The 288,358-nt window shown below is 35.7% G+C and overlaps 1 protein-coding gene and 1 non-coding gene across 2 annotated transcripts; one reads left to right on the plus strand and one right to left on the minus strand.

The window, feature by feature from the left end:
* Window positions 1-26,378: 26,378 nt before the first annotated feature.
* Window positions 26,379-218,875, plus strand: Iqcm (IQ motif containing M). The gene is made up of 7 exons (XM_046459163.1): window positions 26,379-26,426; window positions 28,852-28,910; window positions 48,293-48,491; window positions 54,593-54,737; window positions 61,225-61,359; window positions 144,018-144,179; window positions 218,763-218,875. Exons 1-7 carry the CDS (start codon window positions 26,379-26,381, stop codon window positions 218,873-218,875), a joined length of 861 nt encoding a protein of 286 aa, XP_046315119.1.
* LOC124102776 (U6 spliceosomal RNA) lies at window positions 206,915-207,021 on the minus strand. The gene has a single exon (XR_006854975.1). It is a non-coding gene; the product is annotated as a U6 spliceosomal RNA (small nuclear RNA).
* Window positions 218,876-288,358: the final 69,483 nt, after the last annotated feature.

Below are 288,358 nucleotides of genomic sequence, written 5' to 3' on the forward strand. Positions count from 1 at the left end.
AGAGTTTGTTTGACGAACATAGCTGCACCATTGTTTGGGGCATAAATATTTATGATTGTTATGTCTTGTTGGTGTATGGTTCCCTTAAGCAGTATGTAGTGTCCCTCTTTATCTCTTTTGATTAACTTTGGCTTGAAATCTATTTTATTTGATATGAGTATGGACACGCCTGCTTGTTTCCGAAGTCCATATGAGTGATATGATTTTTCCCAACCTTTCACCTTCAGCCTATGTATGTCTTTTCCTATCAAATGCGTCTCCTGTAGGCAGCATATTGTTGGGTCTTGTTTTGTGATCCATTCTACTAGCCTGTGTCTCTTAATTGGTGAGTTTAAGCCATTAACATTTAGGGTTATTATTGAGATATGGGTTGTTCTTCCAGCCATATTTGTTTATTTCTGTTACTAAACATTGTTTGTTTTCCTCTTTGATTGTTTCCCTCCCCCCTTTCCTGTCCTACCTCCCACTGTTGGTTTTCATTGTTATTTTCCATTTCCTCTTCCTGTAATACTTTGGCTAGGATGTTTTGAAGAGATGGTTTTCTAGCTGCGAATTCTTTAAACTTTTGTTTATCGTGGAAGGTTTTAATTTCATTCTCCATCCTGAAGCTTAATTTCGCTGGATACACAATTCTTGGTTGGAACCCATTATCTTTCAGTGTTTGAAATATGTTATTCCAGGATCTTCTAGCTTTCAGAGTCTGTGTTGAAAGATCAGCTGTTATCCTGATTGGCTTGCCCCTAAATGTAATCTGCTTCCTTTCTCTTGTAGCTTTTAAAATTCTCTCCTTATTCTGTATGTTGGGCATCTTCATTATAATGTGTCTAGGTGTGGATCTCTTATGATTTTGCACATTCGGCGTCCTGTAGGCTTCTAGGATTTGGGATTCTGTCTCATTCTTCAAGTCTGGGAAGTTTTCTTGTATTATTTCATTGAATAGACTGCTCATTCCTTTGGTTTGGAGCTCTGTACCTTCCTGTATCCCAATGACTCTTAAGTTTGGTCTCTTAATGTTATCCCATATTTCTTGGATGTTCTGCTCATGGTTTCTTAACAGTCTTGCTGAGCTGTCTATGTTCTTTTCCAGTTGAAATACTTTGTCTTCATTGTCTGATGTTCTATCTTCTAAGTGTTCTACTCTGTTGGTAGTATTCTCCATTGAGTTTTTAAGTTGGTTTATTGCTTCCTGCATTTCTAGGATTTCTGATTGCTTGTTTTTTATAACCTCTATCTCCCTGTATAGTTGATCCTTTGCTTCCTGGATTTGTTTGCGTAATTCGTTGTCGAAGTGATCTTTCATTGTCTGATTTTGCTGTTTAATGTCTTCCTTGATACTCCAGATCATCTGAAGCATGTATATCCTGAATTCTTTATCTGACATTCCATCTGCTGCAGCTGTTACCTCTTCTAAAGTTGCGTTGACCTGCATTGCTTGTGGTCCTTTCTTTCCTTGTCTTTTCATACTGCTTGCGTATCTTTCCTGCAGGTGCGGGCGGCGGCTCTGCTCTCTCCTTATTCCAATTGGGGTGTCGTGGCTACCACGCCGGCAGGTCACTGGGCCTGTTCTGGGAGCTGGTGGCGGCTCTGTTCTGCCCCTACTCCAATTGGGGTGACGTGTCTGTCGTACCAGCAGGCCACTGGGCCTGTCCTGCTGGTCGGTCGCAGATCTGCCCACCTTTCGGGCACGAGTGGAGGCTCTGCTTTGCCCCTACTCCAATTGGGGTGTCGTGACTACCCCGCCTGCAGGATGCTGGGTCTGTTCCTGGCAAGGGAGGCGACTCTGCTCTGTCACTACTCCAATTAGGGTGGTGTTTGTACCCCGCCGGCAGGCTCCTGTGCCTGATCCGCCGGTCTGTTGTAGGTCTGCCTACCTTGAAGGCGCGGGCGGCGGATCTGCCCTGCCCCTCCTACCACGCCTGCGGACCCCTGGGCCTGATCTGCAGGTTGATCACTGGTCTGCTCACCCTGCGGGCACGGGTGGCGGTTCCGCTCCACCCCCACTCCAATTGGGGTCACGTGACCACCACACCGGCAGGGCCTGATCCGGGCGTGGGATAAGGATCTGCTCTGCCCCTACTCGAGTTGGGGTGACGTGTGTACCACACTGGCAGGCCACTGGGCCTGACCCGCCAGGCTGTCACAGGTCTGTTTACCTTGCAAGCGCGAATGGCGGCTCTGCCCTGCCCCTCCTACCACGCCCATGTACTACTGGGTCGTGGGTCTGCCCACCTGGCGGGTGTGGGTGGCGGCTCCGCTCCGCCCCCTCTCCAATTGGGGTCACGCGGTCACCACGCTGGCGAGCCGCTGGGCCTGCTCCGGGGGCTGGCGGCGGCCCGGCTCCTTCCCTCTGGCTCGAGGACAAATTGAGGAGACTCGGGTGACTGAGCCTCACCCCCCTTACCAGGAGACCAACTGCTTATGTCACCGCTGGTATTGATGAAGATCTCTCCTCCACCGCTTTCTGCTGACATCAGATCTCTGCCATGTTGGTATCCTATGCGAATGGCAGCATTTCGTTCCCCTTGCCAGGCAACCCAATCAATGGGTGAGTCCTGACCTGCCCTCAGCAGGACCCGGACCGAGACACAGTTTCCGCGGGCTCCTAGCCCCGGTCCAGGGAAGTTCCGGGAGCCGGAACTCGGCCGCTCCGTGCTCGGTGTAAGCTCCTATAAGTGTAGGCTCCAAGAAGCAGCCCCCGCGGGCTCAGTTCCGGGAGCCGGAATTCGGCCGCTTAGTGTTTGGTCACATATAATTTCTTATATGGCAAGCACTAGTGATCAAAGTGATCATCACATGACTTGCCCCAAATGTAATAGTTCATCAACTAGTTTTTTTTTCTTTATTATTTTTATTGATAATGGTTATTGAATTTTTTTAATGTGTTTATTTATTTTGTTTAGGTAAATATGACAGCAGAATGTATTTGATTCATTGGACACAATTGTAGCACAACTTTTCATTTCTCTAGTTGTGCAGTAACTAGTTTTGTTTTGGTATATAGACTATCACAAAAGTATCATGGAAGCCAATGGAGAAAGAAGACATTCTGCTAACCGCATGATAATTGAAGGATTTTTTAAAAATTCCTAAAGTAATTCACGACCACTTACTAATGATTTTTGGAATGTGGATTCTAATCTAGGACATGGGAACCTGTGACCTGAATGTGGGGGCTTCATTTAAGTTCATCTGTTCACTATGGCAAGTTCTAAGATGTCACTATGCAAATATTAAGAGAAATTCATGTGAATCAGACATCTTTATCAACAATTTCTTCTTTTCAACATTTTTTAGTTGTTGATGGGCCTTTATTTTTATTTATTTATATGCAGTATGGAGAATGAAACCAGTGCCTCACACATGCTCTACCACTGCACCACAACCCAGGCCACATCAACAATTTCTTAAAAAGACCTTAAAATAGCATTTTTATAACATGTCCTCTTATATTATCTGCATATATGTTTGGGTTTCTTACATCTCCCACATGTTCTATTCTGTGTATGAATTTGTCTTATCCCTTATCTTTTTCTGTTCATAAAACTGTTTTTTTTAATTGACTTGCCATTTGTTGCCATAATAAATTGCTACCCATTGGGCTGATTAAACAAAAACAACAAAATTTTCTGACAGATCTGGATGCCGGAAGTCCAAGATCAGGTGCTGGCAGGGTTGGCTCTCCTGAGATCTTTCTTGTTGGCTTGTAGACAGCTGCCTTCTCACTGTGTCCTGTGTGGCCTTTCCTGTCACTATGTCCTGTGTGGCCCTTCCTCTGTGAGCCTGCATCCCTGGTGTCTCTCGCTCATAAGGACATTGGTCATACTGGGTTAGAGCCCCATCCTTATGACTTTATTTAACCCGAATTAGTTCCTTAAAGGCCTTTTTTCCAAATATGGTCACGTTGAGAATTAGAACTTTACTGTATGAATTTTTGGAGGATACACTTTGATCCCTAACACATTAGACAAATTAGATATATTTAAAAATTCCCCTATTCTGTAGTTCTTAATATGTCATGTTAAAATATAAAAGTTGAATTTTATATTTTTCTTGTGCAACCACTACTTTAAAATTATGTCATTAATTAGCTTATTTTTCTAAATTATTTCTACATCAAATTTATTAAAACTAAATTTTACAACCTCATTTAGATAAGGAAATTATATGAACATTGTATTTCCTGAAATGTTAATAGTCATTGTGATTCACTATTTTGGAACATATTTATTAATCCTCTGTTTTTAGAACATACTTGTTAATCACAATGTCTGTTGTCATTGGCTAATGGAATATATATTTGTAATGTGTGCATATTCTTATCAAAAGTAATATCCATAGAAAACTGTTTACATTCTAGGGAAGTTGAAACAAGGAATGAACCTCAGCTTCTAACTTCCCTGACCTGATTTAGAAAGTGCTCCAGTTGCGTGGAGAAGTTCATGAATCATTTTGTGAGGAATATTTCCGCCAAGGGTATACTTGATAGTGGAAAATCCCAAATGCAAGACTTAAGAGTGTTTATTCATTGCTGAATGAAAAGGGAAACTAGGAGATAAGAGACTGCTGACCCTGGCTTTGACCCAGTACGTAGGATTTTGGGATAGTGCACCTGTCTACAGTGTTGGAGGTATACAAGAGTGGAGCTCCGAGGAGCAATAATGGGCCTTTAGTATTGAGTCTAGTTAGAGGTAATTCAGGCTGTATCTTACCTTTTGTACCAAGTATATGTGCATGGGTGTGGCGAATTAATAAGAGGCATGAGATTCAGTCTTTCAATTTTGTTTGTACTGCTCCCTGCATTTGCATTTTCACTATTAGTCTAAATAAATGGCTTCTTTCAGTGAGTATCCCCCTTTACTTATCCTTTAAAATCTGGCACTCCCAGAAGGGGTCAAACATCAGGTTCTAAATTGTGTGTGTATGTTTCACTTTTTAGATAATGAAAGTTATAAACATATTTAAAACTTAAATTGAAATAAGTAAAATATACAGAGCATTAAAATTTACTGTTTTAACTCTTCTTAAGTATGCAGTTCAGTGGTATTAACCTCACCCACATCACTATGTAACTGTCACTACCATCCATCTCCTGAAGTTTTCATCTTTCAAACTAAAACTCCATACCTGTTAAACACTCATTCTCTATTAATCTCTCCCCTGATCTCCTGGCAGCCACCATTCTACTTTCTGTTTTTATGAAATTGACTACTCTTGGTATCTCAAGTAAGCAGAATCATATTTGTTCTTTTGTGACTGGTTATTCTCACTTAGTAGAATGTCATACAGGCTCCTTCAGGTGTATCCTGTCAGAACTAACTTCCTGCTTAATGCTGAATAATATTGCATTTTTGGTATATACTCCATTTCATTTACCCACTCCTCCATCAGTGGACATGTGGGTTTCTTCCACCCTTTTAGTATTTTGAAGAATGCTGCCATGAACATGAGTTGTGAAAGTATTGAGTCTCTGCTTTCACATCTGGTGGGTTTGTACCCAGAATTAGAATTTGGGGTCATAGGCTATTTCTCTATTTAATATGTGGGGAAGCATACTGTTTTCTATAGTGGCTACACCATTTTATATTCCTATTAGCGTTGCTCAAGGGTTCTGGCCTCTCCGCATCCTCACAAACACTTGTTGAATCTTCCTGTGTTTTATATCCTAATGTGTGTGAAGTACTAAGTCTTCCTGATCGGAGTTTATCAGTTCAGAACACAGGTAATAGGAAAGCTGAGAATAGTGAAACCTGCATTGTTAAAAGGCAAGTGGGAACAAGGATTCAGGAAACTCAGTCTTTTATTGGAAGAAAGATAAATATAACACATTCTGCTTTGAAACATGCTTTATAGTTCAGCTATTTATATCAAAACCTTAATTTGCTCAAATAAGAAAACTACTATGAATATATCTTCTTTGGGCAAAGGAATACTAGCCCTTTTATGCCTGAAGTGTTTTTTAAAGTATACTTGGTATCCTTGTTTTTTTTTAGTTCTAATTAAATAATAATTCAATAATACTACATGTCTTTGTGTTTTAAAGTTCCATTTCTCCAACCACAGGCTTATTGTGTTAGAACTTCCAATTATTTTAAGCAACTGTACATATGAAGTTTAAAAAAACAAATCCAAGCATCCTGAAGAAATAGTAACTAATGTTACATTTTATGGCCTCTGCAGTACTGAGATATTTATAGCATTAATTATCTTGAAAGATAATATTTATCTAAGGTAAATGAGACCTATGAATACAATACCTCATGCAACATAAAAATGTAATATTCCATTACAATCAGAAAGGAAAGGCCACCAGCTCCAACTTTCTTCGTGCAATCTCATGTCATAACTCTTCTTTAAAAAAAGGTTTACTAACTTTATGATAATGAATGAAGCAATCTTGGAACACACAGCCTGGAGGACTATAGTTGCAGCTAAAACAACAACAACAACTTTGTATTTGTCAATATTCTGAGATGGAAAAGTAATGCATTTATTAATATTCTTAAAAATTGGTTAAAGCCAATATTGAGAGAGACTTGTGTAAGTAGTTAATTTCTAGCTAATATTTGGAAACAGAGACGGGAATGAAATAGCTCATTCGTTAGTTGTCATAAGGCAAGTCTCTTCTCCAGGAGTGGCTAACAATGCTGCAGAGGCCATAGGGCTCAGGAAAGGGACTGTGCCATTTGGTGATACCCTAGAGTGAGAATGAGGTGAAAAGCAACCGGCCATCCAGGCACACATGCGTGTTGTGGCGATGACAGGGTGCAGGGGTGGCCAGGTGGAGGAAAAAAGAGTTCCAACAGTGCTGGGCTCAGAGATGCACACCTGTAATCCCAGCAGCCAGAGAGGCTGAGGCAGAAGAATCTTGAGTTTAAAATCAGCCTCAGCAATTTAGCAAGAACCTGAACAACTCCGTGAGACCCCATCTCTAAATAAAATATGAAAAGGGACTGGGGGTGTGGCTCATTATTTAAGTGCCCCTGGGTTCCATCCCTGGTATAAAAGTTCCAGCAGCACAAAGAGGTGGGAAATGAGGTGCCTTAGGAATTGAGTGTTCAGTGTGTCCAAAGCACAGACTGCAAGAGGAAAAGTGACAAGTGATGAAACTGAGATCAGCAAGGACCAATCATCAAGGGTTCCCACAGTGACTCTATGCCTTAGGACAGGAGGGAGCCATTCACTCACTTTAGCTTCTTAACCCTCAATTGAAAAAATTATTTGCCTAACCTTGATTCATGGAAATAGAAGATTACAAACAAATAGAACTTGGTCTCATAATTGGTTGATCATAAATTGTTTTTCTATTTCAAAGAGCACATTGTGGGCCTTCTGGACTTAAGGATTCCCAGTCTTCTCCCTCAACCTTCCAAGGATCAAGCTTAATGAAAGGGGAGGAGAAAAAAGCTTTGCTATTTATATTTTTTATTAAAATTAAAATACAGTTTCCCCTCACACAAATAATAGTATTTTGTAGAAACATTTTTAAAGATGAGAAAAAAGTTTCAAATGTAACTTAAATTGTTCATATCAGGTTAATTTTAACCATAGAATGAGTTGCCTAGATTTTAACAAAAGAATTTTATCATTTTTTTTCCTTTGGAGAATGTTCTTAAGCCATTTCAGTAAAAACAAGTATCATAAGAATCTAAGAATATCTTTTTCTTTTAACTTGAAAATTTCAAGTTATATATTTATTTTTTATAATGCTTTACCAAAGTGTACTATCAGACGACTGAACAAAGTTGAAAGATTTTGTTACATAATGAAAAATAGTAAATACCCTTTTATTTTAAACATTTTCTCATTTCTTTCTCCCACATTACATTGTCTTAGCTCTGTTCTTTTTCTTTCCTCCTCAAAAACATTTGAAAAGGTATTGTTATTATTTTTATACTCTTGATTTTTCTCCACTATTGGATTATATTTGATAAAAGATGGTCAACTTCTGATATTTCAATGAATTAGCACCAATCATCATAGCTACTAAATTTTGTCTATTGGTTCAAATGTTTTTCTAATTTTTAAAAATTATTTTAGTTAAACATTACTTTTTGAAAATACTGTGTAGGCATAGGACTAACTTAGGTCCTGAGTTAATGGTTAAGTAATTTAAAAAAATATATTTTGAACAGTATTCCAGCACTTTATTCTGACCTACTTTTAAAAATTTGTTTTGGTCCTCTAATAAGAAATAGTGATGTCTGGTGCTGTGTTTTATCATCAAACTTCAAATTTTAATTTTAAATGCATATTTCTTTTCCTATGAAGTCTCAAAGATTTTAATATTTATGAAATATTGGCAGATATTTACTTTGGAAAAATATATATTTAATTTACATAGTTGTTTCAGTGGTCATGTTGTCTTGTAACAGTATTAACTGGGCCCGAAGTGTATTCTGTAACTATATTTATTTATTGTATTGAATCTTTCTTTCTAGGTTACCTTTCTTTCTATCATTCTAGTTAGGAAGATGCTTATTGGGGAAAATAAGGAATGTACTCCATGCAAAATTCCTTTAGCAGTAAATAGGTCAAGGCATGTATTCAACTGTTCTCGCAAAGTTTTAAGAGCACTCTTGGCAAATGTAAGACCTGAATTGTAGTATTACTTGGATTTACCAGTGTACCACCCTGTAGCCACATCAATATACCCACAGTAAATGATTTTCAAATGCAGAGAGTTAAGTAAACTAGGATAAATTTAAATTTGTACCTTGGGATCTATTTAATTTCTTAGAGAAAAAAATCTTAGTATGTGTTTTCCATTTCTTTTATTATGAAAGAAAATAAAATTTATTATTATTATTGGATTTTTACTTTTGGGAATTACTTCCCACCCTTTCTTTTTCTGTAGAAGCCAAAAGATTCAATCCAGTTCTCTCAGTCACATCTGCCCCTCTGTTCTAAGATGTCCTCAGGTGGGAGAGACACTAGAGGATCAGGAAGCCCACAAGCCTTAGTAATCATGTTGATAATAGTTCTAAGTAGCCAGTCAATGTGTTTCCAAAATCTAAGACATGAAACATGAAAAGCTGAGTTTAGAGAGCATTTGAACAGGTATTAGGTTAGGGAATGAACAGACTATGTTTGCCCTAGGGACCCCTCACCCTCCTGGAAGTTAGGTACACTTGTTCTCCAGTGAAGGGAACATTAACTAAATTTCTTAAAAAGTAATGAAAGAGAACAAACTGTAAAAAGGCAGCCAAAAAAGGCAAACATCTGTTACTGAACATGTCTCACTTGACTTCCTTTTAATGTTCTTAGAATAAATTTATGAACTAGGGAAGGTTTAGCACTAATTAACTTGTTTTCATCAAACAAAGTGCATCAGACATGGATGTTGAATATGAATGAAAGCTCTAATAGTAATAATAAGTAGATATAGAAAGTGCTGATGGCCAGGGTTATAGCCACAGAATTTGGAAATTGTTATGACTGTTAATATTATGTTGAGTTGGATTGGCTGTAATTTGCTTTATTTAATGTTCAGAAAAATATTTTGAAAGTTGTGTATTCAAGGGATAGGAGTATGGGTCAGTAGTAGAATGCTTGCCTAGCTTGAGGGAGGCCCTGGGTTTGATTCCTGTTACCAGAATTTTTTTTTAAAGGAGTATAAATCGTGTATGTTCATTAAACAATAGATGAATTAGGTGAAAGATTTTTATTTTTTATTTTTTTGGTTATGTACCTTTAGGCTAATGAGATGTTAACATGATTTGGAATAACAAATAGAATGCTACCCATTATGAAAAGTTTTGTATCACAAGCAGTAGCAATAGTAATAGTTGTAGTTTATTGTAGTTGTAGAGATCCATAAGCCTTTATTTGAACCAAAACTCTTGGGGCCACCCATTTTTAGGAATTCAGGAAATTTTGAATTTTGGAAGGGTGAAAAGGTAAGTAGATCTTCAATCAAACCTATAATCAAACCGGTTAATATCTGCAGTAAAGCATGTGAATATTCTCACTAAGTGTGAGATCTTGGCCTTGTGTAACTGATTCACTTCAGGTTTTGCCACCAAAATCGAGGTGAGTTGTTTTGCATTCATATGTTTTAACAAAAAATGTCTTGGTTTTTAGTGCTTCTTAAATTTTAAAGTTTCAGATAAGGAACTGTGGACTTGTAGCAGAAGTAGTAATGACAGAAGTAGTTGAAATTGATGGAAGAGAATGGGGAAAGACAAGGGGACACACACACACACACACACAGCAAAATTAGTAAAAAGCGTAGCCATGATGATATAATGGGAAGAGGAAAAGGGAGAAAGTATGGGTTTAGGGTTGTTGTATATATTTTCCCCTTATAATTGTTTTTTATTTTATTGATGAAAAAGACATATAGTCTGTTTGAAATGAACTTTTCTTCCCATTTCTCTTCTCCGGAATCAGTGACCATTCTCATTTTGTCAGGCAGCTCTCTTGTTGGTTTCTGTTTTTCCTCTTCCAGGGTCCTTCACACTCACTAGAAGGCCCCCTTTTGGATTACAGGTGAGGCATGTTGCAGTGGCTGCTTGGAAGGACCAAGTCTACAAATGCAAAGCATTTCCGAGTGTTTTGCAAACACTTAGGATTTAGGAGTTCCTACTAATGAAGAATAGGTCACAAATAGTGAGACCTGGTTAGAAATAAATGGGAGACCACACAGTGGTTGTCTTAGGAAATTTTCAAACAATGGAAATCATACCAGTAAGGAAATGTTTCAAGATCCAGGACTTGAGTCTTCAATGATTTTTTTTTTTTTTTTTTTATTTAATTTTTTTTTTTTTTTTTAATTTTTTTTTATTGGTTGTTCAAAACATTATAAAGCTCTTCACATATCATATTTCATACATTAGATTCAAGTTGGTTATGAACTCCCAATTTTACCCCAAATACAGATTGCAGAATCACATCGGTTACACATCCACATTTTTACATAATGCCCTATTAGTAACTGTTGTATTCTGCTACCTTTCCTATCCTCTACCATCCCCCCTCCCTCCCCTCCCATCTTCTCTCTCTACCCCATCCACTGTAATTCATATCTCTCCTTGTTTATTTTCCCATTCCCCTCACAACCTCTTATATGTAATTTTGTATAACAATGAGGGTCTCCCTCCATTACCATGCAATTTCCCTTTTCTCTCCCTTTCCATCCCACCTCATGTATCTGTTTAATGTTAATCTTTTCTTCCTGCTCTTCCTCCCTGCTCTGTTCTTAGTTGCTCTCCTTATATCAAAGAAGACATTTGGTATTTGTTTTTTAGGGATTGGCTAGCTTCACTAAGCATAATCTGCTCTAGTGCCATCCATTTCCCTGCAAATTCTATGATTTTGTCATTTTTTAGTGCTGCGTAATACTCCATGGTGTATAAATGCCACATTTTTTTTATCCATTCATCTATTGAAGGGCATCTGGGTTGGTTCCACAGTCTAGCAATTGTGAATTGTGCTGCTATGAACATCGATGTAGCAGTATCCCTGTAGTACGCTCTTTTAAGGTCTTCAGGGAAAAGTCCAAGAAGGGCAATAGCTGGGTCAAATGGTGGTTCCATTCCCAGCTTTCCCAGGAGTCTCCATACTGTTTTCCAGATTGGCCGCACCAGTTTGCAGTCCCACCAGCAATGTACAAGAGTACCCTTTTCCCCACATCCTCTCCAGCACTTGTTGTTGTTTGACTTCATAATGGCTGCCAATCTTACTGGAGTGAGATGGTATCTTAGGGTGGTTTTGATTTGCATTTCTCTGACTGCTAGAGATGGTGAGCATTTTTTCATGTACTTGTTGATTGATTGTATGTCCTCCTCTGAGAAGTGTCTGTTCAGGTCTTTGGCCCATTTGTTGATTGGGTTATTTGTTTTCTTATTGTTTAATTTTTTGAGTTCTTTGTATACTCTGGATATTAGGGCTCTATCTGAAGTGTGAGGAGTAAAAATTTGTTCCCATGATGTAGGCTCCCTATTTACCTCTTTTATTGTTTCTCTTGCTGAGAGAAAACTTTTCAGTTTAAGTAAGTCCCATTTGTTGATTTTTGTTATCAACTTTTGTGCTATGGGTGTCCTATTAAGGAATTTGGAGCCCGACCCTACAATATGTAGATCGGAGCCAACTTTTTCTTCTATCAGACGCAGAGTCTCTGATTTGATATCTAGCTCCTTGATCCACTTTGAGTTAACTTTTGTGCATGGCGAGAGGAGGGGATTCAATTTCATTTTGTTGCATATGGATTTCCAGTTTTCCCAGCACCATTTGTTGAAGATGCTATCCTCCCTCCATTGCATGCTTTTAGCTCCTTTATCAAATATAAGATAGTTGTAGCTTTGTGGATTAGTCTCTGTGTCCTCTATTCTGTACCATTGGTCCACCCTCCTGTTTTGGTACCAGTACCATGCTGTTTTTGTTACTATTGCTCTGTAATATAGTTTTAAGTCTGGTATCGCTATACCGCCTGATTCACACTTCCTGCTTAGAATTGCTTTTGCTATTCTGGGTCTTTTATTTTTCCATATGAATTTCATGATTGCTTTATCCATTTCTACAAGAAATGCCGTTGGGATTTTGATTGGCATTGCATTAAACCTATAGAGAACTTTTGGTAATATCGCCATTTTGATGATGTTAGTTCTGCCTATCCATGAACAGGGTATATTTTTCCATCTTCTAAGATCTTCTTCTACTTCTCTTTTTAGGGTTTTGTAGTTTTCATTATATAAATCTTTCACCTCTCTTGTTAGGTTGATTCCCAAGTATTTTATTTTTTTTGAGGATATTGTGAATGGAGTGTTTTTCCTCATTTCCGTTTCAGAAGTTTTGTCGCTGATATACAGAAATGCCTTTGATTTATGCGTGTTGATTTTATATCCTGCCACTTTGCTGAATTCATTTATTAGTTCTAGTAGTTTTTTTGTAGACCCTTTTGGGTCTTCTAGGTATAGAATCATGTCATCTGCAAATAGTGATAATTTAAGTTCTTCCTTTCCTATTTTTATGCCTTTAATTTCTTTCGTCTGTCTAATTGCTCTGGCCAGTGTTTCGAGAACTATATTGAATAGAAGTGGTGATAGAGGGCATCCCTGTCTTGTTCCAGATTTTAGGGGGAATGCCTTCAATTTTTCTCCATTGAGAATGATGCTAGCCTGAGGCTCAGCATAGATAGCTTTTACAATGTTGAGGTAAGTTCCTGTTATCCCTAGTTTTTCTAATGTTTTGAACATAAAGGGATGCTGTACTTTGTCGAATGCTTTTTCTGCGTCTATTGAGATGATCATATGGTTCTTATTTTTAAGTCTATTGATGTGGTGAATACCATTTATTGATTTCCGTATATTGAACCATCCTTGCATCCCAGGGATGAATCCAACTTGATCATGGTGCACAATTTTTTTGATGTGCCTTTGTATCCGGTTCGCCAGAATTTTATTGAGGATTTTTGCATCTATGTTCATCAGAGATATTGGTCTGTAGTTTTCTTTCTTTGAGGTGTCTTTGTCTGGTTTCGGAATCAGGGTGATGTTGGCCTCATAGAATGAATTTGGCAGAGCTCCTTCTTTTTCTATTTCCTGAAATAACTTGAAAAGTATTGGTATTAATTCTTCCTTAAAGGTTTTGTAAAACTCCGCTGTATACCCATCCGGTCCTGGGCTTTTCTTGGTTGGAAGTCTTTTGATTGCTTCTTCTATTTCATCTATTGTTATTGGTCTGTTTAAGTTGTGAGTATCCTCCTGACTCAGTCTGGGCAAATCATATGACTTAAGGAATTTATCAATGTCTTCACTATCTTCTATTTTATTGGAATATAGGTTTTCAAAATAATTTCTAATTGTCTTCTGTATTTCTGTAGTGTCTGTTGTGATATTGCCTTTTTCATCCCGTATGTTAGTGATTTGAGTTCTCTCTCTTCTTCTCTTCGTTAGCATGGCTAAGGGTCTGTCGATCTTTTTATTTTTTCAAAGAACCAACTTTTAGTTTTGTTAATTTTTTCAATAGTTTCTTTTGTTTCAATTTCATTGATTTCCGCTCTGATTTTAATTATTTCTTGCCTTCTGCTACATTTGCTGTTGTTTTGCTCTTCCTTTTCTAGGGCTTTGAGATGAAGTGTGAGCTCATTTATTTGTTGGTTTTTCCTTTTTTTGAGGAATGACCTCCAAGCGATGAATTTCCCTCTTAAAACTGCTTTCATTGTGTCCCATAGATTCCGATATGTTGTGTCTGTATTTTCATTTATCTCTAAGAATTTTTTGATTTCTTCCTTTATGTCTTCTGTAACCCATTGATCATTCAGTAACATATTGTTCATTTTCCATGTGATGTAGGATTTTTCCTTCCGTCTTTTATCATTGATTTCCAGTTTCATTCCATTATGATCAGATAAAATGCATGGTATTATCTCCACCCCTGTATATTTACTGAGGGTTGCCCTATGGCATAATATATGGTCTATTTTTGAGGAGGATCCATGTGCTGCTGAGAAAAAAGTATATCCACTTGATGATGGTTGATATATTCTATATATGTCAGTTAAGTCTAGGTTGTTGATTGTGATATTGAGTTCTATAGTTTCTTTATTCAGCTTTTGTTTGGAGGATCTGTCCAATTGTGAGAGAGGTGTGTTGAAGTCACCCATAATTATTGTGTTGTGGTCTATTTGATTCTTGAACTTGAGGAGAATTTGTTTTATGAATGTCGCAGCACCATTATTTGGTGCATAAATATTGATAATTGTTATGTCTTGTTGGTAAATGGTTCCTTTTAACAGTATATAATGTCCTTCCTTATCCCTTTTGATTAATTTAGTCTTGAAGTCAATTTTATTCGATATGAGGATGGCCACCCCTGCTTGCTTACGAGGACCGTGTGCATGGTATATTTTTTCCCAACCTTTCACCTTCAGCCTGTGTATGTCTTTTCCAATCAGATGTGTCTCCTGGAGGCAGCATATTGTTGGATTTGTTTTTTTAATCCATGTTACCAGCCTATGTCGCTTTATTGGAGAGTTTAAGCCATTAATGTTTAGAGTTACTATTGATATATGGTTTGTACTTCCAGCCATGTTTGATTATTTATCTTCTTTTTTTTTTTTTTTTAATTTAGTTTGTTTCTCCATGGTTAGCTTTCCCCCCGCCCTCTGTCTTTATAGAGGCACTTCCCACTGATGGTTTTGGTTATTGTTTTTCATTTCTTCCTCGTGTAGTGTTTTGCTCAAGATGCTTTGCAATGCTGGTTTTCTGGCTGCAAATTCTTTTAGCTTTTGTTTATCATGAAAGATTTTTATTTCGTTATCGTACCTGAAGCTTAATTTTGCTGGATACAGAATTCTTGGTTGGCATCCATTGTCTTTCAGTGTTTGAAATACGTTGTTCCAGGATCTTCTCGCTTTCAGCGTCTGTGATGAAAAATCCGTTGTTAACCTTATTGGTTTACCCCTGAATGTAATCTGCCTCCTTTCTCTTGTAGCTTTTAGTATTTTCTCTTTGTTCTGTATATTGGATATCTTCATAACAATGTGTCTCGGCGTTGGTCTACTGTGATTTTGTGTGCTCGGTGTCCTGTATGCATCTACAATTTGTATATCCGTTTCCTTTTTTATTTCTGGAAAGTTTTCTGTAATTATTTCTTTCAGCAGGTTACTCATTCCCTTGGTTTGAATCTCTGTACCTTCTTCTATCCCGATGACTCGTAGGTTTGGTTTCTTTATGTTATCCCATATCTCTTGGATGTTTTTCTCGTGGTTTTTAACCAGCCTTTCTGAGTTGGCTAGGCTCTTTTCAAGATGATATATTTTGTCTTCATTATCTGATGTTCTGGCTTCTACTTGCTCCACTCTGTTAGTGATACTCTCAATTGAGTTTTTAATTTGGTTTATCGTTTCCTTCATTTCTAGAATTATTGTTTGGTTTTTTTTTATAATCTCAATCTCCTGATAAAGATGCTTAACTTCTTCTTTTATCTGTCTATGTAATTCATTTTCAAAGTGTTCTTTCACTGTTTGGATTTGCTGTCTCGTATCTTCTTTAAGGTTCCATTCCATCTGTCTAAGGTATTCCTTGAGATCTTTATATGACCATTTTTCTGCTGACTCTAGGTCCTCCTGAATATTTAGGCTGTCCTTCATTGTTTGTACTCCTTTTCTTCCTTGCTTTTTTATGCTGCTCATGTTACTTCTTGTTCTGTTTGACTGCTGAGTTACTGTTTACTCTTATAAATTTATTTGATGCTTGAGAGGAAAGATATTAGAAGGGAAGGGAAGAAGTCACTAAAGAGAATGAGAGTAGGCAGGTAGAATTCAAGGAAGGGGGAATAAGAAGATTGAAAAGAAATGAAAAGACAAAAGAAACAAGAATAACAAAGATTAGATAATAAAGAAAGAAAGAAAAGACGGAAAAAAAAATTTTAACAAAAATAATAGTGATAATAAAAAATGAAAATTAAAATTAAAAAAAAATAATAATAAAATTAAAAAAATTTAAAAAAATAGAAACATTGAAAAAAAATTAAAGAACAACAACAAATAAAAATTGAAAATGAAAGAAAAAGAAGAAAGAAAAAAAAAAAGAAAAAGAAAAGAAAAAAAAATGATAATAATAATAATAATAAATGCAGTCCTAGAGTTCTATTAACTTCTCTTCCAGTAGGTGGAGCTGTGCCCACTGGGCCAAGCTTCTCCTGTCAATAGGTGGGAACCATTCACTGTGCAGCAGCTCTTTCTCCTAGACTGGGCGGGTCTCCAATCCTGAGTGTCTAGGGCCTTGTCTTGTGTTTCCTCAAGCCAGGCCGTGCTCACCTGTGGCTCTCACCACAATACTGGCTACACGCCAGGTCTGCTGCTCCTGGGAGCCCTGTTTTCATGAACACCTGGGCTCACTCTCCCTGTTTGCCTCCCTCAGACCCTAAGTTTGTAGAGCTTGGGGCTGAGATCCCCCAGCGAATTTGCTTGCCCTCCTGTAGCCACGCCCCCGGTAGCTGGTGCAAGAGACCTCAGTTGTCAGCACTGGTGGGAGCGGTAGCCGGGAGTTCCACGCCGCGAGTCCTGCGCCACTCCTGGTTCCCTCGGTCTGGTTATTGCGTTCACAGGAGAGCTGGGAGTGGCCCTTAAGGTTTCCCCCGCTGTGTGGAGAGAGATGGCTAGGGGATTACACACCTGTCGCGCTGGTTTCACTGCAGTTATCTCCTCCGCCCATGACGCCATTTCTCTGCCATGGTGATATCCCATGCAAATCGAGTCTTCAATGATTGATTCCTTTTCTGATTCAGTTTTATTCTTCAACTAAACATGCAGTATAACTTTTAACTTCTAATTAATTTCAAGTATTTTTATGCTTCTTTATCTGTTATTATGTCTGTTACCACCTATTTATGACCATTCTCTAAAGCTTTTTAATGTTTGTTCTTTTTAATATGTTAAAATATTCTTTTTTTGTAAATTAAATTATGCTTGCACTATATATTGGGTTTTTTCCTTTCTTCTTCTTCTTCTTTTTTTTTTTAACCATTTGAGCAAGTTTTATTTTTGTCTAACCAGTGGCTCTGTCATGACAAAAAAGTATCATATGCTAACTATTTTTTTAGTTGGTACAGATGTTGCTTATGTAGTATGATTAATCCCTGAAAGAATAAATATTTTAAAATATGACATCAAAATTATATCAATCATATCAAACTAAGCTACATCAGTTGTGTTTAACTAAAAAAATCCCATCCATGCGAATGACTGCAAAGCTTCAAAAAGCAAATGAACAAGACTGTGCTAGGAAACAGGCAATACATATATTTGGAAGAAAACTCAGATGAGCCTAAAGTAAGGAGAAAATCAACCATGTTTACTAAGATAATACTTTATAACCTTAGTTTTTCTTTCAAAAATATTTTCTGAACATCTTTCCATACTAGTATATTCTTTTGAACATTGAATCAATGTAGCATCATTTCATTAATGAATATAACTCATTGTTGTATATTTTGACAGTAGAACAATTTCTTAACAGAACATGGCATGCTATATTGTAATTAATTGTTTGGGGGCTATTCTTACTTTCTTTAAAGTAAATTCCTTGCAGTGGTATGTTTTTACACCCTTCTCCCTGCCACCCTTTTTTTTCCCCCTTTTGTTATATGTCGTCAAAGTGCTATTTTTGGATTACAAATTTTTTTTTAAAGATTTTCACTGCTTCTTCTACTAAAAATCAAAAGTACACAAAGAAAACACATAGCTATGACCAGTCAAAAGTAGATAACCATGCATGAAAAGGCTTGGGATAGTATGACTGGATTGCAGTAGCAAGGGCTTGTTATAGTTTGGATGTGAGGTGTCCCCAAAAGCTCACACATAAGACAATGCAAGAAGGTTCAGAGGAGATATAATTGGTTATAAGAGTTTTAACCCAAATAGTGAATGAATCCCCTGGCAGGGATTAATTGAGTGGTAATTGAAGTGGTAGGGTGTGGCTGGTGGAGGTGGGAACTGGGGCGTGGCTTTGTGGTATATATTTGTATCTGGCGAGTGGAGACCTCTCTCTCTGCTTCTTTATCTCTATGTGAGCTGCTTCCCTCTGCCACACTCTTCCACCAAGATGTTCTGCTTCACCCAAGGAATGGAGCTGGCCTTCTATGGACTAAGAGCTCTGAAATCATTGGCCTTAAATAAACTTTTTCTTCCCATGCAATTGTGTTGGTTGGGTCCTTTAGTCACAGCAGTGAAAAGGCTGACTAAAACAGGGCTTAATGAATTATAGATGTTAATAACTTTATTTACTACATCGTTACAGCATTCATTTGATTCTTTCTAAAAGACTTTATGATAGCTTATAAAATATGTACAACATGAATCTGTAAGCAAGAACATCAGGTGTTATGGAAAAGAGAATAGAAAAGAACAAATTAAGATTTAGTTAAAGTTCCTAATTTGGCATATTAGATGTTTGTAATAACTAGGCCACAAATTTAGCTGTGCACACTTCAACGGCTAATAAAAGAGGACACAGTGATTAGTCACTTGATTCAGAGTTTTTCCATGAAATAAAAGCAAACCAGAAAAGTTAACTATGTGAATGCTTATGAAGAAAGTACAGTAAAATAAATGTAATGAATGATGTGCTCAAAATATGCTTTCTCGAAATTCAGTAATATATGCTAAATATTGACCCTAATGTAATCACATAAAGCAGAATTTGGTGAAAACACCTTTATAGGGAAGTTTGGGGAATATGGATTGTTGTGGTGGAAGAGGAATGGAAACAATATCAGCTTGGTGTTCAGCTCCTGCTGGTTTAGTTTAATAGAATTTAGGATATCATGAGGAATGGGGAAATACCTTCTTGCCCTTCCTATTCCATGTATTGCTAGAATCAAACCCAGTGCCTCATGTGTACTAGGCAAGGGCTTTACCACTGAGCCACAACTCCAGTGCTTGTATTAGATTTCTTTTTAAGTTGATTGTCACTTAGGCATTTTGTTTTCCCCTTTTACTTCATTTAGAGAAGCTCCAGTAATTTTGTGAGTCATTAGGACTTAATTATAATGGGATTCAGAACTGCTAATCAAATGCACTATGGTCAAAGACTGCCCCAATCTCCAAACTACATCCTGTCTCTGTTTAGAGGATTTTGATGGGGAATTTTATAGAACTGTGCTTCTCAAACTTGAATGTGCTCATAAATGCCTATGAATATTATTCTTAGATATGGATCTGATTCAGGATATATTTAGAGTTATATATCAATTTATTTAAACTGCCCAGAATAAGTGAAAACTATTATTAAAATACCTGAACATTTGTTAGAAATATAGAATTGCATGCCTCACCTCATCTATTGAATGAGAAATCTGCAGTGATTTATAAGCACATTAAAGTTTGAGAAGCTTTGTTTTAGATAATTCCCTATAACATTTTTGCTTTTAAATGAGCTTCTGATTATTTTTTTTCAGACAAAGTAGATATTGAAGTAGATATTCTATGATAAATTTAGTTACATGGTAGGATAAAACATGTATTTTCTATCCTAGTGGCTTGGGAAGTTGAGTCAGGAGGATTGTGAGTTCAAAGCCAGCCTTAGCAACAGTGAGATGCTTAGAAACTCAGTGAGACCCTGTCTCTAAATAAAATACAAAATAGTGCTGGGGATGTGGCTCAGTGGTCGAGTGCCCCTGAGTTCAATCCTTGGTACCAAAAAAAACCCAAGCATTTTCTTGTGAAAGTTGATTAGTGAGTATAACTGATCAAAAAATATATATATATATATATAAACACTATCAAAAAATGAAATAGAGGGGCAGGGATTGTGGCAGAGTGCTTGCCTAGCATGCATGAGGCACTATGTTTGGGTCCTCAGCACCACATTAAAAAAAAGGGGGGGGGGCATTCTGCTCATCTAGAACTACACACACAAAAATTTAAAAATGAAATATAAGACTTCAGTTGTGGCTCAGTGGTAGTGTTTGCCTACCATGTGTGAGGCACTGGGTTCGGTCCTCAGTTCCACATAGAAATGAATAAATAAATAAATGGTATTGTGTCTGTCTACCTCTAGGGAAAAAATTAAAAAGAAATGAAATAGAATTGTAGTGAATGTCAAATTTGCCTGGGAAAATTTACATTATGAATAGAGTAGCATACTGAGTTTGAATCCCAGCTTTCTCCTACTTGTGTGATCAAAGTAAAGATACTAAATATTTCAATTTCCTCTGAAAAAAGTTGGAAGTAAGATATATACTATGAATAATCTTGGTGGAGATTGTAGATAACACACAGAATACCCACACTAGGCTCTAATTGTTAGTGATTATAAATTAGTTCTGTGTTGCAGCTTCAAATCACTCAGACAGTATATAAACCTCAGAGTAATCAAACTCACCATTTAGAATGACTTCACATTCCAATTAATCTCAAAAAATACCCAAATGCCCAAGATGAAATTTAAATTCATTTTTTAAAAATATTACACTGTTTATAGCTAAATTGTATGTGTGTGTGTGTGTATATATATATATATATATACACACACATACATACATACACACACACACATCAGCTTCCACATCAGTATGTTCATAAGCATATCAAAGTGCACACAAATGATAAAATGAAAACTTATTTTTCAACCTGTGCTTTAAAGTTTTAATTCCAGCTAGTAAAAAAACATTAGTCTCATGAATTTATAAATGCATGGAGTTTAAAACTGCAGAATAAAGTAACTCACAGCTGGCAGCAGCTGTTCCCTCACTTGGCATTCTTTTCAGAACACACGCAAACCACAGGAACAATTCAGAGCCATGGAGCCGCCTAGGAATTTTTGATACACCTGGGAAACTCAGAATCCACAAATCTTTCTTTTTATCAAAAGGTGAGGTGTTCATTTAAAGCTCAAGAAATATTCCTATCATATTATTTTAAATTTTTCTCTTCATCAATCATACACACACACACACACACAGACACTTTTATATATACAAATACACATAAATAGTATAAAATAAAGGCCCACAAAGTTTAAGGAGTAGAATAGTTTATGTCTTTTTCTTCTCTTCATATCCATTCTCCTTAATTTAATGTCAAATGTTCTTTTGCTTTTTCATTTAAATATATGTATATCCTTAATTAGTACTTTATTCAGTTTTTCTTGTTTTTTAACGTTATGTAAATGGAATCATAGTGTCTTCATTCTCTTTCTGCTTAACAATATATTTTTAAGAACTGTCAATCTGTGCTAACGTGGATGTGTGCCCCATGGTTCATTCATTTACCTCAGTATACAATACCCCATGGAATGAACACACTACAATTTAATTTTCATTTCTATTGCTAAGGGTAATTTGGCTTTTAAAAAATGTTCTCTTTTGAACAGCTATGCTATAAGCATTCTTCCACATGTCTCTGTGCAAGAGTTTCTCTAGGGCAAGCATTCCTAACATTAACAGGAACCTGCATCCTGATGCATCAAGCATCCAGAATGGGCTAATGATAAGCCAGGATACTGACTCCTGCCTTGCTGAGGCCAGGTGGGCAGGGCCTGGGTGGTGGGAGCTTAGTAAGTATGGCTTGACTAAATAATTGTTTGCCTGTAGCAATAAGCAGCTCCACTGTTTCCTCCACCAAGGGCTCTTAATATCCCTAACCATGCAGTGGCTGTGTTGGCCAGAGGGCATATGGTAAAGTCATCAGTCTATAGCAAGAAGTTTTCCACTCCCAGAAGCAGATTATGGAATCTGTATTGCTTCATACGCTTGAAAACACTCTCCAAGTTGCCACTTTTGCCAATATGGCAGATATAATATCATATTTGTTATGATTCTAGTAATATACATTTTGGTAATGACCAGAAAAGTTGAAGAGTTTTTCCTGGGTCAACATTATTTCTTTTTTGTTGTGCTTTAAAAAAAAGTATTTGGGGGCATTTCTTCCATTTTATTTCGTGCTTTGTGTAACTTTCATTTTGTGCTTTTTTATTTTCCCCTTTCTTGCCTTTTGTTTCAAATTGATTGACTTATTTCCCTCTCTTATTCCTACCTCTTATTCTTTTTTTTAGAGAGAGAGAGAGAGAGAGAGAGAGAGAGAGAGAGAATTTTTTAATGTTTATTTTTTAGTTTTCGGCGGACACAACATCTTTATTTTATTTTTATGTGGTGCTGAGGATCGAATCCAGCGCCCTGCGCATGCCAGGCGAGCGGGCTACCACTTGAGCCACATCCCCAGCCCCACTACCTCTTATTCTAATTTTTCTTCCTACTAGTTGAGCATATGTATTCTTTTTACTTTTCATAAGTGCTCAATCTATTGATTTTAATGCATACATTTCAGTTAAAGTATCTTTACTTTTTTCCCTTCCCATACAAAAATGGTAGATTGTCTTAACCAGTAGAAGTTGTTTTTTTTCTCATTTTTTTAACTTTCACAAATTAGAAACAATTATTTTCTTAAATTGCATTGTTCAAGTTTACCAGTATCTTCACTATTTTTTTTATTACATCTCAGACATGTAGGATGATTTTCTTTCTAAATCTACATCCTCCTGGAAGTACCTTAAGGAAGAATAAGTTGGCGGAAAACTTCAATTGATTGTCTACTTATTTTTTCTTCTTTTTCCCATACCTTCTTATCATATTTAAGTTATTTTTGTCTTCTGGCTGCCATAGCTGCTGAGAAAAAGCAGATATTTATCCAGTTAGCCCTCTTTTGTCTGTAGTAATGTATCTATACTCTGCTTCAAAGGGCTTCTTTTCTCTGTTTTTCTTTTTCTTTTTTTTTATAATGAAGTAAGTGTGCTTCTGTTTTTATTTATTCTGAATGGCTTTTGTCAGGCTACCTAAATGTGAAAATTCTTTGGAATTATTTCAGCAATTCCAAAATAAAAACAGAAACTCGCCTTTCTCTTCAAATGGTGTCTCTCTTCCATTATTTTCTTTTAAAACTCTAATTAAAACTCTTTATACATTCTAGTTAAAAATATGTGCTTCTTCCAGTTACTTGTGATCGCCCTTTTCCTTTTTCCTCTTTCAGATCTGCCATCTTTCTCTCATTGCTTGGTCATGAATTTTTTCCTCTTTATCTTCTAGATTATTGTCTCTTTGCTATATGTGTCTATTCTTTTCTTTTGCTGTTCACTGAGCTTACAATTTCAATTATTATGGTTTTCATTTTTAGAATGCCTGCTCATTTTCCACATATGCTTGGTCAATTCTGATAATTTCTTGATTCCTTCAGTATATTTCTCTAATCATAGAAATGGAAGCTCATTCTTATATTCTGTTGATAATAATTACAGTGGATGCCATCTTTGAGGTTCTGAATGAATAGTTTGCTTTTTTTCTGGTTCCTTGATTTTATGTTTTCTCATACTCCTCTGATTTTTTAGCTCATTTTTCTTGGTATTTTATTGTGAGAATTTTTTGAAGCCTAGTTTTCAGCTTTCAACTTCATTCTGAAAATGATTGATACTTATTTTTTTTCCAGGTATTTTAGGGCAGTACTAACTTGGGATTCCCTGTTCTAAATTTTAGCCATTTTTGTGGAGGAGAGGGAGGTGATGCATTTCAGGTAAAAATGAATTGAGGCCCCAAATCCATGTAAGTTAAGTCTTGTCATTAGAAATTCCTAGATAATAATTTCTTGTCCTTTCCACCCAAAGCCAAGGCTTATATAGCATATGGTCTCACAGCCAAGCTCCGTCACTCTCATAGAAGTTTTTAAATCCTGATTTATGCTTTGAGGTTATTGTCCTCCCAGGTTTTATGAGAGATGTTCTTAGATCTTATACATCATTCAAACTAATAAATAAAGAAAAAAGGATACATAATGGAATACTATTCATCCATACAAAGGAATGAAATCCTGTCATTTGTGACAACATGGATTGAATTGGAGATCACCAAGTTAACCAGAATAAAGCTAAGACACATATCATATGATCTCATTTATATATAGAATCTAAAAAACAAAATAAAACAAAACAGAAACAAAAAATGGATCTTCTAGAAATAGTAGTATGGGTAGTTGGGGAGACTAGGGAGGTGGGAAGGATTGGTAGAGGTTGATCAGCAGGAAACAAGTCATAATTAGAGGTTCTGGTGAGTTATTGCATAGTTGGGTGAGTATAGATAAGGATAATATACTGTATATTTTAAAAAGTTAGAATGTTTTCAACATAAAGAAATGATAAATGTTTGAGGGGATTGATATGTTTGCCTTGATTTGAACATAGTATATTACATAGTGTATACATATATTGAAATATCACATGGTACCCCATAAATATGTGATTTTTGTTTTTATGCATCAGTAAAAAAAATCTTAATTTAAATTTTAAAAATTTAAAAAGAGATAAAAAAACAAAACAAAAAACCCAGATTCTAGGCCTTCAGGAATTGCCATATAATCCCCAAGGCAAAGAAAGGCTCTGGAACTCATGAAAACAGTAAATTCAGCATTTGATTATTTGGGGATAGAATGGAATTCTGTTACTTTCCCATCAGCTTGACCACACATTAAAAATATCTTTTATTTCGATTTTTTTTTTTTAGAATTTATTTTTGTATTGTGCTATGATTTGTTGGTATATCCTGGAAGTAGCTATCTCCTTATCCTTTATAAATCCTTAAGTCCTTCATAGGGTTCTTCTGTTGGGATCAGTTTTCCTTCATCCTCTGTTCAGCCTTTGTATTGCCTATGCTTAAAAACCTAGTTTTGATTTTTCATGGAGTTTAAAGAAATGAAAAACTGATGTTTTGCTGAGTCATCGTCTGCAGTCTCCCTTAGTCTGAATGGCCATGGATGTTACAGAATGACCAACGTTATCTTTGGACACCTTCTTCTCTGTAAAAAAACATGCAAGGAAACATCGTACTTGAGACCACTTCCAAAGTGGGGGCTGATTTGACTCTGTGAGCAGATTTGGGGGAATATATGTTTTTCCCATGAATATCACAACTTCCTAGGGTTGCTTATATGGTTTAAAAACCCTTCTGTGGTTTATGTGCATTTTGGGACACTCAGATTCAAGAATGCAAAGAGATTGACTTATGAAAAATCCCAGAAAGATGTGTTTGATGCCTTCTGTTTCTCCATGTGTACAAATGATTGACATTTTTTTTTTCTGTTTATGCCATTTTCCACACTAGAAGCAGTAGTGGTAAAAGGAATGCAGCTCACTGCTGTTTCATAGAAGGTGCTAGTGACATGACTGACTTCCACAGGCAAACACGAGCATTAATAGTCCAGCCTGGCAGAAAAATCTTTTCAGTTTATTTCACATGTTTTAATGTATAATTTTAATTTTATATGCATGTGCTAGTCATTATTTTCTTTTCACAGTTACCTAGTTTTACAGAAACCTTTCATTTTACCTTGAACCATATATTTATGTAGGCTTCTGGTATGGATACAAGACAGTTTAAAAATATGAAAATTCCTTGCTACTTAGAAAATGCCCCTGGCCACATTTGGGGGTAAAAGTGTTGAGGAATAATATGCTAATTATAGATTATCTTTTTATAACAAACATACTCCAAAATTTCACACTTGTAATCAAATAAAAATACTTCTAGCATCAATATGCAGGATGGAAGACTACAGATCTATGGTTAATCAGTACAAGGATTTAATTATTAAGACTAAGAGGGAATTGTCACAAAGTTAAAAAAAATCTAGATAAGATTTTGAAACAGGATGGGAATTGATGGATTAGACAGCTGTTTTTCTAAAAAAGAAGCCTGAGGTGTAGTAATATTGTATGAATTGTCAGAAGTAAGTTTGGTACTGGTTTATTCTGGGATTTGGGGAAGTATGTGGGAGAAAGAGTCTGAAAACTGATTTAGGTGAAATCCATTCAGGTTGTTAAAAGTTTTGAAAATGTTGCTAGGAGAGTATTATTAATGACTTATATCTGCAGCCAAGTGTTCAGGATACATCTGAGATGAATTGCCCTGGAGAGAATAGGAACTTGAAGAGAAGTCGCAAGCAGGTATGAGAGAGGAGAGAAAGATTTTAAGAGAGAATGGAGTTGAAATATCAAGGTGGAATGGACTTGAGACTTGGATCTATTAGTATGTATAAGGCTAAGACTGACCCCTTAAAACAAAAACTGAAATTGACTTTTCAAAACAGACCAAAACCAAACGACCAACAAACAACAGCTTCTAGTTATGTTAAGTAGGAAGAAATATGCAGAGATGGAGAATGTGAAAGTATGACATCATCAAAAAAAATGAAGACATCAAAAAGAACATCTTAAGGAAATCCTCAACAATGTTTGTCAGACTGTTTTACTAACAGCCTTCACATCTGACATTCTTCATTATGGAGAACTTGCTAATTTAGTTAGTTTGGCCAAGAAGGAAGTTGTTGGGGAAAAATAAAAAGAAAACAAAGATGGGAACTATAAATAGTAGTATCACAAAAGGACAATGTTCCCCAAGCCAAACACATGACTTTATGTGAAAGTATGGGATATAAATGTTAAAAATTAATTTCTGTAAGTCCTTATTATTTTTGTGGTCATAAAATATGTCATGGCACATCTTGAAAGGCAATAGTTAAAAAAAGTTCCTGTATCATGCTTTATTATCACCTGTGTGTTGCACATAAATTTTAAGAAGTTCAGTACTATTCTTGAGGGTGATTGTTCTCTTTGAAAAAGAACATATGATCATATGATCAGGGAATTCTAAATGTAACAAGTATTGAGATAATGCAAACCAATTTCAAGGTTCCTGTGTTCTAATATAAATGTGGGAGAAAGTTTAATCTTTGCTCTAAAGAAATTAATGTCATGAAAGGAAGTTAACATATACAATTAACTCGGGGTCTGAGAGATCACTATAAGAAAGAATGAAGCTTAGCTCTATGAGATATTTATGATTTTAAAAAATATTTTTAAAAAAATAATCAGTGTTAATACTGAATATTTTGTAGTATAAACACAACTTTTTTCACATTCCATCTTTACACTGACCTTTTTATTTTCTAAGAATTTATAAAAGGAATGCTTTTGGCTTTAGTCAAATATACATTTGAAACTTACAGTGCAGAACTAGAATAAGCATTGTCCTTGTGATATTGTGTGCATGCCATATTATCAAAAACCAAGAAACTTTCTGTCACTTATTTCTTATAGAGTTTGAGGGAGATAACTCAGCAACAACCTCAACCCCCTTTTTGCTGATTTATCAAGATTACTTTAAATTTTTCTTCCCTATTTTTTCAAGTTACTGCATGTAAAATAATTGTCATAGACCATTATAAAGTAGATATACAATCCATTAATGACTTTATGTATCAATGTTACCTTTGGATCCTACCAAATGCCCAGAGAGAGAATGGCTCACTTATTATGAGGTCTGAATTGTCTTCCTGAATTGTTCCTTCTATCATTGATAAGTATTGAACAATTATGTAAGAAAGATCCATATTTAACATTGTTGTGTAATTGTGATTGATGCTGTTGAAGTTAGTACGTGGTATCAGTCTTTTAAATGACATATGGAAAAAAATTTCACTAAAAATAAGGTGGCTTTTCTTACTGACATTGTGAATGCTAGACTACTGTTTTTTTCCCCTCATTACTTTATATATTAGTCTTTCAGTGCTGTCTTAACCAAATACCACAGATTCAGTGACTTAACCAACAGAAATTAATTTTCTTACAATTCTGGAGTCTGGAGGTCCAAGATGGAGGTGCCAGTAGGGTTGGTTTCTTGAGGCCTATCTCTCTATATATAGCTTGGAGATGGTGACCCTTTTTGTGTGTCTTCGTATGTCTTAATCTGTGGTGTCTCTTTCTCTTATAAGGACATTAAACTTGCTGGTTTAGGGCCCCACACTTTTGACCTCATTAAGTTTACTGTGTTAAAGACCTTTTCTACAAATATAGGCACATTGAGGGAATTAAGGCTTTGATACATGGATTTGGGATGAAGGCAGTTCCATTTATAACAGTTTGGTAGCTAGGAATTTGAGAACCAAATCTGTCTGACACATAAAGTAATATCAGAAAATATTTGTCATTACTTTTCTATCTATATTTCCCCTATACCTGATTTTTTAAGTTTCTTTTTTCATAAATACTCTATTTTTTGTAAACTGTTAAGTCTTTTTTTTTTTAAGACAGAGGACAAATAAGTAAATAAATAAATTATCATCTGTAATAGATTTTTAAGATATTTGCTTACTGAAACAGTAGAAATTGTATTTCTGGGTGCCAGAGATGCTGGGGGAACATTTAGCAATCATACTCCTCTTGGCATACTTACAAATTTATATGTTTTGGTTTATTTTATAATAGAGTCTTTCTCCCTTTTGTAATATAACAGAACTTCAGTGGACTTAAAATTTTACAGGCAGTGAAGTAGTTTTTCTTCTTATATCCACTCTTCTTTCCCTTATTCTAGAAAACTTCTGTGAAAAAAGAGCAAAAACCTATCATTCCAGAACCAAAGCCAGGACCCAGGTAAATCTTTTATACGACAGCAAAAAGAGCGTAAGTGAAGGGGCTTATTTCTAACATTGTCAATGTACTTGCTGACTTTAGTGTCTAGGTTTGAAGAGGTTTAGGTGGTTAAGAGCCCAAGTTCTGATAGATGTTTTTCATTTTTGCCATTTTATTCAACTTAAGCAAAGAGAATAATACTTTTCTTCCAAGTATTTTGGTAATCAGGCAGGAGACCCAGCCTGATGGTATCTGGGTTGATGCAATGTGAATATTATTGCCCATGTTTAATCTGATTTTTGTTTATTAGAAGTTATATGCCATAGTTCATTATTAGAAGTTATTTGCCATCTTTCAGTGATTCTTCTAGGGTATTCTTAGGTTGTTTGTACTTCATATACCAAATTTATTGATAAATTTGTGAAAATCTACTGATTTTAGATTGGACGGTGAGATGGAAAGAAGGGATTACGAGAAGTTAATAGTGATGGATATTTCTGAAAAGGGCAGGATTCACACTTGTGTTTTTTATTCACTGGGAATATATTTATTTATTACTTATACATGATTATAAGTTGGAAAATGTAAGGCATACTTGAAAGCACTTGGGAATGGCGACATATAGATGCTGGAGAAAAGTTGTTTGATTCTTGAAAGAAAGGATATACAATGGATGAGATGTATAAAGTGGGTAGATATTAAGCAGAATCCCTCAGCATTATTGGTAGGAAGTATCAGAAGACTGAATTTAGGATTTCCAAAATGATTGAAAATTGGTTAGGGAATCTCACAAAGGAGAAAGCCACAGAGGGAGGGGACCTCTTCTCAAATTCTTGGCTGGCTCCTGACCTGTGCATGCAAAAGAGGCTGTTAAAAAAAAAATCCAGCCTAAAGCTGCAACTTGTGTAGTTTTCAATTGGTTTGGTTGGTTATATCAAAAGAAAAAGATATCCTGGATGTTTTAATTATCAGCCTAGGACTTTAATGTAGCATTTCTATATATTTATTTATATTTATTAATTTATTGATTGATTAATAAGATGGGATCTTGCTGAATAAGATGGGAATTGCCCAGACTGGCTTTGAACTGACAGTGCTCCTGCTTTAGCCTCCTGAATAGCTGGAATTATAGGCAAGTGCCATTGTTCCTGGCTTAGCAGCTTCTTTAAATGTTTAAGAATTTAAGAAGACATTCATGGTAACAGGAAAGCTCTAGTGCAGAAACAGAAGCTATTAATAAAAGAATCAAATTAAAAGTCTATGTATAGAAAATTTGGACAAACAATTAATTTGACCTAATTGACATTTATAGAAACTATATCCAACAACTGTGGAATATACATGTTTTTCAAGGGCATGTGTAACATGAGTTACAAAGAACAGAAAGCCATGGAATAGAAAATGGAGAAACAATAAACAATTAATAAAATAAAAATAGTTCTTTGGAAAAATAATAAACTTTGTAAACTCATAGCACAACTGACTTTAAAAAAAGAGTGAAAATGTGATTACCAATTTTTGCATGAAAGAGAAATCATCACTGTGTATCTATAGATATCAGAAGGAAAATATCACAGGATGTGAAAATTTTCTTGCCAATTACATTCAACTAAGAGGTGTTTTTTTAAAAAAGACAAAATAGCAAAGCTGACATAAGAAGAAGTAGAGAATCTAAATAACACATTTTGGGGACATTGGATGTTATCAAGAGCCTTTTCACAAACAGATGTGGTTTAAAGAAAACAACTTTTAATAATGTAAATTATTTCTAAAATATTGAATGGTATTAAAAGGAATTTATCCACTTCTTTAAGTCTTTTGCCTACAAATATTCTTTTTGGTTAGTTTGATTGGGACAGTTTTTTTTCCTTATTGGTGTTACTAACTTAAAATTAGTACAGCCCTATCAATGTTACATAATTGTGCAACCTCAAAGATGAGAATTTATTGTACTGTCGTTATTTGCCTAAACTCAGTCAGCTAATCTGAATTGTTAACATTTTTCCATATAGTCTACCATCTGTCATTGCAGGCATAAAGAGCTGTGGCCAAGTTTTGCAGGGATCTCTAGCTGCTTTTTCTTGGGATATCTAAAATATTTTAGAGGATGAGGATTGAAGAGAATTTTAGAGATAACTTGATCCCATTGATCTGTTTCCTTATTGAGAACAGTAAGATTCAAAAAGATAAAATGACTTCTTCAAGGTCACAAAGTAAAAGAACAGAATTGTTCTTGAATTCAACCCTCCACGCATAGTACAGTGAAATTCTTAGTTGTGCAGTTTTTATACCACTTGTATCTTAAATTTCAACAGGCTTTCTGATGATTATTTGCAAGATGTAAACTGAAAATTTACTTAGAATAGAATCATGGAAAAAGGAGAGAAAGAAAAAAACCAAATGTGAAAATAAAACAGAGTAGTGAACAAAATAGAACTGTGTGTGTTTGGAGATACACATACACACACACACACATATCAGTAAAAGACACAGCATATATTTAATATATACACATACACATGGGCATACTTTGTTGAAAATATTTAAGTGAATCATTATTATGATTCTCTTCTTTATTTGAAGTACTATACCATTTCTTTCCTAAAAATTCCATGAAACCTTAGAATCCACATCTTGGGACCCCCCATAACTTGGCCTGGAGGATTTTTCTTGTTGGAGAGGAATTTTCCATGTATTTTCAGCTAGAGGTCTCCTTAGTGCCTGTGTGAGGCAGAGTATATCATAACCTTCCATCAGTCATCCGTCAACTTCAATAAAGTGTTGGGCAGTTTCTAAAGTACTTTTTGCATTTCACGGGTAAAAATATGTCACACATACATTACTATTGCTGGGTTACAGTAAATACCAGAGAGTCTGTTCTCCCCCTTTCTTCTCAGTTATAGAAATAAAAGGATGATGGAATTAATTTACACATACCCACCAGCTTTGCGGGAACCCTCAGCGGTTGGCAAATAGGGCTGGTTTATTCACCCACTCAGCAGTGTTTTTTTAAGGAGGCAGTCACTTTACTGTTAAAAGGTGAGAGTGGGAAATTAGGCAGACTTCAAGTGCGGCTGCTGCAAGGGTTTTGAATTTCCGCCACTGTGAGCACCCGCTCCTATTCACAGTAGGGAATGGAATCTTTTGCCTTGTATGGTGATGAGTCAAAGTCCTGATTATTTCTGTCCTCATCTTCAGTCATCTCAAACCTGAAAGGAAAATGTTCACATTTATTTTGCTGTTCATCTTCCTGCTTCTTCAATGAAAATATTCATTTTAGTATTCAGAAAGGGAAGAAAAGAAAGTGCTATACTGCCTACGTACATTTGTTTATATACAAGACTTTTCATTAACAGCATTATTAAACAAAGAACTATAATGCTAGAATCCCACATATTGGAGATTAATGAGCTGGGTTGTAAAACCCACACAATGTATATTTGATTTTGTTCTGAAATATATACTTGTGTATTTTTATAAGACAAAGATGATCATTTTGCCTTGAGTTTATGATTCTGCTATATAAATATTCATTATGTACACAAACATGCATAACATTTATAGAAAATAATTTTCATAGATGAGCATTTATAAAATGAAATTGTTTAATATCTGAGTGAAAGTCTTCATGTCCTTAATATTTCAATGTGAATGATGAATTTTGAAATCCTTTGAACTTCATAAAATTGTTGGAACTCAGAAGATTGTTGGAAATCCATAAGATTAAAATATGATTGAGAAAGCCCTCAACTACTTTTAAGGAAAAGGAAGTTTATGTTAAACTTATCAAATAAAGCTAGTCAATCTCAGTTCAACCAGAATTGCCAAAGGAACATTTTTCTGACTTTTATTTTTGTAGTAGAATACTCAAAGCAAAATATCTGAAAGAATTGGAGTCAAATGATGCCATTTTCCATTTTAGTTTTTTTTAAGATTATAGTATAAACCTTGATTTATAGGTTATAGTATACGCCTTAATTTAGGTAAAGATTCCTCTGATTTCTTCCTTTCCTCTTTAATCTCTTTATTCACTTCTTTATACATATTCCACATTTTCTTATTTTCATATGATATCTTTAGTGTAAAGCAGTAAAAGAAGTCTATATGATTACATAAGGAGAACTAGAGTTCATTATCAATATTTAAGCAAAAACTGAATCAAGAGCTACATGGATTATGATTTAGTTTACCATTGAAATGATATTCATCTTTTATTTTGTATGAGATTTACTTTATATATAAACAATCTTCCATTTTGATTTGTTGAGAACCTCTAACTGTATTACAAAAGTCTTCATTTCTCTTCAGGTAAACTATTGCATTTCATGAATATAACACTATTTATTTTGACATCCTTTTGCAATGAGCTGTTAATCCTTTGCAGATTAATGTTATCAGTGATCATTTTTCCTTTTGTTCAACTTCCAAACCATCTTTAAAATGCCTGATTTTCAAGTATAGAATAGATCAATTGATGCACCCTTAAGTCATAGAACAAAAAAACTTACTGTGTTGATTTGTAGTATTAAGATCTGAGGCTGGTCATCAGCTTTTCACCTTTTTAGTATTTCATTTGCTTCAATTCTAGATAAAAAAGTGTCAGCATTTAAATAGACCATCTCTGAAGTAATGTGCACTATTTTGATATTCTTAAGTTCATACTTTTTAAAAATTTATAATTCCAAAAATTCATATAATTCATGTAAATATGTAGATGAGGAATAGTAATATATTTCCTCCCTTATATATGCTTATTACACTTTTGCTTATTTTCGTGGTATCTTTAATGTAAAGTATCAAAAGAAGTCTATATGATTAGGTAATAGAAATCGTAGTTTAGACACTCATACATATGTACACATACTATTTGTAGGACCCCAGAAGTGAGGCTATTACATTTTGATTTAGCTACTTGTCACATTTTCCTCTGATAATTAACACAGTATCTTTTCAAGAACCCCTCCACCCACCATTGCAAACTATTTAAAATAGCATATTCTACCCCGCCTTAATTAACTCCCATACCCTGCTTTATTTTTTTTTTTTACCATCCTGCCTTCTCTGCAACCTCTACAATTCTCTTGTTTACTGTGATTACTGTTTACCTGTTTCACTAGAATACAAGCTCAATGAGGGCAGGAAAGTTTTCTGTTTTATTCACCAGTGTGCCCTCAATACTAGAACAGCATCTTATACATCATACTCTAAATAAATAAATAAACAAACAAACAAATGTTTAATTCATGGGTTGCATTTTTAGATAACTTCCCTGCTTTTGAAATGACTTTTCTTTCCCTTCTAGCCATGCATAGTTCTTATCTTAAGCTATAAAGAAGGCATCTTTGTTGGGGTATCCTATAACTACCTCTGAAAAGTGAAATAACTATGTACCCCCTTTCCCAGCCTTCTCTCCTATATTCCTTATGTCAGTAATTATACTATACCTCTAATCACCCAAGAACCCAAATCAGTCTGTATATTTCCCAACTGTTTTTACAAAGATCATATGAGAATGTTGGAAACGTCTTTCCTGAAATCAGACATATAAAAAAATCATTTCCTATTCTAGCAGTAGTCAAAGCAGAACCAGATTATAATTAAATTAAATTACAGGAAATGAACTTACAATAGTATGACTTATTCTTTTTGTGCTCATTTTCTAGCACCACCGCTTTATTCTGTCAGTCCTCACTCACCATTCAGCTGACAGCTAATAAATTCTGACATTAAACTCGCTGGACGGTACTTAGAAAATTTTATGTTTTTCCATTTTTGAAAGTGAGGACATTTGCCATTCTTCGGAATTCTCACATCATATTCATTCTCTGGTTTTTCAAAGGCAGCCGATCAACAGATGAATATGGAAAATTTTTTGCCTGAGCCCAGAAAATTTAACTAATTAAGAGAAGCTTCCGATTTATTTATGAGCTCCTTCCTTGGCTTGAGCTTCTGTTCTCCACTATCAGTATTCATTCTGTCCTTCTGAGTCTGATAGTCATTCTTTGGTGCAGTAGAATCAATACATCCTAAAATATTGCATTCCCAATAAACTCCCAGGTGATGCTGATCTGCTGGTTCTCAGACCACACTCTGAGGAGCAAATGTGAGGATTTATTTGACGGGGTCCAGTATCAACTCTCCACTCCTGCTGTCAATTCCTAGTGCAACGTGGATGCTTTCTGCTAGTTTGTAGAGACCTATTGTCAATCACCTTGATGACACCCCAGCTCCCTGATCTCGTGCTAGGAACAAGGCTTGGAAGATAGCTACCAGAGAACTGCATCTCCACACTCCACACAGTGCTACCATCTCCAAACTCCGATGCTGACCTCCAAGTCAAGTGCTGCCATACAGCTACATCTTCCATCTCCTGAGCCTGCCTTTCTCAGGATTGCCTTTCAGTGAATAAGACAAAAAGGTAGCTAAGTTTAAAGCAAATAATTACCTCAGCCATCAATTTCTTTTCCCTGAGATCATTTTCTGGTGTTTAGTGACTTCTGTCCTTGTCCTCCATTTTCTCAGCTTTCCTGACTTATTTCTGTTGCTGGCCTTCAGATGGCCTTCTTTCTCCTGCCTCTTCAGAAATTACTGTTCCTTAATTATGACTATGGCCAAGCATTTTCAGCTTTGCCAATTGTGGAGTTTGCTGTCTTACTTCTTCTAATCATCTTCTAATGAAGAGCTACATACCTAAACAGTAGCCCGTAGCTCTGAATGTGGCCACAGACTGACTTTGGTGAGAGTCAGCACCATTTGCTTTCCTAGTCTAGCCCAATGAGCTGGGAAAAAAAGCACTGGACTAGCAGGTGGGACACAGGACACCTCACAAACAGGTTATAATAGCTGAGCTCTCATTTAAAATTGACTTATAGCTTATTGGCTTTGGCTATCGGCTGAATTAGGGTTTTCTGCTTTCTCTCTTAGTGAGGAGATGTCCTGGATCCTAAAGGATTCTTGAGTCTCCTTTCTAACTCTTACGCATGGGAAAGTCATAATTCTACTAGGGTCTGCTGAAGGATGTAGCAATATTATGGCTTGGATGTGAGGTGTCCCCCAAAAGCTCATGTGTGAGACAATGCAAGAAGGTTTGGAAGAGAAATGACTGGGTTAGAGCCTTACCATAATCAGTGAAATAATCCTTGATGGGAATAACTGAGTAGTAACTGGAGGCAGGTGGGGTGTGGCTAGAGGAAGTAGTTAATTGGGGACGTGGCTATGGGGTATATATTTTGTATCTGGTGAGTGGAATCTTTCTTTCTCTCTCTCTCTCTCTGCTGCCTGATCATCATGTGAGCTGCTTCCCTTTGCCATACTCTTCTGCCACGATGTCTTGCCTCACCTTGAGCCCTGAGGATTAGAGCCAGTCATTTATGGACTGAGACCTCTGAAACTGTGAGCCCCTAAAAGAACCTTTTCTCCTCTACAGTGGTTCTGGTCGGGTCTTTCAGTTGCCGTGGTGAAAAGCTGCCTGAAACAAGCAGAGAGTAAGGAAAACAGCTGACCACATGAAATGAAAAACTGGTAGAGAGGATGACTAGGTCTAGTACAAGGAGAGAGCCTTGTGGGTGTGACTCTTATATGAAATCAGATATAAATGTCCGAGGAGTTGCAAGGTGAATAGTGAGATGAGGAACAGAAGTTCTTGTGGCTCAGCACAGTAAAACTGTCCCGTAGTACATGGAGGATGAATGGAGTCTCAATCAGGGAAAGTCTGATTTGCAACTACTTTTTCTTATAGGAACTCTCAAAGAAGGCTGGTAGGGAGACCTAACCCTCCCTACTAAGGTGACAGAAACTTGGGGTTGGGGAGCAAAAATTCCCCAACCTACTCCAAGGTGCTCTAAGATCTCTCCTCATTTCCTGCTTTGCTAATAGTGTTTGGCTGACTATCTTGTGATCTTCACTCTGTGCTCCAGCTTGATTATCTGTGATCCACTGGAAATGACAGTTCCTAAAACATAAATATGGCTTGAAATAAAATATCGTATATAATATCAGAATTTGTTTTTAGGGGCTGGGGTAGTGGCTCAGTGGTGGAGCGCTTGCCTAGCACGTGTGAGGTGCTGAGCTAGATCCTTAGCATCACATAAAAGTAAATAAATAAAATAAAGATATTGTGTTCATCTATAACCAAGAACATTTTTAAAAAGGAAATTGTTTTTAGATTCAACTTAGGGGAATTTTTTTTTTCCATTATCTGAAGTTCAGTAATCTGATGTCCCTATTCTAAGGACAAGGAATCTGAACAGGCACCAAATCTTCATTAATTCCACCCTTGAGCAAAGATGAGAGAGATGGATGGGAGTTGGTAGATAGAGCGAGCTCTGGGCCATGACTGACTAAAGTTTGGGTTGGAAGCAGAGGGCTACCCCAAATGAAATAAATGACTGTACTGGGAGGAAGAGCAGACTATTCATTATGTTCCCTATTCCATAGATAAGCTGATGAAAAATTGATAGCCTGGTCACTGTGCCACTGAAAATTCAGCTCCCATTACACATTGGGCATGAACACTCTAGTCATTTCAGTTGTCTTAAGGATAATTTCTTGAGTGCCCTACCAGTAAAACATCAGATATAATAAAAAGGAGCTTCATGTTTGGGTTAAAGAGAATTCCCTGAAAGTTCATCCTAGATTACCTGGGTTACAAAGTCAGAATCAATTCAAGTTAGAACCAAAATAGTATTTCCTTTCTGGTCTTGCCTTTGTATTATGTGAAATGATCATTTCTTTTTAATTCATAATAAACAATGCTCCTTCAGCATGCTTATCTATACTAAGAGGAAATAAATAATTGTGTTTTCTCACTGAATTTGGAATTTAAAATTTCTATTGTGTTTTGAAGAAAATCTGTTGGAAAGCTGAAACCCAGTAGCAGCAATAACAATAACCTTTATCTTTCCTTAAATATGACATAATGGGGTGGGAGAACTCTTTCTGCCTCTTTCCACATACCTTTTTTTCTTCTCTTATACTGATAGCCTTAAACATATTTCTGCAATGTAAATTCTAAGTCAGGATCTGTATAAGTAAAAAGCACCCTCTCCAGAAATTCAAGTACTCATGGAGACTTTAAATGGAATATCGACCTCCATCCTTTAATATGATCTAGTTAAACAGATTGCTGAGGACCTAGAGACAGCCAAAAATAGGATGGCGCTTGGTTTGGGAGGTTGAGGCAGGGAGGCCTTGTGAGGAACTATAGGGGTACAAATATAGAGTGGAAAGTACCAAAGGAAACACATCTCATTCAGATATTTAAGCTATTTAAAAAATTTGCCTAAATTAAAGCAAATTATCTTCCACTCCAGGAGGATTGCATCTTATTTTAGAAAGTCTCAGGAACCCTGCTCTGATTTTTCAAAATGAACAGGTTTTCCTAACATGAAATACTGAACCCTTGGGAAGATTTGGAAATGAATGATGAAGTAATATGGAGCCAACAGTTGAACTTTGTGAAAACATATCATATCTCTTTTCTTAAAAATCTGTATTACTGTGTACAATGAATCATAATGCATTCTGCTGTCATATATACCTAATTAAAATAAATAAATAAATGTTAAAAAATCTGTACCACTATGCTGAATTGAATGCATTGTTTTCAAACTAAATAGACCTCATTTAGGGGATTAAAGTAGGCCACAAATTCCGTTTCCCTCATTACCCAAGCTGCTTTCAAATCCCACATTCAAAGCACGAGGGCATCACATGTTTCTACTTGAAGGCTGCGCTTACAGGAAACGAAAGCCCTCGACACAGCTTGGTAGCAGAAGATCCAAATCAGAGTAAATTGTGTAAATTATAACTAAATTGCAAAGCATTTGGACAAAGCATGCATAGTAGTCTAATCAGGAAAGCGGTGATATTTACTTTTCGATAATGCAGGTTGGAAGAGGAATTGGGGGAGGGAAGCATCACAGATCTCTTTTAATGTATTTCTGAACTTGGCAGCCTGAACTGGTTTTGTCACATATTTGCAGTTTAAAAAGTATTTGGCTTTTACAACAGCCATAATAAGTATCCTTTAATCACTTTCAACCTATGAACAGATGGGCAAACAGTGCTTTTATAAATGGAGCATACAAAATACTTCAATATCAGCCAAAACTAATTAGTACCAATATCTGAACCAAACTCTAAAACTGATTTAATGTTTAATATATATTATTGTATAAGCATTAGCAGTTGAAAGGAAATTCCCTGTTCAAATGTTTGCCAAGCTCAGGGTCTAATGTTCAGACATGATTAACTTACTAATTAACTTATTTTGTCTTTTCTCACATGTAATTTTCCTAAATGATTTCTTCTCTCTCTGAAAATCATTTGATTTGATACCTTAACCACCATATATTTGTCAAACTTCCAGTGAGAAAGTCAAATGCATGCATTCAACATTGGTCCTTCACCTTTTCAAAGTGACCTTAGAAGGAAGTGGCATCAGGACAAACAGGGTAGCCCTTCTGTGGTAGAAACTGGTTTTATATCCAGTCTCTGATGACTCACAGTTTTATCTTTTTAAAAATTTTCTGACTTTTATGGAGATTCTTTAATGGCTAAGAATCTTTGTAAAAATGGCAGTTTCCTCCATTTCAGAATTGTGTTAAGAATTGTATTAATGAAGATTACTTTAAAAATTATCTTTGGGGATAGCCAAGGTTCTTTTCTACTAAACCACTAATTCAAAGAGGTCCCTTGGCCTCCCTATGTCTGACATCCCATATTTCTTACATCTCATTTACTACTCATCCTTGGACCCTGCATAAGCCAACACTTTTGTGACCATCATATGGCATGTGTATATATATATATATATATATATATATATATATATATATATATGACATTTTTTATATAATATTATATATATATAACACTTTATATATATAATATTTTATATGTAATATTTTATGTAATATAATCTTTTAATTACTTCTGAAAAAAAGTGAACAAGAACCTAAAGCCAGTCACCCAAGGCAGCCTGACCTTTGAGCCCTGGGCATTATCAGTAGCAGCCTTCTGTCTGTCTTGACATCATTTCATTCTCTGATGTTGTCACAAACAAGATCAACAGGGCTTCATAGCCCTTCTGACTTCTTGATCTTAGTAGGTCATCTGATTTCTCCCAGTGTCAATTTCCTCATTTATAAAATCAGAATAGTAACATTTATAGAAAAAAATTGTTTTTGAGAATTAAAGGTGAAATTCTAAAGTAAATGCTTAATAAATGGTTACTACTATTGCTACTACTGTTATCATGCAACTAATTATTATGTTTTTACCTTATACAATGCATGCTGGCCTCATTCAGAAAATATGAACAAAATTAGAAAATGAGAAACAATAATTTTTCTTATGTACTCTTTACAGTCTGATATTTAATTAGGACTTTGCATCAGTTTTAGTGGAGGAGTGAATGGGTCAGAAGCTATAGAAGCAGGACATGAATAGGAATTTCTTGAAAATTATCGTCAGATGATTGTGCTAATATAAGCACACTAACATTTTGTCATGTTTCTTTCTACTCTTGCTTATATACTTTTTAAAAAGTTATGGTCATGTAATGCATATATTTTAATATCTCCGTTATATTATAAATGAAATCATAAGCATTTTCTCAAGTTATTACATTGTCTAGTGTTTGTCAGTTTTATGACCCTGTAAAAATTTATTGATTGGATTTAACACAATGCACATAGATATTTGTTTCTGAATTTCATCATCATAAATGAAAGTAGGATGTCTATCTTCATACATAGGACTTTTTTCCTTAATTCCCAGAAAGAAAATTACTAGGGAATATGCTTTTGCTTTGTGTTGCCAAGTCACTTTTTGAATTGATTATCCAGTCAAAAATAGTGTTGGAAGTGCATCTTTAACAAAACTTTTTCTGAAATTAGATAACTTTGTAGAATTTTCTTCTTAATTTTTCAAATGAAAAATGGAGCTTTATTATTTATATTTTAACTTAACATTATTATTGGAACATTTTCCTGTATATATGTTTCTAATTCATTTTGGGGGGGCCAGGTTGTATTTTAATTAATCACAATAAGATTTTTGAAAATACAATGAAAGCTTCAAGGCACCTGGTCGTGTGGCTACCACAAAACTGAGTTTAGGAATTATTATTCCAAAATCAGGAAATATAATGAGAACAAAATATGGGATGTTAATTTTTATGAGGATATAGTGTCAGAGACAGAGAATTTGAAATGAGACTTATATAAAGACAGATTTGGGAGCTAGAATTAAAAAGAAATCAGTAATAGATGTTGTTTTGTCTGTAAAATGAGTATAAATCTGAATATGAAGGGATCTAATCTCCTATTCTTGTCTGAATACTATTCTTGGATTGTGTTAGGTGAGCATCAACTAAATGACTAAAATTTGCATTTCCATCCAGGATCAGGATAAATCAGGATCGACTTAAACATAATTGTTGCGTTATGGGTTCAGTAATAATTTTTGGAAAAGAGACTGAGACTCCAGTAATTTTGTAGATAGAATTGCCTGTTTGTTTATTAAGAGGTGACAGATGCCACACCCCACCCCACCGGACTGTGAGAGAGGATTTGTATGCCTACATGTGGTGAAGATGTCGAGGGAGAAGTCAGTTTGCTCTCAGTCTCACCTTGTGATTGAGGTACACTTGTAAGGCGTGGTTATGACTGCATACCTATGTCCAGTAACTTTTGATTTAATAATATTTGGTGGACCAATTTCATTAACGTATGGAATAAGGTACAAATTAAAACATAGATATCCATATTGTATGATTAGCAAAACTAGCATCATATGGTATAAAGGCATCAATAACTTCTGTCTAGAAGATTGACAAATCTCCTCATGTCATATTCTTTTAAAATGTTTTTATGTGGCAGAGATTTTTATTGCCCTTGTCAGTTCTTCTGCTGATGTTAGGAATTAGTAATCGTCCAGTTTTCCTACCTCAGGTTTTACCTACATTATATACAGTAGTAAATGTATCCCCTTTCTCTTTTTAATATGCACTAATTTCCTAATATGCCTTATTTGTCAGGAAGTAACATTCTTTTAGGTGGAGAATTCTATAGCAATGTAGGAGATAGACTGGTTTTCTAGTAGAACTTTGTGAGCATCATTTTACATAAAAGAATCTGTATCATTAATGGGGCCATCATACTGAGTTTAATGACTTGCAGTTAAATATACTACCTTAAGCATGGGAAATGGATACTAATTAGAGTTTACAATTATATCCTGGTAGAAAAAATATTATTATTAAAACTTTATAAACAAATATGTATGTAATGAACTTGGTAAAGGCATTATATATATTTATTATTTTATGAATAAAATAAGTGAGCATGAATTAATTCCTGTTGACATTATTTCTGATGATTTATTAACCTTTAATCCAGTTAAAAGTTTACTCACAGAATTATTTTTTCCCTCAGTACTGACAGGTAGTTGGAACCATTTTTATGCCATTTAAAAGATATTTCATTCAGGCTTGAACAAATAAAGACACAAACGGTAGTGTATAAATAGATTTGAAGCAAGAGTATTATATTTTTATAAGAAAATGAACATTAGTCACAAATTAATTATTCAGCCCTAGATAATTAATTCTTATTCTGCATTCTTGGATTTAGCAGACTAAACATGATACTGTTTCTGGATGAAAGAAGTTGTGAGACCCTGTTTCGGTTCTTTTGCTTGTCTAGCAGGTTTGCGGTTATGATACGAGTTTAAACTGAGAAGGCTCTTTCTCTAAGTTTTTTCTTTCTACAATAAATTATTAAGACAATGCATTTTCCCCTAAGGCTACACTCTTTTGTTGTTTCTTTCAGAAAACAAAATTTATGACCTGTAACATATTGCAGGGTCTTTAGGCAAGTGAGGGAGAGGCAGAAACCACCTGCTGGTGAGATGACTGAACCACATAAAAATATTTAGGATGACTTAGTGTAATAACCAGCAATCTCAGAGTGGAGAGGAATGCAGTCCTCTTTTGAGAATGTAAATATTCATTCCATAAGGATTTAGTCATTGACCACTTTGAAATAAAAACATATTATGGACCCTAAGGGCATTGACAAAACTCAAGGTCTTAAAATTTTATCCTTTGGAAAGTGTTCATCGTGAGTGTTACTGCTTGACAGTGATAATTTGCCTCTAAAGTAAAATCTTTAAAAAATCAATTTGACAACTATTGCCATAATAACTTCACAAAACCTGGTTACTTATAACAACTATTGTATCTTGTGAGGCTTTAGCCCAGACCCAGCTGGTGTCATCTGGGTTTATTTGGGTGGCTGCAACTTATCGTTTCTTCATGTAGCTTCCTCTGAAGGCCAGATTGGTTCTCATGGAGATGTCAGGTTCTAAAAATGGATCTATGTGGGCAGGGGCTATAGCTCAGTGGTAGAGTGCTTGCCTAGCACAGGTAAAGTCCTGGGTTTGATCCTCAGCACCACATAAAAATAAATAAATGGAATAAAGATATTGTGAAAATAAAATTCTTTTAAAAAATGGAACCAGGGCACTTGAGACACATGCTCAGAACTGGCACACTGTTATTTCCATTGGATTTTATTGGCCAAGACAATTCACAGATCAGCACAGATTCATAGGTTGGGTATTATGGTTTGGATCTTAGATGTCTTCCCAAAAGGCTCATATGCTTTAGGCTTGGTCACCAGTGGAACTGTTAGGAGGTGGGAACTAATGGAGGAAGTTAGGTCTTTGTGGGGCATGCCCTTGAAGGAGCTATTAGAACCCTGGCCCTTTCCTCTCTCTTTCTCTTTGCTTCCTTTCTGCCATGAGAATAATTGCTTTCCTCCACCATGGTGTACTGCATTAGCACAGCCCCAAAGCAATTGAGGCCTAGTGCTCAGGGACTGAAACCTCTGAAACCATAAGCCAAAATAAACCTTCTTCCTTTCAAGTTGTTTATCTCAGGTGTTTTGTCACAACAAGGGAAAGCTAACACAGTGGGTAAATAAACCTCATCTCTTGATGGGAAGACCTGCAAGGTCACATTGGAGGTATTCATTTGCCATCAGTGCAATCAATTACAATAGCCTATTTCTAATGTCCTTATATTAATAATGTGTTAGTTGTTATGTATTTAACATAGGGGGCAGACATTTTCTTTGATTAGTCAATTCTTTTCATGTTTTGGACTTTGATAAATAAGACATCAACAGTATAGTGTTGATTTAGATTAAAATATGGACCATTGGAGTAAGTTCAAGGATCTTGGAGCTGATCAAAGAAAAGACATGACCACAAAGTAGTAGTAGCACACAATACACACTTTATTTGGGCAACACATGGGCTGGTTTGCACGAGAGAAGTCTCTTATAGCAGAGGCCTTCCAGAAAGAGTGATGTGGAGCCACTACCCAGAATGGGAAAGGTTAAGGGAACTCCATAGGAGAGGGGAACCAGAGAGGGGTCCTATGAGCATAGCTGATATCACTCAGCAGCAGGTTGGGTGTGGAGGTCTCTGGGTCAAAGAGCTCTGTAGGACTGTGGTGGCTTGAGGTCTTTTATAGCCCCTAGGGTTGTCTGATTGATGGCTAATATATGTTAGGTAAAGTGGAAGGCTCAAAATGTTTAAACTATCTGCTTATTTGGACCATGTTTTGAAAAACTGGATGTCTGAGAATTTTAAGTTAAAAGCTAGCAGGTTTTGGAAATTCTGGTTAGGACCAAATATGAAGAAGTAAGCAATATAGATGTCAATATACGGGATTTACCTTTGGCTTCCTATGAAATCATGCATATAATATTTGTATAACAAGCATGTAAAACACACCTTGCTATTTCTAACATCTCTTCTTTTATATAACAAAGAAGATAATCTTTGGTATGTTCCTGGAACCAGCTGGGACACCCAAAAGAAAGGTTAAAAAGATATTGTAGCAGTTTTATTTTCAATTTGGGACTTGATTTGGGGGAAAATATGTTGGAAAGAACTGTCAGAGGGAACAAAATATGAGTGGAGTCGTAGGTATCTTCAGGGTAAAACAAAGTCACAGAGGTGCAAGTAACATTAAATATGAAAACACCATGTTTTGTGAGAAACCAATCACAAAAATGGAGAAGAAAAACTTCACAAGCATTGATAAAAGGAATATTTTTATTAATATTAGGAGCTTTTTGTTATCTAGTCAAAATATGTTGAAAACACAGAATAACTTTTCCTGTGTCCAATTAAGAGCAGACTATGTCTTAAAAAATCAGTTTGTCTACAGTCACATATATTTAAGAAGAAAGATATTTAAAAAATCACTTTGTCAGTATAATAGTAAGGATTTAAAATTCTAATTTTGTTTTTTTCTTGGTATCCTACCTGTATCATATAATTAAGTGTTCACAATGGTTTCTCTGTTTTATGCTTAAGATAGTAAAATTCACATTTGTCAACATTTAATATATTTCACAGCTTCTTTTCCAACCCATTATTTGTAAATACAACTCACTTTTTTCAGCAAGCCTGCTCTAAGTTCTATACAGCCTCAAACTTGTCTTTTGTTTAACTTCCAACCATCTAGACATGTGCTATTGATCAAAGTCTGTATGTTTAGGGCCTAAGATAAACATTCTTTCAAGTGTTAAAAAGTAGACAAGACACATCTATGATTTTGTAAACATATTTGCATTTCTTCATAATTCTTTTGCATAACAGAGTTCCAATCACTCATATCAACTACAATTTTAACCAAAATGACTAATTTCATTCTCTGTATCCCCTTTTGTTTTTCTCATAAACACACACACTCCTGAGCAGATGATTAAGAACTTGGTGCCAACTGTGGCAGCTCAGGAGACAGCAGAGCCCAAGTGACCTGGAGCTGATGCTTCAATGTTATACATTATGTCCCACCCCGGCATCACACCAAGCTCTTCAAGAGTTATTGACCTCTTCTTGTGAGAACATGAAACTTCCCCTCATTTTTTTCCTGTCCTGGTTCCTTTTAATATTTCCACAAAAAACCCTTATTTCTTCTGAGAGAAAGGAGAAAAATTGTCACCTCAGATTCTCTTAGATTTCATAGTTAGGTCTTCCAGTATTGGACAAGCCAGAAGCAATCATTTCCATTATATGTGCATTCCTACTTTACCTCACACATTGAGCCCTATTTAGAAAAACTATTATATTAACCAAGCAAAGCTCTCCTTAGTCCAACCAGAGAAATGAAAAGTTGTGCTCTATTTGTGAAAAGTAATCTGCCATCATGTATAACTAATTAGAACAAATTTAAAAATCAGTCTTAAATAAACATCAAACTTTGCTTCCTTTTGGTCTTAGTCCTGTTGTTTAAAAAAGAAGGAAAAAAACCCAGATAAAACACATCCATCACTTTTTGTCACTTTCTATTGTGATACTCAAATACCACAGGTGGGATATATGTCTTTGTAAATAAAATACATTTATTTCACACAGTTCTGGGTGCTGGGAAGTCTATCGTGTGGTGCTATCATCTGGTAGGGGCCTATTAATTGCATCAAAATATGGCAGAGGACATCATATGGCAAGACAGAGCAAGCATGATGCATTGCATTTCTCTTCTGTTATTATAAAGCTACTCATGCTATAGAGGGTGTGGGTATAGGGATTCCACACTCATGCCTTTACCTAATCCTAACCACTTCCCATAGATCTCACCTGCAAATACCATCAACATATCATCTCAGGATTAAATTTTTAGCACACAAAATTTCTGGAGGACATACTCAAACTGTAGCATTTTTCTTCACTTATTCTGGTAGCCTTTTTTTCTATTTTATTGAGGCAGCTGTCCTTCCTTCCAATGTATGAGATGATATATTTTTGATTTATGCATCTCCAAAAGTTTTCTCAAGACAGCATGAGGCAAAGAACCAACCACGGAGACAAAAGAACTACAAATACGAAAACACTTTCACAGGGCTAACTTCCTTTTGCAAAAAGGGGAAAGACCTAATTTCATTTACACACAGAGACACAAAGATAACTAGCAGCCTCACTTCTACCTCTTTACCAAACATGATTTGTGTCTCAGCAAATCTCACTGGTTGGCTGTGACTGCTTAGGATAAGGAAGTTCAGGAAATCAAAAAGAATCTCCAGTGAATACTGCTTTTGAACATTTATTGATCTGGAGATGATTTACATTCTACTTTTCTACAAAATTATTGCTGAATGATATTAAAACTGGTGTTCAAGAATGGTACTATACTGTTATTCAGATGACATAATACAGAGCATATCAGAAGATACCACAAGCTTCAAGACAAACTACAGTAAAGATAAAGGAAAATAGACAACTAAGATTCTCTGCTCTCTACTACCTAGCAAAGATTTGTGATATCTAGGTTAAACGATCAAAATCAGACTCCCAACATGTTTGTTACAAGGAAAGAAAAATAATAGCTGTATAAAAAACAAAGCAAAATAAGACTTGTTCAAGAACCCGATTAATGCAGAAATCAAAATAAACTAGGAGGGAAAATAATGCAAAACTGAGTTGACTTGAGTTAAAGATTTACTCTGGGATTTAGTAGAATTGGGCCTGTAATTTGGAGGTGTATGTTTGGAGGTATACTTCTGGGTTAACACCCAGCTCTAGTGGGCAAATTGACCTATGGATCTCTGTGGAACTCTAGCTATCAGAGACATACAGAACCAGGATGCATCTTTACATGCTAAGAATTACGAAGGAATGAGATTTTGGATTTAGGAAGACTGACCACCATATGAAAAATAGGTATACAAAGGGAAAAAAATTAAAAGCAAAGTTACAAGGTTACAGTTAGTTTGTTCATGGTAGACAGTCCTCAGTTTTCTCACATTTATCTTGACTCCAAGGGTTGTCCAAATCAGTACTGTGGGGCTCATGGTTTCTAGTATGATTCTTCCCTGTGCTAATCCCACAACCCATGACCCTCCTGCCACTACCACCACCACATGATAGTCCTTTTCAGTGGAGAACGTTTGGATCAAACTACTTTTCAGATAATATTTGGATAGCAGAGTATTAATACCAAGTAACTAATAATTTTAAAGTAGTTTTTAGTTTAAAATAAAGATCCATAGGTCAATTTGCAGGGATGGGGAAATTATGTGGACTAAATCTACCCTATCAAGGTATTCTCTTTTGCATAGTCGTGAATAAACTTTGACAGATTCACTTTTTTTTGGATTTCTTTTCTTCAAAAGGTTAACTTTATCCATGGGATATTAATTCTAGGATATTCAACCTTCTTTGAGAACTTTATTGATATATGCAAGTGATATCATGTATTGAAATTTATGTGCAAATTTTAATCCATTTCCTATTTCAATGCATTTGTCATTGATAGAATTTAAGACTGTAGAAGGGTTTATTTTTCTTGTTATTTCTAAAAAAGTTTCATATTTTATTTTTAGGGTAAAAGTTGTTGTTAAAAAAAGTGATAAATTGGAAAATAAAGTTAAAAGAATTGGACCACACATAGAAATCTTCCAGGTATTCCAAGTAAAAAGCAAACTCTTCATTACCAAAAACATCATTGACATGGTCACCCTCATGCAGGCTCATGTCAGGGGGTGGCTTGAACGCAAGAGATTTCAAAGACTAATGTCCAAGGTAAGACATGCATGAGATTTTATACTGTGTTCTAAAATCCTTAGTCATCTGGTCAATAGGTCTATAATTTTTCTAAGTAGAGTTCTGTCTACATATTTTTGATTAGGAAAATGTTATGAATAATCTGCTCTGGTGACAGCTTCAGATTGTGCCAAATCAGATACTCTTGAACAAAAGGCCCCACTTATCCTTAACAGTTCTGAGACCACTTACTCTTAAAACAGTATAAACTGTCTTTGCACTAATATTGTTTCTTCTTTGCTATTTATTTTCTCTTCAGAGGAACTTTCACTTCCCACACTTCTGGGTATTTTTTTGCAGTACACAAATATTACATTTAAAAAGAACTATGCCCTCCCTCCCAGTATCTATGTGGACAACTTTTATAGACAGCTCTCCTGGCTTTGACTCCTAAAATAAACTATGAGGAATTCTTTTGGCTGGGTAAATGCAAAAGAACCTGGCTGCATGCATCTTGGCAAACCTTTGAGAGATGTAAAATGTCCTTGCCTGGAAGGCTAAAGCTTGGTGACAAACTATAAAGAGAAAATGAGATAAGAGGTGAATTTTAATTCCTTTCTCTCTGGGAGGAGTCTTCTAGAATGGACTTTCAGGTGGCCCCCCCTGAACATATTTGTCCTGAGAGTGATGTAGCCACCGGGTACCCCTACCAAAAAGACCCCTGCCATAATAATAACACATAAACTTCTCTCCTAGTCAACAAGATCATTACAAAGAATGTCAGCAGGGTTTCTGCAGGGAGCTCATTGTGGTTTAAAGCCTCCTCTTTCTTGTAAAAGCCAGGTTTACTATGAGATGGTGTCATAGACTCTGCCTCAAGAAAACTTGCTGAGCAAAGGTTACTATTTTTGTTTTTCTTGGTAACAACTTGTGAAACCTCTGTCTAGCCTAAGAATATGGGACATAAGAGTAACTGTTATGTACTGTACCCACTGTCATGTAGCTACCCCACTGAGTATAAATCTAAAAGAATTTCAAGATTTGGGGTTCAGATATTTTTAGGCATTAGTTGGTCTGAATAGCTGTAGCTTAAATAAACCTGCTTTCTGAAAATTCCTTGGGTGTCCAGCCTCATCTGTCTTATATCAATAGCACAGTGACACTGTTAGAAGTAGTTCATCTGCTTATCTCTGGGTATAAATTTACTCATGTATTAGTTTGTACACATAATAGACATATGTAGTTCTGGTGATTGAACATGTTAATGCAGATAGGTGCTGTATTTGTTATATAAGTGAAATAATGGAAGCTTAGAGAAGTTAAGTCATTTGCTCAAAGTCAAGCAGCTGGTAAATTACAGAGCTAGGATTCAAACCTATGTCTGTCTGACTCCAAAAGCTGTGCTTATTTTGCATTTGGAATCACCTGTTTCAACTCCAGTAGCCATGGCCAGTTGCTGTCTAAACCAATTTAAAGCCATATCTTGAACCTTTCTCTTGGGCTCTAGACCCAGGTATTAAATTGCCTGCCTGAAAGATCCATATTAAGTCACATTCCACACACTTCAAAGAACTCATTTTCTTCCTCCACACAGCACTTCCTCTCCTCTGCTACCTGTGTTCATATCTTCTCTCATCCCTTGTCCAAGCCATAAACCTGGAATTCTCTTCAATCCCTTCAACTTCTGTATTCCTATATCCAATTGGTTATGATTTTCATAACGTTATTTTTTTCCAGCAGTGCTAGGAAGCGCACCCAGAACCTCACTTGTCCAGGGCCTCATTCTTGCTAGGCAAGCATTTGACCACTTAGCTTCCTCCCCAGCCCAGCCACATTTCTTATTCTCTCTTATTTTGTGTGTTTCTTGCCAAAGCTTCCATCATGTAAACTTACATGGTGAAGAGCAGTAGTCTCAGTGACCCCTTGCCATGTATGTTTTCCCATCTCATCTTCTGCTACACACTGCATTTAAAACACTCCCTTCTTATGCCCTTATCTTTTGATAGCCCTGTACTGATTATAGTAGAGTGAACTTTCTAACATAATATGTAGGATCTGCTTGTTATGGCTCGTGCCTCTGTCCAACTTCAATACATGGCTCTTATTCACATAGTCCCAGTGTTCTAGCAAACTTCTAAATATTAGTATGGGTAATAATCTCTGGGTTTTATGCTGTTACCTTGGTCTGGAATACTCTTCCACCCATATCTTCATATGAACTCCTGATTTATTTTTCAAGATCATTGTAAGTATATGCAGTTAGACATTCTCCCTGATCCATCAAGCAGAGCTGATCTCTCCATTCTTCTTGGTCATTATAATGCACAGTTCTCTTCAGTGTAATGGTCTCATACGTGTCTGTCATGGGCAGTATATTTTACATGAATTTTGGGGAGCACATACCCTTTATTTTTGTATTCCTATCAATCACCGTACACTGTCTTGATGTGTTATATACAGTGTCTCACTTTAACTATGTGCACTTATTACCTGCCATTTTTCTTATTTCACTTCTTGTTTTTGTATGTTTATGTTCTGTTTTGGTGAAATACATTGTAAACTCTATGAGGACAACAATCTGTCTTGTTTGCTACTGTTTCCTACTATTTTCAAATGTATAGTATCATGATTAATGTATGGGAAGCACTCAACAAATATCTATGGAGTGGGTGAATTGATTGGACAGATTATAGTTGTAGAAGTTTATCATGGCATTCTAACAAGATATATCTTTAAGGTTCTTTCAGCATAGTTTTGATGTATGCAGCATAATTTATAGCATTTCCTAGTATCAGGCAGAACTATGGTCATTCCTAATTTCTGGGGCAACAATAGCTCTAGAAAACTTAGTGAGCAAGAATGGGCCCAGGATGAGATTAAAAAGAGAAAGTGACAAAGAATATAATGAATTTCTATGTTGAGATAGAATTGGAAATGAAAAGAATGGTAAGTACTTTTAGAGGAACAAATCCAATATGAACTAGATTATTGACTTTTATTTGGTTATAAAATTTGTTTGTGATCACTGATTTTTTTTTTTTAAATTCCATCACTGGCATGGTACTTTATATAAAATTGGATGACTGCTTTGTTGATATGGTTAAAGTTGTTTTGTCTACTGTCAAATTGCTAGTGGGACAGTCCTGTGATTCAATCAGTGGTGTTTCCAGGACTGTGCCTACGTGAAGGGATGCTATCGGGGGAATTCTTAAGAGGCTTTCTGCTCTAGAGGCTGCACAGAAAATCACTGGATAATTGTTAGCACGGTGGCAATCTTTCCACTGGGAGACTTCCATCATCTTATTACGTGGCTGCTACTACAAACATTTTTGCTTTGGACAGTGTCTGCTATAATGTCACTTTAAGGATCACTCTAGAGACTATATGATTTCCAGTATTTCTTGTGAGATGCTCTCAGTTTGGGTTCATTTGGAAATAATGAAGCAGTATTGAATTACCTTACCAATCATACACAAGAAGAGTATGGAGAGAGCTCTATTTAACACTCAGCATAACTCAAATTGTCCTTTTCTTTTCAAAATCTCTGTTTTGTTTGCATGTGTTTGAGTGTGTTAATGATGTTTAAAAAATCATAAAAACACAAAACAAAATAATTTCCTCAAAGTAATAACTCTAAGAGTTCACTATTTTACTCTGAATATTTATAATTAAAATTTTTGAATTTTAATCCCATGTGTTACATCCAGTTGCTGTTGGCCAAAGATACTGAAATTCCAGCACATTTGAATGGATGATGGTTGCAGTAAGAAATAATTTTTGAAATTGGCTTGGAATACCATTTGTTAAATAAATAAAATTGGAACAACAATGGAAAATCTGAGCTTTATGGTTACTATACCAATATCCTATGCATAGGTCAATGTCTTTAATATTTTGGAGGTTATAGAATCTTTTGAAATTTTGATGAAGTATGGATTGCATCTCATTATCCACCCCCCCCCCCCAAACAATAACCCTAGATGTAATAACAAAATACTTAAATCTATTCAGGAACTCTGTGGAATAGGTAGCATTATATAATTTTACTACATAAATATATTGGCTTCTAGCTACCTAGAAAATTATGTTCATTTATTCAGTAATGTATATTTTATGATAAAAAGTTTGATGGAAATTTTATTAAAAATTTGATGATAATTACTGTATATTGGGCCTAAGCCCAGTATCTGTTATGCAGATAACACAAAGAAGGCTTAGGTTCTGTGGGGCACTTAGCAAAGCCATGTAACCCAAAGGGCTGTGTCTAGTACTGCTGTCACTTCACTAAATCCTATGAGGTCTGATGCAGACACTGAACCCAAGTTATCCCTGTCTCCAGAAATGCTGCCCTTAGAAAATGGATATTGCAGCCACAATTCATTTGCCACACAAATATGTTTCCCAATGTTTTCCTTGTGAAAGCTTTATTACTTTTGATTCAAGGTCCAGGGTTGGTGCAGATAGTGAATGACATTTTGTCCCATGTTTATATCAAAGCAACAGTAAAGGGATGGGTCATGAGCATCTGCCTTTGGCTTCAAAATTGTATGAAATGGGTTCTGCTTCCCGTTAGGATTCATATGGTGGGAAATGCCCCAAAATACAACCAATTTATCATCATCATTATTATTTTAAAAGGACAAGACTCTTTGAACAAAAGGTAGATTAAACATAAACATTGGAAAATGTCACTTAAATGTTGAAAAACACTAGCAAATGTTCAGAATCTACAATCTGATGGAAGAAGAGGCAGATAGTGAAATTATGCTAAATAATGTTTGTAGTTAGGCAAACAAGAAATATTATTTTGTCAATAATGATGTAGTAAGAAGTGTAGGTTTGAATATAGTATTTAAAATTTTCAGAGAAGAATCAGAAAATCTATCAAAGGTGAAGAAAAATAAAATGATAACTACAACCTTCAACGAATAATAGTAAAAAGAAAATAGCACGGTAGAATCAAATGTATAAAGAAATGAACTAAAAAAAGAAACAAAAAAATCACAAAATAGGCAAAAAACACAAAGTTCAATTAAATTAACAGGAATATAGGATATAGATGAAAATGTAGGTTCTTGAGTATTTCTATTCTGGTTTTGAAACTAATATTGCAACTAACTAGGTATGAGGCCTTGAAAACTTATTTAAAGTTTTTCCACTTCAATCTTTTCTTTTATAAGATGGTATACAAAGCACATCAAAGGAAATCTACCAAGGAAAGTTTAGAAATTTTAGTACATTCTAGAACAATGAAATAATGAAAAAATAAAAGAATTAAATCTGTAATTCAAGAAGTCAAGAATAGGAAACTAAAAAGGAAGGAATTAATAGAGAAATTAATGATCTATAAAATGTAAAAAAAATGAATTTTAAATAAAATGGAACTGGCTGTTTAGAAAAGAAAGAAACTTGAAATGAATTTTTAAAGCTTAATTTAAAAAAAAAACTTATAGTAAAATGTGTAAAATGCATATATGGAAGAGTGATATAGTCACAGGTAACTTAATTAAAAAATTAACACATATGTAGGAAAGGTATACTTTCTTTAATATTCAAAGTTTTAAGAAATCAGAGAAAACCTGTAAGAGCCCAGCCAAGACTAAGTAAAGGACATGAATGAATAGTTTTCAAAGAAAAGAAATAGAATTGAGCACCCAGAGTTGACAGCTCAGGAAATAATTATCCATTATAGAATAATTCCTTAATAAAAGTTTTTATATACCTTTATTTTATTTATTCATTTTTATGTGGTGCTGAGAATCAAACCCAGTGCCCCACACATGCCAAGCAAATGCTCTACCACTGAGCCACAGACATAGCCCCTTAATAAAACTTTATTTATCTTTCTAGTTGAATGTGATACATATTATAGAAATATGGACAGCAAAATAGGAAGCATCTATGAAAGTAGATGTCATTGAAACCTCTGTTCTGTAGGAAGTAGGACTATCTGAGGGCAAGAACTCAGGGAGGAGCTCTGATCTTCAGGGAGATCATCTCAGTCCAGAGTGCATCTATTCAACCAGCACAGGAATCAACAATCAATACAGCCAAAGTCTAAGAAATTGGGTGAAATAAATTAGACAAAAAGGGTAGATCAAATTAAGTATAAATAACCATACTATTTGTATTATTTATAGGCTTTGTGTCATGGACCAAATTTGAAAGAAGTTATTAACATGTATCGGGGATTAATCCACCGTGTAAGGTGTCGACTTGGTCTCCGGAGGACAAGACAAATTATAAACTTTTCAGAGCTAGAGGAATGGATGGACAGAAAAAAATGTAAGTGACACAGTCATTTCTTGTTGGATTTTAGGTTTGGAATTGTTTAACCATTGAAATTTTATGTATAATTACCTTTAGTAACCAAAGGTAAGCCGTATTTTATATTCCTGAAAGCTATTTGCATTTTAAGGTGGTATATTTATATAATTGGATTAATTCATTATGATCCTCTGTTGATAAGGAACAAAAAGCTCATTCTGGCTAAGCAAAAAAAAAAAAAAAAAAAAAAAAATCCAAGGATATTGAAAGGGAGATTATCAGAAAGAGAACTGAAGAATTAGATCAGATGGAATATGAATCAGAGGTGCTATAGAGAGATGGAAGGAACAGGAAAGAAAAATTTTTACTTGTCCCTGGGAGACATATCAGCTTATATCATTTAAAGAATTCCTTTGCGGGGGGGGGGGGGGCAGGTACCAAGGATTGAACTCAGGGGCACTCGACCACTGTACCACATCCCCAACCCTATTTTGTATTTTATTTAGAGACAGAGTCTCTCTGAGCTGCTCAGCACCTTGCTGTTGCTGAGGCTGGCTTTGAACTCACAATCCTCCTGACTCAGCCTTCCAAACCTCTGGGATTACAGGCATGTGCCATAGCACCTAGCTCATTTAAAGAATTTTTGTTGTTGTTGTTGTTCCAAGGCTTTAAATTCAAATCCAGGGAGACCTCAAAAGATTGGTTTGGCCTGAGTCATATTTCTGACTCTTTGCAGTGGGAGGGTCAACCTTGCTTGAGAGTTGCCCAGAGGCTCTGTCCACTGAAGGAGGGATTGCTGTGTAAATGAAAATTAAATATTGATAGCAGAGGAATAGTCAGTGGATACTGAGTGGACAAAACCACACATTGCTTGTTAGTGTTGGCAATCTATCCCTGGCTCTGCAATGTGTAGCTCAGCTTTCAGAGATCATGATTTCTATTTATAATAAATGAATCAAGTATTGCTGAGGACTAGGATTGATTATTAGATCTGAATAGATTATTAGTTTCTCGAATAACAAAAAATCAATTATGAAAATAAATTATATTTAATTTATATCATTTTATGGATTTATAAGACAAAAAGTATTATATGTTTGGCCATCTCAGCTAGTTATAAAATGTTTATTTCACATTAAGTACTGTAAATTTCATGAAGACAGGGACTACAAATTTTTCAATAAATGCCACTATTTAACGAATTCCTGGTTTATCAGAAGGGCTCAAGAAACTTGGTAAAGGATCGTTTTCATTAAGTTTATTAGTCATGATAAAATTATTTGCCAAAAGATATTTATAAATTGTCAGAACTCTTTGGATTAGAACAATTCCTTTCCTGTGGCTAGAAGTTGAGGAAGGAAGAAGTTAGAGACAGATGTTCCAGCCATAAGCACTCAGAGTTGAAGACCTTCACTCCTAAACTCTCCACCCACTAGTATAAAACTCAGTAAGAGATTCTTATCTTTTATGTATAGTAGCTTTATATTCTATCATCTAATATTTATATACTGATTTTATAATATTTATCAAAATACACACTAGGACTTGACAGTGGTACACTGACCTCTCTTTACCCCTCCACTTTAGTTTTCCTGCTGACCTCCAAATCATATACCATTCCCATAAGGGTCCTGCTATTTTATGCCATTTTAGCTTGGTACCAAAACCTCTGTCACAAATTCATTTTTAACCTTATAGAACCTTGCTTATTTTTCTTCGTTTTACCTTCTTTCTGTGGCTTCTCCTCCTTGATTTGTAAGTGGAGATTTCAATATTTTTTTCATCTTAAAATAACCTCTTAGTTTGGAAGGGATAAACAAAAAACTAATGTAGTGTCTGTTTTCTATCCTGGACCCTGATCAGACTTCTAGTGGAGAACTCTTTGAGTAAAAAGTCCTTAAAAAGTAAGAGGTGGTCCAAGTGGACAGATGGAGGAGGAACCATGTTCTAGGCAGAGGAACTGCAAGTACAAAAACTTTCAGTTGCAGGCTTGCTGGTTTGGGAGGAAGTCAGGAGACTGCTTTTATGTGGAATTGAGTTTGTGAGTGTGAGCAGATCTATATGGGATTGGAGAAGTAGTGGGGAGCTCAGGTCATATCACACTTCATAGGCCCTTGTAGTTTACCCTAAGAGAGCTGGGAATCCATTGGAAGATTTTGGACAAATAACTATGGTGCAGCTTATGTTGAACACACCACTCTTGTACTTGTGTTGAGAATAGGCTCACAAGACACAAAGAATAAAGGAGCTCAGTTAAAACAGATGGTTCTCTGCCCAACACAGGATCTGAACAGTAAAATAGGGTTAGTTAGCTAGCTGAATAATTTAAAGAATTACCAACAGATGTATCCATTTACATGGAATGTTAAAGTAACTGTAGCATCCACAGAATTTACGAGTTCTTTTTGTCTTCCTGTTCCTAGAAAAATTTCTCTGACCTTTCTCTGTGTATTGACTGGTAATTGGGTGATGATATTTGACAAATCTCCCTGTACATTTTTAAGCATCTTTTAGTCCTTTGAAAGTTTCATTAACTTCCATGATTTAAGTTTTATATTAAACCATGGTTCTACTAGTCTGGCATATTAATTCTGCTAGTGTTTTGCTGAAGGTTTGCTTGTAGGGCATCCTTTGCAAGCTAGGGACACTGTGATCTCTTTATTTAGTCACAAAGCCATAATGTTAATATGTGCATCACTCTGATCTTATGAGAAACATCTAAAACTGATTAGTTCAAGGAAACATAACCTAAAGATACATATACTTTTTTAAAGGAGAAATATGTTTACATAAGCAAAAAATAAAAATGAAAAGTAACATTCTTTGTGTCTTACATGTAGTTTGGGTTTCTCCAGATTAAGATCCCAAAACTGAGGATTTCAAGTGCAAATATATCGGGAGTTGATCCCAGAAGATGCGTTAGTGGAATGGAGAAGTGAGACAGGAAAGGGACAGAATTCAAAACAGAATGCATTATTAAGGGAACTCAAGAAAACAGTAGAGCCAACTTGCTTCAAGTTTTTGTCCACAGTTTCTTCCCTGCTCCCTAGTCAGGAATTGAGGGCCAGTCCAGTGGGGTTCTTAACTCCCTGGTATGTCTTGCTTCCTGCACAGGTGGGCAGAATAAAGTCCTGGACAATGAAATGCAGATGCTGGCACTTCCAAGTTAAGTCAAAATGCACAGGAAAGTAATAGAGAAGAAGATATTCATGTGGCATCAAAAGCAACTGCTTTACTTTATTTGCCAAAAGAGAGAGATGCATAGATGTAAAAAGTATAAATTTGTTTATTTTGCTGCTGGGTTTTAAGATTTTTCCAAATCTACTACTCATATCTACTACTCATATTTCTCCAAATCTAGCTACTCATATCAGGGAATTACTTAATATTTCTAAATACTAACTATTTCTTGAATTTGTTGATATCTCATCACTATCTTCCTCAATGAATGAACCAGTGAATGAATGAATGACTATAAAATTGAAATCCATATGGTTGAGTGCCAGGATGATATAGTCCTGTTAGAAACTACTCTGATGCCTCTTCTCATTGGGAGACCTTACTTCAAAGCTAGATCTGCTTCAGGCAGTCCCTGTCTTACTGTCAATAGGGACAACATTCTGCTTTATGGGGTTAATCAAACATATTTTAGAGTGGAGACTCAATATCACCTTTTAAAAATATTTTTTATTGGTACTTATAATTATACATAACTGTAGGATTCATTATGCCCTAGTCGTACATGCACATCACATAATTTGATCAGACTCATTCCCCAGTACCTTCCCTTTCCCTCCTCTCCTCCTTCCCTCATCCTCTTGCTGTACTGATCTCCCTTCTATTATTATTTAAATTAGTACATTATAATTATATGTAATTATATAATATATGGGATTCATTCATAGCATACTTTGGTTTATTTTTTTCCCCAGTATTTCCTTATGCCTTCCCCTCCCTCTTCCCTCTTAATCCCTTTTCTGTACTCTTATTATTCTCCACTCTATTTGAATAAAATTTATTTTTTTAAAATCCCATCCCCACCCCTGTCTCTCTGTCTCTGCCCTCCACATATGAGAGAAAACATTTGACCATTGACTTTCTGAGTCTGGTTCATTTCGCTTAGCATGGTGTTCTCCAGTTTCATCCAGCAAACGCCATAATTTCATTCTTCTTTATGGTTGAATAGAATTCCGTTATGTATATAGACGACCTTTTCTTTATTCAGCCATCTTTTGAAGGGTACCTAGGCTGATTCCATAAATTGGCTATTGTCAAAATCATCAAAATCACATTTTTGAAAGGAAAAAAATGTTTATGGAGAACTTTACTTACAAAATGTATGCATCAGTTCTCTTGGTCATTATCTAACTCCTGTCTAATGTCAAGTACAGGAGATCGGTGACAGGTGGCCCAACTGAGTGGTTTTTGATGGTAGCCTGTGCAGATGGGCAAAGTACCATAAAGTAGGAAGTAGGAACTTAGGAAGTCAGTGAGAAAAAGTAGACATTGCTCCCAATTAGGGGCTAAATCAGAAATAGAATAAGCAGTACAAACTGGAATCAGCAATTTATGCAGTTAGGATGTGAGTGGGGAGACAGAGAGAGATGAACAATTAAAGGACTTTTAATAAATAATGAATACTGAAATGGATCAACAGGTGTCAGGCTTCCAAGAAATTTTGACAATGCTGGCATGGATGTGAAAAAAAGGAACTCTAGTTCACTGTTTATGGGAATGTAAATTAGTACAGCAATTATGGAGAACAGTATGGAGCTTGCTCACAAAACTAAAATTAGATCTACAATGTGATCCAGCTATTCCACTTCGGTGTGTAAATCCAAAGGGAATAAAATCAGCATATAAAAGAGATACTTACACACCTATGTTCATAATGCCACTATTCATAAGAGCTAAGATGTAAAATCAGCCTAGATGCCCATCAACCCCTGAATGAGCAAAGAATATGCAATATATATATATATATATATATATATATATATATGTGTGTGTGTGTGTGTGTGTGTGTGTGTATGTGTATACACATGCACACATTGTGTGTATATGTATATATGTTTATGGATATGATATGCACACACACATAATGTGTATATATACATGTAGTGTTATTCAGCCATAAAGAAGGATGAAATCCTGTCATTTACAGAAAAATGGGTGGAACTGAAGGACATTATGTTTAATGAAATGACAGATACTGAAGGTCAAGTACTAATGGCCTCTTCCTATGTGGAACTTAAAAAACGTCAACCTGAATATAGAATAATGATTACTGGAAGTTGGGAAAGGGAGTTGGAGGGTGGATAAACGGAGGTGGGATTTGATTAGCATGTGCTTGTATTAGGATATCACACTGAATCCCAGTAATATGTACAATGAATACATCTTCTTTGAAAATAAAACTTTTATATAGCTATGTTTTATGATGTAGTTCAAGCATTGATAGAGGTAGGGTCATGAAACCAGAATCTAGGAACCCCTGTTTTATTTGGGGAGTCCAGTCTGAGTTTCACGACCATGCAGTGCCAGCTAGGGGTGCACTGCCTCTGTCCCTTTGCCATCAGGCTCTTTTTTTATTAGTTGCTCAAGACAATACAATGATCTTGACACATCATACATTTGATTCAAATGGGATATGAATTCTCATTTTTCCACGTGTACAGATTGCAGGATCACATGGTTATGCAGCCACGTATATACATACTGCCATACTAGCTAGTGTCTGTTGTATTTTGCTGTCCTTCCTATCCCCCCTCCCCTCCCCTCCCCTCCCATCACTTCTCTCTACCCAATCTACTGTGACACATTTCTCTCTCTCTCTTTTTTCCTTCCCCCTCACACCATCATATATATATTTTGTATAACGATGAGGGTCTCCTTCCATCTTCCATGCAATTCCCCTTCTCCCTCCCATTCCCTCCCACCTCTCTTCCCTGTTTAGTGGTAATCTTCTTCTCATTCTTTTCCTCCCTACTCTGTTTTGAGTCACCTCCTTATATCAGAGAAGACATTCGGCATTTGTTTTTTAGGGATTGGCTAACTTCACTTAGCATAATCTGCTCTAATGCCATCCATTCCCCTGCAAATGCCATGATCTTGTTATTTTTTTAGTGCTGACTAATATTTCATTGTGTATAAATGCCACATTTTTTTTTATCCATTCATCTGGCGGGTGTCCCCATCCTCCCTCACCGCTCCATGTGTGTCCTTCCCAAAGCTGCGCGCTTGCGCTTGGTGTAAGAGGACGACCTTCCCTGATAGAGGAGGACCGTTCTTCGGTCAAGGGTATGTGGGTAGCTGCGCTCCCCTGCTAGAACCTCCAAACAAGCTCTCAAGGCCATCAGGCTTCTTGAATCCTGGAAGCATGTCAGCAGATAGGAAAATAAAGCTGGGGTCAAAGTCATTTCAAATCCAGATGAACCTTTGAGGCGGCTTGCACTTGGTATCATTTATAAAGAACTCACTTTCTTTTACCTTTTTGGACTTTCAGACTATGAAACAAAGTTTGCCAAGAGAGAAGATTGGCAGGGATTAGAAAGAAGTGATCTCCTTAAATACTTTAGAGACTGTGGCCATTACCCAACCCAGAAGCAGGTTGATGAGTATTGGGACTTGTTCAACAAAGGTAAGGAGCACCTGATGTCTTTTCTGCTCTTCCCTTCTTATCTTTTCACTTTCTTCTTTCCTTCTCCCTACTTTTCTCCCTTTTTTCTTCCTTAGTTGATTCATCCCTACCTTTCTTCTCTTACTTTCACTAAATTTGTTTTAAAAGTCATTTTCCTCAAATCTCTTTGTATCTGAGTTTAGTACATATGAAGGAAGGCAGATTAAACAATGTTAAGAAGTTTATTTTTAACTTTTATATCTCATGAATTTTGATATGACAAATTCCACATAGCTGAATATACTTTAAATGATAAAATTTTAAATACTGATACTAATAATTGTTCTCCTGGATAGTTACATTTGGTTCTGTTAAATACAGTCAAGTTTAAATATATCAATATCATAAACTATTTCAATACAATAGAATTTTACCATTAGAAAATGATTTCTTTTCTGAACAGTAAATAAATGAGAGGATAATATTGTCTGACTATATTTAACAATGTATATGGAGTAGCATTTCACTCTTTTCTGGATCCTTAGTAGATTGGTGGGAATTGTCACTGGGGTATAGGAAATACCAATGAATTTTCCTTAAGATTCTTTTCAGTTTTTCTTTCATTTATTTCTCAGATTTGTTGAAATGTAATCGACAAGTAAAAATATTCAAGTTGCTTGCTATAATCATTTACCACAATTACCACAATCAAGTTAATCAAGCCACCTAGCATCATCTATAGTTGCTCTTTGTGTGTGTGTGTGTGTGTAAGTGTGTGTGTAGGTGAGGGGGTGAGGCCACTTAAGATCTTCTCTGAGCAGATTTTAAGTAAACAATACAATGTTATCAACTATTTTTCTTCCTCCTTTCTCTTATTTGTATTATGGATCACGGTGCTGTATATTAGATGTCATTAGTATCCACTCCATAAAAGAAAGTTTGTATGTTTTAGCCAACATCACCTCATTTCACCCAAAACTCTTCCCTTAGCAACCACCATTCTACTTTCTGCTTTCATGAGTTCAACTGTTTTTTAGAGTCCACCAATAAAGGAGTTCATACATTTTTTGCCTTTCTCTGTCTGGCTTATTTTACTTAGCACAGTGTCTAGTTGGTACATTGTCACAAGGACATGATTTCCTTCTTTTACAAGACTGAATCATATTCCATGTGTACATGTAGATTTTCTTCATCCATTTGTTCCTTAGTAGACATTTACTTTGGTTGCATTCCTTGATTATTGTAAGTAATGTTGCAGTGAACATATGTGTACAGATATCTCTTAGACATACTAATTTTATTTTCTTCAGATATTTACCCAGGAATGGGTTTTTGGGTCTTGTGGTTTTTAATTAAGAATTTCCATATTGTTGTCCATAATGGCTGTACCAATGCACAATCCTATCAACAGTGTTTTTGTGTTCCCTTGTCTCCTAATCTTCACCAACATTTCTTTCTTGTCTTTTTGATAATAGTCATCATAATGTATGTGAGTTGCTATCTTATTGTGGTTTTGATTTGTATTTTGCTGATGGCCATTTGGGGGAAAAAAGTCTATTCAGGTTCTTTACCCATTTTTAGTTGAATTCTTTGTGGTTCCCTTGCTATTAAGTTATGTGAGTTTGTATATTTTGGATGATATTAATGCTTTATCACACATAATGGCATGCAAATATTTTCTCCTATTCTGTAAGTTGCTTTTTCATTTTGTTGGTTGTTTCTTTGGCTCTGAGAAGGTTTTTAGTTTGATGTAGTTCCACATTTTTGTTTATTTGGTGGATTTTGTTTCTTTGATTTGTTTGCTTTTGGGATCATATCTCAAAAATCTTAGCTAAGAACAGTGTGAAGGAGTTTCCACCCTGTGCTTTCTTCGAGGAATTTTATGGTTTTCAATCTTAGATTTGAGTATAATTCCTTTTGAGTTAATTTTATATGTATGAGATAAGGGTCCAATATCCTATCGCACAAGGATATCTGTTTTTCTCTAAGCCATTTATCGAAGATGCTCTCCTTTCTCCATTGTAGAGCACCATTGTCAAAGATTAGTTGTCTATGTGTGGGCTTATTTCTGGGCTCTCTATTTTGTTCTATTGGCCTCTTCATTTTCCTGCCTGTGCCATAGTGTTTTTTTTTTTTTTTTTGGTAATATCATTTGAAATCAGGAAGTATGATGCCTCCAATTATTCTTTTTCAAAATTGATTTGGCTATTTGGGATTTTTTTTTGGTTTGTTTTTATACAATTTTTAGGTTTGCTTTTTCTAAAATGCTTTTGGAATCTTGGTAGGGATTGCATCAAATCTATAGGTCATTTTGGGCAGCACAGTTACTGTAATGTTCTTCCAATCCATGAAGATAGGCTACCTTTCCATTTATTTGTAACTTTCGTTTCTTTCATCAGTGTCTTTTAGTTTTTAATATGGAGATCTCTCATCTTCTTCTTTAAATTTATTCCTAAGGATTTTATTTATTTTGATGCCATTGTCAAAGAATTTTAAAGTTTTCTTTTCAAATGATTTGTTAGTGTAGGAAAATGCAAATTACTTTTGTATATTAGTTTTTTTTCTTTACTAATGCTGTGGCTTTCTGATGTGTTTAGAGATAATATGTCCACAATTTAATCAAGAATCAAAGGTAAACAAACTAAAACATTTCAGGACCGATTTTTGATATAGGGAAAGACTCACTCCTGAAAGTGTGAGTAAATATTGAAGCTTCATTGTATTTTGGAGCTCCTCCCCTTCATTCTTAGTGCAGATTTACCCAGTTCTTCATCTACAACATTGTTTTGCTGTTGTCCTAGTACAATGAACATTTTTCAAGACTTTGATAAATATTCATTCACTTTTTGACAGAGACATCCAAATCACTTTGCATTTCTGTGGTTATGACTAGGTTGTTTCAAATTATTTTTCCTAATGACCAAAATAGTGAATATAAAAAAATGTGGGAAATACTGTAATATATAAAATTTCTAAGAAATCAAATTTGGTAACAGCGGATTTCTATCTTTCCATTTTTTTCCTGTGCACATTACGTTAATTTTTATGAAAATTGATATTTTTACATATTGCTGGAGTATCTGATTTTTTGCTTTTTAATAAGTTTCCAATCCATAAATATATTTTATCACATTATTTATGACTAGTAATCTGTCATGATTATATCTGTCCTATCATACATTTGCTGTTTTACATTTATGTTGTTTTATTTTCCTTATAATAATAAAATTTTTAAAATTAAGCAAAGCAAAATATTAAGTGTTTCAGAACTTTACAAATTAGTGTTAGCAATTTAATTATAAGGCTTTTTTCAAGTTAGTAGTTTCATAGGGATATTGTCCTCTTCCAATTACTTTGGGCTACATGATAATGGGTTAGATTTAGAGCATAGCTCTAGAATTAACTTGTTTAGGTTTTTTTCCTCACTTTACCTCTTAACAGCTATGTGTCTGGACAAGCTGTTTATTGCACCTATGCTTGTTTTTCTCAATTATAAAAAAATGATAATACCTACATCATTGGACTATTGTGAGGCTTAAATGAAATTATTCATGTAAAATATGTGAGCCATGATAAGTGCTCAGTAAATGTTTGCTAATATTATTCATTAATAATTCCTGTACATCCATATTCTTATAATTGTTTTCAATTATTTTTATTTTGAAACTGTCTAAATATTGAATCCATTGGATGCTGACTCATTTTTATAGAGATTTTTGTATTAAATGTCATCCATTGGCTTCTACATGTATGTTTGGTTTTGATTATCATAATGAACTTCTTGCTAAAGCAGGTGGTATTCTCATTTATGCTCATTTTGAAGATAAGAGAACTGAGACTTAGAGGCTTTCTAAACTCATTGTTAAACTGAAACTTTAACCCTTCAATCACAGGTCAATACTCTTTTCATTTTATCATGTAGAGACATTTTTAAAGATCATTATTATGAAAACATAATTGGATGATTAAGACATCTCAGCAGCAGAGAGTGACTTTTATTTATTTTTCTCCTATTTGCTTAATGCTTTGCAGTATAGTAGGTTTTCTGCAAATGAATGAGTCTATTAAGATTCATATTAAAGTTAGAATTTTCAAAATTGCTTTTATACAAATACCTAAGACTAGGATGCTTTCTCTTTGAGGAAGGGTCCATTACAACATTGTAATTATATGTCCCATTCTATTGTTCTGTTCAGTAAAACTAGTTCTTTTGGTGCAGAGGAAGCTTTTTCTTCTTTCACTTAAAATGGAGGCACTATTCTAAAGTAGTGGAAAGAAAATAATATTTATGGAAAAAGGAACAAAACTGTTGGATTTCTGTTTGCTACTAATATATATTCCATTTTAAAAGAATCTGATTTTATGTATTTTAGATTGTCAGTCATCTTCATTCATACTGACTTCTTTGATTGGAGATAATAGCTCCAGATGTGCAACCTACACATTTTCTCATCCAGTAGAATATTTCACCTAATGCAGATGTAGTTAATTCAATTGATTAACTTCTTCAGTGTACAGCACCAAGTAGGTCACATTCCTAAAACTGTCTGTATGTCTTCAGGTATTTTTAGCTTTTTTTTTTTTATTATTCTTTCTTTATTCTTATCACTATGGTAACAAAAGAATTTGTGACTGAGGACATGAATTTCATCTGAAAATCTTCCTTTGGGAGAATGAAGCATCTTCAAGCTGTGTGTAGTCTGATCTTAAGAGCTGCAGACCACACAAACATGAGAACTTTTTCCTGATATTCACTTAAATCCAAAATAAATGAAACCATTGACAATAGAAAATAGCACTACTGAAAGTAAGGGGAAAAATGCATTGTGCTTGTAGATCATCATCGAATCACACATTTGTCTATTCTGCAGAAATTTGAACTATCAAGATTCTCCCAACATGTAAATTAAACTTTTAGTTCACTTTCTACAATTAGAATGATCAGAAACTTAATGGGATGCTAAGTCCATTTTTCGTGTGGAGCTCCAGTCAAAAATAAAAAAGAAAAATTTTAAATCCAAAATGTAGAAGGCATTCCTATGTTACTTAACCTGAAATACCCTTTGTGTCTTAAGAAATGATTGCCTGAGATGTGATGTGAATTATTGTAGAGTCCGTGACTAGTGGTTGGTAAATCAAAACCTCACCCTGGACCTCCCTCTTCAGAGCACAGCCTTGTCCACCACAAGCTGGAAATGCTCTCTTTTCTGCTCCTTTATCAGCATAGATATGGTTTTATGTTTTTAATTTGGAAACACATAAATATTTTTCTTTTACATTTTTTTACATGAACAGGCACTCTAACAATAAAGTCTTAATTGTGTAGAGAAGGGATTCAAAAGGCTTTTTTAAAAAAAAGATAATAGAAGATTCTTTGGTAAAGAAAAAGAGAAACTGGCAAATTTTAATTTCAAAAGAATGTGGAAGTATCAGACAACATGCTATAAAACCTTTATTTTATTATTATTTTTTCTTTTTTTTTTAAATTTGTTCTCATTAGTTGTACATGACAGTAGAATGCATTTTGACACATCGTACACAAATGGAGCATAACTTCTCATTCCTCTGGCTGTACATGGTGCCGAGTTATACCAGTAGTATTATAATATGTGTATATAGGGTAATAATGTCTGTTTCATTCTTCTGTCTTTCCCATTCCCAGGCCCCCTTCTCTCCCCTCACTCCCCTCTGCACAGTCCAGAGTTCTTTGTCCTTCCCTACCTATCCCTACCCCCACTATGAATCAGCATCTGCTTATCAGAGAAAACATTCAGCCTTTGTTTTTTTTGGATTGGCTTATTTCATTCAGCATTATATTCTCTAGTTCCATCCATTTACCTGCAAATGCCATAATTTTATTCTTCTTTAAGGCTGAGTAATATTCCAATACATATATGTACCAAATTTTCTTTATCCATTCATCTGTTGAAGGACATCTAGTTGGTTCCATAGTTTAGCTGTTGTGAATTGAGCTGCTCTAAACATTGATGTGGATGAGTCACTATAGTAGGCTGATTTTAAGTCCTTTGGGTATAAACCGAGGAGTGGGATAGCTGGGTCAAATGGTGGTTCCATTCCAAGTTTTTTGAGGAATCTCCATGCTGCTTTCCATAGTGACTGCACCAATTTGTAGTTCCACTAGCAAGTTATGAGTGTACCTTTTCCCTCACATCCTTGCCAACACTTATTGCTTGTATTCTGACTGGAGTGATATGACATCTTAGAGTAGCTTGATTTGCAATTCTGTAATTTCTAGAGATGATGAATATTTTAACACTTAAGAGTGAAATTTAACGCATTCTTATTATAAAACATTTTGAAAATACACATTAAAATAGAAGATAAAACAAATAATACTGGCAATTTGATGTTCCAAATGGTTTGAGACTACTGACCATGGTTCAACTAGAATAGACAAACAAGTCTTTAAAAAAAATCCCCCAGTGCCACCATTAACATTTGGAAAATGTTCTTGGCAATTTATCTTCTTTATTAATATAATCAAAATATAATCCCATTGTATAAAGGTTGTAAGCACAAATCTCAGTCAAGGACTTGCTGTTTTTTATAGGGACTTGCTTTTTATTCTTTTCATGTCCAAATTCCAGAAATTTCATTTCAGATATGCTTAGGTGGTAATGAGGGTGGAAGGACGTCAATCCCAACTGTAAAACCCAATCTTGGCCACCAATCTACTTTCTGTCTTTATAGATTTGTGTATCTGGGAATCTCTTGTAAATAGAATTATGGAATTGTAGTTTAGGACTGGTTTCTGTCACTTAACAATGTTTTTGAGGTTCATCCGTGTTGTAGTAGGTTATTGATACTTTATTATCAAATAATATTCCAGTGTATGGATAAACCACATTTATTTATCCAGCCATCAGCTAATGGATTTGGGGGTTCTTCCTACCTTTTTGTTATTATGACCAATAGTGCTATGAACATCCATTGGTGGTTTTAATTCACATTTTCCTAAGAATGAAAGATATTGCACATTTTTCATATGCTCAGAAGGTACTTGAATATCTTCTATAGAAGGGCCTATATACAAAATGCAGTGTATTGTCTCAATTGAGAGCTTTATTTCTCATTTTGTTTATTATTCTGAATAAAAATTATCAAATAATGTAAGTTCATGTTATGTGAGTATATATGATATTTTTACCAAGCGCTGTTATTTCTTCTTATTTTATCAAGAGTATATCTGAAGAGCAATTTTTAAATTTTCATAAAGTCAAATTCATTAATATGTTTTCCTCTGGAGTAGGCATTCGGTGTAATATCTAAGAAATTTTTACCTACCACAGGATAAAAAAAGGTTTTCTTCTATAATTTTTGTAGAAACTTTATTGTTTGTCTCTCACTTTTTGGCCTAAGGTATATTTTTCTTTTAACCTATTTGCATATTAAATATAAAGTGTTTTTCTCATCATAAGCATAATCTTTTATCTTGCTGCTTTTGTACAACTTGACAAGCTTTTCCATTGGATTGGAGGCTTTAGTTCATTCATACTTGGTAGAATAATTGATGTGGTTGTATTTATGTCATTTTTACAGCTTGCTTTTTACATCATTCCTCTCTTCTCTGTCCCTGTGTGCCTATGTGACTTTCTTCTTTAGCATTGTACACAAGTATTTTAGTGGACCATTATAATTACACTAGGAATTTTTAAAACTTTTATTTAAAATTTTTATTTTTAATGGTTCTTCAAGAGATTGCAACATACACCTTAATTTAACCACAATATTGTCCAGATTGATATTAAAAGAATTCCAGTTAAACAAAAAAACTGCTTCAGGGCAGCTCCATGACATCCCTCCTCCTTCTGCTATCACTGCTATCACTCTATATTCCATATACAAAATTTATAAACCTAGCAATAGTTTTATAACTATGCCCTTATGTAATCGTATATCGTTAAAGCAGTCAAGAGAGAACTGTGAAAGTGTGTCCTATACGGTTTATATATATATGAATACATTTACTATTTCCTTTGCTTCTCACTATTTCTTGAGATATGAGTTACCATCTGGTGTCTTTTCCTCTCAGTGGGTCTTCTAACGGCGAATCTTTAATCTTTTGTAAGTCTGGAAATGTCTTCATCACCTTCGTATTGGGAGAGTCGTTTTGCTGGATATAGAATTCTTGGTCGCCAGTTTTGGTTTTCAGTCAGTTCTCTGAATATGTCCCTCAGCTGCCTGCTGACCCCCATGGGTTCTGATGGGAAATCCGTCATCCTTGCTTTTTGTTCCCTGTGTATGAAGAGGTATTTCTTCCGTTTATCACACTAGGGGTTCATTGAACTTCTTGGATCTGTAGATTACTATTTTTTATTAAATTTGACTTTTTTTAGCTAAATATTTTTTTCTGCACCTTTCTCTCTCTCTCTCTCTCCCTGTTCTATCCTTCTATAATTCTTAGCAATCTTTATATTAGTAAATTTAAAGTTGTCTCAGAGGTTTCTGAGACTGTTTATTTACTTTAAAATTTTTATTTATGTTGTTCTTTAAATTAGATAATATTTATTGATCTATCTTTAAATTCACTATTTTTTTTCTTTTGCCTATTGAGTCTGTGGCTGAGCCCTTTTGTGAATTTTTTATTTTTTAATGCTAGGATTTTGTTTACTCCTTTTGAGGTCTTTGTCTGCTGAATCCATCACTTGAGTCTTCTCAGAGTTAGTTTTTGACTTTTCCCCCCAGACTATGGGGCGGGCTTTCCTATTTCTTTGCATGTCTCATTTTTATTTATTATTATTGAATACTAGACTTTTAAAAACCATTTTGCAATTTATTTATTTTTATTTTTTATTTGTTCTTTTTCATTATACTTGACGATAGAATGTATTTTGACATCAGACACACATGGAGTATAACTTGCTGTTCTTGTGGTTGTACATGATATGGAGTTTCACTGGCCGTATATTCATATATGAACAGAGGAAAGTGATGTCTGATTCATTCTACTGTCTTTCCTTTCCTATTCCCATTCCCTCTCCTTTTCCGCTACTCCACCCTGTCCCATCTGGTGAACTTCTCTCCCTCCCCCAGCCTATTGTGAGTCAGTATCCATATATCAGAGGACATTCTGCTTTGGTTTTGGGGGATTGGCTTATTTCACTTATTACGATAGTCTTCCGTTCCATTCATTTACTGGCAAATGCCATAATTTCATTCTTCTTTGTGGCTGATGCTGGACATTTTAGATAGTGTATTACTGCAACTATGACTTTTCCCCTTGGACCAAAAGTTTCTTGATGTATTTAATAACTCACCTGGACTTGACATATGGAATCTGATCTGTTTTCCCCAGGGTATTTGGTTGTTCATTTCTCTGCTGTCATTACTTTAGTTCTTAACTCTTTAGAGTGGCTCCTCTAAGGGTTTCTGCATGTCTCCCGGTCAGCCAATGACTGGGCAGAGGATTAACTCAAACACCCTGAGCTCCTGAGGTTTCCACCCATGGCCTGTGTGTGGGTTGGAGAGCATGTTCAATGTTCAGCCAGTTTCTATGCCTGCTTCATGTTTTATTTTCTGTTGGCACTCTTGAATCTTTCCTTCAGATTCCTGTGGTTTCTTACTTATCCTGGGATCCTTTTCTATGGCCTTTTTATTTCCAGAATTTGCCTTTTAAACTCATGACAAGTGTCTGTTTGGTCCCAACTCTGTTTGGTCTGCACCTGAGGCTAGCAGAACTACAGCTTTCCTCCATTTATTTCTGACCAAGTCTGTTATGAATATTGTCAGTGTCATGGCTGTGAATTTTACCCACCTCTTCAAATCCATTTAGCATCATGTGATGGCTGGTTATAACAGAATGATAATCCGGATCTTAGGCATAATGATATTGTTTCAGGTCTTTACAATTCTTGTCATGGACCAGTTAATAGAACCTAGGACCTTGGAGATCTGTATTTATTCACTAAAGAAGAATAGAATGCTCCATAGTATGGTGGAGGTACATGAGTTGAGTTCTTAGCACAGAATCATAATGATCAGAAAGGCAACAAAGATGATTTAGACCTGGTTTGTACTGGGAAGGTATAGTACCCAAAGTCTGGCAATGAGAATATTCCTTCTACTGTCACTTCTACTTCACCAATAAAGTGAGTCACCAGAACTTTTCTGCCATGGGCTTCTTTAGCAGGATTTGAGGCGTTTGTATTATGCAGCACTGGATCCCTGAGAGAACTGTTGGATGCTCATCCCACCTATTTGATGGTTCTACTGTCAAGGGCCTTGGATCTGTAACTATGTATTACAAAGATATTACGGTCTTGGCAGTGGGTCTACAACCCTTGTGCAGCAGGATGCCACTTTGTTGGTATTTACTAGGTATTCTCTATTGCTTTCAACCACGAGAGATACAAGCACATTCTCTGTGTGATAATGTTAGGGATAAGTCATAAAATAAGAAAATGCCTAAGAGCCTTCATTGGTTGAGGCAACCCAGAACCTTTCTTTGATGAAGTTTTTGTTTACAGATATATCCCACAAGCATCTCTTGAGCCCTCACATGCTATGAAATGACATATGGTTCCAAGGTCTCAGAGTTCCCATGATAACCAGAGGGGCGTGCGCGCGCATGCGCGTGCACACACAGACACACACACATACACACACACACAGAGCTAGATGTTCCAAGTGCTCATCCATTCACACACACATGGAGTGCTGAAATGATACAGATACTAATTATGTCTTCAGCCTGGACATCATGGAAGGTTACAGAAAGTGGTTAATCATTGCAGGGGAGTTAACTAGGTAAGAAAACAAAAACACAGTTTTAACACGTAAGAAATTGTATGCAAGGCAGGTTAGAATATCCAGGCCAACTGACATCACTGAGCATGAGAAAGCCTTTGGCTACTAGTGGGTGAGTGGGGAAGACCTGTGTTACTATGACCCTGCTGGCCTACACATGCCTGGTCAATCTGTGAGATTCTGCTCATTCTGGTTCCTAAAGGATTCACATTATTTTGTGCCCATTAAATCACCTATTATCTGCCTTTTGGACTTCCAAAGGTACAATGCAAATTAGATTTTGAATATAAATCAAAATTGTTTCAGTAGGAGCTATTGAAGCACTTTTCCCTAGAACTAAATGAATACCGTTGAGTAAAATAGAGACCAAACACTGCAGGCAGAGAGCACTATGAAAGGTCTTTGTATCATCACCTTGCTTTAGCTACTTGTCCAACCAGCTGCTCCTACAGTTCTGCAAGCTGTCTCCCCTAGCACTTTTTAAAATATGGTTCTTGACATATTGTCTCATTTTACATTATTTGACTCTGTTAATGCCTTCTTTCACCCTACTGATGGCTACGCAAAGCCCCTTAAAGCCTCCGGAATGATCATGGCGAGTGGAAGACTTTCCCCTTTCCCCCACTTTCCTGTCCTACCCTACAGTCATGTGAGTTGTTGCTCCAATTAGTAAGTTATCCTAATTAGCTATTATGCATTTTTAAAAACCTCTGAGAATTTTAATATTTGGGTTGAAATATTTGTACCATTGTTATGTAAGCTGCACAGAGAATCTGATTAAATTTTGTAATATTACTTAACACCAGCTATTCTTCCAAAGTCTGTCTGTTTTCTTTAAGTAGAAAATAACCATCTTTAGGAAACAGCAGGGACAGCAGGGGTTGGAGACTGGTGTAACTTCAATAAAGGTATAATTACTTTCATAAGTCTGTTAGAGAGCAAGAATTTGGGCTCCTTTTGTTTATTAAGATTACACATCCAGTACTCCTAACATGGAGAGATCTACCGGCAAGGCTTTGTTTTATGAGATTAAATTACTATAATATCAGGGATACAAACTCCTTGAGGAGAACAACTTTGCCATGCAAGTCTCTGATAAATGAAAGACACATTAATACAAAATATTTTATCACAAGTTCTTAGGAAATGCAAAATTTTAATATGGTATAATCATTCCAACATTTTAAACATTGCATTTAAAGCTTTTTTATTCTCTTGACATTTGTCTTGATCCAGAGTCCTGTTAATTCCCATAGTAAAGTGAAAACTTCCAAAGGACTTACAGTAGTTTTCAGCCCTTTATGGTCAGCATAAATTTTGCAATTCTCAGTCCACTTCTTAAGTCACCTTTAGTAATGAAAATTTTCAAGCTTTTCTGATTCAAGCTTTTAAAAGAATTTATGCTTTGCTCAATAACACACCACGAGGCTGCTATGTTGTGAAGCCCATCATGCACTATATAAATTACTAGTGGTATTGAAATGAAAGCTTATGATTTAGATTTGTTAAACCAAACCCTTTGATGGAAACTGCCTTTTTGGCAGCATTTAAGCCAATTGTTAGTATGAAAGGCTCATTTCCTTAAAGTTTACCTCTAGAGCTGTGATAAACCACTGAAAATTTCATTTTGGTAGTTTGATTTTCAAAATTTAAAACTCTGATTGTTTTCATATTGAAATCAACATGAGATTACTGGTGGGTAACTACATCTTTTGTAAGTCATGCTGGATGCAGCATGGAGATGTTTATGAAAGTAAACTTGGGGCATAGTGTTTCAGGCATTTAGAATAAATATCTCATGTTTCTATCATAAAAGATGTTGGGTTTTTATTCTTTAGAAATATTCCTGCCAGTGATTCCTTATCCACCAGTGCTTATTTATTTTTAGCACAATGAGGGATCAAACATTCTTTTACTTTATGTTATTCAGTTGTCTGGATATGGAGGTTTCAATTACATCTTTTTGTGCACTTGTCTCTTAATGAAGTAAATACAGATACAGACATAAGCCCATTGACATAGTATGTGCATTATACTTAGTAATATCCATCAGTGCTGATGGCTGTGTATAATAAGGACAGACATCAGAACCTTCTCTTTATCTTTGTTGGATTTTAACTTTTGGAGTTTAACTTTTTGTAATAATCAGAAAAGATATAAAAGTGAGTGTGTACACATAATTGTGCATATTTTCTAGCATTGCAATTTACATTTAAGATTAAACACTCAGTTGAACTAGTGGAGCTGAACCAAGATATCATAACATGTTAGTGAATTAAAATAAACTTTAAAGTGAATACTAAATAATTTATAAGAAAGTTAAGGCACCTAGTTTTTTTAAGTAAGAAAGAAATTTGAATTGATTTAAAGATATCCCTTATATCACTCTCACTCATTAGAATTCTAAAGATAAAAAGAAGTGGTGCAATGAACTCCTTGGGCGTTCTTAGATCTATGTAAGTGTGAGAATTAGTCTTTTCACTTCCACTAAAAATGCAGTTAATATCAAGATAATTTATACAGAATTGATTTTTTATATTAAATCTTTTTCCTTATTAATAGGTTATCTGTTTATTAAAGTTTCAATTTTTCTGTAATAAGGTTTTTTTTTTTTTTTCACTTTTCTTTCTGTTGTGGCTTAGATGTGGTATCCCCCAAAAGCTCACATGTGAGACAATGCAAGACAGTTTGGAGGAGAAATGACTGGATTATAACCTTCACCTGATCAGTGAATTAATCCCTGGTGGGATTAACTGAGTGGTAACTGGAGGCAGGTGTGGTGTGGCTGGAGGAGGTGGTTCATTGGGGGCGTGGCTAAGGGGAATATATATTGTTTTGTAGCTGGAGTGTGGAGTCTCTCTCTCTCTCTCTGCCTCCTGATAATCATGTGAGCTTCTTCCTTCTGCCAGACTCTTCTGCCATGATTTTTAGTCTCACCTGGAGCCCTGAGGAATGCAGTCTGCTGTCTGTGGACTGAGACCTCTGACACTGTGAGCCTTCAAATAAACTTTTCCTCCTCTACAGTTCTGGTTGGTTGCTTTTAGTCACAGCAGTGAAAAAGCTGACTAAAACACCTCCCTAAAAATCTTATAATTTTTTGTTGGGTCCATTTTTAAGTACCTTATTATTATTGTTCCCGTGGAATATGAAGGAGATACATTTCTCTTGCAGTGTTTCTTAGGTTGGGCGCTAGACACACAGGTGATCATTTTTTTCTTTATTTCTTTTTTTTTGTGTGTGTGCCTGAAATACTTCAAAATAAAACTTCCCTAGTTCCTTCCTATTACATATAGAATAAAATGTAAATTCCTAACAAATAACACATGTCCTACCATTCTGACATCAACACCTCCCTCTCTCCCCTGCTCACTCCATTCCCATCAGGCTAATAACTTGAATGACTTGACTTTTTAAAATACACTAGGTTCTTTGCACCTAGTGTCTCTCCTATTCAGAATTTTCTCTCCTCATGGCTTACTTTTGACTTAAATTTCTGCTTATATGCAAATTGTTCATGAAGGCTTTTCTTCTTCTTCCCCCACTGCCTTCTGCCTTCTCTCCTCAAGCCCTCTCTCTCTCTTTCTCTTGAATCATGTTTTTCTTTAATAGAAAAAAATGTTAAGAGGTACAAAAGAGGCTTTACTTTAGTAGACGCCTTTTAATAATATTTTCCCGGCCTTTTAATCCAAGGAAACTAGTCCCCATCTAGGAGTACACGTTGGTTTAGCACACTCTGTTTCATTAGGAAATAGAAAGTTCAAATTTGTTAACTTTATTCTGATTCAGATTATTTTAATGCCAGATTACAGAAAGACCACTTGTCTTTGGCTTATCCCACAGGGTCACGTGGTGGCGTCACTTCTTTTTTTAAAAAAAATTTAATTTGTTCTTTTTAGATATACATGAAGTAGAGTGTATTTTGACATATCATCCACACATAGAGTATAACTTCCCATTCTTGTGGTAGTACATGATGGGGAATTACAGTGGTTGTAACATAGGAAATTGATGTCGATTCATTCTCTTGTCTTCCCTATTCACATCCCCCCCACCCTTCCCTTCATTCCCCTTTGACTAACCCAATGTTGTTCCATCTCTTTAATATTCATTTCCCTTTATTTCATTTAGCACTATGCATTGCACATGTGCTTGTTTATGGTTTATTGTATGCACTAGTCAGTTGATTTCCATTCTGGCAGGGACCTTATCCTTCTTTCTCTCTGCTATGAGTCAGTTCATAGAACGGGAACTTGTATGTAGAAAGAAGGGGAGAGGTGGTGTCACTCGTCACGGCACCATGAAAGACACATGCCAATTCTCAGGTAAGAGACCAAAAGGCAAATATTCCCTACTCTGCTTTCAAATTAATGGAGTAGGAAAAAAAATCAAGCAGGTAGCATATGTCCATTTAGTGATGATACAAAGTAGATCATTCCTTCTTCTTTTTTCTTGTCCCAAGTCAAAGAATTAAAATTACCCTTCAGAAAAATCAGGCTCCTAAGATCTTTCCAAAACTATGTCAGGAAATACACATGCCATGAAAGACACATGCCAATTCTCAGGTAAGAGACTGAAAGACAAATATTCCCTACTCTTCTTTCAAATTAATGGAGTAGGAAAAAATCAAGCAGGTAGCATATGTCCATATAGTGATAATGCAAAGTAGATCATTCCTTCCTCTTTTTTCTTGTCAAAGAATTAAAATTATCCTTCAGAAAAATCCAGCTCCTAAGATCTTCCCAAAACTATGTCAGGAAATCCTATAGAGCTTCTATGGTATTGCTCAGGTAATAATTTCTTATCTGAGTGTTCTGGTCATTTGGGGACATGACTTCAAGCATGGGACTTAGAAAGATCTGTAGCACATGTATTGGTTTGAAGGCCCTGAGGACACCTGCTGGCCCCTGTTGTCTACCAGCAAAACCTCTGTTTACTAGGCCCCCAAAGGGCATATTGTTGCTCCTGTATTTCTTTAGTTTTCATGTTGTCTTTTAGGTCTGTAAGGAGAAAACAGCCTTCATGTATCCTGAGGCCATATCGATACCAAAATATTCAAATAGTTTTTTTGCAGTGGGCTGGAGAATTTAAGATGTGCTTGAAAAGCCAGCCAAGTATGAGTCACCCAACAAGAAGGAAAGTTGGGAGGGAATTAAATCAGATTAGAATTCAAATACATGAGGTGATAGAGGAGCTGGCTCTGCTGCCAGACCAGGCTGCTCTGTCATATGGCCAATGAGCCTTGGATGACCAGTTCTGTTCACCAGATACCTGATGTAAACAACATGTTGATAAGAAAGTTAATAAACAGTAGTAGGTCAGTGTCTGTTAAAAGTCGGCAGAAATGAGCTGTTTAATCAGAGAAAATGTTTAAATATTAACAAGGGGTGTCATTTTGATGGTTAAAATGAAAATGAAAGAGAATGGTAAGCGGTATGCAGTCAGTTCTTTGGTGACTGTTAGTGCTGAATATAATGAATTTCAAAAACCATTGCCTGCCAGCTTACATCCAAGAAATTATTATTTATAACAATTTCTGATGACAGATGTATTGAAATTAAAATTGTCAATTATCTTACTTTACATCCAGTAAATGCTTTCCTCTTTTGAAATAGATGGTAAGCACCTGGAGGATGGGCTCATTATCTTATACTTTTTAGAATCTGCAGGGTCAGCACATTTAAAGAGGTCTCTACATATTTGTTGAAGGGAAGAAAGGAAAGAGAAAGAGAAGGGACTGTTTCCCATTAATAGTGTGGGGAAGAGAAAGAGAAAAAAGGAAGCAAATAGCAAGGATTCCAGTATTCTTGAATCTTTTTTAGGGTTTTGGGGTTTGTAACATGCGTAGTTTGTGAAAGTTGAGAGAAATCTCCTCTCAAATGCCTATCTTGTTAACATCCATTCTTACCAGGTACAATGAATTAGGACCTTGCTCAGAGCTGGTGTATCAAACAGATCTCTGACAGGTAACACTTGTTACTCCCTGGGAGGTGATATTACTCATGTTACTGTATATAAACAAAGTATGAAATAGTTCTTCATAAAATCCTACATAATTCATTTTGGCTGGAACATAATGAATGGAGCAAATTCATCCTGATGTTACAAGCTTATTACTTACTCCGTCATTGCTGATCCTGGGTACAACTTTTTCACATGATTTTCCAATATTGTCAAATTATATTGAATATATATTTGAGGTGTGGAAATTTCTCTAAAAAATGTTTCAAAGATACCCTTGCAAATAAGATTCAAATGTTACTAGCCTAACCCTCCCCAGAAAAACAATGCGGTAATTACATAGAAAACATAAAACATAGTAGCCCATACATATTCAGGAATGTGTGCCTCTGCTTTATCTTAACCTGGTGGTATTCATAATTTAAATAGATCATCGTGTTACCTGACTTACTGCAAATGTGTGGGTAGGTAATACAATACCGAGATACATCTTCATCGAAAAAATTATTAGCCTTTTCTTTATTCTTTCTACCTGTACTTAAATCTCTGGCTTCCTGAGCTATGCCCCAAATGGAAACTATCAGTGGTAAAATATAGTACTAAGAGAAATTGGTTTAATAAATTTAGAGTTTACCCTAAATTTTCATTCCTTTTGCAACGATACTGGTTCATGATAAATATACTTCAAAATGCTTTTGTACCAGGAGAGGCAAAAATACCATATCAAAGCAGTGATAAGCACTAAAAAGAAAAGTATATAAGAAAATAGAGCACAAGGGGAGAACTTTTTTTTTTAATACAGAATGTTCCAAAAAAAAAAATCCTTTCAAATGAAGTTGAAGTGTTTAAACAGGGACCACAGGAAATGAGGAGGAACCATGCAGATGACTGTGGCAAGGATCTAGTGTAAGGAGAGAGGAAATGCTGAGGGAAGACCAGGAAGTTGTGTGGCTGGAACAGAGGCAGGGAGTGAGGGAGCGGGTGAAGAGGAGCATCTCCAGGGGTTAGATTGTGGAGGACCGCGGAGGCTGCAGGCTACCTTGAGTTTAGTTGTAATTGTGATGGAGAAACTTTATCTGGTGTCATTGTAAAAGGAGTGGCCATAACAACTGTGTGAGTGGACTTTGGGGCGCACAAGTGGAAGCGGAGATTGACTGGAAGGTCTGCAGTGGGGTTCTGATGAGATGGCATGGAAGCTTGGGCAAGGTTTATAGTGGGGTGATGAGACTGGTGGATTCAGGAACCTCTCAAAGAGATCATTTCCTCACCTTTTGGAGTCCTTACCACTAAAAACTGGCCCAGGTCAAAAATGTTCTCTGTAGTCCTCTGCACTTCTAGAAATAATATCAGTTTTTCTGCAGAACATGGAAACATCCCTACGGCTATGGTATAGCCTGTAGGGAATCACCCTGGGCATGTCTATGAAAGTCTTAGATGGGATAAGATCTTATGGTTTTGTGGGGGAAAAAGTCACTCTCCAACCTAAGGGAAGCAATTAAATATAAAAACTCAAAACAAGAACATTTGGGATGAAGGAAAGCTGACTTTTAAAATGTGTTCTTTCCCAAATATTAAACATACTTGCTTTTAATAATAAATCTTGCTCATTATATATTGTGGTTGTGCTTGATTTCTCTTTACTTGTGGTTTCTTGCGATTACTTCGTCCATTATTAAAGTGGTATACAGTATTTAATGATTTTTCTTTCAGTGCAGCAGAATAAAACTATTTTTTCTTTTAACACGAAAAATCCTCCTAATGTCCTTGTGAGATTCAGCTCAGGCCGAATGCTGTGGTCAGTTGAGAGCTTCCACAGGGCAATACACACTGCCTGTCAGGTTGCTCCAGGATCGAAAGGAGCCTCAGAAATACTGTGGGGTGTGAGAAATTTGCTTCAAGGACTCCTCCATCAACTTTGGTAATGTCATACTTCCTGTACCCAGGATTCTCATTTCTGTTTTCTGTTATCTGAATTCCTTGGGCTTCTTCTTCCTAATCTAATTCCCCATTTCATGTGCTTGATTCTTCCGTAACCCACTTTTTTCCAAGCTTGACATAATTGTATATTTATGTCTGATACGGCCGTGATTGGTATGTGATATTACCCTTTCTATATAGAAGATATGTAACTTTACAAAACCTTTTAATGCCCTAATTTACAGGATTTAGAAGTGATGTTTAATAGAATGTCAAGGAAGGCTTTTGAGTTCTACCTGTGCCTCAATTGAGAAGGCTGAGTATTCATTCCATTTAAAATCAAGATAATCTCTCATGAAGATATCTAAGCAACATAATTAAGTATCTATTATGTCAGGATGGCTAGGAAGAGATGCTGCAACTGGGTGGATTGCTGAAGTCAGGAGAGGAAAGTGGCATTAGTCTTCAGGCATTCTGTCCAGAAAACCATTCCTTTTTGTCTGCCTTGTTGCATGGTTGTGTTTGTATTAGTGCAGCGTGGAGTGGGGGAGCTGGAGGAGACCCAGCTGTGTTTTTTCTGTCTGTATAACTTGAGGCAAGTTGTCATTTTAAACCTTACTAACTGCTGTGTAATTTTGACAAGTACCTGCTGAGATTGGTAGATACCTTAGTGAACTCAGGCTGCTATAATGGAGGATCATAGACTGGGTGGCTTAAACAATAGACATTTACTCCTCAAAATTCTGGAAGCAGAAGTCCAATGAACAGCAGATTCAACATCTGATGAGGGCCCTCTTCCTGGCTTGCAGATGGCCGCATTTTTGCAGTTTTTTTTTTTTTCCTTACAAGGAAGGAAGGGAACTCTCACTAATCCTTTCATGGAAGACCCACCCTCATGATCTCATTTAAAGCTAATTATATCACCAAAGTCCTGCCTAATACCATCATATTGGAGGTTACAATGTCACCATATAAATTGGAGTCACCAACATTTAGTCCCAAAAAGTGGGGGAACACACACATACCCCTTCAAGTTCATAAATATTAATCACCTGTGTTTTTACTCCCTCCTGATCTGGGGATAGGAGTTGACCATAAAACTGGCTTTGGGAAGTGTGGCCTACATCCTGCTTTGTTTAGTGCTTCCTACTTGATGGGAATGATAGTCATGATCTTTTTATAGTAAGTGGATCTGGTGATTCACTTCTCCATTTGGTTCATTATTATGATTTAATTCTTGCTGAGATCATAATTCCAGAAGTCAGATAGGAAAGTACCTTGGCATGTTAACTAGAATTCCCCTTGCTGTGCTGATCTGTGAATTTCCTACAAACAAATTTATGTGTAATTACTATTCTTGAGATATCAAGATAAATAATAGAATTGATTATTTGTAAATTTTTATAAGTGTTTTCCTTAAAATGGAATATAACATTTATCAACCCGCAAAATGTATATAAAATCACAAAAATGAAAATAAAAGCATGCTTGGATGGTTACTTTTTATTCTGTTTATTAATTTTTGAATTTCCAGTTTTCATATTAAAATATTGCTATAAAATGTTTTTGTGTAATTTTCTAGTTCCAATGTTTACAAATTTGTTAAGCCATCAAAGACAATATTAACTTGTTTTATTTATACTTGGAACATTTTTCATGAGTAGTATTTTAAATTTTTTTTATAAATTAAACCTATGGATTAGTCCTTCATTATGATTACACAGAGGTTTCATTTTGTCTAGATTAAATTTTCATTTGTATAATGAAGTAGGCTGCAAACTATTTCAGGAGGAGACATTTTTCACATTTGTATAGCTCTTATTTTTCACAGTCGGGGAAAAATGTTTTGATGATATAAATAGCAGAGAAAGGGGGATGAAGAGAGGCTGGTCAGTGGATATAGTGTTATGGTTTGATAGGAGGAATAAGTTCTGGTGTTGTTTGGCACAGCAAGGTGAATAAACTAACACTAATGTGTATATTTCAGAATACTTAGAAGGGTCTGAATGTACTTACCATAAGGAAATGATACAAGTTTAAGGTGATGGATATGCTATTGACTCTGAGTTTTGAACTTCTCTACATAAGCAAATCAGAACATCAGCTTGTATCTCATAAATATGTATAAGTGTCACATACGTATAAAACATAAAATTTAAATTAAATTTGAAAAATACCGTTGTTCCTGCATACCTATGTATTCCACAACTGGGGATGCAACCAACCACATACTGAAAATATTTTGAAAAACAAAATTGCATTTATACTGAAGAAGAAATAGTATAACAGTTTCACAAGTGAAATGTGGTATATCCTGTATTTATAAATTCCCTGTGGCAAGTGTGCTTGCTTATTTGACGAATGTGAAATGATTTAATCTTAATTAAATTTACATTTCTCTATGACATTTACCTATCCTTTGTATTCAGTTGGCTCTTCTATGAATTGCCTGTATATATATTTTATAATTTTATAGTTTAAAATGGTGGAGTTGAACACTTGTGAGTTGAGGTGAACACTCCCCTCTCTCTCTATATATATAAACACACACACAAATCAGAACATCACCTTGTAACTCATAAATATGTACAAATATTGCATTTTTCTTTTGTCTTTGTTTTGTTGATCGTAAGTGCTTTTTACTCTATTGTATATATCAATTCTTCCTTTGTCATATTTTATGACCACTTCCAGTTTCTTAATTATTATCTTTTTAATACAAAACTTTAAATTTCTTTGTAATCAATATGTCTTGACATCTTTGGTATATCCTTTTTGGTTTAAACAGTTTTCTAAGTTCTAAGCTACCTATATAATAACATACTACAGTTTTTTTCCTAAAATTATTATTATATTTTACATATCTTTGATAAATCTGGAGTTTGTACCTGGTGTGGTATGAATAGGGGTCTAACTTTTTTTTCTCCCAGATGGACAACCACGTGTATCAACATGATTTAATAACTATCTTTTGATGACTAGAGAAATATACTTTTCTGTGTATAGTCATGTGTTGCATAATGATTTGAGAATCATTGATGGACTGAATACACCACGGTAGTCTCGTAGAACCACTATTGAAATTGAAAAATTCCTATTGCCTCATACTGTAAACAGCCACATGTTTGGGGATGATGCTGCTATAAACAGACCTATTGCGCTGCTAGACTTATAACAGCACAGCATTTACAATTATGTATAGTATATAATACTTGATAATGAATTATTATTACTGGTCTGTGTACTCACTATACTACTTATCATTATTTTAGCATGTACTGCTACATATACAAAACACATTTATTGTAAATCTGTGCTACGGCAGCATCCATTACATTGGCAGCATCCTCAAACATACATGTTCACATCATCTCTTAACTACATTGAGAGGCTAGTGATTGACCTATACCATGTGGGTTTGTGTGATGTTTGCAAAACAATTAAGGCTAATAAAGGGTCTTGGAGCCCATCCTTATCAAGCAACCCAGAGCTGTGTTAAATTCCCCTACAAACTTAGATCTAGGTAAGTACCCTTTATTCTGTTATATTGATCTACGTAGCTTTTGTGTTAAAATTTTTGTTAAGAATGGCTGTTTGATTAGGTCTGTTGCAAATATAAGATTCATTGATCATGTGTTTTTGGTGTAAATATTTCAATTCAGTATGCTTTATTGATGGATTTTCTGGCATTGCAGTGATGTTCCTAATATTAAACATACTTTATTGGTATAGTAAGGCTCATGTTGAATTCTGTTTGGTAATATTTTGTTTCAAATATTTTGTCCCATTTTAAGAAATGGGAATATTCTGTAAATAACTTAGAATAGCAGCATCAACTTTTGCAGTTCAGATCATGTTGGTTTAATAAAATAAAGATTTTTATATTATGTTCTATGCTTCAGGAGAATTTAATTAAAATATTGGAATTATTTGTTCTTTAAAGGTTAGGTAAAACCTTAGGAACATTTGGTGCTGGTGCGTTTTTAAAAGGGAGATCATTGATCTCTGTTTCAATCAACTTTAATTGCTTTAATCAAATTTCTCATTTGTTGAATTAATAGTGGTAATTTATATTAGTTTTAGGAAATTAGGAAATTATTGATTTAAGGTTTATAAGTGTATTACAATCACATTTCAAAAATATTCTCATAATTTCTACTAGTATTTTCTCTACAAGTTATGTTTCCTTTCTCATCATTACTGTTTTATATATCAGTTCTTCTTTTCAAGGTTTCCCTACATCATCAGTCACTTTAAACCACCAGAGTTTGGATTTATAACTTTATTTTTTTGTTTTCTTTTTCATTAGTGTCAGTTTTTATCATTACTAATTTTTTTATTAGTTTTAAGCAGTACTAAAATGAGTATTAAGTTTATTTGTAGTTGTTTTCCCTTAATAATGGAGAGATACAAAGCTATTGATCTAAGTATGACTTTAATTATCCTTATTTTCGTATAAAGTATTCCCTTTTTACCCCTTTCTAGCAGTTGTTAATTTCATTTTCTTTATTTTAATTAATGAAGTATAACACATACTCAGAAGTTTACAAATAATACGTATACAGCTTGATGAATTTTGTGTGTCTTCACTTGGGTAACCACCAACTAGATTAACATAGAACATGTACATGACCCCAGAGGATCCCCTCATGCCCCTCCTCAGTCAGTACAATACCCCAGAGGTGATCGCCAAACTGACAGGTGTCGCTATGACTAATTTGACAACTTAAGCAAATTCACATAGTACTTCTGACTTCCTTCAACATCTGTGGGAGTCATCTACCTTGGATTTAACATTTTATTATTATTTTATTCTTTAAATTTCCATTGTCTGAATCTTTTATAAAGTATTCATTCTCCTCTTGATGGACAATTGGTGAATTTCTTGTTTAGAATTATTACACAGGAGCTTTTGTGAACATTCTTGTGCATATTTTTTTGTTGGACATAGACATTTATTTCTTAATGGCCTATACTAGGAAATGGAATTCTGGATTGACTCAGATATTAATTTAAGAGTATGTCTTGAATTTTCAAGATTTATTTAATTCACTTTATATTTTCATTTTTAATGTAATTGTATTATGTCCAGAATATATGTAAAATTTAGCTTGCCTTTTTTTTTTTTTTTTTTTAAGGAAAAAGTCATGGGGCTGGGATGTAGCTCAGTGGCAAAATGCTTGCCTTGCATATGTGAAGCCCTGGGTTCAGTCCCCAGTTTCAAAAACAAACACAAACACACACACACACACACACACACAAACACACAAAGAAAAGATAAAAAGAAATTATGGACACAGAGAAAACGCCATATCCAAGTACGTTTTTCAGAATTATTTGCCACAAAAATTAAATTTTTGTTATGTATTTTCCATTTTTTAAAAAAATTTGTTTTTACTGCTAGATCTGATTCTGAAAATGAGTAAAATTGTCCATTATTGAATTTGTTATATCTTTATGAATTTTTCATCAAGTTTTCCTATAATTTGAATAGATTTTGCCTCATATAATTGGCTGTTATCTTGTTTGGTACATAAAGATTTATGATTACTATATTTTATTCATAAATTTTGTCCTTTACCATTATATTCTATTTACTGAGATTAGCCTTAAGTGCCACCATCTCCACATTTAGTATTTTTAGTATTCATTTTTAGTATTTAGTTATTTAGTATTTAGTTATTATTTTTAGTATTCATTTTTTCCCTGATATTTGCCTGGTATTTCTATCCTCTAAACTTTATTTTTAATATTTCTCTATCACTTTTTAAAAGAATGTTCTTTTTAAAATTTTTGGGGTGTGTGTGTGTGTGTGTGTGTGTGTGTGTGTTGTAAATTGTAAATAACTGGATTTCATGTTATCAATTGGGTCAAGTTTATTATATATCTTGTTTTGTCATTTCCTCCTTTCCTTTATAATTGGTTTTTGCTCAGAGGCATTGAAGCCTTTTTACTTGTGGGAACTGACAAATTCTACTGAAGTATTCTACTCAGTCAATATCAATGACTCATCCATTTAATCATAATCTGACATGTATTTATCTGCAGTTAGGTATGAACAGGGTTAATATTTCTACCTACTGTTTTTAGGCTAAGAACTTGCCCTTTGCCTCCTTTCAGACTCTAGTTTTGCAGAGATAGTTAAGTGTTCTTACTTTAAAATCATTTGATTATCTTTTCTGGGATTCTTAAATAGTACTTAATTTATGTGCAATCTCATTTCTTTCTTACTATCCCTTTTGATTTCGATCTATTGATCTATCAACTGATTGAGCACTCAGTTGATTAATTGATCCATCTATAAATGCACCCATCTATCTATATAGAAATATATATATCTATATAGAAATATATCTCTATAGAAATGTTAATGTAGATATTACCTGGGTATTGCTCACCACTGTCTACTCTCTTTTTCCTTCTAGCTTGTGGCTTAGCTCTTGATTCATTTTTTGTTGATCATCAGCTTCAGATGGAATACATGGTTAATGTGGTCTCAAAATTCTTACATTTCCATAAATATGTAATTTTCAGACATATACACACACAAACATACACACACACACACAATCATCTCCCTTGATTGTATATGTATGGGATTATGTTCCTTTATCTTGGCAGTTTGAGGATTTTATTCCACTGTAGTTTTAACTACCCATGTTTATTAATGAGAAATCCAATCCCTGCCTGATTATTTTTCCCTTGTAATTGTGTGCTATGGACTGAATGTTGGTGTCTCCTCAAAATCTATGATTAATTCTAATTTCCAGTGTGATGATATCTGGAGATATAGCCCATGGGTCATGAGGGTTGAGCCCTCTGGATAGAGTTAGTGGCTTTATAAGAAGAGAGAAGAGAGCTTGCTTCCTCTTGAGGATGTAGCCATAAGGCACTGTCTATAGTAGTACCTCCTCATTCTGTGGATCTGCTGCTACTTAACCTTGGGCTTCCCAGACTTTATAACTGGGGGAAATAAATGGCTCTTGTTAATCCCCCCAGTCTGTGGTATTTTTGTTTTATAGCTTGAGATGACAAAGACATTGCGTTTTTCAGTTTGGAATCATGTAAGAGTTTAGTTTTTATTTTTTGGAGCTTGGGAGTTTTACCAGGATATATACCTACTTCTGTGTCTTTTCTTGCCATCCTAATGGAAACTCTAAAACTGGATAAATCCTTTTAACTTGTACATAAAAGTCTAGATTAACTCAGGCAAAATCATTTTCTTACATTCGATTAATTGCCTTTCTTCTTCATGATTACTTTCTTCTTATAAAACCTCTATTTCCATGTTATGTTTTGGAGAATGTTGGTAAGTTGCTCATTTTTTTCTCTGGAGATGTTAAACTCCTTTTTATTCTTTTTTAATGTATTGAATTACTTCCTCCCTCTCTGTGTCTTCTAGGTTACTATTTCAGGCTTCAACAGTGATTATCCTTTTTTTCGTCTCCATTATTAAAGTAGAAATCGTGAATGTGTGGTGGATGCAGAAATGTTTATCTTTAATTGTACTGCAATTCTTTTACCGTATTTGTTCAGGGTCTTTTCTGTCTCCATCATCTGTTCTATTCTAATTAGAATCATCTGATCTACAGATTCTGTTTCTTCTTCTACCTGGCTCCCAGGATCTTGGAGTATAGAATAATTTTTCCTCTGTACACATTTATGCTTCTTTATGTCTTAGTGGCCAAGGCCAGATGCTGGTTACTTTAAGTTGTAACCACCTGGATAGCAGTGGGGGGAGGACAGAAGTCCTGCCCTCTGGGTGGGTAGGAATTGACTGGCAGTTTGGCAGTTGCAGGAAAGGTGTGGGAAGTACTGGAAGAACAGTTGGCTACCTGCTGATCCTGGGGGCTCTCAGCCTCAGGGTTTAGAAGTTTTGGACTTGTCTGTTGTCTATCCTGAAACTAGAGGGAGACTAGCATGTGCTCTCTGGAATAGGCAGCTTTTTGTTTCTAAGTTTTTAACCAGCCCAGTCCAAGCTTGGACCGAATAAGGGGTCGTATTCTGATCTTTGTCCCTGGACTCTGCATCTTAGCCTCTCGTGTTTTTTATATCCCTTAGAAGTTCAGTTCTACTGAGAAATGTCAAAGCCCCAGCCTCCCTCAGACTCTCAAGTTCCAACTAGTCTGGACACAAAGCAAATGCTCCAATCAGTTGGACGCAGCAGGAGTGGAGGTGGCAGGCATGAGTCCAAAGTGTCAATATAATCTGACTGATTCAGTAATTATTTATTCTCATTTCTGAAACTGGAAAATTAAGTGTTATTGTTTGAATATGAGATGTCTGCTGAAGAGTTCATGTGTTAGGCAATTCAGGAATGTTTAGAGGTAAAACGATGGATTATGAGTTATAGCCTCATCAGTGGCTTAATTCATTTGGTGGATTAATAATTTGAATGGAGTAGTGGGTGGTAACTGTAATTAGGTGGAGTGTGACTGGACAAAATAGGTCACTGGGCTTGTGGCCTTAGAGTATGTCTTGTCCCTGGCTCTCTTCTCCTCTCCCTTCCCTCCTTCTTGTATGCCGTGAGTTGAGCAAATTTTCCCCACCAGACCCTTCGAGCATGATGTTCTGCCTCATCTTTGGCCCAGACTGACAGAATCAGCCAACCATGGACTGAACCTCTGAAACTGTGAGCCTCAAATAAACTTTTGCTCCTCTGAGTTGTTCTTATCAACTTCGACAAGATGAACTAAGTTGCTGAAGAGCTAGCACACTGAGGCACCAAAAAGTTCAGTATTTGTCTCAGTCACACCAGTTAGTCCAGTGAATCCTTTGTTGTAGTATTTATATGTATTTAAATAATAGCTTGTGCATCAGACAGCTTAGTTGAATCATCATCTAAAGGGTCATCTGACTTTTAGATTGCAATTCAGTGACATCCAAATCCATTCTAACCTAAAACTGATGACATTTTTTTTTTTCCTGAGGGAGCTTGAAAGGTTCAAATATTCAAACTGAAAAACAATTAGAGACAATTGTTTTTCTTACTGTCTCTGAGACAGAAGCCGACTAATTTTGTATGGAAATTGTAAGCAGGTAATTATTTGCACTGTAGAAAGGTTTTTTTTTTGTCAGATTATTTTTCGTTCTTTTATTTTCCTCCCTCTCCTCTTCCTTCTCCTCTTCTTCCTCTCCTTCTTCCTCACCTTCCTCCACCTCCTCCTTTATTAGGTACTGAGATGACAAAGAGGAAAATTGAGATAACAGACTCTTCTCTGGCACCTTTTGTGGTCCAATTTGTGTAAAGAGGGATTATAACTATGCAGAGAAAGAACTATTCATAAATCACTTGGTGAGAATTTGGGTAGAGTGATTCTTATGAACCCACAGGACTTCCATGAGAAGGTCAGGAAGAGCATGATGCTTTTTGTCTACATGTTTATGAGGTATATTCTTATATAACTGGGGAAGACTTTTTATGTCTTGAAATCATTCAGCCAGGGTTAAGAGCTACCAGAACTTATGTGTTATAGTTAATTAGTTTGCATTTGTGCTGATAGACTGGTGATACATGGAGCATTACATTTCTGTCCATAAGGAAAAGATGCCTGATGGATTCTCTAGCTCCTTGAGGTGGTCCATTTTAACTTTAATCTGTTCGCTGCTCTTAGCAGCAGTTTCTTCATTTTCTTTCTTCCTCAGCACCATCGGTTCTTTGCCAGAGAGGCAGCATTGTATTATTGGTAAGGATTTGGACTCTAGGTAGGCTCACCATATAATTTATCATTGCAAAAGTGACACTTTGAGAATCCAGAGACATGACCCTAATAATTATACTGAAACTGCAGACAAAACTGTGAATATCCAGGGTAAAGAAGCTATGTTCTCAGCTGAATTCTAGAATCAGATAATGTTGGTCTGGGTCCTGTATCTGCCATTTATGAGAGCCTTGATACCTTGCTTAAACTTCCTGTACTCTTACCTAAAAGAAAAAAATAAGGTGATTGTGTGCAATAAACAAATTAACATACATGCTTCAAGCAGTACCTGGCATAGAGATTACTGTTTATAATGTTTGTCATTGTTCCCATGCTGTTACCATGTGATGGACATGTGTTAACCAAGTCTGCTATCTATTGTTTAAGAGGCATCAAACATGGCAGTGTTTTATAAACATGGAGCACGTAGTGAATGGCACATTTTTTTAAAAAGCAGGTTTCATTTGTGTAGTCTGATAAAAAAAAATAGCAAATACCACTCACTCCCTGAAACCAAAAGAATTAGAATGATTTTCCAGTTTTCCAATATGGTACAGAGTTAGTTACCAAATACCAGTAGAAAACTAATCATGAATTTGCATAATGCTTTCTCTACATATTAGCATCAGGTTGCTTGACTTATTTACTTTATTTATTTATTTACTTATTTATTGAACTGGATTCAGGAAGGTGATTTGTATCTAGGAAAATAACAGTAATGCCTGGTAAATGGTCTTTTGCACTGTTTGACAAGAAATCTCACCACAGGGATTTAGGGTCATCCCTCTGTTATCATCTGTAGATGGGATGGGATTTGTTATCTATTATTTATTATATGGTTGACTTGTCCTGGACAAGGAAGCTTAATGCAAAAATTCTCTCTCTGTATTTCTTTTCTCGTTCTACCCTAAGACCTGCCATGCTTTACTTAGTGCTTCTCTTAATTGGCCTCTCTGCCTTTCTCAGCTTTCATTTGTCATTGTTTGAGACTTTCACATCACATGCTCACACTTGTGGTCTCTATGTCTTTCTGTGTCTTTCTGTGTGTGTGTGTGTGTGTGTGTCTGTCTGTCTGTCTCTCTCTCTCTCTCTCTCTCTCTCTCTCTCGGCTCCTGGGCTGATTTCTATTTGTCAGGCACAGTACTGCCTTCTTTCTGGGAAGCTTGGGTTTTACTAGAGTATTGCTGCATATCACATGGACTTAAATAAGTTTAAATTTTACCTAAATAGTGACATTTTAGGTCACCATCCATGAGTAGAAGGCTCTGTTCAGGCCTCCCTCATCTATATAGTTAGCACTAGGGTAGCAGAGGTCTAACTACTCTGATTTTTTAAGGTAAATTATGATTTTTAGGTTTGTGAACTTGTCATTTCTTCCCCTAGTCCCCTTGATAGGCATATACTTTCCTGAGCTGTTGAAGCTGGGGTTGGCCATGGAGTTAATTTTTGCCTTCTGAGGGTGGAATGTACATCTTTACTGTCTGGAGTTGGCCATATAAGTTGCCTTAGCCAATGAGATAGTAATAGATTTGGCATCAGCAAAGGCTTGAACTGAGATTGTCTGCTTGGACTAGTCTGCTAGGACTTGTGTCATTACCATGAGAGACAGATAGCCCCAGCTAGCCCCCTGGTCCAAGGAGGAAGATGAGAGACATGGAACAGATAAAAAAAAAAAAAAAACAACCTGCAACCTGCAACAGACCAAAAAAACAACCTTTTCAACAACCAATGTTCCCTTTGGCAGTGAAATCCACTTACCTTAACTGACTGTGATTATACTTCAACCCAATGCTCAGAGTCATGATGGTAATAATATTCATTTTACTATCCCAAAAGGCTCTGCCAGGTTCTTATGATTCCAGTTAACTTTCATGTGCTAATGAAATGTTTGTCATCAATAATGATAAAGACATAAGTTAAATAACTGCCCATCATTGTCTGCTCCTGATATTTTTCATTTTCTAGCAATAGCTTTTTGATTTAAGTTTCAGTAAGATTTTTTTTATCTTTCAATAAGCTGAGTATTCCATTATGGGATACTCATTAAGAAGGTAAAATGCATTCATATATTTTGTAAAGGTTATGGCAATAATGTTAAAAGAATGAGAGGGAGTTGTAATAATCAGATATCCAACACGTCTGTTCATTTGATAATCTCAATTTTAATATAAGTAGGCTCGTTTGGGCAGATCATTTAAAGCACAAATCCCTAGCTCAAACCCTAGCAGATAACTTGTTTGATTTGAGTTGAGAACCAGGAATTGTTTTTCTAACCATCACTTCTGGATGGTTATGACACAGGTAGTCTAAGAAACACTAATTTCATTTTGTTTTGTTTTCTTTTATCCTTGTCTTGTTTTCTTTTTTAAGAAGTCATACAGAAAAAAAAGGATACATTTGAATGACACATAAACAAATATAAAGCAAAAATAAATGATAAGAGGCCAATTCTCATCTTTACACTCTGATGATTCTTTTTCTTCGTTATAAGTTGAAGATTGAAGAACAACATTTTCCCCATATTTTTGGTTTCTAGGAGTTTACGTCACAGACTCGGCATGCTTTAATTTCTATTTTAGTATTATTTCTATTTAATACTTAACAGTTCTCCAGAGGCCTCTTTTCAACAACCAATGTTCCCTTTGGCAGTGAAATCCACTTACCTTAACTGACTGTGATTATACTTCAACCCAGTTCTCAGAGTCATGATGATAATATTCATTTTACTATCCCAAAAGGCTCTTAGTATTCATCAAATATTTGATTAACATTGTCTAATAAAGCTTATAGAATGCAGAAACATGAAACCTAACTCCACCATGATTTTTACTTCTGTCTCTCTCATTACCACTGTGAGTTGCTTCTCTAAAATAATTAAAATCCATAATTGAATACACTAGAATAATTTTGGAAAATTAGTTTAATTATTTCAATACTTCCATTTGGAAAGCTTGCATTATTTATTACAACTAAATGAGTAAATGTGGTTCTTGTTTTCTCTCTTTTCATTTGACACTCTTGTAGGGGGCATATTTGGTTTGCATATTTGTATATTTGCATTTTTTTTAAAGGAGTGAATACTAGCACTTAAAACCCTATTGATAAGAAGATCCTAAGAGAGACTTGGGTGCTATAAATAATATGAGTACACTAGTTGCAGAGGTCTTGTTCACCTTCAGGAATTGGCTCATAGTGAGAAATATCCAACTCCCTCTCCTCACTGAGACTGTTGTCCACGTTTTAAATTATTTCATATCCGTTAGAAGCAAAATAGAAGATGGGAAATGATAAATCTTTCAAAGATTGTCTTTACAAGAAAGAGACCAGATTTATTTTCTCCTCCGACTTTAGACTTCATGGCTCACTAGTGAGCCAGAGTGGGTTTGGGATGCACGTACTTCATTAGTCTGTATTAGCTCTGTATTGAGCTCGGCATCAAGGGCATGGCTGGGTTATTCATATAACAGAAAATAACTGGCAGTATTTTATGGACTAGGATATAGAAACCTAAACAAGATATTTTAAACTTAGATTAAATCCCTCTTGGTTATATTCACATAGCAGTCCAAGCAATCATACTGTAGGAAGCTGAGGGTATCTTTATTAATAACATTTCAGTTCAGTTTTATGAGATAAAAGTTATCCAGAACACTAGATGACTATAGTGACTTCATTTTTTTTGAAACACATATTTATGAGAAATAGCAAGGGCCTCAGCGAAAATTACACAATTAATATTTTAGGAGGTCTGGGGTTCAGCCAGTCAGCAGTAATATGCAGTGGTTGGGTCATAAGTCACAAATATGCTTCTGTTTCATAATTGTAAGCTTTACCTCCAACTTAGTGGAATGATTCAACTGATAACACAAAATCAAATGAAAATAGTCAAACAATTTAAAAGAGAAATAAATTAAACCTAATATAAAAGGTCAAGAGTACTCCATTGAAATTTACATTTGTGAATTATTTCATGTTAAGCCAAATGAATATCTGTGATAAAGGGTTTAAAATTTTCACTGCCATTTCTATAGCCAAATTTCCTAGCATTTGAAATAAAATTTGCAGAACATTTTGTAATGGTATCACTACATTGCTAAAATGTCCATTTTCTAAACCTTTTCCCTCCTTCCTTTGATATTTCTACTCTCCAACCCCACATTGTCTCTCCAACTCCCACAAACTGTATATTTACACTTTCTAAAGGAAGCTGATCATTGGAATAACAGAACTTGATTTAACTTCTCTCCTAAGGATAGCTCATGTTCCCCTGGAAACTAGGGAGTTTATGGGTCGGTGTTGACAGTCACAGTGTGTGGCCCATGAGAGACTTTGGAACGGCCTTAAGCTTTTGAAAATTTTTGTGATTTCATGCAGTTTGTGGTTACAAGATCATGGGAATAGGGCCTATGTCTATCTTTTAGGGTCCTAGCTCCCAAGCTGTAGCATGAATCTGGCAAAAGGATGGAATAAATATTGGTTGCATGAATGAATGCATGAGTGAAAATTAAAAGCAATGAACAAATGTTTTTGAGAACTACTGCAGTCAAGACCATGCTATTTTGAAACATTTATTTGATCATTCATCAAATGCTTATTGAGTACATAATAAATATGAGGCATTGTTAGCCCCTGGAAATGCAAAGGGAAGAGGACAGATAGTATTATTGACCTATTATAATACAGAATCAAGTGCCAAATATAGAAGATTATGGTACACAATAAGGTCTGTGATAGGGAGGACAACATGTCATGGGAGCAGAGATGTGTCATCATATTCAAACTGAAGAGCCCATAAAATATAGTTTTTAAAAGGTTATAGACTAAGTTGATTGTGAAGAAGGAGGGGGGAATGGAATTTAACTTGGTGAAACTGAGAGTAAAGGGAGAGAAAGGAAAAATGTGATAGGCATGCCCAAATGAAACTGAGGAAGGTAGCAAAGATAGCAAGTCTCCTACCTGCCATGGCCTTTGGGTCATGTTAAGGAGACTGGGCCTTCTGTCATAGGCTGAGGGGAAATATTTTATGTAGTGAGCCTGAAAATTTAAATGAAAATTATACATTTGTTTATTAAAAATGTCTGGCTCTGAGGACTTGCTTTCAAAGAAAAAGTCTACAGCGATGAAATCTGACAGATACCATGGTGCACAAGCAGTGAAGGTAACCATCATCCATAATGCCACTTGGTCTGCAAGTACTGCCTGATATGATGTAATGAGAAGGGCACCTTGATGGTTCCATTTCCAAAAACACATCACCCCAATCCAACCAAAAAAAAAATCATACAAGTCAAAATTGAGGGACATTCTATAAAATACCTGACCAATATTTCTCAAAACTGTCAAGGTCATGAAAACCAAGGGAAGAATGAGAAACTGTTACAAAACAGAGGAGACCAGAAAGACATAACAAATAAATGCAATGTAATATCCTCGATTGGAATACCTAGCAAAATTTGAATAAAGTCTAGAATTATGTTATTGGCAATATACCAATATTGTTTTCCTGAATTCAACAAATGTTTCGTGATGATGGAAAACAGCAACATCAAGGCAGGGCTGAAACTAAGTTAGGTGTATTCAAGAACTTGCTACTACCTTTGTAGCTTTTCTTTGAATCTAAAATTATTTTAAAATTTAAAATTGTATTTCAAAGAATAAAAAATAGAATGTGGATAATGCATCATAGATTTGTAAATGACCTAGGACATAAATACTTAAATTCTATACTGTACAAGAGTCTTTTAAATTTATAAGAAAAAGATAAATGAGTAGTGAACTAGGCAAATGGCATTATAAGGAATTTCCCAGAAGAGCAAATTCAAATGACCCATAAACATACTCAACCTCCCCAGTAGTCAGGGAAAGGCAAATTAAAATAACAAGATATATCTTTTTACCTATTATATTTTTAAAAATTAAAAAGAATGGCATTATCTGGTACTAGTGGGGATTCTAAGAATATGGCATTATCATTTATTGCTGGTGGAAATTTTGTTATATTCCTTGTGGAAATAATTTTGGCAATATATTAGAATATAATATGCATACATTTTCCTTGCAAGCAGACGCTTAGTAAATGATCTCATAAAAATAAAAGTTATTATAGAATGAGGATAGATATTGCAGCATTATTTTGAGCAGCAAAAGAATTGAAGCAAAAGTCTTTTAATAAAGGAATGATGAAAAACTGGAGTACATTGATATCAAGAGCCAAAATCAGTCATTATGAATGAATTAGGTTTGGAGGTCTTCCAGAGTGTATTCCTAAATAGGAAGAATATATAAAGAAATATATAAAATATGGCTGCATTTTGTTAATGTAAGGATATATCTGTATCGGCAGTTAGGTAGGTAGATAGGTAGCTTGATTGACATAGCTGGTTGGATAGATAGATTTTGTTTATTAAACATGACAGTCTCAAGGGGATATACTAAGAAAATAAATTTTACTTTTCTCCACTGATGACCAGACTTTGTCGGGACTTTCATCCTTGTTTATGGATCATATCTTGATCTCAGATCTCTTGTTTTTTCCAGTCATTTTTTTCAGGTAATAAAAAATGTTATATAATCTAATATAAAACTTAACTCACTCAATCCAAATCCTTTACCACCAGCTGGGGCTGGACCGTGGTTCTGCAAAACAGCAGTCAGGAAGCTGAGGAGGAGAGTGGACAGTGATGGAGTATCATCAGTTCTTTCAGGATGGTTCTGTCTTGCCTTGTCCCTTGCTTGCTTGCTTATTGCTTTTGATTCTTCCACTATCAGAGCTGGGAGGAGAGTGGAGAGGTAACTAAGCAATAGTGACGTAATGTGGAGTTCTTTCTTGGCACCTGTATGCTGTCAATCATGACATGTATCTAACTGCTGCTTGCCCTTTCTTTTATTAATGTATTTTTAGCTATTCAGTGGTACCCCTATCTCTAGCTCCCTGCAACTATGGCTTTCATATCCCACATTTTCCTGATTTGAGTGATGTACTTTGAGTGGGGTTTTCAAATAATTTTCTCTTTTTCCCTAAAGATTTAAATCTTAGGTCTTCTTTTCCTGTCAGGCACCCTGAAAGGGGATTAGGTCTTTTTGAGGCAGTCAGCCTATTAAAAGTTACACTTGACTTGTGGAAAACTTGACCCCTTATGGAAATGCACTTTGTTCCTGTTAGGAAGTTCTCTTCTTATTTTGATGTCAGAGGAATTCCAACGGCTTTTATTATTTATCATATATTCCTTTAAACTCTTCAGAAGCATATTCTGTAAGAATTTTCTTCGTGATAGAGAAAGATAAAGTACTGGTTGGATTGACCAGTTTCCTTAGGTCAATAAGTGTGAAACCAGAAAATAACATGGTGGAATATCCTTATGCAAGCATCTCTTCACCTTGCAAGGATCTTGTTGCTCCTCCTCCCACTTCTTACTCCTGCCCTGGGGCTTAGTGAAAGAGTAGCATTCCCTTTCATTCCACATTAGGAAGAGAAAATGCTGATTCATTCCTGTTATGTCTGCACCTCTTCATATAATTAAATCTTCATATGGTAGGCTAGAGTAAGATTCATAGGCCCAATGGTGTTCTTTCTTAAAAAGTCACATGAAGATGATCCAGGACTTCTGTTTAGAATATTTTGACACTTACCACTCATCATCTGCTTAGGGCTTCATCCCACTCTCAGAGAACAGGATAATCCTATTTAGCATCCTGTTAAGAAAAAAAATCATATATGATTATATGAATATGGAAAAAAGTAACAACCAGATTCTTGACATTGATTTTTCTGGACGAAGAATGGAGGAGGGAGAAAAAAGGAAAAAAAAAGAAAACCATATATCCAAATAACAACTGTAGTATTTTTGATTGATCTCAAAATACACATTTTGACTATGTAATTATGTACTCATGGAGAGAGAAAAGAGAGGTGAGCAGCAAAATTTTTATGGAGGTTATTTCAGAATGGTGGGATTTCAGATGATTCATGCAGCTTCCTTTTACTATTCTTTATGACAGCAATTCAAATGCATTTTGTACGACCAGGTAAAAACAATAGTTACATTTTTTTTTTTAAAAAAAAAATACAAGTTTGGGGAAACTTAAAGAAAATGAAACAGGTATCTTACTTTCTGAACTTTCGATTGTTTCAGTCATGTAAAGATACATATTGGAAATTTCCAAGAGTATTTTCCAATATAATGTGGCACAGAACTAATTCATTCTCTCTCTCCCTCACTCTCTCTCTTTTAGACTATCTACCTCTCCTTTTCTGCCCCCTTTCCTTAGCCCTCTCCCTTGCCCTCTCCTTCTAGGTATGGAACATCTTTGAGAAAAACTACCCAATAGATATGTCAGAGAGACTATTTTAAATTATATCTAAGCCATGTTGCTATATAATTTCATAAAGTTTTTTCTTTCCTATGTATATTTTAGGTATTGTATTAGAAATTTCAGTGATTTGTCTTTTGTCCCACTTTTTACCCCTTACAGTGTACAATCCATGAGACATGATGTCTGAGTCAATGTGTTTATCACTATAGTTAGATCCTCTTGGACTGTTATAACAAAAAAACACACAGTGTCTTATCAACAACAGAAATTAATTTATATCAGTTTTGGAGGCGGGGAAATAAAAAGTCTGGGTGCCAGCAAATGCTATGTCTGGTTATGACTTTCTTCCTAGTTCACTGGAAGCTGTCTTCTTTCCATCTCCTCACATGGCAGAAGGGATAAAGGGACATCTCTTAGGGCTCTTTCTATAAAGGTACTGATCCCACCAATGGAAGCTCTGTCTTCATAACCTGATTATTCACCAGGGACACTGTCATTTAATACCCTCACATTGTAAGTTAGGATTTCAACATACAAATTTTGCAGTTTATAATATTCTATGTTTAGAATGGTACCTGAAACATAATTGGTAACCAGTAAATGTTAAGTAAATAAATGGATGATTTTCCTACATTGTTCTTATGTTCATGCATACATTTTGTTCAGTAATTTTTTAAATTTTTCTTTATTTTTTTTTTAGTTCTCAATGGGCCTTTATGTATATGTGGTGCTGAAAATTGAACCCAGTGCCTCACACATTCAAGGCAAGTGCTCTACTACTGAGCCACAAACCCAGTCCTTGTTCAGTAATTTTAATGTGGAACTCTTGAGTTATAGAATAAGTCATTTCCAAGACTTTTGATTCATGGATGTTAAATGTCTGTCTCCAGCAGACTGTTGTGTATGAAGTGTCCTTTTCTTCTCGCCCTAGCAGAATTGGGATAGTATCATGATTTTTCATTGTTTTTAACCTGCTAGATGAAAAATATTTTCACAGCAATGTTTTAAATTATTTTATTGCTAACAAGACTGACTCATTTCTCAAACTTAAATGTCACTTGAAATTTTTATTTTGCTAATGGTCCTTTGGGGTCACATGCTAATTGTTTTAATTGGCATGGTTATCTTTCTTTTTAATATATTTTAGTTGTAGATGGACACAATGCCTTTATTTTATTTATTTATTTTTACACAGTGCTGAGGATCAAACCAAGTGCCTGGCACATGCTAGGCAAGTGATCTACCACTGACCTACCACCTCAGCCTGGTTGTCTTTTTTTAATAATTTGAAAATGCTTTTTATATACTACTAATAATAACATTTTCTGTTAATTCTATTTTCAATTTTGTTTATTGTAACTTGGATACTATTTTTCATGTGTAGATATTTTTGTTAATGAACATATCCCTCAATTCAGAGGTCTCTGTGGTATTTTGCAGTTCCTCAACATTTTTGGCCTGATACAAAGTCTTTATTATTTTTGGTATTTTGTTGGTCATTTCTGTTTTTTTATTTGTTTTATTCCTGTGGATTGATTATTTTTTAGTTTTTGTACCTTAAAATAATATTTATGGAAAAATACCTGGTATTCTGGATTCTGAGTCTTAACATTAAAAGAATGTCATCCTTTTGCATTTACATATGACCTACACTTTGGCTGCACATCAAAATCTTTGGTAATGGTTATTTTTTTTTTCTAAAAACTTTTTAGATGTAATTAAATTTCATTTTAGTTTTTAATATTTGGTAGGAAAAAAATTCCAGAGTCTCTTTGATTTTGAGTTTCCTCATTGTTAGAGTTCTTTAACTTAGATGATTTGAGAATCTTTGGGATTTAAAAATGCCACTGTCATATAGGCATGTCTATTTTGTCTGTATTGATTTTAATGATTTGTATAAGCCCTTTAGATAGCGAATTAAGCTGTTTCTATAGGTCAGAAAAATGTTTTTAATGATTATTGGTATGTTTAATCCAATTTTTTTCTATTATCTTCTTTTGAAACAACACATAGATGTCTTTTGGATACCCATTTTTAGCTTTTCTGCTTATGGGGCTGTCCTCAAATTGTAAATTTCTCTCATTTGTCCTCTAAATAATGGGTTCAAGTTTTATATCATGCCGGTTTTACTGTTTGTTGTTCCTGGTGCATGCTGTATTTTAGTTCTGCTACTGTATTGTTTCCTTCTTCCTCATCTCATTATGCTCTCCCCACCCCACTTTACTCTCAATCTCTTACTTTACCATTTGATTTTTTATCTCTGATTTGAGATTCCATTTTTTCCTTGAGTTTTATTGTGAGCAAATGTTGATACATTTGCAATTTTTATTTTTGTTTCTAATAGTTAAATTATGTTGGTAAAAGTGCATCTCTCTGTGTGTGTACACACACACACACACACACATACACACACATATAAATACAAAAATTTATTCATTGAATGGGGGAAGTCTAAACAAGGGTAGTAATTGGCCATAAACTGTTAAACAGGTTCTCATTTTCTCAAATATTGCCATAAAAATCTTTTATCATATTGACATTTTAGAATGGTGGACATAAATTGATGATAAATAATAAAATAGAAAATAAATAATAATTGATCTAGCAGGCTAAGGTGAACTAGGAGGGAGCTAAAATTATTGGAACACCATGCAGAGGAACTTACAGAGAGTTTTCTTTTTATTAATTAAACTATTAAGTTGGGAGGTGATTTCCAGATAATGTGTCCCAGGTGATCCTTTCTGGTACTGTTGCTATTCCACTGAGCTGTTGATGACTGTAGCTCATGTGAAGTTTCCCAGGGCCATTAACTTCCTAGTGGCAAAGAGGAGTCTAAATGGAGTACTCTATACTGGCCGTGTGCTGTCCATTGCTTCAGTGTTTATTTTGCAAAGGTGGGTGATGTTAATGAGTTTCTGCCCAACTTTTCCTCCTTCCTGGTGATTCTGAGCTTTCTCATTGGGGGAATTTGGGGATGATCTCTCATCCTGTCTTCAATGTGATCCTTTTCTTTTTTTTTTTAAATTTTATTTGTTCTTTTTAGTTATACATGACAGTATATTTTGACATATTTATACAAGCATGGAGTATATTTTATTCTAATTAGGTTCCCAGTCTTGTGGTTGTACACAATGTAGAGATTCATTGTGATGTATTCATATATGTAAATAGGAAAGTTGTGACAGATTCATTTTCCTATTTCTATCCTCCCCCTTCCCTTCATTACCCTTTGTCTAACCCACTGAACTTTTATCCTCTCCCCCATATTATCGTGTGTTTGTATCCACATATCAGAACATTTGACCTTTGGTTTTGGGTGATTGGCTTATTTTATCTGCCATTAAAGTCTCCTGATCCATGTGTTTACTGGCAAATGTCATAAATTCATTTTTCTTTATGGCGGAGTAACACTCCATTGTGTATATATACCACATTTTCTTTATCCATTCATCTATTGAAGGGCACCTAGGTCAGTTCTATAGCTTAGCTATTTTGATTTGAGCTAAATATTGATATGGGTGAGTCACAATGTATGACAGTATATGTAGTATGTTAACTTTAACTCTTTTGGATATATACCAAAACTTAACACCAGAAATCCAAATAATCCATTCAATAAATGGGAAAGGGAACTGAATAAAAACTTCACAGAAGAAGAAATATGAATGCTCAACAAGTATCTGAAAAATTGTTCAACATCTCTAGCAATTAGAGAAATGAAAATTAAAACTACATTGAGATTTCATCTCACTGCAGTCAGAATGGCAACAATTAAGAATACGAGTAACAATTAATGTTGGTGGGGATATGGGACAAGAATACACTCATACAATTTCTGGTGGGACTGCAATTTGGTGCAAGTACTCTAGAAAGAAGTATGGAGATTCCTCAAAAAACTAGGAAGGGAATCACCGTTTGACTCCGTTATACCTCTCCTTGGTACATATCCAAAGGATTTGTATTTTTTGTATTTTTTCTATATTTTTTCCTATTCCTGGTATCATGCTGGCATTCCTTCTTGTTGTTCAGATTTATGCCCATTTTTACTTTTAAAAAATATTCTATGGGTCATTTCAGTAGAAATCTGGAACAATCTGGAGAATGTCCTCCATGATACCAGGAATTTTCTGTCATCTAAATGGATGCAGTTTCTTCTGTAAATTTTTAATAGACTTTCTCACCATCCTGATTAACCTCACCTGGAGTCATGCAAGTTGATTTTATTCATCAAACACTGAATATTTATTATGTTTTAGACACTCAGGGTATCAACAGGAATTTTTAAAAAATGCTTTCTTCAAAATAGGCATTGTCTAGATGGCTTGACAGCAGGTAATCAACTCGTTTACACCACAGTGAGATTAGTTCAATTATTCAGTTGGGGTAAAGTATTTCTACAGCTCCTTAAGGAAGACATCAAAGACGATATAATTCTAAGTCAGACTGAGATCTGGTAGGAACATAGAAGATTTTCTGTTGGACAGAATCAGGGTTGGGGGAGCTGGAGAAAGTCATTGAAGGAGAAGTAACAGCGTGTACAGAAGCCAAAGTGTGAAAGTGAAAAAACTGTATTTCATGCTAAATAAATAAAAATAGACTTTTTCTTTCTAAAAGTGGATCATCATGACTTCAGAGTCTTCTTTCGAGTCACCAAGAAACAGTATTGCCAAAGGAAAGAGCCCAGAAAGAATCTCATGATGTTTGTTGGCTATTTCAGTGGTGGCCTTGTGAGTGTTGGCTATGTCCATCTACTATTGGAGAATCCGTATCACAAAAAGGAATTAATACTGAATGATCTGAATTTTCTTACTGACCTTAGATGGGTTCCTTTGGTTTCCACCCTTTCTCCCTAAATATATACAAGCCATCTGCTTAAAAACCTGTCCCAGAATTTTCTCTTGAGATTGATGTCAACGTTTCTATGGTTTCTGGAACCCAAACTTAAAACAAAAGGAATAAGACACCTTTAGCCTATCTAAATCTTTGGGTACCTTTTCACATTTGTGTGGCTTCTGCAGGGCAATATGTCCAAGACCCCAGGGGACACCTAAAACTGCAAAGAGTACCAAACCCAATATTTATTGTTTTTTTTCTTATATATTTATAAATTAGGCACAGTAAGAGATTAGCAACAATGGAAAAAAAAAAAACAGTTGTAACAATATACTGCCATCCTTCTGTATTTGAAGGTTCCATATCCATGAATTCAACCAAGGATCAAAAATAATAATATTTCATCTGTACTGAGCATACACAGACTTTTATTTTTGATATTTTCTTAACAACATAGTATAATAGTTATTTACATGGCATTTACATTGAACTTGCTACTATAAAAAGCCTAGGCATAATTTTAAGTATATGGGAAGATTGAGTGGGTTATATGCAAATGCTACACCATTTATATAAGGGACTTGAGCATTCCTAGATTTTGGTATCTGTAGTGGGTGAAGGGAAATTGAACTGATCCCCCATAGATATCAAAGGACTATTGTAATAAAAATTATGTGAATAGGGCGTCTCTCTTTTTCTCCATGAGTATCTCACTATACTGTACTCATCCTTTTTGTGATTATATGGAATGATAAAATGCCTATATGAAGAGAGGAGGTGAGGTAAATGATGTAGGCATTGTGACATAGGGTTAGGCTGCTATCAACCTTCAGATCATGTACATCAGCAGGAGGATCATCTGCTTCAGATGCTCGTGGCTCACTGGGCCACAGAGAATAACCAAAGTTGGATTTTAGGGGGACCTAATGTTGATGGTTAGGGACCCTCCATAGTTGAATGAGGTTTTGTGTTTTTGTTGTTTTTTGTTTTGTTTTTATTTGCCTGAAAGTATTAAACAACGTTGTAATTGGAAGTTTCTGTCTTTCTTTTTAATTCATCAAAATGTTACAGTCACATGGGTGACTTTAATGCTGTGTTCCATCCAAGTATTCCATAATTTTGTCCTTTTGTATATGACTGCAACTTGAAACACTGGAGCAAATTTTGGTAATATCCACATTGCTGGTTCTGCCCAGTTTTTTCTTCATCTTCCTCTGAGGATGATACTACAAGTTCTTTCAGTTCTTCATTTGTTAATACTTTTTGATGCTTTCAATTTGTTCTTCACTTCATCAAGCATGGCATTAATCCTTTGGCAGCTTGTCTTGCTGCACAAATGACTTTCCTACCTTCTTCATGTATCCCCAGGAAACCTTTAAAATTATTCTTCTGTGCCCTGTAAGTTATTCCAGCTGGCATTTGCAGTTTCTAGTTTTATTCATCCATTATATCAGTTAAGGCAAATGATTTCCAGCACTGTGTTATATCCAGACTAGGGTTATATCAATTTCTGATCAAATGTAATCAAACACCAGGATATGTGTGGCCTTGACAAACCAAATAATGCACTCTGGTCAAGGGGCTGAAGCAATGGGGTTGTATTTTAAAATAAAAATGTGACCTTGAAACAGATTTAGGATGGCCAGGCACATGGTTTATTATTAGTAGGACTTTAAATTCCAAAATTCTTTTTTTTTTTTTTTTTACCTCTGGAATGAACCTTTGGTGGAACCATTCCATATTCAAGATGCTGTAGCTTACACTTTTGATTATGTTGCCAGAACATAGGCAGATGCTCTTAATTTTTGAGAGCACTGTTTTCATTCTGTACACTATAGCTGGCTTTATCACATGCTCTGCAGTATTGCCACTTAGTACCAGAGTTAACCTATCCTTCCATGTTTTATGCCCTGGTGTCTCTTTTGCTTGTCTGTGAATGTAGGTTCTGTTGGGTCTCTCCTGGTTTCATAGCAGTTGAAGACTTGCTTCAATGGTATCCTTTCTCCTTAATGAGCTTCTTCAGCTCTTCCAACAATATAGCATCAGCTTCTTTATTCTGGCAGACAGAGCCACTGTAGTATGTTTTTTTTTTAATATTTCAATCTAAACCTATCCCTGAATTTGTGTAACCATTCCCTACTTGTTAGAAATAGGTGGTGTCACTCATTTCAGGGGATCCCTTGCTGAAGTCTTCATATAGGCTCAATGTTCTGTGGCATAACACATTGTTATCAATCAGAACATGCTTTCTGTTCATGTCTTGCAACCAGAAATTTAACACCTTTTTATCTTAACTAAACACTTAACCATAATAAACATTTACTGTGGCTATAACTTTTGTGGAATGAGGTTTTATAGAAAAACTAGAGCAAATTCCTTTTTCTTTCTTCATAAAATCATGGATAAATTTGTTCTTACAAATAGACTGGGCAACCTCAGCATGTGATTTTTTTTTCTTATTATTAACATGAGAACTTTCATATTTTACTCAGAAGAATCACTTTACAGCTTCTCTTTGGCATATATGAACTGTCAACATCATTGCTCTTGTATTTTGTGAGCATTCTCAAGTAAAATAAGGGCTACTTGAACGTAAGCACTGCAGTCAATCCAATAACCCAATCAACAGTTGATCTAATAACTGAGATACTGTTAAATAATTAACAGGTGGGTAAAGTATACAGTGTGAATACATTGGACAAGGAGATGATTCATGTCCCATGCAGGATGGAACAGAAACAGGTTGAAATTTCATCATGCTATTTAGAATAGTACACAATTAAAACTTAACAAATGTTTGGCTACAGGTAACTGAAGCACAAAAAATAAAACTACAGATATGGGGGAACTACTGCAATTCAAGGCACTATGTGTTCATATTTGAAAATGCCTTCAGCCATTTCTGATTCAGTCAGTTGGGTCTGAATACTTGAATTCTTTTCATACCCTCAAATGTTCTCTTAACTTATTTTTCAATTATCTTGAGCTTCAATTCACTACGTCTAACAGAAGATTGTTTTTACTCCTTCCTAGATAAATACAGTTTATGCTTTCCAAAAGACACTAACTTAAGCCTGCAAGTCATTTGGTATGCCACTCTTCTAAACCATAAATACTCATTCCAACATCTAAAGCATTCACTCTGCAGGTATATCTCCCTTTATTTATAAGTGGAGCCATTTCTCATTTATTCTTTCCTTGCTACTATCTCAGATACTTTAGCTTTCAAATATTGCGAGAAAGATTGTTGAAACAAAATTTCTTAACCAAATCGTATTTGGACAAATTAGGAGCTTAACAGTGCATTGTTCATTTAAACTACTTTTCCTTAGCAAGTGTTGGAAGGTTTGTTAAGCTTGGGCTGTTCAGCTGAGAAAGAACTGTGTATTCTCAGCATGCGTTACAGGAAGTTGTGGAGGAAGGAAGGGTCAGACAGAATAACTTGTAGTCTTTAGGCAATTTCTGAGACATTTTTTTTATTCTTCTGGTCCAAATATTGAAATACAATTGTACCCTACAGTACATAGAACTGACTGACTGTTTACTATTTTGGTCAATCTACAATTCCTTTTTTTATTATTATTATTATGGATTATGAAGAGTGTGCATTTTAAATTTATTTCCAAGATACCACTTGATTAGCATCACATTACTGTAATATAAGGTTTGGATTTATTTTTAAATCATGCCTTTAAAACTTTCGTTTCTTGCCTCTGGGGGACATAATTGTTATCTTAGATAATAAATAAGGATCATTTTTTAAAATAATAGTATCTCTGGTAGCAGTTTTTGCTTTCCTGTAGTAAACTATTTGTCATCTGCCTCCAAAAGGCAATCAGCTAGATTTTAAATATCGCTGTGTCTTTCTGTTTTTACAATGTATTTGATTAACCAATAAATACAGGTGTAATATCTTTCCAAGTTAAGAGTTACAATGTTTGCATTCATCTTTGTGAAGGTAAATTATTTTTCTTCTAATGTTTTGATGGAAAGTATTGATTATTTGAAAAAATTAAACCATGGTTATTATATTTTTGGTTTCTAGGAAAAAAAGTAGCAGGTAAGCATGTGTGTATATTTTTAACTTGCAGAAGAATATATTGCTACTCAGAGAAGCATTTTCATCTCACACTTGCTCTTCTTTGCATAGCTGGCATCCTTCCACTGCTCATTCTGCTACCTCGGAGTCAGAAATTATGTTTACGTTTTAGGGACTCTGAAAAAAATTGAATATGTGCTTTCTCTGTTTGTTTTAAGGGCTAGAGTGGGAGAATCACAGTTTCAAACTTTATGTCAAGCTAGATATCACTTGTAAAGTTATTCTCTAAATAGCCTCATATGCTGTTAGTCACCCATTCCTGAGCAGTCTGAACTGGGTGGAGATCATCCATTTTTGTTTTCTTCATTCACAATCTTCAGATGTGCCTCCTTTATTAAAAAGTTCTGACAGATCAATAGCTTTCTTGATATCTTAGATATAAAAAAAATTCCAGATCCATTTATTCCAGTGTAAAGCTTCAATTTTGTTCTTCCATGTGCCCCGTGCCTTCCCCACCCAGGCAGATGGGTGTTAGCTGGAATCGTGGGTGGGGAGTGAGCATTTCACTCTTCTCCCCTGTGCCCTTTTCTGCTGTTTCTTCTTTAGCTGGAAATTGGAGTTGGGTGGGGAGAACTGGTGAAAGGAATATAGAAAAGGCATGAAGATCTGTTCTGTCTGGTGGGGTAGCCCAGAGCCTGCTGTTGTCCTAGGGCTGTTGGATCCCCTTGCCCAGAAGGCAGTCCTCTTGGTTGACCAGCAAGGCAGTCCTGGCCTGGTTACTTTTCATGATTCATGTGATCTATGATTAGTATGTAATCTTGCCACAGTAATGGAAGAGGTGGCAGCTCCCACCACTGACTACTGACTCTCCTCTTACCACTGCCCCCAATTCCTTTCCTTATGGTCCACAAATCACAGAGCAATTATACTGCACAAACAGACATAGAATGTATTATTATTATTTTTTATATCAATATGATTTTGTGGGAGGAGCAGACTTCTTGTGAGAAGAGAAAGGAAAGGCAAACTGTTGTCTTTTCAAACCATTCACCCACTGCCTACATATTTTATTTCACTTTCCTAGGGTTCTGTGTAAACAGGTTGGACCTGGAGGAGGGATGGGGTAATGTCAGTAAGGTCAGTTGAAATTTCTCTTAGGAAGATTTCCGAGGATATATCTGGAATCACAGACACATTCTTTGCAATGTAGTGTTGTGTCACACCTGTTGTACTCAACTTGAGGTCCTTATTTGGTGATAACTAAACAAAAACTATTTAGTATCATGTGGGAAAAATGTGAATTTGTGAATTTTTAAGAGAAAAATTACAAATCAAAGTACAGAAAGACATTCAGTTAATAGAAATACCAGTGTGTGTGTGTGCGTCTCTATCTCTCTCTCTTTCTCTATCTCATAATCTCTATCTCTATTAGTTGCTCTTTTTAAAAAAAAAAAAAACAAACAAAATAAAATTTCAGTACTATGTTATACCTTGATAAACCTTCAGGGAAGTATGACATCTCCCTCCAACCCCTTCCCCCAAATATCTAGTCTTTTGGGAAGGAAGTGAAGGATTAATTTTGATGATAGACCTGGCCTGAAAGCACTATGACTTCAATACTGTTGGTCCTGAGGGGCCTTCTCAGGCCAGGTAGGCCCTTTTTTGAGGTTCCTACACTTTCTCCCAAGAAGCTCTGGATGCAGTTATGAGACAGTGGCTGCTAATCAATCCTGGTTTTATTTCCATTCTCTAAAAGACTGAGGAATGGGGCATACTCTTTTCTCCATAAGATGATCTCATAGTTCATTCTAATGCAAAATTTAGGAGAATGTATCTTGTCTTATTTGCCATTATGTTATGGGTACCAAGGAGGCCTTGGCAAGCTTCCAGGCTTGATGAGTATTTGATGAATAAATGAGTGAAAAAAATAAATGAATATTAAACAAAAGGAATAATGAAAGTAATAAAATGAACAAGTTAGAAATTCATGCATTTTTTTGTTTGTTTCTGCTATGGCAAATTACTACAAACTAAGTGCCCTAATATGACACAAACTTATTATCTTGCACTTCTTAAGGTTAGAAGTCCTGAAATCAATGTGTCAATTTGGGACTTTGCTCTAGGGGTGAAATCCATTTCTTTACTTCTCCAGAGTCTAGAGGGCACCCAAATTCCTTGACTGGTGGCCTCTTCTCCTTCAGAAGCCAGCTCAGATTTCTCCCTTTCTGATCTCTGCTTTCATGTTTGTATCTCTTTCTCTCTGTTTCTCCTGCCCCACTTTTATGAAGATCTTTGTGATTATATTGGACCCACCTAGGTAACCCAGGATTATCTTCCATCTTCAAAATCTTTCACTTAACCACATCTGCAAAGTCTCTCTTTGCCATGTAAGGTGACATAGTCACAGGTGTCAAAGGATACTTTGTGGTTAACTGTGTGTGGGATATCATTCTACCATTGAGACCCTTGCAAAATTTGTAACCCCTAAAGTCTGTCTTATGTTAAGTATAAGTGAAAACCATATTGGTATATGCTAGATATTGTTATTCTTGGTGCTAGATTTGCCAAAATACCCCCCTCACCCCCACCTCCCCTGCTTCTCTTCCCTCCCCAGTCTGACTCTTGCTTTAGAGAAGACTTCATTGACCTTTCTCAAAGATATGTGCACCTCTCTGGACAAAGGTCTGTCAATGAAAACTGCCAACGTACAATATATCATGAACATGCTCGACTTGCTTAATCTCATGCAGCTAAATATAGCTCCTCTCTTCTGAGATAGATCATGTAAATATTGAGTTATCAGATTCTCAAAATTGTTGAAGTTAATCAGACAAACCACTCTACCAGCTTAGGGTAGATGTTTACTTTTTTGTATCAAGTATTAAGACAAATCATGACTGAGGGAAAATGGTGTCTAAATAGAAGTAATTTCTTTAGCTTCACTAGAATTCTATAAACAAGGTGTCTTTATCCTGTCCATATTTTGTTTACTATCAATTTTTCCTGATAATCCCATCCTGATGGAGAAAGCTCACATTATCATTGAGGTTCATTCGGTATTGCCCTCCTCAGAGTGGCATTTCCATATTCCCAGATCCTTGGAATTGGAATCAACCTTTATTTTGTTGCTCCTTTATCACAGAACTTTGAGTGTGTATGTGCATGCACACATGCATGCATGTACCCCAGTGTTTTAAAAGTCCTATGTTATAAATGGTTCTGGTCCTAGACTTTGGAGCCAAACTGCCTCCATTTTAAATCCTGGCTGAAACATTTATCTGCTGGGTGGCTTTGGGCTTGTCTCCTTAACTTCTCGGAACCCCAGTGTTCTCACCTGTCACATGGTTTATGTGAGGTTGAATGAGCAAGACACTTAGACTGGTGCTTAATTCTCACTTAATGTAGTTAATGCATCAGGTGTTCTTTTCCAGTGAGAACTTATGTACTTGTGTCCCTTTATTGCCATGATTATAAGCTGTACAAAGGCAATGACACTATTTATGGTAGGTAGCAGAGAATGTCTGATGTGGATCAGAAACAAAAACTGTCAACCTGAATTCTGTCTAAGATTTTATTTTTCCCTGTTCCCTGTATTCCCTTCTTATGAATGGTATCATCATTCTGCTGTACGCTCAAGTTCCAGCCATGGGACTCTTCTTCAACTCTTTCTTTTCCTTACTTTCCCCTCTACCACCTGTCCTTCATCTGTCTATCCCTTCTGGGTTATCTCTAGTTCTACCCCTAAAAAACCAACCAAGCCAAACCCTAGGTGGTTTCCTTGTTTTCAGTATGGCTACAGACAATCCTTTTAAGATACATTGGTTCCAGAACATTACCTGACTTCCTCCACTGCCACTATGACTTCATTATGCTTGAAATAATGTTATTGTTTGGATATGAGGTGTTCTCCAAAAGCTCTGGGTCAATGCAGGAAGATTTCAGAGGTTAAATGATTAGATTTATGAGAGTTTTAACCTAATTTAATGGGTGAATAATTTGAATGGGCAAACTGGTTGGTAACTAAGCAGGTAGGCATGGTTAGAGGAGGTGAGTCACAAGGGGGATACCCTTGGGGATTACATCTTGTTTTTCTGGCTCCTCTTTTTTTTTTTTTTTTGCTTTCTGGCTGCCATGATCAGAGTAGCTTTTTCTGCCATGATGCTCTGCCTCATCTTGGGCCCAGTGAAATGGCTTCGGCCAATCATAGGTTGAACCTCTGAAACCGTGAGCCAAATCAGCTTTCCTCTTCTAAGTTGTTCTTGTTAGGTATTTTGATCACAGCAATGGAAAACTGACTCACACACACACAAGAAAATAAAACATCTATTCCCCCTATTCTGACTTAATCATACTTTCCACACCCTGGTGGCTCCCAGCTTCTCCCACTTCACCCCCTTGAACTCTCCCCTGCCTCTTTTGGCCCCAACCCTTGGCATTCTCTCCACTCCTCACACCTGTCAAGCTTCTTCCAACTTAAGGCCTATTGTTTGTGAGTGAAGTACTGAAGGCTGGCTCTGTTTGTTTCTGGACTAGAGATTATAGTTCTTTATGTTATGGAAATGATGCAGTCACCCAAGTGCTTTGAGTTCTCTGCAGGTATCTTTGGCTCAAACATGAAAATTGAAGTCTTAGTTTTTGTTTTTGTTTCCTAATCAGGGTTCTCATTTTTTTGGCATTGAAAGCCCAAGCTTATTAGTGACTTTGGGATATTGAAATTACTAAATGCAATAAAAGATCAGTGCTTTGAGTGACATTCATACCAAGCAGTCTTATTGAGACTTATTTCCTGGCTTACTGCTGGTTATTTTTCTTTATATTCCTTTATTTGTTGCAGAGACTTGTTGCAATTGTTGTAAATGTTTATATCTACTTATTAGAGTGATTACTTTGCATTTATGTCTCAGCAGTGTGCATACTGTAACTCACACAAAATGTTAGCTGTTAAAAACGACTGCTGGGTCTGAGTTAATTAAAAATACAGAGGAGGCAGAATCTTATTGTGGGCGTAGTATCAGGCTCTGTTTGGACAGGAGTTTTTATATATATTGAAGTGGAAAGTGCAAAAAGAAGGGGAAAAAACCTACCCCAGAAGTAAAAAAATAATAATAATAATTCTATCTAGATAGAGCCACATACATAAACCATGGTTGCTAATTTTTGTACCACTAAGTAAATAGTTCTGTTTGATTGTGATTCTTCTTTTCAGAAATCTGTATGCCAGCAAGCACTAGGGCAGAAAGTAAATTTTTGTGCCATTTCCAAATTTTCTTCTCTATATTTCTCCCCACTGCTTGTATCCACTTTTGTTTTTCTCTTCTCAGTGAAGGACAGTGTTAGCAGCAGCAACAGCACTTGAATTAGCTTAATTTATTTTTCTGTGTTTGCATCATGGTTCAAGGTCCATAGCAAGGTGAATTTTCTTCAGACTTTGCATGTGTCCTCAGACTGCAGATGTCACCCAAGGATAAAAGAACTGATCGCTGGAAGCCATTAGGAACCCCCACCACCACCGCCTTCTCTTTCTCTAGAAAGATAATTCTCAGGGTTGTTTAATGCAGGAAGCATGAAATTTCTCTCTAGCCACATATATTCAATTTCAACATGTGTGTTTGGGGGAGTTAATATGTGGCAATGGGCATTTCCATACCTGCTTGGATGGGCTAATAGTATTTATTTAACATTTGTGATAGGCAGTTGGTTTGCTTTCAAGAATCATAAAATTATGCCCTCCAAATTAAGCTATTATTTTAAAAACCCTCATGTGTCTTTTAATTGGTCTAAAAATAGTTTTTTGAAGGTAAAGAGATGCTAATTCAAGTTTTTGCTTTAGGAAAATTATTTCTTCCTCTTCACCTCTCTTCAATGAGGGGAAAAAATAAGGGAATTGAGGGTGGAAAGAAAAATTAAAAATTTCAAAGTATTTAAAAGTTATTATTCATTAAATATGAGAATGTAGAGGAAATCTTCTAGATTTCCTGCTTGAATGGGTGTCGCGTCCAGCCCTCTTGGGTGATGCTAATTGAACAGCTTCCCTAGAGGTAACTTTTCCCCTTCGATTCTACTTGTGTCAAAGATGAGTCTTAGGTACTATTTGATGTTCATACAATTTATTTAGGCAGTGCTCTTCCAAGACAAATGGCAAGATCTGAATGGTGGAGCATGGGCCAGATACAGTCAGGGACCAGATGACTGCCTGACCAGAGGTTCTCTGTCCTCCAGAGACCATTCTAGCATTAGGGGAATTCTTCCGCCTTTCTTATGCCCATGTAAGAAGTTACTGGGTGTTTCTTCCATAGAGGGAGTTTAAATTATAATTGCAAAGGTATTTTCTTTAAGGTTCATGAAAGTTCTATATGAGAAGAGGTGCCCTTGTCTGGGGCAACCAGGAATTGTAAGTCCCACTGCCAGAGTCCCAGTAATTCCTGGGGCCAAGGCCAGGTTGCATCATATTGGTAAGATACACATACTCTAGACCCTGCAAAATGGTTGAGTTGGACTTGAGGTTATTAACTTTACAGACAAAATGTGTCTCTTATTATTGTATACTTTAGTAATTGAGCTGATAGTATTATCTTAATTGAGGTAGAGAACATAGGAAGAAGACTTGTAAAGACCAGTACTAAACTCGTGTTAGTTTGTAAATAATTGTGTTAGAAACATTCAACAGGCAAATACATGAGTCCAAGTGACAGGGGTGATCATTCACCTTTGGTGTCAAAGTTGACTTGACACATCTAATTTGCTAGATAATAATATTTTCTCCCCTTTTTACTTTACATACTTTTACTCATCCAAAGTTGTGCAAGAGGATGTCCTTCCCTGATGTAAAGACACTTTCTTTAATCAAAGATCAATTTAATAGTGTAGTCAAAAAAAGATAACCAAAGAAAAGGAAGAAAACATTTTCGAACCTTACATCTGATAAGAGGTTAATATTCCAAAACATATAAATAATTCAAACAACTCAATAGTAAGAAAACAAGTAACCTGATTTAAGAATGGTGAAGGATCTGAATTGGTATTTCCCAAAAGAAGACATACTAATTAATCAACAGGTATGTGAAAAATGCTCAAAATACTAATCATCAGAAAAATTTAAATTAAAACCACAATGAAATATTACCTCACACCTATTGGAACAGGTATTATCAAAAAAGTGAAAGATAACAAGTGTTGGAGAGGAGGTTAAAAAAAGAGAACTCTCACGATGCTGTTGGGGAAAAATGTATTGGTACAGCCATTATGGAAAACAATATGGAGCTTACTCAGAAAATTATAAATAGAACTCTCATATGATTGAATAACCCCTTAATGAGTTTATATCCAAAGGAAATGAAATCAGTGTGTCAGAGATATATCCATACCCAACATGTTTAATGCAGCATTATTCATAATAGCCAAGATATGGAATCAACCAAAGTGCTCATCAATGGATGAATGGAAAAAGAAAATATGGCATATTTATACAATGGAATATTGTTTAGCTTTTTTAAAAAAAGTTAATCTTGTCATTTTTAACAACATAGATGAGCCTGGAAGACATGATGTTTAAGTGAAATAAACCAGACACAGAAAGATAACTCATGATCTTACTTATACATGGAATCCAAAACAGTTGAACTCACAGAAGTTGAGAGTAGAAAGGTGCTTACCAGGAGGTGAGGATTGGGAGGTGGGGTTGGGGAGAAGTTTTTCAAAGAATGCAAAATTTCATATTGATAGGAGGAATAACATCAAGACAACCTGTCTGCAACACTATAACTACCGTCAATAACAATGGTATAGTATTCTTGAAAATTACTAAGAGTAGGTTTTAAGTGTAGTCACACTCCCCCCAAAAGGGAGGAAATGTGTATTAAATAGCTCAATTTAGCCATTTTGCAGTATATACATATTTTAAAACAATGTGTTGCACCGAATAAATATGTATGGTTTTCATTTGTCAATTTAAAAGAGTTCTAGTGTTCTGAGTTCACCTATTAGAACCCTGAGTCTGGAATTCACAAGTCAAAGTGGATAATTTAGGTCTAGGAATTGTTTTAAGTACAGTTCCGCTGAATGAAGTATGGCAAAAGAGAAACTTGCAGTTAGCAATCAGTTCTATTCATCCACTTCATTAGCATAAAAAGATGAAAGCATAGTAAAGGATACAGATGGGTGAGTTCTTCCTCCTGGTCAGTCTCTCTCAGTCTCTCTCTCTCTCTCTTTCTCTCTCTCCTTTTTCCACAGGGGCTGTTGTCAGGGTAGATGCTATAATCAGCATCCTACTTGTGGTGAGTAACTGCCATGCCACAGAAGATTGTAAAAAGCATTATAAAGATAATTATGTCCCTCGTGTGCATTATTAGAAGGAGGTAATATTTCATTAAAGAATGGAGTTCTTGTCTGGCATAGTGAAAAGAAAGGTGCTTCCCAGGTGCACTGTGTGGAGTATGGCAATAATGAGTCCTCCAATATTTGCATTGAACAATTAGAAAAATGGAATAAAGGGAAGAAGATATTTATTTAAAAGGCAGGAAATATATTTACTCAATTAAAAACTGAATAATGGAGTAAACATATGAAGAGTAGCCAGAGATAAATTTTGAATATGATTCTAGAATATTTTTCTAGTCTCAACTGGTTTAGCTCATAGGATGTTTTTTATTTTCTATTGAAGAAGTTGTATCTTATTTGTGTTTGATTATGAAAACACAATACCATTGGCATGGGCAATAAACTATATTTGAGGTACTTGGCTTTATTAAAAGAGGTCGTGCCGCAGTCTGGCTGGGCACAATTCAGGAGCCAAAAGAAACAAAGTTTATTTTTAGTTAGTTTTATTTAACAGTGTGGACTGATAAAATACCAACGTCTGACAGTTTAAAGTGGAGGTTAGAAAGAATTATCTAGGCCTCGAAGCGTTTGAGTGGCTTGTTGTAATGGCCAATGTTTTGGCCATTCTTGACGAGAGATGATGCTAAGGTCGGCACCTGTATCCAGTAGCCCATTAAATTCATGTCCTTGAATATTTAGTTTTAGCATGGGGCGAGAATCTAAATTTAAAGAAAGCATAGCCCAAAAGCATGCAATGGAGGAAGGATAGCATCTTCAACAAATGGTGCTGGGAAAACTGGAAATCCATATGCAACAAAATGGAACTGAATCCCTTTCTCTCCCCATGCACAAAAGTTAACTCAAAATGGATCAAGGAACTTGATATCAAATCAGAGACACGGTATCTGATACAAGAAAAAGTTGGCTACGATCTACATACTGTGGGGTCGGGCTCCAAATTCCTCAATAGGACACCCATAGCACAAGAGTTAATAACTAGAATCAACAAATGGGACTTACTCAAACTAAAAAGTTTTTTCTCAGCAAAAGAAACAATAAGAGAGGTAAATAGGGAGCCTACATCCTGGGAACAAATCTTTACTCCTCACACTTCAGATAGAGCCCTAATATCCAGAGTATACAAAGAACTCAAAAAATTAAACAATAAGAAAACAAATAACCCAATCAACAAATGGGCCAAGGATCTGAACCGACACTTCTCAGAGGAGGACATACAATCAATCAATAAGTACATGAAAAAATGCTCACCATCTCTAGCAGTCAGAGAAATGCAAATCAAAACCACCCTAAGATACCATCTCACTCCAGTAAGATTGGCGGCCATTATGAAGTCAAACAACAACAAGTGCTGGCGAGGATGTGGGGAAAAGGGTACACTTGTACATTGCTGGTGTGACTGCAAATTGGTGCGGCCAATTTGGAAAGCAGTATGGAGATTCCTGGGAAAGCTGGGAATGGAACCACCATTTGACCCAGCTGTTGCCCTTCTCGGACTATTCCCTGAAGACCTTAAAAGAGCGTACTACAGGGATACTGCCACATCGATGTTCATAGCAGCACAATTCACAATTGCTAGACTGTGGAACCAACCTAGATGCCCTTCAATAGACGAATGGATAAAAAAAATGTGGCATTTATACACAATGGAGTATTACTCTGCATTAAAAAATGACAAAATCATAGAATTTGCAGGGAAATGGATGGCATTAGAACAGATTATGCTAAGTGAAGCTAGCCAATCCCTAAAAAACAAATGCCAAATGTCTTCTTTGATATAAGGAGAGTAACTAAGAACAGAGTTGGGAGGAAGAGCATGAGAAGAAGATTAACATTAAACAGGGGTGAGAGGTGGGAGGGAAAAGGAAAGAGAAGGGAAATTGCATGGAAATGTAAGGAGACCCTCATGGTTATACAAAATTACATACAAGAGGAAGTGAGGGGAAAGGGGAAAAAAACAAGGGGGAGAAATGAATTACAGTAGATGGGGTAGAGAAAGAAGATGGGAGGGGAGGGGATGGGGGATAGTAGAGGATAGGAAAGGCAGCAGAATACAACAGATACTAGTATAGCAATATGTAAAACAGTGGATGTGTAACCGATGTGATGCTGCAATCTGTATCCGGGGTAAAAATGGGAGTTCATAACCCACTTGAATCAAAGTGTGAAATATGATTTGTCAAGAACTATGTAATGTTTTGAACAACCAACAATAAAAATTAAAGAAAAAAAAAGAAAGCATAGCCCAATCTACACCTGTGGAGCCTAATCCCTTGGAACCTCTTTCTACAGCACAACTGGAAAATTTATCATGTAGGCTGGGTATTATTAGTAACTGTGCTATTCTATTTCCTGGTGAAATTATTGATATACCCTTTGGAGAACTGGCTATAATTTTTATTTCACCTTCATAATCTGGATCAATTACCCCAGGACTTATCATAAGTCCTTTTAGAGTAGAAGAGCTGCGTCCCAATAATAAGCCTACTGTTCCTTTGGGAAGAGGTCCTTTTACCCCTGTGGGAATGATTTGAACTCCCATCTCTGGAGTTAGTACTGATCTGGCAGAGGCGCAGATGTCCAACCCTGCGCTCCCTCTGGTTTGTCTGATGAGGGATCTGATGGACAATGTGTCCTGGGCACTACCCTGATGGGGTTGCTGGGTTCCTCCAGTGCTCCGTATATTTGTGGTATTGGGCCCCCCTGTCCATTTTTTGGCAATGGAGCCCGATGCCTTTCTCCACGATATCGTGGATAAACACCTGGTCCTTGTTCGTTTTTTGATAATGGAGTACCCTCTATGGTGGTTTGAGAACGGCATTCATTAGCCCAATGTCTCCCTCTACGGCATCGTGGGCAAATACCCAGTATTCTACTCCTTTGATACCTAGTTTTGTTAAACCCTCCTCCTATGGGACAATTCCTTTTAAAATGTCCTGTTTGTTCACAATTGTAGCATGTTCTTGGCCTGGCATCTAAAGCCTGTTTTACTGCAGCTGCCACAATTTGCCCTTGTTCATTAATGTCTCTGGCATCTAAAGCCTGTTTTACTGCAGCTGCCACGACTCGCTCTTGTTCATTAATGTCACTACGTAATTTAATATATGTGTTTAAATCTTCATGTTTCCATGGTCTAATGATTTCTCTGCACCAACGATTCACTTGGTCATAAGCCAGTTGTTTTATTAATGGCATTGCTTGTTCTGTATTCCCAAAAACTCTGGTAGCTGTTTGAATAAGCCTATCTACAAATTCAGCGTAAGATTCATTAGCTCCTTGTATTACCTTAGATAACTGACCTTGTAAACCTCCATGTCCTTGTAAAGTCTTCCATGCCCTAACCGCCTCTGCAGCAATTTGTGCGTATACGCCAGGATCATATGCAATTTGTTGCTGCTGATCCTCATAAGGTCCCTTTCCTAACAACATATCTAGATTTCTCTGAGGATAACCAGCTGCTGCATTTCGCCTAGCCGTCTCCTTGCAAAATTCCTCATTGGCAACCTTCCATAACAGGTATTGTCCTCCATTTAGCACAGCTTTACACATATTAGCCCAATCTGCTGGTGTCATGTTCAAGTTGTTAATGGATTCGACCAAGCTTACAGTGAAGGGTGCTTGAGGACCATAGGTTGTTACAGCCTCTTTTAGCTGCTTCACTGTTTTGAAATTTAAAGCATGGTGAATTCACTGCCCTCCTACCTCAAATACAGGGCATATTAATATTTGAGATCCTGTCTCAGGATCCCAACTATCAACTGCGGGGGTTGGGGGCCTCCCAGCATATGGAGGTGGCCTTGTTAGTTGGACATTTACGTCCTCTGGTGATAGAAAGGTGTTAGTAGCAGTCTCCTGTAGAGGTGGCGCTGTTGGTTGGACACTTATGTCCTCTGGTGATAGAAAGGTGTTAGTAGCAGTCTCCTTTTGTAACTTTCCCCCTGATGGCTTTTCCTGCTCTAAGCTTTCTTCCTCTATCTTTGTCTGAACTGAAGGCTTTGGACTAAGCAAACCAGATACGAACGTCCACAATGGCAATGTGCCAACTGGCAGAGTCCCTGGGCTGTTCTTTTCTATTCTTTTTAAATCTTCACCATGATGGTTCCATTGTGATATATTCAACAACTCCTCCTCAAAAAGCCATGGGCTACATTTTTGTATTGTATCAACGTATGCCCTGACTGCTCTTGATTTTACTGGGATGCCTCCTTCCTCTAACAATTTACTTAACACTCTTTCGGTTTGTTTTTTACTAATTTCTGACCCATATTTCTACTATAATACAACCCAACGAGATGACGCCAAACAAAACCGAGACAGAATGAAATAAAAATTGAACAACAAAAAATCATTATAGCCTTTCTATCCTCCTGAAATGTGCATCCGTCCTTTCTCCCTATCTGTTCCTCAGATGTAAATAGTTTTTCCTCAGATGTGAGCGGTTTTTCTTCCGTCTCACTCATCTCCAGGGACAGGCAACTTAAAACAAAAGTGAAGCAAAACAAAAGAGGAATCTTAAAATGGCTACCCATCCTCTTGCCCTGCCCTCAGGGGCGAGCAGTTTACCTTATCACTTACCCTCAGTCGCTCCCCGTGCGAGCCACCAAATGCCGCAGTCTGGCTGGGCACAATTCAGGAGCCACTTGTCCAAAGAAACGAACTTTATTTTTAGAACCACACACGCCGAACAAAACAGCTCCTCAGGAAAAACCCTCAGAGCTCAACTGCCACCACCGGCTTCCCACAAGCCTCTCCCACAACCACAAGCCTCTCCACCTCCCACAATCCTCCTGCTCTTGAGGCCGATTGGCTGGGTCACATGGACGGAGCCAAAAAAGTCCCCCAGTGAGCAGCTCAGCCCAATGAGCATCACCGCAGAGGAGCCAATCAGCTAGAAGTTGCTGGGGCTGCTGTGAGCCAATCATCAGCCGGCAGCTGGAAGTTTGCTGCAGCTGGAAGTTTGCTGGGGCCCCTTCGGCTGTGGCTCTCAACAAGGTCTAAGCATATTTTTTTGAAATTGTTTAATTATAGAGGGTTGGTATGGTTATTATTATTCTTGATGTTCAATTGAGAATGACACTTGTTTTCAAAATGCTTCTTATATATGTCTCTGCACATATAAATCTTATGTGTGCAGTTAAATATTTCATTTATATATAAATATTTATATACATGGTAATTAAAATTGAGAGAATTTTAAGAGTTATAGCTATGTGTTTACAACCATTAGTTTAATACTTTGACTTTTTAAAAAATAATTGTGCAACTAATTTTCCAACTTAGTTTGATAGTATTCATACTTTATTTGTCCATTTTCAGTAACAGCTTCTAATGTTTGTAGAGCTAGTGTTGGTAAAATGAAAAATCTGAGACACCTATTCTAATATTGGATTTTTAAAACACAAATATTAATGTTTGTATTTAACCAAGATAAAACAAGTTTTAATCATTTTTTGTTTAGCTTGTATTTCACAATCTAGATAATTTCTTATTAATGTATTTGTTATATTTCAGAGGACATCAGTAGAATGATAAACCCTATTCTACTTTGTTTACATATATGCATATATATTTATATACATATATGTTTAATTACAGAGATATCCTAGAGCCCATAAAGCATGACAGCAAAGCAGGTCAATTTCTTAAACAACAGTATTTCATTCAGTACCTTGGTGGTTGTAATTAACGTTTCTGTTTAGTTCTAATTATAGTTTTTGTATCACAGCCATTATGCTAATGGTGTTATTCAGTAGTATGTGAGATTGCATTCATTATCACTGGTGAATTAAACCTTTATTAAAGAAAAATTCCCGCAGGCCTCATTCTGGAGTTAAGTAATTATTCATTTGGTTTTATCCTAGCAATTAGCTTATATACTGTAGCACTCATTATTGAGTTTCTATACCTCACTGAATGAGATTAACCCACCATGGTAAATAAATGCCTAACAGCTCCCAAGCTCACAATGTGTTGCTTTTTAAGCATATTATTATGTAACAAAATAAGGAATCAGAATGCATTGAAACAGCATTCTGGCTTCTGATAAATAATGTACTTGCTGGGAAGACTATGTTGGACATTTTGTGTTTAATTCAGAATTTGGAAAAAAAATGCAATTAAAGACCTCCAACGCTAAATTCACCTTTGTGGGTGTATGTTTTCCTTTGTTTAATTCCATTCCATTACTTCCTTGCTTGCTGAATTATGCTACTCTGCCCATTTGATGTTGAAAACAGCCAATTTCAATAGCACAGTCTCTAAATAGAATATTCCATCCTATTAAATTCTCATCCCACATATTTGGAGATCACTTGATCATAGATGGGACCCTCGGCCACTCATTATAATTCACTAAAATTTGTTGATCTATGGCTTGGTAAAATATTTCAAATTACTGCTCTGTGTTTGCATAGCCATTCATGTCCTCAGTATTTCTACTTGCTCATTGTATAAAAAAGCCACTCATAGTCCCAAGTTGCCACATTTATGGAAACTGATGCTGATGATAGGTCTACTATCACCTTTCCTCTTCTTAGAACTGATCTGTCTTATCTATTCAGCCTCTTCTTCTTTTTTTTTTCTTCTGGAATTTACTCAGTTCTCGTTTACTTAGAACTTACCTAAGTGCAAAATAGAGCCATTTGGGGTCATATCTATGTTTAAGTTTGTATGTCTTCTTAGGTACTGACCTAAGAAAGCTATGAACCTTCTTTATACATTTTAATGTAGACTATAGTCTATGAATACACCCTCAAAAACAACAGCATAAAATTTAATATGGAAATACTAACATATAAAACTAATATTAACATCTTTTCATAATGTGTGTATGTTCTTGAATTAAAATCTTTTTATTGTTATTTTTTAAGTTGTCAATGGATTATTTATTTGTTTGTTTATTTATATTCAGCACTGAGGATCAAACCCAGGGCCTCATTCATGCCAGGCAAGTACTCTACCACTGAGCCACAACTCCAGCCCTTGAATTAAAATTTATATAAAAATAAAATTGTAGTTTCAAACTTTGGTTGTTTCCAAATACTTAGTCTGCCCCAAACATACATTAAATAATGAATAATAATTTCAGAGAGAAGATAATTACCTTAAAATTTTTTTCTCATCTCAGCATAACTTTTTAAAATCCACTTTACAATCAGCATATTCCCTATTAAATTAGGATCATTGGTATATATTTGTAAGACAAATTAATATATTTATTCCCAAATGCTTATTTTTTATGGTGGTTGAATATTGTATATTAATCACATATTTTCAAATGTCAGTGTAGATATCAAAATATTTCACAGCATAACAATACCAATACACTGTAAAGAAATATCACAAGAGGCACATAAAACCTTTTAGAATGTAGCAGTGGCAATTTATATTTAAATCATATAATGCCAATGACTGGTCACATTGACCCCAACAAGCATATGAAACCTAAATGTCCTCAGTCAACATTAACCTGTAGGTACAGATGAAATCACATTAAAGTTTGTGTTAATTAGATTTCCATCACTGTGGGAAAATGCTTGAGAGAATAAAATGAAACAAGCAAAGGTTTATTTTGGTTTATGGTTTCAGTCCATGGTTTGTTGGCTCCATAGATTTTGAGCCCATGGCCAGGCAGAATATTTTGGTGGGTGACTTAGTCAGCCTTTTTATCACTATGACCAAAAGTCCTGACAGGAACAATATAGAGGAGGAAAAGTTCATTTGGGGCTCACAGTTTCAGAAATCTCAGTCTATAAATGGCCAACTCCTTTGCTCTGGGTAGATTATCATGGCGGAAGGGTGTGGAGGAGGAAAGCAGCTCAGGACATGGCAGACAGGAAGCAGAGAGCTCTGCTCAGCTGAGACAAAAAGAAAAAAAAATAGTTATCAGCCTCTTCAAGCCATACTGCCTCCAGTTACCACCCAGTTAATCCATTATCAGTGGATTAATTCTTCCTTTCTAGACTCTGAAGAAATATGTAGTTGGCTCTAATTTCTTATCTGAAGAACTACTCTTTTGAAAGTCAATATTTTTTCAAAGCAGCATAATTAAGATCTTCCTGAAAAATTTTCTGTGTACTGGATCTTCTCATCTTATTTTCATGTTTTATTTCTATTTTTTTTATTAAAAAAACCTATTTCTCCAGAAATACTGAACATCTGGGATGATAATTGTAATCATTCTTTTATACTATGATTTTAATTTTGATTCTCTGTTATCATATTTTGAAAATAACATATTTGCTTTAAGTAACCTAATCAAAATGTTATAGGCATCTTATAAAGAACAATGAGTTCATTTTAAAGAGAAACAAAAATAAAAACCCATATGCTTAGTATTAAGACAATAGTTACAGTAATGCACACGGAGGGATTTGTAATTTAGCTATCATGACTTCATAACCGATTGTTCCCCAGTCCTCAGGGATTAAGAATATGGTTTCCATGGTAATTCTGGATTCTGAAAATGCTCATCTTTGCCCTAAGTGGATAGCAAATAGTTTGTATGGCAAACGACCTGTCTGTTAGCTAGAATTATACCTTAGTGCTGTAGGAAATAGAACTACACTACCTGTTTAAAAATAGACAAGTTTCACAGCATCGTAATATGTTCAAAGTCTATAAAATCACAACCTCTTGATTGCCAGTGTTAACAAAAACTTGTTCTTTAATTACCTATATTGCATTCAGCTTCTGTTTCCTCCCGAAACCCAATTATGGCTAATAGCAGCAGTAAGCTGTAGTCTCGTTGTTTGTGGCAGTTCATTTTAAAATGCTCTGTTTGATTATCTTTTGTCTTAATGGCTTGAAGAATTGGGTTCAGATTTTCATCAGACACCTCCAGGTTGTAGTCTTCACCTCACTGTCATACATAGATGCAATCCTTCCTGACACAAGGTGGATGTCTTTTTTATTTTTCCTAACAAGAGGCTGTTCCCTAAATGATGGAAATCATGCTATTTCCCTAAGTTCTCACTAACATGTTTTTCAATGCAGTAATTTCAGCACCTCACACCAAAGGGATATTTTAAATTTGGAGAAAAGGGATGGAGAACTTTTATTTATCCCTTCCTCCTACAAATCCATTTTCTCCCAGTGTGGTGTTCATTGCCTAATCATTCTCTGCAGCTTAGATTCATATGTTCTCCTGCAGAGACTAGGCAGCCTGTCTTCTAGAGCTGAATCCAGAATAATTCAGCAGTCTAATTTCTGATTTAATTTCGCGGCTCTCCAACTGTGGTGTAAACCCAGCTCTGAGAATTGAATGCAATTTGTGGCACTTTGCCTCAGTTGCAAATGCTATGTCTCTATTCTCATTCTCACTAGAGTCATTGTTTCCATGATAACTAATGGGCTCCAAGTGGAAAAGGAGGAAAAATTACATGTAAGATAAACAGGAAAAGACAGAAATTCAAACAGTAGGAAACATTTCTATTGCCTTATTGAAAATTAACTTCAGTGTACTCTGTGTAGGTTGTGTCTGTTATAGAGATGGGAAGAGACTGTGGATTTTTATTTGCATCTGATACTCTTTATTTTCCCTTCTGTGTCTTCAGGCAGCCAAGGAAACACATAGGCACTAAGACAATGGGGCTGGGTTGCTATTCAGTACAGCTGTTTATTATATTCTGAAGGAGTCATTTTCTTTCTGAATAAATGTCATTATTCTGTTTTTGGTCTGCCCTTGACAAAGATTCTTTTCTTGCAAAGTCAGCCCATGAGAACCTTTGCACTCAAAGTGCATTGATATCAGCAACATCCATATCACTTGGGCTTGTGTTAGAAATGCAGAGTTCCAGGCTACACACCAGACCTGCCAAATCATACTCTGCATTTGGGCAGAACAGATATGAATATTAATATTAACAAGATCTCCAAGTAATTCATAGGTTGCTTAATAGAAATTACAAGGAAAACCCTTTTAAGGGTTTTTTATCTAAAGAGGTGGTAGGACATACATAATAGATAGAGCCTTTAAAAATATCCAATTTTATAGGGTAGGATTATCACCTTCACATTTTCTAATACTTCATTAAAAATTATGCTATTGAAGAATAGGAGTTGGCTTATTAACAGTCTTGGGCTTTTGTATATCTTCTTTCCCTACCTTAGATTTGATTTTCTTCAAGTAGTTCTAAGGGAATTCTTATGTATCTTCTTCTGTCTATGCCACAGGCCGTTTGGACCATTTGTATTCTGGGCTCATGGTCTCCCCTAAATCTCTTCCCTATTCAGCAGTATATCACTTCTCTCCTTTGGCAGTATAATAAGCAACCTTATAGGATGACACAAGACAAGAAATTTCTATCGAGACTAATCCAAGTTTTGATAAAGTTCAGTCTGTTCAGATAGAAATTTCTTCTCTTCAAAATGATCCACACTGCCAGTATAGCTTCAGGATGGATAGATATGTATATAAATTACCCATCAATTTTAATTGGCTTCACATTGCTATTGATGAGAAACTTGCCATGCTGGAGTCTTTCTTCCTTTTTTCCCAATTAATTTGGACACTGGAAATGAAATAAAAAATAATATATTTTCTTATGTTTCTTTTCTTTGACATTTTCTAATCTAAGCCGATGTAAACAAAGACAGATGATCATAAGCATAATGGTTATTTTTAAAATTCCAATCAAGGGGAAGTATTTTGATGTTTTAACATAGTGAAATTGGTCATTAATGTTACTTTGCCAGGCCCAGCAGCATTCCAGGTGACCCTGTATGTGTTAGAACACTACCTTAATGAAATGTTTTCATACAGCTTTAACAGAAAAAGTGTTCAAATTGTGTGAAGCTAGTATTTGGGGGCAAACAAGATTTTTGAAATCAATTTTTGAAAAGTAGGCACTTTTATTCCATTAGAAATAAAATATCTCAATAATTGTCAGTACCTCTTGATTCATGTACCAAAGGTGGGTTGCTGCAACCTGCACAGCTGTTAATTCAGGTCTCCAGACTGGGCAGAGAGGAGATGGAGAAAAGACAAGCAGACACACAAATAGAGAAAAAACTGGGTATTGGTGGTTGACTACAACCCTGGTAGGGAGGTGGTGACACACAACAAGCTCAGCACATTTATTATATAGGTATAAACACCAAAAGGATTCATTGTGAGAAAGTTTCTTCAAAGTAAGCAGAAACAAGGTCATGAGTATGAGCAGCACAATTATGATTATCAACTTGCTCCCATGGCTCTCCACCCGCTGAGCAGCTGGTGTCTGAACCTCAAGGTCAAGGACTAAACAACTCCCTGGCTGGCACAGAACCTCCTATTGAACAGGGCGTCACCATAGCAACTTGGCAGTCTCAAATTGATGCCTTTCCACTGAGAGTTCCCAAGAGAGGTATTGCCTCTGTCACAGGACAGTTCAAGACCCATAATTCAGTCGCCACTCCTGACAGTGGGTATTGAAGAGCATTTGAGCTTTCTGTGTCTACTTGTTTATTTACATATTTCATCACTTGACCCTTTCCTCCCTTCTCTTCCACCATTGAACACTTGGGTTGCTCTGATTCCATCCCTCACTCCTTCCTCCCTTTTCCTCTTCCTGCCTTTCTTCTTTCATCAGTATATTTCTGCTGGTCCTCTTTTATGTGATACCCTCCCCCTCCAAGTCTGTCTTCAATTCCAGAGATCTTTTTAACGCCAGGCAACATAAATACATTGCTTAGTATCATTCAGATACTTTAAAAATTTACTTAGTAACTCTATGCTGTGTATATCCATCTGCTTTATTTCTGAAACCTTGAAATCAAGTTAAACTTAGATTTTAAAATTAATAAAAAGCCTAAGAAACGATGAGCACAGTACATAATGGGAGAAATACTTGAAAATCATATCTTACTAGGAATTCACATCCAGAATATGTAGGGCTTTTCTAAAACTCAACAACACAAAAACAGCCCAATTCAAAAATGGGCAAAAGACTGGAAAAGACATTTTCCAAAGGTGCACAAATAGCTAATAAGCACATGAAGAGATGCTCAACATCAGTAATCATTAGGAAAACGCAAATCCAAACTACACTGAGATACAACCTTGTACTTGATATTACAATGGCTGCTATCTGAAACTCAGAAGATAGCAAGTGTACATAAAATAGTTAAGCTGCTGTGGAAAACACAATGACAGTTCCTCAAAAAATGAAAAATAGAATTAATTATACCCTATGATCCAACAATTCTACTTTTGGATATATATGCCAAAAAAATAAAAAATAAAAATAAAAACACACAAAAACCAAAAAGCAAAACCCTTAAAGAAAGATCTTAAAGAGAGGCTTGTGCAACTCCATGTCCAAAACAGCACTATTTACAATAGCTGAAACATAGAAGCAAATCAACTGCCCATTATATGTAACATGTGGTGTAGACAAACAAGGGAATATTATCCAGCCTGGAACATGAAGGAAATTCTGACATATGCTACAAAATGGGAACTTCGAGGACATTGTGCTAAGTGACACAAGTCATAAAAAGACAAATACTGTAAGATCACATTTATATGAGCTACATAGAGTAGGCAAATTCATAGAGGCTGAAAGTAGAAAACTGGTTGCCAGGAGCTAAGGAGGAATGGGGAATTTTTTTTTAATGAGTACAGAATTTCAATTTTATGAAATGGAGAATTCTGGAGATAGACAATGGTGATGGTTTGCAAAATTCTGAATGTGTTTAATACCACTGAACTGTACACTTAAAATGATAAACATTGGTTATGCATATTTTTCCCACAATAAAAAATATTGGAAAATAACTGGAGGAGGGGGGGATCCCAATTTTGTTTTGTAGTTACTTCTTGGTTCTCTTTTCAGTTAACTCGCCAGCCCACCTTTAGTGAGTACCTCCCAAAGTGCCACTGGCAAGACAAAGGCAAATGGTGGAGAAAGACCCTCTGACCCTGGGGGGAGACAAAGTGACAAGAACCTCAGCCTAGAACACTCTTGCTTGTATCACTCCTGGGCGTGTCTTCAGAGAGGCAACTGTTATTTTATAACCATCTTGAATATTTGACCATAATACAGCCTTTCAGCATAGGGAGTACAATGTTTCTTTAGGTATTTAGAACTTTTTTGTTTCCACTTAGTCAAAGCCACTCTATGAAACATATGGGAACATTTTGAAGGCATTAGACAGGGATTCACACTCCCACTGCACTATAATCTAGTGGTGCTGAAAGTAAAATAGCAACAACAGAAACCCTCCATCTAGCTTTATTGTTATGACTTACGTTCGCCATTTACTAGACTGGATGGCTGCCTAGGGCACCCAAAAGATAAACTATTTAATCTGTGGTAAAGCAGAGTCCCCAAACTTAGTATTTTACAGAGGAGAATGGAAACTAAATAGTTTTTTTAGGTTAGATTTGTTGGTTTGCAACCTATAAATCAATTATTAAATTCCTCTGTTCTTCACCACTTGGAGAAATGATTTTGCTGCTAAACTATTAAATTCTGGTTTAGCTTTCAGAATATTTAAGACACCCAACTAATTTGTCTATAAGAACATTGTATGAAATAGTTTGAATCTCTGTTTTCTAATCTTTTCTATGAGAAAATGAACTCCTCAGTTGTTTTTCTGTCTTGCAAACTACATATTAACCAATTAAATCCTACCACACAGCAGGGTTACTTAATTTTAAAAGACTGGCATTAAAGAAAAATCAAAAAACACTAAGAGGATTAGAGAATAATCTTACATTTTAGAATTTAAATGCTCCCAATGTTTTCACTCATTTCTTACTGCTTTTCGTTAATCTTGGCTTGTAAATTTTATATATATATATATATATATATATATATATATATATATATAATTTATTACACATACTGTGTACTGCTTTAGGGAAATTTCTCTTAAATTCTTTGTTGTTAATTTAATGTAAAGAAATCACATTGTTTTTCAGATGGCCTGGATAATTTAAGGAAATTGATTAGCACAGTGCCTTAGTTATTAGCACTATTCAGTGCTTTTCAGACTCTTCAGTTTGTTTTCCCAGTACAATTTTCAAAGTCTTCTCCTGGGGTGCTTACGTCTCCTGGGTGACTCAATTCCTGTCCCTCTTCTGAACTCCTCTGTGTGCTCTGCTCTGTGCTGCCTCATGGGCTATTAGTCATAGCACTCTCCCTCTCTTTTGTCCAGGATTGCCCGGGCTGGTCCTAAATGGGCTCAATATGACATGTACAGGGAGGAAAAAGGAAGTAAAAGAGGGACTCTATGTGAATTTTTTGATTTTTAAAATTCTCCCTCTGAAAATGTGGACAGCCCTTTTTCCTTCTTTCCCATGTTTTGAAAAGAAGCATGGTTGCCATAGAATTACAGAAATTACAGAAAAAAAGAATTTTAAAATTTATTCCTAAATCCCATCTCTAAAACACAGTATAGTTATCATGGTATATTTCCTTTGAGTCTTCTTTCATGAATTATTTTATACAATTTTGATATCACTTTTGTATTTTTTTTCTTTCTTCAGCCAACTAACCTCTGATGTCATTTATTTATTTTATGGATTGATTGGTCAGACTAATAGCAAAAAACTGGTATTTTTAGGCTTTGTTTTAGATTTCTTCAGATTTATTAGAAATTTTAAAACTCAAATGAATTTCATGATTGCTTTTTCTATTTCTATGAAGAATGTTGTTGGTATTTTAATTGTAATTGCATTAAACCTGTATAAGGCTTTTGGTAGTATGGCCATTTTGATTATATTAATTCTTCTTATTCAAGAACATGGAATATCTTTCCATCTTCTAATATCTTCTTCAATTTCTTTCTTTAGTGTCTATAATTTTCATTGTATAGGTCTTTCACCTCTTTTGTTAAATTGATTCCCCATTTTTTTTTTTTTGAGGCTGTTGTGAATGGGGTAGTTTTCTTAGTTTCTCTTTTGGAGGGTTCATCACTGATGTATAGAAATGCATTTGATTTAGGGGTATTGATTTTATATCCTGCTACTTTGCTGAATTCATTTATTCTAGAAGTTTTCTGGTGGAGTTTTTTGGATCCTCTAAGTATAGCATCATGTCATCAGCAAATAGGGATAGTTTGAGTTCTTCTTTTCCTGTTCATATCCCTTTAATTTCAATTATCCCAGGGCAAACGACCCCTTCCTTGCCTGCTCTGGAAGTACAGATTAGAAGATGGCAAGCTGATTAGTACATCTTTTCTATTGCACAGCACATTTATGTAACACTGTTTTTGCTCTCCCAATGGTAGTGACCCCAGTAACTAACAGGAGATAACAGAGGCCAGAGAGATTTCTAAGACCAACACAGATTTATTTGGGAACAAATAGAACATTACTTTTCCAGGTAGTCTTAATTATAATGTAGTCCAAAAGCAGAAGTTTCTCGAAGTTTTCTGGTAATCCTGGTTATAAACAAGCGAAAGAGTAAAAAGTATATTCATTTTAAGAAATTAAAGTGGTATTATTTTGAGTATGGCATAGGGAAATCAAACTGAAATCAGACATATCTAAGTTTGGAACCATAGCTTCATTTAGAGTGGTGGGACATTCAGCAAATTTAACCTTTCTGAGCCTTTAAGAAAATCTTGGTAAAATGGGAATAACAACAAAAGATATCTTTGTGGTTGATGGGATCTCATATGTGGCAATGCATAGGACACTAATTAGTTCAGCCCTAAGAGCAAGGTCCAGTATTGACTGGGATGAAGGTGCTGGAGAAGCTGGACAGTGGCTTGGCCATAGGGGTCAGGGCATAGCAGTCAGCATGGTGTACTGCTAGGTGGGCAGTGGCCATGGGGTAGTGGCTGCTGAGCCTCAGGGATGGAGGCGTGAAGTGACTACTCACCTGCTCAGAGAAGGGTATACCTAGCTGTGGCTCTGGTTTCAACATCTAAAGAGTAGTAGCCACGTGGACTATGAGGGCAGAGGGGCACAGCCTTAGCTTCTCTCTGTGATAGCTCAGCTTGTGGATCTGGGGAGCTTCCCAGGCTGAGGTGAGAGCATAGGAGGGCTGCAGGAGTCTCCAGTATTGAGGACTGTAGATGTCTCTGATGGAATGATGGATGCTGGATCTTCTTGCTTGCTTTCTCCTTATAAGGTAGGTTCTTTCTAGTTCTGACCCAGGTGATCACATCTGGGGAGATCAGGCAGCAGAGACAGGGTGCTTTCGTCTCTGTTCTGTCTATCTTGGGTTTCTATGGGTTGCAGTATTTCTGGCTACTTCTCTGGTGTTTTCCTTTAATGATTCTATTCTGGTTGAAGTATACTTGTTTGTTATTTTGTGTTGGGGGGAGGTGCTAGGAGCTTTCAGTCAGCCAGCCATCTTGTTGACATGGTGGATTTATTTGACTGGTTTTCAATCATTTGCTCTTTTCTGGAGTCTTAAAGTTAGTTGTTAAAACTAAACCAGAATCTTGAGGGTAAATCCTATTTATTTATGATTTATTATCCTTTCTGTACATCTGATTGAGTTTATTAAAAATTTTAAGAATTGTTGCATCAGTTTCATGAGCAGTATTTTTCTGTAGTTTTCTTGCAATGTCTTCATCTTATTTTTACATTGGAATAATTCTCAGTCTAATAACAGATTGGCAAGCATTTCTTCCTATTCAAATACCTGAAGGTTATTTCAAAAAACTATGGTCCTTTCTCCCTTAAATTCTAGGTAGGATTCGTCATGGAACTCTTATGATCCTGGAGGATTTTGTGGAGTTGTGTTCACTTAGCAATTGAACAGCTGGTTTCTTCTCCAATCAGCTTCAAATACTGCCCTGCATTCTATCACACTATAACGGAATGAAATTAGAAATCAATGATAAGATAAAAAATAAAAGCTACTCCAATATCTGGAGACTAAATAATATGCTATTCAATGAACAATGGGTTGCAAAAGAAATGAAGGAGGAGATTTAAAAATCCTTAAAGGTAAATAGAACACAGATACAACATATCAAAATCTCTGGGACACTATGAGGGCAGTACTAAGAGGAATGAAGGAGTGAGGGCAATGAACTCATTTCCTGGAGTTCATTCCTGAAAAGAAGAAAAGGTCAACAAATCAATGACCTAACATTACATCTCAAAGCCCTAGAAAAAGAACAGATAAACCCAAAAGCAGTAGTAGAAGATGGGAAATAATTAAAATCAGAGCTGAAATCAATGAAATTGAAACAAATCAGAAACAATTGAAAAAAATTGACAAAACACAAAGTTGGTTCTTTGAAAAAATAAATAAAATTGATAAACCATTAGCCATGCTAACGAAGAGAAGGAGAGAGAAAACTCAAATCACAAATATACATGATGAAAAATGAAATATCACAACAGACACTACAGAAATACAGGAGATAATTAGAAATTATTTTGAAAATTTGTACTCCAAAAAAAATAGAAAATATCAAAGGCATTGACAAATTTCAAGAGGCAAATGATATGCCCACACTAAATCAGGATGATATACACAATTTAAACATATCAATTTCAAGCAAGGAAATAGAGGACACCATCAGAAGTCTACCAACCAAGAAAAGCCCAGGACCAGATGGATACACGGCCGAGTTCTACAAGACCTTTAACGGAGAACTAACACCAATACTCCTTAAGCCATTTCATGAGATTTGAGTCTTTCAAAGCAGTTGTAAGTTTTATTACAGTCTTTAATTTGTTGGCATAAAGTTGTTTATGATATTCTCCTGTTGTTGTTTTAGTACTTGTTCATACTACAGCGATATGGTCTTTTCTCTGCTCATATTGGATTTTTTTTTTGTGTGTGTGTGTGTGCTCTATTTTGAGGCTCAAATCTTGCCAATTCTTTTAATCTTCTTAGAGAATCAACTTTAGTTTCATTGATTTTTCTATATTGATTTCTGTTTTATATTTCACTCTTTTCTGCTCTGATCTGTATTTTTTTCTTTTCTTCTGTATCACTTTGGGTGTCATTTTGCCTATCTTTTTCTAGAGACTTCAGGTAAAAGCTTGAGAAATGTTTCTTTTCTAATCTAGGCATCTGGTATTAAAGATTCCAAAGCATCATTTTTCTGACAACCTGCAAATATTAATATATTATGTTTTCATTTATTTGTTCAGCTCGAAATATTTACTAATTTTTTGACCTTGAGGTTATTTAAAAGTGTCTTGTGTAATTTTCAAAGATTGCAGGATTTTGCTGAACTCTATATACTTTTGATTTTTCATTGAATTCCTTTCTAGTCTTAAAACATTCTACGTCTTAAATCCTTTAAAATGTATTAAGACTTTTTTTAACTTCAAAATTTGCTAATTTATTTTGAAATATATTTTGTGTGCCTTTAAAAATAATGTGTGATATGCTGCTCTTAGTTTAAGTGTTTTATCAATGTAGCTAAGTTGGTGATAGTGTTATTCAATTCTTCTGTATTCTTACTGATTTTCTATTTGTTGTATCCATTATTTTGGGAAGAGCATTAAAAACTTCATAGTTTCAAATACTTATCTTTGTTTATGAATCTATAAAATGTCTTTTTTTCCTTTGAATGCTTTAAAGATTATTTCTTTATCATCAGTTTGCTACAATTTGATTGATATATTTTGCCATAATTTGATTCATTTTTCTTATTCCAGAGGTTTATTGAGATTCTTGGACTTGTAAGTTTATTATTTTCATTAACATTGGAAAATTTGATGTTATTTCATCAGATTTTCCATTCTGTCTGTACTCCACTCTTCTCTTTAGGGGACTTAACACATATATTAGGGCCCTTGATGTTGGTTCCACAGTTCACTGAAACTGTGTTTACAAGTCTTCTTTCCTTGTTCGTTTTTTGCATAACTTCTATTGCTATGTTCTCAATTTCACCCATTTTATGTAGTGTATGATCTATCATTAATCTCATCAAATGTGTTTTTATATCTCAGACATTTTTCATGTCCAAGTGTTTGACTTTAGTCTTTATTTCATGTCTCTACTTAACATGCTTAATCTTTCCTTCAACTTCTCAAATATATGCAATGTGTTATAATAACTTTTAATGTCATTATCTATTAATTCTATCATCTGTGTTATTTGTTGGTCTGTTTAGATTGATTCATTTTTACTCTCAGGATGGATTGTATTTTCCTATTTCTTTTTCATGGCTGGTAATTTATTGGATATTAGACATTGTGCATTGTGCCTTGATGATACTTCATATTTGTATCCCTATAAATACTCTTGTGATTTTAATACCTAAAAAATCAATTTCTTACAAACCAATCTCAAATGACTCACTGTCTTATTTTTCATCTCTAATGTCACTATGTCCTTTCCCGTGGTACAGAAATAATAATTTGTATGTATTTGTTTATTTATGTCTTTATTACCTATCTCATATCCTATTAGACCATCAGCTGCATGAAGGAGCTATTTTATTCCTATTAATAAACACAGTGTCTAGAATTTAAGAATTACTCAATAAATAAAAAAATAATTTTAGAATTCTTTTATTTTAACATGATGAATTTAACATCTTGTTTTGGGGACTTAATGTGCAAGATACTTAAATAAATATAAAATATAAGCTGTCTTTAGGATTATAATAAATAAATTATCTTGAATTTTTTTTTACCAGATCAGTAGAAAAATCATAGGGCAACATAAATTAAGGGACAGTTCTATTTCTCAGAGGGAAAATAGATATTCTCTTTTTATTTTCAACTGCAATTCTGAGTAAAACATGCCAATATAGCCTGAAATATAAACATCCTGTAAAATTCCAGTGGAAGATTTCAGATTTGGGGATATATCATCAGAGACACAGCAGTTAGCCTGTTATGAATGGGATGCATGAGAAACAATTTGAATAAAAATGGCAAAGTCATGGAATCTTTTTTTTTTAATTACCCAATGAAGATAACAATTACCCTAAGCACAGGCAAGTTTAGCAGAGCTATTAAATTAGCTGAAAGGTATCATTTTGACCAGCAGGTGGGACCTGTATGTTTGATGTGTGTTTGTGTGTGTGTGTTGCTGGAGATTAAACCTGGGGTCTTTTGCATTCTAAGCAAGAGCTCTACCACTGATTATATCCCCAGCCTTGTGTATTAGATCTTATAATTTCCTTTTATTAGAATCATATTTTTAATAACCCAGTATCTGGTTTATTATATTGACTTCAATATTAATTTTTAACTCAGATACCTGGAATATGGAATGTATATAAGCTTAACTGCATGATAACCAATATGAGAAATATATGTCTAAAACTCAGAAATATACATGAATATATATCTAAACACAGACACAACACACTTCCATGAGCCTGAGGAATCCAGATTAGCCCTACCTTGTTGCTTTGTTGAATGTGTAGTTACCAATCTCTCAGGCACGTAGGTTTAGTTAATACTAATTTTTTAACTAAGGAGACATGGATGTATGTGCTCTGGAAAATCTGTCTACAGGTTATATTGTTCACAGGGGAAGCTGGTTATGTCAATAAAATGTCTCTAGGTTTCAGAGTTAAAGAAAAATAATGAACATTGCAACTATGAGCAAATCACAGTGTATTTAAAACATTTTATATATGATGCTTATAAAAGGTATTTCTAACTCGAAGAGGAGTAATCGTTTGATGGATAAGAGAGTCATTTAATTAATAGCCCCTCCTTCCTTTCTTCCTTCCTTTCCCCCTCCCTTCCTTCTTCTCAGGGCTCCTCCTTCCTTCCCAGGCCTGACACATACTAGGCACATGCTCTACCACTGAGCTGTATCCCCAGCCCCTAAGTTCTCTATTCATCTAGTCAAATTCATCTATTTTCTTCATTTTGTACTATTTCTGAAGATTATCTGAAATCATTTCCTAGAGTATATTATATGAACTTTCCCCCTTTCCTCAAGATAATACAATATGTTGGGCTCATATTTGTTATCAATTTAACTAATATCTCCTGTCAATTTGCCATGGACTACTAAAAACAATCTGTTTATTATTTCTGCCAATTCATTTTATCTTAATGCCTGTTAATCTGTTTTTCTTTAGTTTCATTATATTTTTTTAGAAAATCTTCTTTAAAGCCCCATTAAAATGGAGATAGCAGGTCTCTAATTTTCTTTATCCTTTAAGCTTGTTATCCTATGAAAGAAATTAAATACCGTGCAGTGGACCACATACACATTTATAAATTACATAGGCCTATCTTTATTCAAGCAATTAATCTTGGTCTTTTAGGAAAAAAAAAAAAAACAACCCAAGGGGAAATAACCCTTGCTTTGTATTTCCAAGAAACAGCATGCCCAAAACATTTAAATTTCGCTGTTTTCTCCCAAATGCAAATTGTTAGGTAAATTTATTATTAAACATTTGGTTAGATCTAGACAATAGCTTAAAATGATGTATTTACGTATTATGTTAAACGTGTGCTGTTTACAAAAAATTATGTAATGAGAATTAAAGAAACAAAGTTTTTTTTTTTCTTCCAAATACCTTTAATTCACCTGGTGAATGAAGACAGCAGAAATATGTATGTGTACAACCTTTTGCATTTTCATTGGTAACCAAACCTCTGAATTGTTGGAGGGTAATGATATGCCCGGCGGAAATACTTTGTTACCAATTGAAAGTTTAGCTTTATCAGGGGGTGGTTCTGTGCTTGTTTTGGTCCTTCTAAAGAGTACTTTTAGAAATTTAAATACTTATATATTTCCTAATTTATCAAAAACCTCCACTGACAACCAACTGATAAAACGAGAAAATCATACTTCCTTTTATTTCTCTTCCCAAACATCTCCCTAACTGTAAAAAGAGCTTATGATTTAAACATGATTTCAAGGTTTCTACATTTCTCCTTTTTCAACAAGTCCTTTAGTTGTTTGATCCTGCAATTCTGTATTTTTCTGTGTGTTTAAACAAGTTCAAGGCTTACCATTTCCTGCCTCCCTCCCTCCCCTTTTCTTCCTTCCTTTTATTTCACCATTGACTTCTTCATTCTTTAGTTCTCTATTTTGATTCAATTTTGTTGGCTGTATTTTAACAAAATTTAGTATTTGATTTTGTTTTGTTGTATTCCTAGAAGAGACTGTGGGTACTATATTTCCTAAAAATGTTTTTTTGAAATTTTTCATGAGTCACACAATTTTCTGAGAACATTATAGACATTTTTCTTTTTCCATTAGATATTGTTTTGGGAATCTGATGCCAGCTGTTATCACCTGTGAGAAGTGATTTGGATTCCCAAAGAATACTTTCTATAGCCTTAACTTCATTAAGCTTTATCCTTAAGCTCATGATCTTTTTGATGTCTAAACTTGACGAGGCTATGGTTTCCAGTTATTCAATCAAATTCTAGACGGATGTTGCTACAAAGGGATTTTATAGATATGATGGAAGTACATAATCAATTGACTTTAAGTAAAGAAGATTATCATGGGGATGGAGCTATAGCCGAGCATGCACAAAGCCCGGGGTTTAATCCCAAGTAACACACACACACACACACATTATCCTAGATAACCTGGTCAGGCCTGGTATAATCATTTGAAACATTCTTAAAATAGATCTGAGGCTTCCCTAGAAGAAATTTTGCCTGTGACTATTAACTGCAGCCTGGGTACAAACCAATTTTATGCCTACCTTATGTTGTATTCTGGAGCAGATAACTTATTCTTGGGTTTCATAGGTCCATAGGTAAAGAAGAATTGTACCTCAAGATGAGGTACAATCAGGACTTCACCAATATGAAATTTTACATGTATCTGTTCTAAGAATTCTCTCATTTAGGTCTGAAATTTATTGTTTCTGTCAAAATTCTTCAAAGTTGTTGGAGGTTGTGGGAATTTCGACTAATGATGCAGATACACACACACAAATACACACACTCTTGATAGATTAAGATATACTCCCATTGGGATATTATTACCATTGGTACTTATAAATAAATTGAAGCTATGAAATTGTCCATTTTTAAAATAAGTTAAAGTCTTATTAATTTTTTTGCCCACTTTTGTTTCCAAATGAATTTAGAGTAATCTTAACTTTTCTATGAATACTAAGCAGGTCAAATTATAGACATCCATACCAGTGAAACCTCAATAAGTCTGGCAACTGAAGTCCAGAAATGGTCCAGTTCTGAAAAGCAGCATATTTATTTTAAAGATACATAAAAAATAATAATTTGGTATTCAGTTGGAAAACCACACCATGAAAGATTCTCACTTATTTGGATTTCTTTTTCACTGTTTAAAATAACACGGTGTTATTTTTGCCTCCCCAATTTAGGAAGAGTCCTAAGTCATGAAAAGTAAGATCAGTCTTTTAAAAAATATGTACACATATTTTGCATGTCAGGCTTCCATAATGGTTGAGCAAAGGCATAGAGTTAAGCCTATTATAGTTAATTGCATTTATTTTTTGCTAAGGGATTAGAATAGTCTAGAAAAATAATACTTAAAATAATGAACTCAGTAATCAACTGCATTTTAACTTAATATTAGTAGTGCATAATGTCAAGATTGGTTGACTTTCTCCCTGCCCCTAAAGGAGTGGTATAAATATAGAAAAATGACCCAAATGCTAGTATTTGTGGCGAGAAAACAAGGGGGCAGGGTATTTAAAATTTCATTTAACAATTAAGAGTGGCAACACTTAATTGGAAATTTTATGCTTCCAACCTGGAAGGTAAATGTATTAAAATACTCTTCCAAAAAAAGTAAAAAAAAAAATATCTAGTATGTTATGTATAGTAAACCAAATAAAAGCTGTCCCTGTGCTCTCACCTTAAAATAGTTTGTGTGGCACTCTTATTCTTAACAAGCGACAGCGTTGTGACTGAGGTGGGAGCAGCACTTGTCCTTGGTCTGTCACAGTGAAGTCCTGTTAATGTGTTTAATCTGGTCATCTTGAGACTCAGCCCTTCAGAGAAAATGATGAGCATATATTAAAATACAGTACTTAAAATTAATGATAGTACTCCTCCAATCTTTTATGAGGCAAAGTTCGTGTCACTTACAACACACACACACACACACACACACACTCTTTCACACATGCATGCACACACACACACTCACACACATGCTTTTAAAAGAAAGAACATGCTCCTCCTAAGGAATACTCATAATTCCATTAGAATTATTAATCAAAGTTATTTAGTGTTGGGAAACTATATGAGTTTTTTAAGTAAAGTAATATGATCTGTGTTTCTGTCTGAATTCCATGAAGATAGACAAAAAGGGCGAAAGTGTTTTAGCTTTCTATATCAAGCAATGTATTTAATTTGCTAACGAGTCTAAAAACTAAGAAAAAAATCTGAAAATTTAAATAGTAAGATATTTCTTTGCATTACTATAGTGATGCAGTTGTGTACAATGAATCAAAATTCATTCTGCTGTCATCTATACCTAATTAAAATAAATTCATTAATAAATAATAATAATAATAATAATAATAATTAAAAGCTATTTTTTGTGAACTCTTTGTATTTTATTCCACTAAAGAAGGAGACCTTCTGAATAAATTGAAGAATTGAATGGCTCCAATAACCTAGTTTTTTTTTCTGTTTTGTAGTAGGTTTTTGACTGAATTTATAAAGATGTCTATCAAGGCACGATTTCCACATTTAGCCTTTTAATTGGTGAAAAACATTCTGGCAAAATTTGTATGCACCCATTTTTTGTGAACTAAAAGGATTTGGAGTAAAAATTTGTTATATTTCAACTTTTTAATGAAATTCATGTCCTAATTTATATTATTTATTCTCACTGGGGTGTTAATAGACATTTATGCTCTTATGTAAATGAAGTAATATCAGTATTTAATTGTTATATGAGATCAGTGGTCCTTGCTTTATCTCTGTGAGTGAGGTCTTTCTGAAGCATGTTGTTTAACTTTCTTCTTAACCATTTTATTCTGTGGTGTTAAATCTTAATGTTCCTTTTCCTCTCTCAGTGACCTTTAACACCTTATATTTCAGCTTAAAAGAAATTAACATTAAGAAAGTTGCATTATTTTAAGAATGGGACAGCTTTAGATTTACTTTCTCTTATCTAAGGCATATGTAATTTTTCTTATTGATAAATTGATATTCTTAAACTTACTAATGAACAGAAAAAAGCTTAGATAAAAATGACATGACAAAAAAGTATGGCATTCATTTTTTCAAATCAAAGAAAATGAATGCAACATAAAGTGCTTTAACCATATGGTGACAAGACAGTAAAAGCAGAGCATTTAGAAACTGGCCGTTTTCAGTGAATTATAGATGATTTGTCTTCCTGTTCAAGCTCATGTATGGTAGCCTTCTACTGAAAACCTCACGTGACTGATCAGGTCCATGAGAGCTACATCAGCATTTTAATGAATGCATAATATTCACAGTAGAAGAAAGCCTACATTACCTGTTCCCATCTTTTTTAGCTTGTGATCTTGGTGTTAGTATGAAGTATACCTTTTTATTTTTGGAGATAAATTTAGCCAGTAAGAGAAAGCCAGTAACAGAAAGTGGCAGTGCGACATTTACCTCCATTTAGATTTTAGTGTAGACATTTTATTTGCCTAAAATTGAAGCATTTGTCTTTATGGAAAAAATGAAGTGCTTTATTAAAACTAATCAGTATAATCCTATGAAATAAAGTTACTAAACATCGATGTTAAGCTGAGGGAATTAGACACAAATGCTCTGGAGGGCAGAAGCCTTACGAACAATGTGGTCCTTCACTAAGCACAGCAGTTATTCCTAGTTTGTCCTACTTGGTTTCTTTTTTCTTTTTTCTTTATGACTTCAGAAAGAAGCCCTGAACTATTTTATTTCCTTATTTTGTATGTTACGACAAACTTGGGGGTTGTATTTAGTTTAGCTATGTGGTTTCTTGTGATGTAACTCTTCATCCTTCACCTCCTTCACAACTGGAAAAGTGACCCCCACTGCCTAGGATCTCCCCTGCTCAACTTCTTGAAGTCTGAGCAGGGCCAAAAGGTAATTCAGGGTTTACTCTTCAGCTTTACAACAGTCCTAGTTTCTTTTTCTTCTGTTGACATATGAGGAAAAGGAATCTACAATGTGTAGGTGATATATTTATTATCTATATATATCTGAACGTATGTCAGGGTGTTTTGGGTTTGATTTTTTTTTTTGTTAGAAGAGAATAATTTTTAAGTTTCCCATTTTAGAAAAGAAACAGCCTGGTTGGGTGGGGACACACCTGTAATTCCAGTGGTTCTGGAGGCTGCTGTGGGAAGATCACAAGTTCAAAGCCAGCCTCATCAACTCCTCAAGACCCTAAGTAGCTTAGCAAGATCCTGTCTCAAAATAAACAATTAAAAAGCATGATGGGGGCGGGGTCGCTATGAATGTGGCTCAGTGGTTGAGCACCCCTGGGTTCAATCCCAGATATATATAAAAAAGAAATAGCCAAGAGTTCTATAATATATTTCTAATCAAAAGATGCAGCCAGATTGGGGATACATGCCTATAATCCCAGTTATTCTGGAGACTGAGGCAGTTTAAGGCCAGCCTATGCAACTTAATGAAACCCTGTCTCAAAAACAAAAACAATAAAGTAAAATAAAAGGACTGGGTATGTAGCTAATAGTAGAGCCCTACTGGATTCAATCCCCAGGACCAACCACCAAAAAAAAAAAAAAATGAAAATTGAAAAGAAAAAAGAAAGAAATAGCATATTTATTTCCAACTCATTTTTATTATTGTTGAAATAATAATAATTAGAAAATTAGAAATGCACATATCTAGTGCTTATATATCATTTCATCTAACAAAAACTGAAGAAGTTAATAAATCACTTGGAGATAATTGATTTGTTTAATATTCCAAATCCTACTAAAGATGGTTCAAGAATTAGAACTCAAGACTAGCTGTATAAGATTGGGTCCAGTCAAGAGGCAAAAAATATGTAGTAATTTGAGCAAGAACAGTTTTTAACTATGACAGGGATTGAGGTAACTGTTATTATCTACTAAGGCATAAAAAAACTCTACAGAATTGAGAAAGGCAGGTATAGGTAGTAGCCACTCCAATTCTGTCTGAGGCAGAATACCTATGGAAAGAAGAAATTTTAAAGAAGGCCACTGGCTCCCACAATGAACTTATGTCAGGGTGTTTTCGTTTTGGAGGAGGTGTAGCTGTGGCTCAGTCAATGGTGGAGAATCTTCTGAGGGGACATGCTAGTTAGTTTCATGAAAAGTCCCTTTCTAGGGTTCTTGAGAAAACTGTCCCTAGGGAGATATCACACTATGGTGCTCACGGGAAACCCATTTATAGAAAGGTCCTGCACGTGGACCTCTCTAGGAAGCTCCCAGTGGTGGGAGAGGAAAGCTGTGTCCTGGAGGGTGCCAGGGAAGCTGCCATTCCTGGCTGGCCACTGTGTACCACAGGAACCTGCCAAAAGAAGCATCCAGAACCAAGAAGATCCCCTTCATTCTCTAGTTCACTTGACTGCCATTTGTGGTTGACACCTAAAATAATGCCACAGGCAGGTAAAAATGTCCTAGTCTCTCAGGTAAGGGAAGGTTGGATTTGGAGCTGTAAGATAATAGATTGATAGCTGACTCCATGCCAGTATCAGAAAATTGAAATCTATTTTCTTTCTTTTCTTTTTCTTTTTTTTTTTTTGGTATGAGGGGAAAGGGTGCCAGGGATTGAACTCAGGGGCACTCACCCACTGAGCCACATCCCCAGCCCTATTTTGTATTTTATTTAGAGACAGGGTCTCACTGAGTTGCTTAGCACTTCGCTTTTGCTGAGGCTGGCTTTGAATTTGAGATCCTCCCAAACCCCTGGGATTATAGGCATGTGCCACAGAACCAGGCTAGCAGAAATCTACTTTCTTAATCATTATACCATACTGTCTGTTACTTTACCAGAACATGTGACTTTTAACAAAATAAAGGCAAATAAGAGGAAAGGAAGGAAGGAAAACATAGCAAGATTTTAAATGGAGGTTTGCATTATCAGCCTATCTGTTGTCTTTGAAATCTTTCTTAGGTAGAGGCACTTTAATTGCTCAGAAGACTGACCCATTGAATTTTAAGGCACTGACTTAGCAACCAAAAATGGAAATTGTGAACTGGAGGTCCAAAGGCCATAGCCAAATTTTATTTTTCACTCTACAATTTAAATTGATTTTTAATTCCAGTTTTCACATCTAGTTAATGCAGGTCATGTTCAATTGACAAAGATTTGTTGGCAAATATCCTTAAATATCCATATCCTACCTGATGCATTTACAGAAAGATCTAAGCAAGTTAACTTCTCTGGGTCTCAGTTTCTTCACATAACAGAAACAACAATAACAGTACCTACTTTATTGGTACATTATGATAATTAAAAGTGTTAATATTTTTATGCACTTAAAGAAGTAATCTTTGTATCTAATAAGTGCTATATAAATGTTTGTCAGATTAAAAAAATCAATTACAGCATATACATTTTTATATTTTCTTAAAATCCATAGACTAAAATTATTAATTCTTTAAGTATTTCCAGTTTATGAAACTTTATGTTTAGTTATAACAATTTTGTCAGATTAATCTGATTCCATTGTTTCATAGCAATTAAAAATATATCATTATGTTATAGAATGTACAATGTGAATGCTGTTCATTGGTTATTTTAATTTTTTTCTATAGTTTTAGCAAAGTGGTAGCACTTGAAGATGATATTAGTAAAGCCTTTACTCTTTAATTTTTTCAAGGAATTATATGAACAGTAAGATTTTTGGCAAAGAAACTTTGATGACAGAAAATCTGTAGTTTCAATGTAACACTTAGTTTTCAAATCAGTAGCTTCTAATTTGCATGCCCCAAACTAAACATGTTAGATATACTGTAAATGTCTAAAACTTAAAAATTTCTGCTTTTATATTCTTTTTTTCCTTTTTTTTTCACAGATAAGTCACTAACACATCCTGAAGTGATCAAAAGGACCCAGGCAATTGAACTGTTATTTATGCTCTATCCTCCGAAAGGTGCCCATGTGGGCAACAAAGGCAGACTAAAGTCAACCTGGCTGAGACCCATAGTAAATGGAGAAGAAGGCTATAAATATATAGGTAAGATCTGCACTTGTTGTTTGTATAATGAGGAAATGATGCTTCGTGTTTGCTTACCTCTTGTTTATCACTTGGATGAGATTGGGTGTTACATAGTAGATTCCCTTTACTTCGTAGATATTATGTTTGCAATTTTAAAACTATCTATTTTGTATTTTGGTGCCTTTGCAGAATTTTGGAAGCACAGTATATATACCCATTCACCTGTTGATGGACAGGGATTTTTTACTTTTGGATTACTAGAGGTAAAGCTGCTATGAACCTTCAGGTTCAGAATTTTGTGTAGACGTGCTTATGTTTCTCTTAGCTACCTTGTTTTCCAAATTGATCATACCGTTTCATGTTCCCCCGTGTGCAGAGAGGAGTTACTTCTTTTCCACAGCTATATTAAGCCTTACATAATCAGTCTTTCTAATTTTAGCCGATATAATAGATACATGTGTTTGGTATCCCATTGTGGTTTTAATTTGAATATCTCTAGTAAATAATGAGAGTTGGCATCTTTTGAAGTATTTGTTACTTATGTGTCTTCTTTGGTGAAGGGTCTGTTCATAGCTTTTGGCTATTTTATAATATTTAGGATCGTTATTAAATTTAGAGGGTCCTTTAGATATTCTGGGTACAAATCCTTCAGTACATATGTGCTTTGCAAATATGGTTTATCTTTTCTTTCTTTCAATAGTATTTTTTGAAGAGAAGTTTTAAATTTTGATGAAGTCCAATTTATCCTGTATTTCTTTATGGTTTATATTTTTATCTTAAAAAAATTTGGCCAGACTTGGGGTCACAAAGGTATTCTTCTAGAAATTTTGTAATTTTAAATTTTATATTTCAGTGTACAATTGGTTTTGAGTACATTTTTGTACATGATTCAAATCATAGATTGAGAATTTGTTTCTATATAATTATTTTTTTTCTGTTCCCCTTTCCTTTATTGTTTTTTTTTATTTTTTTAATTTTTTTTATTATTAGTTGTTCAAAACATTACAAACCTCTTGACATATCATATTTCATACATTTGATTCAAGCAGATTATGAACTCCCATTTTTACCCCATATACATATTGCAGATTCACATTGGGTCCACATCCACTTTTTTACATATTGCCATACTAGTGTCTGTTGTATTCTGCTGCCTTTCCTATCCTCTACTATCCCTCTCCCCTCCCCTCCCCTCTCCTCCCATCTTCTCTCTCTACCCCATCTACTGTAATTCATTTCTCTCTCTTGTTTTTTCCCCTTACCCCTCACTTCCTCTTATATGTAATTTTGTATAACAATGAGGGTCTCCTTCCTTTACCATGCAATTTCCCTTCTCTCTCTCTTTCCCTCCCCCCTCTCGACCCTGTTTAATGGTGATCTTCTTCTCATGCTCTTTCTCCCTATTCTGTTCTTAGTTACTCTCCTTATATCAAAGATGACATTTGGCATTTGTTTTTTAGGGATTGGCTAGCTACACTTAGCATAATCTGCTCTAGTGCCATCCATTTCCCTGCAAATTTCATGATTTTGTCATTTTTTAGTGCAGAGTAATACTCCATTGTGTAAAATGCCACATTTTTTTTTATCCATTCATCTATTGAAGGGCATCTAGGTTGGTTCCACAGTCTAGCTATTGTGAATTGTGCTGCTATGAACATCGATGTAGCAGTATCCCTATAGTACGCTCTTTTAAGGTCTTTAGGGAATAGTCCGAGAAGGGCAATAGCTGGGTCAAATGGTGGTTCCATTCCCAGCTTTCCCAGGAATCTCTATACTGCTTTCCAAATTGGCTGCACCAATTTGCAGTCCCACCAGCAATGTACAAGTGTACCCTTTTCCCCACATCCTCACCAGCACTTGTTGTTGTTTGACTTCATAATGGCTGCCAGTCTTACTGAAGTGAGATGGTATCTTAGGGTGGTTTTGATTTGCATTTCTCTGACTGCTAGAGATGGTGAGCATTTTTTCATGTCCTTGTTGATTGATTGTATGTCCTCCTCTGAGAAGTGTCTGTTCAGGTCCTTGGCCCATTTGTTGATTGGGTTATTTGTTATCTTATTGTCTAATATTTTGAGTTCTTTGTATACTCTGGATATTAGGGCTCTATCTGAAGTGTGAGGAGTAAAAATTTGTTCCCATGATGTAGGCTCCCTATTTACCTCTCTTATTGTTTCTCTTGCTGAGAAAAAACTTTTTAGTTTAAGTAAGTCCCATTTGTTGATTCTTGTTATTAACTCTTATGCTATGGGTGTCCTATTGAGGAATTTTATCCAAAATTTCCAGTAGTATTTATTGAAAAGACTTTCCCCCTTTGAATTCACTGAACTTTGTAAAAACTAAATAGAACAAGAAGGTATGTGGTTGGCTAATAACTACATGAAAAGGTAATTAACATCATTAGTTACTAAGGAAATACACATCAAAATCATAGTGAGATACCATTACTTATCTATTAGGAAGGTTAAAATTAAAAAAAAAAAAACTTTACATCTAACAATACCAGGATTGGAAGGATATGGAGATTGTGTTGCTAGTGGGAATTCAAGATAGTACAACTTCCTTGGAAATATTTTGGTACTTTTTAAATAAAATTAAAGAAATTTTAACCATAAAACTTAGCCATCCTACTCCTAAGTAATTACTTAAGATTAATGAATCATTTTTGTACACAAAAACCTACACATGAATGTACATAACTGAGTTATTAACTACCAGATGCTGGAAATAACACAAATGTTCTTCAGCGGGTGAATGGATAGACAAGATTTGTTCATCCATGCAAATGGAATGCAATAAGCAGTAAATTAGCTCTAAATAAAAGGGAGGTCAACTTCACTTAGCATTATTCTCTCCAGTGCCATCCATTTACCTGCAAATGCCATGATTTTATTCTATTTTATTGCTGAGTAAAATTCCACTGTGTATAAGTGCCACATTTTTTTTTATCCATTCATCCACTGAAGGCCATCTAGGTTGACTCCACAGTTTAGCTATTGTGAATTGTGCTGCTATAAACATTGATGTGGCTGTGTCCCTGTAGTATGGTGTTTTTAAGTCTTTTGGGTATAGACCAAGAAGAGGGATAGCTGGGTCAAATGGTGGTTCCATTCCCAGCTTTCCAAGGAATCTCCATACTGCTTTCCATATCGGCTGCACCAATTTGCAGTCCCACCAGCAATGTATGAGTATACATTTTCCCTACATCCTCGCCCACACTTATTATTGTTTGTCTTCATAATAGCTGCCATTCTGACTGGAGTGAGATGATATCTTAGAGTAGATTTGGTTTGCATTTCTGTAATTGCTAGAGATGGTGAACATTTTTTCATATATTTGTTGATTGATTGTAAGTCCTCTTCTGAGAAATGTATGTTCAGGTCCTTGGCCCATTTGTTGATTGGGTTATTTGTTTTTTTGATGCTTAGCTTTCTGAGTTCTTTATATACCCTAGAGATTAGTGTTCTAAAGGCCGAATGTTTTCTCTGATATAAGGAGGCTGACTCATAGTGGGGTAGGGAGGGAGAGCATGGGAGGAATAGACAAACTCTAGATAGGGCAGAGGGGTGGGAGGGAAATAGAGGGGGCAGGGGATTAGCAAGGATGGTGGAATGTGATGGACATCATTATGCAAAGTACATGTACAAAGACACAGATTGTTGTCAACATACTTTAGATACAATCAGAGATATGAAAAATTGTGCTGTGTATGTGTAATAAGAATTGTAATGCATTCTGCTGTTATTTATTTTTTTAAAAAATCAATAAAAAAGAATGGACAAAAAAATAAATAAAAGGGAGGGAAGGATTGACAAACACAGCAACATGAATGAATCTCAAATGCACCATGATAAGTGACAGTGAAAGAAGCTGGATTCTGAGGCCATGCCCTGTACGATTACATTTAAGTGATAGTTTGGAAAAAACAAAACTGTAGGAGCAAACATCAGGCCTGTAGTGCCCAGAATTTAGGGCTGGTGGTTGGGGGTCTGCTACAAAGAGGGGATTCTAAGACTTGGAGGAGCTGTTCTGTATCTTGATCACACTAGTGGTTGTACAAAGTCAAAACCCATAGAACTGTACACCAAAAGTAGTAAATTTTATTGCCCATAAAAATTTTAAAAATTAAACCCAAAATAAAAATAAAATTTCAACCATTGGCCAGCATCTCCATAAAAGATGTATACATCATTTGTAATTAGGGAAATATAAATTAAACCACAATGAGATATCACCACACGACCTACCCAGAGGGCTCAAATTTAAAATACTGGCCATACTAAGTATTGGCAAACATGTGTAGCTACCAGAACCCTAATATTCTCTCACTGAAAAATGTAAAATAGTACAAACTTTGACACAATATTTTGGCACTTTCTTAAAAAATTTAACATACACCTGTCACACAACCTGATCACTACACACCTATTTATCTATCAAAAACTTTATTTTTTATTTATTCAAAAACTTGTGAGTAATCCTAGAATCCATTATTGTAAAAGAATCAAACTAGAAACAACTAAAATGACAGAAGAATTGATAAGCATGTTGTAATATTTCCATGTAGAACACTAAGACATAAAAAGAAAAAATCTTGATACTATTGACACAGACAGTATCTATGAATTCTAACATAATTGTGCTAAGTAAAAGAAGCCAGATGAAAGAGAGCACATACTGTATGATTTGTTTCTATAAAATTGTAGAAAATGCATACTAACTCATAGTGATAGAAGGCTTGTGGTTGTATGGTGATGGGGGTTGGGAATGGGAGTAAGGGACAATTAGGGTGATGGAAATGTTTGTCAGTTTGATTGTGGTAATGGTTTCATGGATGCACACATGCCAAAATTCATCACATGATACACTTTAAATATATGTAGTTTGTTGTTTCTCATTTATACCTCAATAAAGCTATACAATAGTGAAGCTTTTGTTTTGGTCATATTTTTGAAAGAGATTTTTCTCTTTCAGTTTTAAAACTTGCATGCTAGACATGATTTAAAGAGGGTCATGAGTTGGGGTGTAGCTCAACAGTAAAGAGCTTGCATTGGATATATAAGTCCTTAGGTTTGATCCCTAGCACTGTGAAATAGATTAGATGCTGGTGCATATGAATGTCTACTTAAGAGCATAATTCTGTGAAAGCCCAGAGGAAGAGGAGGTAAAGAAAGAGAAAATTATGAAAAAAATAAAAGAATGTCTCAAGTTTAAGGCTTCGGGTTCTTTAAGATGAAGAAAAACCCTGGTTGCTATTTATTTTCTCTTTGCAATTGTCCACCTAAAATTACCAGAACATGACTATTTCATTCTATAGATTTCTGTTTTTATTTAGATCCATTTGCATATATTTTTATTAAATAACTATAAAGAAAACATCCAAGTGGCTTTATGTCATAACTTGAAGTCTCCATCTTTCAAGTTTTTATGCTGGTCTTTTCGCCTTCTTCTTGGGTAAGTGACCAGACACTTGCATCTTTTTGAATTACAGTTGTTATTAAACTGACTGACAAGAGAGTTGAAGCATTTGCCATGAAAAAGGTTAGTCTATTTCTGAAGTGCTTTCTGAAACTGAGTAACTCCCTAACTATAAACATTTTAGGGAAGATAGCTCTGGGAATTTATGATGTGTTCCAATATTAATACTCCACAATGTGAGCACTGTTGTTTATTGATTTCACTCTGTAGATTCAGAGATGTATCATCAGCAAGAACGGATGAATAGTTAATAGAGTTACGAATGCTCTATAAATGCCTTGGGTTACTAACAAATCTTCTAGGATTAGGACCATGCATTCTCTAAAAATTTTCCTGGTGTGTCCATATTTTCATATCCCATCATTCTTCTAATAGCGGTTTGGATATAATTGGAATGCTGCATGAGTCATAACTTTGATTTGCTTATGCACAAAGAATTTCTCCTAAATGATAATTTTATAAGCTTAGACCAAGTTTAAAAAAAAGTCTTCAATTATTTTTTCAGAGATCTATGTCTTGCCAGACAGACTTGTTTTCAGAAAGGCTGTTTTGGAAAGTTAGTCTTTCAACATGTTTTTGCTTGTTTTTCCTTATGATCTATCTGTCCTTGATCTCCCCTAACTCTCTCATAAAAATAGTTTTTGTTCCAATCCCTCATTGAGCTTTTGTGACCTTTGTTAATTTTCAATCTGGAAGCTATAGATTATAGTAAGAAACATCCTAGCCCTGTAACTCTTGGAATTTAAATAGAGATACCTTGAAAGGTGTAGGTTAGCCATTATCTTTCAAGAAAATCCTTTAGAGAATACAAATGGATGATTAAATTACTTTCTCAAACCAATGGTCCATTTTAATTGAAATCATATTATTGTATTACTATAAGGTTTCTAATTAGTTCATATCCTGAGTAATGAGCAAAGACTTCTAGTGATACTACTTCTTTTTTATATATCATTTAGTACACTTCATATCATAAATTCTACTTGCCCTTATACTATATGGTTACTTAAATTATGTAATTAATACTGTAACCTGATTCCCTGGCCTAATCACTGTTGTGTTACCCATTAAAAGAGTACAAAGTATCCTTTTATGTCATTCAGTTTGTTCCATGGCCTTTAGGCAAGATTTGATGTATATTAACCAAATGAGAATCTATCTCATCTTTAAAGACTGAAGCAATTACACAGACGTCCTTAACAGTTAAGTCTGATTTTCGATGATCTTTTTCAGAACCTCCTTTGCAACATCAGTAACATAAGACTTTCTTATCTAATACACCCTTTATTGCAGGTATAACATTTTCAATATTCACAAAGCAAAGGTTATGCTTAGGTTGTTATGACTCTCTCTTTTTTTTCTAGACCAAATAAAATATCCTTCAGAAGCCCATCTTGTAGTTCTTCATACGTTTTGGAACTTCTCTCTAAACATATTTTTTTTCCCCAAATTGGCTCATCCTTTTGAGAGATGGAGCTCAGAATCAGACATTATAATCCAATATATGTCTGATTTATTATGAATATAATTTTAGCTACTGCTTATATCCTGCTTATATCCTGGTACCCTTTTAAAGACTCTTTCAGTGCACATCCTAATATTTACTTGGATTTCTAGCTATAATTTTGATCTAAATTTTTCTTATTTTTTTTCTTGTGGTTATTTGATATTGTGTGATTTATTTTCCTTTCTTACATTTATGCTCCTCCCCTGCCCTGGTTTTCCTTCACTTATTGAAATGCATACATTTATTACTCCTCACATAATTAACCTGAATTTTGAGCCTATTCTTTTAGGTTTTTGTAGAATAAAGATGATTCTTCAGGATTAATCATTATAATGTGAAAAACCCAAATTCTGATTTGAAAGGAACTATATATAAATACCACAGGTATCTGCTCAAGAATAGGAAATGACCTCTTGTAATTTAGATAAGTTCATATGTGCTATGGTTAGTTCAGTGTCGTGCTTTGCCTGCTTGCTTTAGGAGAAGAATGTTGTCACTGAAAATTCTATTTTTATGTCCAGTGGGACTTGTCTGGGTCTGTGCCCGTTCATCTCGTTTTGCTCACTGTACAGGGCCAGCAGTGTCTCTCTCCTGTTCTCTAACTCCTGTTTGGTTTCCTTTGTTAATGGTAAATGAAGAGAATGTGCTGTCATGTTTGGGGAAAAAATTTTATGTTTACAGGGTTCAGCTGGTTAAATCTTTACACACTTGGTACTCACGAGAACCATCCCAGAGAAAGATAAAAATGTTATGCTGAATCTAGTTAAAGTTTTTCTACTGTGCTCGAGTTACTAAAACTTCTTCAGGATGATGATATGGATTTTCTCATTTAGAGGAATGAATGTGTGCTATGTGAATGCCATTTTTCCTTATACTTCAGTGATGAAATCTGAGATGTGTCTTCCACTCGAAAACCCAGCTTTACTGGGTTTGGTTCTTAACTGGTTGTCCTTAAGTTGAGGAGAAGATGTTAAGAGGGCATCCTGTTTATAACATAAAGCAAACAGTAGTTGAATATTTCCAACTGTATATGTTTACTTAACAACTCTTTATCAGAGTCCTCCTATATGTTGGCAAGAAATGTTGAGAAATATTCTTAATTCCTGTCCTTGCAGATCCAAAACACGGTCAGAATTTTTGTTCAAGTAGGCCCATTGGAAAGCGCTCTTGGTCCATGGGTCAAATACAATGCTATGGAATGAAGAAATCTTGAAATCTTGGAATTACATCTAGAAATGACAAACAATGATACTAACCTCCAGTATCTGACATGAAAACGCAAAGCTGAATTCATTGTCCACTATGTAAGAGAGAATCATGTTAGTGAAGCACATTCCCTCAGAGCCAAGCTGACTGATAATCTTTTATAGGGTTTTTGGGAAATGCAGAAGCTGGTCTCCAAGATGGCCTCAGTGATGTGCTTCCTGGTGTCCATGCTCTTGTGTGCTGTCCTCTCACATTGCATCAGAGTTGGCCTATGTTACCAACAGAACATAACAGAAGTCATGGTACATTATTTCTGTGGCCAAGTTGTAAAAAGTTTTCTGGATTCTGCTTTGTTTTCTCTGGGATGTGTTTCTTTGAGAAAACTAGTTGCCACGTCCAGACACTTCAGCATTCCAGTTGAGAAGACTACGTAACAATGAATTGAGACCTTCTGCCTACAGCCAGTGAGACACTGAGGTCTACATGTGTAATGCTACATGAAGTAGTGCCACCAGGCCCAGTGGATCCATTGGATGACTGAAACCTCCTGAGAGACCATGAGTCTTTCTATGCCAGATTCCTCACTCTTAGAAAGTGTGTGAGATAAATATGTGTTCATTGAAGGTTCTCATTTGGGGGAATTTGTTACCCAGCAATAAATGATAGCTGTAGGATTTAAGTAAGTGATTAGTGGGTTTTAGCAGTGGAAGTAAAATGACACAATTTATGAGTGTGGATTAGTAGGAAGACTAAGTTTCTGATTGGATTTCAAAAATGTGTTAATAGATTAAGACTTGATCACTGGTTAATTTTCAAAAGTTGGATCTCTTGTTAATTGGCTTTCAGAAGTGTTGAACTTAGTTGTCACTAATTGATAAAACAGATTTAAAACTGGTTCTGTTTTTTTTTTTATGTGTGTGTGTGTATGTGTGTATATATGTGAGTGATCATGGCTATAGAATGAAAATTGACTGATAAAAGAATTTTAATAGTTTCAACTTGTTACCATAACTGTAGAACTGCTGGCTTTTCTTAGGATTATGGGGAAATGTCATTCTCAATAAATAGGCACATGAAGAAAAAAAAATAGAGATTATATGCTTATTGACATTTAGAGAAGGTAATGACTACATCTGGCAGCATGAAAAGGTGGTTTTCTGAAGAAGATGATATATAAGTTTACTAGAGCTACCAGGTAGAGAAAGGCAGTGTTGCAGGCAGTGGGGAAGAGCATGGGAACTGTAAGAAATTCATTTTGTTTGTTTATACTACTTTACCTAGCACAGGACTCTTTTTAAGATAGTGGTTTTATAGAGTCAGATAAATAGGTGACATGGTATAAAATGGAAAGTCAAGAATAATATGTTGGAAATATGCCCCACTTGAACATTTTTTAGACCATTTATGATTCTATCTATAGTTTTAGGTCTCTTTCTCTCTCATACATGCATGTGTAATTAGAAACTTTGTGTATGTGAATAATTAAAAGTGATATAATCATGTAATATGTCCTTAGGGGTTAAGGTAACTCATATTCTAAAGGGCATTTTATGTAATAAATTCAGTTTTTCAGAATGCAATAAAGAACTTGGACTTTTTAAAACAAGTGTTTCTAGACTGTCAAAATTGACATAAAAAGAAAATCTCTTGAAGCCCACAGATGTCTCACTCAATATCCATTTACCCTTACTTTAGATACTAGAAAAGCCGCATTCTTATTGAAGAGAAATTTCTTGTAGACCTATGGTGCTCAACTTTTGTGTCCAGTATTCACTTTATGTAATGAATATTTTGTAATTTAACTTCTGTTTTCATAGATAATTCAAATATAAAACACATACATATATAATTTTATATATATGAAAACATATTTAGAAATATATAAGTCCTTATAATACATATATAATTAATAATAAAATATCATTTACATACTATATAAAATTTTATACTTAAATTTTATAATATTTGTTCATGTGGAAATTATATATGCAGGTAGTAATATATACTAGAAACATAAATAAAAGAAAAAGATGGTGTTTGAGAATATGTGCTTTAATATATAAATGCCAAGGCATGACTATACTAGAAAACCTAATAAAATAGTTATATGCTTGCAGCATTACATATGACAAACCATAAATATGACAGCTACAAATATAGACTGATAAAAGTGTTTTGTATTGTCGGCTCAAATACTTTGAGAAGCATTTCTTTTGGGGGTAGTAATTTTACAATCAATGAACAGTTCTTGGTGAGGTTCTGAATATGACAGTGTATGCTTGGGTTTTACATTGTACTGTGTTCTCTACACAGTATTTTAAAACAGTGCTAAACAAATCTTTGTATTTATCTATAAAAGGAAGTTGGGTCCTATGCTTACAAGTATATGCAGGATTTTCTCCCATGAAGTTACAATAGAGTATTTTACATTTGTCTAGAATATGGGATATTTCTTTGTTGCACAAGACCAATCCTTTTATCAAAGGACATACTGTATCCTAGATCCTTATTTAATAAGTTATTTGTGCTCATCACAACCATTATGAAAAAACTAATACTGTACACTTAAAGTTTAAAAATATTCCTTAGAAGTAAAATTATCTGTGTCAAATATAAATATTTAACTATATGTATTTATACACACACATGCACACACATACTCTTGAAGTTGTAAATAAAATAAAGCATACTTTAAAACCAAATATGAATTTTAATTTGAGATTGTTGAGTAACACATAAACATAGGTGAAAAGCTTAGCGGTTTCTGGTATCTACTATGATTATTGTGAAGATTAATTACATGTGTCAACTTGACTGAGCTAAGAGATGGCCAGGTAGCTGAAAGAATATCATGTCTTAATGTGGTTATGAAGGTGTTCTCAGGGAGATTCTTATTTGAATCAGTAGACTAACTAAAGAAGACCTTCCTCACCAATGCAGGTGGGCCTCATCCAATCTCTTAAGGTCCTGGATTTAACCAAAAAGATGAAGGCAGGACAATTTCCCTGCTTGAGCTGGGGCATCCATTTTCTCCTACCATGGGCATCAGTACCCCTGGTACTTGGGCCTTGGGACTGAGACCAGAACTTTAACTATTAGTCACCCATATTTTGGCTTTCAGACTCAGACTGAAACCCATTGGTTCCCTGGGTTCTCCAGCCTTCAAGTTTGTACTACCTAAGCAGTTTTTCTGAATCCCAGTTTGCAGATGACAGATGTTTTAGTCTCCAGAATAGCATGAGCCAATCCTTCATGATCCATCACTTTGCATAAACCTGCATGTGTCCTATTGGTGCTATTCTTCTAGAGAACACCAACTAATGCAATTATTATGATGATACACTGATATAGTTAATTTAGTTATCTTTTCAATTCATAATCTTAAAAGATTCAGAACAGTATGTTTTCTGTGCATTTTCTTATTTCATCTTAATCATTTATATAATACATGTTATTATCAATCTAACCATGCAGAGGAAGATCTCATATTCCATCAATCAAAATAATTTGCTTGGGAACATAGAGCTATTGGGCAGTGCCACCAGTCTTTCAGCTCAGTCATTTGACCCTAGAGCAAGCACTTACCACTTTATACTGCAGTAAATATGGTGATTTATTTTAAAAGGTCTTAAGTCATCATGAAAATATTAAATTATGATTAATTTATTCATTTATAATTTAGTAAAGTATGTATAACAATTTACCTTAGCATAACAATGCATACATGTTTATTTATAAGGTTAGTAATTATAACATTGTAATTATGGTAGATGTTGAAATAATATAAATGTCAGTACTAGAGGTATTATTAAATACATTGTGATTCATAAATTAGAATTCTATATAGTATTAATAGGAAAATATGAAAAATATATTTTAATGAAAAAAGGTTACAGAATAGCATGGCATGTATAACATATTAATATATACATAAAATGAATGTAAGAACATATAATTTTAATCTTTAGAATTTGTGAATCCTGTGGACATTATTTGCTATTTGTGTATGAATAACTTTTCAAAAATTTTTATATATTATTCTATACATTTTTGTTTGGGGTATCAGGTATTGAATGCAGGAGTGCTTAACCACTGAGACACATTCTCAGGCCATTTTATATTTTATTTTGAGGCAAGGTCTCACTAAGTTGCTTAGGGATTCACTAAGTTGCTAAAGCTGACCTCGAACTTGCAAACCTCCTGCCTCAGCCTCCTGAGTTGCTAGGATTCAGGTATGTGCCACCATGCCTAGCTTCCATATTCTATACATTTTGATGTGTATTTCTTATTTAATAATAATAAAAGATTTGGGACTTGAGAAATATCATTCTGAAGCTCCATATGTATATCATATTCTAGAATTTCAAAATCAAAATGTATCTAGTTTTACATTGTTCTTTGTTAAATGAATTTGCCTTTATCTTATTTATTTTTTCACTTAAACTATACCAAGAAGAATATTTCTTATGTGAAAATGAAGCAGCATCTCAAGAAAAGGAGAAATACATAGGGACATTTCATAATTTTACTACTCAAAACCATTTAAAATGGTTGTGTATCTAAAACTGCATTTTACTCATGTAAATATTTATAAATAGGAACATTTTATAATTTTATTTTTCAAAACCACTTAAAATGGTCATGTATCTAAAACTGCATTTCACTCATGTGAATATTTATTTGGAAAAATTCTTTCTCTAGTGGTTCTATAAGCTTTTGATAATACCTAATTATCCTTGTTCATCACTGTAATTCTCAACAATACTAGGTACCTCTAAATTAACTATTTGTTATGAAATAATACTATATATATGTGTATATATATATATATATATAAACATTATATACCTAAAATGTTATTATAGCAGATAAACTATTCTTGTACATTAAGAATAAATATATTTTATTATTAGCATGTTATAGTTACTTTTATTTCCTCTCTGAATTCCTTCAAGATGACTGTAACATCATATGGCTATAACATAATTAGGTTCATTGCTTTAACATTTAAAGTTTTTATTTAATAAATAAAATATAAGTTAACCATTATGGAGGCAAAAATCCAACATGAGATAGGAGCATTATTTATTCACTCCACAAATATTTATTGAATGCCTTGTGCTCAATACTCTGTGATAGACATGAAGAGGGTGCCAAGGTAAATAAAATATCTTCCATCTCCTGTGTTTTTGGTTTAGGCTGCGGAAATGATACATTTACATAATTAACTATAGTAAAAGATACAAACTGATGAGTGATGTAAAGCAAGTGCATATTGAGTACTCTATTGCTCTGCTAAGCAGTCCTGAGAGAGGGGGCAAGAGAAGGGCTTTTTCACACAGAGGAGGATGAGACTTGATATGGAGACCACAGGCATCTTCAAGAGTGAGGGCTTCTTCAGTGTTTCTCCACACTCAGCAGGAAGAGTCCCTGCGATTAAGACATTCAGAGTAGACATAACCAGCCCTTCTAAAGTCACAGCAATTATTAAAATTAGTGCGTTTGTTTACTAAGGAATAAACCCTGTTTCATTATATAGTGATCAACTAGGGTCTCCTAAACACCAATGTTTTCATGTATAAATTTAATATAAGGAAGATTTAGAGAAAATTTGTACAATTGAAAAATAAGAAAATATAAGCAAAGCTGGGCAAGGTGGTTCAAGCCTATAATCCCAGCAGTTTGTGAGGGCTGAGGCAGGAGGAGTTCTAAGCCAGCCTCAGCAATTTAGCAAAGCGCTAAGCAACTTAGCGAGACCCTTCTTCAAGATATCAAAAAGGACTAGGGATGTGGGATGTGACTGAGTGGTTAAGCATCCCTGGGTTCAATCCCTGGTATGTGTGTGTGTGTGTGTGTGTGTGTGTATACACACACATGCAAGACTTTTAATCTCTCTAATATAATTGCTTATTTTGCTTATTACTCTTTAGGCACAGTTTCTTCCAGTATTTTTTTTAAAAAACTATTCATAACTATAGAATAATTAACATGGGAAAATGGTGCATGCCTATAATTCCAGCTACCTAGGAAGCTGAGACAGGATCACAAAGTAGACAACTTAATGAGACCCTGTCTCAAAATAAAAGAGAGTTGGGGATATAGCTCAGTGGTATATCAGCCCTGGGTTCAAATTCCAGGGCCAAAAGAAAAAGAAGGAATAATGTAATATTTAACCTTGGAAGGTATATTATATGTCATTTAGCCCAACTCTTTTTATTTTTACCATGAACCAATTAGGATATTAAATTGTATCATTTTAATTGAAGATCTGAAGGCACAGAGGCTAAGTGGCTTGTTCAAGATCATGTCCTTAATTATAACTGTACCAGTGATTCAGGTTCAGGGTCTCATTAAGTTCATACTTCACCCCCGCCCTCCCCCCTGCCTACCACAGATGTTCTCCAAAAACATCCTGGATTTTTATGCAAAGCAATTTCTCTGGGCAAAGAAAGCATCACATTTGTTTATCTACTAGTCTTTATTTTTCTCTTTGTTTTCCTTAAATTTAAAAATTGGTTGCTGATTTTGTTCTTTGAATATTTTCTGAAGCAAAATCTGAAAGAAGCATACTACCTGCTCCCCCTATTGCTCTGTCTTGGGAGGGGAGGGTGAGGCAAGGCCTTGGGCTCCTGAATCCTAAGCTCACAACATCTTTGCTTGCTGTGGTCACCTTGGGTTCCAAGCTCTTTGGAAAGCTTCCATGAGGCATTTGGGTCCCTTGAATCTGGCTTTGCGTGACTGTTTTAAGCTGAGTTTCTTTTCTGCTTCAATTTACACAGGTCATGTGGTAGGAAATAGAATTTTATCTTGAAATCTCAAGTACAATGAAAACTGATCCTTATTGGATGTAAACTTTGTTTAACCTAAAAAAAATCATTTAATATCCCCAGGGGAGGATGGTGACTCCCCTCCCCCCAATACTGCAGCATAATAAAGCAAAAATGTTTTCACAATACTTTGGAATTTTTATAATTATCCTCCGTATTGTTTGACTGTCAGTTAAATTAGAACATTTGATAATTGTAGGGAGCTGATAAGAATTTCTATTAAAGGTATGTCATTATGTTAATCTCGGTTCAGATATAGTTTGCCCGAATCCTGTTTTGATTATATAATATTAGAATAAATTAACCTGTTAAATAAGCTTACCTGCAGGGCAGAGAACATTTTAAATGCCTTTAAAGTTAACATTAGTTTGAACAAGTATCTAAATCTTGTATTAAAACCATAGCTGTCTTTCCTATGCAAAGCCTTTAAAATTAGGAACATAGGTATTTCTTTTTAAGTTTATTTACTTATTCTAATTTGTTATACATAAAAGAAGAGTGCATTTCAATTCATAGTACACATATGCACCACTATTTTTCATGTCTCTGGTTGTACACAAGTTAGAGTCACACCATTCGTGTCTTCATACATGTACTTAGCTCAATGATGTCCATCTCCTTCCACCATCTTTCTTCCCCCATAGCCCCTCCTTTGCTCTCCCTCCCCTTTGCACTATCTAAAGTTCCTCCATTCTTCCCATGCTCCCCCATCCCCATTATGAGTCAGCATCCTCATATTAGAGAAAACATTTGGTATTTGGTCTTTTGGGATTGGCTTATTTTACTTAGTATGATATTCTCCAATTCCATCCATTTCACCTGCAAATGCCATGATTTTATTATCTTTTAAAAAGCTGACTAATATTCCATTGTGTATATACATCATAGTTTCTTTATCCATTCATCTATTAAAGGGCATCTACATTGGTTCCATAATTTAGCTATTGTGAATTGTGTTGCTATAGACATTGACACAGCAGTGTCATTGTATTATGCTGTTTTTAAGTCCTTTGGGTATAAACCAAGGAAACAGATAGCTGGGTCAAATGGTGGTTCAATTTCCAGGTTTACGAGAAATCTCTATACCACTTTCCAGAGTGGTTGCACCAATTTTCAGTCCCACCAGCAATGTATGAGTGTGCCTTTTCCCCCACATCCTCATCAACACTTATTGTTGTTTGTATTCTTGGTAGCTCTCATTCTGACTGGAATGAGATGAACTCTTAGAGTAGTTTTCATTTGCATTTCTCTAATTGCTAAAGATGTTGAACATTTTTTCATGTTTGTTGATTGATTGTATATCCTCTTCTGAGGAGAGTTCTTTAGCCCATTTATTGATTGGGTAATTTGGTTTGGTGTTTTGTTGTTGTTGTTTTTGTTGTTGTTGTTGCTAAGCTTTTTGAGTTCCTTGTGTATCCTTGAAATTAGTGCTCTATCTGATGTGCATGTGGTAAAAATTTGCTTTGAAGGTGTAGGCTCACTATTCACCTCACTGATTGTTTCTTTTGCTGAGAAGAAGCTTTTCAGTTTGAATCCATCACATTCATTAATTCTTGATTTTATTTCTTGTGCTATAGGAGTATTGTTAATCTGACAAGATGAAGATTTGGGCCTACTTTACTTCTATTAGGCATAGGGTCTCTAGTCTATTTCCTAGGTCCTTGATCCACTTTGAGTTGAGTTTTATGCAAGCTAAAAAAAGGGGGCTTAAATTCATTTTGCTGCATATGGATTTCCAGTTCTCCTAGAACCATTTGTTGAAGAGGCTATCATTTATCTGATATATGTTTTTGGCACCGTTGTCTAGTATGAGATAACTGTATTTAACATGAGTTTGTCTCCGTTTCCTCTATTCTGTACCATTGGTCTATAAGTCTATTTAGATGCCAATACCATGCTGTTTTGTTACTATTGCTCTGTAGTATAGTTTAAGATCTGGAATAGTGATGCCACCTGTTTCACTCTTCTTGCTAAGGATTGTTTTAGCTATTCTGGGTCTCTTATAATTCCAGATGAATTTCATAGCTGCTTTTCCTTTTTTTATGAGGAATGTCATTGGTATTTTTATTAGAATTGCACTAAATCTGTATAGTGCTTTTGGTAGTATGGTCATTTTGACAATATTAATTCTGCCTATCCAAGAACAAGGGAGATCTTTCTATCTTCTAAGGTCTTCTTTAATTTCTTTCTTTTAGTGTTCTGTAGATTTCATTGTAGAGGTCTTTCACATCTTTAGGTTGATTCCCAAGCATTTTATTTTATTTTATTTGGAGGCTATTGTAAATGGGCTAGTTTTTCTAGTTTCTCTTTCAGAGGATTTGTCACTGATATACAGAAATGCCTTTAATTTATGGGTGTTGATTTTATATCCTGCTACTTTGCTGAATTCGTTTGTTAGTTCTCAAAGTCTGGTGGAATTTTTGGATATTTTAAGTTCTTCTTTTCCTGTCTGTATCCCTTTAATTTCTTTTATCTGTCTAATTGCTCTGGCTAGAGTTCCAAAAACTATATTAAATAGAAGTGGTAGAAGAGGGCATCCCTGTCTTGTTCCAGTTTTCAGAGGGAATGCTTTTAATTTTTTCCCATTTAGAATGATGTTGGCTTGGGGCTTAGCACAGACAGCTTTTAAAATGTTGAGATATGTTCCCATTATTCATATTTCTTCTAGTGTTTTAAACATGAAGGGTGCTGTATTTTGTTCAATTCTTTTTCTGCATATATTGAGATGATCATATGATTCTTATCTTTAAGTATATTGATGCGATGAGTTACATTTATTGATTTCTGTATGTTGAACCAACTTGCATCCCTGGGATAAATCCCATTTGTTTGTGGTGCACAATCTTTTAAATATATTTTTGTATTTGATCTGCTAGAATTTTATTGAGGATTTTTATGTCCAGGTGCATTAGAGATATTGTTCTGAAGTTTTCTTTTTTTGATATATCTGTGTTAGTTTTGGAACCAGGGTGATATTGGCCATATAGAATGAGTTGGGAAGTGTTCCCGTTTTTTCTATGTTATGGAATAATTTGATTGATATTCATTCTTCTTTGAAGATCTTATAGAACTCAGCTGTGTATCCATCTGGTCCTGGGCTTTCCTTGGTTGGTAGACTTCTGGTGGCCTCTGCTATTTCATTGCTTGAAATTGATCTTTTCAACTTGTATATATCATCTTGATTCAGTTTTTACAAATCATATGACTCTAGAAATTTGTTGATGCATTTGATATTTTCAATTTTACTGGAGTATAGAGTTTCAAATTAATTTCTAATTATCTTCTATATTTTTGCTGTGTCCATCATGATATTTCCTTTTTTATCATGGATATTAGTAATTTGAGTTTTCTCTATCCTTCTCTTTGTTAGCATGGCTAATGGTTTATCAATGTTATTTATTTTTTCAAAGAACCAACTTTTTGTTTTGTCAATTTTTAAATTTGTTTCTTTTGTTTCAATTTCATTGATTTTTAGCTCTGATTTTAATTATTTCCTGTCTTCTACTGTTTTTGGTGTTGAATTGTTCTTTTTCTAGGGCTGTGAGATGTAATGTTAGGTCATGTATTTGTTGACTTTTTCTTCTTTTATGTAATGAACACCATGCAATGAATTTTCCTCTTAGTACTCCCTTCATAGTATCCCTGAGATTTTGATATTTTGTATCAGTGTTCTCATTTACCTCTAAGAATTTTTTTAATGTCTTCTTTGATGTCTTCTGCTATCCATTGTTCATTCAATAGCATATTATTTAGTCTCCCAGGTGTTGGAGTAGCTTCTATTTTTTATTTTATCATTGGTTTCTAATTTCATGCCATTATGATATGATAGAATGCAGAGTGGTATCTCTACTTTTTTTATATGTGCTTAGAGTTTCTTTGTGGCATAATTATGGTCTGTATTAGAGAAGGATCCATGTGTTGCTGAGAAGAAAGTGTATTCACTTGTTGATGGATGAAATATTCTCTTTATGTCTGTTAAGTCTAAGTTACTGATTGTATTATTGTATTCTATAGTTTCTTTGTTTAGCTTTTTAAAAAAAATCTATGTAGTGTTGAAAGAGTGTGTTAAAGTTACCCAGAGTTATTGTGTTCTGGTCTATTTGACTCATGAAATTTAGAAGAGTTTGTTTGATGAATGTAGATGCTCCATTATTTGGGGCATGTATATTTATAATTATGTCTTGTTGATGTATATTTCCCTTAAGCAGTATGACATGTCCTTCTTTATCCCTTTTGATTAACTTTGACTTGAAGTCTACTTTATTTGATATGAGGATGGAAATCCCTGCTTGCTTACTCAGTCCATGTGAGTGGTATGTTTTTTCGCGACCTTTCGCCTTCAGTCTGTGGATGTCTTTTCCTATGAGACAAGTCTCTTGAAAGCAGGATATTGTTGGGTCTTTTTTTTTAAAATCTCATCTGCCAGTGTAAGTATTTTGATTGATGATTTTAGGCCATTAATATTCAGGGTTATTATTGAGACACGATTGTATTCCCAGTCATTTTTGTTTATTTTTGGTATTCAACTTGACTTGGTTTCTCCTTTGATTGATTTTTCCTTTAGTGTAATACCTCCTTCTACTGATTTTTATTGTTGTTTTTAATTTCCTCTTCATAGAATATTTTGCAGAGGATGTTTTGGAGTGCAGGCTTTCTAGATGTAAATTCTTTTAACTTTTGTTCATCATGGAAGATTTTTATTTTGTCATCAAATCTAAAGCTTAATTTTGCTAGATATAAGATTCTTGATTGGCATCCATTTTCTTTCAAAGCTTGGTATATATGTTATTCCAGGATTTTCTAGCTTTCAGGGTTTAGGTTGAGAAATATTCAGAGATTCTAATTGGTTTCCCCATATATGTAATCTGGTTCCTTTCTGTTGTGGCTTTTAAAATTCTTTCCTTATTCTGCATACTAGGCATTTTCATTATAATGTGCCTTGGTGTAGGTCTGTTGTAATTTTGTACATTTGGTGTTCTGTAAGTCTCTTATATTTGATTTTCCAATTCATTTTTTATGTTTGAAAAATTTTCTGATATTATTTCATTGAATAGATTGTTCATTCCTTTGGTTTGGAACTCTATGCCTTCCTCTCTCCCAATAACTCTTAAATATGATCTTTTTATGTTATCCCATAATTCTTGAGTGTTCCATTCATGGTTTCTTACCATCTTTACTATGTGGTCAACTTTGTCTGCAAGATTATAAATTTTGTCTTCATCATCTGAGGTTCTGTCTTCCAAGTAATCTAATCTGTTGGCGGTGCTTTCCATTGAGTTTTTAATTTGGTTTATTGTTTCCTTCATTTCAAGGATTTCTATTTGTTTAGGGTTTTTTGTTTGTTTGTTTGTTTGTTTTTTCAGAACCTTTAAGTCCTTAATGATTTATGCTTTTGCTTTCTGTATTTGTTCATGTAGCTCTTTATCAAAATGATCTTTTGCTGCCTGTATTTTCTCTCTTATGTCATCCTTTAATTCACAGAACATTTCAATTATGTACATCCTGAACTCCTACTCTGTATTTTCTTTTGCTGTGCGGGCCATAGTTTCTAATAATGTATTATTGTGGTTTGTTTGGGCACTTTCTTTCTTTGTTTTTTCATGTTGTTTGTAAGTCTTCCCTCCCAGCACTGCGGATCTGAGGCGTTACAGTTTTTGCTATATAGGCTTATAGTGTCCCTGCAGGGTTCCAATATCTCTTCTTTAGTGGAGAGAACAATATTAACAGATCCCAATACAAACAATATACAATCTTAAACCAAATAGATGCTATTAAGACATTTATGGTTTTGTCCCAATATACAGAAATGGTGAGTTCAATTATTATCTACAATATAAACAGTAGGTTTGCAAAAGGGTCTACAGTTTCTGATGGTGGACAAAGAGAGAACCAGGGATGGGGTGTAGGATGTGATGTTAAGAAGGTAGGAGGTGAGGATATAGAGTTATTAGATCTTAGGAAGCTTGAAAGAGGAATCTAAAGAAGTTGGCTAGTAGCAGGAAAAAATAAAGTGATTTGGGGGAGACAAGTCAGTGGGAAGACAGTAGAGAGAGTAGAAAATCAAACAAATAAACAAAAATTAAGAAAAATTTAAAATGTAAAAATAGGAAATAAAAAATATACAACACAACTGTAATATACTATTCAGATGTCCCAGTCCTCAGTAGCCTAATTCATGAAAGGTACTTGGTTTCATAAATGTTGGGAATGTGAGGGTGGGAGAAGAGAGAGAGAGAGAGAGAGAGAGAGAGAGAGAGAGAGAGAGAAGGAGAAGGAGAAGGAGAAGGAGGAGGAGGAGGAGGAGGAGGAGGAGGAGGAGGAGGAGGAGGAGGAGGAGAAGAAATAATAATAATAACATAACTTCAAAGAAAATACAAGGATTGTTTTTGTTGGAGATCAGTATCTTTCCAGCTTCCCTTCTCATCCAATAGTGGGGCTGTCTGTTGTTTGCTGGTATCTCCACCCTCAGGATGGTAAAGGTTATTAGGGTGGGAAGGTTGGTCTTTGGGGTGGAGCTCTTGGAGATAGCACTTGCTGGCCCCCTACTGGAGACCTCACCCCAAGGATCTCCTTTGAGGCCTCCTATTGTGATGTGGCACCTGGTCTCATCTTATATCACCTGCATACCATGCAATTCTTGGTCTCTAATTTAGTCTCTAAACTGTATCTCACTCCCCCTCTTCCTTTCTACTTCCCAGTTAGGAACCTCTCTCTCTGGAGGTCATGTGAGCTGCGCCCTTGGGGGGCTGCACACTGGTCACAGAGAGCTGTTTTATAATGGCCATTCAAGGCCAGGCCATGTGAGCTCCTGATCAGCTGTGTAGCCCAGCTGTGTAGCCACAAGCACTGCGCCTGGTTAGTGGTTGCAGGGGAGGGGAGCAGTTGGGAACTCTAGGTACCTTAATATTGCTTCTAGGCCCCAGCCAGTGTCCCAAGTTGGGATTGTCCCAACTAAAGATGGTGCCAAAGGGGTACCAAGATGGAGGTGGCTGTCTTCAGAGATGGGGTGTTGGGTTGGGTGGGTCAGGGTACTGGTGTTAGGTGGCAAGTTCAGAGATGAGGCTCTGTGGTGTGCAGTGTTGTGGCTGGTGGCTGTCTCCAGAACCTCTCCAGTGTCCCCAGGTGTAGGCTACTGTGTGTAGGGCACTATGGCCTTGGTTGCAGTGTCCGAAGGTGGACGTGACTGGGGAGCTCCATGTTGGTAGATGGGGCCCACATGGGAGTGGTGGCTGAAGGTCCTGTGCAGGTGCTGATGCCAGAGGTCCTGCTCAGGCACTGTGGCCGGTGGTGCTGTGTGGGCGAGTGGCTGGGAGTCCTGCCTGGAACATAGGTATTTCTCTAGAAACATAGATATTTTAGATTTAGCATCAACCAATAAATACGATTTATTTAGCTTTTACTTTTTGCATATTGAGGGGGGATAGTGAGTAATGGATGTTAAAAATGTAGAGACTCCGAGATTTCATTCTGTATGCAAACATCTGGATATATTGGCAGCTGCTTGTACAAAACAGTTTTATAAAAGTAATTCATCTTTGTATCTTTTTGCAAATATTAGAGGTCCTCCAACAATTTTAACCCTACTTCCTTTATTTATGGATGGAAAGGATTCAGTGAACTAGACTTCCACACATCTATTTTTATACATTCATATCACAGTTACATACTGTCCATTTTTATCATTTTATTATTTTTTTGGTGATACGGTCTGCTTCTTTTATCAAAGTGAGTATGACAGATATCTTTGCAACAAATGAGCAGTTGCATCTCAATTTATTTGAAGGAAAGTTCAAAACCCTATACATTTATACATTCATTCCTTGAGTATTCTGAAGTGCATATTCTGGTACTCTGTATCTGGGATCTCTAATAATGTAGAGACATAAAAAATTGAAAAGAACATCTGGACATGAAGTAGATCTCTTTCTATCTAATTTGCAATAGACTCTCAGGACACCTGAATTTTAAAAAAAATTCAAATAATATAGTAGTTTGGAACTATTAAACACTTGTGTTTTTAGTAATTATCCATACTAACCTCCATCTGATTGTCTAATCTCCTACTGGAGATTTCGAAAGTAAAATTTAAAAGACAGAAGGGAAAATTATGGAAGAGATATGTGAGAAGAATTTTATAGTAGATGTTAGAACCTCAGTATACATTGTCATAGGTACGTACAGGCAGAAGTTAACTATTTTTAAAATAATTGCTGCATAAAATGTTGTTGCAAAGCATTTATTCCACTCATTGTGTTCTTTAGTATATGCTTACTGTTTAAGAATTACCAGGGAATTGTGATTTCAGTTTTCAGTATGAGATTAAATGCAATTATTTAAAGTCAAAGAAAATCAACATCTGTTTAGTAAATATATATATATATGTTCGAGACACTACATTATTAAGTGAAGAAAATAATTACAACTCACATGTATTGAATACCTCCTCTATGCAAATCACTGATAAATTATTTACCTGGATTTATTTAAGTGATCTCATTTAATTCTCATAGAAGCCAAATGGGTCATAAAAACAGTGAATCATAGAGCCAATATACTTAAAATGCATAGCTGGAAAGTGGTCAAATAGAACCAGGCATTTTGACATCACAGCCCATCATTTCAAAAAATTTAAAATAATATAAGCTGTCAAACATGTAACCTGTAAAAAACTAGATCAGAATAAAAGATTCAAACAATGTTTAAAAAGCAAGGCTAACAACTATATACACTCATTCAGATGGTGCTACTTGAATATAAATACAATATTTTATTTGGTGATTTTAGATTGTGATAATCAACAAAATTTTGGAGGAGGGGGGGAGAGATTAGTTTTTATGGCCAACAATAATGACCATTGTTGCCATTTTACCAATTTCATTTTCTTATAAGGAATGAAAAATTTGCTCATTGTCAAAAGCTGTTTAAAGTTAAAAAGAATGAAAAAATCTGTTTATGTACTCAAACATTTATTGACTACTTCAGATCAATTATCAGATATGCCACCAAGAGGTAATTACCATTACTTTTTATTGTATTTTCTCATGTATTTTTCATGTTTTATATAATTTTAATCATACTGAATACAGAAATTATACATACATGTGGATTTTAAAGTCATTTTTTCTGATTGTAAAAATAATATACATTCACAGTGGAATATTTAGAAAATTCAAAAAGCAAATAAGAAGTCGATTTTTAAAAATACCTGAAACATATGCCTCTTAAAAATAATCACTACTAACTTTTGTGTATATTGTATTAATTGTATAATACATTATTAGACATTTCACTAACTTTATGTTAATATTAAATACATGTGTTGGTACTGATTTTTATCACAGTTGACCCAGGGATATTCACATCTGGATGCAAGATGATAATGAAGAAAACAGTGAACAGATACTTAGTTATAGGAAGTCTCAGTAACCATTCTTGATTGAATAGTTGAGTGACTTGGGTCATTCCTCATGACTAGCAGATGCAGAAGAGCAACAATCACAATTCTCTATAAGGAAACGAGCCAGTCTGTTACTCTGTACTCCTCTACTTTTGTTAAAGGGGAAAAATTTTACTAATACTCCCAGCAGAGTGTCCAACTGTATAACTATTTCAGCTATTTAAAGAAGTTGTAGAAGGTAACAGAACCAGTCACTGTTTTCTCTAGGCTCAAGTGTACATAGGTAATGACCCTCACTTGTCCAATACACCCCAAATTTCTATTGATTAACTTCCCACAATCTCCAAATTGCTCTCTACAAACTTCATTGTGTTTTCAATAAAAAATAAAGGAGAAAAGAAAATGAGCAAAGCTGTCTTAGCATTTCTCATCGGAATGTCTACCCACTAGCTTCAGACAGTCTTGTCCAAAGGGCAAATCTCTGGAGGGGAGATAATAAAATGTGTCTTTCTCCTGCATAACAGAAAGAGGATGACTTGATCACACAATTTTTAATATTAAATTGTGGATTCTGGGTCTTGTGATTTTTATTTACCAATCTGTGCTGCACCTATCATAAGTATCCACTCTGCTTGAATAATTGATTATGTTTCTAATTTAGTCACATTAGAAGACTGCTCAATGTAATTCGGTACGTAGGCTAGCAGAATGAGGCAATACCCAGGTAGGTTTAGTTTCAGTGGAACCAAAGTATCCCAGAACAGCTAGGCTTCAGAGTGCTGAGCACCTCACTCATAAGCTGCACCAAAGATCTGGTCCAGCCTGATATCAAAACTCACCTGCAAGGAGATGAGCATGCAGATAGAGCTCCAAGCATCTCTCCTCCAAATTTTTGGGAGAGTCCTAAAGGATCTCAGTGATTATAACTTGGCAAGAAGTTCCATCTAAATCATGAATTAAAGGATGTTACAAGAAGCACACTTCTTCAGAGAGTAGAAGCAGCCAAGGCAGGAGTAGGGCCAAGACAAGGTGTGCAGGACAGAATGATCAGTCTTCACAGATGTGTGACAGCCTGTGGTCCAACACGATCCTTGAGTTTGGGCTCCAAACTGAGTAACAAAAACTTTCTATGCAGCTTTTCTATTCTTGAATTCAGTTTTGATTAATCTGCCAAGATATGTCTAAAACTTACAGTTATTTAACTTTTCATTATATCTCTGAATGTCTTATCTACTCCCTTTACAAAACTAGAAAGCAAGTCTTGGGTCAAAATTTCCCCTCCAAACTCTATAGCAATGCCTCAAATAGCTTAACATATCTAGATAACTTGTTTTTTTTTAATTTTTAGGGGTGTACCAGAGATTGAACTCAGGGTCACTCAACCACTGAGCCACACCCCACCCCAGCCCTATTTTGTGTTTTATTTAGAGACAGGGTCTCACTGAGTTGCTTAGTACCTTACTTTTGCTGAGGCTGGCTGTGAACTCTCAATCCTCCTGCCTCAGCCTCCCAAGCTGCTGGGATTACAGGCATGCACCACCATGCCCAGCTTAGATAACTTTTTATTGCAGATATTTTTAATGTGAAAATGGAATAACCCAGTGAACCTCATTACCCAGCTTTATTAATTATCCATATTTACCAGTGTTTGGAATTGCTTCATTTTCTCTACTTCTTCATTTGTTCAGGCACATGATCCCTATTCGGGACCACTTTATTCTTAATAATTTTTCTACTACATGCATAGTGTATTTTCCACACAAATCAGAAAGTTTATAAATATGTAAATCAGACAATACCATTCCTTGCCTAAAATACCTAATGCCTTCTCATTAAATTAAAAAAATCTGGCATTTTTATCATGGCTTAAAAGGTCTTTCTTGTGCATCCTGAGCTTTCCCCTCTCTCCTGTGTCCCCAGGCACAGAAGCTCCCTTTCTTTCTCCCTTTCACCAAGGAACATCACCTGACCTCCTTTACTCCACCTGTTTCCTCCTCCTGTGAAACTCTTGCACCTAGATCTTTGCAAACCTTTTTTTTTTCTCTTGATACTTGGGGCTCAGTTTAGATGCCACCTATTCTAGGAAGTCTTGACAACTATTCATGAAAAATATTCTGCTTCATGCCCTCTAGACCTCATCATATCAAAAATTATATTATTTCTCTGTTCATTAACTAAGTATGGCCTCAAGAATTATGGCTTATGACAGCGGAAATATAGTCCATATGTTTGCAGTTGTATCCACTACTCCTAGCTTGGTTGCAGTTTATAAATAAATGTAGGCTGCACTTTGCTGTTTGTGTGGAAGACTTAGAAAAGCACCCTGCCTAGTGTAAATCCTGTGAGCCACAAAGCAAAGTAACAAATAACTGTTTGCTTAGCCCTGACTGAGAATCATGGATGAACGTGATTTGGTGTGGAGTCTAAGCATCATTTATTGTCTTAGACCTCCCAGGTGATTCATGAATCCCTAGAATTGAGAAACATTTATTTATTTATTTATTTTGGTGCATATCCTCAGCTGGGGCTCAGTTTGTAGAGTGCTTGCCTCACATGCATAAGGCCCTGGGTTCAATCCCCAGCACCACAAAAAAAAAAAAAAAAAAAAAAAAAGAAGAAGAAGAAGAAGAATTGAGAAACACTGCCTTATGAAATGAGATAAAATCTCTGGCATGTAGAAGGCCCTCAGTAACCTTTTGTTGAAATGAATGAGGATTTCCGGTTTGTAGAGATCATGTACCCAAGTTTCTAAACCATTTATTTTTAACACAAAAATAGATAATTTGCCAGAAATACACTATCCCTCTGAACTTCAGGATCACTTTGCTTTTTAAGGTATTCATTTTTAATTCTATGTTGGGGGAGGGGAAAGAGAGACAGATTCCTATCTCTTCATAACCTTAAAAAAAAAACAGGGCTGATATTAATCATGTGTTTATGGGTCTTCATCATCTGATTAGGAGGATTATAAACTAGCTGTCCTAGCAAGCTTTTTACCTAGTCCAACCCTTTTTAGACTGAAATAGGCTTTTATACCAATCTTCTTGTTTGCTTCTCTGACTTTGAATAGATGGGTTTATTAAAGAGAGCCTAGCTGGTCATGGTGGCACACACCTATAATCTTAGTCATGTGGGCAGCTGAGGCAGGAGGATAGCAAGGTTGAGGCCAGCCCTGGTAACTTAGATCCTTGGCAACTTAGCAAGACTCTGTCACAAAATTAAAAAAAAAAAAAGGACAGGGTATGTTGTTCTGTGGCAAAGCATCCAGGGTTCAATCTCCAGGACAAAAATAAATAAATAAATAAAAAGAAAAAATCATCACAGTATTTATTACTACATTACTACAATATTATATATTCCAGAATGGTCTATGCTCTTATCAGTCCCTTTCTTTGTCCCTATGTTTTCTTTTTCCTGATATAGTTGCAATTGATGAGTAGATGTAGGGTGGACATTTCTGGGGTTAGGATGGAAAATTTAGAAAAGTACTTAATTCTGAGAACTCAGAGGTCATAGAGCAGCCTTGTAGCCAACACCTGGTGTTCCAGTATGGCTCGATCTGATGCTCCTGCCTGTTCCTTGTGCATGTTGGACCTTATTATGTCGTTTACAAAAACAGTGACCATTTAATAATATTGAGATGAGTAATAGGTAGGTAGGTAGGTAGGTAGAACTGATAAATACATATAGATGGATTTTTGTTTTCACTTTGCATACTAGAAAGTTGAGGTTTAAAGAATGATGTCTTGCCAAAGATTCCACAGTCAGCTTATAGTAGGTTCTCTTTGATACAGTGATACCATCAATTACAAAGAGTGATGAGCAAGAAATGTCTATGATTGATATGATTGAGCTTTCTTCACAAACCAGTGATCGCAAGGTAATTTTTCTCGGTAACCTCGAAACTTCAACAGGCTCAAGGCTGTCCTTCTCTGCATACATTTTTAAATATGATGAAAATGTGATGTGATGACATTTTAATTGGAGTATCCATTTCTTTTGCAGTATAATTGACATCTTAGAAGTTATAGAACAAGAGTTTATTTTCAACTAGATACAAATACTATAAAATATGAATAGAAATTTTTAAAAGAAAATATACTTATAGTTGAATCCATGCTATAATGTACCCCCACCCCCAACCTTCTGGTATTGTGGTTGAAACCCAGGACCTTGCACATTCTGGGCAAGTGCTCTACCACTAAGCTACCTCCCTAGCCCCCAAACACATTGGTATTAGATTTTATGCAAATCATTCTCCTCCATGAGAATACAAAGCAGGAAGGTTTTGCTTCTGTGATTCTCATATCTGCATTTTTCATTGTTTCTTATTGTTCTGTGAGACCATGAACATTTTAAACTTATTGTATTAAGTTTTACATTTGAAACTTCTTATTATTCTGTAAAAAATTAAAATTTTTAAGTAAGACTATTGATGTACAAATCTTCAGATTCTTAAATTTGGGTATTTTTTATTTATTAAGCTTAATAACAAATAGTTATGTAATGGAAAAGTATAAAATATAGAAAATTCTCATAGGGGCTCTTAAAAAGGGAAGTGGAGAAGATAAAATGAAAGTCTTACATTTTTACCATAAGGAACATAACGGACCAACTCCAAGTGCATGGATGATGATTTATTTCATGAATATATGACTCTCTGCACTCAACAGCCTCATATCTCGCCTTTCCAAAACTGCTTTTCCCTTATAGTGAGACTAAAATGAATGTACCATGAATCAGATCTTAAATTCAGATGCTGGCATTATTATGTAATTGAAAAGCTGTCAGAGTGAAAGCAAATCCCTTACTCCTGAGGTAATTTGAGGTATCAGTTTTGGACAAAATCATCCATTATGAAGAAGATACAGTAGAATCAATTGAGTACTCTGGTGATATTCAGAATGTATGGCAGCTCCACATCCCTCCACATCCCTACGTAGTCTGGTGAAAGGAGGAGAATGTTCTGAATTTAATCATTAATTGTTCCTCAGCCCCCCCTTAGGAAGACATTCATTATAAGATAGGAGTTGATAAGGGAGGACAGGGTTTTAAATATGAGAAAAATCAAAAGAATTCTTTTGTATGGAATTCGTCATCTTCAAAAATGTGCATTTTTCAAATCATTGGCTCTCGTGCAAGACATTGCATTCAGATGAGAACTGGAAATGTTTTTATAACATGCCCAGAGGAAAATTCTTTGTTATAGCTTCACTGAACACTCATTAATTTTGTAACAGAAGAGGGGAGTTGATAGGAATTTTGCACCTATCTGCAGATGTATGAAATGTTTAGTCATTTTAAGGTAAGAAATTCTCACATGTCAACATTTTGCCAAATTTAACAAAATTGCTCAGTTTCCGCAAGGGGAATTTAATGTTTAATAATCACAGCTATCAAAATTCTCCATTAGTTAATGAAGTTGATTTTAAAATATAAGCATGTAAATAAGCTGTATTTTAAAAAATTTCAAAACAGAAAGAAATATGGAGACTAATATAATGAACACTTGCCTGTGTACTACTCAAACAGAACTCTTCAAATTTTGTTTCTATACTAACCCTTTTAAAATTTCTTTTCTTTATTTCATTTCTTTTTCTTTTCTACAACAAGTTTTGATAAAAGCATGCAGAAGAGAAGTACCCCTAGGAACTGTGTCTGAGTAGCCATGGCAGGTGGACAGGTAGAACCTCAGGAGACCCTGGCACCCACGCTCCCCACCCGCTCTCCCTCCTCAGCTGCAGCCTGACTTTCCACTGCAGGTTCAAGCTGGCTTCCCACCATCTCTCCTGGAAGACCACTCTGGGCCCTTCCTGACCTCTCTCTGCTGCCTGGTTTTCTCTTCCCACCCATTGTCCTCCCTTCTCCTCGATTCAGTCCCTTAAAGCAGCAAAGCTTCTCCCATCCTGTGTTTCTCACATCTCTCCCTGATGGCCATTGCCTAGAGGAGTCGTTTCTAATGTGAGGCATTCACAGTTGGACCCATTGTCTTAGTATCGCTATTTGAATTTATCTTTTATCTTGTAATTTCAAAATTTGTACTTTTAATGTGTTTTTGTAATGTGCATGTATTTCCTATAAACAGATAAATATACATAGACTGGGTGACTCAAGCTAACAGAGGAGCACAACAAAAGATTTGGGCAACCACTGGCTATAAGAATAAAGTTAAAGCTCCTCCATAGTCTGACCCCATACGTTTTCACCCCATCACCTACCTGCCCCTTTCCTGACCCTCTGAATTTCGCAACTTCTCCTAAACATGCTTTAGCACAGGTTCCCTCTCACAGCAGACTCCTGGTCTCCTCAAGTTGTACATGAACTAAATCTAGTGGCCTCATGGCATGAAGCACTGTGATTTTTGTAGTCACCACATCTTATGACTTCCCATTGTCCTTTGTTCTACACTTTGGAAACACTGGGCACAGTACAGTCTAACTGAGATCTACACATCTGCCTCCCACAGTCTCCATTAAGCTATGGGAGGTAAGAACCATTTTGTGTTAATCTTCACATCTACAGTACCTCACATGCTGCTGGTACATCACAGGTGCTCTGTAAAGAGCTTTGAATAAGTGAACAGAAATCTAAGAGTGTATAACAGAGAGAGGCAGGAAGCACTGGGGAGTGATATTGACTAAATTTTATTGCTATGTTGTGTGCATGTATGAATATGCAACAACAAATCCCATCACTATGGACAACTCTAAAGTGCCGCAGTCTGGCTGGGCACAATCAGGAGCCACTTGTCAAAAGAAACTAACTTTATTTTTAGAACCACACACGCCAAACAAAACAGCCTCTCAGGAAAAACCCTCAGAGCCTCAACTGCCACCACCGGCTTTCCACAAGCCTCTCTCTCCCACACAAGCTTCTCTCCACCTCCCACAATCCTCCTGCTCTTGAGGCCGATTGGCTGGGTCACATGGGCAGAGCCAAAAAAGTCCCCCAATGAGCAGCTCCGTGGTCTGAAAGGGCAGGGAAACAGCCCAATGAGCATCACCGCAGAGGAGCCAATCAGCTAGATGTTGCTGGGGCCGAGGAGCCAATCAGCTAGATGTTGCTGGGGCCGCTGTGAGCCAATCATCAGCCGGCAGCTGGAAGTTTGCTGGCAGCTGGAAGTTTGCTGGGGCCCCTTCGGCTGTGGCTCTCAACACTAAAGCACCAATAAAAATGTGGAAAGAGGAAAAAAAAAGAGTGTATAACAGATCCTGCTTACAACCAAAACTAAATATATGACTTTAAATTCAATCAGTGTACATTGATGTGAAGATGTTAGAACACAAAGGAAAATTAGATTCTTGTTGGAAGGGGTCTCGGTATTCATAGCTGGCTTTTCAATGGTCAAAATGAAAAAGATACTATATTCTAAATAATACATGGAGAAAACCTCATTGGCCTTATTGTTAAGTTTTGAGGAGTTTTTAAATCCAGGCTTGGTCTATTATTTTCTTGGTCTTATATTTTCTTTTTTTTTTCCATAGAGCCTAAAGACATAGCTATTATACTATCATAACCACTATGAGTCGCCTCCATTGTTCTCCTATTCTATTCTCTAAGACTGAAGAAGAGGGATTAGATACTGAAGAAATATATGTGTGTATATACACACACACAATTTTATATATATATATATATATACACATACATATACATATATATATATAATGATATATATGAAGACAAAATATTTATGACTAGATCTACCAAAAAAGGCTATATAGCTTAATAATATACAGTATTTCCTCTTATATGCAGAGGATATGTTCCAAGATACCCAGTGGATGCCTGAAATCACAGATAGGGCCACAACCTATATACAAATACTGCTATACTGCAACAGTTTATCTGAAAACCAAAATGGCCACCAAGTGACTAAAAGACAGATAGTATATACAGGATGGATACACTGGACAAAGGGGTGGTTCAAGTCCCGGGTGGGATAGAGTGGCATGACACAGATTTCATCCTGCTACTAATAACAATGTGCAATTCAAAAGTTTTGAATTATTTCTGGAATTTTCATTTAATATTTTGGACAGGTTGACTGCAGGTAACCAAAATGATGGGAAATGGAGTAAGGAGGGGGGACTACTATAATTATGAAAATAAATGACTGACTTAGTTGAGACCTTCAGTTCTGGGATAGAATGACTGAACAATCTGGAATCCATCCCTCAATCCCAAATAAAGTCTTGGAGCATATTATTTACTTTCTTTAGCATCAGTTTTTAATCTGAAAATGAAAATTTTGGAAAGAATATTGTGCAGATTTAATAATGTAAGATGTTTAGGTAGCATAATGTAATACCCAGTTTAAAAATACTCAGTAATTTTGGGTGTGGTGGTGTGTGCTTGGGAGGCTGAGGCAGTCGGCTCACCTGAGTCCAGAAATTTAAGGGGAGCCTGGACAACATAGTGCAACCCCATCTCAAAAAAGGAGAAAAAATACCCAATAATTGTTAGCCATTCCTTCCTAGTAAACTTACCTTTTAATCAAATAAAAGGGATCTCAGGATGAATTAGAAACATTAACAAAAAACACTCTAAGAATTTTTTCCTTTTGTTTTTCATCTCTTTCACTGGGTGAAACATCTGATCAATACATTTTATTTTTCTGCAGAATCAAAATATGATTAACTTATTTCAGTCTCTGTTCAATCTGCCAACTAAAATTCCATCTCCCAAAACAAATAAGTTGTATATAAGTCACCTACAGGAAGGTTTAACACATAATGAACACTCAAAAATGTTAGCTACAATTGGATTTTTAATGACAGATTTTTAACCTTTTTTCATGACCACAAACATATTTTGAACTATTAAACAATTATGTTTTCTCCAACAGGACTGCAATGAACAGAAATCTGTATTTTGTTTTAAAATACTCTAAAATATTAATCTTTTAAAGGTGACATTAAAAACATATTGTAGGAAAAATCTGCTACTAAATACTACTAAAAGTGTAATATTGAGGATACATAAATTTTATAAATTTAATGGGATATTGCAATAAAAGTACTTCTTTATAATTGGTGATTTTAATGAACTTCAATTTCTTTGAAAATCCCATTATTATAAACATTATACCCATCACCATGGCAACAGGGAAGGCCACTCTTAACTTTTGGAAACCACTAAGATAATTAAGTTTTCTTAATTTCTTCCCCCTCCCCCCCATAATTTCAAATAACAATAAAGAAGAGTTTTGCTCATTTGTTCAGAAGGGAATATACATAGTTATAGTATATATATTAGCATCTACTGAGGTGAAATAAATCAACAAATTCTGCTCTATTGAGGACTGGAAATAAGTCTGCAGCTGTAGGATAGCTTCTTTAATAATGAGTTAGAGCCACAGAATTTCATCTTCACCAAGTATCTTAGGTAAAGATAGAAGTCTGACTTTTCACTAATTTTAACCTAAATGTCATTGAAAACAGCTCTTCTTAAGAAAAAGTTGCATGAACAAGTTGTCTGCTTTTTAAATAAAAAGTGACAACATGAATGCTACTGTTAATATCCTTGGTTTTTAGATTCCAGTGTGTAAAACTACAAATTTTCCATGATAAACTAGTACTTTATAAATTACAAAATTAAGATTGTACATGGATAAATGGATAAAGCTTACTTATATATTATGAAACATATCATATATTATGATAAATAATATAAAAATTTATATATGGATATTGTATCTATGTATATACATGCATATATATGTATATATCCATATGAATACATATATGTATTATATATTATATATATGGATATATTTGTAGAACAAATATTTGTACCTCCAAGAGGAAAAGCTTATTTTAATAACTTAGGGCCACATTGTTTTGCTGTATAAATACAGTACCATAAAGTGTAATCTTAGAAATTGTGGTTTTAAGGCGTGCTAGGGTGCACACTTGAGCGACTGAGACCTGGGTTTTCAGGAGAAGCTGGATGCTGCGGAGGGCAGCGTGCAGAGGGCCAAGCAGCAGGGAGGGGCGGCCAACAGGCTGTTGCCACTGTCTGCTCTGTGCAAAAGCCTCACTGCTGAGCCCTGGCCTTCTTTGAAAGCTAGAAGGGTGGAGGGTCTTCATCAAAAGAAGGAGGAAGCAGGAGACAGGAGCGAGTCCAGCATCCCAGGTCCTCAAGCAGATTCAGAGCCGCCCCGGAGCCTTTGTACACACTGCTCTTTTTCTTTCCTATAGTAAAAACAGTTGCACTCTATGCCACCCCAGGTTTCTAGTTGACTTCCAAAAGGGCATTGGTGAATAAACTTAGGGAAAGTTTCCTGCCATCTCTTGTGCTGCTCTTTGCCAGTCTGGCCATCACCAAATAGAACAAAGGCAACCCCACGATTTTTACTTTGTGAAATGCCAGAATGATAATTGCTGGCCTATTTGCCACATCCTATGACTCAGTGTGCAGCCACAGGGAGTGCCAGAATGTCTGAGTGGAGAGCATTCTGGTGTGGGCCATGAATTCCTGGGCTGGGGGATGCCTGGCTCACACCAGTCTGACCCCTGCCAGACCTTTCAGTCCTTCAGTTCCCACACACCTCCCGCCTTGGGCCCTCCTAGAGTCATTTGTAATGTCCTCCAAGGCCCTGTAGTGACTGACCTTTTGTGAATCCTCTTGGTAAATATTTTCAGACCTGGCTTCTCACCCACTGGATAGTTTCCAAAGGCCCTAGAATTGGCTCAGGGACTCCTGTTGGTTTGGGGAGCTCATCCTTGTTTTCCAGAATGACATAGGGCCGTATTTCTGCCATCTTCAGGAGGGTTGTGGAACATTGTCAATCGTTTTATATAACTTGACCTCATTTGGAAAAAGTAAGTAACTGCCGGAAGAAATTTTATCACAGGTTGTGTTGTGTATACAAAGTATTGAATCATTGGGCTAGAACGAGGCAAGATTTTTCTTGAATGGCTTAAAGATCAAACTTCTAGACCTCACTGTGTTATCTTTCATATTATATAGTTTCTGGTTACCCTGGGAGCATCAGTTGGGCTGCAGTCTGCTCTTAAGAACAACGGATTTTATTTCCTGCTATGGAATTATGTGAAAAACTAAAATTAATAATTAGAAAACCCTCAAAAGATTTTTTTGTTTTATTTTTAAACTTCATATCAACACAATAAGCATACACATGCACAAGCACAAAGTATGAAGGATATTACTCAAAAACATGCTTGGAACTTAATGGAAACTTATATTTAAACAATGTTTGAGTTCTTGAAGACTCACTTCCTATCATTATAGTTCAAAAAAATAGGGATTGAGTGATTGCTACTGCTTTTTCTTAAAATTACCTGGTTTCTAATGGAAATGGCTTATCTGTTAGAGGAAACAGGTGTTCTAGGATAAAGAAGCAGATTACACAATGGTTCTCTTGTTTCCTTACATATGGATGCACAGTCTAACAGCTGAGGAGAGATTCTTATGGCTTTCACAGGATAGTATATCTTAGGCTTCTTATCAGCATTTATTCTTCATCCATTATTTTATAGTCAGTATACTTGTCCTAATTTAGATATAATAATTATCTGCTGCATAATTCATTATTTATTTTCTTTATTACTGTGTATGTCCCAAGAAAATGGTTTAACTTTAAGTAAAAACACACCTGCTTTTCCTTGGATTATTGAGAATTAATGTTCCAGGTAATAACTAAAATCTGCTCCAGAAGCATTGAATTTAAAAAAAAATAGTTGGTTTAATGAAAATTATTATTAAGTTTTACCACTGGCACAGTTGTGGGCATTTAATAAAACCACTTATTTTGAAGATACAGCAATGTGTGTGATTACTCTGACTGATCATTTCAAAGATCCTGATTGTGTTTAAAGCTTTTATTTTCACATTGCTTTTAGAATAGAGATGAAAATCCTTAGTATGGTCTAGAGACCCCTTACCTCCTAGTCCAGTCTCACTGCACACTTTACCTTACCTCCTATTCCAGTCTCACTGCTTTTTCTCATGGTTCTTTCTATACAGGTCTTCTAAAGTCTCTTACTTTTGCCATGTTCCCTCTTGCCACAAGCCTTTGTACATGCTGTTTCTCTACTGTGGATACTAGATAATTCTACTTATCCTTCATACCTCTTTTCAAGTGTCACTTTCCAAAGGAGCCTTTATTACCTGACTGATGGTGATATTCAGCATTATGGGTTCAGTGTTCATTCTAGCTTTTGTCACTATAACAAGTCTACTTTAATTATCTCTGTCTAAGCAATGAATTCTACAGGGGCAGAATTTGTTTTGCTGACCTTTCAAACCCTCAGTATCTGGGACAGTACCTGTCTTAAGGTAGAATGTACATTTTTAATGGGGATGATATTGCCTTCAAGAAGGAAAGCTTGATTTCTGAGAAGGTGAAAATAATTCTAGATGACACAATGGCTTCCAACCCTCCAAAAAGCCGCAGGACATAAAAAGATAAAAACTCTGTGGTACAACAACTTCATGGTATTGTCATACAGTCTCAGAGAGGAGAGCTTTGGGGAATAAATATCTGAAAAGTTTCCCTTAGGAGATTAAATGAGAAAATCACAGTGAAACAGTAAGATGGATGATCAAAAAATATTTATTGCAAGAATGGATGAATGAGTCAAGTGCAATGGTACACATCAGTAATCCCAGAGATTTGGGAGACTGTGGCAGGAGGATCACAAGTTCTAGGCCAGCCTCAGCAACTTAGAAAGACCGTGTCTCAAAATAAAAAGTAAAAAGCACTGGAGATATAGCTCAGTGGTAAAGCATCCCTGGGTTCAATTCCCAGTACAAAAAAAAAAAAAAAAAAAGAATGGATGAACAAAGCAAGACCATGATAATAAGTAATAAATTTCTGTCCCACATGCCATTTTCACAGAGCTTTCTCAGGGACATATCCCAACATTAAGTAGTGACTGATTGTAGTTCTCTTGAGGCTTTTTTCAAATCATATTTTCTGTCCTGTCCGTTAGTCTTTCAAAGCCTGCTGTTAGTTATCAGGCTACTTACCTCCCTCTCCAATGTCTTGTGGGCTAAGAAAATAGGTGGCAAAACCAGAAAAGTGTTAAAAATAAGGGTCAAGCTGCTCTAGAATGAGGGCACAGAAGTTTCTTTTTGACTGATTAAGTAATCAACAAATGTGCCGGCACTGTGCTAGGAACTGTGTTGACATTTTATAATAACTTTACCCACTTCCTTTGGCTGCTCTTCTGCACATGCAGATTTGCCACACAGGAGACCCCTACGTGAAGTGGGTCTTCTTTAATCCCTAAACACACTTTGCCATTTCGATATGGAGCACTTGTATGTATTTCATGAGTTGTTGCTTTTCCGCAAAGGGAAACTTAAATGATTTCAGCTTGTTAGGCTGTTCAAATTATTCTTGCTACATAAAATATAAATGGTCTGAGGCTGTGGCAGGAGCATGGTGAGTTCAAGGCCATCCTCAGCACCTTAGCGAGGCCCTTAGCAACTTAGCAAGACCCTGTAACAAAATAAAAAGGGATGGGGTTGTCAATCAATGGTTAATCCCCAGTACAAAAACATAAACTTTTTAAAATTTTATATATATATATATATATATATATATATATAAAGTCTCTATCCCTCTGTTAAATGTATTTGTTTTTTATTTCAACAGAAGGACACTTTGCTATTAACTGGCTAATTAATATTTCCCCATAAAATTACTTTGAAAAACCCTGTGTTTGTGTATGCATATTCTATACTGTTCTTTTTCCTTACCTTGGAGACTGTGTTCTTTTCTTTCTCTTATGTACTTTAAACACTTTCCTCTCTGTGGTCGCTTATTATACTTCTTTTTGTTCTATAGCTGATTTGATTGTTTTTCTTGAGCTTTCGCCACCCACTTGAATTCTTTATTTTTTTAATCCCAAGAAAAAAAGCACTGCCCCCCCACGTGTATTTCTTACACACTCTTCTCCCTCATGTGGTTATACATTGGAACTTTTCATAAGATCTCTACCTCCTGTGTATTTCAATGTTTTTAGTAAAGATTATTCAGACTGATATGTGAACTCCCAGGGCATCTTTTTATTTGATTTTTTAATCTTGTTAATATTTTCTAGTATGGTTTACAAAAAGAGGTCAAAGTTTAAATATTCAGAATCTGGGAGGTCTCAATAAATCCATGCTTTGGTGTTGGCCATGTGCTGCTCCATACCGGTAAGTTTCCTGTGTTGATTGGGTCAATAGAATGGGGCAGCTGGGTTCCTTTAAAAAAAAAAAAAGAATATTTGTTCTTTTTAGTTATACATGGCAGTAGAATGTATTTTTAACATATCAAACATACATGAAGCATAACTTGCTATTTTTGTGGTTGTACATGGTGTGACATTACACTGGTCATATATTCAAATAAGAACATAGGAAACATGCCCAATTCGTTCTGTCTTTCCTATTACCATTCCCCTCCCGTCCTTTCATTCCCCTTTGTAACATTCCCTATCCCCCACCCCATTGTGATTTAGCATTCAAATACCAGAGGAAACTTTCTGCCTTTGGTTCTTTGGAATTGGCTAATTTCACCTGGCATGGTAGTCTTCAGTTCTACTCATTTACCGGCAAATGCCCTAATTTCATTTCTCTTGATGGCTGAGTAATATTCCATTGTGTATATGTACCACATATTCTTTATCCATTAATCTGTTGAAGGGCACCTAGGTTGGTTCCATAGCTTAGCTATTGTGAATTGAGTTGCTATAAACATTGATGTGGCCACATCTTTGTAGTATGCTGATTTTAAGTCCTCTGAGTATATGCCAACGAGTGTATAACTGGGTCAAATGGTGGTTCTATTCCAGATTTTTAAAGGAATCTCCATATTGCTTTCCAGAGTAGGTTCCCATATAGATTGGGTCACTAGAATGTGCCTCAGCACCTCAGGAATGTCTTCTCTCAATTTGAGCCATGGTGTGAGGTATCCAAGTGATAAAGGATCTTTTCACTGCTCTCAAGAGGTGAGAGTTCTTTGAGGAAAAGAATTATGTCTGGCATGCTAAGTGAAATAAGACAATCCCCCAAAACCAAAGGCCAAATGTTCTCTCTGATATGAGGATGCTAACTTACAATGGGAGGGTAGGTAAGAATAGAAGCACTTTGGATTAGACAAAGGGGAATGAAGGGAAGGGAGGGGAAATGGGAATAGGAAAGATAGTAGAATAAACTGGATATAACTTTCTTATGTTAATATATGAATACATGACCAGTGTAATTCCACATCATGTTCAACCAGAAGGGGATACTCCATGTATGTATAACATGTCAAAATACATTCTACTGTCCTATATAACTAAAAAAAAACAAATAAAAGAATTATATGCTCCTCTTAGTATCCATCTTTTGTGTCCATTTGGTATGAAAGAGTGCCTAGCATGTATTAGGCACATAATAAATGCTTGCTGAATACTTGATAATTAAACATTACCCATTTGGCTGTTTGTCCATAGTCCACTCATTTCTCTCTTTCGTCAACACCATTTGCTTCCAGACTAACTCATCTTTAATTCTGTGAATATTTTAAAAATGAAAAATTGAAAATGTTTAATTGCTTTTCCATAATATATTATCTATGACATCAGCTACCTAATCAATATTTTACCTCTAATTGAATTTGCACACATCGGGACATTATAAATGATGCCCACTGCACTTCAATTTGTCTTCTGACTCCTCAAAGCGCTTCCGTTCTCCTCCATCTGTGCCCCTGATTTGATGATGGTGCTACCAGCAACGGCATGCCTATTCCTAGGCTGAGTCTAAAGACCCAAGCAGAAACTGATCACTAATTAGCAATGCATTTCCCATAGTGAAAAATTGGCCTAAAGTTTCAAGAAAAAAAAATGGAGTTGCTGAGGCTGAAAATTAGCCTGCCAGTTCAGACCCATAGCAAATTGTTATTGCTCTCAAACTTAGGATCTTTACAATGGATAATTGAAGATTCTTTTAACTAAAACATTGTAAATGGCATAACTATGATGATCCTATTTGGAATTCAGCCCTTGTTTTCAGGGATTTACTGTTTTGAGAAATGTTTGATAAATTTATAGCAAAAGAGAAAATACTTCTGCCAACTACGTAAGTGCTTTGGACATAATTTGTATTCCTGCTGTTACATGCAGGAACTTGTGCCAGAGGGAAAAAAAAGTAAAGAGAAATTTGGTTTGGAATGAAACCAGCAGTCTGGAAAGGTAGTTTCAATCTATAAATATCTCTCTTAAGGAGGATTGAACATCAACTAAATTTGGTCTCAAGAAATAAAATGCTTAAGATAATCAAAATATTCCATTCATTTAAAAATGCTTATACTGGAGATGTTTTTGATGGATTTTCAAATAAGAATGGCATCTGAGGATTGTGATAAGTTATTTTATAAGTGAAAAAATGTAAAGAATAGTGCATTTTCTATATCATGAAATGCAAGTACTCTGTTGAAACAAAAATAACATGAAATAGAATTGAAAGACCCTGACTAATATCCTGGCTTATCCATTTACTAGCTCATGTCATCAAAAACCTCCTCACTTATAAAATAGAGTTAAGTCCTCAAAAAGTTGTGAGGTTTAGATAAAAGCCAACTTTCTGAAAATGCTTTGTAAATTATGAAACACCGTTCGAATAAACACATACTTTATTTAAAATAATCTTATGAGGCATGACATTCCAAATAGAGAAAACTTCTCAATTAAGCATCCAGTAATGTGAATGTGTGATAATTAAATAGTTGAGTGAAGCATTATTAGAAAATTTCTCATTTTGGTTTATGAGGTATTGATTTTCATAAGATGATGTCATGAAATAAAGGACCATTACCTGATGAATGTGGAAAAGTGTCATGGAATCAGTGGCTCTCTCCTCCCATTCTGGAATAGGCACTGAAGAAAACAGTATGGAGCTGGGCACCGTGGTGAGGCCTGTAATTCTAGCAGCTTTGGAAGCTGAAGAAGGAGGATCATAAGTTCAAGGCCAGCCTCAGCAACTTAGGGAGGCCTAAGCAATTTTAAAATATAAAAGGGCTGGGGATGTTGCTCAGTGGTTAAGCACCCCTGGATTCAATTCCAAAAAAAGGAAAAGTAAAGGAAAGAAAACAGTATGGAGACTCCTCAAAAAATTTAAAAATGTAGAATTACTGTATGATCCAGCAATCTCACTGTTTTTTTTTTTACAGAGTTGAAATCAGTATTTCCATGTAAACTGAATTTAGGATTCCTATGTTCATTGCACTTTATTCACAATAAACAAGATATGAAAATAATCTGTTCATTTGCAAACAACCGAATAAAGGAAATGTGGCCATACACACAATGGAATACTACTTAGCCTTAACAAAGAAGGAAATTCGGCCAATTACAACATGAACATAACTTGAGGACATGATGCTAAGTGAAGCAAAGACAAATATTGCATGACTTCAATGATATTAAATATCTAAAATAGCCAAATTCATAGACTAAAAGATCTGAATGGTAGTTTCCAGGGACTGAGGGGACTGGATAATGGGAGACAGTTGTCAATAGGCATAATATTGCAGTCCGGTAGGATGACTAAGGTCCATAGAGCTACTGTACAACATCATATCTATAGTCAGTAGTAATATATTGTGCACTTAAAAATTTGTTAAGGGTAACCTCATGTTAAGTGTTGTGACAATTTTTAAAGAGTGAAAATGATCATTGTCACTGGTATTTGAAGACCATCAGGGTACAATTTTACATGAAGTCAATATGATGTAGAACTGTATTTCATGCATTCTTCCACATTCCTTTCGTGTGTGTGTGTGTGTGTGTGTGTGTGTGTGTGTGTGAGATTGTCTTCTTCTCCTTCTCCTTCTTCTTTTTCATGATGGGATTGAATCCAGGGGTGCTCAACCACTGAACAACATCCCTAGCTGTTTTTATATTTTATTTTGAGACATGGGCTCACTAAGTTGCTTAGGGGCTTGCTAAGTTGTTGAAGCTGGCCTTGAACTTGTGATCCTCCTGTCTCAGCCTCCTGAGATGCTGATACTACAGGTATGGTCACCACATTGGCTGCATATACTTATATTTCAGAAAAGTAGAGATAAACTAGAAATAGGTGAGTTTAATAGGTAATTAGATAGATGATTGTAATAATCCCCTACAGATTCTAAGACATTTGGGAAGACAACAGCATCAATTTAATGAAGCTAATGGTATTGAACAAAGTTGGCTACCTAGTGATGCAGGTATTCCTTGTAGTCTTTGAATCTTCTATACATCAAAAATATTTATAATAAAAAAGTCTTAAAAATTAAGATGTAAATATTATACATGATGGATTTGAAGATCTTGGCCTTTATTAAAATATTAATAATGTCAGAATTTATCCAAAAAATCACTTTTTTTTTTCTTTTTGCTAATTGCCTACTGGTCTTAAATTTGCAGCATGGAAAATTTTGGCAATTATCCAAAGGGAAGAATGACATGAGATGGAGAAGTAGGGCTAGCTGGGAAAAAGTAAGATTTGAATGTTATTTCTATAGAGAAAGCTGAAGAGAAGCAGTGTTTTCAAAGACACCAGGATTTCTATAAGATGCAACATGTCTAGTCATTCTCTTCTGGGGATAGTGAGCAAGTCTTACTACCCATTATTTAACAACTAGAATTTGCATAGTACTTTATTGTTCCCCCAATATTTTCCTGTCTCCTGATGATCTGGTTATAGGTAATCGAACTGAGCTACTTAGAATAATTTAGCATTCATTCTCATTCTTTGATAAAGAACACACAGCCCTTGACATGTGGGTTATATAATGCCCTAGTGGTTAAAGAGAAGCAGTGTGTTACACTTCAGGATGCCTTTCAGATTATGCTTCTGTATTTCCCATTATTTGTTGTACAAAAAAAAATTAAAAACCAAACAAACCAACTTGTACTTAAATAAAATATTAAATCTGGGGAACCCTTATATAAGCCATTCTTAAAAGAGCGACACTTAATCAGACCTCAAGTCTGTTAATTCCCACACTGTTTTTTTTCCCTCTGCCTGAAAAACCATGTTCAGCAAATGATATTTTTATAATAGAAACAGTTACCATCACTGCAAAAAGTTGAGTCTCTACCATTTGTGTAAAGTGGCACTTGCTCAGTTTTAAAACACACACAACACCCCTAATACTTTGGATTCCGAGGCAGGTTAGCCCTTTTACTGCTGGCAGTGAAAACTAGGATTTTTTCTTCCTAGTTGCCATGTGTTTCCTAGAGGAATGTGTGATCAAAACAAATGTTAGCTATAGATATGTTTATATGTTTCGCTTTGTGACATCTTTCCCACTTGAATTGGCCTCTTCTAAATTCTTAGATTCAGTGGGGCATCTTTAAATACTATATGTGGATATGTGCTCTTCCTATTCCCTTAGCTATTTTTTTTATTTGGTAAAGTTTCTTTCTAACATGTTTCCTGTGTCAGTAAAATTATAAGCCAATAAAAAACAAAATAAGCTTGTCTGGAGTCAGTGATGTGGACCCCAAGGCAGTGTAATTGTATAATCAAGCAAATTCTCTAGAAATATTTAAGTCCCTTTCTCTGGCATAAATTAATGAATAAATAGGAAAACTTATTAAAATTAATCCTTTCTCAGAATGAGGAGATTAGATATACAAAACTATTTATAGTAAGTGTTTCAGATTAACTCTTCTGAGTGTGTGATGGAATTGCTAATGTAGAGGCCTCGTTCCATGAGTTTCAAGTCAGTTGTTAAGCAGTGGGACTGGATTTGTTTGAGCAGGACCTAGGCATCCACCTATAGAGGGACTTCTACCTTGGGAGGCACCTGGGTGCCACTGAAATGGATCCTCACCTCACAGGGAGACTAAGCTCTCTGGTTATGGTAGAAAGAAAGTGAGGTGAACTTCAGGACACTAGATAGAGCAGGCAATCAAGTCCCCAGAGGGAGTAGGTATGGCTACACTAAACCAAGAGAATACATAAATTAGGCCCATTCAATGAAGAGACAAAAAGAGTGCTTAGAAACCAGTATTATAATCAACATTAAAATAATACTTTTGCAAGATAAATCTCTTAAAAAAAAAGAAATAGTACAAAAACAGATGAAAACATGGGGGGGGATATATAGGATTCATCTAAAAAGTACCATCTGAAATACTAGTTTCAAAAAGGGAAGCAAGAAAAAAATGAAGGAAATACTATTATCAAAGAAATAATGAAAGAAAAGTTTCTTGACATTGAAGGTACGAGCCATTTAAACAGGCCCTTGATGAACCCAAGAAAATAAATGCGGTAATGTACCCACCAGAATATGTTCCCATGTCAAATTATCCAAAAAGCTTACAAAAAAGAAATGAAACAAGTAAAAGAGGTTGTATTTAAACAAACTTGAACAAAAATGGCTTTAGACATAACAAGAATAATGGCTATGAGAAGATAATGCAGGGATGGATTTGAGATCCCACCTCGTGGCGTGGGAAGATTATTCAGTGATTTTACATCCACTCCACTTACTGTTTTATTCACTTGACATTAGAATTTTGTAAACCAATTAATTTGCTCATTTTTCCCCAGCTATATACTTACATCTCAGATGTTCCCTTGGCAATTCTTCGTTTTCTAGAAATGTATCTTTTAAAAAATGTTCTAGTAAGGGCCCGTTGTTGGTAAACATTCTCTTTTTGTTTTTATTTGCCTAAATTTCTTTACTCTCATTTTGCTTGGAATGATCGCTAATCTAGATATTTAATTCTTGTTCTGCAGTCATTTTTTCTTATTGCCTTACCAGTACTAAGATGGGCTTATTGTGGCTATTTTTAACTTAAGTGTTCTTTTTTTTATTTGAGTCTTTTAAAATATTTTCTTGATATTTGTCTTCTTGCAGTTTAACTAAGAGGTGTTCAGAGTTAGATCTGTTTTTATTTATCTTGTTTGAGACTCCAGAATCTTGAATGTGTATATTTCAGTATGTTCTTAGAAATTTTTAGCCACTGTTCTTTTGACTATTCCATCTTTTACACTATGCCCTTTGTATGTAAAGCTCCCAATTGATATTGGAACCTCTCATTCTTTCCTTAATATCCTGTAATTTATCTTTCATATTTTCTGTTTACTTAGCATTTTTATTAATTTTCAACTCTTTCTCATAGTTTACTCTTTCTTCTTCAACAATATTTATTTAACCAAATGGAAGTTTATAATTCCAGGTATTATAGTTCTAACCTATAGAAATGTAACTGGTTGTTTTCCATGTCACCCTATGTTTTAAGAATATCTCATTATTTGTTCATTTTTTACACTTTTGTTTTATTTTTATTTATTTTTTATGTGGTGCTGAGGATTGAACCCAGTGTCTCACATGTGCCAGGTAAGCACTTCACCACTGAGCCACAACCCCAGCCCCTTGTTCATGTTTTTAATACAATCTTATTTCTCAGGTTTCCCTAAGTTCCATTTTATCTCATATGTTTTTAAAATGTGAAATTCTTGGTAGTCTAAATCTTCAGTGTGTTGTTCAGCTTTTACTGATGACTGTTTCCTGGGGCATTATGTGGATTTTGAATTGTGATCTTATAAAATGCTCAGAAAAGATTTTCTGTGACTTTTTTCCATGTTTCTGGGATTCCTCCCCTCATTATGGAACAACTATAAATTTGTTTCATGGGGTTTCTGGGACCATAGAGCTGGTATAAATTTTAATCTTAAATCCACAGGGAAGAACTATGGTTGTATATATTCAGTGAAGTTTGAATTTTGTTTTATATTTTCTATCTAGTGTCTAGGTCATGTCAGACATGTTTGTAAGACATTTCTTTCCCCCCATGGACAGATTTTTATCTGTTCCATTCATTTACTGAGGTTATAATCTTTCAAAACATTACATGGAGATAGTAAGTCCATTCTTCACCTGATGTTGGCTCAGGGATTTTGTCTTGTTCTCCCTCACACCTGTGGATATTGGTTACAAATGATGAAGATTGACAACCCCTAGGTAGCTCTATATTTTATCTTCTACTGTTCACTCCGATTTATATCCTCCTATTAATTTTTGCCTCTTGGATATTTGCATTACTTTAATAGAGGGTTCTAGAGTCTTTAGGTGGCAAGGGACATGAGTTATCCCCTTCCTTCCTCCTTTCTATACACAGTCCAATATTATAATATGCCATACTTGCGAAGTATTCTTTTTGTTGTAGAAGTGAAATGTACATGGTGATACCTCTTTTTATTCATATATGTTGATAATTTCTTTAAATATAATGCTTTCATTCATATTCAGATAAGAACAAATTTAATTCACAGTTCCAAAAGTAAAAATAATATTACTGAAATCAGTATGATAAAAATAATTCATCATGCACAGCAGAAACTCAATGAGATTTTTAAGCAGTATAATGTAAATTTTTATTTTTTAAAATTTTAAAATTTTTATTATTTTTTGTTGCTGTGAGAGCTTTATGATTATACATATTAGTTGGGTTCATCCCCCAAAACTCATACATGCATGGAAATCAATTTCAGTTCATGATCCCCCTTTTCTCTCCCAATTCTCCTTCCCCCACTCCTTCTCCACTTTCTACTCTATTAGGCATATTTTTGTTCATATATTTAATGTTATTGCTTCTTTATGACTTTCTATCCTTCCTTCCCTTTTATTTTACTCTAGCTTCTGCATGAGAGAAGACGTTCAACCTTTGATTTTCTGAGTTTTGCTATTTTCACTTAGCATGATATTCTCCATTTCCATCCATCTACTGGCAAATGCCATAATTTCATTTTTTTCAGTGGCTGAGTAGAACACCATTGTGTATGTGCACATGTGTGTATATGAACTGTAATTTCTTAATCCATTCATCTATTGACGGGCATCTGGGTTGATTCCATAGTACAGCTACTATGATTTGTACTGCTGTAAATATTGATGTGACTGTGATGTGATAATTTTAGTCCTTTTGGGAAAATACCAACAAGTGGGATAGCTGGGTCATATGGAAGTTCCATCCCTAATTTTTTGAGGAATCTCCAAACTGCTTTCCAGAGTGGTTGTACTGGTCTGCAGTCCCACCAACAGTGTACAGGTGTTCCTTTCTCCTCACAACTTCAACAGTATTTATTATTATTTGTATTCTTGATCCTTACCATTCTGACTGGAGTGAGTTGGAATCTTAGTACAGTTTTGATTACTTGCAAAGGATTCTTAAAGACGGTGTTTAAATCAGTTAGCAGTCATGACAGTCTTCTAAAGTTAGTCCTTCATTTTGTGATCACCTCTTGACTATATTTAATTTTTTGCATATTTTTCCAGATTCTTTACATGCATTTAGCAAAAACTGCTACATCACTCTTAAAATTTTATATCATGGTGGTATTTTATATTCATATGTCAGATGAATTATTTTAATGAATCTGTTTTGAAAATAAAAGGTTGAATTGAACCATGATGTCAACGAATAAATCTCAAATGAAATTTAAAAACACTTTTAAAAAATGTAAATGAAAATATAATATCCTGAAACTTGTGGAATGCAACTAAGAAGTGCTTAGAGCAAAATTCTGTTAATATTGAGTATATAAATGGCTATATTAAAAAAGAAGAAAAATTTCAAAGCAACAATCTAACCATCCTCCTTAAAAATCTAGAAATGGGAGAGAATACCCAAAGCAAGGAGAAGAAATGTGTTAATAAAATCCAAAAGGAAATAAATGGAATAAGAAAAGAGAAACAATAGAAAATATCAACAAAAATAAAAGTTGGTTCTTTGAAAATATCAACAAAAGCTGCAAATATTTATTGAAATTCAGAGAGACAGGGGACAGGGAGGGAAAAGACTCAAACTACTGGGTTCAGAAAGAAAACAGCGGCCATTGTGACTGACCTTATAGAAATAAAAGTTTAAAGAATACTGTCAACATTGACTAGGGATATAGCTCAGTTGGTAGAGTGCTTGCCTCACATGCAGAAGGCCCTATGTTCAATCCCCAGCACCATACACACACACACACACACACACTCAAAACAAACAAACAAACAAACAAATGCTAAGTGAAGTTAGCCAATCCCAAAAAACCAAATGCTGAATGTTTTCTTTGATATAAGGAGGCCGATTCATAGTGGGATAGGGAGAGGGAGCATGGGAGGAATAGACGAACTCTAGATAGGGCAGAGGAGTTGGAGGGGAAGGGAGGAGGCATGGGGTAATTAATGATAGTGGAATGTGATGGTCATTACTATCCAAAGTACAGGTATAAAGAACCAAATTGGTGTGAATATACTATGTATACAACCAGAGATATATGAAAAGTTGTGCTCTATATATGTGATAAGAACTGTGTAATGCATTCTGCTGTCATATATAAATTTAAAAAATAAATTCAAAAAGCCCCCAAACATCTGGCATGTCAACAAATAGGAAACAAATGAAAGGGGCATACAAACTTTTGAAACTGACTCAGGAAGAGATAAAAATCTGAATGCTCAGGTAACAAAAGGAGAGATGGAACTAGTAATCAAAACCCTCCTATAAAGAAAACATAGCTCCCACCAGTGCCATCTTTCAAAGTTATCAAACATTTAATATTAATGCCAATCATTATAAAGCACAGATACCATTTGTCTACATTTGTCCATATGCTAGTTCCATACCACCTGGATTACTATAGCTTTCCATTCTTAAGGTGGAAATTTAGATTGTTGCTGTGAGATATTTCTTATTTTGTAATGTCACTGTTTACATATTAAATATTAAAATCAAGAACAGAACACTTTCCAACTCATTCTAGGAGCAACACCTGATAAAGACATCAGAAGAAAACAAAACTCAGAACAATATTCCTTATACAGATAGATGAAAATAAATGCTCAACAAAATATTAGCAAATTGAATTTAGCAAAATATAAAAAGGATTTTATACCATCATCAAGTGAGATTTAATCCAGGGTGCAAAGTTGAATTAACTTGCAAAAAAATCAATCAAAACAACACACACAATAACCACACTATAATTTCAATAGATACAGAAAAGTGATATGAACAGATCCAACATAAAAAATCAATCATCAATGCAACATACAACATTGGTAGAATAAAGGATAAGAACTATATGATTATTTCTCTAGATACAGGAAAGTCATATGACCAAATCCAATACAGTTTTGTAATAAATACACTCAATAATTAAAAACATAAAGAAATTCTAAACCTGATAAAGATTATCTATGAAAAATCTAAATTGATGCCATTTAGTATCTACCTTCATATGAATGGATAAACCAACATGGTATATCATACAATGAAATATTAATCAGCAATAAATAGAATGAAGTTCTGACACATGCTCCAACTTGAATTACCTTGGAAATGTTATGCTAACTAAAAGAAATCTATCAGACAATGTGGCATGTTGCTTGATTCTATTTATATGAAATGTCCCACATAGGCACATCTGTAGAGATGGAAATTGGGAATAGGGAGCAGGGGTAATGGGAATGACTGCCAGTGGGCGGGTTTTCTGGAAGAGTATTGAAAATGTTCTAAAATCCAATTGCAGTGATGACTATACAACTCTGAGTAAGCTAAAAAGCCTCAAATGGTGCTCTTTAAAGGAGTGAAATTTATGGTGTATGAACTGTCAATAAAGCTACTTTTTTTATTTATTTTTATTTATTTATTTTTTTTTATTGTTGGTTGTTCTAAACATTACATAGTTCTTGATATATCATCTTTCACACTTTGCTTCAAGTGGGTTATGAACTCCCATTTTTAGCCCATATACAGATTGCAGAATCACATCAATTACACATCCATTGATTTACATATTGCCATACTAGTGACTGTCATGTTCTGCTACCTTTCCTATCCTCTACTATCCCCCCTCCCCTCCCCTCCCCACCCCTCTTCTCTCTCTACCCCCTCTATTGACCTTCATTTCTCCCCCTTGTATTATTTTTCCCTTTCCTCTCATTTCCTCTTGTATGTTCTTTTGTATAACCCTGAGGGTCTCCTTCCATTTCCATGCAATTTCCCTTTTCTCTCCCTTTCCCTCCCACCTCTCATCTCTGTTTAATGTTAATCTTCTTCTCATGCTCTTCGTCCCTACTCTGTTCTTAGTTACTCTCCTTATATCAAAGGAGACATTTGGCATTTGCTTTTTAGGGATTGGCTAGCTTCACTTAGCATAATCTGCTCTAGTGCCATCCATTTCCCTGCAAATTCTATGATTTTCCTAAACCAGACAAAGACACTTCAAAGAAAGAAAACTTCAGACCAATATCTCTAATGAACCTAGATGCAAAAATCCTCAATAAAATTCTGGCGAATTGGATACAAAAACATATCAAAAAAATTGTGCACCATGATCAAGTAGGATTCATCCCTGGGATGCAAGGCTGGTTCAATATACGGAAATCAATAAATGTTATTCACCACATCAATAGACTTAAAAATAAGAACCATATGATCATCTCGATAGATGCGGAAAAAGCATTCGACAAAGTACAGCATCCCTTTATGCTACTTTTTTTTTAAGAAAGGAATTTACTCTAGAACAACTCCTCATCAATTAAAGGAAAAGAATTAAAAATGTTCCTCCTTTTGTATGAACTGTATTTGAGGGTTGATAAAGAATCTTAGTTGATGAAGATAATACAGATTTTCTTACCAAGAAATCACACCAAAGAATATTGAAGAAAAATCACCATTTTGTCACATTTAAGAAACCAGTTGAGGCAAAGATCATCAAAGAATGAACCTAAAAGTCTAACTGATTATTTTAATAGTGGGGGAATTGCTCTGTCACTCATGCTACGTTCTGAATAGTTTTCCTGCAACCTTCCATTTCATATGTTAAAGTTCTAACCCCCATGATGATGACATCAAGAGGTGGAAACCTTTGAGAAGTCATTAATTCATGATGGATGGTGGAGGCCCATGAATGTGACTATTTCCAGGAGAATTTTATGGCCCCTTCCATTATAAGAAAACTCAGCTAGAAGGAACTAGAGAATAGGCCTTCACCAGACATCAAATCTGCTGGCACCTTGATCTTGGACTTCCCAGCCTCCAGAAATTTGGGAAAGTAAGTTATGTTCTTTATAAGCCACCCAGTCTAAGGTATTTTGTTATAGCAGCCTGAGTAGACTTAGACACTACCTAAACCCATTATCTATCTTAGCATCACCAAAAGATAGATAACAATATCATGTCCAGCTTTGTGGTGCTAATATGGAATGTGGACTATCACTTATGAAGTTCTTATTGAAAGGAGATGGAAAAGGTCATGCAACTTGAAAGTATTTTGAACATTTTGAGTGGACAAAACATTTGTTTTGCTGGTGAAACCGATTAAATGACACCACAACAGAATCAAATAGAAAAAAAAAAAATCTATAATATTATACATTCTATAGAACTATTGGCCCAGTTTCTTCAAGTTAATGGAATGAAATTGTTTTAAAAATGGGAAGGAGGAGGGTTTCAGATTGAGACTTGGGAGATATAACCAAATACAATATGTGGAGCTTATTTGTATCCTGATTCCAATAACTGTATGTAAAAGAAGGTTCATCTTTGAGACAATTGAAAAAAAAATTTAGTACACCTTTGGCATCAGGCAATGCCAAGGAATTTTTATTATTTTTGTTAGGTATGTGACAATAATTGTAGCTTGTACGAAAATGTACATGTTTTTCAAAGGCACATTAAAATTAAGTGAAATGAGGTCTAGGATTGCTCTGAAAGTACTTCAGCCAAAAAATGCAAAATGTTGATGATGCCTATATCTATGCAACAAGAGTATATTCTCTACTTTTTGTTTGAAAAATGTGTACAGTTAAAAACATTTGTTGAAACAAACGAGTCCCTCTGGGGTCACCACCTTTCCCCCATTCTTTTTTCTCCTCTGGCCCCCACTGGGAGCTCCACAGTATTCAGTCTGTAGGTGACATCACAGTGCGGATGCTGTACAGTGATAATAAATCACAAGTGCACAGACTCACATTTCTCATCTTATTTTGTACAAGAGAGAGCATTAACCAATCTATCCATGCAAGACCTTCCAAATCTTATTAATTTTTCTCTTTAAAAGTGATGGGAAGCCACTGAAGGGTTTTTAATGGGAGATGGCACGATCACATTAGAGAACTGAGAAGTTTACTCTGGGAAGAGAGTAAGCTAAGGCACTGGAAGGAACCTGGTTCAGTCAACAGTGTATTCATTCAAGCATGTTTATTGAGCACCAAGAATAGGCTAGGCTTGTTTCTAAGTGCTGAAGCAATGCAGTGGTAGAGATGATGGATGGTTACAGTTGGAATTATGGTGGTCATGGAGAAAACTGAAAAACTTGGACGTATATGAAAGATATTTTGAGGGTAATATTAGTAGGAAAAAACTTGACAGTGGTTTGATAGTAGAGGAGTCGAGATTGGCTTGGATTTTTGACTCGCGAAACAAGATCAAATATCTACAGTGAAGAAGATCAGTTTGCAAGGAAAAAAATTACAAGTTAAATTTTGAATATGTAAAGCTTGATGAATTTATCAAGTCAATACCTCGACCTGCATCTTGGGGGTGGGGGGAGACTTGGCTTGTTGAAGTCTTGGAGGTCAATTTGTGTTCCATCCATCTACATAAAAATGACATATCTCACCACTTTCCTTGCAAGCAGTTTTCATGAGCTCTAGGGTCACCTTCTCTGTTTGGTTTTCTCAGCTTGCCCTGTGCTGCGGCGTCTCCTCCTTCCTTTGTGCCCCTGTTATCTTGGCATGGGCTGCTACCATGGTGACCGTAGCCTCTCCATCACACTTGGTTTTCAGTTTCCTCATATTTGGTTGTTGAGCCTTTGAACAGAGGCATCAAACTTACTTTTTGTTACCAGAACCTGACACTTGTAGGTACTTACTTTTAGGGGCACGTAAAGGTGTGTATCCCAAGGTGCATGGAGACCCTACAACAATGAATTCTGGGACAGAGCTGGTCCCACATCACTGAGGCAGCAGGCTCCCTCTAGAATCTTTCTCAAACAGCCTTTTAGGATGAATGGCAGTAGCAGCCCTTCCTTCATCCCTCCCTCCACCTCACCACCACAACACATGGAGTATTCAACTGATAAAAGATCAGCAGGAGAATTTTGTTGGTGTTAGTATTTTTACATGCATGGCTGGGAAAGAGTTCACAGAAAGAAGAGGAAAAAACTAATGAGAGAGTGGACTTGGGCTTCTACAGCATTTTAACAAAGGGCCATAAATTGTGGAGATGTGAATAGATAAAGGAAAAGAGGTTGGGGTTTCTAGGAGCAGTAAATTGTGGGAAAGTGAATACCTGGGTAAACTAATGGGAGATAAGCATTGTTGGGTAAGATTTCTTGCACATACTTCACTCACTACCATTGGTGAGAGTCATCTCCTCTTCCTGATATGGGTCACCTTCAAAAGAGAAAATGGCATTTTTAGGAAGAAAGGGGGAGGACAGAGAGTTCTTCCTGCATCTGCTGCTTCTCAGTTGCCTTAAAATAATTCGTATGTGGAAGTGGCCTGATGGAAGTGGCACATGCACTTGGATCATCAATATGGATTCATATTGCTTCTCTGTCTTGAATCTCAGTGAACTAAGATGATTTCTCTGCTGTTCCTTTCAGGTCTCAGATTTCACTGGGAGACCTAATTTCCTTCACTGGTTCTAATGATTTTCCCATTCGCAGAACCTGGTAAATTTACGAGGATTTCTAATAAAAGATAAGTTCCAGAATATTGTATAGAAAATGTGAAGATTTACCATAGAGGGGTTTAGCTTCAGTAGACAGTTTATCAAGACAATCTATACTTTCACATTTTGTAGCTGATTATTTTAACATTCCTGAAACCAGCTGCTGAGTTTTCAATCTAACTAGAATTGTACACTTAAAAAAACAAAATTGTATCAAAGTTGGTTCATTGACTATGGCAAAATGCTGTCTGTCTACTCACAACATCACATGCATGTGGTATAAAATGATAATGCCTCTCGGAATCTGTATTATCGTTGGAGAATCAATGAGGTGTTCATTTTTCACCTTCATGATTTCAAACACCTCTTAATGACTAGATCTTCTCTGAGTTTCCTAGATTTATGAGCAAGTCAAAATGTATTGACCAAGCGTTTTGTCCCAGTTTGCATCACGCACATCATTATTTAAAGCATCTTCATTAGGCAGTGGAAGCAATTACCAGTCTAACCAGGCTTCCGCCTCCTGGAGGATGACAGAGACGTTCAAGAGACACAATCAGTGCTAGTGCTTGGGCCCTGGGACAGGCAGGGGGCTCCACATACATGTAATGGATGTATTGTCTCAGAGGTGTGTATCTGCATGTGTTTCACAGTATTAAAGCTTTTAAATTTTTTTTCTTTTTTTCTGCTCAAGGATATGATCAGTCAAAATATGGATAAAAATAAAACTCAAGTTCCACTTTTCCACTGCTGATCTAAACTAGATGCATGAAGCATTAGCAAAATTGATGGGCTTAAATCTGTTTCATTATTCTAACCAAAGTATCGAAGCCTCAGGGTGATTCTGCCTTTAGTACCACTGAAACTTAATAAGAACAGTATCACTCAAAACAATCACATAATAGGGCCTTTATTGTTGATTCATTAGCATCCAGAGACAGTTCTGCAAGGGATTATTCCCTTCTATTCAGCACGAGGTCTTTTTTCTTTTTCTCCCTGACATTGTGTTTTTATCCCAGAAGATTGCTCTGAGTGATCAGATGCCAAATACAACATGGGCTTTTTATCTGAGTTTCTGTAGGGGGAAAAAATGACTTGGGAAAGTACCCATTTTGCTACTAGAGAAACTTCAGAGTAGAAATTAGAATTATAATATGCCATAGTGTCATATTAAAACTAGGACCCAGTGCCAATTTCATTATAATCAGTTTACCAGGAATCCATGGAAACAACTCTTTCACTGACTAAATTACTATACATCCCCAAATTTTGGAAGAGAAATCTACACAGATGCAAAATCTAAATAGAACAAAGCAGACTAAAGAGTTGGCAATATTCCATTGAATTAGGGCCGTAAAGACAAATAGTCTGTGTAATTCAGCCATTTCCCCAACTGCACCCTGACAAGTATTTTTATATTTTATGAATTCACTCATTCATTTATTCAGGGGTTTATTGAGCATCTACTACATACCAGGTTCCATCCTAGAAACACGAGGAACAATTGTGATCTAAATAGTAAAAAAAAATCTCTGCCAGCAATGAATACATATTTTAGTTAAAATGAAAAAATACATAAAATGAATAAAATACACACTATATTATGTGCTTCTTAATATTATGAGAGGGAAAGGACCACAAAGATGATAGGGCATCCTGAGGTTAGGCAGTGCTTCCATTTAAATGGAATGGTATATTAGTCAGCTTTCTGTTACTATAACAAAATATCGGAGGGAATTACTCTAGAAGAGAAACAGTTTATTTGAGCTTATGGTTTTGGAGCTTCCAGTCCAAAGTCAAGTGGCCCATTGATTTGGACCTATCCCAAGGCTTGTGAGGTGAGGCGAATCCACCCAACTCCTCAGCCAAGAATCAAAAGCAGAAGGACCCACAGTCTCCCTGAGGGCTCACCCTCTAAGAACCTCCTGCAAAGTCCTGCCACCTAGTGCTTCAAGCACTTCCCAATAGAGTCCCTTTGAGGACTGTGTCTTTAACAATTAGGCAAACCATAGCAGGTGGCCTGGAGAAACTGCATTCAGAATGTGACCTGAAGGATGCGAGGAATGGAGCTAAGTGAATAATCGAGGAGAAATTCTGATTAAAAGAGTGAACGGCACAGACAAAGGTCCTGAGCAGAGAGTGTGTACAGGGTTTCAGACCAGCTGAGGAACCCAGGCAGTTGGAAAAAAAATGAATGAGGAGGTGAATAGCTGGACCTGAAGTAGGGGAGCTAACTGGAGGGGCTTGGTAGGGTTTATGTCCTCGAGTGTGCGGGAAGGGGAAAGTTTAATGGAGCAAAAGAGGGACATTTTATACCCTGGCCACTGAAAAGAAAGAAACTGAGGGCAGAGGAGGAGGCAGAACGGGGGCTCTTAGGAGAAGGTGGAGTAGCCCAGGCAGTAACGGCTTGGGAGAAGGGGCCTCTGGAGATGGTGGTAAGTGTTTAGATTTTGAATGTCTTCAGGAGATACAGCCAGCAGGACCAGCTGTGGGGTTCAGGAAAAGAATCAAAGTCTAATGATTGAAGCCTGGACCCTTAAAAGATGGAGAGATTCCTGAGCTGAAGAAGAAGGTGAAATGGGAGAGGAGCAGCTTTGGATTTGACTGGAAGCCCTGGGACATTCCAGATGCGATTGGGAAGAAGGAAGGGGCCAGACTTTTAGGGCCTCATGGATAAGGTTCAGAAATCTGTGGTTATGAGAGATAAGCTAGGAATAATTGCTTTATGTCTTGATTAGAAATATTCATCATGTTACAAAAATTTAGTATGCCTCACTTTAATTTTAGTTCTAACATCTGAATAAAAATAAATAAATAAATAAATAAATAAATAAATAAATAAATAAATATTTCGTTATGAAGGTCATAACAAATAAATTTTGTTATGAAGGTCAGTTTATTCAATTCTATTGAGTTGGCCAAAAGGTATTAAAAAGAAGCTTTTTTACTAAACAGATTAAAGTAATGATTTATTTATTTACTGCTCTAAATGTGAAAGATTCCTGTCTTCTGGAGGAAAACAAACTGGTTATGAAATATGATTATAAACTTTAGTTAAAACCAAAAGCTTCATGTGGGCAAATTATTCATATATTTCAACAAGAGAGACTGACATAACCCAGGGTGAATGGCATTATCAAAATAGATTGTAAAGAGTTTTTTTGGCCATACCCACTTCATTTTCATTTTAAAGTAAATGCAGTCTAAAAGTCTAAATGGATGTCTTGAATAGACATGTAAGATTTAAAGCTTTTTTAAAAAAAAAAAAACAGAATTATTTGTGTTTGTTACTTCTGTATGTTGGACTATTCTGTTAGATAAAAATGAGCTGCTCAAAAGTGGGCCCCCAAGATATGTTTAGTTAATTTTTTTATTGTAGAAAAAATACGTTTCTTATCTCGCTTACCCCATAAATATGAATCTGGTTTCATGTTAGAGTCATAGAATAATCTTTAAAACTGAAGGGCCATTGAGTGCCATTTGTGAATAACATCCACAGCTTCGGCCCAGCCCTATCATCTGTCACTGCACAATGTCATCTCAGCTGGGCAACTCTGGCAATATTGCAGCAGGCTATTGTTTATGGAGAAAGCTAATATTAGGAGGAGATGTGATAAGAATGCTTTTAAAAAAAACTAATTGAATGCTATCTGCTTTTTGGCACTAGTGTCTTGTATCTCTCTGTAGTTTATCGCTTTAGAGTCCTTTATTCAGTCTTTTTATAAAATCCCATTATTTAAAAATTGAGGGCAGAGCGATGGCATGTAAGGAGCTTTATATATGAGCCCGATGCTCAGTGATAACCCTTTCTCCTCTACTACTCAACAAACTCTACTTTATTGAAAAACACGGGCAAACCTACAGAAAGTATTGAAATGTGAGTCATAATCCACGGTTCACTTCTAATACTTGCCAGATTCTTATCATAATTTTTACATAGGAAAAACTAAATTCAGAAAGTGGGAAAACATTCTGAAGGTGGGGTGGGGATATTTCTATTAAATCAGGCTCAGAATTTTTTTTTCAGTTGATTTCACTTATAAAGTGGTTACAATATCCCCAAACAAGAAAAAATAGATGGACAGATATATGATTAAAAAGACAGAGTCAAATATCACTTGTAGAATCAAGGTTTTCACTGTTTGGCTCTTTCATGGTTTTACTGTGTTGGAAATTTTTCATAACAAATCATTCAAAACACAAAATATTCAAATATTGCTCTGGATCCGTTAGTGAAGAGGGAATGGACATTTGTTTGTTTCATCCAATGATTATTTCATTTCCAAGTTTAAATAATCTGGCAGCATGTTTGCTGAGGAAATTCCATACTTCCATCTGAATATGAGGAAACATGAATTTGGAGGAAAAATCTATAAATTAAATTACAGTATGTAAAAAAAACCCCACAATTGGTAGCAAGAAAGTAGCAATGGGAACTGTGTTTTTGCAAAAGGTTCAGGAAGAAACCAAAGTATAAAAAGTGCCTGTTCTTCATTCCATAGAATTAAATTAAATTAAACTGACAAACCATAAAACTAATACTGAAAATAAAATTTGAGAGTAGCAATTGTTGACTTAGTTTTTATTTTTAATTTTTAATTTTTTTTTTTTTTACAAAAACATTTCCAATTCCCAGCCATCCAGACACCAAAAAGTGGGAACTAACTTACTTCTGGGGATGAGGACTCTGTTGTGTTAGGCTTCTCTGGCTTAGCCATGGTGTTCTGGGATTTGGATATAGTTTTGATGTCTCTGCCTCCTCCCCTCCTTCTGCAGGGAAAGAGGACGAGGACGAGAGCAGAAGTATCAGATGGCCTGTAGGCGCCCATCTATGTAGTAGCACAAATACCAGCTGAATGTATTTTTGATCAGGTACAAAGAAACAAATGGCTGTTGGTTTTTCCAAATGTTGTTTACCCTCCTGATATTCTTCCCAACTCCCATCATGTATAAATATGTATGGTATTTATTTTAGTGTGCAGCTGAGAACAAACGAAGCAAGGTACTCTGGTACCAATACAAAGTTACTGAGCTTTTAAACTGAATGGATTTGGGACTAACTTAATGGCTAGTTTTAGGATAAATTTTGCTGAAATAGAATATCCAAAAAGATTTTTAAAATGAGTGGGAAGGGAGGGAGAGAAAAAGAGGTGTGTTTCTTAGTACTTAAACTTTGCATGAAATTTTGTGGCAGAGCAAGGGACTGGGGATGATTTTGGCCTCTGTTTTTAAATATGTCTAGACATCTAATTTTCAAGCAAATGTCAACTATCAGGCCACAGCACATACACCCTTTTTGAAACAAAATATTCAGAGCAAGGGTTAAGAAGCAATAACAGCAGAAGCGAAGGATGGAAAGGGGTATTTTACCAGGGGTAAAAAGTATGTGGAAAATGAATAAAGGAGGGTTTAAGAGCTTGATATTAGCGCATCCTAGTTCAGATACACCAGGGAATGAAAGTGGGGAAAGGGAAGGAAGGAAGGAATCTTTTGGTCAGAAACTTCATTGCTGAAAATGTCTTAAATAAAAATCTGAACATCCTGCTTCCAGAATTTTCTGTTTCTTTTAAAACAATTTTAACACTTCTAAACTACAACCAAAGGTTGTGGTAGGCTTGGCTGTCAGAACGATTTTTTTAAAGTTTTTTTTAGTTGTACATGGACATGATACCTTTATTTATTTCTATGTGGTGCTGAGGATGGAACTGAGTGCCCCACACGTGCAAGTCTTGTGCTCTACCACTGAGCTACAACCCCAGCCCCTGTCAAAATGATTTTCAAAGATAGCTTTGGAGTAGTGAACAAGGGGATTGGGGTGATGAAGATGGATTACGTTTTAGTCCACTTTGTGTTGCTGTAAGAGCATATCTGACACTGGATAATTTACAAAGTAAAGAAATATACTCCTCACAGCTCTGGAGCTGGGAAGACCAAGAATGAGGGGACAGATCTGGGAAGAGCCTTCTTGCTGCATCATAACATGGCAGAGGACATCATATGACAAGATGAAGCGTACAGGACAACCTAATTTCATGGCAAAGCTACCCCTGGACTAACTAGCCCATTCCCTCAATAATGACATTAATGTATCCATGAGAATGGATTATTTCTGACACCTCTAAAGTTCATACCTCCCAGTTCCCCAGCAGACTGGCAACTGAGTTTCAACATGAGCTTTGGAGAGACATTCAAATCACAGCAGACTGAAATGCACCAGGAGGCAAAACTAAGACCCATCCGCACTTCAATCTCTGAAAGGCATCGGCTGCCAGAACTTCTGTCAACCAGCAGTAATACAATTTAAACAGCACATACTTTATCAGCCAAGGCTCAGTGAAGGTAATGAAATGCACACTATAATGTTAAGAAAAAATAAGGATTTGATAGAAGTTATTTTAAAACATTGCTGGAGGGCTGAAGGCAATTGGGTTCCAGGACAGAACAATGGAAGGCTGATCCACCAAGATCCTTACCCCACAGTCTGCTGCTGCTGTGACTGCTGCTGGTCACCCAGGAATCCAGGTAACAAGCCTTGGAACATGCAGCAAGACAAGCTCACTTTTTCTAGACCTTGCCAGAAAGAACTGAAATACCGATGGGGAGTGGGGCAGAAAAATGGTCTCCACCTCATTTCTGTCTTCTGGATGTTGTGTTAAGTGCAGCTAATGGACAGAAGGTAGTTACTACCCAAGCTTAGTTGCAGGGGCATCTTATAAATATAGTTGCTCTTTTAAAAAATAGCAACTATATTTATAAGATTTAATTTAACTTAATTTAATTTTAATTTAATTTAATTTCTGGCTACTTTAGGTATAAGAAAGATTGAAAGGGAGAGTTATCCCATAATACCCACTACGGATCCAATATCCAGGAACAGAAAAATATCTGCCAATACTTGTATAGTTATTTTGCATTTCAATTACTGGACCATTTAGTAAATATAGTTGCCCTTTTAATTTTTTTAAAAGGGCGACTATATTTATAAGATGCCCCTGCAATTAAGACTTGGGTAGTAACTACCTTCTGTCCATTAGTTTATATAAAATGTAAACATATATCTGAATTATTTATATAAGTAATTAATATTCAGAGAAGTAAAGGTACATTTTACTGATAGTTTAGATTTCAATCTTGATCTTGCAACTCATTAAAAATGTGGTCTTGGGGCTAGGGTTGTGGCTCAGTGGTAGAGTGCTTGCCTTGTGTAGGTGAGGCACTGGGGTTCGATCCTCAACACCACATAAAAATAAATAAACAAAATGAAGATATTGTGCCCATCTACATCTAAAAAAATATATTTTAAAAAAGAATATGGTCTTTTCTATCAGTTATGTAACTTGTGTAAATCTTAGTTTTCTCATCCTTAAAATGAGAATTATAAGAGTAACATCTCATAGACTCAGTGACAAGAATGGATGAGAAAATAGATGTAAAGTGCTTATGTAATGTGATTAATTATTTCTGTTTTGTTGCTGAGGTCATTTGTGTTGCTTGTTGGACTCAGGCACTTCACCACCACGGCTTAAGTCTGAATCTGGTTATGGAATTTACTAAAAATATCACTATGAGAAATTTACCTAAAATTTCTATGCCTCAGTTTTCTTATATGAAAACTTGAGGTTATAATGCTGTTATATTGGAATGTGATTAAGAAATGAATAAAATAATTCATACAAAATTTTAATAGTCTCTAGCACAACATAAAATCCAAGATATTTTTAAAAACATTTTAAATTTAGCTGGGTACAGTGGTGCACACCTGTAATCCCAGCAACTTGGAAAGCTGAGATGGGAGGATCACAAGTTCAAGGCCATCCTCTGCAACTTAGCTGGACTCTGTCTCTAAATAAAAAATGAAAAGATCTGGGCATATAGCTCAGTGGTAGAGCATCCCTGTGTTCAATCTGTGTACTGCCAGAAACCAAGTTAAAGTTAGTTACTGAATTTACTTTACCAATATCAGTCTAGTCAACTTTTTATTTTTTCTTGGAAATTTTAAGAACAAAAATATAGTTTTTGCATCCTTTTGAGAATCATCTCTTGCTGTTTATTATATTTTTTAGACACAGATTACATTATAAATTATCTCAGGCTAATCCCAGCAGCTTGGAAAGATGAGGCAGGAGAATGTCGAGTTCATAACTCAGCCTCAGCAAAAGTGAGGCACTAAGCAACTCAGTGAGACCCTGCTCACATTTGTGATGATACCAATGTAAACGAACCTATTTTACTTCCAGGCACATAAAAGTATAGCACAATTATGTACAATATGGTTTAAATATTTACTGTACTATACTTTGATTATTATTTTAGAGTGAACTACTATTTTAAAAACCAGCTCTAAAACACTATTTCTGTTATACCAACAGCAGCTTCATATATCTTTTTATTTTATTTTTACTTTTGCACAGAAATTATTCCAAGTAGACATTTACTATTTTCTATTTCAAACATTATTTCCCTGTGTTATTTGTATTTTGTGAATTTGTATTTTCACTAATTAGGATGACTTTTGAAATTTTTTATTTATATATAACAGCAGAATGCATTACAATTCTTATTACATGTATAGAGATCAATTTTTCCTATCTCTGATTGTATACATAGTATACTCACACCAATTCGTGTGTCTTCATACATACACTTTGGATAATAATGATCCTCACATTAAAAATATGGAACGCTTCATGAATTTGCATGTCATTCTTGCGCAAGAGCCATGCTAATCTTCTTTATATTGTTCCAATTTTAGTATACATGCTGCCGAAGTGAGCACGTATGTATCTTGTATTTATGGAATCTCTTAATTGAATCAAAAGGCCACGTGGTATGATTGACCTGAGCCATATAGGTTTGTGTAAGAAAAAGGAGAATAAGGAAGTATGACAATGGAACACTTCTTGATATTTGGATATAAGAGTGAAAGGTTTTTAGCCGATGCTATGAGTAGTAAAAATTAGAGGATAGTGACAAAGAACTCATTGGCTTGGTGTTGGGGATCATTGAGGAGCAGAAGAATAAATGGAGAGTATAGTTTTAAAAGGAGTTTCAAGGGGGTATGTAAAAAATATTGACTGGTTGAATGAAAATATTTCTACAGATTATTTTTAAAGAATTTTTAAGAAGCTACATCCTTGACATTTTCTTATGTGTAAAAACTGGAATTCTCGATCACTACCTTAGAGAAGTATAAAATTATAATCATGTATTATTAGCATATATTATGCCAGAAATGGGGTCACATGGATCCCCGACTTATATTTGGGTTATCTTGTGGGACCTATAGCCCAGAATTTTAAAACAAACTTACTGTACTCAACATTAAAATTGCTCTGTACTTGAGCTAAGAGTACATTTCATTTTTGTTGTTGGTTTTGGTTGGTTAGTTTTGTAGGCTAGAATGGTATAATATAGGCATCAGCAAGACTAAACTTTATGACTCTTGGGATAATGTCACAATGCCAAGCAGTATGCTGATAATTTTGAAGTCAAAATTTAAAATTTTATTCCAAGTGCCCTGATCAAGATAAGATATGCCAGAAAGAGAAGAAAATCTATTCAACATCACAGAAATTCATTAATTGAAGAAATTTGAAGTAAATTTCTTCATTACATTTCCAACCAACGGTAAGTTTTAACCAAGACCACAAACAACTCATTTTTGAGGGATTTAAAATTCTTCCTTCAGATAACATCCAAATAAGATAAACTTGGACCTCTGAGAATGAGAGAATGTCTCCACCACTGCTGGACTTAACAGTTTGTACAAGTTTTGGTGGTGGTATTTTCAATTATTCATTCAGACTAATTACAAAAATTTTCTTAAAGCTTGAGAAATTAATGAAAATTATCAAATAGAGAAAAGTGACTTGGTCATGGGACATGCCACTAAATTAGGTCTAGGGATGGCCATCCCTGGGAGCCGAGAAATACTAAATGTGAATCTAAAAGACTTGAAAATGGGGTTTTTCATGCACTCAGCTCCACAGAAATGTTTTTGAGATAGACTTATTTACTGAGAAATTATTGCCTGAACTTATATGACAGAACAAATAATCATGACCATTTTAATTAAATGAGTTTAAGTTTAGAGTAACAGGGCACAATGGCCCATACCCATAATCCCAGCAGGTAGATTGCAAGTTCAAAGGTAGCTTCAGCAATTTAGCAAGGCCCTAAGCCACTTAGCAAGACCCTGTCTCAAAATAAGATATTTTTAAAGGTTTGAGGATGTGTCTGAGTTGTTAAGCATCCAATCCCTGGTACCAAAAATCAATTAATTAGTTTATTAATTTTCAAAGTATGTAAATAAATACAGATGTGTTTTCTAACTGGACCTACTTATGTTAATTTTGTCTATTTGTTTGGATTACTAGGATTTATATCAACTCAGAGAAATTTACTTTTGTCTTTCACATAGACTCTGAAGTCTTCAACTTGTATTAGCCTGTACTTTTCTACCAACCACTTAATGCCTCAAAAGAAGAAATATGATGAGAAAGAATTTCAGATTAAAAACCTGAGATTGCTCTTATATTTTTATCTCTTGTGTCCTTGCTTCAAAACTTCACTTTGTAGCCACCACACAGAGAATGAGATCTAGGTAATGGGAACAACGCAAGCTACTTTTATATAAACTTGGCTGGAGAGCTCTTATTGAGAGTAGATTTCTTCTAATGGGACCTGAACAATCCAAAGAAGGTCTCTTCCAAGATGAAAATGGTTAAACATTCTTTATATTAATGGTCATAGGTAAATGTAAGAAAAGGTAAAATGTAAACTCAGTTATATATTAAAGGGTATCATAAAGCCCAAACACATACTATTCTAGGAATATAAGAATGCTGCCATGTTAAGAATTCTGTTCTCATACTTCATTATAATAATACATCAAAGACAACAAGTATATATTATTAATTATTATAAAAACTATTGATAAAATTCAATACCCAGTTTAAATAATTAGATAGATGATAGAGAGATAGATAGATAAAGAGATGAATAAAATTTCTGAAAATCAAGCTAGAGAATCAATTATTTACTATAGGAGCAATAAATATACTCTTAAGAAAGAATATGATGGGCTGGGGATGTAGCTCAGTTGATAGAGTGTTTGCCTCACATGCACAAGGCCCTAAGTTCAATCCCCAACACAAAAAGAAAAAGAAAGAATATGAAATAAAAGATAAGTGACTTTGATTTTTTAAATTTTCAAAAATTTTCTATGGAAAAATATCATAAATAAATCTAAAAAATTGATGGGAAGGGGAATTGCATGCTAGAAGACGGAGGTTTAATACAATGAACTATTTAAAATGAAAACAAGGAGATAATCTAAGAGCAAAATAGGCCAAAGATGCAGAGAAACGATTCATAAAACCAAATCTACTGCTATCCATCTTAAACTGAGATGCTCCAGGTCACTACCTGTGGAAATACAATGGGATCAACCCTTTTCATATTGGCACAAATTAAACCAGGCAAGATAAAATAATAACTGCTGTTGCTGGCTTGTCACACTATTAGTAGCAATATGAATTTCATAGAATTTTAGAAAGCAACTTAGCAATATGTATGAAATAAATATACATATTTATTTTTAGTTTCATGCATATATACTTTTGACTGCACTTCCACCTTGGGAATCTATCCCATGGAAATAAAAGCACTGCTAAATGAACAAAAAAGCTTATTTTAGCATTATTAGTAGTTTGAAAATGGGAACTAAGTAATTGTTAATAAGAGATTATTATCTATTCATCTCACAGAATATTATGTAGCACTTAAAATAATGAATTATATCTATATTTGTTGGTTTAGAGGGATTTCCATGAATAATTCTGAAGTGAAAGAAGCAAAATGTGAATATGTCATTTCTGTTAAAATACAAGCATTGTCAATATTATTTACTGAATATTCAGTTATCTGTAAGACACTGTCCTTGGGATTAGTACAGTGAGAGAAATAAATGAATTACTGGTGGTTTGAAGGTATAACACTTGCATAATTAAAGACAGACAACAATTTAATGTAGAATAAGAAAGTCTCTCCTGATATTTGGCTTTGAAAATTCCAAGTGATAAAGAGAACATGAGCCCATGCTCTGGATAGATGTTAAGAAAGTCCACCTTTAAAGACATTTATTTTTTTATTTTTGTTTCCTTTTGGAAAGGTGCCTTGTATATTTATGATGTGAACTTAAGTAAAATAGTTCTAATAAAAATTTATCCATCTTAAAAAAAAAAACGAGTGGCTTAGGTGCTGCTTGGTTTCCAATAAGTTATAACAGTTTTGAAATCCATGTGGGTCAATATTTCCTACTGCTTAGTGAAACTTGTCACTCATAATAGTCTTAGTTTCTCATAATGATGATGCTAGCAATAGGTACTAATAGAAAGAGAAATTGAGTTAACATAAGTACAGCACTCAATACAGTGCCTGACACCGAATCAAGTGTATTGAATGCCAGTTGTTATTCTGTCATTTCTATCTTGGAACAATTTAAATTTACAGATGACTGTGAACCTAGTACAGAATTCCCTCTCTCAGTTCTCCTACTGATACCTTATATAATTGTGGTACTTGGGGTATATTATTATAAAAACTAAGGAACCAATATTTCCACATTGTGATTGAGCAAACTCTAGACTTTATTTGGATGCTACTAATCCTTCCACTCATGTCTTTTTTTGCCCTTCAGGATGCGATCTCAAATACCACTTTGTGTTCTCTTGGCTTGAGTTCTTGGGCTCCTAGTGTTCTGGCAGTTTCTTAGTATTTCCTTATTGATTCATGATCTTGACAGTTTTGAGAATTATTGGACAAGTATTTTGCTGAATGTTCTCAACATGGGTTTGTTACGTGTTTTTCTCATGGTTAAAATGGGGTTGCACAATTTTTGAAAGAACATCGAGAAGCTAAGTGCCCTTTTCAGTACATCATCTCTACAGAAACTTGCTGTCAGTATGACTTATGACTGATGATATTAACCTTGATCACCTGACCAAGGTAGTATTTGTCAGGTTTCTCTACTATAAATTCACACATGCCCTTTCTATGAGTTGTTTTTGGGAAGCATGAAACTAAGTCTATCCCATATCCAAAGGACAGAAAGGGGACAAAATTAAACTTTTCTTTCTAGATATGGAAGCATCTGCATATATTATTAAGAATTATTATTTAATAAAGACTTTTTCCTCTCCTATTTATCCAATCAAGTATTTACTAACATATGTTTATTTTATAATTTGAGTTATATTCTAATGCTACATTATTTTGCTATTAATATTCTTCAATTTTAGATAACGTTAGACATTGAGAGCTTTTCCAGGTTGGCTCCTCAGTCCCTTTGACATGTCCCAATCTTTTTGGTCTTTTGAGTACTTCCTTACTTTCTGTCACTACACAGTTCTATAGGAGCTTCTTGTATTAGCTCTGGCCAAACCCTAGAATCGTCCATTTCTTCAGTAGTACTGGCTGCTTCTATTGGAAAGTGATATTTGGAAAACAAGATCGGTTCACTGGAGGAGCTCATTGCTACCGACGGTGTCACTCATTCCTGGCACTGTTCCTCTATAACACAAACAATGCCCATGCTTATATACACACATACACTTACCCATCTGTGATTGTATATCCATCTGCATTTTGTCTTTAACCTCCAGTTTCTAACCAGAACTCATTTTCTGAAGTTACTTGGGTCAGCTTCTTTCTTTTCTTCCATGCCTTTTATTGTGTTGCAGTCACTTAGGATGAAACGTTCATACCAAGGTATGTACAGTTTTATCCTTAAGTGTAGAACCATTTTCCCTGCTAGTAATCAGACTAACTTCTTTCTATAAGTGACATTTCTAAATTTTGTGTTTTTATGCTGCTCCTGTTATTTATATATTCCATCTCTTTCATCCTCTATTTTTAATCTGTGCCTGGGCACCCATTCATAATAGACCTGCTCTCTCATTTCTTTCATCTACTGAGAGACATCCTGAATGCAATCTCCTCTCCTTGATGGACTCTTCCGTGCTATAAATCATTTCACCTGAACCTTGGGAGCCATTCACTGGCATCCATTCTTAATATCTGCTATGGTCCCAGTAGTTGAACGCATAGCTTCTTCTAATCAGTCAGCATTCTCAGAATTCCCAGGTACCCTCAGGACATTCAGTAATCTCAGTAGGTGTCCTCATACCACATTGCAATGCTATTTGTTTCCTATGGTTGCAGATCCTAAATACTGTTTCCCATATTGCTTAGCACTATTTTGACCACATGGCTTTTTAAAGAAGAATGAAGCCCCTTTCAACAAAAGCTCCCTACTGCTAGATTCTCCCACTGACTCTAAGTGCTTTCCATCATTAAGTTTCTATTTCCTACTCCTTCAGGGCAAGAGACAAGGGGATAAGAGGATGGGTTTGGTGGCACATGCCTATAATCCCAGCTACTTTCGAATCTGAGGCAGATGGATGGAATCCAAGCTCAGACAATTTTGCAAAACCGTGTCTCAAAATTAAAAAAAAAAATCAAAAAGGATTGGAGATGTAACTCAGTGGTAGAATGCTCCTGGGTTCAATTCCCAGTAAAACACAACACAACACACACACACACACACACACACACACACATCCCAGAGCCTGATCTTTTTTTCAGGTGCCCTTCAATGTCTGTCTTTTGTTCTCCCACCAATCTGCTAGTTCAATACTTACTTCATTAAATTGGAAAGGGTTCTCTTCATCACACAATCTTCCTCACCATATGGCTCCATGTGCTGAGTTTTCCAGATTCTGGTTTCTTGGATCCCCAAAATACCATTCATTCTGAGCAAAGCCATACACTTCCAAGTGGAAGGCTTACTTTTGAAAGTATGGTTTTTTTGCTTTTCTTTTTGTTTTTTAACTTCCTTCTTGAAATGCAGCTGTCTTCTGTGTTCTTAGATTTTTCTGCTTGAGGGACATGCATGTATGGAATATTACAATTCAAATCATTTTAAATAGCTATGCTTTCCTTTTTTGCAAATTATCAAAGAACAATCTGATTATTTAAAACTTCAAGAATAGAATATTTATTAGCTACTTACAATAATTTTCCTTGTTTTAAAATTGGTAAGCATCAGAGATTAGATGATTTATTTTTAGTCTTTAGGAAGCCATTAGTTTTACCTGAATATCAGAGTCAGGAGCTAAGAGCAGTGAGGATTTTAATGTTTCAAAACAATATCCAACTACATACCCCATATATATACATATACATACACACACACACACACAGAAATATATAGGCACAAAAATGGTCACAACCTCTGGTCTCTTGAAAGCAGTCCCAATAACCTCAGAAATATCTAGAAATTCTAGTGTATTTTGCATGTGCTCACAAATCCATCACTTTTGGTTGCAGCATAGAATTCCACAATTCCAGCCCCATACCACACCACACCCGCCCCTGCCCTCTTGAGGTGTCTGCTGCTGCTACTCTGAAGTTTGGGAACCCTGGTGAAAGTGTTTTGCTGCTTCTGTTCCAGCACCTGTCTAGACTCTTCTGTGGTGACGACACATGGGTCTAAGTCAACCTGCTGAGGGGAGAAGCCCCTTTCCTGTCCTTTGAACCACAGTTGTTTTTTTTTTTTTTAAATTCAGACCCTGATGTCCTGGGCCCTCAGCATCCCAGGACCTTGTGTGGGGAGAATAACTTTTTAGACATTTCGACTTATTCACTTGGGACCTTCCTCTCAAAGTAATACCCCCCAGGATCTTCCAGAATCTTGCAGAACTTTGCCAACTGCTGCTGTGTTTATGGACCACGACCCAGACATTCAGCTCACTTTGCCCCCATCCCCACAAAAGGATTCTTGGTTTTTTGCAAAGGGAACCCTCAAGGATTTATTCTTTCATTGTTCTGGACATATCCCTTTCTGAAATCCTAAAGTAAACAAAAGTTAGGTTCAAGCTTGGACCTTGCTCTGTATGAAAATCAATTGTAACTATTTGTTTACCCTTGTTTGTCATTTAGAACTGGAGTTAGCTTTGTATTGACTATGACTATGTGCTACTGGTCAGGACCATGATACCATGTTAGGTAGTGCTTTCTTTTTTTTAACCTTTATTTCTATTTATTTATTTATTTGTTTATTTATTTTTATGTGGTGCTGAGGATCGAACACAATGCCTCACACATGCCAGGCAAGTGTTCTACCACTGAGCCACAACCCCAGCCCAGGTAGTGCTTTCTTGTATTTTAAGATTAAATCGTTATGAATAACACAATTATTGTGAGTTTTTGCTGTTTTGTTTGTTGTTTCTGGATTAAGAAGTGGTGACCCAGAAAGGTCTCAGCTAATCACCCTTAGCATGCGTCTAGACTCAGCAAATACCCCATGACCTACACTTGCATTTACACAGTCTCTGTTTTCTTTCCATGTTGCTTTACAAAGATTCATTTTGAAGTATTCACAAGAAGTAGTCAGTAGTGTAGAACAATGTACAACCTTGAGTAGACAGGCAAATTTGCATGCTAAATAATAAAATAAAATGGTGGATATGAAAATTTGTATCTAGTTTAAAAGAAAATAGCAAATTGTTTTTCAAATCTTTGAGGAAAAAAATCACATTTCTGAGAATATGATATATGTAATGCAGATCAGCATGTTATCTATTTCATTTGAACATTTTCAAAAGTTCAATCCATTTCTTTTTTAAATTTATTTTATCGAGGTATAGCAAAATGCATTTTGATTCATTGTACACAATTGCACACAACTTTTCATTTATCTGCCTGTCCGCGATGTAGCATTGCACCCTATGTGCAGTCTTACATATATCTAGGGTAATGATGTCCATCTCATTCCACCATCTTTTCTGTCCCCATACCCTCCAAACCATTTCTTTAAATAATTGAATTGTAAACCAAAATATTTAATTGTTTTTTAACCATCTACTATTAAAATCACTTTCTACCACATATTCCAATCTAGAAAGTTGAAAATCCCTTAATGTTGTTATTTTTCACATAAATAATATTTTCTACTGAAAATAAGAATAAGGAGGAATATCTGAAGCTAAATTATAATTCCAGTCACTACTAATGTTTTGATATTAATCTTTTACATGTTTGGCTGGGCATGTAACTTTTTACAAACTGGGATCCCATTGTAGATACTATTTGGTAACCTGCTTTTCCATTTAAAAGTACACTGTAACACACTGGGTTTTAATAAAATACTCTTCTGTGATATATTTTAAAGGTCTTAGTTGAAATTGCTTTCCTCTTAAGGGGTTTTTCATTTGTTCTTGGGGACCAACAAACTTTAGATTGGAAGTATTTTTGGACCACACAAGTGACATGAATGGGAACACCAAACCATGGGCCAGCTTTGGAGTCATGGTGCCTCTGCTCAGCCTCATGGAAACAGGCTTTCCTTGCTGTCCCCTTCATTGAAGTTTTTTCTTTTTCTTTTTTCCCCTGCTTTCTTCCCTCCCACTCTTTTTCCCCCAGGCCATCCTCCAACCTTTCCTGCCTTCTTTCCTTCCTCCTTCCTACTCTAGCCCTCGGTGTTGGTCTCATGCTAGACTCCCACTTTGGGGGAACCCAGGTTTTATCTCCTGTCCCCGCTCCCCTCCCAAGACTGCAGCCCAGACATCCAGGGCTTAACAGAGAACCTTGGACTTAAAAAAAAAATGGCTTTGGCACTGAAATATCTACTAAGGTGACTGATTTCACTTTGTTTTTGGCCTCTGTGTTTTCTTTCCTCCCTGCCAGTTCAGCAATGAAGTTAAAGCACATCTAATATTTTATTCAGGATTGAACTTAATCAAAAGGATTGTTTTTTGAATCTATTCTGCCATATGACAGAAATGAAGGTCAAGAATATTTACTTTGAAAGATCATTTGAACTTGCATTTGTATTTTTCCAAAGATGAAGTGGTCTTTTACTGAACTTAAAAATTTATTAAACAACAGATTAAACAATTGTTTAGTGAAATTTGAAAACCCTCTATTATAATGTCATAATATAGATAATACTACTACTATATTTTTAATATTTACAAAGCCTTAGATACATCTTTTAAATTCATAGATGATGATGATGATGATGATGATGATGATTTTGGTTTTCTAGAAATATTGGTTTACAGAAATATTGAGTCTAAAGTACAGTGTTTACCATATACCTCCAAGGTTCCCCTATTTTTAATACCTTGAATTAGTATGCCACATTTGTTGGCAGTTGAGAAGACCATAAAGTATTATTGTACATGTATCTTTTGATGGATATTTTTGAATTCCTTCAAAAACTGCACAAGATAGATACTATACCCATTTCAACAATAAGGAAACTTGAGATTGTGTACTAAGCCTAGATTCATTTACAAATGTGTAAGAATAAGAACGTGGATCATTATATTTATGTTTCTGTTGTAACTACATTGAGTAATCCTAAATTTTAGCTCTCTTCTGCCTGATTAAATATTCTTAGCACTGCATATTTTCAAAAAAATTCACAATAGGAAATTATTCTATACTAAGATCTCATCTCAGGATCTAACATACTGCCATGCTCCTTGGCATATGCCTGTAATCTCAGTGGCTTAGGAGGCTGAGACAGGAGGAAGGCGAGTTCAAAGCCAGCCTTAGCAAGAGCAAGGTGCTAAACAACTCAGTGAGACCCTGTCTCTAAATAAAATATGAAGAAATAGGGTCAGGGATAGAGTGCCCATGAGTATAATCCCTGGTACCAAAAAATAAAAATAAAAATCTAACCTGCTTATCTAGTGTAGCAACTAGATAAGGACCTGAATTGGTGGTTGCCTTATTCATACTAGGAATAATTACTGAACTGATTATTTTATAAGTTCTCTTAATATGAACTAATTTATTTTTTAAAATAAATACTAGTGTGAATATTTAATGGAATATGTGATATTATGAGATACAGGTGGTAAAAGGATTATTATAGTGAAGCACACATTCATCATCTATAATTTTCCATTTTTATTTTTATTTTTGTGTCAGGAGCAGCTAAAATCTATCCCTTTGGTAAGAATCCCATATATAGTGCATTTTAATAACTGCAGTCTTCATGTGGTACAGCATGTCCGCACAGTTGTCCATCCTTCAGTTTTGCAATTTGTAACCACTGAGCTATAGTTCCCCATTTCCTATGCCTGACACCCCTAGTAACCACCATTTAGTTCTCTATCTACCTCTGTGTACTTAAACCTTTTCTAAAATTCCATAGCATAGGTGAGATCATGCAGGCTTTCCTTTCTGCATCTGGCTTATTTCACGTAGTATAATGTCCTCCAGTTTCTGCCTATTTACATAGTATTATGTTGTGGTATGTAGGATCTCCTTTTGTAGTAATATCCCACATTTCTTTATCCATTCATGTGTTAACTCAGTACTTAGTTTATTTTCACATCCCAGCAGTTTGCAAATAATGCTGTGGTAAACATGGGAGCACAAATTTTTATGAGGAGTTTAGTTCAATTTCTTTGAGCGTCTACTTGGAGGGGGGATTGCTGGGTCGCAGGGTAGCTCTACTTTTGACTTTTGTAGGAACCACTACACTGTTTACCATAAGGGCCGCACAGTCTACCTTCCCACCAGCAGTGTCCAAGGTTGTCCTTCTCTCCACACCCTTGCCAACACTTATCTCTATGAACTTTTTGATAACAGCCATTCTTACAGATGTGATGTGACATTTCATAGTGATTTTAAGTTGCATTTCCTTGATGATTAATGAATGCTGAGTGATTTTTCATATGCCTGGTAGTCATCATTTCATATGCCTGATATGTCTTTTTTTGGAGTGATGCCCATGCAAGTCCTTTGTTAATGTGACCTAAGTTAGTTGTATTGTTATAAGGCCTTACTCCTCGTCTAACAACTCTGCAGGTATACATAAATATGGCAATAATGCCCTGCGCCTTATAACCCATCAAGTCATTCATGCCCTTTTATTAAGGTGGATTCTTCTCCCAACCTTAACTGTTTTGGGGCAGTTGGCTATGTTTTTATTTAATAACAACTATAGGACCTGAACAGTGAAGATATACTACCCTGTCTAAAAATTATTGCTGTGCATAATGGTAGCAATGGCAAATATAAGACTTTCATTGCTTATTTGAAGTGTCATTTTTATAGATAAGAATGGACCAAATATAAGCAATCTATACAATTAGTGGTTTATGTTGATTCAAATATCAGTATCAGAACTGGTATAAATAATTTTTATAACAAAACATGATACATCTAACTTATTTCAAGTATTCTGTACATTGGTAGAACTCTGTTCCTGCTCTCCCTTCCCTCAGCTCTGGTCTAACAATAGTATTTCCCAAGTCTCTTGGCATGATCTATAGGTAATACAAAAAGACTGACGGAAATGTGCCCATGTCAAATTTTCAACATGTTCTAGCACAACCATAATTAATTTTCTATAACATTCTAGGATTCCCAAAGCATAGTAAATTTCTTTTATATTCATGGAGCATTTATTAATGTAATTATACTTTTGTATTATAGTGAATCGACATCCAATACTCAGAAGAGCTAACATCCAGATTGTTGGAAAATTGGTGGCCAGATCGATAAGAGAAAGGAAAATGAGAGCATATTTTAAATCACGAGAAGTTTAATAAGGTTGAGAAGCAATTCAGTGCTGTTATTTATAATGGTTCAATCTGTCTATCCAAAGAGAAGGTTTACAGTGGCCATGGATGAATTTGGCATCAACAGGAAAAAAGACAAGCATTTTTGTACATGCAAAGAAGGACTTTGATGATTTAGTCTGTAATTTCTAAATATCTTTGCCTGAACACTGCTTATTTTATCTTCTTCATAAACATCATGATAAAATGAAACTACATAGTGTCAAGTACTGCTTTCATCAGACTGAAATTTGTTTTGTTCTATTAACAATAAAGGCTCGGAAGAAACTTTAGAATTATTTTAAAAACTCATGACTCTGATATTAAATGCTGTTAGATTCATCTTTTTTATTCTTTAAAATGATAATAGGGTAATGTTTTACTAAAATATATATCAAAGGGTTTGTTTTTCAGCATACCTAGCATCCCTTAAGTTTTTTGAATTTGCTTCTGAAAAATGGGTTTGAGGCTATAGTAATTTTTAGCATGGCCAGAATATTATATTCCTTTACTCATTTCTTATTCTGAAGGGACACACTATCAATCTATCTTGCATTCTGAGTTTACTTGCCTCGGGTCTAGAAAAACTTAACGCACAATAGCTAACACCAATTCCTTAAAAACATTGGACTTAATTTTATCCATCCATCCATTCATCCTCCACCCTCTATTTATGGATGGATTAAAAGAAGAAGAGAGGAGCGATAGTTGAAGGAATAGAATTTCTGCACAGCATAGAGACAAGTTGTGAATGGAGACAGGAACTGCATGACAGGTGTTCTATTTTTTTCAAAGTACTTATCCTTGATCTGTTACTTTTACGATAAATTCATTGGTTTTAAACAGACAGCTCTTTCAGGCTGCTTTCATGCTGGAGTTTACTGTAAAAATACATATGAAAGTTACTGAAACTAATCTTTAGAAAGCCAATTATAAGAATTATATAAATGTTAGAGTATACCCAAACCAAACCAAGATGGGCTAAAGACAATAATGAAGTCTAGCAAAAAAATTTTAGAATAAAACATTTGGTAGGGAAAGAAAGCAGTGAATACTAGTTTAAGTTTGGTTTTTCTATGAAATTAAATTGTATATATTCTCCTTATTGATAACCGAGAATTTCACTTTACAAAGTTTTTTTTTCTTTATTTGTATGCCGAAAAGGTGGAAATGGCACAATTAAGAAGAAAAGGAGGGAAAATCATACACAATTTGAATATCAGTATGGTCACAGATCATCAGTTTGATTTGTTTTATGACATTACCAGGGTAAAAATTTGGCTAGATTTTTATGACCTCTATTCTATGAAAATGGTAACAAAAACTTGCAGTTACAATGTGAGGTACTTACCAACTTCAGTACAGGATTTCTCAGTGGGTATTGTACAATTGCTATTCCAAATGGTAAGTGTAATTATAAGATGTAATTAACACAAAGTAATATAAAAGTACTTTATGAAATAAAATATGAAGATTAGCTTGCAATGAAGGCATTTGGGGCAGGATCTAGAAGCTTATTTTTTTTTCTTAATTGTGTGTGTGTGTATACTCTCTCTCTCTCTCTGTCTCTCTCTGTCTGTCTGTCTCTCTCTCTCTCTCACACACACACACACACACACACACACATATTTTTTTTCAATATGATCACTTTTGTTTCATGTTTCCTACATTTAACTGTTCCGGATTCTCAGCAGACTCAAATAGGGCTCCTGCCGAATGTCTGTTAGAGATGTGATTCTACATTAAGTTCAGTGACAATGTCCCTCTAGAGGTGGGGAAGACAGTGTAAGGTCAGGGGAAAGAAGGCTTCACTTTTCAGTTAGTCAGTTTCTATATAAAAATTGGCACTTGGTGCTCATCAAAGAACAAGAAATATTTGATATGCTCTAAATGTCCATTGTGTTGGGAGCCAACTACCTGATGGAAGCCATCACTTATATGTAAATGAACTGTCAATGGCTCGCCACAGTTGGCAGGCACTGGACTGTGAAGGGTATGTCTTAATAAGAACTGAAGCTCTTCACAGACTTTGATTTACTGGAAATAAAATAGAAAAGTCCTCTGAGACTACAAAGGACACTTGTTTCAGATAAAACGTCTAGACAGTAGCAATATATTTAGGGCTTTTATTACAGCAAAACTGCAAATTAGAATGGAGTGGTGAGAAAGTTCCTGTGACCCAGCTGAATTCTAAAACACTGCTTCTGACTAAAGTAATATGAGATCTTTAAAATAGCTAAGCCAAATTAAATAAAAGTGCATTAAGGAAAAGGAAAAACAGAAACAAGGCAAGGTCAAGATGTAGGCTTGTTATTTCTTTTAAATTGTGTCTTATGAATTTTACATTTTCTTATAAATTCATATTTTTTCTTAAAACTGTGGCATTTAGAGTAGTGGAATGCCAAACTTCTGTGATCCTGCAGCATGGACTGCTCCTCAAGTAATTACAATTTAAGAGGATATTTTTCCTTGTCCCTTCATTTCTTTCCAACTTTTATTCCAAAGAACAAAAACAAATGAACCATTGAATTCTGTGTAGCTATTAATATTCTATTAATTCTGATAAAATATATTTGTGAAATGCTTTAGAGTTTTAGTGTACTTTTCCACAAATATGAATTGTGGAAACTTTAATAGGTGGATCAAATTTTATGTTAAAACTGTTTTCTCCTGAAGCATCCTATGTTCATAGAAGTGGGTCAGTCAGGATAAGTTAACAACTTAAAAAAATCCTATCAGTTTAAGATACTAATTTCTTTGTAGCTTATTTCACAATCCAGTGTGAGTCAGCAGGGACCCTACTCCATGCAGTCTTTCAGGGATTCAGGCCTTTTCTATCCTAATAGTTATTCTTTATTTTTTTATTGCTTATTTTTAGTTATATATGACACTAGAGTCCATTTTGATGTAATTATACAATAATGATATAGGAATATAGCTTATTCTAATTAAGACCCCATTCTTGAGGATGTACACGATGGTGAGATTCACTGTGGTCTATTTCTATATGAACATGGGAAAGTTATGTCAGATTCATGCCACAGTCTTTCTTGTTCCTACCCTCCCTCCCTTCCCTTCATTCCCCTTTGTCTAATTTATTGAACTTCTATTCTCCCCTTTTCCTTGTTGTGGATTAGCTTCCACACATCACAGAAAACATTTGCCTTTTTTTTTTTAATTTACTTATTTCATTTAGCAGGATAGTTTCCAGATCCATCCATTTACTGGAAAATGTCATGAAGTCATTCTTCTTTATGGCTAAGTAATACTCCATTGTGTATATGTACCATGATTTTTTTATCCATCCATTTGTTGAAGGGTGCCTAGGTTAGCTCCATAGCTTAGCTCTTGTGAATTTTGCTGCTATGAATATTGATGTACCTGTGTCACAGTAGTATGCTGATTTTAAATCCTTTGGATGTATACTGAAGAGTGGAATAACTAGGTCAAATTGTGGTTTCAGTCCTTGTTTTTTGAGAAATCTCCATATTGCTTTCCAAAGTGATTGCTCCAATTTGCAATCCCACTAACAAAGTAGGAGTGTATCTTTTCCCCCACACCCTCACCAACAATTATTGTTACTTGTATTCTCTATAATTGCCATTCTAGCTGGAGTGAGATGAAATCTCAGTATAGTTTTAATTTACATTTCTTCTAATAGCCATTTTTTAAGACTGTTGCCACACTCTCTCCATCCAGGAAATTGACAAAAGAGAATGTGGAGAAAGAAACTCAGACAAGTTACTTAACTTCTTAACTACTTGGGTCTAAAATTGGATCATGAGCAATACCAGCCTATTGGGGAAAACTTGTCACCTGAGTCCACCTATATTCAAAGGTACAAGGAAATGTGGCCTAGCTTTGCATCAAAGAGGACTGTGCTTATTTCTGTCACAGAAAGTAGATTGTCTACACTGTGATTTGGGGTATAGGAAATATTTTCAGTGGCTCCAGTTGGACTGTCATCATCCTGGTTTCAAATTTTATAATAAAATTACTCCAAAATCCAATCCCTTCTCGTTTCCCCAAGATTTTGATGCTAATTCCCTTGCACAGTTCCATCCAAAATTCTGAAAACCCATTTTCTTTTTCATTTCTTAGATTTGTAGTCTTCTTTCTGGAAATTGAAAAACTTTGGTTTTTATTTTTCATTTGTTCTTAATGTTTGTTACTCAATAAAAGTTATGTCAAGTACATAATTTTCAGTAATATTTTGATAAGGATCCTTCTTTTACTAGAAAAGACCATTTCCTGTTTGGAAAAAAAAACTTGATCAGAAACTAATATTTTCAGAACAGTAGAAGGGGAAACAGAATTGTACATCTCCATACGTTTTTATGTAAAATAAATCAAGAAAAACAGGTATGATAAAGTGGTATTAAGGCAAGTCTGATTTGCCATTTCAGAAGTGAGTTTTCATTCATTTTACTGGAATGGGAAGAACACTGAGGAATTAAAATTCTATTCTATTCTATTCTCCCCCCCACCCCACACCTTTCTCTAAATAGCAGAGGGAAACAGAAAGCATAGTCTTAACCAAAATTTCAAACAAATTTGCTAGAATCTTTGAATAAATATGCTAGCTTAAGTCTCTGCCTTCAAGGCCACTAGCTCTTTCTGGAATAAAGTCTTAAACTTTCAAGTTTGGGGATTATAAAACAAATTCTGCATTAAACATCTTTTTGTTTTATCTTTATTTTTATTTTTTAATTGAGAAGTCTCTGCACATTTTGCTAGTTTTCCATATGGTAAAACATACTTTTCAAGACACAAAATAACAAACTATTCAGGTTCCCTTGACCCTAAATGAAACTTTGCTCTGGAGATTAGTTATGTGGAGATACAGGGTGAGCACAGAGCATATGTTCTACTATTCTACGTGGCAGTGGCCTGGTCTGGCTAGTGGTTCTGAGGGCAATGACTGTGGCACAGTTTTTTGATGTGGTTTCCCGATTTGGGCAAGGAGTTCTGGGATGATTCCAGGGTTGGTTCATAGAACTTTGTTTGAATTATTTCTTCTACAATCCCAACCAATATATGAGTTTCCCATATATCTTAATAAGTCTCTTTCTGGCCAGGTGCAGTGATGCATGCCTGTAATCCCAGGGGCTCAGGAGGCTGAGACAGGAGGATCAGGAATTCAATGCTAGCCTCAGCAAAAGCAGGGTGCTAAGCAACTGAGTGAGACCCTGTCTCTAAATAAATACAAAATAGGGCTGGAGATGTGGCTCAATGGTCAAGTGCCCCTGAGTTCAATCCCTGGTGCCAAAAATATAAATAATAATAAAATAAATCTCTTTCTGATTAATATAGCTAGAATTCAACTGAGAATCCTCACCCACTGTGAGAATGGCCTTAGGCCTGAGCCTAAGCAACTCCATTTTAAAAACTCCATTTTTAAAACTCCAGTCTCACCAGGCACACCCACAGAGCCCTCCAGTATGGCCTCAGACAAGTTACTTCCCCTCTCCCTGATAAACAGAGTGAAGCCTCTGGCAGGCTGTCCTCACCTAGTAAGAGGGAAAGGCAAGAAGATCAGTGTGGAGACCACTAGACCAGATGTTTCTGACCCCAGGGTAAATGATGTCATGGAGAAATCCGGTGGTAGCTGATAAGTATTGGAAGGGGTACAAAAGCCCCCAAATTTAGTATAAACAATAGAGCAAATGACCAGGGATTCAGGCAGCCGAAACAAGGATGCACTTGAGATGGAGAGCCTGATGAGCACCTGACATCCCATCACTTGTCAACGTTTTCCTCACCACTCTCAAACTCTACCACTTCATCTGGACCCAGGTGAGAGCTGCAACTTCTCCCTATGACCCTCTCCTCAACCAGCTGTCCACTCCATGCCAGGAAAAGCCTGCCTTGGTTCCAGACCTGGTCACTGTGGTCTGAGTGAGTGTGCATCTGCTGGACTCAAAGCCTAAGGCTTCAGACTTTTGAACTTAACATGCAGAGGGAATGTCTGTCATTAGCCTGTCATGATTAAGTGTGTTTTGCAGTGCTTAGAATTAATCTAGAATTGTTTGCTGTGAATTGATATGTCTACTGCAGTGCCTAGCATTAAGGATTGTCATTTTCTTGATTAAGAACCTATAGAGTGAAATTGTATTGAGTAATTTGAGTGAATAAAGCATTGAAAGGGGCAGAAGCCCGTGGACATTCTTTATTTCCCCCCCTCGACTACAAATGTCGAAATTTTGCCCCTTGCAACACCCATGTATTTTCCTTCCACCCATTTACTATTCCATCCTTTCCTCCCTCTTTGTTAAATAATGTTAGTCAATAAGGGCTCTACCAATACAAGCATATTTAAAAATCAAGATACCTTTTTCAAAATGAAGACTATCTATATACTCCATAAGTGTAAATGCCAGATATCAGATTTCCTGGTATGTCACATTGTCCCCAACAGTCCTAGTTCCCTGTTCCCCTTGCATATAACTTGCAGCTTCATCTTAGTTGAAAGCATATTTGTATACTAAATAGTGTTTCTGTAAGTAATTCTCTATAGAAGAAAAGGCAAAGGTATCAGAAAAGTAACTCGATTTTTGATAGCAGGATGATAATTTCATGAAACCCTGGAGATTTGACAGTTGTTTATCATCCACAAAAATGAAAAGATGCAATAGGAAGACATTTATCAATTTAAATCTTTCTGCATTTTGACAACATGTATATTGAAGGCTAAAATATTTGTAAATCACAATTTCAATGATAATGTAATGGTTTGTCTGGAAGTAAAATCTCTCATAGTTAGGTGACAAATGTAACATATATTGGGATTTTGTAATCAGTGAAATATGATTATAAGGAAAACGGATATTGCATTGTGCATATCATAGGTTCTATATTCTCATCATAAATCAAGATGGCCAGCCAGTCTGTAAAAAGAATCTGAAAACATGATTTTTGAAACATTGCTGATGCTATAGAATCTCAGGTGATTTTCTTTATAAAAGTTGTTTGTTTATAAAACTTATACTATGAGAAAACAACAACAAAAACAGCTATGAAAATTAGAATGTAACTAACAGAATTGAACAGTTGGGTCAGGAGTCCAAGGGCCTCATTTTACAGTAGCAAGAGCTGGGGCAGAAAGGGTACGAAAACTATACAGCAATTCAGGGCCCAGGCTGGGGTTGGCATTAGAGCTTCTGATGCCAATCCAACTTTTTGGATCCCCTCCACAGAAGACAAAGTGACTGGATAGCAGCCCAAATGACCACGCACACTCAGGATGATGGATTCCTCCTGACATCTTTGACCATCTTCTCTCTGTCTCCTTCTCTCATACACACAACTTTCTGCTACCCTCTTTGTGTCCTCCGCTCTCCTTTCCATCACCTAAACATAGGTTAGCTAATTTAATCCATTAAATGGGTTAAAGCGTTAATGGATCCTAATTGCTTCTGTGTTACCTTGCTGGCATTTTAACAGGGCCCATCCCGTCATCCTGAGAGAGTAATGATAGAGGCTTCAGACACTATGCAAACCAGTTAAGGGGCATGTTGGTAACATCCACATCACCTGGATTGACCATTGATTTCATAGAAACACAAAAGTATACCTCTAGACATTTTATTTTGCCTGTGTATTAATGATTTTCATAAAGTGAGACTCCTATTATATATACCATGTGAAAAGATCACTGTATCAGTACAGTATGAAGGTAATTTGAGATTTTATGCAGGAAAAGTGCTTGTTTAATCGTGGATTCCGAGAGACTTGATACAAAATCTCTCAGTTAACCACAAAGAATTGCATTGTATTAAAAGATTCATTTTCTTAATGTATGATAGTTCACCAATTTCTCCACACTTTTTCTTAAAGATACATTTTGAATTTGTCCCTTTCTTTTTCACTCACACCTATATTTATTTATTTTACATTTTGAATTTGTCCCTTTCTTTTTCACTCACACCTATATTTACTTATTTTGATTACATGTTAATGGAGTTCTTCATATTAATGAGGTTCTACATATTAATGGAGTTCTACATCTTAATGGGGTCCCATTTGACTTTTTACATACATATATAGAGATTGCTCTGATCAAATCCAGCCTCCCTTTATCCACACATATTATCCTTTATTAACCACTCTTCTACCTATTCTACCTTTAGGTCAACTTTATTTTTTAAGTCTTACATGGAAGAGAGAACATGTGGTACTTGTCTTTTGGTGTCTGGCTTATTGTACTTAACATAATGTCCTCCAGCTCCATCCATTTTGCTGCAAATGACAGCATTTCTTTCCTCTTTCTGGCTGAATAATACTCCATTGTGGATAATGTCACATTTTCTTTATTCATATTTTGATGGGCACTTAGGATGTTTCCATATCTGAGCTATTATGAGTAGTACTGTAGTAAACAGGCTTACAGATATCTCTTTGGTATGCTGATTTTATCTTCTTTCTGTACATATACAAGTGGGATAGCTTGTTAGGTAAGTTTATTTTTAGTGTTTTTGAAGAAGCTTCATACTATTCTGTACAATGGCTCTAATTTACATTCTCACCAATAGTATATAAAAGTCCCATTTTTTCTTTTCATCCTTATGAGCATTTGTTGTTAAATATTTGTTTATTTATCTTTGATAATAGCCATTCTAAATTAAATAGATGATGTCTCATTATAGTTTTGGTTCACATTTCCCTGGTGGCTAATGATAATGAACATTTTTTTCATGAACTTGTCGGCCATTTGTATTTTTTCTTTTCATAAGTATTTATTCAGTTTGTTTGCCCATTCCCATTTATTTTTAAGTTTTTTTGTTTTTAATTCCTTGTGAGTTCTAGATATTAACCCTCTATCCAATGAATGATTGACAAATATTTCTGCCTTTCTCTTAGTGCTGTGGAAAGGCATATGTGTCCAAAAAATGTACATAAGCCCAAGGTACTTTGGAAGGATATTCTAACAGGACAATGGAAAGGTCCCGACCCAGTGATTGTTGGAGTTGGGGGTCTGTTTGTGTGTTTCCACAGGGAGAACAGCAGCCGATTTGGATTCCAGAGAGATTAACTAAAGTGATTTCTACAGACCAAAAAGAAGATGATTTGGTTCAAATTCATAACAGCTGATATCCAGAACTCCAGTTTGTCTACCCTTACATCTGCGACAGAACCAGGATGCTTTTTTCAATATCTATTTTATTATTATCCTTTCCCACATCATGAAGTTCTATTTTGTTTTTTGAGCTCATACAGACCTAGGTTAATGTTTTGCTGATCACTTCTATTTTTTGACTATAGAGTTTTTAGACATTGCAATGGAGACTTCACCTGTAAAAAGTTATAAGGCCTTTACTATTATGTTATGTGTTGTATGTATTATATTATGTGTGCACACTTGTGTTTTATGTTGTATGTTTGTATGTACGTATGTCCATATATCATATATGATGAGTGCTCATGAAAAAATGGATCCAAATTTTTTTTTTTTTATTCACGAGATTTAAATTTAAATTGGGTAAACAGCTGTTGAGGATTGTTTTAATATGTGAACAAAAAAGAAGGTTAACAGATCTGTTTGTTTACTTTCACCTTTCCTTTTCATTATATTTAATAATTCTGTTCAATAAAAAATAATGTAAATTGTCCAGAAAATTGTTTTCCTTTAGTGCCTTCTGGAATGTTACATAATTTTTTCTTTAGCCATTATTGCCAGAATTCCTATCTTCATCCCAGTGCCAGTGAAGACAAAGATAAAACCAATCTACAGCTTCTGCAATAGCTATCACTGAACTGCTTGCAGAACTTGCCTGGACTATGTATAACTTGTATGCATTGTGAACTATCTGTTGGTGCAGCGACTTGTGGTAGTGTTGGGGTATTTTTGCTGATGGTGTCATCGGTGGTACAATTTTTCCAAAAGGAGCTGTCAGTTGGCTTGGTGTATCTTCCTCCCTTCTGCTTGTGATGGTCGTTCAGCTAAAATTTGGGGGCCAACAGAGGTGAGGCAAAGAACCTCACCCCCCCACTGGTACAAAGACCTATCCACAGGTGTGGCTGTATGCTGGACCGGTAGTCAATGACAGGTAAGATCCAATTGCAATGGTACCAACCTAAGACAGGAGGCTGACGCCTTGAGGTCAGCTCATCCAATGATGGGTAAAGACCATATGTAGTATTGGACAACCTAAGGCAGGCACGGTCCCTAAGCCACATGCTTGTTGTTTAAACAGAGAGGGGGAGATGTTGAGAGCTACAGCGGAAGGGGCCCCAGGAAACTTCCAGCTGCCAGCAAACTTCCAGCTGCCAGCTGATGATTGGCTCACAGTGGACCCAGCAAACTTCTAGCTGCCAACTGATTGGCTCCTCTGCGGTGATGCTCATTGGGCTGTTTCCCTGCCCTTTCAGACCACGGAGCTGCTCATTGGGGGACTTTTTTTGGCTCTGCCCACGCGACCCAGCCAATCAGCCTCAAGAGCAGGAGGATTGGAGGAGGTTGAGAGGCTTGTGGGAAGCCGGTGGTGGTAGTTGGGCTCTGAGGGTTTTCCTGAAGAGCTGTGTGGTGTGGTGTGTGTGTTCTAAAAATAAAGTTCGTTTCTTTTGACAAGTGGCTCCTGAATTGTGCCCAGCCAGACTGCAGCATTTAAGTTAGCTTGTTACTCCATTGATTGTGTCCTTTTTTGAACAGGAAGCTTTTTAGTTTGATATAATCCCCTTTAACACTCTTTGCTTTTGTTTCCAGTGCTTTGGGATCCTGTCCAGGAAATGATTGCCTTACCAATGACTGAACGTGTTTTCCCCTAGCAGTTTGGTCGTGGGAGAAGAGATGTCTCCAAAGAAGGTTTTGAGGAGTTCCTGGAGGGAAAGAGGTACTCATCTCAGGACTAGAGGAGTTCTTGACTTACATGACAAAAAAGAATTTCAGCGAATGCTAGTCAGAGACACAGACAGAGATTTATCTGGGAAAGTAGACACATATTGAAGGGAGAAAGTGCACAGCTTCAGCGAGAGATGCCTGTGGGGATAAAATAGGGACTTTGCATTCAAGGGAGAATGTGGCCCATCTTGAGAGTAAGATATAGCTTGGGGGGTTCCCCGCTCTTCTTTTAGAAGAAAAGAGCATGGAAATGGTGGGTGGTGGGCATGGAAATGGATGTAGGAATGAGGTCAATCTAGTGAGCTCAAGTGTCTTCTGAGTTAGTCTCAAGGCCCTCAGGCTGATGCAGCCTTCATTATCTGATCAATAGATGGCACTGGGAAATCCCCTACATCTTACATTGCTCAAGATGCCTTAGCTCTCTTTGCTTAATTCATTCATTGGGGGTTACTTTATAACTCACAGGCAGTTTTACAGATTTCTCAGGGATTTGGGAGTAACTGGTCTGGAAGAGAGACTGGCTGAGGAGTGACAGGCCTGGAAAAGTGTCTGGAACTTCTGAATTAAATTTGTTGTTGTTGTTGCCCTGTCTTTACATCCTCTACTTATTTCCCCATTCCTACCTCAGTTTCAGGGTTTCAGGTCTTTCGTAGATCTTTGATCCATTTCGGTTTGATTTTTGTAGGGAGATAGGGGTCTTGTTCATCTTTCTTCTTTTGTTCCAAGTCCTGATCACTTCTAGTCTGAATTTCTTAATAGGTCTCAGAATTTTATCTATGTAATTATACAATTTGAATCCATCTAGCACTAGATAGCTGTTCTACTCAAAGCTGTTCTGAAACCTCTCACTCTTGAATCTCTATATCCTGAGCTGAAATCCAAATTTTCACCTAGCATTCCACCTTGTCTGCAAATATACATCCTCCTTCTTCACCAGGCCGTTGGCCACCCTCAGAAAGCCCGATTCCTATGTCTCCTGCTGTCAACACTCCACCCCCATTTTCTTCTAGTTTTCCTAGAGTGTAGCAGGTCTTTTAAGAAAACAGCCATAGAGCTACACACCTTAAAATCTTTCCCTAACACTAAGTCATTCTCCGTGTTTTTGTGTCCCTTCTGCCACTTTGCATTTGTCTATATGGTTTATTTTTGCTCTTGATCATAGATTTTGAATTGACATATGCTGGTGTCACTCATTTGTCTTGTGAAAAACTTCTCTCTCACCAGGGAAAGAGAAATATTTCTGAAAGCAAAGATTATTCCACATGCAAAAACCTAGCACAAGTTTTTGAGAGATGTTCCTTGAATGGAGAGAATTTGAAGCAGGTTGACTGAGCAAGGAGAGTAGGCTAGGAAGGATTTCATCAAGATGTAGAGCCTTCAGTTTTTGATCCTATAGTCAATGCTGGAAAATATAGAAACAGAAGCAAAATAAACAGGCAGGTCAAAAACTACTCATCTAAATTGACACAATTGTGAGAGTAAAAGGGGTAATAAAAACAACTAAATTTATATTTTTATTGTCCAATAGATTAGTTTTATTACATTGGTATCTATAAAAATTCTTCTATTCAAAAACTGCTTTCAAAAATAAGTTTTTTAGATAAAAATACATCTATAATATTTACTGTAATATATAGAAATGCATTTTTGTTGATTATTTCAACATTAAATATTGGAGAAGCAGAATTATTATTATTATTATTATTATTATTATTATTTTGGTATTATAGGGGAGAAAGAGTACCGTCTTCTCCCCACTCGTTGCAAAGATCATGACTGATACTCCTACAATAATAGGCATGTCAACAAGAGAGAAGTGTACCATATTTATTTAATTAATATCATATTTTTAAACTGGTTCTTTTCAGTTATACATGACAGTAGAAGTCATTCTGAAATAATTACACCAGCAAGGAGTATATCTTCTTCTAACTAGGACCTTATTCTTGTGGATTTACATATTTAATCAATATCTTAAGTGATGTGGGAGCCTTCAGAAATGAGGACCCAAAGACCTGGGAAAACTGTGTATTTTTGTGGTGAGTCTGATGAAGGAAGTGAGTAGTTGTGGAGAAACATGACTGAATAAAAGGGAATATTAACTAACACTAGCAACCTGGGGGAACACTGTAAGCCTTATCTGTTCAGATTCTTCTTGTCCTCTTTGGGAAATGTGGCAGCCTCCCTACCCCCACCCGGGCCCCAGGCATGAGGGTCTGATGACCTGCTTTGAAGGAGCTATGTCAGAGAAATCCTTTGTGACCAGACTTCACTCAGAAAGACAAGGAATGGCAGAGTGACCTTCTTGCTTCTGCAGTTTAATTGCCACTGTGCCCTATTTTGGGGTATCACGTTCCAGGCCCTGCCACTATAAATCTAAACTTTAAAATCATATGCTTTAGAAAATCACATACCTCCTTAATACAGCATTTTCAGAAATTTTTCTCAAATATGATCTCATTCTTTTATTTTTTTAAATAAAATTAGCTGAAATATTTTCCTAAATTGCAGTTTATGATGAACAAATTTAAAATTGTGACACCTAAAATTAAATCTTCTCTGTTATATTATTTTTAGTTGAGAAAGAAATACTGTTTGTATGTACTGAGTATCTGGTAAGTTTGGAAAAATATGCCAAGTGAAAGATATTTCCAGTTTGTAAATTTGTGTGTGTGTTGATGTATATAAATATTTGCACACAGATGTTTTCACAGATACTTAATGTACACTTCCCGAAACCATTCTTTATTAAATGTGAAGAAAGTATAGTAAATATATCTTCGATAGTTTGAATGACTGTCCTCCAAGGTCCACAGGTGGCACTATTGAGAGGGACTGTGGGCTTTTGAGAGGTAGGAAGTCCTTCTGTCACTGGTAGTGTTCCCTCACAGGGGATTGCGGGACCCAGCCTAGGCCCCCTTCCTCTCTCTTCCTGGCTTATGATGTGAAGTACATGGTTTGCTCTCCCACATACTGTTGTCATGATGTGCCACCTTGCCAGAGTCCCAAAGTAATGGGGCCAGCCACTTGATCTTAAACAGAAACCGCCAAACCCATGAATGAAAATATATCTTTCCTGCTTATATTTTAATTTGCCTAAGCATTTCATTATAGTGATGTAAATCTGACTAATATCTTTGTTTTTTTCTTTCATTTTTAATGTTTTACCAACATTAGCTCTTGCAAAATCATAAAGCACTGCCAATTTCATTGTATTACAGAACATAATTTCTCTTATTAATTATCAGAACTTCAGTAAATAGTATTCCTACTAGTCAACATACTTTAAAGTAAAATTGTAGAATTTCCGAATTAAATCTTAGATACTATTTAAGCTACTGTTGTTTAACTTGCTTATTTACTTGCTTGATTTTATGTGGATGTCAGTGTCTGAAAGACTATTTCCAAGTTTTCTTTTCCAATAATTGCAAGTCAGCAAAGTCTGTAAAAGATGGCTTCTTCACAGAAAAGGTGGAGTAGAGAATCTCATGAAAGAAGAGAGAATAGCGAAGTAGGGAAAGGGAAATGACAGGTAGGGAGGAGAAATGGGAAAGGGGAGGAATTGCAGAATAAATCTAACCAAACTATGTCATATGCATGTTTAGCATATCAATGAATCCCACTCTTATAGGTAACTATAATGCACAAATTTTAAAAATCAATAAAAAGTTCTTGGTAATTCAGAGAGATTAATAGAATCTTAAGATGGGGGGATATCATGCATTCATTACATGCTTATTTGCTTAAATTTGCCCAATATAGGAAAAAATAACTGAGAATGTACAGGGTATGATTCGTATTAATAAATACGTGCAGATGCACATGCGTTTGAGCACACACACACACACACACACACACACACACCAAACACAGAGAGGTAACATCTTGTAACAAATCTGTTTGTTGAATATTTTAATTAAATATTTCATATTGGTTCTGATAAAATGAAGCCAAAATGTGGAGGAGTCAAGAAAGGTTCAGTACCATTGTAGGACTCAACTACAAAGTTGTTCTTTAAAGACCTAACACTTTTGAAATCAGATTGATGATTGGCAGTGAGGAGAGAAAGTGCATACTGCTTCGCTGAGGTCCTGCTTCATTACCAGTTTCATTTCCATACCCCCAACTTTGTTGTATGGTTATTGTAAGTGGTTAAAAGTATGCATGTGTGTATTTGAAATTTAACAACTACATTTTCTTTTTCAATTGACAGAACATTGTAGCTCATTTGTATGCAATTGTAAATATGAGTGTATGACAATCAATTTCAAGAATATTCCTGCCCTAAAGCTTTTGTAGTTTTTGCTGGGATGTTGTTTTTATCATAACTCCATTCTTCACCAACTTTATATTGATACTTCTACTGCAAAAACAAAATGAACATTAAGCCTTTTGATTAAATTGGCAAAATAATTAATAAATATTTCAAATATTATCACTTTGAGAGGTGAAAGGTCAAATGTTTCACCTTTGAGAGAAAGAAATTCCTAAGTTTCTATTTAATTCCACAAAATGTGTGGGGAAAATAATAGAATTATTGGGGTTACCTTAACTAATTTTTCTCTTTATAAGATCTAGTGGTGTTAATATAATATAGTTTGTGGAATATTTTTTCTGCTAATAAAGTTAACACATTAACAGCTATTGCTTCCTTTGGAGAACATACAAAAAAAAAGTGGGAATTGAAATTAAACAAAAAGTCATTTTATAATTGATCTAAATGATGTCAGCTTTACTAAAAGGCATCTTCTGAATCTGAACATTTTAAGTCATCATCTTTGAGCTGTGTCTTCTTAAAATAATGACTGGAAAATTTTATTATCAATGTTTTTTTTGAGAAAGAAACTCAGTCCCTAATTTTTTGTTGTTGAATTTTTAGTTGTAGATGGGCACAATATCTTTATTTTTATTTATTTATTTTTATATGTTTTTGTATGGTGCTGAGGATCAAACCTAGGGTCTCATGTGTAAGAGGCAAGTACTCTACCACTGAGCCACAATCCCAGCCCAGGCCCTAATTTGTAGTGGAATGTAGATGTCATAACTTGACTTTATGGCTACTAAATAGTGTCTGTTGAAAAATTATATTGTTACCGAACAACATATGGGTAACTGATGCTGCAACTATTTTTCGAGGATACTAGGCTTAAACAGAGAAGTAAATATGCTACAAATAATAAATGCTAAGTTTCTCACTTTCTGAGAAGTTTATGAGCAAACTGGAAACGCTAGAATGAAGTCTAATTATAATACTCCATTTTTTTACCCAAAGGGGGGAAATTCACAAGTCTTTAAATAATAAATGACGGAACAAATCTTTCCAAAATGGGGGAAGGGGACAAAAGGTGTTACTGAAATAGGCATTAGTTAGAAAGCTGTGCCAGGGTGTTCAGATTATACATTACGGTTGACCACTCGGCCTCCATTTCCAATACATATTTCAAAGAATCTAACCTAACATTTGTAAAATTTCTTGTATTTCCTACTGACCCCACTGACTCTAATTAGCTCCTCACTTACAATGACAGGGCTCCTCAGAAGTACATGGTACACCCTGTGATTTAATGCTGCAGGAAAAGCAGCAGGAAATACCTTCCACCCATAAGTAACTGGAGCACAAAGGGAGTTTGCTGTCTCTCATGCTGTTCTCGGTACACATTTTGTTTTATCAACGAATGTTCTGCATGTTGTCCTCAAGAGGGAAATGCAAGGTTCATAAGTAGGAAAAGGGTTTGGAGAAGAAAGATGGCTATTCGCTGATGTTATGAGTAACCTCTGTTGAAGGAAAGCTCTTCACTGCGTATATGTATCCCACAAGAATTTCCAAACCAATTCTTGCTTATTTTTAATGTATTTATGAAAATAGATACTTCAGTTTAAACATGAGAACTCTAGGAGCCCTGGGGGAGGGTGGAAGGCTACCAACCAGACTGGAAGCTGGGAAATAGGCTTAAGCCAGTGCTGTTCCAGTCAAACCAGAATGGGTTGTCACCTTAAATATGAATTAAAGGCTGGATTAGCACCACAGATGAATAGTTTTTCCTTCTGAAAATCTTAATGTCTTTTGTAAAGAACATGAAATTTCAAGTTTGCCATAGTTCCTACTACCAAGTGACTTCACTGATTAATTCGGGTGGAATGAAGATCTTTATATGGCTCCTGTTCACAGTCAAGATGAATGTCATCACTTACTCAGGCCGGGTGGAGAGTACTGTCCTTAACAGCAGTTACCTTAAGCATCTGGCTGGTAACATCTAGACAGTGGTAAATATGACATTACAGAACTCATCAGATGAGGTCACCGAGACTGTGATAGAGGGAGATAAAAAGAAAAAAAAAGTCATCACCCAACATCAGAACAAAGCAAGAATACCCCACACACCTTTCCCAGCTAGCAGGTTTGAATGTTGCTTCTCACCAGTTATAGATTTAGCCCCACACTGTCCTCCATACTTATTGGATAAAAAATTAACTTCTCCAATGACCCTCAATCCCTAAGCAATTACCTCTGCTTTCTGACACGAACATCCAGTCCAGAGCAAGCCCCCCACTTCCTTAAGCCTTCCCCAAATAACCCAACTAAAGTTCAAATCTGAATCAAAAAACCTCTATGCACATTCTCTTCTCACTGACATGCCCACCATGCCCTGTAACATACAGTCTTTGCTGAGTCAAGTATCATAATCCTTAAAATTCACAGTAGGTCATTCTGATGACAGGTCTGTTCCTTGTGATTTTAACTTTGGGGCAGTGACATGTGCCTTCTAAATCTTTAAATAATCCTTTGAACTTGGAAGTCACTGTGGGTTGGATTATATCCCCAAACAGATATGTTGAAGTTTTAATCCCAAGTACCTTAGAGAATGACCTTATTTGCAAATAGGGTAATTACTGATGTAATCAATTAAGATGAGGCCATACTGGAGTAGACAAGCCCCTAATTCAATATGAGGGGTGTTCTTATAAGGAAGCCATGGGAAGACAGGAAGGCGGGGAACAGCACCAGTGAAGACAGAAGCAGAATGGAGGAAAGACTCTACTAGGCAAGGACACCCAGGGCTGCCGGAAACTGGAAGAGGCAAGGAAGGATCCTCCTCGAGAGGATTTGTAGGTCCTACGGCCACATGCACACACATCAGTTTCAGATTTCTAGTTTCCAGATCTGTAAGACAATAGATTTCTGATATTTTAAGCCATGTGATCTGTGCTACTTTGTTAAGGAAACTGTAAGAAATAAATAATCACTCACATTTTTATAGACTTTTATCCCCTATATATTGCACTTCTTTTTTTTTTTTTAGCAGTCTTGGTGATGGAACCCAGGGCCTTGCACATGCTAGGCAAGCGTTCTACCAGTGAGCCACATCCCCAGCACATTATAAACTGTTTTTATTTTTCATTTTCTATTTTAGTTGGTTGTTGTTTTTGGATCTTTAATATATTAAAACATACACTTTTTTATTTTTATATATTAATCTTATGCTTGGCCATCTTGATGATGAACATTTTTATGAAATCTAATAGTTTGGAGATTATCATATATCATTTTATGATAAATGTGCTCTATATAAATAATGTTTTATTTATTCTTTACCACTCTCATATATTTATTTTTCTGGTAGCCTTGCCTAGGTTAGGAACTTCTGTACCATGATGAGCAATGATGAGTATTGAGTGATAGTAGGCAACACTATTTTGTTCGTGATTAATGAAAATGCTTCAAAGTTTTACTGCATATAGACATAAAATTATATATGTTATACATTTATAAAATTATGTATATACATAAAATAATATTTATAAGCATATATGTAAGTATATATACGTATACATATAAATATTTTTCTTATATAAGAGAAGGAAAAAGAGAAGGAAGACTTTTCATTTGTTAATGTGTAAAGTGCATTGCCATATTTTCTAAGGTTGAACCATTTTTGAGTTTCTGTGATGAATCCTTATTTATAAGGCATTTATTAAAACTGATGGATTTGATTTACAAAAATTATATTCAGAGGGATACAAGTGTATAGGTCAATGGTAGAATGCTTGGCTAGCATTTGATCCCAGTGCTACCAAAATAAATAAATAAATAGATAGATAGATAGATAGATAGATAAAAGATTATATTTGGGACTTTGCGGGTATATTGTTACATGAGATTGTCTATAATTTTGGATTTTCTTAAATTTTCTGTTAGGTCTTATTTCCAATATTAGTTTCTCTACATTAAGTTGTTAACCCACTCCCTAACTATGAATATTTTTTTACATATGGTAGGATTTGATGATTAATAAAACTATCTTATAAAATTGCTTAAGCTTACTAATTTTCTTTTTTCTTTTTTGAGGGAGAGATGTTAGACTGCAATTTCACTTTTAAAATAAGCATTGGGTTTAGTTTTTTCTTATGTTGCTTTTCGCAATTGACATAAAGAAGTTTTTAATTTACTGGCAAAATGTTGAGAACTTGCTGTTGATATGTACAAAACCCTACCTTATTTTTAGCCTCTATTTATTACCCTTACAAATGTTAATAATATACATTCATTCTTTATCAGTCTCAAGTTTTCATTACCTCTATTTTCCCAAGTGAGAAATCAAATTTAGCAAGGTTTTAACTTGCTATTGTATGAAATTTAACTCTCTCCTCTTCATTAGACAGAATTTATTTTTAGAATACTAAATTTACACATATTTTTAACTCAAAGTAGTAATATTTTTAGTAAATATATTGTTAGCATTGTGATATTAGTTTTTTCTTGTGGGTTGGTTTTTTTTCCTATACATTTTAATTTTTAAACAAGTAAATATTAGTCTCCAAAACTCACGAAAACAAAAAACCTCCTGGAGATCTTTTGTAATACTTACTTTGAAAATCAAAAAGGTCCTGGAGGCCAAAAAGTGAGATGACCCACCAGGGTTTTTGCCCAGGCATGACTGGGCCATTTTTTGCTCTAACCTCACAAGGAACCACTGTGAGGGAATTTCAAACACAGGCTGTATAAGAGGCTGGTTCCGTCCATGCCCCACCTGCCTGCCGTTACCAGCCAGTCAGTCCGTTCAACCTAGGATGGACTGTCGAGGTCACAGCTCTCACAATCTAATCAGTTCACCTCTGAATATTCCTTCATTAACACAGGAGCTTCTGGGGAACACCTCAAATCCAAACCATAACAGGCTTCGATCCTCTCTACTCGGGACACTGAGGGGGAGGATCAGATATTCAATCTCAGCCTGAGTAATTTGCTGAAAATAAAAAAGTCTAGGGATGTGCCTCAGTAGTAGAGCACATGCCTAACATGCCCAAGGCCCTCTGTTCCATTGCCAGTATGTCAATATAGAAAGGCGGAGAAGGAGAAAGAGAAGGAAGACTTGAGGGAATGAGTTCAACCCATTTGTCCCTTCCATCAAGTGAAGATACAATAACAAGGTGTTTTGACCCTGGACTTGCCAGTCTTCAGAACTGTGGGAAGTGAATATCTGTTAATAAAGTACCCAATCTAAGTTATTTTGTTACAGCAGCACAGAGACCAAGGCATCTGGGAATGCCGCCATTTCTTCTCCCTATGGCAAGGACCATTTTGCTCATTCTAATATTCTTGCTTGCATTTTTTGTCCTTTACCACTTTGAATAGATCAGCCCATTGCCTTTTGCAATCCAGAGTTTCTGACGAGACATCTGTTGAGGATGTTATCAGGAAATGATGGACACTCATTTGCTCTCAACCTCGTAGGTGTTAATACCAAGCTCTAGAGTGTCTTAGGCAGCAGAGTATTTTGTTACATTGTCTTCATGTGAGTGAAGTGCTATCATCCTTTTGACACCCATTATTCCAAGCTGGGAGAAAAACAGAATTGAAAACTTTGAGTGTAGATATGATGAGCTCTTTAAAAAACAAAAATTATTACATATTTTCAGCCTCAAAATGAAAGGACCATTGAAGTATCCTCCACATTTTAATTTCTGAACAATATCAGTTCTCATAATCCACTGAAGCAAAAAAGCTCCCAGAGTCCTTTCTTATTCTCATTCTGAAGGTTGAAAAAGGCCTAGAGGCCAAAACATGAGATGACCACTGGGGTTATGGGCAGGAGTGACTGGGACATTTCTTGCTGTGATCTCACAAGGAGCCAGTGTGAGGGAATTTCATACCAGGGGTATATGAGAAGCTGGCTGTGACTGGGTTTTGTCCATAAGTAGCTAGAAGCTCTTGTTGGTGACCTGTCAGTCCCAGATAGCCCATTTCGTGGCTGATGGTTGGTGGTTGTGGTCTTTGGATGTATTTTTTTTTTCAGAGCTTTATAGTTATACATAGTAGTTGAGTTCATCCCAACAAAATCATATGTGCGTGGAAATTGATTTCATTTCATGTTACCCTCCTTTTCCCTCTCTCCTCCCCTCTCATCCTCCCTCCCCTCTCCCATTCTCCTTCCTTTACTAGACTTCCTGTCACTTGTCTATTAATTTATATTTGATTGGTTCTTTGTTATCCTGTCCTTCCCTCCCCCTTTCCTTTATTTTAACTTAGTTTATGCATGAGAGAAAACATTTTACCTTTAAGCTTCTGAGTCTGGCTAATTTCACTTAGCATGATAACTCTCCATTTCCATCCATTTACAGGCGAATGCCATAATTTCATTGTTCTTTAAGGCTGAGTTGAACTCCATTGTGTATGTTTGCCACAATGTCTTAATCCATTCATCTGTTGTTAGGCATCTGGGTTGATTCCTAATTTAGCTACTGTGAACTGTGCTGCTATAAACATTGAGGTAGCTACATAGTATGCCAATTTTAGGTCTTTGGGGGAAAAAAATCAAGCAGTGGGTCATATCCTGGTTCCATCCCTAATTTTTTGAGTAATCTCAAAACTGATTTCCAGAGTGGTTGTATTAGTTTCCAGTCTCACCAAAAATGTACAAGTGTTCCTTTTCCCCCCAAACCTCATCAGTATTTATTATTGCTCATATTCTTGATAATTGCCATTATGAGTGGAATGAAATGAAATTTTAGTGGAGTTTGATTTGCATTTCCCTGATTGCTAGAGACATTGAACATTTTTTTTTCCATGTATTTTTTTGGCCAATTGTGTTTCTTCTTTTGAGAAATTTTTGTTCAGTTCTTTTGCCCATTTATTGATTGGGTTATTTATTTATTTATTTTAGTGTTAAGTTTTTTGAGTTCTTTGTGTATTCTGGATAGTAATCCCCTATCAAAGGAGGAGCTGGGCAAGCTTTTCTCCCATTCTGTAGGCTCTCTCTTCTTGCTCTTAATCATTTGCTTCACTGTGCAGAAGCTTTTTAGTTTGATGGCATTCCACTTAGTGATTTTTGGTTTATTTCTTGGACTTTAGGAGTCTTGTTAAGGAAGTTTGTTTATTTGTGTAATTATTTAATTTTCGCTAGTATTCTTAGTTGGTGTTCTAGCTTAGGGTGTGTAGTTAGATAGTCAGGGTAACGCTGCGGGGGCCCAGCTCCTGCTATGAGATCACCTTCATGGACCATTATCAGGTTCTTAGGGACATCAGGTTAAGGGAGCTTCACCCAGATGAAACTTTCCTGCGGTCTCTTCACCAGAACAGAAGAGGTGATGAAAGTCCTGCCAAAGGTAGAGTGGAACATGCCCATCCTATCTGAACCAGGTATAATGATGACTATGGATCACCAAAATGTGGTGATCATTGAGGTCATTGCGACCATTGAAAATATGTACATCATTATGGAACATGTAGGTAACAGATAGCGATGGCCCTGCATCCTGGAGACTGGTGACATGTAGGAGGAGGCTTGGAGACAGTTCCGGCATATCACAAGTGCCTGTGCTACTGCCACAAGAAGGGCATCATACACCTAATCCCCAAGGCAGAGAACATCCTGGTGGATACCAGAGGTGAAATCAAACTCATCAACATTGGCCTGAGCACCAAATTCATAGCTGGGCAGAAGTTTGAACAAGTTTCAGGGTACTTTCCTGGATCTCGCTCCAAAGTCCTCCAATAGAAATAATATGAGGTTCCCCCAGGATGGACACCTGAAACCTAGTGTCATTCTGTATTTTATGGTCACAGGGAGATGCCCATTTATGGCAACCACTCTTAAGCAGCTGACAAAGTACAACCTTCCCTCAAATGTTCCTGAGGGAGAACAGAGCATCTTTCAAATACGGACAGTGGACCCCACAGGGAGGCCCACAGTAGAGCAGATAATGGGGCACTCATGGTCAGCATGAGGATGATTCAGCCCGTCATTTGAGTGAGCCTCTTCCAAACCCAGACCCTACAATTGTGACATCATGTTTGACATGGGTTATGACCCCTATAATACCTGGGTGTCCCTGGCAGATCAAAAATAGAATGAGAAGATGGCTATGTACCTGATACAGTATAGCATCAGGGGGTGGGATCTGAGATCAAGGTGAAGCCTGTACATTAGAGACTTGGGCCTCACTCCCCAAGGAGGAGTGCCAATGAGCCTGCCTTTCCCACTTCCCCTTGTCCTGTGTGCAGCAGCTACCTGAGGAGGCCAAGCAGTCAGGCAGAAGGGTGGTGGAAATGCCAGTGTGCCTGTCACTGGTCTCTGACTTCTCATGGAGGAACCCCTCCCCGCATAGCCTCCCAGCATGCCCATGTGTCCCAGAGGCCTAACCCCTGGATGATCCTTCTTAGTAGGTGAGTCACAGCAGATAGCAGCATGTCCTCCCAAGGAACCTCCACAGGGCAGTCCCATGACAATAGCAAGGGCTGGAAGCGGGCAACTAGGAGGATCACCACTTGCATCCAACAGTTGTGTTGTTGCATGCCATGCTTCTATGGGCCAGAATTCAGAAAGAGAATGGCACCAATGGAATGAGGGCAGAAAAGTACTAGATTCAGAAACCAAGTGGCTCCAAGGAAAATGAAGAGCTGAGACCCACAAACCAGTGGACAGCCAGAAGACCCTGATCTCTGTGGATCCTGCCATCAAGGTGTGGGCATGAGTCAGGTGTGGACTCAAGCAGCTGCAAGAGTGAGGTATGCAGACTCACTCCAGCTTCTCTGCATAGATTCAGGAGTATATCTTCTGAATCCACCAGGAGTCTCCTGTGCCCCCACCTGCAAGAGACATCGGAGACTCTTCGCTAAGACACTTCCCCTGATCCTTCTTTTCCTGTCTTTTCTCCTATGTTCTGGGAGACCAGAGATGGTTCTTAATAAATTTCTGTTTCTCATAAATTGAATAATAAAATCAATGTGCAAAGACTTTTGTAAGCACAGGAAAGAAAGAAAAAAAAAAAGAAAATGGGAGGCCTCAGCAAGGGCAGGAGCCCAGCAGCCATCCTCTTCACGGCCTAGACCACTGTACCTCCCTCTGCCATTCATGTCGATAGATATTTTGTTGGTTTATTTTTAATCTCATTGAAATGTCCTTTAGTAATTCTTCTAATGAGATTCGTCACAGAGTAAATTCTCTTCCGCTTATTGAATATCTGTAACTATCTTTACTTCCCTCCCTTTTGAGTGAAACTTTTACTGGATATAGAATTTGAATTAATTTTCTTCAATACTTTGAAGATTTTATTTTATTGTCCTCTGCCATATATTCTTATTGATGAGATCAGTGCTGTATTTATCATTCCTTTGTAACTGATTTTTTAAAAACATTTCTCAAAGATTAATAAGAACTTTTTTCTTAATATATCAGTTTTATTAAATGTACATATGGAGTAATTTATTTTCACTTATCTGATTTTGTGTGTATATTTAATCTTCAAATCTGGGAAATTTTCAGCTGTACTTAATATATATTGTGTCTTTGTCACTCTTTCTAGTCTCAGTTTTGGGAAATGTATTTGTTCTGAATTTATATTGGTGCCTCAATCTCTCATGTCTCTTAATTTTTCTGTAGTGCTTCTCTCCATCTCTCAAAGCTGTGTTTTGTAGATTCCCAGGGCTCTATTCCAATTCACTAATTCCTCCTTTGACTCTTTCTATCCTAAAGTTGTTTTTTTATTCTCTTTAAGACATTTTTAATGAACATGTTTTAACTGCAAAACTTTTCTAAATAGTTTTTTTTGTACATCTATTTATTCTTAATTCATATATGCCTGATTTTTAAACATTTTTTGTAGTTGTAGGTGGACAGAATGCCATTATTTGTTTATCTTTATGTGGTGCTAAGGATTGAATCCAGTGCCTCACACATGCTAGGCAAGTGCTCTGCTACTGAGCCACAGCCTCAGCCCATATGCCAGATTTTGATTCTTGAAGTGTTCTTAAAAATTTTTTATTTTCTTCCCTATATCTCATTTATGCTTATTTTTTGATTTTATATTGGAACATCTGCCCCCTGGTTACTGAGCTTGTTTATGGTCATCCATTGTATTAGTTTGTGACACATCCCTATACTTTGTCTCATACCCATTTTACTGGGGATTATTTCTACTTGTTTACTTGATGCTTTCTCTCTGTGTCCCTTTTTCCTTTAAGCATCCCTACTTATGGGATAGTTTTTGCCATGTCCATCTTAACCTGTTTCAGCTGCACAGAATCTGGACCGATAGTATACTCAAAATAGAAATGATCTTGGAGCAATCAGAGATCTGGTCATCAACCTAAAGGGAGGCTCAGCCTTACTTAATTCAAGCTCCTGGAGTGGCCCTCCCCCCTCCACATGTGGCTTTATACAGCCTCTGCCTCAGGTGTACCTGCCGTTTTCCAGTCTCTCACTATGAGCTGAGTAATCCTCTAACAGACTTTGCTGCCCATCAAGAGTCCACTCTGACTTCTTCTTGGAGCCCAGCATACCTGTAGCTTCATCCTTTGGTGACTACAGTTAAAAATAAGGTATACTCAAAATTTGCTAAGAGGGTAGATCTTAAATATTCTCATTACATACATATGTATGTATACATACAAGGTAACCATATGAAATGAGGGATATGTTAATTAGTTCAATTGTGGCAATCATATCCTAGTTTAATGTATATTGAAACATGTATACATTTGCCGCAGTCTGGCTGGGCACAAAATCACGAGCCACTCACAGCCTTGTAGATTCAAACAACAACTCTTTATTCTGGAACTGTCACCGGCACTCTACACGCATGTTCTGGGAAAAATCCACACACTCTACTGGGCTCTGCATACCAAATACTCTCTGAATCCCACGAGAACGGGAACTCAAGGAGCGGGCGCCCGAGGCAGCAGGATACGCCCTATTCTCAGCAGGATCCACACCCTAAACCTGGAACCGCCCTAAACCCAGATCCGCCCTGGTCCTTGAGCAGGGTCACCTTTCTCAAACATTCATGCAATGTCACTGCAAATGACCTGGGTCCAAGGCAAGCCCATTTCCACAATGGAGAATCCTCCCTCTAAGCAACATGGGGTAGGCTGACAAGGAAATTGCCATGTGTCATTCCTACTTGGCTATGGCTCTCAGCATACATTGTATATGGTATGCATAATATACATCTATAACTATATATGACATATGACATAAACATCACGTTATATATCTTGATTATATGTAAATGTTATTTGTCAAGTATCTATATCTCAATAAATCAAAAAGTAATGAAAATAACAAATGTTGGTAAGGATTTAAAGAAAATGGATATTTTTTCATTTGTAAATGGGTATTTACATTTTCAATTGCTTTTGGAAATGTATAGTGGTACAGTCACTCTGGGAAACAATGTGGCATTTTCCTAAACTATTAAACATGGACCTACCATATGATCCATCCAAAGCACTCCTGGGCATTTATCCCAGAGAGAAGAAGACATACCTTCATATAAAAACCTTCACAGGAATGTTTATAGTAGCTTTACTTGTAATAGCCCCAAACTGTAAATAACCAAAAGTTGATGTTTAAACAAACTGTGATACATCTATACCATGAAATGCTATTCAGCAATAAAAGTAATAAACCATTGATATATGCTGGATAGATCATATACAGTGTATGATTCCATTTGTGAAATCTTAAAATGAAGAATGATAGACAATGGAGAATATAATCATGGTCCCCAAGTTTAGGAAGAGAGTGAGATGGTCCAGATGTGAGGGTAACTGAAATAGCATTATGTGGTAGCCTATGGTGATGGAAATGTTCTGAATCTTGACTATCATTGTCAATGTTCTGGGTGTGATATTATACCATAGTTTTGTATGATGTTGCTATTGGAAGAAAATGGGTAAAGAGAACACGAAATCTTGATATTTATAAAAGCTATATAGGAAGCTATAATTATCTCAAAAGTTTGATTAAAACACATTAGGCATTCCTCATCCCAGAGAGGGATAGAGATGGGGTATTAGAAAATTAAAATCACAGTGTAAAATGTGTTGAGGGCTTTCTGTGTCAAGTCCTTAGAGGTGGGTAGATTAATTCTTAAAATTACCCTAAGAACATATTATTGTCCTCATGATATGGATAGAGAAAGTAAATGAATCAGTCCAGATATTTAGGCATGCCTAAATCCAAGCCAAAGTTTTTTTCTACCAAATTGCCTTTCCATATGGAAAATGTCATTCTCTACATATTAAAGGCTAATCATGGAAGAAAGTTTTAAAAATACATTAGTTTGGAATATTCTTTCCTCCTTCATTGTAGCTCATCCTCCTACATTCCCCTAGTCATTACCTCCTTTATCCAACACCTTTTCTCCCTCTTTCTCATATTACTGAGAATACACACGTTAGCCTGCAGGAAACGGTCTTCGTTCCATGGAAAATTCAGAGTTTTGTGAAAACCAAACAAAAATAAAATCCGGAGGGAATGGTGAGACCAAAAGTCTCAATTTCCTTTAATCACACATCCGATGCTTTTTAGATCCTTTAGCAGATGGACTTGGGTTTATTTGGGGGATTGTTGAAATCCCAAAAAGATGGGTGCCATTGGGTTAGAGTTATCCACAGGGACAAAACTTAGAGCAAAACAAATGTCTTACTTCCTAGGAGCTGAAAATGTCAACAGGATAAGCTTAAAAATCAATCTGCTAGTTCACAGAAAGGATCAGGAAAAGTGTAAAGTGATCACAGATGCTCAGTTTTCAGAGCAGACATGGTGTGGTATGAAAGAAGAAAGAGTACTCCTACTAACCACCAAATTCATTTTTTTTTTTTTGCTTAGATTGAGGAAGTGATTATTTTTTGGAGGAAAGGTTAGGGTTAGGGTATATTCCTCAAGGAAAAACTGAGACTTGTTTTGCACAGAGGTTACAAAGAATACAACAATAGTAATAACAGCAATAACAAATATGAAGGGTTCACCATATCAGGAACTCATTTAAGCTGTTTACATACACAAAATATCTGAGTAAAGTGAATATTCTTATTCCCACTTTGCAGATATATATTTGATGCTTAGGAAGACTAGTAAATGAGAATCTGAACTGTTATTAAAATCAGGCTTTTTGAATTATCATAGTTGCCCAGACTGGAGTTTCTCAACTTCAGTACTAGTGACATATTTGGACAATCTTAATTCAAATCCTGCCTTAATTCAAATCCTGTCCTTTAAATTGTGGCAGAGGATTATTCTTTGCATTGTAGGATACTTGATATCACCTTTGTCTTTTGTTAAAACACTTTTGGTACTATTAAGCAAAGGTAGTACATTCACAGTTACTGAGAACCAAATTTTTTCTCCAAACATTGACAAATATTCCCTGGGGGATACCAGCACTTCTAGTTGAGGACCAGTGTCTAAATCAATCCAAATGTTTGCAAAACAGAAGGTTGAAATTAAACCTGTGTGGGTTTGAGGCTTATGTATATTATACACTTTGTTTGGTTTGTCGTGTGAAGTGGGTCTCAGTTACACCTGACAATACCTTCACATGCACTTGCTATAGCCATTTGCAAGAAAGCATTTTTTGCATCAGGAAAAATTGATGGAATGGCTGGAGGAAGAGGTTATGATCCCTTCCCCCACCAAAAAGAAGTCATTGGGCTCCATACACAGTATGTGGGGATAAAAATATGATACAGTAGAAAAAGTAATAGCTTTGAGACCAGGGCTGGGGCTCAGTGGTAGAGCACTTCCTAGGCATGTGTGAGCACTTGGATCCACTCCCCAACACCCAAATAAAAGAGAAGAACAGGATTTGGAGTTTGATGCTCCTGGGTTTGAACATTCAGAAGTCTTTTATTTACAGTCCTATTTGAATGCTCTTGGTGAAAATTATTTACACCTGCCAAACTTTGATTTCTTTATAAAAATGGAAAATTTAATATGGAGTAGGGACAGAAAATCACACACATTATCAAACATCATGGAGTTGGCTCTGTTCTGCAAGTGTAAAAACAACTTTTAAGGAAAAGAAAAAAACTGCTCCTACCATGGTTATGCCATGACTCAAACATTTTAGACATCACAAACCTGCAACTGAGCATGGAGTTAGGTGCTCATCATTTGGATCGTGAGGAAATTGCTGGGGCAATGAATATCTCCTCTTGAAACCTCTAGTGAGACATTCTGCTTTCCTGTTCCTTTGGCGGTGCCAGTCATCCTACCTTGGAGGCTCTTCAGAATTAGGTTTCCATTGTAGCCATATGGTACTTAAAACATCTTGCAAAAACTCACTCGAAATTTGTTGTTTAGTAAAAACTTCAACGGAAGCCTCAGTGTTTTATTTAGCTAAGAAAAATACCGTAATAAATTTACCTTGCATAATTTCAATGTTCTTGTCCTACTGGATTATTAATTTTAGGATGATCTAACCATCTAAAAGAAAAATGTAAGTAAAGTTAACAAAATAATTCACATAATTGCTACTGTTCATTGAGAATTTACCAAGTACAAAGATTATACTGGAAGCTTTATGATATCTCATTATTGCTCACACACACGAAAAAAATCCTTTGGGTTAGGTTATTATTATCACATTACAAGAAATGAAGCGATTGTGGCTTAACTTAAAGAAACCAAGGCAGGATTTGAATTAAGATTGGGCTGGCCCCAGAGCTTCTGCTTTTCCACCAAGCACACTCCCTCCCTACCTTGATAACTTGCCTATCCACAGTTTCATCTAGTTTGATTTTAACTCCTAACTCTTATTCCTTGTGAATATCCATGGAGATTTTTATATTCCAATAGGATGAGCATAAAAGATTCTAAGGCTTTCAAATGGCCTTTCAACCTGAATAAGAATAAATTTGAGAGAACAATCCAGAATGTTCTGTCAGAGGAATATATTGAGAAGGAAATCAAAATGAAGATAAAATCATCCTGTTGAGCAGCATCTTCCACTGACCACTTGGTGCCTCAGCACTAGAGAATTAATAGAGCTATGCTGCAGGTGCAGATGGGTTGAACATTTATTTGCAGCATTTACCTGATTTTCAGGAAACAGTCTATAATTAGAAATTATTAGCATTTTATACACCATGCCAAGCACATCAGATCCTAATGTACCTTTTCAATAGGGAAAATAATAGTTGGAAATATAGTTACTAAAAATGGATGGTGGCCTAGAAGCATATCCGTTTTTCCCCTTGTTAATAGTATCAAAGCTCCATAGTCACAGTATATCAACTCACGCATTTTCAGCTTCTCTACTGGGGATAACAAAAGCTCAAAAGATTCTCTGCTTCAATTAGCAAATTTTATAGTTATAAAAAGAAAACTGTTAGAAAAATTTCATCTTACAATTAACTCTTGTTGGGGAGACACAAAGTTGTTTTTAAACGTTCCCAAACAATATTTTCTTAAGTAACATTTTTACTCAGAAAATTTTTTTAATATATTGCTTTTTCTATGGGAAGAAATTATTAGAAGTCATAATAATGATAAAAAAATAAAAGGGAAAAAAAGCACTTGTAATTGGATTAAAGAAAATACAACTGAATTGAAAGGACATTATTGTTGCCATATGTTTGGTTCTATTTATATTTGGCCAGATCTGTTTCCTTGAATTTAAGTGACAAGATGAACCATATGAATGAGGTTTTTAAACCATAAGGACCCAATCAGAATTAATGATTGTTAAAACAATAAAACTGTTTCTGTAAGTCTTAAAGGTACAAACAGGATGAATGAGGGCAATTTTTGGTTTACTATTTTGAACTACTGTTTTCCTGTTCAGTGTTTTAAAGAGTACCTTATTCACCTAAAGTTTTGATGTAGCTTCAAAGGCAACTAAAACACTTTCAGGAAGAGCTATACACTGAAAAAATCAAAATCAGAATTATGTGAAATATAAACTCCATATAGTCTGCCCAGTTTTTCATTTTTCTGTATCAACTTTGCTCAATTGAAAATTATTAATATATCCTTATCATGGTAATCAATATAAATGCACTTATTAGAGGCATTTAAAAAATATAATATTCTGTTAGTGAAGTAATTGATTTTTCGTTGGAAAGTGGGGCCATTAACTTCAATTTAACAGACATTTATTAAGTCTCTGCTCTGCGCCATCTACAGATCTAGGTACATAGAATACATCAGTAAGCAAAAAATAATGCCCCCTACTACTGTGGGGCTTACTCTCCAGTTAGAGGAGACACAATCACAAAATATAACACAAAAACAAACTTTAGCGTTTAAATGTAATACATGCTATAAACCAAAATAAAGGAATAGCTCTTAAGGTGCTTTACAACAGGAGGAAGGTACTCACTGGGTGGTGAGATAGGTCTTATTTAAAACGTGACATTGGAGCACACTTAAAAAGGGTAAGATGAATCTGCAAATATTTGGAATGAGAGAATTTTAGATACAGGAATGCATGTAGTTCAAAGGCCTAACTGCATATGTGGGCATAGTAAGGAGGTCTGCAGGGCTGGGATGGCATCAGAGTGGGCATGAACCATAGGTGATGAGGTAAGAGAGGTGTGTTCTGGGGCTGGAGGCAGAATCATGGAGCCATTACAGAATATTGAGCAGAGGAGTGACATCACTTCAATATGGGTGACATCACCCAACTTGAAGCATCACTGTGGGTCCATGTAGAGCAAAAATGACAGGGTGCAGGGAAAAGCAGTCAGACAAGGCAGGAGGCTGCTGCCGGAACCATATAACAGGTTACAGTGGCTGCGTGGAGTGGTCAGCCATTAGCCTCTGAATACACTTTTTTTTTTATTGGTTGTTCAAAACATTACATAGCTCATGACATATCATCTTTCATACATTTGATTCAAGTGGGTTATGAACTCCCATTTTTAATGAACACCCTGCTGCCCTCTGAAGGCAACTTAGAATTATGTTATAATTTTGTGAAAATAAGGTACATATACGTGAGGTTGTTTTAAGAAATATAACTAATAATAAAGCATGGAATGGTACTAGATTTTATGGGATGTGTGTGGCAGGGTGGGGAAGTAAATGAGCAAATGTTTAATGTACAGTGAGTTCCAATGTCAGCTCTACTCTTAACTGAATGGGACAAATAAAATTGCTTCTCTGGGCCTCATTTTCTTTCTGTATACAATATTGGGTTTAGATCAATTGATCTCTAAGATGCTTGCTATATTAAATGTTCTACAATGCATGATCTAAATTAATTCATATGATAGGTATTTATTGATTGTAGCCTATGAGTAACACATGGAGCTTATGGTTTTTATTAAAAATCTATAAAAGCAATGGCAATTTCAAGAACAAGGGTACTTACCAGGGACATTTTCATGCAGAAGGTAGACCCATCTATGTGGTTTTTACCAGGTCTCCAGACTATTATATGGTTACACAAAAATAACCTATTAGAGTTGTATAGAGTTTTGGTATTTTTCCAATATATTATGTGATATCAATGTAATTAACTTTGGCATGGTTCCTAAGAGTTATGCATTCACAGATTTCAGATTTGATTTTTGTATACATACTAAAATCATGAAAATTATATTAAAATTAGATTAATTAAAGTATGTTGAACCCAGAATATATAAAAAACTTCTTTGTTTCATAAAAAAGTAAGTTTATATTCAGTACCCACTAATACAGCATGGGAATTGTATAATTTAAAATAATTTTTACAATTTGCCTTTGAAAAAAAAAAAAAAAATATATATATATATATATATATATATATATATTATTACCCCTCTATTAAATATATAGTAAATATGTAATAAAGTGTTTAGCATTACTATCAAACTATGTAACCATGTATTTTTCCCAAATATATTAAATATATTAAGTATCAATTGGTAAAATACTTTACTGGATAACAAGAATAGAGCACATTTCCTAGTTCCAAACATGACCATGTCTAACTTTTCTGCTCTATTTCTAACTTACAGCTCCAGGCCCTAACTTTTTTTTTTTTTGGCACCAGAAATTGAACTCAGGCTCACTTGACCACTGAGCTGCATTCCAACCCTTATTTGTATTTTTTATTTAGAGACAGGTTCTCACTGAGTTGATTTGTGCCCCACTTTTGCTGAGGCTGGATTTGAACTTTAGATCCTCCTGAATTATCATCCCAAGCCATTGGGATGATAGGCATGTGCCATTGTACCCATGGCCCTAACTTTTGTTGACACTCTTGGTCTTCCTAAGCAAACACTCCAGAATACTTCTACATATGAACTCAAGAAACCTAGATTCCTACAACTTTGTGAGATAAATTCAGAATGTCTTCATCCTTTCTGATTTCTGTACATGTCAACTATTTTTATTAAATAAAAGAAGGCTATATGTAGAAAATCCCTAGTTTTTGTATTTCTCTGTTTTTAATCTCATTCTTAGAAAACCATAAATGCTTCATTTGTACATACAAAGATGTTGATAATTGATATTGATAAATTTTCTAATGTGGGTTAGACATCTTCTGTGAAATTCAAATTTTTAGACTAGATTTTTTTAGAGTCCTATAACTGGGCATATACTGAGTAGCCTAACAAGATAGCAAATAAACTACATTCTAATTACATTTTTAGAGGCCCATTATCATATCAAAAAGTTTTGAATCCCTATGTACAAAAATCAACAGGTAGTTATCATCTTGATAGCGTATGTAAACACAAGCACACACCCTGTGTACATATAGATATATATTTAGGATAAGGTGTTGCTTAGGAAAACACTTCTGATATTTCAAAATTTTCATGTGAAATAAGCAAAATATGACAGTGATTTAATATTTATTTTCAAGAAAAGTTTTGATTATAAGAATGTAACAGTAATATAAATTTTAGTTTCTTGTGAGCATCGCTAAACAAAAATATAAAAACACATACCCTCTTATATCTGTTTATGAAACTGATCTGTATCTATACAGCAATATAATCTTCCAGATGATCTATATGAAAATTTTAAGTTTGTGATATATTACTATCAGGCTTTCATTTTGTCTTTACTGAAAATCTAATATGACTTTTCATCAATGCAGAAAGTGTAATATTTGTTATATGTATATATTATTATAAATCAAATTTTCTTAAAAAAACTCATACATGTATCTAAGAAGAGTTTATAATAAGTCTAAATAATATATGCAGGTGCATGTTCACATATTTTAAATAGAAAGCTGAACATAGGAGGCCCATTTCCTTGACTACAAATATGACCCTACTTCCATATTGCCTCAAAAAAAATCTTTAGAAAGGGATATTCTGAATCTTTGTTATACTGAATTATAGTCAAAACTTTTCTCAAAATAGTTAAAATAAGTCTTTATGACTGGTATCATTTCTTCTCTTCATTTTACACCTTCCATATACACTTTCTTTTAATTTAAAAATTCAAATGGGTCTGGTCTCAATAGTCTCACTCCATAAGGTTAAATTTCTACAAATAATCCCTAGTATGTTAAGCCCCCACTTTTCTATGTTATACTTTTGTGCCCTTAAGTGTCCATTTTTTCATCTTACTGAATTTGTCACTGTGTTGTTCCACCTGTACTCAGAGACTAGACCTCTATGCTTTATGCCTTTATTCTGCTGCATAAACTTCCTCCTCTTGTCCTGATACCTAAATGTGACCCCTGACTCCTCGGGCATCATCCTCCCTGTAAGGGTCAGTTTGATGACTTATTAACCCAGCACTCTGGCTTGATGGATGGGGCTGGGATGGACACTGACCTCATCATTATCCTTTGGTTGTAGGGGTGATTCAGGACCTCTCTTAATCTCCATAATTGAATCAAATGAGACCATAGTATGTAAAACCATTTACTCATGTTTAGAGTAACAGAGAGTCAATATGATTTAAAAGTGTATGACTTTATTGAACATAGTTCTGGTCAGACCCAGAATCCCAGATCATCCCTAAGTTCCTTCACTGAATGCTTTCTAGGCAGCTTACAGTCTAACTGTGGCAGAGGTTACTAGGAGAGTTCTAGTCATGCCCATTCCCGGGTGCCTCAGAATCCCCAAGACTTAAAGAAAAGCTGGGCAAGGTAGAAACCAACCGTAATCCCAACTACTTGGGAGGCTGAGGCAGTAGGATTACAAGTTCCCAGCAGCCTAGGCAATTTAGCAAGACCCTTCCTCAAAACAAACAAATGAATAAATAAAAAGGGCTGGGGAGATAGCTCAGTGGTGGAGTGACTCTGGGTTCAATCCCCCGGTTGGGGGAAGACTTGAGAAGAAGAAATGGTTGGCAGGTGGGAGCCTCCTTCTGTCTAATTTAAAGCTTTCTTTATGAGTTCTTCATTGCTGACTTAAGATTGCTTTCTTCCCTGGATGAATGACATTGTCCGTTCTCTTTAGGGATAGTCCAACTTATAATTCACAAATATGTCTTCTTGTGTTGTTCAAAAATCATTCCTATGCTTGATCTTGCATATTAGTGAATCCCCAGCGGTTTAGTCTTTAAAAACATCATGTGGGATACCAATTGAATAGTCCTCTTGATTTCCTCTGGCCCTGTATAGTTCTTGTCTGTGAAGTTCATGGCTGCCTATGCTCTCTGTGGTCTTCTGGTTTCTAGATCCCATTTACCCATGAACAATTTTCTGAACAAGAACCATCTCTACAACAAGCCATGCAGTAGCTTGAATCTAAGGCAACAAGCAAACCCTGAAGTAAGGATTTAGATGCAAGTCAAGGATGTATATTCAAACAAGTCACTGATATGAGAAATGGTCCTCAAAACCACTGGGGAAACCTGGGTGACAGTGTAAAAACACATCCCAGAGTTATTCCTGCTAAGGGGACTCACCTGAAACACCATCCTCAATCAAAAGATTCTACTCTGGGATAATTGTTTCCCAATAATTCCAATTCACAGAGAGTATTGCTCTAGACAGAGAAAATCCTCAGGTAGAGGTCAGGTCTCTTCAATAAATAGCTTCAGTATGTTCCAGTGTGTGCCCACAGAATAAGTGATGAGACTGCATTTGATATGATCCACTCCTTATACTACTCATGTCTACCTGTGTCCTAAATTAAGACCCTCTGTTTTGTCACTGATTTCTCTAGGTGATGCCTAGTTACCATTTCCAATAAAAGAATGCCTAGCAGGAAGACCAGTGGAGCCAAGCTCTGTTCTACCCCATTGCAGCTGGTTCTGAATGTAGCTGGCATTTACCATTTTCCTTCTTTGCTACTCATTTTATTATCTCCTTTTATGATAAGGTTACTGAATTTCTCAGTAGGGTATCCCAGACCTTTAGCTTAGAGGGGCCAGAGCTTCTAAGTAACGTTCCAGGGGTCTGGTGATCAATGCCCCAATTTCCTGTTCACAGAAATGGAAGACATGAAAGTACCAAGAGAGGCAACAGTGAATGGGGTCTTTTGGTTCTAGATGTTACTTCTACATTTCCCTTTTTTGACCACGTGGTACAGTATCAGCCCCATTCTTCGTAAGATAGTCAGAGTCAGCACCACTGATGTTCCGGTAACTCATTTCTTAGACTTCTATGGGAATGAGGATCCCAAAATAATTTGACAAAACCCAGGAAGTGTCCTTCTGAAAATAAGACTCAATATCTGTAAGTGAGTCACCAAGAGTGGTGATGATCAAGGTCATTCTTATATTTCTACCGTTTGCTTTCCAAACCATGTTTTCTACCTTTCAAAGACATGGTACTATATAACGGCTGCTTCAAACTGTAGTCTTTGTTTTAAGGGCAGACCCCAGCCTTGCAGAATCATCTTCAAGATGGCACCATATCTGTGCCTCTACTTTAATTTTTTTATTCTGACAATTTCAAGATGTTGTGGTAATGATAGGAACAAGGATCCCATAATCATGTGCTTACTATCGTACTCTCTTCTCCACAAAATTGGTTCAAGGTACTATTGCCTAGGATCCCTTGATGACAGATGAGACACTCTATGAACTTTTGTATCACAGTAAGAAAGACAAATTCATACTCAGACACTCTATTGATCCCAATCATTCTGAATTGCTACTCCTTCCAGGAAGGAAGTGGTTCAATGTAATTAACTTTCTACCAAGCCATTCTTTGGTTTCTCTGTTAGCTTTGTATTCCTTTAAACCAAATACCTAAGTTAATCAACTTTCAAGCAGAAAAGGTTTATTTTGATTCATAGTTTTGGGGGTTTTCAGTGTTTAACCAACTGTCTCCATTGATTTTGGGTGTGTGGGGAGGCAGCCCAGCATGGCAGGGAACATGTGCTAGGACAAAGCTGCTCACATCATGGAGGCTGGAAGTGAAGGAGAGAAAGAAGCAGTGACCATGGTCACACAGTCCTCTTTCATAGCACAACCCCAATGACCTAAAGCCTCCCCTTGGCCCCATCTCTTAAAGTTTTTACCATCTTCCAATAGCATCATGGACTAGGGACCAAGCCTTTAATGAATGGGCCTTAGAGGGACAGCCCAGATACAGCCGTCTACTCTAGGGACGCACCACATTGAGGGGTTAGTGTTGGTCTTGGTCTCTGATAGGTTGCTCTCCAGCTTCTAAGTAGTCAGGTTAGCTTTGGAGCAGGGCAGTCCATGCTGACCCTATTCAAACCCTCCAATTCCATCACCCAGCTACTCTGTTCCTGGGCTTATTGTGCAAACACTGAAGTGACCAACAGCATAGGTTGGCTGACATTCACAGGAAATGTCATCCTGCCCATCTGGCTCCTTAGTGCCTTCTTTCAGTCAGGTATGGTTACTGGTTTAGTCAGCTTTTTTACTGCTGTGACTAAAGGACCCAACCAGAACAATTTTAGAGGAGGAAAACTGGGTTGAGGGGCTCATGGTTTCGGAAGTCTCAATCCATAGAAGGCCACCTCCATTCCTTGGGGCTTGAGGTGAGGCTGAGTATCATGATGGTGGGAGAGTGTGGCAGAGTGAAGCAGCTCACATCATGATCAGAGGCAGAGAGAGAGAGAGTCTCCACTCTTCACATACAAAATATATACCCCAAAGCCACGCCCCAATTCCCACCTCCTCCAACCACACCCTACCACTTCAGTTTACCACTCAGTTAATCCCTATCAGGGGATTAATTCACTGATTGGGTTAAGACTCTTATAACCCAATCATTCCTCCTCTGAACCTTCTTGACTGTCTCACATGTGAGCATTTGGGAGACACCAAATCTAAACCATAACAGTTGTGAAACACAAAGAACTGCAGATTCTGTATACATTCTCACGAATCCAGCCACAGACTTGTTTCTTATAATTCTTTGTTTTTAACTTTCAAGTCATTCACCTTCATGGCCCCAGACCCAACAAATAGCCAAGCCATTCACTACCGACTGAGAATTTCCATACTTTATAAAGTTGATGACCAAGATATAAAACTTTGCCCACTGTCTCTCACCAGTTATTCAGGACAACTCCTAAGTGGGGCTCTACTGCTCTTGCTCATTTGCAGTCCAATTTTGGGTCTTATAGACATACAAAGCCAAATCATCTGGGAAATAAGCCAGTTTTCATTCCTTCTTCTCTATTAGCTGATCACAGGGACTCCTTAACAAAGCCACATTTGTGAGCTAAGAGAGAAAGGGAGATAGGTGGAACAGAAATAGGTGACATGATGATGTGTTCCACCTGTTAATATAATTTACTTTTGCCTTCCTGATCTGAGTAAATCCCATTCCAAGTATACCATATCTGTTGTCTGATGGATTGCTGCTGTGTCTATCAACCATAGGATCTGATTGGTTTGGCAATATCCAGCTTTTAATGGGACATTCCAATTATAGTCATATTGGAATGTTCCAGTTACATAGTCATATATGAGGCAAAATGGCACCTTAGGCTACTTTTTGAATATAAAAACCATGACCTTGTTCCAGAAATCCAGAAGCATACATTGTGATTTTGAAGTCAGTGTTCACTACCAAGTCTACATGACATCCTTATCTACCATGAGTACCCCCTTTAATATCAAAGATAGACCCCATGGTCATGTCATGTGGCCAAATAACAGGGTTGATGGTATTATAGTCTGTATCAGGTGCATTGCCCTCTTTTTATCTGGGATCCCCAGAAATGATCAGGCTTCCAAATTACTTGATACATTGGTTAAGACAACAGTGTCATATGTGCTTTCTCCAAATCCAAAGAGAGATAGGAAGCGCTATTCCTCTTTCTTAGTTGGAGACAACATAAATTGCAACAATTTGTTCTTTATGTAGCCGAAAGAAAAATTAGGCTTAACCCTGTGAAAAGACCAAGAATGTAAACTACTGTCCATCCCTGGTGAAGGCACATTGCTTCAGAACCTCCTTCATGATGAAGATCAGAACAAGCATTTACCTGGTCAATAACTACCCATTTCCAGAGGCTGTGTGAGTATGTTCTAGAAAGTACATCACATAGGACACAACAACTATGTTGGGATTTGGGGCTACTGCTTAAGTGTGCAGCAGTTGGCTATCATATGCCATTATTCATCTGGCTTTTCAAAGTACCAGACTGGCTAATTTGATGGAACTATGATCAGGAAACCTGTGTGTTACATAAAATCTTTGAAGGCGGAACTGATCTCTAACATTCCATTGAGGATTTGCTTTTGTTTTGACTTGATGATTTTGCCTGGGACTAGGGCTGTTTCAGGGGCTCATATTTGTTTTTTTGTTTTTCTGCCAATCAAATTCAAATCATAGGTTTTAATTTACATATTAGGAAACCAATCTAAGGGTTCTGGGAAGGGTTGATTATATCTATCCTGTTTATTCTCCCAGACTGGAAAAATAACAACTGAGCAGATTTATGGAATCCATTTAGCACTAGGCTTCCCAATACTGATCTCTAACAGGGAGGCTTGGGGGTCTTTTGGGTCATCTAGTTATCATATTGGCTCATACCTTTGGTAAAACCATTCAAAGCCTATTTTCCCAAATATTCTGATTTCAACAACTCTGTGGGGACCCTAATTTCAACATAGGAAATGTGTAGGGGCTAGAGTTTCCATCCACTTATTTCTCAATCCTTATATTACTGTCAACTCGCTCTCCTTTGTAAGGTATTGCACAATCAGTGCATTCCTGGCTGAACCCAATTCATCCCAATTCACCACACTTGGGAGCCTCAGTAATTAAGGTGCTACAACACATCAAGAGTTGTAACCACCTCACTTACAACCAGCAATGGTGCCCTTAATTGCTACCTTATTGATGGATGATGGAATTCCAGAATGCCATATTGAGAGACAGCTTCCTAAGACAAATTCTTGTACCAGCTATTTACATTTCAGTTATCTCAGAAGCAGATTCTGAGACAAGGATGTGAAGGCAAGTTATTAATTTTCCAGGTGATTCCAGGGGGCAGAAAACAAGTAGAGGAATGATGAAGTGAGGTAGAAAAGGAAGTAATAAAGGGCAAATTAGCAAGCATGTTGCCACCAAGGACAACTGGGGCCCAATTTCACTGTTATCAGTATAGGATAGATCTCAGAGCTGTTGCAAAAAGGTACAGGTGAGCTAGGGTATGTATTCACAATTTTCCTATCTATCATTGGATGATGAACTGTTTAAGTGTACAGTTTCTGTCTGACACTGTATGTAGACCTAGTGTATGCTCATAGGCAAGAAAAAATAAAGCCCTCGGGTAGGGGGATTGTTATTGCAGCAATACTCTCTTCTCTTAGCTTCTCTGATGGCATACTTTATGGGTTTGAGAGACCACCTACTCCCAGATTTATTCTTCTAATCCAGTCTTCTCTTATGCTCCCTAGACTCTTTGCCTGTTAGATATTATTACTTAGAGAACTCACAGAATTTTATTTTTTTTATTTTTATTTTTCACAGAATTTTAAACTTGGCATATCCAAATCTGAACCCATTACGTCTTCCCACCTTGTGACACAGTGGCTCCTTCTGGATTCCGTGACTCTGTGATTGGCTCACCCATCCACTTCCACCAGAAATCGGGAGTTATTCTGGCGTTGTCTCCTTCACTCTTTCTTCATTAACCAGCCACTCAGAACCACCACTGTACCCTTTAACTATCTTCATCATCCAGCCTTTCCAAATGCAGTACCGGTGCCCTTGTTGCCCTTATCTGAATAACTTTTGTAAAGTCCACATCTGTCCCTCTGCTTTCTACCTGATGTGACGTCCACAGTGCAGCCTCTGTCCTATGTCCAAGGCCTAGTTTGATAATTTGTCCCTGTACTTAAAACATGAATGATTCCTGACTGATCTTAAAATGAAGGCCAATTTCACCAAGTAGTGTTCAAGATCCTTCCTGGTCTGGTTGCTGATTTCTCCTTTCTCCTTAGTTTCTGCACTCCCATTCCTAAAGATTGGACCTCAGCATAATAAACTTGTTTCAGCTCCTTCCTCTTCCCTCTTCCTTCTCAATACTTTCCCTGCCTGGGTCTTACAACTGTTAATGATTCCCTGGGTCCCAGCATAGACATTTCCTCCTAGACATCTGTACTCCTTGGTTAACTTTAATTGTTTTGGCGTGTCAGCTATGTACTCCTGTTAGTAATCTTTACTTCCCTTTCAGAATTGATCACCTTTCTCTGCAGTTGTTATTAATTGACATTTTACACTATATAGTATCCTCTTGGGAGAAGTAATCTTGCCTTTCTTATATACTCTTAACTTTTCAGCAAATAGCCACAACTTCTGGAACCTATGAGACACTTAACGAGTATCTGTTTATAAATAGTTTATTTCTTGCTGGGTGCCATGGCACACACCTGTAATCCCAGAGGCTCTGGAGGCTGAGGCAGAAGCATCGCAAATTCATAGCCAGCCTTAGCAACTTAGTGAGGCCCTAGATCCTGTCTCAAAACAAAATATTAAAAAAGGGTGCTGGGGATGTGACTTAGTGGTTAAGTGCCCTGGGTTCAATCGTTCAATCTCTAGTACCAAGAAAGAAAGAAAGGAAGGAAGGAAGGAAGGAAGGAAGGAAGGAAGAAATTCATTTCTAGCTCATTAAAAAAGATAGTAGTTACAACTATTCTATTTTGTAGAATATGTTCTCAATCATTTCTGTTTCTCCAGTGCCTAGTATAGTATTTAGTATGTAAAATACACTTGATAAGTGTTAGTTAAGAAAGGAACATTGATTAGTCATGATAACAAACATACTTTACAAGACCCCTACTTGATGAAAATACCTAATGAAGATTATTATTATGGTTACATTTTTTTCATGGTATATATAAGTCATTTGCAGTTATATTAATATTATCCCTCTTTAAAATTACATGTAATATAATAATGTATGAAGCAAATGTTATTTATAACTGAACTCAGGATGAAGGAATACTTGTTAAATAATATTTGTGAATATTTCCTGAGTTATTTGGAGGAAATAAATAATTCACATACTTGAACTTAAAAAAAAACTGACAAGTCCTCATAAAAGCAATGAAAGTCATTACCATTCCAAGATTCAGTGGTGTATTTTAAGATAAGGGTTGAAGAGGCATTCTCAGGGAATTATCTTAGCAGGGAAGCCAAAGAATTTACCCTATCAACTTTTTGCTCCGCAGAACTCCATGTTAAATAGCGTTTTGGTTAGAAAATGTATTCTCCCTTTCCCTGGCTAAATATTTCTCGGTGGCTTGGATCATCATTTCCTAAATCTGTTCTGACATGCTCCTTAGAGTGTGGCTCAGAGAGGCCTCTGCCCTGCTGCTTGCCTTCCTCCTCCTGAGGTGTGTCTGATCCCTTCCCTCCAGACTCTTCATGTCTTTGTTTTCTATTCGGGAAAACATAAGGTCTGTTTCATTCAAAGAGAGTTCCTCCTGTCAGGCAATTGAAAGACCAGGATATCCTGTTTCACATTGGAATTATGTAGTGGGAAATGACACGTTAGACAATATCTGTTATTTAGTAGCTTGTCATGGAGATACTCATGAAATTGGAGGAGAGAAAAAGAATATGGCTTTCAAGAGGGGTCTCTGTCACCATGCTGTCTTCACCCCATTCCTTTCCTCTTCAAAAGGAAACAAAAGTTCTAGACTAGCATGGAACACGAACATTTCAATGTGAGTGATAAAGTGCTGACTTGGAAATTGGATGATTGGAACAAGGGAAAGGAGTCAGTGCTTCTATACTGTCTTTTAACAAAGTGGGCACATAATATAAAGATCCACTTTTACCATTTTTTTCATAAGGCAAAAATTCAGGAGGCTTGACTTAGTAAAAGTGTCTGCAGTCAGATATAGTACAGTACATTCATTACTAGATTGAATTCTGGAGATGGTCCAAGCTTAAAAGAGATCTACATGGAAACCTGATTCACATTTGTTGGGTTTTCCATGCATTTCTGAAAAGCTGCCAGATCTGATATGAGTAGAAGTGCTATATATTAAAAATCAATTAATTAGACATAACTTTCCTATGTTTGTATATGAATACATCACCAATGAAACGCCACATCATGTACAACTACAAGAATGGGATCTTAATCAGAATAACTTATACTACATGTATGTATAATAGGTCAAAATACACTCTGCTGTCATAGATCTAAAAAGAACAAATTTTAAAAATCTAAAAAAAAAAAAAAAAAATCCAAGCCCTTTAAACTATGTTCCTTTGAAAATGACCATCCCCAAAACTTTGATATTTTGGTCCAAATGTAGCTGATACTCTGAGTAAAACAAAATGGCATCCTTTTAAATGTTGACATTACTATATTAATTTTGTTATGAAAAACTAATGAAAGTGTGTAGAATCTCTCCGGTGTCTACGTAAAACATTGCTAATGAGATTCTTTTATATAAATCTGCTTCGAGTAGCCTGAATATAAATAGGACAATTGAGATAACTAAGATTTTCTATAAAAAAAGGTGTCACTATTCTGGAAGAAAAAGTTTCATATTGTGGTGTTTTAGAGAAAGCTCTCATTTAATTTTAAATTTTTATTTGATTTAAATTTTTTATAACCTGAAGAGTTTTGGTTTTCCATGATTAGATTGTTCTTTGATTTATTCAGAGCCTTACTGCCTTCCATAGCACCTGGGAATGTATCCAATGGTCTGTGAGTTAACTTGAATTTGGTCAGTTAATATTTTCAAAGAGTTTCCTTTTTTGATATAATGCAGTACAAATTGTTAAGGAGAGATAATTTAATTGATTTTATTTTAAATACACGACAGTGGAATGCGTTACAATTCTTATTACACATATAGAGCACAACTTTTCATACCTCTGTTTGCATATAAAGTATGTTCACACCAACTCATGTCTTCATACATGTACTTTGAATAATGATGTCCATCGCATTCCACCATCATTGCTACCCCTCTTTCCCCTCCCTTCCTTTCCTCCCTGCCCTATCTAGAGTTCATCTATTCCTCCCATGTCCCCTTCCCTACCCCATTATGGGTCAGTCACCTTATATCAGAGAAAATATTTGGCATTTGTTTTTTAAAAACTCAATTAAATATTAATAAATGAAATAAAATAAAGTGTAAATTATCAAGGGAGCTATTACTTACTTAGTTATTATTACTTAGTTCTTTGTTTAAATTTAGGTACAATACAAAGCAGACTTTTGAAAAAATAAAGGAGAGATTATTACTCTTTTAATCATTCTTCAGTATTTGCCTTTATGTTCTTTTCTTTATTTTTTTCCATACATGTTTTCCAAAATACCAGTAGTTTATTTTTTAACATTAAAGTCAATGTGTCCACTTATAGACATGATAGTTTTTAATTCTACTAATTTATATGTGTGAACAATACAGTCATAGAATAAAATTCCATATGAACCTTCTGCCTCAGATATCCATATGTGTGTATCATTGTGTTTTATGCTAATGTGAATTGAGATGTGATAAGTCCCCTTCTTTTCATTTTCTTGCTCTAATTTTAACAGCAACACCTGCTCATGTATTCACAAATCTCTGTCATCTCATTTAAATTGCTTATGTTACAAACCAAAATTCCATATAGAACAGGGGAAGAGAAAGAGGTGAGAGGGATTGAAGAGGTATCCTATACTTTATTAAGAAATTTCTATCAATAACTCAGGTCTGTCTTCAATATAAAACTACCACTAAGAAGCGTAATATTTTTCTTCTAAAATACATTCACTGATTCTGAACATTGCTTAAATAATTCAGTATATGTTATTGGCTATGAGTAGAACTAATTCTGGGTAACTTAAAGCCATATAAGCCAAAGATTTCTATCTCCAAATATATAATTAACTTGCCATATAAAACCTTTTGTCAACACATTGAGTGGATGAGACTGAAATAGATTGAATTTTAATTTTTTCATAGTCTCTAAAATCATCTATTAATTATGAGATTCACATTGGCATTATGCATTATATTAAACAAGTATTGAGTTTATAATTTTCCCCTTTATTCCCATATAACCCCACCGGAAAGTTATTGAGGAAAATGTTATCTCACATTAACATTTTAGACTAAAACTGACATACCCTTTACTTTCTAGGGAGATAGAAGAACCAATGAATATTTCATAGATTCTTTAATATAGTATCTGAGAATAATATTTGCTTTAGAATATTTATGTGAATTGAGAGGGAACAAAGATGAGATGCTTATCTATTTCTATAGCATGTGTATACCTCAGTAAATAACTAAAGTATAAATTACAAGGAAGAATTCTGTAACAGACAGTACTTCAATTTCCATACTGGCATACTCTTTGACTCTGAGGGGAAATTTATGCTTTTAAATTTCATCTCAGGAAGATGCCCAGGGTCTCAAAGATAACTTCTTGCTGCTCCTTTGAAATGCACACCATAATTGTAGTAAAAAATCAATGATACATTTATTTCACTGGACACTTGTATTGTTGGTATATGTCCTGAATGTCTCATCATATAATATTTTGGAGTAGTTACAACACAGGTCTAGAATTGTGACTCATTGCAATATAAGCTTTATCTCAGAGTGATCCTAAAATTTATAAGCTAAATAAAATAATTATTATATTCTTATCTTGTAAACAGTACTCAAACTGTATGGATGATGCAGAGGAAGGAATATTGCCGATTTTATAAAGTTTGTATGCATAAAAAGAAGGTTTTATTGTGCTCATGATTTGATTTTGGACATATAAGATATTTCATTGATTTTTTTTTCTTAAGTTTTTTTTTTTTTGTAGATGGACAGAATACTTTCATTTACTTATTTTTACATAGTGCTAAGGATTGAACCCAGTACCTCACATGTGCTAGGTGAGTGCTTTACCACTGAGCTACAATTGCAGCTCTTTCTTTCTGTCTTTCTTTCTTTGCATGCAGGGGATTGATCTCAGAACCTCATGCATGCTAAGAGTGTGTTCTATCACTGAGCCACTTAGCTACACACCCATCCCCTATTACTAAATTTTATATGGGGAATAGCATAGAACTCATAGAGCTCATCTCAATATAGTTGATTTTCTATTCAATGTTTTCTAGTTTTACATTGATCAGGCTAATAATGATGTGTACCTGACAGTTGTTTTATCCTCTTGACACCAAATATGTGGTGTTTCTTCAGCACCACTTCTACAATACCCCAACACCCACTAATTGTCCAATAGTTTGTTTCAATTCTGACACTCATTACCCAGAGTTATGCAGATCCCACAGGTCAAGGGCTCAGCCACACAAGACTGCCCCTCAACTTCAGGTGCCAATTGTAAGACTTGGGGCCCCCATACTTTTGATAACTGACTACAGACAGTTTCCCACAACACCTTTCTCAGGTTCTAAGGTGCACTCCAGCAGCACACAGAGCTCATGGAGACATGTTCTTAGGTTCACCAAGTTATTATGCAGGACACATTGAACAGCCAGATGAAGAGTCACATAGGGTGACAGGCAGAGGTGTCTGAGCGCAGTGTCTTCCATCCCTGTGAACTGGGTGCACCCTGCTCCCAGCAGTGGGTGTGTTCACCAACCCAGAACCTCCAGGAACCTTGTCATGCTTGGGTTTTCCTGAAGGTTCCACGAGAGAGGTGAGGTTAATGAAGTCATTGGTCATGGGTGGTGAACTCAATCTCCAGTCCCCCTGTCTTCCCAAGAAGTTAGGTGGCAGGGCTGAAAGTACCATCCTTCTAATCCAAGCCTAGTCTTTCTGGTAACCAGAGGGAGCTCCACCAAGAGTGCTTTATTAGAGAACAAAAGCTTCCATCATCCTTGTCACTAAGGTGTCACTGTCCTCTCCAATTGTCCCTCCATGGGCCTCTCCCATTTTTTCTAAGTCCTTCTGTCATCCTACAAATGTAGAAAAAATTCAAAGCTAGTTCTGGGAAAATTAAATAAAATGATATTTATAGTAAACAAAAATATCTGATTGAGCAAATATTAGTTGCTCAATCTGGTTGGGGTAACATATCATTTGGAATAAAAATAGTAAGATACATTGAAAGGGTTTTTATAATGAGGGATGTTTTTAAGGCAATCCATTTTGTTCCAGTTGAAATTTTAATGTAGCATATAATTTTCTGGAGACATTTTGGGCAGAAATTATCCAGATTTTACATTTTTAAAAATATCAAATAATGATACTACAGCAACAAAAATACTGTTATATTTACCAACACTTCTAGCAGCTCATACTCCCTTCCTATTTCATCCTGTACCTCTCGAAAGTGATATTTGACACATTTCCAAAATTATTCACAATACCTGTACTGAAGATAATGATAAATAGTAAATAGTCTTCTCCAGGAGATATCTCTCTTTTAAAATGTTTACGTAGAACACAAGTATTGTGTTTGATAAAGGTCTTTAATAGTATGCAACATATGTTTATACCAATGGGAATTGTAATAAATATGTGGGTCTGGAGGTATAGCTCAAGGGTAAGGTGAATGCCTAGCATGCACAGGGCCCTGTGTTCAATCACCAGCACACACACACACACACACACACACACATACACAGACAGACAGACAGATAGACACACACACACACACACCAAACACAGAAAGACACACAGAAAGGACAAGCATGTGATGAAATTCAGATTTGCTCTGAATAAGGAAGAAAAAGTTTCTTAAGTATTCAAGTGTGTATGTGTGCGCACATGTGTGTGTGTGTATGTGTGTGTGTGAATGTGTGTGTGTTGAGGACACACGGTAATTATACATGCTTTCTTATCCAAGGGGCAATAAGCTACAAACAAAACAAAACAAAACAAATGAAAAAAACCTGCCAAACCTGAAAAATCCAGATAGAAGACACAGTTCAAACCTAGGAATGAAGAACTGCCACTCAAAGGCACATTCATCTCATCAGAATTGCAGGAAGGAGAGCTCTAAGTCAGAAATGATTGGCCACTATTTAAAATGTTCTATAACACAAAGAAAGAAATTAAACTTCCTACCCTGTTATCTGAAGTCCATAACGCTGACACCAAAAATAAATAAATAAATAAATAAATAAATAAATAAATACAATGTACAAGAAGTAAAGACTAATCTCACTTAGAAATATTGATGTATGTCCTAAATAAAATATTAGCAAATAGAATCCAGCAGTACATTAAAAGAATAATTCACTATGGCCAAGTGGGATTCAGTCCAGAAATCAAAAATCAATTCAGTATTTTAAAATGCATTAATAATAGCCAGCATATTAATAAGCCAAAGGAGAAAAAAACAAATGATGTCTTCAACATATGCTGATATGATATTTGAAAATTTTCATTACCCATTCCTGATTCAAGATGAAAAATGCTTAGAGAAGTCTGAACAGATAGAAGTTTCATTCACTTGAAAAAATATTTATGTCGACTAAAAGTACAATGATGAAGAGTAAAGCCCAGGGAGACTTAGAAACACATTGGTGATGCCCACAACTGCTGTTAAAGTTTTAGACTAATGAAGAATTGTGTGGAGTGTTTGGGCAAAGGAGAAGATCATTTTTCATCCATTTATTTCACAAACATTAATTAGGGGCCTGGTAAGTGCCAGCCATATCATAAGTTTCTTTTGCTATACTCTCATGCAGAAATGAACTGGCTGAGCTCATGGAGTTTCCACTCACGTGGGGTAGATTATTTGCATATCTGGAGGGGAATGAAACACAATAGAATATCAAATTCAATTCTTAAACTTGCTCAGGTACTAGTTAACAATTACCATACAAATGCTAATAATCATTTAGCAAAGGTAATTAGATAAAAATATTTCAGCCAAAGAAATAGCACAGAAAAAAACATGTAGGAATATATTATTTTTTAAAAAAAATACCAATTCTTTTAAGAAAATGATAAACACAACTATGAAAAAATCATAATTTTAAAGAGGAAGGGAACTCTTATTGAGAAGACTGAGTACTGACATGATAAAAAAAAAAAAAAACCTTGACAGCAAATGTAACCCCAATGTAAGTCAAACACAGATTTTGTAAAACTTCAAAAATGTTTTTTATAACTATAAGTAAGCAAGAGTGGGTTAAAAAATGCTAGAGAAAAAAATAACCAGGAAAAATATTTGTCTCAGACTTAAAGACATTCTTATAAAGCTATGGTAATTAAAATAAAATAGCACCAGTTAAAGAATAGATAATCGAATGGTGCAGAATGATCAATAAGTAGATTAAAACATTTATTGGCATTTATTGTATAATGATGACAGCATTTAAAATCATTGGGGGAAATAATTCAGTCACCGATAGTTTGAGCAGTGACATAGTCATTTAAAAATAAGAGTTGGGGGGCTGGGGCTGTAGCTTAGTGGTGAAGCACTTGCCTAGCATGCTTGAGGCACTGGGTTCAATCCTCAGCACCACATAAAAATAAACAAATAAAATAAAGGCATTCTGACCATCTACAACTACAAAAGAAAAAAAAAAGAGTTGGATATTCACTTCAAATTTAACACCAGAATATATTCCAGATGAATTAAAAATTTTATATATATTTTAATGCAACCACAGAAGTCTTGAATGAGCTGCAATCAATATTATGAAAATCTGGACTTGAAATAAATTTTTTGAAGCCTGATACAAAATCTAGAAATAATAAAAAAGAAAAACAATATATTTTAACTACAGAACATTATTTTGTTGTGGTGGGTTCATAGCATTTTTATGTGGTGAGTAAAATGTACTCAGTTTTCAAGTGTACAATACGTTGTTATTAACTATAGTCCATGTTGCATAATAGACAATACATTTATTGAAATTATTCCTCCTGTTTAACTGGAATTTTGTATTCCTTGATTATTCTCTCCCCAATCCTCCCACCTGCCCCTGGTAACTACCACTGTATTCTTTACTTTGAGAAGTGTAACTTTTTTCAGATTTCACATATAAATGGGATAACAAGGTATTTGTTTTTCTGAGTCAGGCTTATTCCACTAGCACAACATTCTCCTTGTTTTTGCCAATGGCAGAATGTCCTTCTTTTTAAAGAGTGAGTAGTATGGCATTTTTGTATATGTACCACATTTTCCTTAACCATTCATCTATTAATAAACTTGTAGGTTAATATTACATGCCAATTTAAAATTCTTCATGAGCAAAGTAACCTCCAAAATAATAAAAATGAAAAATATTCACAATATATAGCACATAAAATAATATCTTTGAATGAAATGAGATCTTTCATACCAATATAATAAAGAAAAAGGAAGGAAACACTTTTCTTTTTCTTTTTTTGCAAAGTTGGAGATTAAACCTGGAGCCTCATGAATACTAGTTAAGTTTAAGTGCTGTACCTCTGAGCTACATCCTCAGATCAAGGAAACATTTTTTTTAATGACAAGGTTATGAACCAGCAGCTCACAGAACAGGAAACACAAACATCCAATGTCAAATAAAACACGTTCAATTTCACTAAACAAATAAAAGTTAAGCAACCAAGAGATGTAATTTTTTTACCTGTTCTATGAACAAAAGACAAAAAGGCACTACCAGTTTGGGTGAAGGAATTGGGCATTCATATATTGTCCTATTAGACTTGTTGATGAGTTCAGTATACATTTGGTGGAAAAATTTGTCAAAATATGTCAATATTTAAATTGCTAATACTCTTTCAGTCATCAATTGCATTTTTAGGAATATGTGCTACAAGGGAAAATAGTGAATAATATACGCTCAAGTGTATAAGTACAGTATTCCTTTTAAATGCAGATATTTGGAAAGCCTTATATTTTTATCTTTAGGGATTAGTTAAATAAATTGTGCTACGATTCATGTACTAAAATATGTGGTGGTTAAAAATAATGCAGATCTATATATTCTGTTTTACAAAGTATCCTTGGTAAATTGCCAAATGAAAGTGTAGCAGGGCATTCTATACTGTATGATTTAATCATTATAATTTGGTTGGGTATGAGATATATATTTATAAATGTATAAAGACATTCATACAGTGCTGTCCACCGGATTGTTAGAAGCCTGTCCCAGAGAATTGCATTCAGAGGAAGGGGACAAATTAGGTAGAAGAAAGTAGTATATGTCTTACTTTATATCCTTCTGTAATGTCTAAACTTTAAAAAAAATTTAAATTTTTTATTATGAATGCTATTTCAATGCATTATTTATAATAAAAAAATACCTACAATGATTTAAAGTCGTTTTTTCAAAATGAATCTGAAAATAGAACTCTGTTTTCCAAAACTCTTTGCAAAAAAAAAGGTTTTTTTTCATTTATACTGGCATGCTGAATTTGTAGCAAAAGTTAACTTTATGAACAAGTTAATAATCTGCATTTTGAATTATTTATACACACTTTGAAGCTTTAAGGCAGAGAGGGCAGCTCCATATTTTACTCCCCTTCAGAACATAATCCTCTCTCTGACACCATGGTCTTCTCCATATTAATGAGGTCTATAGAGCGGAAAGAAAGTTAGATTTCAGGTGCGGTGTGTGCTGTGCCCTCTTATCTGTTACCTTCCACATGCTAACCAGAAAGGCAAAAGAAATGAATTCAGCTGACAAATGTTTAGGCATTCTGGGGCTCAATAGCAACATAGAAGAGGAAAGTAAATTTTTATAGACATTTGTGGGAAGAATTCCTGATGAGAGATTTCTTCCCTGTTGTATCCCAGGTTGAAGGACACTCTTCACCTCCAGCCCACCCTACCTCCCAACCCTAGAGGCTGGCTTGGTGCTTGGGACCTGGGGAGATCTGAAATTTGATTCCATGTTCACTAGAAAATTGTCTCTGGTCTTGGTTCCTACTCAGAATAAGGTCAGTTTTGATCTAGTGTAACCTGAGAGGTTTGTTTATTGAAAGGAGGGAATATTTATTTTGGTCAGTTCCCAGAGTTGGTTCCAAATAACCCTGTAGTGAATCCAGACCCATAAAGGGATTCTTAACTTCTCTATGGTTCTCCTGATCTGCTGAGATCCATTGATGAGCATCTGGCAGACCAGAAGTGCAGCCCAGGCCAGGCCAAGCCCAGAATTTCATAGATTCCTAAAAAGTAATTTGCTTACCCTTCCATCCATTGTAGTCCTGATGTGTGCCCAGCTACATAAGGTCCTGTCCTTTGAGCTATGACTCGAATCCATCAACCATCATGTCATTTAGTCTGTGTGCTGAGCAGATCATAGAATAGAGCAGTTTTTTAATGTTTCCTAAACATGCTCATTGTTCATTCATCACCATTCTGTCAAATATCTGCCACATTCATTGACCAAAAATCTGGCAGGTGTGAGTGGCATTGATTTGAGTTATTTCTCCTCTAAATCCCTTGCCAGGGCTTTGGTAGGCTAAGGACCAGGCTGCGATGTCTCATCAGTTCCCTGTATATCAAAAACTCATTATTTTAGGAGAATGATCAAATTCTCCCAAAGCTTTTTAAAAAAAAGTCAACATTGCATTTCAGAAATGACCAGAAACATTCAAGACCCTGGTAGAAAACAGGGCACATCAAAACTTTAGCACCCAGTGAGGCTCAGCATTTTGCCATATATGTTCTTCCTGTTTCTCCCTTTGGAAACTTAACTGCTGGTGGAGGGAAGGAGCAAATTCTCCTTGTGCCGCACACTTTGTTACTGTGGTCACACAGCATGTGTGATGCTCTCCAGCCACACTTTTTCTTGCTCCCGATAAGCGTTTAAATATTGCAAGGGCTCCTCAAATTTTATCTTTGGTGACCTTAAAGCCTTAAGCTGCGAGGACATAATATGAAATAACACCAGTCTGATCAAATTTCCTCCCCCCCCCATTTTCTTACCTTAAAACCCTTAACAGTTGTTTTAGTGCAGAGATCATTTGATGGATATATCTTGAAGAAAGAATAACGCGGCTAAAGCTTATATGTGTTTTCTTTCTGATTTCTGAAGATCCTGAAAAACCTCCTAAGTGTGAAATCTTAAATTGGAACAAAACCTTCCAGGAAATGAAAATAGTGCTATTACAACAAGAATAGCACAATAATATTAAAGGAACAGTAAGCACTATGACAGCATGCGTTTAGGTGTATATTCATTTGCTAAGGATGCCATAGTAAAGTACCACCTACCTGGTGGTCCCAGCAACAGAAATTCATTTTCTCAGAGTGCTGGAAGCTGGAGGTCTAAGATCAAGGAGTTGACAGGTTTTCTCCTCCAGCCTCTTCTCCTTGGCCATCTCCCTGTGCCTTCCCGTGGGCTTTTCTCTGGGTGGGCATTTATATCCTTGTGTCTCTCTCTGATTATCAGGACACGAGGGCTATTGATTATAAACCTATCCTAACAGCCTCGTTTTGACTTAACCAACTATGAAGATCTTATCTCTAAATACAGTCATGTTCCAAAGAGCTGGGACTTGGGACTTCAGTGTATGAATTTAGGGGCCAGGGACATGTTTCAGCAAATAACAGGGAATAAGAGAAGTTGCTCCAATGATATAGCAACACTCATAGGCATTAAGGATAAACTATCATTACTGACAATTACTGATGAGAGCCACTGGTTTGTGAAAGGACCTTCTCTGATTCTTCAATCATAATATGGACTCTGACTAGGTGTGAACCTAGGGAACCCTTCACCTTTTTTTTGTTGTTTGGTGAGATTGGGAATTGAGCCCATGGGCTTAAACACTACTGAGCCACATCTTCAGCCCATCTATTTAGTTATTATTTTGAGATAGGGTCTTGCTAAGTTACCCAGGCTGACCTTGAATTTTGATCCTCCTGCCTCGGCCTTTTGAGTTGCTAGGATTGTAGGTGTGTGCCAAAATGCCTGGCTTCCTTCAATTTTTTGAGATATATTAAGTCTTTTATTAAAGTAGGATAAATGACCGCTAAACTCACCAGGTGAGGATCAGATAAAATTTTCTGGAATGGTTTCTTTTAATGCAGTGTAAAATATATATATTTTTTATGGCTTGAGATTCTCTGAGGAGATTCTCTGGAGGAGGTGAAAATGGAGAAACATTTTGTAGAGAGAAGAAAATTGGCAGTAGGAAGAGCATATCATCATGGGAGGGAGGATGGCCTACGTTTGCAGAGCAAGTGGTTTTTGAGTCAAGGTCAATTTAGAAGATCAAATTTGGGATGAACAGTTCAACCAGAACAAATAGAGCAAGATACACTCCTATCTCCTCCTTAGGCCTTACAGTCTTAATTCTTAAACTTGGGGAACTGGAAAATTTGACAAACTTGCCACATGCCCGTGATCACTCCCGTGTATATCCAAGTGCCTCCGTTTCTATATACAGAGAAGGGAGAAAAGAATATCTACGTAGTCAATTTCCATTTACCCAATGAAATCCTAGATGACAACATTCTTGGAAATGGTTCAAGGGGATCTATGCAGTTAGAATCATGATATTTTAAATAATAGAATTAGTTTGTATCGAGCATTTGTCAAGACCTGAAAAAATGCTTATTGACTAGTAATGATGGTTTAAGTAAAATACTCAGGTTTTAAGGATAGTGTAATTCCCCGGTGATACTTTGGGGACTTAGTTCCAAACAGAGGTGTAGAAAAGAGAAAGAAGAAACAGGATGGCCAGTTGGGATGTTACATCACCCCAGGCTTGATCCAATTAGGATGGTCCAGAGAATGTTAAAATGGAGGGCAAAGGGCAAATGTGCTTTGAAGATTAGTGACGTCAGCAGATGAGGATAGAAAGAAAGATGCTTAAACAAATCCCCCCGCATTGCCGGGTACAGCAAACTCCTTCCTTATAAAATCATTGTGTTTTTTACAGGCTTTTCTTTAAATGCTTATACAACACACAATGCATGGCTTTGTCTGCAAGATTATTCTACAGAAGAACAATTTTAACTCTTAGAACTTACTTAGAATTCTGCCTGAAATTTTCTTTTTCTCAATTTCACTCTTCGTTGCCCCTAGTTATACCCTAGCTAACCACAAAACAGTGTTCCGGGTACTCTTTAAAATTTTTCTTAACACTCTGCTTTTCTATTTTTCCCTATTACCACCAACAAACGTGTCTCTCATCTATTTTGATACTTTTCCACATGTGAATATTTCTTATTTCCATTTCTACCTTCTTTACAATACTCTTCTAGTGCTGAAAATGGACTTGAGGTAACTTTCTAGATCTCTTTATAAAATGGGTGTGGTTGATTGCGTGACAAACTGTCTTATGCTTTCCTGTGAAAATACCCTTACCAGGTCACAGCAGTGCTCCCATCCAGAGATGGCTTCTACAGCCCTACCCATTGAATCTGGGATGGCTTTGCTCTGGCTCATAGGAAATATGACAGTTTGAAAATTCCAAGTTCATGACTCAAAAGAGTCTTAATGATCTGGTCTGCATCAAAATTCTGACTAGGCAACATGTGGGCCAGTCAGAGGAGTCAGCCTCATGCTGCAGAAACAAACACTCCCAGATCATTCTAGATGCATAAATCTAGCTGAGCCCAGAAACACCAGCCAGTTGACCTGAGCCCAAATTGCTGGCCCACAGAATCACAGGTTAAATAAAAACCACACTGAGGTTGTAGTTCATTATGCATCAAAACCTATCTAGTATAATGGGCTCCTTGGGAAGATGTGAGGTCCCCTTCCCGTTTCCTCTTTGATGTACTTTGCACCCATGAATTCCTAGATAAAGGGGATAGGCAATCCAACCGTCTCTTGAGGGCATTTCAAACTCTTGACTTTTAAAATATATGAACATCCAGATATACTCTGTATTAATGACATTTCAAACATGCCAATATTCACAAATATGCCAAAACAAAAAGTCCAGAAGGTGTGCTATTTTCATCTAACTTCTCTCTTCCTATCATCTCCTGTGGGTTCAAACACGAAGAGGATCTGGCAATGAGCAGAATCCAGAAAATGTTAATTTTCGTGATGCTGTCAAGGAGAGAACACTGGCGGGGTGCCATTGATGCTTTGGGGTCATAGCCAACCTGGGAATGAACAGCTGTTGTTATTCAGAAAAATTCAGACAATATTTGGGAAGACATTATCAGGGAAAAAGAATTTAAGAGGAAAAAAATGGGGGAAAGAGCAAACTAAATCAGAAGAGCATTTTTAGAGTATAAAAATATTGAGTGATTCCAGAGTTGTTTAATACACCTGGCAACGTAATCTGGGCAGGGAGCTTGAATTTGTAATGTCCCTAGCAAGGCATTTGGAAAAACATGTGGCCTGTGGAATTCAGGATTGAGGGAAGTAGAACTGGTTTTGGCCAGGGCAATAATTTTCCACATGTTTTCATACGTATAGAAATGAGTATCCTTCGGCTGGGTTTATAAATTTATAACTCACGCCACTTTAAAACATGTGAATGGTTTGTTTATAAATATTTGTGGTAGGGGCAATTTTGTTTTTATTATTTTTCCTATTCTAGAAGGTAGTAGTTTCAAGGGATGGTGTGCAGATTCCAGGAGTCCCAGAGATGAGAACGGAGGATAAGAAGTCAGCTGTCTTAGGTCTGGGGGTGTAGCTCAGGGGTGAGCGCTTGCCTGGCTTGCTTCCCCATAGTGCAAAACAAAACCAAACCAACCAACCCAACAAACAAGACATACAGAGAATTCAGCTGTCTTCTATGAAGGTGGATATTAAACAGACTTGAGAATATTTAAACCAATTCCACTCTTCTGTTTTCCTTAATTTGGAAAATTGTTTTTATTAAAAATGTTATTTGTGTTAATTTGTAATGGTTGTATTATTAGCAAATTTAAAATGAGTTAAATATTTATACTTGCTTTCATTTTAATTTCTAATGTTGTAAGTACTGACAATAATAACCCATAAACAAATTCTTTGGCATTCATAGTAATTTTTAAGAACATTATTGGAGATCTAGATTTAAAAAAAAAACACTGGGAACTATAACTGTCAAAATAGTTGAGACAGGTATTATAACATTTATTTTATAGATTGAGAATTACAATAATTAAAACTGGATTTACTTGGTAAAGTTGACTTACTAGAGGCTGGTCTAGAATGAAGAATTTTCAACTCAAAGTTCCTTTCACATTATAATTTTATTTTTCCCTGATGAGCTTTGTGTTTTAAAAATTTGTTGCTCAAATTAAAGTACAATATAAGTACACTTTTAACATGTATACTTTTTAAGTGGATAGGTCTCTGTATTTTAACAAAGTATTGATTCATATAACCGTTACCACAATCAGATGCACAATAGTTCCATCACTGAAAAAAATGCCCTCATACTATCCCTCTGTTGTTGTCTAAGTCTGCTTTGTGTTGCTGTAACAAAATACCTGAAACTGGATACTTTGTAAAAAGGAGATTCATTTCAGTTCATGATTTTAGGAGCTGAAAAGTTTAAGTTCACATGTCCACATCTGGTGAGGCCCTCCGGCTGAGTCATAACTTGATGAATAGCATGACTAGCATGGGGTGATGACAGCATGCATGAGAACTCTGAGGATGCTTGCAGAAGAGGGATTCAGGGGAGGTGCCAGACTTGGTTATAATAATCTGCTCTCACAGTGCTAATCTGATCCCACGAGAGACTGGGACTCACTGGAGACAGCATTAATCCTTTGCCAAGATGGTGTCCCCAATGACCTATCACCTCCCAAGAAGCAGAGTCTCATAGAGGTTCTACCACCTCTCAGTATCACCACTCAGGACTAAGCTTTCAGCACTTGGGGGACAAATCCCATTAAGTCACAGCAGTAGTCAGACCCCTCCCTGCACTGTATTGTGATGTTTTGCAAAAGGCCTATAAGCAAAATCAGACAAGCAGCCTTTTGAGACTGGCTGCTTTTATTCAGCAGGATGCCCTTGGTGTCTGAGTTGTGGCTGTGGAGACTCCCTCCCTCTACTCGGAGCTGAATTCTGTCATATGCATCTCCATTATTGGTGTTGCCATTCCCTGCTGAAGGACATCTTGGCTGTTCTCAGTTGGGGCCCATCATGAGGAGAAGGCCTATAACATCTGTTTACAAATTCCTTGAGGAATCTTTGTTCCTCAGGGTGAAGGTCTAGAAAGGTGATCACTGGGTCATATGGAAAACATGGAAGGAACTGGTTATGACACTGTGGTTATGACGTTGTGAATTCCCTTCCGCATTTTATAAAGTTCCAGTTGTGCTTCTTTCTCGTCAGCCTTTGGTGTTTTCAGCCCTTTTGATATTAACTGTTGTCACAGATGTGCAGTGGTGTCTATCTCAGCGTGGCTGTAACTGGGGATGTCCAGGGCGTGAAACATAGTTTATTTCTATTCCATCTATATATTCTTTACAATGCAGTTTTGATTCAAGTCTTTTACCCATTTTTAAATTGGCTTATTTAGGTTTTTATTGTTGAACCTGAGACTTCTTTACTTATTCTGAATGAAAATTATATTCCAGACATATGATTTACAAATATCTTTCCCAGATATGGCTTATTTTATTTTCTCTCTCTCAACAGTGTCTCTCACTGCCAAAAAGTTCTTGGTAAAGTCCTATTTTTCACCTTTTTCTTAGATGGATCATACTTTGGATGTCATGTTTAAGAATTCTTTTTTAAATCCCAAGCACATGATTTTCTTCTCCATTTAATTCTAGAAAAATTAATTTTATTTTTGACTTTTACCTCTATGATCCATTATGTGTTGATTCTCATAGAAGGTGTAAGTTTTAGGTTGAAGTTCTTTTCTTTGATTTGATATACAATTCTTTCAATACCATTTTTGAAAAGACTGTTGTCTCTTCAATGAGTTTCCTTTGCAATTAACTGGTCAAACTATTGTAGGTCTATTTCTGTACCTTTCACCATCCCATTGATCTAAGCCTATGCTTTCACCAACAATAATTATTGTGCCTTTTTGTTTTCTTGTGTGTGTATCAGGGATTGAACCCAGGGGGGCTTAGCCACTGAGCTACATCCCCAACCCTTTTTGCTTTTTATTTTGAGACAGAAGCTCACTCAAGTGTTTAGAGCCTCACTAAGTTACTGAAGCTGGTTTTGAAGTTGTAATTCTCCAGCCTCAGCCTCCAGAGTCAAAAGTTGGCTTTTTCCAACTCTTCTACAACTTCTTTTCTACATATATAATCATATTGTCTGAGTAGAGTGGCAATTTGATGTCATTTTTAAAAATATTTATGGATTTTATTTTTTTCTTATCTTACTAAATAGGACTTTTAGTTTAACACTGATATAACCAGCAAGAGTAGAAATCCTTCCCTTGTCCCCAATCTCTACTGTTAAGGTGTTCAAATTTTCCCTATCAAGTGTCATGTTAGTGTAGGACTCTTGCCTACATTTTTTATTAAGTTGAAAAAATTCCTCTTTAAGCCTTATTTGCTGAGAGTTTTTATCATAAATGAATTGGGAATGTTGTCAAATGCTTCCTCTTCATCAATTAATGTTTATCTTGGATTAGACCAAACACCTTCGGAAGACTAACATAGTTTTACTTTCTTAGGATAGATGTCACTAGGTTTGGGGGATATTATTCTTTTTACATATTGCTGAATTTTATTCAGATCTTGTTGGAGATTTTTTTTATCTGTGTTAGTGAGGAATATTAGTCTGCAGTTTTCTTTTCTTGTACTATCTTCTCCTAATTGTATCAGGGTTGCTGGCCTCATAGAATGACTTGGAAAGTGTCCTATCTTCTCCTGTTTTCTGTTAGAGATTATTTTAAAATTCTCTTGCTTTTTCTTTAAATGTTTGGTTGCATTCTCCTGAGAAAGCACCAGGGCCTGAAGATTTCCTTTTTGTAAGTTTTTAAAATATGAATTCAATTTCTTAGTAGTTATAGGGACATTCCGTTAACTTGTTTCCCTGTGGGTGAGTCTTAGGAGTTAGTAGTTTTCAAGGGATTTTCTTATTTTATCCAAGTTCTTGAAGATCTATGCATAGAATTGCTTTAGTATTCTTTTAGTATTCTCTCAATGTGATCCCTGTAGGTAGTGATATAAACTTTCATTCTTGATGATTTGGATTTGTTCTTATCAGTCTTGCAAGATGTCTATCATTTTTATAGATTTTTTTAAAAAAGAAATTGCATATTATTTCCCTTTTTCTATGTTTTATTTTCAATTTTATTGATGTCATCTCTTTTTATTTCATTCTTTTTGCTTGATACAAATTTTCTTGCTCTTTTTCTTAAAGTAGAAAGTTATTGTCAACTTGAAGCTTTTCATCTTTTTTCAGTGTAAACAATGATGCTACGAATCTACAGCTAAGTACTGTTTCAACTACTGCTAACATGTTTTGAAATATGGAAAATATTTTATATTTTTTCCTAAATAAATCTTTCTCGAGGGCCTGGAAATATGATTTAGTGGTAGAGCACTTGCCTAGCATGCATGAGGCCCTGGTTTGATCCCCAACATATCTCTCTCTCTCTCTCTCTCTCTCTCTCTCACACACACACACACACATACACGTGTATGAATATATTCTGATAATCTCTCTCTTTATATGTAACACACATTGTATTATTCTTTGATTCATAGGTTTTTTTTAGAATGATCTTACTTAATATCCAAGGAGTTGAGTTTTAGCTTTCTGTTATCTATTTCTAATAAAATTCCATTCTGGTTAAAGAACATACTATTCATTAATGTTTATCACCCAGAATATTTGGGTCAATGCTTCGTATAGACTTCAAAAATAATGTTTGTTTCTCTGATGTTGGCTGTGAATTTTGTAAATGTCAAATAGATCCAGCTGATTGATGATGTTTTTAGTTTTTCTGTATCCTTACTGATTTTCTGTCTATTGATTCAATTGATTATTCAGACAGGAATGTTGACAGCTTCAGCTAAAATTGCATTTTTTTTATTATAAAAACTTTTATATGGAAAATGGTGAGCAAGTAGTCAGTTGACAAATAACTGTAGACAACTATTAGGATAATGGTTTCCACACAGATTACTGACAAAGAATTAATATCTATAAAATCCAAAAAATTCTTATATATTAGCAATTAAAAGACACAAAGGAAAAATAAGCAATGTATAGAAAATTCTAAAAGAGTAATTGACATAAGAAACAATGCTCAAGAAAACAGCATGAGGTAAAATACAAAATAAAATTGCAATTCTAATTCTTCCATTTTGTGTGACTTTTTTGTTTCATGAACTTTGAAGCTCTGTTGTTTGATGCATAAATGTTTATGATTGTTATATGTTTTTGTAAATTTGCCTGTTTAGCTTTACATAGTGTTTCTTTTTGTTCCTGATAATATTATTTGCTCTACAATTTATTTTGTCTGATTTTATTTTTATTTACCTTGGTGCATGTTTACATTCTCAATTTCTTTTATTTGATATATATAATTTTATTAAATGTAAGTTTTTATTGGCAGCATCAAATTGGTTTATGTTTGTCTTTCTTTACTTTTTTAAAAGAGGTATATATTATGCTAATCTTTTGCCTTTCAGTTAGCTTGTTCAGGCCATTGTTATTGAATATCATTCATGATATGTTTGGACTTGAGTCTTCCACCTTATTATTTCACTGGTGTTTGTTACCTTTCTTATTTGATCTTGTTTCTCCTTTCCTGACTTCTTTTGGTTTATTTGACCAATATTTTGAATATTTGGTTTTAGTCTATTATATTATTGTTTTTACTATATTTATTTTTACAATTTTTGCTCTTTTAATTTATATATGACAGTAGAGAAATAATTTGACTTATCCCCACAAACATGGAGTACATCTTATTCTAATAAGGATTCCAGTCTTGGGGCTGTACATGATGTAGAGATTCACTGATGTATTCATGTATACAAAGGAATCACTCCACTGTTTTTCCTATTCCTTTCCTGCCTCCCTTTCCTTTATTCCCCTTTGTCTAATCCACTGAATGTCTATTTTCCCACCCTCTTGTTGTTTGTTAGCACCCACATATGAGAGATAACATCTAACCTTTGGTTTTTTGAGATTGGCTTATTTCACTTAGCATGGTGTCCTCAAGTTCCATCCATTTTCTTGAAAATGTCATGAAGTCATTCTTTTTTATGGCTGAGTAATATTCCATTGTGTATATATGCCACATTTTATTTGTCCATTCATCTGCTAAAGGGCATCTAGGTTGGTTCCATAGCTTAGCTATTGAGAATTAAGTTGCTATAAACATTGATGTGGCTGCATCACTATTGTATGCTGATTTTAAGATCTTAAAATAACTGAGTCAAATGATTGCATTCCAAGTTTTCTGAGGAATCTCCATACTAATTTCTAGAGTGGTTGCACTAGTTTGCAATCCCACAAGAAATGTATGAGTGTTTTATTTTCCCCACATCCTTTCCAACACTTATTATTACTTGAATTCCTGATGTTGCCATTCTTACTGGAGTGAGACCAAATTTCAGTGTAGTTTTATTTTGCATTTCTCTAATTGCTATGGGCATTGAATATATATATATATATATATATATATATATATATATATATAGAGAGAGAGAGAGAGAGAGAGAGAGAGAGAGAGTGCTTTCATATTTCTTCTTCTGTGAATGCCTGTTCTTTAACAAATGGGCTGGCAAAACCAGAAATCTATATTCTGCAGAATGAAATTTAACTCCTATCTCTCACTCTGCACAAAACTCAACTCAAAATGGATTAATGACCTAGGCATTTGACCAGAAACCCTACATCTACCAGAAGAAAATGCAAGCCCAACACTCCATCATGTTGGTTTAGAAACTGACTTCCTCAACGAGACTCCTAAAGCCCAAGAAGTAAGATCAAGAAGCAATAAAGAGGATGGTATCAAACTAAAAGGCCTTTTCATAACCAAGAGCGTGAAGAGAGAGCATACAGAATTGGGAGAAAATCTTTGCCACCTGCACCTCAGATAGAGCATTAATCTCCAGGATATATAAAGAACTCAGAAAACTTAATAGAAAACAAAACAAAAAACAATTAATAAATAGCAAATGGACTTTATTTCATTGGAAAAGATTTTAGTGGTCACTGCAGAGATTATAATATACATACTTAACATCTCTCAGTTAATTTAATATTAACAATTTACCACTTGAGTAGAGTGTAGAAGTCTTCCATCATTTAGACACCCTTACTCATAAATTGCATCTGCGTAGTTTGAAAATCACATCAGACATGTTATATTTTTGCTTTCTACTACAAACATATTCAAAAGAACTCAAGAGAAAAATAGTCTATTATATGTTTTAATTTATTTACCATTCTGTTGCAATTTCTTTATTCCTTACCCTCCAAGTTACGTCATCTATCATTTCCTTTTTTCTGATGAACTTTCATTAACAATTTCTTTTGTCCTGATCTGCTGGAAATGAATTATTATTAACTGCCCTTCACTTGCTATTGACCTTATTTCACTTTCATTTCTGAAGAATATTTTTGCTTGATACACAATTGTGGGTGGGTTTTCTTACATTTCTTACCATATTTTAAAAAGAGTTGTTCTAATTTCTTGTAGCTTTCTCCTCCTCCTCCTCCTCCTCCTCCTCCTCCTCCTCCTCCTCCTCCTCCCCCTCCTCCTCCTCCCCCTCCTCCTCCTCCTTTTCCTCTTCCTCTTCCTCTTCCTCCTTCTTTTTCATCTTCTTCAGAATCAAATTATGTTCTTCTGTAAGTAATACAGTATTTTCTCTGGTCTTATTCAAGATTTTTAAAAATTTAGTTTTGATTATAATATGCCTCTGTGAGAATTTCTTTGGATATATTCTGTTGAGGGTTTGCTGCATCTCTTCAGCATATAGGTTTATGTCTTTCCCTAAACTTGAGGGAAAGATAATTCTTTATCTTCAGTGTCTCCAGTTACACAAGTTTTAAACCTTTCTGCATTGCTCCACCAGTCCTTGAGACCCTGTTCGTTTATTTTGGTAAATAGTTTGTTTTCCCCATTTATTTGGGTTGAATAATTTTCAAAATCTCTCTTCAAGTTCAGTAAGTCTGTCATTTCCATCTCCTCTTGTGCCCAACTGATGAGAATTTTTACAATAGTTGCTTTGAAGTCTTGGTTGACTAACCACAACATCTGTGTTAGCTCAGTGCTGGTATCTGTTTCGTCCTTCCACACAAATAGATATTTTCCTGGTCTTTCATATGCCATGCACTTTTGAATCATATCCTGGATGTTGTGCATATCATGCTAAGATTCTCTGGACCTTGGTATTTTCATTTCAACAGGCAGGAGATCCTGTTGGTTTCAGGTTGCAAAGTGGATGGGGGTTGTGTTCTTAATGTCACTTTCTCTACCTGTCCCTTTCTCTATCTGTGCATTGTTAACGGTATTCAGATTTGACCTATGTGTGTGCACTTTGTGGCTATTCTAAGTTCTGGGTGGTGATCTATATTTTGCTCATTTGTTCAAGTTGATGGCATTCTGTTATTAAAATCATACTTGGATCTTCTGAGTTCCAGGATATCACATCAGAATTACTTCCTCTTTATGATTCCCCTAGAATTTTCTGGCTCCCTGAAGCTTTTAAACGTTATTTATTTATTTATTTATTTATTTATAGTTTGGACAGGAAAAGGAAATTTTATTCTCCCAGGTCTGTCCTGCACATTTTGCAGTGATGGTATTTGCTAAATCTCATTGAAGCAAGAAAAAGGACAAAGCAAGCAAACAAAGACAAAACAAAGCAAACCTAAAAACTAGGTGCTTACTCCCATGTCAGAGTCTACCATTCTCTGAGTTGAAAGGAAGCTTCTGTTCCTCACTGTTAGGCTCCTGTGGGCCCCGTTGCCATTATGGTCGCTGCTGCCACTGTCACCACCAGCCGCACTGGATTGCTAGAGGACTGCGGGTGGGAGGGCAGGGAGGTTAGGAGAGAAACCAGAAAACACCACCAACGAATAATGATTCCTACCAGACTCTGGGCATTTGAAGCCCCCTTTCCCTTTGGTCAAGCTGACACCTGAGGGCTTTTTCTGGACCTCTCTTTGAGACTGTCTACTTCTGAGTTTCAGGCTGCTTTGATTCTGAAGGCAACAAAGAAAAAATGGCAGAATCACTGGTGGTTTCATGGTATTTAGAATTCTAGTCTCACCCCCCCCATCCTGTCTGCTGCTATTTACCTACCAGTGTCTTCAAATACCTATGTATGTATTCTGTTCACGCGTTTAACTGCATTCAGTGTAGGAGACAGGAAATAATGTTTTACTCCTTTTTTCTGAGAACCAGAACCCCTAACATAATCATCATCATCATCATCACCATCATCATCATCACCATCATCATCATCATCATATCATCATCATTATTATTACTGTAATCACATAAGACAGGTGCTGTAAATGCCCTAGAAGATCTTCTGGGGTGGTATTAAGGAAATGTGCTGGTTGGACCTTATGCCCCAATTTGCTCCTGTGACTTCTGTCTGCATTTGTGATCTTTTCCTTGTCATTGCTGATACCATTCTCCTGGCTCAGAGGGAGCTGCCCTAGCTTTAACCAGAAGTTCATTCTTTGATGAATTTCTTGTAGTACCCTTGAGATCTAATTCGGACATTGAAATAAAATTGCACTGAAAGGCAGTGGGAAATGAAGAAAGTAGGAATAGAAGGATATGAACCTGGATCATGGGTTGGCAAATTAGGCCTGCCCATGAGTCATGTCCAGTTGCACCATTTTGTTTCCTTGTCTGGGCTTGCTTTGGGGCTGTGATAGCAGAGCTGAATAATAACAGAAAGTCCATCTGGCTTTCCATACCAAAATATTCACTCTCTGGCATTTATAGAGAAAGTCTACAACCGCTGAACTGGAGGATCTGAACTCTTGAGGTATAGATTGTGACGCTCAGTTTGGGTCTCCCTACACGTCTTTTTCTGCTAAATTTCTAGCCAGACCTCCCCTCTGTGGATGGTAGCATATACTGGAAAGCAAGTTCTCTAGCATAAAGGAAATTCTTTCCCTTCTCCTAAAGTCTTAATTCCACTCATTTTGCTAGATACTTAGGATACAGTGCTAAAACACATGCCATTCCGGCTTTCATGGAACTTATAATATAAAGTGATTTTTGTAGATAATTAAAAACAATTTCACCCTAAAAGCCCCTCATGGATACTAAATTTGTGTTCTTGGCTAACATAAATCAAATCTAGCATCTCCTCTACATATCTGATCCAAAAACAGTTTTTGTTCTTTCTTAGAATTTACCTTCCCAGGTAAATAGTCCCCTTCTTCATTTGTGATTAGAGCATAATGCAAATAATGAAAACAAAGTTATAGTCATGTTCCCTATATCCTGTCTGCATCATCTATAAATATTGTTCCAAAAATACATTTAATTTGCTAGTATGTTACGCCAGAGCATACATAGAACCTCATCCTTGATAATGAATGATTAATTCTTTTAGCTTCAGAACCTGAGGGACATTTCCCACTATATGTTGCTTCATTTCCAATTATATTATAAGGAATAAGTTTAATGGCAATTGTATAAAGTGAAATTACATAAAAATTTAGAATACATTTATTTCAAAATTAAGAGACAAATTTATCAAAACTGAGAGCAACGAAATCATTAAGTGGGATTAATCTCATCTCATGAATTCCAGTAAATACCTGTTTACATGACTTTTTAATGAACACTTTATTTTCTTTTATTTTTATGGGGGCATTGGAGATTTAACTGAGGGATGTTCTACCACCGAGCCATATCCGCAGCACTTTTTAAATTTTTTTATTTTGAGACAGGGTCTCACTAAGTTGTTTCGGGTCTTGCTAAGTTCCTGAGTTTGGCCTTGAACTTGTAAGTTCTTTGGAGTTCTTCTCAGTCTTTGGAGTCACCAGGATGACAGGTGTGTGCCGCCTTGCTTGGATTTTATGAGCTCTTTCTGTGTGCCAAGTTTCTTCTCAACAATAATGGTAGCATTTTTCATAGAAAATTTCCATAATACAAACCAGGAGCACATTAATACACATTCTAATTTCAGAAGTGTTATAAAGTGATGTAAATAGGAGATAGCTGTGATTTTTTTTTTTGGTCATTGTTGTTAAATGTAAATAAAAATCACTTTACTTTTACTTTTTAAATATTTTTTAACTTTTATATACCAGAAAAGTCTAAAAACCATTTTGTTGGCGTGTGAGATTGCAGATCTAGTGAGACTGTGACTCATTTAATGGTTCAAGGGTTACAAAAATACCAACTAGAATTGGGTTTGGGAAAAACTCAGTGTCAAGAAAAATTACGACTAACCAAAAGCTGTAGGAACAGCTAGAAGACGCTCTCCCTAAACACATTTCATGCTGTTTGTAGTGGCCAGCTGAGGTATATGGTTCTAGATGGGAAATATTTTTCAGACTCTAAATAATTTTGTGAAACTGTGAAGTCTGATTCTGTAGTCAGTTGCTCCAGAAACACATAATGATTTGGTCGTTAATTTAAAGAAAACAAAACAACTGGAGGGAAGCGTCTTCAATATTTCATCCTATAACTTCGCCAAGATTCCCAGTACCATCCCAGATTCTTTTTGACCCTCACATAATAAGACAGCGAGTTAAACACTGCCAGATTTTGAGATGTGAAATTAATATAGATTGCTCCCCATCTTCAGTTGGTCAAATATTACTTATTGGGTCACTGGTACCATCTTACAGATGCTTTTGTTTCTCTTTTCATAATCTTCAATGCTTTATCTAATGGTTTTCATAATTGATGATCCAAGGGAAAAAATCATTAAAATAAAACACCAGGCTTTAAATTTCTTCATTTATCATTTAAATTTATTATTTATTTGTTTGGGTGTGTTTGAGGTTGGGGATTAACCCAGAATTTTGGACATGCTAAATAAGTGCTCTGCCACTGAGCTACATCTTCAACCCTAAATTTATTTTTAACTGATATATCAAAGCATAAAAATTGTCCATGTTAACAGGTAACATGTGATGTTTCAATCCCTATATGATTTATGTAATGTTAAATCATGTTAAACATATCTGTTTCTTCAAATATTCATCATTTCTCTGTTTGTAAAAACTCTTAGAGTACTTTAGCTTTTTGAGATGTATTGTTAACTATATTGTTAACTATGCTCAGGTACAACCGCACACCATAACTTCTTATACCTAAGTGTAACTTAGTCCTCATTGATCAACCTCTCCCATCTCTCCTCCTACAATCTTCCTGGCCTCTGGTAAACAGCCTTCTATCTTACATGAGATGAATTTCTGGATTTCACATATATGTGAGATGATGTCTTTCTGGCCTGGCTTATTTCACTTAACAAATGATCTCTAGTTTGATTCTTGTTGTCACAAATAACAGGATTTCATTCCTTTCTAGGCCTGAATAATGTTACATTGTGTATGTAGACTGCATTTTCTTTATCCACATTATCTTTATCTGTTGATGAGCATTTAGGTTGTTGCTATTTATGTGTTATGATGAGTAGCACTGCAGTAAACATGGGAATGCACCTTTGACATACTGATTTCATTTCTTTTGTGTAATCACTCAGAAGTGAGGTTGCTAGATCATATGGTAGTTTAACTTTTAATTTTTTGAAATACTTTCAAACTGTTCAAAATAGCTGTAGTTATTTACATTCCCACCAACACTGCAAGGGTTCCATTATTTTTTTCCCATGTGCTCACCAGCACTTGTTGTCTTCAGTCTTTCTTTTGTGGTAATAGCCATTCTAACTGAGGTAAGGTGGCACTTCATTATGGCTTTGATTTGAATTTCCATGAAAATTAGTGATGTTTTCCACATTGAAAATTATAAAACATTAATTAAAGACATTGGAGAGGGCACACACAAAAAAGGTAAGATATCCCATGTTCATGGATTGGAAGAATCAATATAGTTAAATTGTCTGTGCTACTCAAGGTAATCTATAGATTCAGTGCAATCCCTCTCAAAATTCCAATGACATTCTTCACAGAAATGGGTAAAACAATCCTAAAATATATATGGAAACACACACACACACACATTCACAAACACACACACCCTAATATCCAAAGCCATCTTGAGCAAAAAGAAAAAAAAAATAGAGAGAGAAAGCAGTCAATTAACCTGGCTTTAAAATATACTACAATGCTATAGTAATCAAAACAGCATGGCAATGGAATAAAATGA

Source organism: Marmota monax, unplaced genomic scaffold (genome assembly GCF_021218885.2).
Source record: "Marmota monax isolate L192 unplaced genomic scaffold, Marmota_monax_Labrador192_F-V1.1 WCK01_AAM20220418_F8-fsc00002, whole genome shotgun sequence".
Lineage (NCBI taxonomy): Eukaryota > Metazoa > Chordata > Mammalia > Rodentia > Sciuridae > Marmota > Marmota monax.

Bases quoted from the DNA above. Each gene is read 5' to 3' on its own strand.
- Iqcm (XM_046459163.1), top strand. From the start codon at position 26,379: ATGAATTGCCCTGGAGAGAATAGGAACTTGAAGAGAAGTCGCAAGCAG. The intron at 61,360-144,017 runs GTAAGGAGCACC...TTTTTTTCACAG, and splicing joins TTGGGACTTGTTCAACAAAG to ATAAGTCACTAACACATCCT. The intron at 144,180-218,762 runs GTAAGATCTGCA...TTTGTATTATAG, and splicing joins AGAAGGCTATAAATATATAG to TGAATCGACATCCAATACTC.